Source organism: Chiloscyllium punctatum, chromosome 6 (assembly GCF_047496795.1).
Source record: "Chiloscyllium punctatum isolate Juve2018m chromosome 6, sChiPun1.3, whole genome shotgun sequence".
In the NCBI taxonomy this organism is placed as follows: domain Eukaryota; kingdom Metazoa; phylum Chordata; class Chondrichthyes; order Orectolobiformes; family Hemiscylliidae; genus Chiloscyllium; species Chiloscyllium punctatum.
In genome coordinates this window covers 66,977,968-67,229,727 of record NC_092744.1, presented here as the reverse complement: position 1 = coordinate 67,229,727, position 251,760 = coordinate 66,977,968, and the positions used below count along the sequence as shown (strand labels likewise).

The window sequence follows — 251,760 nt, the reverse complement described above, 5'->3', positions numbered from 1 at the left end:
CAGGCCCCACACACACACAGGCCCCACACACACACAGGCCCCACACACACACAGGCCCCACACACACACAGGCCCCACACACACACAGGCCCCACACACACACAGGCCCCACACACACACACACAGGCCCCACACACACACACACAGGCCCCCACACACACACACACAGGCCCCACACACACACAGGCCCCCCACACACACAGGCCCCCCACACACACAGGCCCCCCACACACACAGGCCCCCCACACACACAGGCCCCCCACACACACAGGCCCCCCACACACACAGGCCCCCCACACACACAGGCCCCCCACACACACAGGCCCCCCACACACACAGGCCCCCCACACACACAGGCCCCCACACACACACAGGCCCCACACACACACAGGCCCCACACACACACAGGCCCCACACACACACACACAGGCCCCACACACACACACACACACACAGGCCCCACACACACACACGCCCCACACACACACACACACACACACACAGGCCCCACACACACACACACACACACACACACAGGCCCCACACACACACACACACACACAGGCCCCACACACATACACACACACAGCACACACACACACACAGGCCCCACACACATACACACACACAGGCCCCCCACACACACACACACACACAGGCCCCCCCCACACACACACACAGGCCCCCCCCACACACACACACAGGCCCCCCCCACACACACACAGGCCCCACACACACACACACAGGCCCCACACACACACACACAGGCCCCACACACACACACACACACAGGCCCCACACACACACACACACACACAGGCCCCACACACACACACAGGCCCCACACACACACACACACACAGGCCCCACACACACACACACACAGGCCCCACACACACACACACACACAGGCCCCCCACACACACACACACACAGGCCCCCCACACACACACAGGCCCCCCACACACACACAGGCCCCACACACACACACACAGGCCCCACACACACACACACAGGCCCCACACACACACACACAGGCCCCACACACACACACACAGGCCCCACACACACACACACAGGCCCCACACACACACACACAGGCCCCCCACACACACACACAGGCCCCACACATACACACACAGGCCCCACACATACACACACACCACACACATACACACACAGGCCCCACACACATACACACACAGGCCCCACACACATACACACACACAGCACACACACACACACAGCACACACACACACACAGGCCCCACACACATACACACACACAGGCCCCACACACACACACACCACACACATACACACACAGGCCCCACACACATACACACACAGGCCCCACACACATACACACACACAGCACACACACACACACAGCACACACACACACACAGCACACACACACACACAGGCCCCACACACATACACACACACAGGCCCCCCACACACACACAGGCCCCCCCCACACACACACACAGGCCCCACACACACACACACACACACACACACACACACAGGCCCCACACACACACACAGGCCCCACACACACACACAGGCCCCACACACACACACACACACACACAGGCCCCACACACACACACACACACACACAGGCCCCACACACACACACACACACACACACACACAGGCCCCACACACACACACAGGCCCCACACACACACACAGGCCCCACACACACACACACACAGGCCCCCCACACACACACACACACAGGCCCCCCACACACACACAGGCCCCCCCCCCACACACACACACACAGGCCCCACACACACACACAGGCCCCACACATACACACACACACCCCACACACATACACACACAGGCCCCACACACATACACACACAGGCCCCACACACACACACACAGGCCCCACACACACACACACACACAGGCCCCACACACACACACACACACAGGCCCCACACACACACACACACAGGCCCCACACACACACACAGGCCCCCCCCACACCCACACACACAGGCCCCCCCCACACCCACACACACAGGCCCCACACACACAGGCCCCACACACACAGGCCCCACACACACAGGCCCCACACACACAGGCCCCACACACACAACACACACAGGCCCCACACACACAACACACACAGGCCCCACACACACAACACACACAGGCCCCACACACACAACACACACAGGCCCCACACACACAACACACACAGGCCCCACACACACAACACACACAGGCCCCACACACACAACACACACAGGCCCCACACACACAACACACACAGGCCCCACACACACAACACACACAGGCCCCACACACACAACACACACAGGCCCCACACACACAACACACACAGGCCCCACACACACAACACACACAGGCCCCACACACACAACACACACAGGCCCCACACACACAACACACACAGGCCCCACACACACAACACACACAGGCCCCACACACACAACACACACAGGCCCCACACACACAACACACACAGGCCCCACACACACAACACACACAGGCCCCACACACACAACACACACAGGCCCCACACACACACACAGGCCCCACACACAGGCCCCCCACACACACACACACACACAGGCCACACACACACACACACACAGGCCCCACACACACACACAGGCCCCACACACACACACACACACAGGCCCCACACATACACACACAGGCCCCACACACACACACACACACACAGGCCCCACACACACACACACACAACACACACAGGCCACACACACACACACACACAACACACACAGGCCACACACACACACACACACAACACACACAGGCCACACACACACACACACAACACACACAGGCCACACACACACACACACACAACACACACAGGCCACACACACACACACACACCACACACAGGCCACACACACACACACACACAGGCCACACACCCACAAACACACAACACACACAGGCCACAAACACACAACACACACAGGCCCCACCCCCACACACACACACAGGCCCCACCCCCACACACACACACAGGCCCCACCCCCACACACACACACAGGCCCCACCCCCACACACACACACAGGCCTCACCCCCACACACACACAGGCCTCACCCACCCACACACACACGCCCCTCCCACACACACACGCCCCTCCCACACACACAATCACAGGCCCCACCCACCCACCCACACACAATCACAGGCCCCACCCACCCACCCACACACAATCACAGGCCCCACCCACCCACCCACACACAATCACAGGCCCCACCCACCCACCCACACACAATCACAGGCCCCACCCACCCACCCACACACAATCACAGGCCCCACCCACACACAATCACAGGCCCCACCCACCCACCCACACACAATCACAGGCCCCACCCACCCACCCACACACAATCACAGGCCCCACCCACCCACCCACACACAATCACAGGCCCCACCCACCCACCCACACACAATCACAGGCCCCACCCACCCACCCACACACAATCACAGGCCCCACCCACCCACCCACACACAATCACAGGCCCCACCCACCCACCCACACACAATCACAGGCCCCACCCACCCACCCACACACAATCACAGGCCCCACCCACCCACCCACACAATCACAGGCCCCACCCACCCACACACAATCACAGGCCCCCACCCACCCACACAGCCCCACCACCACACACACAGGCCCCACCCCCACACACACAGGCCCCACCCCCACACACAAACACAGGCCCCACCCCCCACACACAGGCCCCACCCCCACACACACACACAGGCCTCACCCCCACACACACACAGGCCTCACCCACCCACACACACACACACACGCCCCTCCCACACACACAATCACAGGCCCCACCCACCCACCCACACACAATCACAGGCCCCACCCACCCACACACACACAGGCCCCCCCACACACAGGCCTCACCCCCCCACACACACACACAGGCCCCACCCACCCCCCCACACACACACACGGCCCCCCCCACACACACACACACAGGCACCCCCCAACACACACACACAGGCCCCCCCCACACACACACACACAGGCCCCCCCCACACACACACACACAGGCCCCCCCCACACAACAACACAGGCCCCCCCCACACACACACACAGGCCCCAACCACACACACACACAGGCCCCACCCACACACACACACAGGCCCCACCCACACACACACACAGGCCCCACCCACACACACACACACAGGCCCCCCCACACACACACACACACAGGCCCCCCCCCACACACACACACAGGCCCCCCCCCCACACACACACACAGGCCCCCCCCCACACACACACACAGGCCCCCCCCCACACACACACACAGGCCCCCCCCACACACACACACAGGCCCCCCCCCACACACACACACAGGCCCCCCCCCCACACACACACACAGGCCCCCCCCCCACACACACACACACAGGCCCCCCCACACACACACACACACAGGCCCCCCCACACACACACACACAGGCCCCCCCACACACACACACACAGGCCCCCCCACACACACACACACAGGCCCCCCCACACACACACACACAGGCCCCCCCACACACACACACACACAGGCCCCCCCACACACACACACACAGGCCCCCCCCACACACACACACACAGGCCCCCCCACACACACACAGGCCCCCCCCACACAGGCCCCCCACACACACACAGGCCCCCCACACACACACACACAGGCCCCACACACACACACACACAGGCCCCACACACACACACACACAGGCCCCCCCACACACACACAGGCCCCCCCCCACACACACACACAGGCCCCCCCACACACACACACAGGCCCCCCCCCACACACACACACAGGCCCCCCCCACACACACACACAGGCCCCCCCCACACACACACACAGGCCCCCCACACACACACACACAGGCCCCCCACACACACACACACAGGCCCCCCACACACACACACACAGGCCCCCCACACACACACAGGCCCCCCACACACACACACACACAAGCCCCCCCACACACACACACACAAGCCCCCCCACACACACAAGCCCCCCCACACACACAAGCCCCCCCACACACACACACACAAGCCCCCCCACACACACAAGCCCCCCCACACACACAAGCCCCCCCACACACACACACACAAGCCCCCCCACACACACACACACAAGCCCCCCCACACACACACACACACAAGCCCCCCCACACACACACAGGCCCCACACACACACAGGCCCCCACACACACACAGGCCCCACACACACACAGGCCCCACACACACACAGGCCCCACACACACACAGGCCCCACACACACACAGGCCCCACACACACACAGGCCCCACACACACACAGGCCCCACACACACACAGGCCCCACACACACAGGCCCCACACACACAGGCCCCACACACACAGGCCCCACACACACAGGCCCCACACACACACACACAGGCCCCACACACACACACACAGGCCCCACACACACACACAGGCCCCACACACACACACAGGCCCCACACACACACACAGGCCCCACACACACACGCACACACAGGCCCCCCACACACACACACACAGGCCCCCCACACACACACACACAGGCCCCCCACACACACACACACAGGCCCCCCACACACACACACACAGGCCACACACACACACACACAGGCCCCACACACACACACACAGGCCCCACACACACACACACAGGCCCCACACACACACACACAGGCCCCACACACACACACACAGGCCCCACACACACACACACACAGGCCCCCCACACACACACACACAGGCCCCCCACACACACACACACAGGCCCCCCCACACACACACGCCAGGCCCCCCACACACACACACACAGGCCCCCCACACACACACACACAGGCCCCCCACACACACACACACAGGCCCCCCACACACACACACACAGGCCCCCCACACACACACACACAGGCCCCCCACACACACACACACAGGCCCCCCACACACACACACACACAGGCCCCCCACACACACACACACAGGCCCCCCACACACACACACACAGGCCCCCCACACACACACACACAGGCCCCCCACACACACACACACAGGCCCCCCACACACACACACACAGGCCCCCCACACACACACACAGGCCCCCCACACACACACACAGGCCCCCCACACACACACACAGGCCCCCCACACACACACACAGGCCCCCCACACACACACACAGGCCCCCCACACACACACAGGCCCCCCACACACACACACACAGGCCCCCCACACACACACACACAGGCCCCCCACACACACACACACAGGCCCCCCACACACACACACAGGCCCCCACCCACACACACACAGGCCCCCCCCACACACACAGGCCCCCCCCCACACACACACAGGCCCCCCACACACACACAGGCCCCCCCCCCACACACACACACACAGGCCCCACACACACACACACACAGGCCCCCCACACACACACAACACAGGCCCCACACAGGCCCCCCACACACACACACACAGGCCCCCCCCCACACACAGGCCCCCCCCACACACACACACACACAGGCCCCCCCCCACACACAGGCCCCCCCCACACACACACACACACAGGCCACCCCCACCCACACACACACACAGGCCCCCCCCCACCCACACACACACACAGGCCCCCCCCACCCACACAGGCCCCACCCACACACACAGGCCCCACACACACACACACAGGCCCCCCACACACACACAGGCCCCCCACACACACACACACAGGCCCCCCACACACACACACACAGGCCCCCCACACACACACACACAGGCCCCCCACACACACACACACAGGCCCCCCACACACACACACACAGGCCCCCCACACACACACACACAGGCCCCCCACACACACACACACAGGCCCCCCACACACACACACAGGCCCCACCCACACACACACAGGCCCCCCCCACACACACAGGCCCCCCCCCACACACACAGGCCCCCCACACACACACAGGCCCCCCCCCACACACACACACACAGGCCCCACACACACACACACACACACAGGCCCCACACACACACACACAGGCCCCACACACACACACAGGCCCCACACACACACACACAGGCCCCCCACACACACACACACAGGCCCCACACAGGCCCCCCACACACACACACACAGGCCCCCCCCACACACAGGGCCCCCCCACACACACACACACACAGGCCCCCCCCACCCACACACACACACAGGCCCCCCCCACCCACACACACACACAGGCCCCCCCCACCCACACAGGCCCCACCCACACACACAGGCCCCACACACACACACACAGGCCCCCCCCACCCACACAGGCCCCACACACACACACACAGGCCCCACACACACACACACACAGGCCCCACACACACACACACAGGCCCCACACACACACACACACAGGCCCCACACACACACACACACAGGCCCCACACACACACACACACAGGCCCCACACACACAGGCCCCACACACACACACACACACACAGGCCCCCACACACACACACACAGGCCCCACACACACACACACAGGCCCCACACACACACACACAGGCCCCACACACACACACACAGGCCCCACACACACAGGCCCCCACCCACACACACACACAGGCCCCCCCCCACACACACACACACAGGCCCCCCCCCACACACACACACACAGGCCCCCCCCCACACACACACACACACAGGCCCCCCCCCACACACACACACACACAGGCCCCCCCCCACACACACACAGGCCCCCCCCCCCACACACACACACACAGGCCCCCCCCCACACACACACACACAGGCCCCCCCCCCACACACACACACACAGGCCCCCCCCCCCCACACACACACACAGGCCCCCCCCCCACACACACACACACAGGCCCCCCCCCCACACACACACACACAGGCCCCCCCCCACACACACACACACAGGCCCCCCCCCACACACACACACACAGGCCCCCCCCCACACACACACACACAGGCCCCCCCCCACACACACACACACAGGCCCCCCCCCACACACACACACACAGGCCCCCCCCCCCCACAACACACACACACAGGCCCCCCCCCCCCACAACACACACACACAGGCCCCCCCCCCCACAACACACACACACAGGCCCCCCCCCCCACAACACACACACACAGGCCCCCCCCCCACACACACACACAGGGCCCCCCCCCCACACACACACACAGGCCCCCCACACACACACACACACAGGCCCCCCCACACACACAGGCCCCCCCCACACACACAGGCCCCCCCCACACACACAGGCCCCCCCCACACACACAGGCCCCCCCCACACACACAGGCCCCCCCCACACACACACACACACACAGGCCCCCCCCCCACACACACACACACACACACAGGCCCCCCACACACACACACACACACACAGGCCCCCCACACACACACACACACACAGGCCCCCCCCACACACACACACACACAGGCCCCCCACACACACACACAGGCCCCCCACACACACACACACACAGGCCCCCCCCACACACACACACACAGGCCCCCCCCACACACACACACACAGGCCCCCCCCCCACACACACACACAGGCCCCCCCCACACACACACACACAGGCCCCCCCCACACACACACACACAGGCCCCCCCCACACACACACACACAGGCCCCCCCCACACACACACACACAGGCCCCCCCCACACACACACACACAGGCCCCCCACACACACACAGGCCCCCCACACACACACAGGCCCCCCACACACACACAGGCCCCCCACACACACACACACACACACAGGCCCCCCACACACACACACACACACAGGCCCCCCCCACACACACACAGGCCCCCCCCACACACACACAGGCCCCCCCCACACACACACAGGCCCCCCCCACACACACACAGGCCCCCCCCACACAGGCCCCCCCCCCACACACACACACACACACAGGCCCCCCCCACACACACAGGCCCCCCCCACACACACACACACAGGCCCCCCCCACACACACACACACAGGCCACGCACACACACGCACACAGGCCCCACCCACACACACAGGCCCCACCCACCCACACACACAGGCCCCACCCACCCACACACACAGGCCCCACCCACCCACACACACAGGCCCCACCCACCCACACACACAGGCCCCACCCACCCACACACACAGGCCCCACACACACACACACAAAGGGCCCACACACACACACACACAGGCCCCACACACACACACACACAGGCCCCACACACACACACACACAGGCCCCACACACACACACACACAGGCCCCACACACACACACACACAGGCCCCACACACACACACACACAGGCCCCACACACACACACACACAGGCCCCACACACACACACACACAGGCCCCACACACACACACACACAGGCCCCACACACACACACACACAGGCCCCACACACACACACACACAGGCCCCACACACACACACACACAGGCCCCACACACACACACACAGGCCCCACACACACACACACAGGCCCCACACACACACACACAGGCCCCACACACACACACACAGGCCCCACACACACACACACAGGCCCCACACACACAGGCCACACACACACAGGCCACACACACACAGGCCACACACACACAGGCCACACACACACAGGCCACACACACAGGCCACACACACACAGGCCACACACACACAGGCCACACACACACAGGCCACACACACACAGGCCACACACACACAGGCCACACACACACAGGCCACACACACACAGGCCACACACACACAGGCCACACACACACAGGCCACACACACACAGGCCCCACACACACAGGCCCCACACACACACACACAGGCCCCACACACACACACACAGGCCCCACACACACACACACACAGGCCCCACACACACACACACAGGCCCCACACACACACACACAGGCCCCACACACACACACACAGGCCCCACACACACACACACAGGCCACACACACAGGCCACACACACACAGGCCACACACACACAGGCCACACACACACAGGCCACACACACACAGGCCACACACACACAGGCCACACACACACAGGCCCCACACACACAGGCCCCACACACACAGGCCCCACACACACACAGGCCCCACACACACACACACAGGCCCCACACACACACACACAGGCCCCACACACACACACACAGGCCCCACACACACACACACAGGCCCCACACACACACACACAGGCCCCACACACACACACACAGGCCACACACACACAGGCCCCACACACACAGGCCACACACACACAGGCCACACACACACAGGCCACACACACACAGGCCACACACACACAGGCCACACACACACAGGCCACACACACACAGGCCACACACACACAGGCCACACACACACAGGCCACACACACACAGGCCACACACACACAGGCCACACACACACAGGCCACACACACACAGGCCACACACACACAGGCCACACACACACAGGCCACACACACACAGGCCACACACACACAGGCCACACACACACACACACAGGCCCCACACACACACACACAGGCCCCACACACACACACACAGGCCCCACACACACACAGGCCCCACACACACACACACAGGCCCCACACACACACACACAGGCCCCACACACACACACACAGGCCACACACACAGGCCACACACACACAGGCCACACACACACAGGCCACACACACACAGGCCACACACACACAGGCCACACACACACAGGCCACACACACACAGGCCACACACACACAGGCCACACACACACAGGCCACACACACACAGGCCACACACACACAGGCCACACACACACAGGCCACACACACACAGGCCACACACACACAGGCCACACACACACAGGCCACACACACACAGGCCACACACACACAGGCCACACACACACAGGCCACACACACACAGGCCACACACACACAGGCCACACACACACAGGCCACACACACACAGGCCACACACACACAGGCCACACACACACAGGCCACACACACACAGGCCACACACACACAGGCCACACACACACAGGCCACACACACACAGGCCACACACACACAGGCCACACACACACAGGCCACACACACACAGGCCACACACACACAGGCCACACACACACAGGCCACACACACACAGGCCACACACACACAGGCCACACACACACAGGCCACACACACACAGGCCACACACACACAGGCCACACACACACAGGCCACACACAGGCCACACACACAGGCCACACACACAGGCCACACACACAGGCCACACACACACAGGCCACACACACACAGGCCACACACACACAGGCCACACACACACAGGCCACACACAGGCCACACACACACAGGCCACACACACAGGCCACACACACAGGCCACACACACAGGCCACACACACAGGCCACACACACAGGCCACACACACAGGCCACACACACAGGCCACACACACAGGCCACACACACAGGCCACACACACAGGCCACACACACACACACACAGGCCCCACACACACACACACAGGCCCCACACACACACACACACACAGGCCCCACACACACACACACACACAGGCCCCACACACACACACAGGCCCCACACACACACACACACACACACAGGCCCCACACACACACACACACAGGCCCCACACACACACACACACACAGGCCCCACACACACACACACACACAGGCCCCACACACACACACACACACACAGGCCCCACACACACACACAGGCCCCACACACACACACACAGGCCCCACACACACACACACAGGCCCCACACACACACACACAGGCCCCACACACACACACACAGGCCCCACACACACACACACAGGCCCCACACACACACACCCACACACAGGCCCCACACAGACACCCACACACAGGCCCCACCCACCCACAGGCCCCACCCACCCACACACACACACACAGGCCCCACCCCCTCTCCCACCCACACACACACAGGCCCCACCCTCTCACCCACCCACACACACACAGGCCCCACCCTCACACCCACCCACACACAGGCCCCACCCTCACACCCACCCACACACAGGCCCCACCCTCACACCCACCCACACACAGGCCCCACCCTCACACCCACCCACACACACACACACAGGCCCCACCCTCACACCCACCCACACACACACACACAGGCCCCACCCTCACACCCACCCACACACACACACACAGGCCCCACCCTCACACCCACCCACACAAACACACACACACACAGGCCCCACCCTCACACCCACCCACACACACACACACACACAGGCCCCACCCTCACACCCACCCACACACACACAGGCCCCACCCACACACACAGGCCCCACCCTCACACCCACCCACACACCCACACAGGCCCCACCCTCACACCCACCCACACACCCACACAGGCCCCACCCTCACACACACACAGGCCCCACCCTCACACCCACCCACACACACACACACAGGACCCACACACACACACACAGGCCCCACCCTCACACACACACACAGGCCCCACCCTCACACACACACACAGGCCCCACCCACACACACACACACACACACAGGCCCCACCCTCACACACACACACAGGCCCCACCCACACACACACACACACACACAGGCCCCACCCTCACACCCACCCACACACACACACACAGGCCCCACCCTCACACCCACCCACACACACACACACAGGCCCCACCCTCTCACCCACGCACACACACACACACACACACAGGCCCCACCCTCACACCCACCCACACACACACAGGCCCCACCCTCACACCCACCCACACACACACAGGCCCCACCCTCACACCCACACACACACACACACACACACACACAGGCCCCACCCTCACACCCACACACACACACACACAGGCCCCCCACACACACATACACACAGGCCCCCCACACACACATACACACAGGCCCCCCACACACACACACACACACACAGGCCCCCCACACACACACACACACACAGGCCCCCCACACACACACAGGCCCCCCACACACACACACACACACAGGCCCCCCACACACACACAGGCCCCCCACACACACACACACACTGGCCCCCCACACACACACACACACACACACAGGCCCCCCACACACACAGGCCCCCCCCCACACACACACACACAGGCCCCCCCCCACACACACACACAGGCCCCCCCCCACACACACACACACAGGCCCCCCCCCACACACACACACACAGGCCCCCCCCACACACACACACAGGCCCCCCACACACACACAGGCCCCCCACACACACACACACACAGGCCCCCCACACACACACACAGGCCCCCCACACACACACAGGCCCCCCACACACACACAGGCCCCCCACACACACACAGGCCCCCCCCACACACACACACACACACAGGCCCCACACACACACACAGGCCCCCCACACACACACACACACACAGGCCCCCCCACACACACACAGGCCCCCCCCACACACACACAGGCCCCCCCCCACACACACACAGGCGCCCCCCACACACACACAGGCGCCCCCCACACACACACAGGCGCCCCCCACACACACACACACACAGGCCCCCCCCACACACACACACACACACACACAGGCCCCCCCCACACACACACACACAGGCCCCCCACACACACACAGGCCCCCCACACACACACACACACACACACACACAGGCCCCCCACACACACACAGGCCCCCCCCACACACACACAGGCCCCCCCCACACACACACAGGCCCCCCCCACACACACACAGGCGCCCCCCACACACACACAGGCGCCCCCCACACACACACACACACAGGCCCCCCCCACACACACACACACACACACACCCAGGCCCCCCCCACACACACACACACACACAGGCCCCCCCCACACACACACACACACACAGGCCCCCCACACACACACAGGCCCCCCACACACACACACACAGGCCCCCCCACACACACACACACACACACACACACAGGCCCCCCCCACACACACACAGGCCCCCCCCACACACACACAGGCCCCCCCCACACACACACACACAGGCCCCCCCCACACACACACACACAGGCCCCCCCCACACACACACACACAGGCCCCCCCCACACACACACACACAGGCCCCCCCCCACACACACACACACAGGCCCCCCCCACACACACACACACAGGCCCCCCCCACACACACACACACAGGCCCCCCACACACACACACACACAGGCCCCCCACACACACACACACACAGGCCCCCCACACACACACACAGGCCCCCCACACACCACAGGCCCCCCCACACACACGCACACAGGCCCCCCACGCACACAGGCCCCCCACGCACACAGGCCCCCCACGCACACAGGCCCCCCACGCACACAGGCCCCCCACGCACACACGCACACAGGCCCCCCACACACACACACAGGCCCCCCCCCACACACACACACAGGCCCCACCCACACACACAGGCCCCACCCACACACACACAGGCCCCACCCACACACACACAGGCCCCACCCACACACACACAGGCCCCACCCACACACACACAGGCCCCACCCACACACACACAGGCCCCACCCACACACACACAGGCCCCACCCACACACACACAGGCCCCACCCACACACACACAGGCCCCACACACAGGCCCCACACACACAGGCCCCACACACACAGGCCCCACACACACAGGCCCCACACACACAGGCCCCACACACACAGGCCCCACACACACAGGCCCCACACACACAGGCCCCACACACACAGGCCCCACACACACAGGCCCCACACACACAGGCCCCACACACACAGGCCCCACACACACAGGCCCCACACACACAGGCCCCACACACACAGGCCCCACACACACAGGCCCCACACACACAGGCCCCACACACACAGGCCCCACACACACAGGCCCCACACACACAGGCCCCACACACACAGGCCCCACACACACAGGCCACACACACACAGGCCACACACACACAGGCCACACACACACAGGCCACACACACACACAGGCCACACACACACACACACACACACACACACAGGCCACACACACACACACACACAGGCCACACACACAGGCCCCACACACACACAGGCCACACACACACACACACACAGGCCACACACACAGGCCCCACACACACACAGGCCCCACACACACACAGGCCCCACACACACACACACAGGCCCCACACACACACACACACAGGCCCCACACACACACACACACAGGCCCCACACACACACACACACAGGCCCCACACACACACACACACAGGCCCCACACACACACACACACACACAGGCCCCACACACACACACACACAGGCCCCACACACACACACACACACAGGCCACACACACACACACACACACAGGCCACACACACACACACAGGCCACACACACACACACACAGGCCCCACACACACACACACAGGCCCCACACACACACACAGGCCCCACACACACACACAGGCCCCACACACACACACACAGGCCCCACACACACACACACAGGCACCACACACACACACAGGCCACACACACACACACACAGGCCACACACACACACACCCACACACAGGCCCCACCCACCCACAGGCCCCACCCACCCACACACACACACACAGGCCCCACCCTCTCACCCACCCACACACACACAGGCCCCACCCTCACACCCACCCACACACAGGCCCCACCCTCACACCCACCCACACACAGGCCCCACCCTCACACCCACCCACACACAGGCCCCACCCTCACACCCACCCCCACACACACACACACAGGCCCCACCCTCACACCCACCCACACACAGGCCCCACCCTCACACCCACCCACACACACACAGGCCCCACCCTCACACCCACCCACACAAACACAGGCCCCACCCTCACACCCACACACACACACAGGCCCCACCCTCACACCCACCCACACACACACACAGGCCCCACCCTCACACCCACCCACACACACACACAGGCCCCACCCTCACACCCACCCACACACACACAGGCCCCACCCTCACACCCACCCACACACCCACACAGGCCCCACCCTCACACACACACAGGCCCCACCCTCACACACACACACAGGCCCCACCCTCACACACACACACAGGCCCCACCCTCACACACACACACAGGCCCCACCCTCACACACACACACAGGCCCCACCCTCACACACACACACAGGCCCCACCCACACACACACACACAGGCCCCACCCACACACACACACACAGGCCCCACCCACACACACACACACAGGCCCCACACACACACACACACACACACACACAGGCCCCACCCTCACACCCACCCACACACACACACACACACACACACAGGCCCCACCCTCACACCCACCCACACACAGGCCCCACCCTCACACCCACCCACACACACACAGGCCCCACCCTCACACCCACACACACACAGGCCCCACCCACACACCCACACACACACACACAGGCCCCACCCTCACACCCACCCACACACACACAGGCCCCACCCTCACACCCACCCACACACACACAGGCCCCACCCTCACACCCACCCACACACACACAGGCCCCCCACACACACACACACACAGGCCCCCCACACACACATACACACAGGCCCCCCACACACCCACCCACACACACACACAGGCCCCACCCTCACACCCACCCACACACACACACAGGCCCCACCCTCACACCCACCCACACACACACACAGGCCCCACCCTCACACCCACCCACACACACACACAGGCCCCACCCTCACACCCACCCACACACACACAGGCCCCACCCTCACACCCACCCACACACACGCACACACAGTCCCCACCCTCTCACCCACACACACACACACGCACACACAGGCCCCACCCTCACACCCACACACACACACACGCAGGCCCCACGCACCCACCCACACACACACGCAGGCCCCACGCACCCACCCACACACGCAGGCCCCACCCTCACACCCACGCCCCACCCTCACACCCACCCCCACCCACACACACACACAGGCCCCACCCTCACACCCACCCACACACACAGGCCCCACCCTCACACCCACCCACACACACACACAGGCCCCACCCTCACACCCACCCACACACACACACAGGCCCCACCCTCACACCCACCCACACACACACCCACACAGGCCCCACCCTCACACCCACACAGGCCCCACCCTCACACCCACCCACACAGGCCCCACCTTCACACCCACCCACACAGGCCCCACCTTCACACCCACCCACACACACACGCAGGCCCCACCCTCACACCCACGCCCCACCCTCACACCCACCCCCACACACACACACGCCCCACCCTCACACACAGGCCCCACCCTCACACCCACCCACACACACAGGCCCCACCCTCACACCCACCCACACACACAGGCCCCACCCTCACACCCACCCACACACACACACAGGCCCCACCCTCACACCCACCCACACACACACCCACACAGGCCCCACCCTCACACCCACACAGGCCCCACCCTCACACCCACCCACACAGGCCCCACCTTCACACCCACCCACACACACACACAGGCCCCACCCTCACACCCACCCACACACACACACACAGGCCCCACCCTCACACCCACCCACACACACACCCACACAGGCCCCACCCTCACACCCACACAGGCCCCACCCTCACACCCACACAGGCCCCACCCTCACACCCACACACACACACACAGGCCCCACCCTCACACCCACCCACACACACACACACACACACACAGGCCCCACCCTCACACCCACCCACACACACACACACACAGGCCCCACCCTCTCACCCACCCACACACACACACAGGCCCCACCCTCACAACCACACATGCCCCACCCTCACACCCACCCACACACACACACACAGGCCCCACCCTCACACCCACCCACACACACACAGGCCCCCCCCACACACACACACACACACAGGCCCCCCACAAACACACACACACACAGGCCCCCCCCACACACACACACACACACAGGCCCCCCACACACACACAGGCCCCCCACACACAGGCCCCCCCCACACACACACACACAGGCCCCCCCCACACACACACACAGGCCTCCCCCACACACACACACACACAGGCCCCCCACACACACACACACACACAGGCCCCCCACACACACACACACACACACACAGGCCCCACACACACACACACACACACACACACACACACAGGCCCCACACACACACACACACACACACACACAGGCCCCACACACACACACACACACACACACAGGCCCCCCACACACACACACACACACAGGCCCCCCACACACACACACACACACAGGCCCCCCACACACACACACACACAGGCCCCCCACACACGCACACAGGCCCCCCCCACACACGCACACAGGCCCCCCCCACACACACACACAGGCCCCACACACACACACAGGCCCCACACACACACACAGGCCCCACACACACACACACACACACACACACACACACAGGCCACACACACACAGGCCACACACACACAGGCCACACACACACACAGGCCACACACACACACACAGGCCCCACACACAGGCCCCACACACAGGCCCCACACACAGGCCCCACACACAGGCCCCACACACAGGCCCCACACACAGGCCCCACACACACACACAGGCCCCACACACACACACAGGCCCCACACACACACACAGGCCCCACACACACACACACAGGCCCCACACACACACACAGGCCCCACACACACACACAGGCCCCACACACACACACAGAGGCCCCACACACACACACAGGCCCCACACACACACACAGGCCCCACACACACACACACAGGCCCCACACACACACACACAGGCCACACACACACACACAGGCCACACACACACACACAGGCCACACACACACACACACACACGACACACACACACACACACAGGCCCCACACACACACACAGGCCCCACACACACACACAGGCCCCACACACACACACAGGCCCCACACACACACACCCACACACAGGCCCCACACACACACACCCACACACAGGCCCCACACACACACACCCACACACAGGCCCCACACACACACACCCACACACACACACCCACACACAGGCCCCACACACACACACCCACACACAGGCCCCACCCACCCACAGGCCCCACCCACCCACACACACACACAGGCCCCACCCTCTCTCCCACCCACACACACACAGGCCCCACCCTCTCACCCACCCACACACACACAGGCCCCACCCTCACACCCACCCACACACAGGCCCCACCCTCACACCCACCCACACACAGGCCCCACCCTCACACCCACCCTCACACAGGCCCCACCCTCACACCCACCCACACACACACACAGGCCCCACCCTCACTCACACACACACACACACACAGGCCCCACCCTCACACCCACACACACACACACACACACACAGGCCCCACCCTCACACCCACCCACACACACACAGGCCCCACCCTCACACCCACCCACACACACAGGCCCCACCCTCACACCCACCCACACACCCACACAGGCCCCACCCTCACACCCACACAGGCCCCACACACCCACCCACCCACACACACACACAGGCCCCACCCTCACACACACACACAGGCCCCACCCACACACACACACACACGCCCCACCCACACACACACACACACAGGCCCCACACACACACACACACACACAGGCCCCACACACACACCCACCCACACACCCACACAGGCCCCACCCTCACACACACACAGGCCCCACACACACACCCACCCACACACCCACACAGGCCCCACCCTCACACACACACAGGCCCCACACACACACCCACCCACACACCCACACAGGCCCCACCCTCACACACACACAGGCCCCACCCTCACACCCACCCACACACACACACACACACAGGCCCCACCCTCACACCCACCCACACACACACACACACACAGGCCCCACCCTCACACCCACCCACACACACACACACACAGGCCCCACCCTCACACCCACCCACACACACACAGGCCCCACCCTCACACCCACCCACACACACACAGGCCCCACCCTCACACCCACCCACACACACACAGGCCCCACCCTCACACCCACCCACACACACACAGGCCCCACCCTCACACCCACCCACACACACACAGGCCCCACCCTCACACCCACCCACACACACACAGGCCCCACCCTCACACCCACCCACACACACACAGGCCCCACCCTCACACCCACCCACACACACACAGGCCCCACCCTCACACCCACCCACACACACACAGGCCCCACCCTCACACCCACCCACACACACACAGGCCCCACCCTCACACCCACCCACACACACACAGGCCCCACCCTCACACCCACCCACACACACACACACAGGCCCCACCCTCACACCCACCCACACACACAGGCCCCACCCTCACACCCACCCACACACACACACAGGCCCCACCCTCACACCCACCCACACACACACACAGGCCCCACCCTCACACCCACCCACACACACACACAGGCCCCACCGTCACACCCACCCACACACACACACAGGCCCCACCCTCACACCCACCCACACACACACACAGGCCCCACCCTCACACCCACCCACACACACACACAGGCCCCACCCTCACACCCACCCACACACACACACAGGCCCCACCCTCACACCCACCCACACACAGGCCCCACCCTCACACCCACCCACACACACAGGCCCCACCCTCACACCCACCCACACACACACACAGGCCCCACCCTCACACCCACCCACACACACACACAGGCCCCACCCTCACACCCACCCACACACACACACAGGCCCCACCCTCTCACCCACCCACACACACACAGGCCCCACCCTCACACCCACCCACACACACGCACACACAGGCCCCACCCTCTCACCCACACACACACACACGCACACACAGGCCCCACCCTCTCACCCACACACACACACACGCACACACAGGCCCCACCCTCACACCCACACACACACACACACGCAGGCCCCACGCACCCACCCACACACACACGCAGGCCCCACGCACCCACCCACACACACAGGCCCCACCCTCACACCCACGCCCCACCCTCACACCCACCCACACCCACCCCCACACACACACACGCCCCACCCTCACACCCACCCCCCCACACACACACAGGCCCCACCCTCACACCCACACCCACCCACACACACAGGCCCCACCCTCACACCCACCCACCCACACACACACACAGGCCCCACCCTCACACCCACCCACCCACACACACACACAGGCCCCACCCTCACACCCACCCACACACACACACACAGGCCCCACCCTCACACCCACCCACACACACACACACAGGCCCCACCCTCACACCCACACAGGCCCCACCCTCACACCCACCCACACACGCCCCACCCTCACACCCACCCACACACAGGCCCCACCCTCACACCCACCCACACACACACACAGGCCCCACCCTCACACCCACCCACACACACACAGGCCCCACCCTCACACCCACCCACACACACTCAGGCCCCACCCTCACACCCACCCACACACACACACACGCCCCACCCTCACACCCACCCACACACACACACAGGCCCCACCCTCACACCCACCCAGGCCCCACCCTCACACCCACCCAGGCCCCACCCTCACACCCACCCACACACGCACACACACAGGCCCCACCCTCACACCCACCCACCCACACACACACACAGGCCCCACCCTCACACCCACCCACACACACACGCAGGCCCCACGCACCCACCCACACACACACGCAGGCCTCACCCTCCCACACACACACACAGGCCCCACCCACACACCGGCCCCACACACACACGCCCCACCCTCACACACACACGCCCCACCCTCACAACCACCCACACACCCACACACGCCCCACCCTCACAACCACACACACACACACACACACAGGCCCCACCCTCACACCCACCCACACACACACACAGGCCCCACCATCACACCCACCCACCCACCCACACACACCCCCCACCCTCACACCCACCCCCACACACACAGGCCCCACCCTCACACCCACCCACCGACACACACAGGCCCCACCCTCACACCCACCCACCCACACACGCCCCACCCTCACACCCACCCACCCACACACGCCCCACCCTCACACCCACCCCACCCTCACACCCACCCCACCCTCACACACACACAGGCCCCACCCTCACACCCACCCCCACACACACACAGGCCCCACCCTCACACCCACCCACCCCCACACACAGGCCCCACCCTCACACCCACCCACACACACAGGCCCCACCCTCACACCCACCCACACACACACACACACACAGGCCCCACCCTCACACACACACAGGCCCCACCCTCACACCCACCCCCACACACACACAGTCCCCACCCTCACACCCACCCACCCCCACACACAGGCCCCACCCTCACACCCACCCACACACACACACACACAGGCCCCACCCTCACACCCACCCACACACACACACGCAGGCCCCACCCTCACACCCACCCACCCACGCAGGCCCCACCCTCACTCACACACACAGGCCCCACCCTCACACACACAGGCCCCAACCTCTCACACACAGGCCCCAACCTCTCACACACAGGCCCCAACCTCACACCCACAGGCCCCAACCTCACACCCACAGGCCCCAACCTCACACCCACAGGCCCCAACCTCACACCCACAGGCCCCAACCTCACACCCACAGGCCCCAACCTCACACCCACAGGCCCCAACCTCACACCCACAGGCCCCAACCTCACACCCACAGGCCCCAACCTCACACCCACAGAGAGAGACAGACATCTTCCAATCGTAAATATTCTTCACAAAAGTGACTTTATGGTAATCCATATGAATATGAAGCAAAATGCCCATAGTGTGGGTAACGATATGCAGGTTTCATCAAAAGACATAAGACTCATTACACAGGTGCAGAAGCAGCTGTTCTGAAGTATCAATAACAGCAGTCACTGTTCAATCTCTCAAATTAACCACCCAAATTGGCCCATACTCTGCTGCTGGCAGTATCTAGTCTGAAAACAGGTTCGCTAATATTCCCTTTACATACTCAACCTGACCCCACTAAAGAATCCTAAAGCATTACACCATTCACTGAAACATCTGCTCCTTAACAAAGATTTTGTCATTTGCAACCTCAGCAGGTGACTTGCATTGATATTACTGCACACAAATATTGGTGCAGCAAGGGCTCAACAAGTCAAATGCTTTGTGTAATATTTTATATCAACCTATTATGCATTTTATGGAGCGGTGGGGTTTGAGTTTCGGCTGCCTGGATCAGATGTGAGTACACTACCACTGCATCACAAGTACCCTCTTAATGTGCTGTATTCTGAGAGTCATAATTCACCATTTCCTTCCAATTACAAGTTATCCACACTGCATTTGCACAAGGTTTCCTTTAGGCATCCTGGTTTGACATTCTGTTGATGTTTAACCCCTTTCAACTTTTGCTCTCAAGCAAATAGTTATTTTTGAATAGTGGTGTCGTAACCACTGATAATTTCAGATTTCTTTGAAGAGAAAACAAATCAGAATTAAGGAAGTTCTCACACAAGTGAGTGGGGTCCCACAGGGTTTTGTGTGAACGTTTCTGTCCGCTACACAAATCAAAGGTTTTGACATGTTCCTGGTCACAGTGATTTCCCAAACCTTCACAAAAAAACAAGCAGGATCTAGAGTGCAAACAGTCGCTTGAGAAACAAACTTTAAATATATTATTGATATGGTAAGTATGAGTGACGAGGAAAGGAGGATTAAGGATACATGGGGAGAGCCACACCTCAAGTGGACATGCTCATAAAAATGCAAATAGAATAGATTTTATTGCGAGACACTGAATATAACCATTTAAAATGTTCTGATGAACCTACATGTCAAAATCTCAAAAAACCATAACCACATGTAATACTTGGCAAAGCTAAAACTCATGTTACAATTAATGACCACAACATTTCTCACCAGAGAACAAAAAGTTAATACGAACCTTAACTCTCAAATAATCAAACCAAAAATAAGTATCAAGTCAACCAGAAAAATCTGCAGTACTGTGCACAGTATCGGTCACTATTTAGAGGAGGGATGCAAATGTCTTGGAGGTAGTTCAGAAAAGGTTTACCAAGTTAAGAGCTGGAATAGGGGAGTTAACTTGAAGCAGCCAAGTTTATATCTACTCAAGTTTAGAAGAATAAGATGTGTCTTGATTGAAACATACAAGATCTTGGGGGGTCTTAAATGAGTTGATGTGGCTTCTTACTGGAAAATCAACAACTAGGGGGTCACTATTTGTAAAATGCATTACCCCTGGACAGCCCCAAAAATGTAACCTCAAAAAAGAGAAACATCCACAAATAAAAAGTTGAGTGCAATGATGCATGCACGTTACATTCTTAGCAAGTGTGCTGTCAACCTCTTGCTTAGTACAGGCACAAGGCTCATGCTGTTATTCAATTATTTTTAAGCTTATGCAGAGATTCAGAATGAACAGTGGAGGCAATTAGCTGGTAGTTTTTCTCCAATTTTGTTGTTACTCTGAATCTTGACCACATGAAGAAAAAAATCCTAACTGCTGGGGTCAGCTATTACTCAAATCAAAGCTTTACAATCATAGTAGCAAGCTTGTCACTGCAACAGACAAAAATAGGAAGCCAATGCCCATGATCAGTTTGAAATTCAATATGAAATTCAGTGTTCACTGGACACATGCTGAAATAACAACAGCTCCATCAGACTAAGCATAATTTTATAAAACGTTAATTTTTAATTGAAAAAATTTCTACTAAACTGAGTAAATCCAAGCGATCACACTGTCAAACTCTCAGTGCCACAGGATTCTCAGTCCATAGACAGTTTGGTAAATACATTGTCCATTTCCATCAATACCAATAACTGCAGATAAGGACACTGATTTTGATCCTTATAGATAGACTTCATCCCATCCATGTAAAAGGTTCCATTTAAAAGAACAGTCTAATTTTGGAGAGTGGCAGAGGTAAAATACCATCTAATGAAGGTGAAACTTGAAAACTGTAGATAAACTTTGCATCAAGATGCACATACTGAGATAAAGTAGGAGAAAGTGAGGACTGCAGATGCTGGAGATCAGAGTTGAAAAATGTGGTGCTGGAAAAACACAGCAGGCCAGGCTGCATCCGAGGAGCAGGAGAATTGACGTTTCGGGCATAAGCCCTTCTTCAGGAATTGCTGAAGAAGAGCTTATGCCCGAAACATCAATTCTCCTGCTCCTCGGATGCTGCCTGGCCTGCTGTGTTTTTCCAGCACCACATTTTTCAATACAGAGATAAAGTACATCAAGTCTGAATCACAACATTACCAACATAAATTAAAACAGAATTTAAAAGAAAAATACTGCAGTATTTTACATAGAACACCTCACAGAAGTTACGAGAGGCCTGCATAGCACAAAATTCTGCTTATTTGCTGTGACAAGTAAGCTAGAATCAGCATCTCAATTGCGTAAAATCCAATAATCAAAGTCATTTGAAAAAGGCTCATAGTAATTACCTCCACTACTGAAGGTACCATTTCAGCCTTATTTATTTGTCTCTTTGTAAACAACACCGCTCTAAAGCTAATGGATACATTTGAATATAACTTGTTACATAAATTGGGTGCGGACCAAGAAAGAACTGAAAAACTTTTGGTGCATATGCTGAACAAAGGAACCAACTAACATTGTGAAAAAGAATGCAAAGTGACTTTTGTGAGAATGCTGGCTGTTCTAGAAATGTTCTGGTTTGTCAAAACATGAGGAGGGTGTTCAGAGCAAGTTACTGGATACAGACTGGCCTGAAGCTTCTCAGTGAGATAGAAGTGCTAAAAAGATTTCCAGATACAGGTACAGAGCATTCAACAGGCAGGAAGTCGTCTCATGGTAATTATTTTCAATTAACAGAGCATGGCCGAGGTGCAACTTTTGAGGGCTGTTGTCATTTTTATTAAATTCATTCAAGCGATTGATGCATTAATGCCAATGCCAGTATTTACTGCCTGTCTTTATTTACTGCCCTTGAGAAGATGACAACAAGCTGCCTTCTTGAATTGCTCTCGTCCGTATGTATACCAAAATGCTGTTAAGGAAGGAGTTCCAGGATTTTGATCCAGCTACAGCTAAAGAATGGCAATTTAGTTTCAACACAGATTGGCAAAGCATTTGGAAGAGAACTAGCAGGTGTTTCAGTGTGCACCTGCTCCTTTTTTGAAGTAGAAGTTGCAGGTTTGAAAAGTGCTCAGCTTTGCTGAGTTGCTGCAGTGCATCTTATTGATGGTTCACATTGAGCATCGGTGAAGTGAACGTTGAAGGTGGTGGTTGGGATGCCCACAAGAGGGCTGCTTTACCCTTGATGGTGCTAAGTTTCTTGAGCAATGTTGGAGCTGCACTTGGCCAGGCAAGTGCTAAGCCGTCCATTACACTCCTGACTTCAGTTATACCGCGTGAACATAAAACATTACACCACAGTACAGGCCCTTCGGCCCTCAGTGCTGCGCCGACCTGTGAAAACAATCTGAAGCCCATCCAACCTACACTATTTCATTTTTATCCATATGTTTATCTGATGACCATTTAAATGCCCTTAAACGTTGGTGAGTCTACTACTGGTGCAGGCAGTGCATTCCACGTCTCTCCTATTCTGAGTAAAGAAACTACCTCTGACATCTGTCCTTTATCTATCACCCCTCACTTTATAGCTATGTTCCCTCAGGCTAGCCATCACCATTAGAGGAAAAAGGCTCTCACTGTCCACCCTATCTAACCCTCTGATTATCTTATAGCTATCAATTAAGTCACCTCAACCTTCTTTTCTAATGAAAACAGCTTCAACTCCCTCAGCCTCTTCTCATAAGACCTTTCCTCCAGACCAGGCAACATCCTAGTAAATCTCCTCTGAACCCTTTCAAAACCTCCACATCTATCCTATATTGCAGTGACCAGAACTGTACGCAATACTTTTTAGTGCAGCTGCACTGGAGTTTTGTACAGCTGCAACATGACCTCATGGTTCCAAAACTCAATCCCTCTACCAATAAAAACTAACAAACCATATGGCTTCTTAACAATCCTATCAACCTGGGTGGCAACTTGCAGTGATCTATGTACACAGACACAGATTTCACTACTCATCTACTCTACCAAGAATCTGACCATTAGCCCAGTACTCTTTAATCCTGTAAATCCTTCCAAAGTGAATCACCTCACATTTTTCCACATTAAACTCCATTTGCCACCTCTCAGCCCAGCTCTGCAGCTTATCTACGTCCCCCTGTAACCAGCAACATCCTTCAGCATTATCCACAACTCTACCGACCTTTGTGTCATCCGCAAATTTATTAACCCATCCTTCTACGCCCTCAACCAGGACAGTTATAAAAATGACAAACAGCAGTGGCCGCAAAACAGATCCTTGCAGTACACCACTAGTAACAACTCCAGGATGAACATTTCCCATCAACCAGCACCCTCTCTCTTCTTTCAGCTCGCCAATTTCTGATCCAAACCACTAAATCACACTCAATCCCATGCCTCTAATTTTTTTGTAATAATTGACAGTGGAGAAGTTAATCAAAAGCCTTACTGAAATCCATATACATCACATCAACCACTTTACCCTCATCCACCTGTTTGGTCACCTTCACAAAAGAACTCAATAAAAGGTTGGAGAGGCACAACCTACCCTTCACAAATCCATGCTGACTACCCCTGATCAAGTTATTCCTTTCTAGATGATTATAAATCTTCTCGTTTATAATCTTTTCCAACACTTTACCCACCTCGATAACATTGCTTTTATCCTGTGTGAATACTGACAATAATCATCTAGCACTTCTCCCATCTCTTCTGACTCCACACACAACTTCCCACTACTGTCCTTGACTGACACTAATCTTTCTCTAGTCATTCTTTTATTCTTCATATACCTATAAAAATCTTTAGGGTTTCCCTTGATCCTATCTGCCAACAACTTCTCACGTCCCCTTCTGGCTCTTCTGATCTCTTTTAGTTTTTCCCTGGCTAGCTTGTAACGCTCAAGCACCATAACTGAGCCTTCACGTCTCATCGTAACATAAGCCGCCTTCTTCCTCTTGACAAGATACAACCTCTGTAGTAAACCATGGCTCCCTCGCTTGACTACTTCCTCCCTGCCTGACAGATACATGCTTGTCAAGGACACAGTAGCTATTCCTTGAATAAGCTCCACATTTCCTCTGTAGTTTCCTTCCCCATCCTATGCATCCTAAATCTTGCCTTCTCGCATCGTATTTGACATTCCCCCAGCAATAACTTTTGCCCTACATTATATACTTATCCCTTTCCATCGCTCAAGTGAACAAAACCGAATTGTGGTCACTATCACCAAAGTGCTCACCTACCTCCAATGTAATACTTGTCCAGGTTCATTACCTACTACCAAATCCAGTGTGTTCTTGCCCCTTGTTTGCCTGCTTACATACTGTCAGGAAACCCTCCTGAACACATTGGACAAAAACTACCCCATCTAAAGTACTCTAACTACAGCATTTCCAGTCCATACTTGGAAAGTTAAATCCCACACAACTATCCTGTCACTCTCGCTCCCCTATCCAGAATCACCTTTGCTATTCTTCCCTCTACATTTCTGGAACTATTTGGAAGCCTATAAAAACCTCCCAGAGTGACCTCTCCTTTCCTGTTTCTCATCTCAGCCAATACTACCTCAATAGAAGAGTCCTCAAACGTCCTTTCTGTCACCGTAATACTGTCCTTGAGTAACAATGCCAAACCATCCCCTCTTTTACCATCTTCTCTGTTCTTACTGAAATATCTAAATCCCAGAACTTGCAACAACCATTCGTGTCCCTGCGCTACCCATGTCTCTGAAATGGCCACAACTCTGAAGTCCCAGGTACCAAGCCATGCTGCAAGTTCACCCACCTTATTGTGAATGCCTCTGGCGTTGAAGTAGACACACTTCAAACCACCTTCCTGCGAGCTGGCGAGCTCTTGCAACCTTGAAACCTCATTTCTGACCTCACTACTCTCAACCACTGGAACTACATCCCCTTGCTGAATTAGTTTAAGCCGTCTCGAACAGCATTAGCAAATTCCCCCCCAGGATACTGGTACATCTCTGGTTCAGGTGTAGAGGTCCCACCTATCCCAAAATGAGCCTCAGTTATTGAGGTATCCTATACCTTTCCTTCTGCACCATCCCCATAGCCATGTATTCAACTCCTCTCTCCCTATTTCTTGCCTCGCTAGCATGTGGCACGGGCAACAAACCAGAGATAGCAACTGTTTATTCTAGCACTAAGCTTCCACCCTAGTTCCTTCAATTTCTGCCTTAAATCCTCACCCTTTTCCTACTTATGTTGTTAGTACCTATCCTTCTACCTGAAGGATAGAAATCAGTTTCTGGTCAGTCACAACCCCTCTGATATTGACTCAGCAATGGTAGCTGAATATCAAGTGATGGTTGGATTCTCATGTTGGAGAAAGTTATTACTTGGTAGTCATGTGGCACAAATGTCACTTCCCACCTACCAGCCTATGCCTCAATATTGTCAAAGTTCTTCTGCATTTGAAGAGTTGCAAAGGGTGCTGAACATTATATGTCTGACCTGACAATGAAGGCAAGGTGATCAGGTAAAGAACACTACTCTGAAGAATGCCTGAAATGATACCCTGTGGTTGTGATGCTTGGCCTCCGACAACCATTATCATCTGACATTATACTTGATGTAACTCTATTCAGTACAGTGATTAGCCCTTTAAATCCCAGAATCCAGCTTCACTAGGAATCCTTGTGGCATACTCGGTCATATACTACCTTCATATCAAAGACAATCACATGCACTATCCCTTAGTTAACTACTTTATCCACATCTAGAACAAGGTTTTAGGAGGAATAAGAGTTGAATGAGCTTGGTAGATTCTAAACTGAACAGATTATTGTTGAGTGAGTATTGACTGACAACATCTTGCATCACTTTGATAAGCAAAAGTAGACTAATACAGCAGTAATTTGCTGGATTGATTTTAGCTTTCTTTCTATGGACCTGACATACCAGGGCAATCTTCCAATTTGTCAGGTAGTTGCCAGTGTTGGGGAAAGGCTATGTAAGGGACATAGCTAGTTCTGCAGCACATGTCCATTGCTGAACTATGGTCAAGGCCATAACCTTGGAGGGAGCAAAGCTGGATCATCATCCACTTTGCACTTCAGAATACATGTTTACAAATGCCACGTTTTTTTAAAATATACTGATATGCTGGCCTCACTCAAAAATTAGAAGAGATATTTCTGAAGCCGCTTCCTTCTGTTAGTTGTTTAATTGCTTACCATCACGCATGGCTGGATATGGCAAGACTGCAGAGGGACCATTCAGTTCTGTCTAATGCATGCTACTTAAGACTTTTTTACATGCAATTTCGGTGTTGAAAGTGCAATGAGTTTATAGCTCAAATTTAGGTATGCCTAGTTCTGTACCCGATAAGCCCTCCTGCACTTTTCATGAAGCAGGGTAATCTACTGGCACTTTGGTGCTAGATTTGGAAATTTACAAAGTCATGAGGTTACATATTGGGGTCGAATATAATGGACCACACATCTCATGGATGCCTAGCCTGGAGTTGTTGGATCTGTTTAAAAACCATCACAACATGGAGGAGGATACCCTTACTGTGAAGGCAGACTTTGCCTCCACAAGGACTGTGCAGTGGTCACTCCTACCAATGTTATAGACAGATACATCGGTGTGATGTTCATTCAGACTGATGTTGTCATGGACGTGTGCTTCAGCACTCCTACTGATGCTGACATGGACAGATGCACATGCGACAAGTAAACAGCTGAGGATGAGGTCAAATATGTTTTTGCTTTTGATTTCCTCATACCTGCCACTGGCCCAGTTTTGTCACTATCTTAGGATTTGGCAAACCCAGTCAACAATGGTGTTTCTGAGCTACTCTTGATAATGGACCCACCTAGAAACAGATTGTGCTTTTCCCATTCCCAGCACATCAAGTATGACAGATTACAATCTGCAAATCTCCATGCCCATTTTTGACTCGAAGCCATCAGAATACATAGCATCCAGAATCAATGCTGAAGACTGCCAGGGCAACGCCCCCTCAACTCACTTCTCCCCTACCTCTGGTGATTCTACCTTGTTGGTCAGATAGAAATGGTGGTATCTTAGACATTGCCAATAAGATCATTAGACTTTATACTGGTTACGTATAATGAAATTATCAATTAAGCCACTCCAGAGTATTTGAGTATGAAGCACATTGCTATTGATCTGCAGTCACATGTAGATGAGACCAGGTAAGCGTCTGTTTCCTTCTTTGAAGGACATTAGTGAACTTCTTTGTATTGGATATTAACTATAAAACCCTTGACACCGTATTAGATGTTAACTATAAAACCCTTGACACCAGCAAGAAACACAAGAGAACAATGATCCAAGGGGAAAAAATATAAAATGCATAATTTATATAAAAAGTTAAATACTGTAAATTCTGAAATTCTGAACACAAAAGCCTGGAAGCCTTTTGGTCAGGGAATATCTCTGGACAGAATTAAAGTTTCAGGCAAATGACCTTTCAGAATTCTGTTCCAGCGAAAGCCCTGAAAATTCATCAATGTGAAATGTATATTCAGTTTCTCTCCTCATTAATGTTACTCAGGGCTGCTGACTATTTCTAGAGTCTTCACTGCTATATCATTAGAATATTCTAAAACACTTCATACCCAATGAAGTATTTTTGAAGTGTACCCTCTCTTACATTATGGGGAAATATGTCAATATGCATAAAGAGCTTGCTTTACTAGAGTTGACTGAGGAACAAGGGTTGGCCAATGCACAAGAAAATATGCCTGCCTTTCCTTAAGCTGAGTCACAGAATTCTTATCAACCTGAGCTGAGCAGGGCCTCAGTTTAGCAATCAAAAGACATTTGAACTAGGAAATGTAGGGGAATGGGTCTGGATGGGTTGCTCTTCAGAGGGTCAGTGTGGATTTGTTGGGTTGAAGGGCCTGTTTCCACACTGCAAATAATCGAAATAATCTAATCTAATCAAAAGACAATACCTCTAACAATGCAACATTATAATCGTCAAATCTAAAGTGTGAGCTCAAGACAAGTGAACCACCAAGACAAAATAAAAATTTAATCAGACTGTTCAATTTATGCATCTCTGCAGCATACAGGACTTGAATCTGTAGCTTTATTTTAAAATAACTTTCAAATTTCTACTATGAGGATGTGCATGCTAACTTGCATTTGTATATACTGAAGTTTCACTGATTCAGTAAATCATTCCAATGATGACACCTAGTGACATGCCGTTAATACTACATACACAGCTTAGTAATATGTATACCAGATGCTAATCTGCCATTAAAAAGAGAAGTCTGATATGGCACTAAGGAAATGAATAGTGAAGCAAGACACATTGATCAGGGAAATAGATGCAAACTAAATTGTGGCAACTCATGTATCATAAATATAAATTCATGTAGGTAAATTTGTCTGCTACACATTGATCGGTGCACTCAACATTAACTGAAATTTACTTTAACCTGATCCCAGAAGTCTCTTGCTTCACCTTTTTATGGTATGTTGCAGACAAGATACAGACAAACTATTCCATGGTATATAAAATATCAGTGGCAGAAAATTAACACTTTGTTTTTATCTGAGCTCTCAACGTATTCTACGGTAAATACTAGAAGCCAAAGTTATTGCTTGACAATTTAACTCATTCCAATATTAAACTAATGGATGCATTTTAGCAACATGGTACTGAAGGCATATGACATGAAGCAGGGCTTTCTAATTTGAATCCAAGGCTGTTAAGCACAGAGTTAACTGGTTAAATGCTCTATCATTTTCTTGAAGGTTATTTAACTGAATAGATACAAAAGTTCAGCACACTTTACATTGAAATAAATTCCACTTTGAATCAAGACTGAAGCCCAGCCTGTAATGAAGATTCTTAACAACTGAGAACAGCTATTCCTGCCCAAATTAAATACATAAATGAAACATTTAACTTATAAAATGGATGTTAATGCAAACTAAACAATTCTTAACTTGATGGTTGATATAAACAACTCATTTTAATCATAAATGTTTAAGGAACAATCTGGGCTGGTTTTACAATTAACAAAGCGACTGCACTCATTGCTGACTCAAAAGAAAGCTGCTCACTAACATCCACCAATCGGTGGATTCCTCCTTTCCTCCGGTTAGGTTATATTTTGTGCCAAGCCAAGGACATTTCCAGACATCTGACTATATTGATGTCAGCAAGCAAGGAAAACTCTCAGACAATAAACCAAGAAACCAGTAAATAGTAAAATAACCTGTACAAGAAAGATGAGGTGCATCTGATTTGGAAGGGGACTAATATACTGGCAGGGAGATTTGCTACAGATGCTGAGGCCAGGGAGATAGTACTGAAACGATCAGGGCAGACAGGAACAAAGCAGAGAACGAAGTAGGACTGATAAATTAAGCTGCACTTTTTTCAATTGCAAGAAGCATGACAGGTAAGGCAGATGAACTCCGGCCATGGCTGAAAACTTGGGACTGGGATATCATTGAGATTACAGAAATGTGGCTCAGGGATGTACAGGACTGGCAGCTTAATGTTCCGGGGTATAGATGCTACAGGAAGGATAGAAAAGGGGACAAGAGAGGAGTGAGTTGATTCGGGATAACATTACTGCTGTACTTATGGAGGATATTCCCGAGTACTTCCAGGGATGTTATTTGGGTGGAACTGAGAAATAAGAATGAGATGATCACCTTATTGGGATTGTACTATAGATCCCCCCCAAATTGTCAGCAGGAAATTAAGAAGCAAATTTGTAAAGAGATCTCAGTTATCTGAAAGAAAAAATAGACTGGTAATTGTAGGAAATTTTAAATTTCCAACCATACACTCGAACTGCCACAGTATTAAGGGCTTGGACAGAGAGAAATTTGTTAAGTGCGCACAACAAAATTTTCTGATTTAGTATATGGATGTACCTACTAGAGAAACTTAACCTACACTTTCAGAAATAAGGCAAGGCAGGTGACTGAGGTGTCAGTGGTGAAGCACTTTGGGGGTCAGTGATCATAATTCAGTTTCAAAATAGAGATGGAAAAGGAAAGACCAGATCGAAAAGCTGAAGTTCTAAATTACAGGAAGGCTAATTTTGACAGTAGTGGGCAAGAACCTTCAAAAGTTGATTGGGAGCAGATACTTGAAAGCAAAGGAATGGCTGGGAAGTAGGAAGCCCTCAAACATGAAATAACAAGAGTCTAGAGAAAATATGCTCCTGTTTCGGTGAAGGGCAAGGCTGTGAAGTGTAGGGAATGCTGGATGACCTAAAAAAAGTGAGGTTTTGGTTTAGAAAAATGGAGGAAGCATATGCCAGACAGAGACAGCAGGGATCAAGTAAATTCTTAAAAGAGTATATAGACAGTAGAAGAGGGAAACTTAAGAGAGAAATCAGGAGGACAAAAAGGGGACATGAGATCGCTTTGGCAAATAGGGTTAATTTAAAAAGATTAGACAAATTTGTTAAGGACAAAACCTAGGGAGAGAATAGGGCTCCTCAAAGATTAACAAGGCCGCTAATGTGTGGAACTGCAGGAGATGGGGAGATATGACAGGCGTATGTTGCATCAGTGTTTACTGTGGAGAAGCTTATGGAGGCTAGAAAACGGGAGAAAATAAATAGCCACATAATGTCCATATTACAGAGGTGGTGGTGTTGAACGGCTTAAAATGCATTAAGGTGATTAAATCCCCATGACCCAATCAGGTGTAACCTAGAAATCTGTGGGAAGCTAGGGTAGTGAATACTGGGCCCCTTGCTGGGACATTTGTATTATCAAAAGCCACAGGTAAGGTGCCAGAAGTTTGGCGAACATGGTCCTACTATTTAAGGTCAGTGATAAGGAAAAACCAGGGAACTACAGACCAGTGAGCCTGACATCGGTGGTGGGCAAGCTGTTGGAAAGGATCCCAAGAGATAGAATTTACATGTATTTGGAAAGGCAAGGATTAATTAACATGGCTTTGTGCGTTGGAAGCTGTGTCTCACTGACTTGAGTTTTTTTAAAGTAACAAAGTGGATTGATGAAGGCAGAGCAGTGGATGTGACCTATATGGACTTCAGTAAGGCACATGAAAAGGTTCCTCACAGTAGACGGGTTAGCAAGGTTACATCACATGGAATAAGGACAACTAACCATTTCAATTCAGAACTGGTTCAAAGGTATAAGACAGAAGATGGTGGTGGAGGGATGTTTTTCAGAGTGGAGGCCTGTGACCCATCAGTGTGTCACAAGGATCGGTGCTGGGTCCACCGTTTTTTGTCATTTATATAAATGATTTATAGAAGACGACAGGAGGTATGGTTAGTAAATTTGCAGATGACATCAAAACCGGTGGTGAAGTGGACAGCTAAGAAAGTTACCTCAGAGAACAACGGAACCTTGATCAGATGGGCTGGTGGGCCAAGGAGTGCCTGATGGAGTTGAATTTAGATAAATTTGAGGTGCTGCATTTTGGAAAGGCAGATTAGGGCAGGACTTATACATTTATTGGTAAGATCCTGGGAAAGGTAGCTGAACAAAGAGACCTTTGAGGGCAGGTTTATAGTACCTTGTAAGTAGAGTCACAGGTAGACAGTATAGTGAAGGCGGCGTTTGGAATGCTTGCCTTTATTCGTCAGTACATTAGGAGTTAGGTGGTCATGTTGTGGCTGTACAGGACATTGGTTAGGCCACTACTGGAATACTGTGTGCAATTCTGGTCTCCCTGCTACGGGAAACATGGTGTGAGAGGGGTCAGAAAAGTTTTACAAAGTTGTTGCCAGGGTTGGAGGGTTTGAGTAATAGGGAGAGGCTGAGTAGACTGGAGCTATTTTCCTTAAGAGTATAGGAGGCTGAGGGATGACCTTATAGTTTATAAAATCATGAGGGACATAGATAGGGTAAAGAATCAATGGTAGAGGTGACCAAAACTCAAGGGCATAGGTTTATGATGAGAGGGGAACAATTTAAAAAGAACCTAAGGGGCAATGTTTTCACGCAGAGGGTGGGGTGTGTATGGATTGAGCTTCCAACGGAGGGGGTGGAGGCTGGTTATAATTATAACATTTAAAAAGGCATCTGAATGGGAATATGAATAGGAAAGAGTTTAGGGGGAGATGGGCAAATGCTGGCAAATCAGGTCGCTGGCTTCCTGATGATAAAGGAGCAGCACTCCGAAAGTTTGTACTTTCAAATAAACCTGTTGGACCATAACCTGTTGTGATTGTTAAGCATTTTAAATCAAATTTCTACGAAAAATGTGGGTTTTCCATTCCTTAATGGAGAAATATAGCATTCCTGAATACATAGGATGTTCTGGACAATATTTAATAATCAATTTAGAACACTTATCAAAAACACAGGTTCAACTCATTCAATAAGATGCTGCCTTTAAAGGTTTTTGCAGTGTGACTAATGGTATAAAGGTGAACATTTTTGGCATTCTGACTGTCCTAATTGCACTTATGCAAATTGACAAAAGCAAATGCTTTAGAGAAACACAGAATTTCTGGATTTCTATATCACTTCACCCACATGCAGACCTCCTGACTTTCATCTGAATCATAGCAGTAATGGTGTCAACACTGAGTTTACCACTACGAGGCACAGACCCATTTAGTTGTACTGAGTATCCTTAGGGAGAAATAATCACTGGGCTGCCCAAAGTATAAACTACACACACAAATGTAATTGATAAATACAAGTACTGGTGAAAAAGGACCTAACTTCTGAACAGGACTTTGTTCTGCTCTATTTTATATTGTTTATTTTCTTTCATTTATTGGACCAGGATAGCACTAGAAGATTTTACTTTAACAGCTGACAATACAGAACGGTCAGGCAATAAAACACCACAGGCACTTAATTAAGAAGCAAAGAATGGTATAGCCCATCAAGATTGCTCAGCTCTTTTGAACAGCAATACAGTTAATCCCATCCTTTCTCCATATCCTTGCAATATATTGTCCCGTTTAGGTGTTTCTCAAATTCTTATTTAACAACTATTGGATCAGTATCTGTCACGCTGCGAGGCAGTACATTCTAAATCCTAACCACTCAAAACATTTTTCTGTGTGCTTTCTCATAGCATTGTTAGAAATTCAGAGGAAAGTAGTCCAAATTTGTCTGCTTAGTTACATGTTGAACAAATACCATATTCCACTCAGCAGGAAATAAAATATGTCTACCTCTTATTGTCCTGGCCCAAATATATGTTGTACATGGTCCTTTACTTTGCATCTGGCCCATGCTGTACCTCACCTGGGAGTACTTGATGTCAATACTGGGTATCAAAGTAGAAAAACAAAAAAAGTTTTACATTACTCCTGAAGCGTTTTAATGGAAGCACTTGCGGCAAATTCCGTTCTTACTGCTATCATTACTTATCACTCAAGCACAATATACATGGTCACTGAAATAAAAGCAAACTTCTGTCTATACCAAAGGTAAAAACAAAGCGCTAAAAAACCTCAGCAGGCCTGGAAGCATCAAAGGAAAGAGGAACAGACTTAACATTTCGAATTGAATATGAATCTTCTGAACACAATTCTGAAGAAGCATATTCAACTCAAAACATTCCCACAGGCGCTGCCAGATCTACTGAGTATTTCCAGTGTTTTCAGTTTTTATTACACATTGGAATGGAGCTGTTTAAATTGAGCCCATCAAGTAGCACATTCAAATACTGAATATTAAGTTTTTTACACTTACCTCTACCTCTTGAGGAACTTCTACCTCTTGGTGCCCCAACCACAGTTCCTCCTCCTCGTCCCATTAATCTCAGTACTGCTGTACTATTTACAGACATAGAAAAATTTCTCTAATGGGTTTAAATAAAAAACAAAATTAAGCCAGTTAATATATTATTTTGTGATTGTTACAAGTGAAGTCTGAAGAATTATTTATTTCAATGATATTGAACCTTAAACACCTGAGAAACATCTCAAATCTAGGCAATATGCTATATCCAGTTCCAACTAATAGCAATACACTCATTCATATTGATTTAACTAAAAGGGCATATTTTCATTCAGGAAAATGCCTTCACTTAGCCTATAGCTATGACTCAAGGTAAGTTAATTTGAAATGACCTCAAAAAATATTTTCTCAAATTGGTTTGAACAAAATCATTAATTGTAGTAACATAAGATATTTTAGATAAGATTTACTTCTACATCATAAATAGGTTTGCTTGATTTACATAAGCATCACTGTAATATGCAGCTTTTTGGTCACTATTCCTTTCCTCCTTCCTACCCATTTATGTATCAGGCCCAACATGCTGATATTTGTAGAGCTAATATAATCCAAACTAACATGGAACCACACCGGATTGCTAAAATTAACAGTACACCATCCTTAAAAGTTCCACGAGCATTCTATATAGAACACTGAGTAAATAAAAAGCCAATCCCCTTTAAAAGGAAAATAATTATTTGTATCATGAAATACTCACCTGTTCTTCTTCTGTAAATGGCACAAGTGCTAAAGGTGGTAGGGGCTCCTCTTGTAAAATAGGAAGAAACTCCTTATCAGTTAGATCTACAGGAATCTAAATTAGATAATAAAATTGAAGTGCTAAATAGAATGAAACAGACAGTTTTGTTTTACATGCCTGCTTTAAATAAAGGATTATAGACAAGACTGGAGCCAGTACAGCTACTTGTTGCACAGATTTTAAAATGTGGAATTTAAAACTAAATAAGTAGAAAAAAAATTATGAGTAAATTAGTATATTGACTGCAACAGTATGTCCAGCTATTCCTTCGCGCAAGACATCAAAAGGATGCCTCAACCTGAAAATAGCTACACAAAGCTGTCTATGTGCAAAATGGCCTAGCGATTTAAAATCACACTCATTTGGTCAAGAGTCAGGCCTTGAGGATCTGAACATGGCTGAAAAACGCTGCAGACACTGACATTATAACGTGAGTTTACAGGAGGTTACTACCTTACTCAGGTATTCAAATGGTTTCTTAAAATCAGATTGTAAGTTTGCTTGCTGAGCTGGAAAATTTCTCAGATGTTTCATCACCATGCTAGGGTAACATTATCAGTGAGCTTACATTGAAGCGCTGGTGTACTGTCCCGCTTTTTATTTGTTTGTCTTGGTCTGTTGTAGTGGATAATATCACTTGTCTGTTGCAGTATATATAAAATATCCTGCAGGGTATTTTATATATACTGCAACAGACAAATGATATTACCCACCACAACAGACCAAGATACAAAGGAAATTACCCACCAGGATACATTAGCACCAACTAGCCACCAAAAGACATGACCAACTATCACTCATATCCTTACACACAGACAAGGAACACCAGTTAGAGTGGGATAATCCATCCATCCTAGGGCAGGCTAAACAAAGACATGCATGGGAATTCCTAGAGGCCTGCCATTCAAACCAGAACTCTATCAACACACATGAATTTGGACCCCATTTACCAACCTTTCAGAAAAACCACCAAAGTGTTATCACGCACCACAACAGACCAAGACACATAAATAGAACGCAGGACAGTATACCAGTGCTTCAATTGAAGGTCACCAATGATGTTACCTAGCACAGTGTCGAAACATCTGAAAACAAATCTTCCAGCTCAGTGAGCAAACTTAAAACCTGAACCACAACCTTGACAAGGTAAAACAGCAAAGCAGCAGTGAGGGAAACGGCAATCAAAGTGACGCAGGAACATACGGAGGATACAAACTTCAGGGCACACCTGCTGATGCAGCTAGAGGTTACTAAAGTAATACACAGACAGAATTAAAGGTAGTCTGAATGCAAACAGCATTCTTACAAGTTAAATAAATCAATGACATATTCAGCCAGAGAACGTTTAATAAGGGATCAGAAAGTTGAAGGGGTATTCAACATTTAGTAAGCATAGGCAAAAGATCAAAACATTAATGAGAGAATCTTAGATCAGAAAATCATAATATACAGTCAGTTTGGGAGAAGCTAAGACACAGAACGGGACAGCAAGTGTGTAGTTGTGTACAGGTCATTACCAACAGTAGTTGGAATGTAGGACCTAGTATAAATTAGGAAATAAGAGTAAATAATAAATATGGGGGATCTCAATAATTGTAGAATTTTATATTTGTTTGAGAGTAGAAAGAGGAATGCTCTGGTATCCAAAACATGAAAAGTGATGGTTCTGGCAAAGGTAGGATGTTATTCTGCTGTGTTTCAAAATCTTTTGAATTGGTTTGTTCTATTTCATCTTCATTACTTTTATACAATAAATTTTGCTTTATTTTTAAAGTTAAACATGCAGCCTTGCGCACTTCTGTTCCACTGAAAGACCACTATGTTAATTTAAAACTAAATGATCCATCAAGCCAGATTTCAGGCTGGGATCTGACTTGTCAATAGCGACATGAGCTGGGATATCAAGTGCCTGTTCTTGCAGGATTTGATTTCATTGGATTTAAGAAGGATCTGTGAGATAAAGATCATGGCACAAATTTTGAAGATGGCTTTCAATATTGTCAGTTTGCTGAAAGTGCAAGATTTATAGGTGGATTGAAATATCTGGTTACAGTTAAACTAAGAACATTAGCAGACAAATTGAAGGCAAAAGTAAAGGTGTAGTAAGGAGATTCTTCATGCGATTATTCAACATTTAGAATTGGAGTAAGGGAAACATGAAATTGAGATGTCACAGCCAAAAGTAGGTAAGACATAGCTAGAAATGAAAATCTTGAGTTGGAGAAAAAGAAATGAAAATACTTGAGTTCAAAGAAAAACAAAGGAAGGAGGAATTTTAAAAACTTGAACCCCAAAGAGACAGGGCTATTAGACATGATTTGGCCAAAGGAAAGCTAAGAGTAAGGAAAGAAGGTGGAAGTAATTCAGAGGAGGATTCTGATTCCACTAAAACAACAAACAAGCAGGGAAGTTTCCTGACTAACATGGGAACTCTCAGCGATGCAAAAGGTTTCTTTGATTTAGAAAAAAAGCCGGAACCTACAAAAGAATATGACCTTTGTTTTTTGAGCCTGATCAGCTAAATGAGCGATTTTCAAGACTTCTAAAACTTTTAAACCTTAATCTGTTTTTATTTCTGTAAATTTATAATTGGGAATAAGGTAAGGACAACTTTTTTTCTTATGTTTATACTGTGATCTGTCTCTTGATTGATTTTTTAGTAAGGATTGGTATTAAATTATTCCAAAGTGATAGTGAGGAAAAAACCTCAGGCTGATACAGTAGATAGGTGCAGCAAGTCCAACCATCAGGCAGACAAGAGCTTGGCAGAGAATGAGATAAACTGATAAATTAAACTGAATTTATTTCAACGAAAGAGACGAACCGGGCAAGTATTGAACTCAGGGCATGGCTGGGAACATGGGACTGGGACAACACAGCTATTACAGAAATGTAACTGAGGGAATGGATAGGTCTGGCAGCTTAACGGTTCCAAGGTTGAGTTGAGTTTTAAGAGGATAGAAAGGGAGGCGAGAAAAGAGGGGCAAGAGGCATTTTTGGTTGGGGGAACGTTATGCTGTACTTAGGCAGGATATTCCTGGGAGATCATCCAATGAAGTTATATGGGTGGAACTTAAAAATAAGAAGGGGATGATCACCTTGTTGGGATTGCATTATAGGTCCCCAATAATCATTGGGAAATTACGAAGCAAATATGTAAGGGGACTTCATATATCTGTAAGGAAAAAAAAAAGTTTTAATAGTACAGGGATTTTAACTTTCCAAGCATTGACTGGGACAGTGTTCAGAGCTTAAACAGGGAGGAATTTGTTAAGTGTGGATAAGAAAACTTTCTTATTCATTATGTGGATGTATCTAGAGAAGGAGCAATACTTGACGTTCTGCTGGGAAATAAAGCAAGGCAAGTGACTGAGGTGTCAATGGGGGAGCACTCTGGCAAGTGATCATAATTCTATTAGTTTTAAAATAGTTGATAGAACTGATCAAAAAGTCAAAGTTCCAAACTGGAGTAAGGAAATGTTTGACAGTATGAGGCAGGAACTTTCAAAAGTTGTTTGGCAGAGGCTATTTGTAAGTAAAAGGACGGTTGGGAATTGCAAGGCCTTTAAAAATGAGATGATGAGAGCTCAGGAGATAATATGTTCCTGTTAGGGCGAATGACAAGGCTGGCAGGTGTACGGAATGCTGGATGACTAGAGAAATTAAGGCTCTAGTCAAGAAAAAGGAGGCAGGCATCAGGTATTGACAGCTGGGAGCAAGTAAATCCCTAACAAAAAGAGTATAAGAGCAGTAGGAGTATACTTGAGGGAAATCAGAAGGGCAAAAAGGGGACATGAGACAGCGTTGGCGATTCCAAAGAGATTCTACAAATACATTAAGGACAAAAGAATAACTAAAGAAAGAATGGGACCCCATAAAGATCAACAAGATCATCTATGTGTGGAACCACAGGAGACTGGGGAGATACTAAGTGAATATTTTGCATCAGTATATAATATTGAGAAAGCACATGGAAGTTAGGGAAGATTGGGGAGAAAAACAGATGTCTTGAAAAAAGTTCATATTACATAATAGGAGATTCTGATGTTAAAATACAAAAGATAGATAAATCCCTGGGACATGATCAGGTGTTCCCAGAGTTTTGTGGGAAGCTAGGGAAGTGATTGCTGGGTGCCTCACTAAGATATTTGCAATATCGATAGCGATGGGCAAGGTGCCAGAAGACTTGAAATTGGCTAATGTGCTTCCATTATTTAAGAATGGCTGTAGCAAAAAGCCAGGGAACCATTGACCGGTGAGCCTGATGTCAGGGGTAGGTAAGTTGTTGGAGGGGATTCTGAGGGAAAGATTTACATGCATTTGGAAAGGCAAGGACTGATTAGGGATTGTCAGCATGGCTTTGTGCATGGGAAGTTGTGTCTCACTTGACTGAGTATTTTTGAAGAGGTGTCAAAGAAATTGACGAAAGCAGAGTGGCAGACGTTGTCTATATGGATTTCAAAGCATTCAACAAGGTTCTGCATGGTAGACTGGATAATAAGGTTAGATCACATGCGATCCAGGGGAGCTAGCCAACTGGATGCAAGATTGGCTTGAAGGTAGGAGACAGTGTGGTGGTGGTGGACTGTTTTTTGGACAGCTGGCCTGTGGCCAGTGGTGTACCACAAGGATCAATACTGGGTCCACTGCTTTTCATAATTTTATATAGATAGTCTGAATGTGAAGACAAGAGATATGGTTAGTAAGTTTGCAGATGACACCAAAATTAGTGGTGTAGTGGACAGTGAAGAAGATCTCAGAGTACAACAGGACCTTGATCAGATGGGCCAAAGAGGGGTAGATGGAGTTTACTTTTGAGAAATGTGAGGTGCGGCATTTTGGTAAGGCAAATCAGGACAGAACTTATACAGTTAATGACAGGACTGAAAGAAGTGTTGCTAAACAAAGAGATCTGAGTTGCAGGTGAATAATTCCTTGAAAGTGGAGTTGCAGGTGGACAGGGTAGTGACACGCTTGCCTTCACAGGTCATAATACCGAGTTTAGGAGTTGGGATGTCATGTTGTGGCTGTACAGGATATTAGCGAGATGACGTTTAGAACGCTGTACAATTCTGGTTACCCTTCATCAGGAAGGATGTTGTTAAACTTGAGCGCGGAAAAGATTTACAAGGAGCATTTGAGCTGTAGGGAGAGGCTGAACAGGCTGGGTTTTTTTCCCTTGAGCATCAGAAATTGAGGGCTGACCTTATAAAATCATGAAGGGCATGGATAGACAAGGTCCTTTTTCTAGGGTAGGGGAGCCCAAACCTAAACAGCATAGGTTTAATGTGAGAGAGGCAAGATTTAAAAAAGGACCAGAGGGGCAATTTGTTCATGCAGAGAGTGGTGCATGTATGGAACAAGCTGCCAAGAAAGTGGTGCAGACAGATACAATTACAATACTAAAAACGCATCTGGATGGGTATATGAATAGTAAGAGTTTGCAGAGGTACGAACGTAATGCTGGCAAATGGAACTAGGTCAGATTAGGATGTCTGTTCGGCACAAATGAGTTGGATCAACCAGTCTGTTTTCAAGTTGTATAACTCTATGAATCTATGACAATAAGAAACAAACCTAAATCAGACATCTGTAGAATTTGCAAGGGGACAAAGTAATGCCATGAGATCAGTGGCTTTGATCACTAAAGAGAGAGAAAAATTGAGAATGTAAGGGAAATTATGATATGGAAGAAGTTCGAAATAGCAGATAGAAGAGGTATTCTCCTGAAGAGGAGTCATACCAGACTCAGAACATGAACTCGATTTCATTCTCCACAGACCGGCTGAGTTTCTCCAGTATTCTGTGTTTCTTTAAGATTTTCAGCACTAGTAGTATTTTGTTTTTATTCAAAATATTGAGTCACACTGGAGCAAGTCAGTCACTGTTGCTGGCTGTTGACACTATTTATCTTCTAGAGAGGAAAATGAAGCATAAAAAGATTGAGTGTTGGCATTTGCGGAGGTTACAAACCAGGCTCACTATACAGAGCTGGATTAGGAGACAATTAGTTAACAATCAAGTCTTGTAGGAGTACTTTAGCAATTTCCGATGGAAGGAACAAATTTTAATTTTGGGAAATAACTTGGCAGATTCAAGAACACCAGTCACACTAGGCATGTTTGAATAACTAGTAGAGGTAAAAGAAATCGAAACATGGCATGAGGAATACCTTGGATTGCTTCCTGGCTGTGTTGCAACTGGATCTCAAGTTTCAAAGAATTAGACAGGAAGAAGAGGTGGTGATGAAACAGGGATATGATTCAGAAATTCAGTTACATTTTTAAAGAATACATGTTTTGAAAATGAAACTAAAAAAAAGAGAGAATGAATCTGATATGTTAAGCTCATCATCTTTACAGAAATGCACCATGCCGATTTTTAACTGAAAGAGTTACACCAAATTGACTGGATGTTATTACTTCAAAGACAAAGTACTAGTGAGGAAAAGGGAGCCATTAAAGTAACAGCCAATGAAAAATAGGCAGTGGTCCATCAGGTGGCAAGCCATCTTCAAATTGTAACAAAATTTGCAAGTGACTCTCAAAATTCCAATGGTAAGTCAGCCAGGCAATGGGGAAAACATTTCTATTGGCTAAGATGAGATAAAATATATCGTCAAACTTTGCCAGATATGTCATACACGTCAGGTAATGGGGTAATCCCAAATAGTTAAACCTACACCTTCAATTTGATACCAGTCTTCGAAGAACAATTTAACAGGGTCTCAAAATTGTGCATAATCTACACCGATAACCAGGAATGGAAATAAATATCTTTTAACAATGACAAATGCTTCTACAAGATGTCCTGAAGCAGTGCCTGCTAGAAAAATGAGTGTAAAGTGTCACTGGAAAAGTGCTCATTTTTTTCAAAATGAGGTATGGATTACCCCAATCAGATTAAAGTTGAAATTTTACACAAATATTCAAAGAAATTACCAGTAATTTAGGAATAAAACAATTTACATCTTCTGCCTGTCAAACACAAAATTTCAAAGGCACTGGAAAGATGGCATCAAACTTTGAAGATTATGATTAGAACTCTGTCAATAACATCCTTGGGATAAGAGAATTCCTTTGTTACTGTTTGATATTAGGATCAGGATTCCATCCTTTTGAACTACTTGATTGTTTATTTGATTAAAGAGAAATTGATAAATCAAAGTTGAGACTATGCTGCCAGCCTGAGCTTTGAATTTCAAAAGGGACTGACCACAGCATGCAAGTTAGCCAAAAAGCACTAGAAGGGTGCTGAACATGTAAATTGGAACAGATTAAAGGGGAATTTAAACTTTTGAACAGATGCGTGTGCCAGTGGAAAAAGGGGGATTGAAGGATTTTAAAAAGCATGTTTTAAAGGGCTGTGCATTCACTGAGCCAGAGTTGTACATGGAGTGAGGAAGAAAGAGATAGCGACTTGATCAGCATCTAAAAGTTGGAATTTTTTGATGGGAAGAATGGGTAAGGGCAAAGAGCAAAACAAGCTACACAGTGGTTAGCACTGCTGCCTCACAGCACCAAGGACCCGGGTTCGATTCCAGCCTTAAGTGACTGTTTGTGCGTGAAGTGTGCACAGTGTCTCAATCTCTACATGGGTTTCTGATGAGTGGCTGGTTTCCACCTACAGTCCAAAGATGTGCAGGTTAGGTGGATTGGCCATGCTAAATTGTCCCATAGTGTCCAGGGGTGAGAGGCTAGGTGGATCAGCCATGGTAAATATGGGTTAATACAGACTGGATTGGGGGATAGATCTGGGTGGAACAGAGGGACAGTGCAGACTCGATGGATCTTATCAAATTAAAAACTATGTAAATTAAGCAGTGAGCACTCTAGATGGAAGAAAGAAGCAACAAGTGTGTCATGTTAAAAAGATGATGGGATCGATACGCAGGAGAAAATAAATTTACAATAATCACAGGCATTGAAAGCAAAATAAAAATCAGAATAATTGAAGAATCAAAAATTGAAAGTTAAAATATTGACCCTTTTCAGCAATCAGATGGGATAATTCAGACATATTTAGAAGTTTATATAGCTTATATCTTCCAGATAATGTTCAATGTGACTTACAAAGATGAGAATCAAATTGGCTTACATGCATTGGCCAAAAATAAAATTTTTTTTGACTATTCATGATGTTGATATAGCAAATGCTTTATCTATAAAGCAACATCCTTAAACTCAAACCAGAAAACTGAACTCAAGAATGGAAGGACATTAAGACCATGACATTATTAAATCTAGTGCTCATAGCTAGAGTTCACTTACTGCAATGGTGCCAAAACCACAACAATTCTTTTTTACCTATCAAAGGCAACATGGTAACAAAAGTAGAAAAATATCCTATTCCAAGACTGGAGGATAGAAGTAAACAGACTGAACACATGGTTCATAACCAAAATCTAAATGGATATTGGCAAGTTCCATTGACTGATACAGCCAAAAAGAAAACTGGCTTTGATAATACCGGATGGAAATTACCAATAGAAGATCATGCTGTTTGGAATGAAAAAATACACAGTTCGAACTATTATCAATAGTTAATAAGTTTATGTAACTGTGCATTTTACATAAATGATTTGGTTTGCTTTCAGTCAAGTGTGCAAAGAACATTTACACTATCTGACTGAACTGTTCGATCAGCTACAAAAAGTCAAGTAGTTATAAATCCAGATGAGTGAACTTGTCAAAGCAAAAGTGACAATTTGGCCAACTGTGGGATAAGGACAAGCAGCACATCATGAAGTGAAAGCACGCACTATTTTGGATTATTTTCATTTCATTTCATCTTCTGTATTTTTTGATGGAGACTGAAATGGAAAATGGAATGTTTTAAAAGGGATTGAGAAAGGACTGACTGAATTTTTAAAAATAAGATGTCGAAACTCATTGTGTAGGGTGCTTATACTGCTCCTTTACTCACAAAATAGCTGAAGCTGTTTGTAGACAGCCCAAGACCAGAAAGTGCATGCAGTGCAGGATATGGCAGTCAACAAACTGGCAATTGAACAGTTTACAACAAATTTACATTCCTTTCAGAAAGGAATCACCAGCCAGAAAAGTGATCCAACCATGACCAACGTAAAAGTGAGCTGAGGGCTCATGCCCAAAATGTCGATTCTCCTGCTCTTAGATGCTGCCTGACCTGCTGCGCTTTTCCAGCAACACATTTTCAGCTCTGATCTCCAGCATTTGCAGTCCTCACTTTCTCCTAACGTAAAAGTGAACATTGTATTAGAACAAAGAGGCTCGGAATATTGCCAAAATGGTACTAAGTTGGCAGCTTGAGAACATTCTTAAGACCATAAGAAATAGGAGTGGAAGTAAGGCCAATCGGCCCATAGAGTCCACTCCGCCATTCAATCATGGCTGATGGGCCTTTCAACGCCACTTACCCACACTCTCCCCGTATCCCTTAATTCCTTGCGAGATTAAGAATTTATCAATCTCTGCCTTCAAAACATTTAATGTACCGGCCTCCACTGCACTTCATGGCAGTGAATTCCACAGGCCCACCACTCTCTGGCTGAAGACATGTCTCCTCATTTCCGTTCTAAATTGACCCCCTCTAATTCTAAGGCTGTGCCCACAAGTCCTAGTATCCCCACCTGACAGAAACAACTTCCCAGCATCTACCCTTTCTAAACCATGAATTATCTTGTAAGTTTCTATCAGATCTCCCCTCAACCTTCTTAAATCTAACGAATATAATCCCAGGATCCTCAGCTGTTCATCATATGTAAGGCCTACATTCCAGGGATTATCCGTGTGAATCTCCACTGGACACACTCCAGTGCCAGTATGTCCTTCCTGAGGTGCGAGGCCCAAAACGGGACACAGTATTCTAAATGGGGCCTAACTAGAGCTTTATAAAATCTCAGTAGCACCTCACTGCTTTTATATTCCAATCCTCATGAAATAAATGACAACATTACATTTGTTTTCTTAATCAGGAACTCAACCTGCAAGTCGACCTTTAGAGAATCCTGCACTAGCACTCCCAGATCCCTTTGCACTTCGGCTTTATGAATTTTCTTACCGTTTATAAAATAGTCCATGCCTGGGTTCTTTTTTCCAAAGTGCAAGACCTCGCATTTGCTCACATTGAAATTCATCAGCCATTTTTTGGACCAATCTCCTAAACTATCTAAATCTTTTTGTAGCCTCCCCACCTCCTCAGTACGACCTGCATGTCCACCTAATTTTGTATCATCGGCAAACTTCACCATAATGCCCCCAGTCTTTTCATCGAGATCATTTATATATTAAGTGAACAGCTGCGGCCCCAACACTGAACCCTGCTAGACACCACTTTTCACCAGCTACTATTCCAAAAAAGAACCTTTTATCCCAACTCTCTACCTTGTCAGACAGCCAATCCTCAAACCATGCCAATAGCTCGCATCGAACACCATGAACCCTCCCCTTACTCAGCAGCCTCCCGTGAGGCACCTTATCAAAGGCCTTTTGGAAGTCTAGGTAGATAACATCCACTGGGTTTCCATGGTCTAACCTACTTGTTACCTCTTCAATGAATTCTAACAGGTTTGTCAGGCACTATCTCCCCTTACTAAATCCATGCTGACTTGTTCTAATCCAACCCGCACTTCCAAGAATTTAGAAGTCTCATTCTTAACGATGTATTCTAGAATTTTACCGACAATGAGGTTAGGCTAACCTGTCTATAATTTTCCATCTTTTGTCTTGATCCTTTCTTGAACAAGGGGTTTACAACAGCGATTTCCAATCATCTGGGACTTTCCCTGACTCCAATGACTTTTGAAAGATTACAACCAACGCCTCCACTATTTCTTCAGCCACCTCCCTCAGAACTCTAGAATGTAGCCAGGAGATTTATTAGTTTTTAGATCTTTTAGATTATCAAGTACTTTCTCCTTTGTAATGATCACCATACTCAATTTTGCTCCTGACTCTCCTTAATTGTTGGGAATATTATTCATGTCTTCCACTGTGAAGATTGACATACAGTACTTATTAAGTTCTTTACTTATTTCCTTATCTCCCAGCACTAGCCTTTCAGCATCAATTTGGAGCAGCCCAATCTCTACTTTTGCCTCTCTTTTGTTTCTTATGTATTGAAAGAAACTTTTATTATCATTACTAACAGTCAGAGATGACCAAGAAACTTAAGCAAATAAACCGTAATTTAAAGTAGCAACAAACATAATAAAGAGACAATAAGAACTTAGATGTATGAAAAGAGAAGATTAGCAAGACAATTTTGGGCACATTGCAGGCAGAAAACAAGACAACAATTTATAATGGGACATAAGGCACAGAAACTAGACAAACACTTGAAGCTTGCATTCACAAAGGAAGGTTAAAAAATCCTCTCAGAAATCCCGGAGAATTTAGGGACTGGTCAGAATAAGGGCCTAAATAAAAAAAGTTTGAGATTTTACTGGGAAGGAGAGGAGGAGGAATTTCTTTACTAAAATTGTTGTGAATCATGGAATTTGCTTCCTCGGAAGGCTGTAGAAGATCATGTTGAAGATAGAAATCAGTAGCTTTCTAGATTCCAGTGACAAAGGACATGGAGGTAGCATGGAAAAATAGCATTGAAATACAAAATCAGTCACGATCTAAGTAAATCATGGGGGCGGTTTGATGGGCTGAGTGACCCACCTCTGCTCTTATTTCTTATTTTGCTGTAGATTTTAAAATTTATGTCTTAAATGTAGCAGTCATTTAGTATACAATTCTACATTTGCTGATTATTTGTAGTCTTTTCAAACACAAATGTTAAAAAACCAAGCATGTTGATGCTTCCTACTATTAGCTAACTATTAGCATGGGAAGAATGCAACCAGTGAACGTTCATTGTTCATTAATTTAACCAAGCCATCAGATCAAATTGAGTTGAGGGAAGAGGAAGACTTCAGGGTGCAACACTGATTTAGACAATGGGACATTGACTACTAGAAACAAATTATCAGTCCACTTGCAGGACAAACCTGATCTACTATTGTTAACCAAGTATTTTAATTTACAAGAACGTAAGGCTGCTTTCCATCAGATACACACAACTGGTGATGATTTAACCAGACACAGTCACTACACCTCAGGCAAGGGGACAGGTTGAGAAGGAGCATTCTTCATAGTTATTTACATCCAATACATATATTCAAATGCCATGTTTTCCCAAAGCCAAAAGATAAGTTTTACATTCCAAAATAAGGATCCCTTCCTAAGAATATGTGCTCAATATGTGCCATGGAAGAATTTGAGACTAAATATTTAAGAGACAGTCCAGAAATTAAATCACAAAAAGAAATAAGAATGTTTCCAACCAATTCCATCAGTTATATCCATTTTTAACATTCACCATTCAATTTACTAGATCTTGCCAAGATATACCTTGAGATCCTTTACATAAAGTGCTAGCATTTCTTCTCGTCCGTAACGGTAATCTGCTAATTTATACTTTGGCAATGCTGGTGAGAGGGGTGGGGAGGTAATACTCCCACCACTTGACAATGCACGAAGCCTGCAAGAAAAAAAGAACATACTTAAAACACTCTTTAGCTTCTTCTATTTGTCATAATCTAAAATTGTAACAATCTCAACAAGCAACAGTAAATGCATTATGCCACAAGCAAAGAAACCAGCCCACTTATGTTTAGTTACAATTGAGGGCCAATACAGCAGCCCAAAAACAAGCAACAATTCAAGGTTCACAATCTGTTGTTTCTCCATTCAAAAGTATCACTATCTGAAAATATCCTGTTATCCATCAGTATTATACACTGGTTTTGACAAATGAGGATGCATCCTATTTCAAATGACCTTCATTCCAATAATACAAGATCAACGCCATCCTTAACAAACCAGCCTGTGATTGACAGCCCATCCAGTACCAGACTGTACCATTTACAAGATTAACTGCAATAACTCTCCAAGGCTCTTTCAATAGCATCTACCATACCCAACAGCAGCAGATACACAAGAACAGTAGCAATTGCAATTTTCTGCCTAAGCAACACACCATCCTAATTTGGAAATGTATTGCTCTTCCTTCACTGGTGCTGGGTTAAATCCTGGAATTTCCTTCCTCTCAGTAGCGTGGGTGCACCTACAATAAGCCAAGGCCCTCTGCCAACAACTCAAGGGCATCTTAGGATGAGCGACAAATGCTAGCTTTACCAGTAATGCTCATTCCTGCCCATTCAAGGTTATGTCTTGCATTAACACTACAGATTAATCAAAGTGTCCACTATAACTTGGTAAGCAGGTGTAATGTTGAAGTAGTCTCTAGCATTACTAAGGTTCCTGATGAAGGGCTTTTGCCCGAAACGTCGATTTCGCTGCTCCTTGGATGTTGCCTGAACTGCTGTGCTCTTCCAGCACCACTAATCCAGAATCTAGCATTACTAAGTCATTTTATTTTCGTGACTGAAGGAAAGGCAAGCACAACACGAAAATGCATAGAACCCTCACTAAATTGGAGTTAAAGATGTTAAACAGTACTGCTATTTCTTGTAAAATTTACAAAGTTGCATGTTCTGACAGTTCCAAAATGATAGAAACTCGAACTTGATTTGACTCCAGCCTTTGATCAATTGAAAGCCAGTCAGAATGTTCTCTGCAGATTAGGTAATCCTAAAATATGAAATTCTCAACTTCTATCAACATCATCAGTCTGAATAAATACATGTTACATTTTTTGAATACACATTTTCTCAGCACAGAATGATCAAGAGTTGGAATACAAAATGCAATTCTTCCTTTAAAATGAGACTACCATTCACTCTGTTAACAGTCATGTTTTCAGAATAATATAAACAAAAACAAAAGATAGCTGATGACAATATATGGAAACATTCCTCACCATTCAGGCCCAAAGTTAAGGGTTTGCGTTTCTGCTGCCATTTTCTTTTCTCTGTCAATTCACTATTGAAATAAAAAACAATTAAAAAGTTAGTTACAATTAACTTGTTAAAAGGAATCCTTTTGTAGCTTAGCTAATAGTACCCTTACATCTTAATTAGAAGACTGCACAAAGTGCCGCAAAACTGGTATTGCCTCATTGTCTACACTGCAGTACTGAGGCAGTAGTTTTTGGAGGCATTGAGCTTGTGTTGAAATGCTAAATCTTTTAGCTTGCTCTGTAGTTCAGGTAGATAAATTTCTAACAATTGTAAAGGGCAGAAAAAATTTGCCAACTATCCTAGCTAACATGCCTTCTGATAAGTTTAAATGGGTTCTGTGATTCTGAAGTGAGGGATTGATAAAATCATCTTTGTAATAAAATTTAAGAAATGGAATAACCTAACAGAAAGAGCAATGGAGGAATCCATAACCACTTCTGAGATCAGCTGATATACATCTGAAGATAATAAATTTAGGATAGGGAGAATAACATTTTGTGGCTAACCAGTTAACCATTATGGATTTTAGTTTTCACAAAATGATCAGAGTATTTCCCCCAAGAAAGATCACTACTTCAGAAGTAATTCAGTGGATGATGATATAGATATATCTTTTTAGATTTGAAAAAGTGAGCTTGCCCTGAACTTTTACAAGATGATATCAGAGACAAGATCGTGGCTGATCTTTTGCTTCAAAAAGAATTTTCCCACATTACTTCCATAGCCATAATATCTTTAACATCAACAAATCTATCAATTTCAGTCTTGAATATACTCAATAACAATCGGCATTGCCTTAAAGGGTAGAGAAATTCAGTGATTCATTATCCCTAGAAAAATTCCTCACTTCATCCAAAAATGGCCTCCTCTTATTCTGAGATTGAGACTCCAATGCTAGATCTCATTCTTACTTCCTGATGGGGCCCAAAAGAATATTGCATGCTTCCATGACGTCATCTTTCATTCTTTTAAACTCTACAGAATATAACCTCGTCTCAGGCTTTCCTCATTAGGAAAGTTCAGCCATGCCAGGAATCATTCTGGTGAACTCCCTCTATGTAAAAAAGATAACCTTTTTCAGTTAATCAGACTAAAACTGCACAGTTCTCTTGTAATAAAGGAAAGCATGTCATTTGCCTTCCTAACTGGTTGTTGCATTTACCTATTACCTGTGTGACTGATGGACAAGCATATTCCAGGTTCCTTTTCAGAGAATCAATGCAGTTTGGAAACAGGCCATTCGGCCCAAGACCACAGTGACTCACTGAAGAGCACCCCACCCAGGCCCAACCCCCTTACCTTATCCCTGTAACCCTGTATTCCCCATCGCTGACCCAGCTAAACTACACATCCCTAGCCACTATGAACAATTTATCATGGTTAATCCACCTAACCTGCACACCTTTGGACTGTGCGCAGTAACACATGCAGACACAGGGAAAACATGCCAACTCCGCACAGACAGTTGCCCGAGGCAGGAACTGAATCCAGGTCCCTGGTGCTGAGAGGCACTCTCACATTACAATAGCGTTTTACTACTAAAGTACTACCTGCCGTATCTCCATCTTGTATTCTAACTGCTATATTCTGTCCACTCATTAGCTTGTACGTATCATTTTAAAGCCTCTTGTAGCCTCCTCACAACTCTCAGACCCACCTAATTTTGTGCCATCTGAAAACCTGGAAGTATTCCATTTGGTCTCGAAATCTGAACATTAATAATTGATAAATATATTGAATAGCTAGTGGTTTAGCTGTGATCCACGTGGTACCCACGAGTTACAGCCTTCTAACCAAAGAACAACCATTTGTTCCTATACTTGATTTTCTATCACTGGATAATTCTCAATTCACTTCCACCAGGTGTGATGGTATTTGATCCATATCCTGAGTGCATTAGCGATATTACCATCATTTCCTCCTGAATTAAACAATTATACAACAGCCACCAGTTTAAAAAAACTGCTTACGTAAAATAAAATCAATTTTTTAAATCCAAATGTTGATAGTCATACAGTAATTTTTTCAAGCAGAGAGCTTAATATGTATTAGGCGTCCAAATAAAAAAAAGTGTTCTGTGCATGGCAAAGAGACTGGGAGGGCAGGGTGAGGGAAAGGTAAAAAGAAAAAGAAAGAGATGCTAAGCATCAAGTTTCCAGCATAATTCTTAGCACAATCTGGATTATTTGACAGATAATTTCCAATAATTTCAACATTTCATGTTAGGAGCTGTTTGCACTTATAACAACTTGTGACAAAATGGATGACAAAACATCAAAATTCTCAATGCAAGCACCAACAGGAGTCAAAAATAATTTCTTAGGGGCAACTAAGGAGATAGTAGTGCAGTGACAATGTCACTGATCTATTAACCCAAAGACCCAGTGCTAATGCTCTGGGTGCACACAAATCCCACTCTGGCTGCTGTTAGATTTTAAATTAATCAGTCTGGCATTGAAAACTAGTCTTTGTAATGGCGACTATGACAACTGTTTTCGCTATGAAAACAAATCTGTATTTAAAAAGAAGGAAACCTACTGTCGTCCTGTTTCCCTCCCCTTCAGTTGAAGCATTACGCTTAAACACACAATATATAGTTTTATCTCCTCCATCTTTATTCCTGGCCCTGGAGGGAGACAGAACGATCGCCCATGTGCGCAGGGACATGAATTCTCAGTTTTCTCTCTCAAACAGCAGTTTCTTAATTATATACTCATTTTACAGGGAGGAACATCCAGAGAAGGCAACATACATATTGATTGGGTGACCGTTACAATCAGCGAGTGTCAATAGTAAAGATTAAGCCTTCTGCTGTTACAATGTTTTTAACCTTAACTGGCTTCACATAATGAATACTTCTCACCTTATTAAACTGATTTTACATACTCAATGCTTTCAATATTGTTAAAAAGCTCTACATCATGAATGCTTTTTCACCTTGTTAACCATTACCCTTGCCTACAGCACCCCACTGTCAACTGCAAGTTCTTACCTGAGTCGTGCTCAGCTGAACCTTTTGTTTCACAAAACTTAAAGCTTAACTCTTTCCCTAACTGCTCATACTCGATACATACTCTCATTCCCTCCTTTTATCAATTTGTGATAACCACTGAGATGGCATTACCAGCTTTCATAAGATTCTGACAACCAGTATTTAAGTTATTGATACACAAGATGCAAGATTATAACAACAAAAATTACTAGTCCGTTACAGTAAATACAATTTGAAGAATCCTCTCATGTGGAAAAAAATTCACTCGTAAAGTTCTTAAATTCACAGTCCTTCGTGACCACCCCATCCCCTCAAAGTTGAGTGGAAATGAGCAAGTTCTCCAAAATCTCCTTCCATAAAGTCCAATCTGAAAACAAAATTCAGTCTGTCCTTGTCCACAGATAAATCTGAATTCTTGGATAAGGGCAGTTAAATGCTTCTCAAAACTGACGAGACTTCGATCCTTCCAGAGATCCTTCAGATAGAGGATACCAGTGCATCAGAGTGTATAGTGCAGCAGCTGCAGCAGCAGGCTAGGTGAATGCAGCATTGTTTGCTGAGTGCTCCCACTCTGCTGTTTAATGAAACAAAGCCAACTGGCTGTTGTGATGTTAGCTTGATCAGTGAACCTTCACATCCCTTAAATGATCAAAAGACGTGGTTTAATGTCCTTGGGAAGGCCACTGACAAAAAGCGTACCGACCTCCTCTTCATTGTTATTAGCTTCTCCACTTTCCATGCTCATGACTGGGGAGCTGATTGAATCAGGTTGTGGAGGGGTGGGCCGTGGTCCGAAAGGCATTCTTTACCTGAATGGGGAAACTCAAGAGGATGTTAGCTGCTGAAAGTATCTCTGCATTTCCTCTCTCATTCCTTCCTTGCCAAGGTGGTTATCAGTATAAAGACACACATTTAACTACAATAAATTGTGTCTGCCTATTCCAACATTCTTTGAATTCTTGAAGTATGTTACTCTGTTCACTATTTATGACATTATCCAAGTTTTATACAATCCATAAACTTGGAAACTGTACTGCCTAAACAATTCAGTCATTCATAAATAAATAGTGGCCATAAAATCAAACCCTTGGGTGCCTCCATTCAGATTATTCAAAAGTTATTTTCTTTTAACAAATTGATACTTGGCTAATGTAAAAGCTGTCAGGAAAAGTATTTCAAAAGTCTAGAACAGCAAAACAACAAAATGTTTCCTGTGCTTTAGAAACTGAAGAAGCAGTTTTTAGTTCAGATTTAAATCTCAAATATTCGTGGGAAACAAATGCTGAATATTTAAAAATATATTCTCCAAATAAAAGTGGGAATTACAGTGGCAACTTTGGTAAAAATCAACACCTTCTTTAAATTTGCAATATGAAGAGGGCCAATGAAAACTTAACAATAAATAACAGAACTGAAACAGCACAGCCTCAAGTTCTAATTTTCTCTAGAAATTCTGAACAAAACATCAAGCTAAAAATGCACTACCCTTTTCGTGAGCACGCTGCATTTAAAAAGATATTTTATTACAATACTCATCTGGCTAAAACATGACCACTGACCCAATTTTTTTTTTAAATTGGCATTGTAGAATTTGAAAAAAATCAGGGGCTCAAGGCACTCAACTTGTTTTAAGGTTACAAGTTTGTTAATTTTAAAAAGGACACAATGTTGTACAATTTCAATATAAAACAAAATCTGCCCCATTACATAGCCCACAAAACACACTGAATTGAGAACGTGATTCAAACAAGGCATTACAGTTATTTAAAACCAGTATTCTAACAAATCAAAATTCTTAACGATTAAATAGAATTAAGGAGAATCCAAACGGTTTTAACAAATATAAAGGACAAAAGGGTAACGAGGGAGAGAATAGGGCCCCTCAAAGATCAGCGAGGTGGCCGTTGTGTGAAGCCACAGAAAATGGGGGATATACTAAATGAATATTTTGCATCAGTATTTACTGTGGAAAAGGATAGGGAAGATATAGACTGTAGGGAAATAGATGGTGACATCTTGCAAAATGTCCAGATTATAGAGGAGGAAGTGCTGGATGTCTTGAACGCACAAAGGTGGATAAATCCCCAGGACCTGATCAGGTTTACCCGAGAACTCTGTGGGAAGCTAGAGAAGCGATTGCTGGGCCTCTTGCTGAGATATTTGTATCATCAATAGTCAAGGTAAGGTACCGGAAGACTGGAGGTTGGCAAACGTGGTGCCACTGTTTAAAAAGGGCAGTAAAGACAAGCCAAGGAACGAGATACCAGTGAGCCTGACCTCAGTGGTGGGCAAGTTGTTGGAGGGAATCCTAAGGGACAGGATGTACATGTATTTGGAAAGGCAAGGACTGATTAGGGATAGTCAACATGGTTTTGTGCGTGGGAAATCACGTCTCACAAACTTGATTGAGTTTTTTGAAGAAGTAACAAAGAGGATTGCTGAGGGCAGAGCAGTAGATGTGATCTACATGGACTTCAGCAAGGCATTCGACAAGGTTCCCCATGAGAGACTGATTAGCAAGGTTAGATCTCATCGAATACAGGGAGAAGTAGCCATTTGGATACAGAACTAGTTCAAAGGTAGAAGACAGAGGGTGGTGGTGGTGGAAGGTTGTTTTTCAGACTGGAGGCCCGTGACCCTGTGCTGGGTCCACGACTTTTTGTCATTTACATAAATGATTTGGATGTGAGCATAATAGGTACAGTTAGTAAGTTTGCAGATGACACCAAATTTAGAGGTGTAGTGGACAGCGAAGAGGGTTACCTCAGATTACAACAGGACCTGGACCAGATGGGCCAGTGGGCTGAGAAGTGGCAGATGGGAGTTTAATTCAGATAAATGCAAGCTGCTGCATTTTGGGAAAGCAAATCTTAGCAGGACTTATACACTTAATGGTAAGGTTCTAGGGAGTGTTGCTAAACAAAGAGGACCTTGGAGTGCAGGTTCATTGCTCCTTGAAAATAGAGTTGCAGGTAGATTGGATAGTGAAGGCGGCATTTAGTATGCTTTCCTTTACTGGTCAGCGCATTGAGTATAGGGGTTGGGAGGTCATGTTGCGGCTGTACAGGACCATTGGTTAGGCCACTTTTGGAATATGGTATGCTATTCTGGTCTCCCTCTTATCTGAAGGCTGTTGTGAAACTTGAAATGGTTCAGAAAAGATTTACAATGATGTTGCCAGGTTGGAGGATTTGAGCTACAGGGGAGGCTGAACAGTTTGGGGCAGTTTTCCCTGGAGCAGCAAAGGCAGAGAGGTGGTCTCAGAGGTTTATAAAATCAGAGGGGCATGGATAGGGTAAACAGACAAAGTGTCTTCCCTGGTGTGTGAGAGTCTAGAACTAGTGGGCATAGATTCAGGGTGAGGAGTAAATATATAAAAGGGACCTAAGGGACAGCTTTTTCACACAGACAATGGTGGGTGTATGGAATGAGCTGCCAGAGGAAGTGGAGGTGGCTGGTATAGTTGCAACATTTAAAAGGCGTCTGGATGGTTATATGAATAGGAAGGCTTCAGAGGGACGTGGGCCAAGTGCTGGCAAATGGGGCTAGATTAGGTAGGGATATCTGGTTAGCATGGACAAGTTGGACCGAGGGGTCTGTTTCCATGCTGTACATCTCTATGGCTGACTAGATATAGCTTCTAGCACACACACACACACACACACACACACAGGCATCACACTCAAGCCCAAGTTACGAACTTAAATTGTTTCCACTATAATTCTTAGCACAGTCTGGAATATTTAGGATTTATATTAGCAAAATTGCATCTAACAATGGATGAACTGTTGGTGTGCTCAAGCATGGGCATGCCACCTGCTTCAAATAGTCAAATGAAAATGCTACTTGATTATGGCCATTCAGCCATTGGAACATACTCTTTGGCCCTGAAATGCACATCACTTTACTCATTTACATGGTCAAAGCACCTTTTGGCTGACAGCAGTATTATTATTTGGGAAAATCACTTCTACGTTTACTCCAAAGCAGGAGAATGATATAGCTTGATTCACCCATTGTTTAAATTTGAGATCCTTTCCCCTTCTAAGTAATGTGAGATAGATTAGGCACCGCTTAAGACCAAACTGATAGAAGTTGATTAAGAGAGCCAACATTTATGATATACAGCAAAGTTTGATATGCTAGATCTCAACATCAAGCTTACATGGTAGCTGGGACCCACAATGAGACAAAAGTGCCATGATGTTTCAAGTCTCCTTTTTTAAAAGGTGAAACAATTGATGCAGCCTGAATGGTTGAGATCAAGCTAGCACAGAACCAGGATTTTTAGTTTTGCTTTCAGTAGCTGTTGAGGTTGTGAAAGCTGCTACATCTCTCTCTCTCTCACTTTGCTGCAGCTAAGTTTGGGTTCTCTTTCATATGCAATTCCAGCAGCAGGGAATCTATTTTATCGACTTTACCTTCACCAACAGTGTGCCTCTGGGATATTGCTACAATGGAATAGAGTTTGAATAGTTTATTATTTTGCTAAATATTTCAACAGAGTTAGTTAAGCTAATTTCTTTGGTCTGTATTTTAACTATAGTGTACAAATAAAGTATGTTTTGCTTCAAACTTGGCAGTTTGATCAATTTAATTGCATCTGGAACACACCTTGCACTTGCTTTAAAATTATACAAAGGGAGGCTCAAGGCTATCTCTTTGACAGGTTTTGAGGGGGGTTCGGTCTGGTCCCTAACAGTTGAGGGATATAGGCCAAGTATGGCAAATGTTAACTAGATTAGGTTAGGATATCTGGTGGGCACGGACAAGATGGGCCAAAGGGTCTGTTTCCGTGCTGTACAACTGATTCCAAGTCTTGTAATGGCAAAAAAGAGCTGGATCTAAAATGGATCCCACACAAGTCGTCTGTCTGGTCTGAAGAATCATGATCTATATTGCATTCTTGTTGTTTCTCCATGCCAACGATAGACCATCACCTTCTCATGTTGCATAAATTAGTGTCCCTTTTGTCTAGTCTGCTCCTTGTGTCCTCGTCTAGTTAAAAATTCCAGAATGATTACTCCAAACACCAAAATGGCCATCAGCGTATGTGCAGATGGGCTAACGATGATACTTCACTGCAACATAGCCAGGTTCACCAGGTTGCATGTGCAATTGCTGTGGATAGTATTTACTGTGATAAGCATTCCTTCTGTTAAACAGAGAGTACCTTCAGCACCTATGTCAGACAGCCTATTATTCCTCCTCCACTGCACCAAAAGTTTTCAAACTGACAGCAGAAATCCATTAATCCAGCAAGAGATCAATCACATAAGAGCAGCACATTTCTTTGTGCAGACTAAACTTCTAACAACTTCTTTTCAAGCACTACATTTCATATGTTTTTAATGATCATTGCAGGTAGCGAAGTATTCATAGACTTTAGTGAGTTGACTCTGGATTTCACCTTCTATTGTGATTATAAAGGCAGTACCATTTTTGTTACAAGGAGCTGCTCTTCCTCTGCTGAGCTGTGTTTGCATATCATTGCTGCATCACTTGGTGACATTCACAATAAACACAACTAACTTACAGTAATCAAAATAGAATACTGTATTAAAGGACCAAGTTAAAATTAATTTAATTTAGTTGGTTTTTAGTTTAATTTCTATTTCAGTTTGCAATTAAAAATGATTTAAAGATAAATGCACTTTAAGATTCAACTCTCCAACAAGCATAAACACAATATGCATCAACTGTAATTACTTCATGAAGCAGATTATTTTAACTCTTTTCCTGTTCCACCCCAGTGGAGCACCTTGACATATTTCTGATTTTATCGGGGCTATTTAAATGCAAGGTGTCATGTATTCTATTACGGGGAGATGGTTCAATTGATGATTTTATGCTAGAGAATGATGAATACAAGGAGCCATTGGTCATGTCTAGAGTTCAATCAAACTGTCAGTGGGGCTCTATGAATGCCAAGAAATGTGTTGATATGAAAAGTTCAAATTATAGTTAAAAGGACAGTAAAAAGTACACTGTATTAAAAAACAGTTTGCTGCAGAAAGTAAACATTCTTAATTCAACTTACTACTGTATACCTGCATACATTTCTAGAAATAAAATTTTTCCAAAGTTTAGACTAAACATTTCAAGTTCAGTTAAAGGTCCTTCCATAAACTGAAGGAATCAGAGGTGTCCGTACACAATGTTTATCCTGTTGCAGAAATCAGTTTACTACTGTCATCAGTAACAGACAAAAGAGTAAGATGGATTTTTGAAAGTGATTAAAGAGAATAGCAAAACCACCTGGATAGTAATCTTGGAATAACAGAGGGCAAGCTGCTATACAGGTTAGAACAGCGTTGATAAACTTGCTATTAAATGGCTTGAAGTTGGATATAGAAGGAAAGATTTAGATTCTTAGGTGATTGGAACAAGTTCTATAGCAAGTGAAAGGTGTGAAAACAGGTCAGGTTTCATGTGAACTGGCAATCAGCAGATTGTGGGAATAAACCAGTGGGGCAGGATTTATAATAGCTGTACATAGTGCACTTTAGCAAACAGGAAAAGTTTTGACTGAACTGAAGATTATGAAGGGTGTGAGGTAGGAAGTCAGTCAGAAGTGGGTAGCAATGGCTGTACAGAAATAACATACGATGTGGCAGTGCCAGTTTTGGACTGGGGTGGACAAAGTCAAAAATCACAAGACACCGAGTCATAGTCAAACAGGTTTATTTGCAAACACAAGTTTTTGAGTTCTGCTCCTTCTTCAGTAAGTAAATTCTGTGTCCAATATATCCTCCCTCACTAGCACCCGGAAGAGGAGAACTCCAAAAGCTTGTGTTGTCAAATAAACATTTTCTAGGACTATAATGCAGTGTCATGTGATTTTCTTATAGAAATAATACAAGCATAGAAAAGGGTGTCAACAGATGAGTACAGATAGATCATGACAAACAAGGGTAGAGATCACACTGTCTTCATTTAAAGCATTAGGGTCAGAAACTGAGCTGAGCTACAAACAGCGTGCCCAAGTTATATATGGCAGTTTAGTCAGATAGAGTACAAAGTTTAAAAAAAAGAGGTATATTGGAGTTGGTGGCTAATTTGAAGAAAAACTAGAAATGATACAAACTTTAGGCTACTTTTTTTCTATATTCACAAATGTTACAGTAGGAGACCATTTAGCCTATCATGTCTCTACTGACTCTCCAAATGAGCACAAATTCCCTTTTCCTCTTTTCCACATTATTCCTTCCGAAACTCATCATCTAATGCCTTCCTGAATTGTGCCTGCCTCCAACACATCCAGGTAGTGCACTTCAGTGCTACTCATTGTGTGAAAATATTTGTCTCAAATCACATTTGCCTTTTTGCAAATCACTAAATCTGTGCCCTATTATTCTTGATCCTTTTACAAGAACAGTTTCTGCCAACTTATTCCTCTCGATTTTGAAAATGTGCATCAGATTTGCTCTTTAAGAACATTCCGAATGGTTTCAATCTGTCTTCATAACCGAAGTTGCTTAAATCACATTTGTGAATCTTTTCTGCACTGTCTTCAATGCATTCATAAGATTGAGTGAAGTGTCCAGAACTGTATACATACCCTGACTGAGGTCTAACAAATGTCGTATACATATTAAACATCACCTCCTTGCTCTTTAAATCCCTTCTTGAAGTCCACATACACCAAATCATCAGCATTATTCTCATTAACTCTTTCTGTTCCCTCTTCAAAAAACGTGAAGATCGGAAAATACAATCTTCCTCTTTAGAAATCTATGCTGGCTGAAGAACATAACTGGTGAATTAGAAGACTGACATCAAATTACAATTTGCTCAGGATTTGAACCTGGAATCTCTAAGTCTCATTCACTAAAAATATTTATGAATTTCAGGGCTACATAATCAACCTGTTCAGACATGTTATGAAGCAGAGAGACTTGAAATTAAGTGTTACAGTGAAAACGTGTATTCGGTATGAACAGATAAAGAAAGCGTTAAGTTTATGGTTGTGAGACAAAGGCTCAACTAGCAAGACTTTGACCAGATAAGAACTTGCAGTAAACAATGAGGTGCTGGAGGTAAAGGAAGTGGGTTAACGAGGTGAACATCATCTATTGTGTAATGCCAGATGGCTTAATCTTTACTGTTGATGCTTGGTGATTGTAATGGACACCCAATCAATACAGATGTTGCCCTATTTGGATGCTGCTCCCTATAAGTGACTATATAATTCCTTAAGAATCTGCTGTTTGAGAGAACACTGAGAACCGATCGCGCTCTCTCCAGGGCTCAGAATAACGAAGAGGGTAGACCATACTGTGTCTCTGTTTGCTTTGACTGATATGGAAATGGGACGACAATGGCCCACTATTGAGGGACATTGCTACAGCACTCTAACAGCCCTGTAAAATATTAGTTTGAGTTTTCTGGCTTATTAGTCCAGTGACATTACTCCTATATCAACATATCCCCAAAATGCCATGTTTATTTACACTTTGAAGGTGACACCTCGATGCTTTCAATCCTTGCGATCAATTTTGTGACTCAACCAGTTCAGTCATGTTACAATTTCTAGCATAAATGGGAGTTCAACCATCAGACCCAGTGGTGTCGCCTCATTCTCCCCCACCCCCTTCCCTTCAGTTGAAGCAAAATGCTCAGTATAGTTTTATCTTCATCTTTATTCCATCCAATCAATAAGAATGTTGCCTTATCTGGATTCTCCTCCCTGTAAGTGACTATATAATTCATTAAGAAACTACTATTCCAGAGAAGGCCAAGAACTCACGTCTCTGTGTACATGGGCGGTCATTCTCTCACCCTCCAGTGCCCGGAATAAAGACGAAGGAAGTAAAACTATACTCAGTTTTGCTTTGATTGGGGGGGGGGGGGGGGGTTTGGAGACACGGGACGGGATGGGACAGGACGACACAGATGCTGAAGATCAGAGTTGAAAAGTGTGGTGCTGGAAAAGTCAGGCAGCATCCAAGGAGCAGGAAAGTCAACATTTCGAGCATGAGCTCTTCACACTTTTCGACTAAAGAGTTGACCTTCAAGAGGAGGAGAGTGACTGTCTTTGAGATCAATGTCATGTTTGACACTGTGGGAATGTAGAACTAAACTGGAATCAATGATAATTAGGGGAAAATGTTGCAGCCATACTTAGCACAATGGAAGATGCCTGCAGTTGTTGGAGAACAGTTAGATCAGCCTCATAACATCACTACCCAAGTTCCTCAGGGACCACCTTCAGCTGCTTTATTGATATCCCCATCATCATAAAGGTCAGAAGTGCAGATTTTCATTCACGTGCAATGTTCAGCCCAATTTAGGAAACCTCCGATACTGAAGCAATCCATGTCTATAAGCAGCAAGATCTGGACAACACCTACATTTGGGCTGATAAGCACCAAGTAATGCTTGTGCCATACAAATACCAAGACCAGCAAGATGGTATTTAACCAATGCCATTTGACCTTGAATGACATTACCATTGTTGAATCTCCCATTATCAATATCTTGGGGGTTACCATTAAACAGACCTTTACAGGAACAGCCATATAAATACTCTGTTCAAGAGCAGGTCAGAGTAGCAAATCAGCAATGAGAAATGATTTCTGGTTTTTCTTCCAATTCAAACATTCTTCTGCTTTTTGGTTTCCTTCCCAAGGATTGATTTGTTGAGAAGGTTTGAGAGGGGTTTAGTTATTGTGGACCTGAAGATTCTTGTGATTATCTGCAATCTGAAAGGGAGATTTCATGGAATCAATTCCTGACTTTAACCCTGCTCCCTTTGTACCTGCACTTAGTAAGGAGGACTGCCATGTTTAACTTTTATTTTTCTGCTTTATACCAAGATTCCGTACTGAGGTACTTTTGAACCTAAGATGGTGCTGTAAGTGGCAAGTTGTAAACTTTACACTGTACTTAAGTGAGTACGTGTGACAATAAACCCAATTCAATTCAATTCATTTGTACAGTCCCCAATGCTCAATAGCAAAAGGTGTGAACTGCTGTAAAGGTACACCGCAGAAATTTACCAAAACTTCTCAACAGCACCTTTAAACTCGCGACCCCTACATCTAGAAAGATGGCACAACCATCTTGAAGGTTCTGGTCTCCTTCCTATCGGAAAGATGTTGTGAAACTTGAAAGGGCTCAGAAAAGATTTACAAGGATGTTGACAGGGTTGGAGGATTTGCCAGGGTAGGGAGAGTCTGAATAGGTTTGGGCAGTTTTCTCTGGAGCGTCGGAGGCTGTGGGGTGACCTTATAGAGGTTTATAAAATCATGAAGGGCATGGATAGTGTAAATAGACAAAGTCTGTTCCCTGGGATGGGGAGTCCAGAACTAGAGGGCATAGGTTTAGGGGGAGAGGGGAAAGATATGAGAGAGACCTAAGAGGCAACTTTTTCACGCAGAGGTGGTACGTGTATGGAATGAGCTGCCAGAGGATGCGGTGGAGGCTACTACAATTGCAACATTTAAAAGGCATTTGGATGAGTATATGAATAGGAAGGGTTTGGAGAGGTATTGGCCAGGTACTGGCAGGTGGGTCTAGATTGGGTTGGAATATTTGGTCGGCATGGACGAGTTGGACGAAAGGGTCTGCTTCTATGTTGCACATCTCTATGACTCTATAACTCACTCTCTGTCTCTGCAACACCTGCCAATCACCTACATGACAAGTAAGGAGTATGATGGTACCCTCTCCACTTGTCTGAAAAACTGCAACACCAGAAACACTCAAGCAGCTTGATATCATCCAGGACTGGCACCTCATCCATCGTCTTCAACTTTCACTCTCTTCATCACAAATACAGTGTATACTACCTAACTGACACACTGCAGTAACTCAGCAGTGCTGCTCAGACAGCAAACCCATCCACTCGGTGGCAATGGATGCATACACTTGACTTGAAATATAATCACCATTCTTTCGCAGCCATTAGGTCAAAACTTTAAAAATACTTTCCTAATAGCACTGAGTATCCCTCCACCCCGAAGGACTGCAGCAGTTCAAGGAGCCAGCTCATCATAATCTTCTTCAGGGGATGCTCAATAAATGCTGGTCTAGCTGGTAACTCCCAATTCCCACGAATAAATAAAACATACTATATTCAAACGAAAAAAAAACAATATTCTGGGAGGCAAAATGCATTAAATTACAGTATGCAGTTCACAAAGGTACAGTAATCTCTCCCCATTTGAGACACCATTGGTTTTCTTGTTTGCGGGTCATCACGCCACTTCACATTTGGGGCAAAGCAAGGCTCCGTGAGCTATCAGATAAAACATGCAGATTATAGTTTTGGTTTTGATTTTAAAATAGAGGCAAATGAAAGTGGCTCGCTCTGGGAAAGTTTTTTAAAAAAGGTCAGAGGGCAATTCTGCAACAATGATCTAAGTGCATCAGTTTCAAGAAAACGTGCCAGATTTCCCACTGGTCAGACAGCCATCATGTCAGTACAGATTGGAGATGCACATGGTGGCACCATGGAATTGCCTGGTAAATTGAATTTTCCACTGGGTAATTCCTCAATGCATGAAACCATTCAAATGTTTCCATTTAGATCAGAGACTCAAGAGAGTTCCAAATAAATTAATAAAACAAATCTCACCCCCTGAGACACCTTGCATTACCCCTCCATGCCTCAATAACAACTGGGCAAAAATTCCCTCAGTTCTTTTCTCAATCTGACCTGTCCCAAAACCCCCCCATCTTGCTGCTAAACCCCAAACACCACCACCATCAGACCTGACCCAACCACTGATTTCCCTTTCCCACGATAGACGCAATCAACCCAACCCCTGCCCTCCACCAGATCTGACAAGAGATACAAAATTCAGGTTTCAGATCTGATTATATTGGACCTAAAGCGTTAATTCAGTTTCTCTCTCCACAGATGCTGTCAGCCATGTTGAGTTTGCCCCGCATTTTTTGTTTTTATTTCTGATTTCCATTGTCCACAAATATTTTGCTTTTATAAGAGTGATAATACTCTGGGATCAAGAGTCTGAAAGATAGCATTGGGAAACAGGTTGAAACCGCATTTAAATATTTGTTATTTCTAACTAATATATAAACCATTTTTGTTTTTTTCTTTTTTGTATTAAATTTGTGATGTGTTATCTGCTGCGTCATATGAAGGTTTCACTGATTGACCACTATAGTCGGCAACTGCAAAAATTAAATACATGATCCAGCAAGCCAGGTTTCATTCTGAGATCTGAAGTGTTCAGTATTACCATTAGCTGGGATCAAAACTTACACAAAAATGCAGTTACTAAGCAAAGTCTTTGCTGACAACTGCACACTCCAAGATTCAAAGACAACCAAGCTGCATGTTGATGGCATTGGCCCAGTATCAGAATTGCCGAGCCTTACAATAGGTCTAAAAGTCAACTTTTGGATCGACCTGGCCCTGGGCACAACTTGCAAGATCCAATTGATACTATCAACAACCCATCCCCTCATTTCTGCTATCTTACAAGTATCCTTTTCAAAGGAACAATGACAGATGATGAAATGACCCATAGGTTAAAGGCTACCAGGGAGTGGTTCACATCTTTTCTCCGTGGTTTGCAGTATCGAAAGCAACTAGCTACGCGCCACCTTTTCTGCTTAATATTTACATGCAAATCCAGTGGCAGGAGAAAACCTTGAACACAAAAAGTCTTACAAGGTTCTGCAAACTCGGTAATGTAAGCCTGCTCATCGGAACTCAAGATTCACTGGACTGGACTGGACATGTGATATGTGATATATGTGGCGTATTTCAGGCCAACAAAGGTGGTACTTCAGTTAGTTGAATATGGGGACCCAAACGGCAGGGTCCTCCACACTCAGATACAAAATAATTCTGAAAATCGCAGCCTGAAAGTTGAATCCCAGTACATGGGGTAAAACCATATGACCAATCCAAGTCAAGAGCTCTCTGTCACCAAACAATTCCCATAATTCAGATGACTAGCCAGGTTCCAACAGAAGTGAGCAGGCTATAAAAGCAAGTGACTTCATCCACTCCTCCAGTAACTTCAATAGCATGTGAAAATCAAGATTTGGTTTATTATATAAACCCAACACTACTCAATAGTAAGCAATTGGTCTTCTTGCTGAAATCTCACCCATCTAAGCAATGGGAGAATTCACTGTGGCTTTCACATATTCACAAAAAGAAAAGTATAATTCGTTTGAAGTTTCAGAAACCTCCAAATGTTTGAGGTGCTGTTATTTTTCCTGTAACCTCATGAACCGGTGGGGGATAAAAATGACAAAAACTCTTCATTTTCAGGAGCAATTGATATTTTTGCCTTAGTAAAGCAAGTAACAGGAGCTGGACCAGATGGGCCAATAGGCTGAGAAGTGGCAGATGGAGTTTAATTCAGATAAATGTAAGGTGCTGCATTTTGGGAAGCAATTATTAGCAGGACTTATATTTTGCCTTTTCCCTGGGGTCGGGGAGTCCAGACCTAGAGGGCATAGGTTTAGGGTGAGAGGGGAAAGATATAAAAGAGACCCAAGGGGCAACTTTTTCATGCAGAGGGTGCTGTATGGAATGAGCTGCCAGAAGAAGTGGTGGAGGCTGTACAATTGCAACATTTAAGAGGCATTTGGATGGGTATATGAACAGAAAGGGTTTGGAGGGATATTGGTCAGGTGCTGGCAGGTGGGACTAGATTGGTTTGGGATATCCGGTCGGCGTGGACAGGTTGGACTGAAGGGTCTGTTTCCATGCTGTACATCTCTATGACTCTATAACAAGTGCACTCTGAATGAGAACGCTGTTTATACTGGATTATGTAGATTGCAGATGTTCCATTCATCACAGAAAGGCCAAAATGCAAACACATTTAAAAATTCATTTTCTGTAATCTAAATGCAAACCATCGGCAAAGCAGCCACATCTGACATATTTATGACCTTTTTTGAACAAAGATGTGAACATTTGCAATGTTTCAGTTCTCTGGCATTCCTTAATACTTAATGATTATGGTCGGTGCCCCTGCAATTTTCACCGTCCTTTTCCTCAGCCTTGTCAGATGCATCCCACCCTTTGCTGGTGGCCTATCATGTACATACACCTGGTGATACACATTTTAATCATCAATATAAAACTTTACCAAGGAAGATGCTATCAAAGTAATACAAAACAATCACTTTAGTACCTCAGACATGTCAGATGCTTCTGTATGCAGATCCCCTCTTCATCCCAAAGCAACCCCACTCGTATTTTCCTTTTCATATTTATTTGCTGATGGAGGACTTTTAGAACCTTCTTTCCATGAATCTTCAGTTCCTTCTAATATTGTTTTTTTATTTCCTTTTCACTGCCCCACTGAATTTTCAATATTCAGCCTAGGTCTGACTTGTATTATCAATCTGATATGTATAGTATACCTCTTTTACAATTTTGTTTTATTCTCAGTGTCGTTATCAACCGTGGAGACTGGGATTTTGGTCTCCCAATCTTTTCCTCCTTGTGGTAAAGTATTTCAACTGAACCTGAATCATTTATTCAAACAGCCCACTGTTCGGTTACAGTTTTGCCTGCTGTTAATTCCAAATTGTCTAGGACAAATCAAGTCTCAACTCTCCTGCAGTTAAATACTTTAGTCAATTTCTCCTTGTCTTCTTCAACAGAAAATCTAAATAATACAAAGTACCATAACTGCTCCCTAAAAGGTTCCCCTTCTATTTAACCCTGTACATTTCCCAGACCAGATCAGGCAGTGCGTCTTCCCTCATTGAGATTGAAATGTACAGAAAAATACTTAATCAAGTTCAGAAATCAGACAGTTCATAATTTTTTGCATTACATCTGAATCGAAGATAAGCGTCAGGCCATATACCATACCATTATTAAGACTATCTGCTTCCATTTCCATCGCTTCACCTGTTTTTGCCCCTTATCAATTTGACTGCTAAATCACTTATTCCTGCCTTTACTACCTCAAAAATTCAACATTACAATGTACTCCTGGCTGATCTCCTATATTCTATCTCCGTAAATGTGGGGAACAATTTAAGTCCTACTCACTGACTTACATCAGCTACTGGTCAAGTTTTGAGCTTCAACTTCTCATCGTTTTCAAACCTCTCCACCATGGCCTTGTCTCACCTCTTGCAGACTTAGAAGACTGGAAAGTATTGGTGTTCATCTGATTCTGGCCTCTGGAACATCGCTAATTTAATCATTATACTATTAGTGACAGTGACTTCAGCTGTCTGAACCCAAGTTCTAGAGTTTGCTCCCTACACCTTGCACCTCTACCTCCCATTCTCCACTTAACACATTCCTTAAAATATACCTCTTAGACTTTTTAAAATCTATTCTGTTATCCCCTTACTTAGCATTGAATTATTTTCATGAATTAATATTTGAAGGATCAGTTTAGGTAAAAAAGAATTTGCTATTGAAATAACATTAATCTGAATAATTGCTTATTTATGAGAAGTAACCCAGTATAAAGTTATATTGAACACTAGAAGCTCTCGCAAAAGTACATCATGAGTTGTGTGCAATTACAAATTAATAACATTTATATAATAACAAGCAGTGATCTCTACCAGGTAAAAACAATGACTGCAGATGCTGGAAACCAGATTCTGGATTAGCCCTTCATCAGGAATACAGGTCCTTCAGGCACTCTGCCTGTATTCCTGATGAAGGGCTTTTGCCCAAAACGTCGATTTTCCTGCTCCTTGGATGCTGTCTGAACTGCTGAGCTTTTCCAGCACCACTCTAATCCAGAATCTGGTTTCCAGCATCTGCAGTCATTGTTTTTACATAGTGATCTCTACCAGTATACCCAACTGCTATAAACTCATCTATCATCAGTCATAACTTGCACAATGTGGGTCAAATAACTTGTGTAATATTAAATAAAAAGTTGCCTATGGTTACTTAATTTACAGATTAATTTGAAACAGTGCACTTCAAAAGATAAAAGCTCAGAAGTGCATGAAAAATCTAGCTACAAGTAACAATAACGTTTAAACCCAAGATCATGCCACTTGCACCACATTTCAATTAACATTTCTATGGAAACCAACACAAAACACAATCATGTTTCTAAGTATAAACAAGTACATTCTAAAGTACATCACTAAACCATAGTTGAAGGGTAGGTTTTCAAGAAGTTTTTTTTTAAAAAAGCAAAGGGGGCAGAACAGTGGAGAATTTTTATTTAAAAGTCTTGCATTTATTAATAAAGTGTTTTTCACACTCAAGTCTGAAAAGCACCTTATACAAAGAAACCTTGATTGTCCAAACATTAACTATCTGAGTTTCGGATTATCCGAACAAGACTGCAAGGTCCCGATGCTTGGGTAAACTGTATTATCCGGCATTCGATTATCCAAATGAAATATTCCCCGGCTGTGTCATTCTGATAATCGAGTTTCTTCTATTACGAGTTAACTAAATTGTGAAGTGCAGACATTACTGTACTCTGGGAAATGCAGAGGCCATTTAGAACATAGGAAAATCCCACAAACAGTAATGCAATGACCAGATAATCTGCTGCTTGAGGCGATGATTTAGAGATAAATGTTGGCCATGGTCAGGGTTAACAACCTGCTCTTCTTCAAAATAGTGCCATGACCTCTTACATCACTCAAGCAGATGAGCTGTAGTTTGACCTCTCATCTGAAATACAGGATCTCCAACTATATAGCACTCCCTTAGTACTGCACTGGAATATCAGTCTTAATCTTTGTGCAAAAGTCCTGGAGCCAGAAACCTAGAATCTTCCAATTCAGAGATGAATGCACCACCAACTGAGCCATGGTTGACAGAGGAAGTCGAATATGACGTGGCCTGGATGACTGAAGCAATGGTGACCAAAAATTAGGGAGAGAGAATAAGTTAAAACCCGACAGAGTGAAGACGTCTGGTGGGATAAGGGAATTTGATTCCATAAAGATATAGAAAAAGAACAGGAGATTAGCATTAGATAACTATATTCATTTTTAATATCCAATGCATACACAATGAGCCAAATGGCCTCTTTCTGCACTGCAAAACATTGCAATATGTAGGGCTAATGACGAGTAACAGAAATGGAGAGTCAAGAGCATGAAGGAATAAGCATGGAGATAAAAATTTAAATGTTAAATTGAAGCAAGTCAACAAAACAAAAGTAGGTCAGGAAAGACAAAAGGTGATACATTGGTAGAGTGGGGACTGGGCTGGTCAACCTTGAACTAGAAATGAATGCAGAGGTGACAAATAGTCCAGGGGAACAGCTTGGGGAATAGGCTAAAAGGAAATAGATACCATCTTTTGAAAGATTAGCTGCAGAAAACTGTGCCTAATCTAGTACTTTGTGCTGTATACAGGCAATGCAATCGTAGCAGAAAGATACAGCTTGGTGTCAGATGCATTTGTTTTGAAGAGGTCGACATAGCTGTAAGCGTATAGTGGATAACATCTTTAGAGGAGTCAAAAGATAAGGGGAGAGAAGCCATTACCATAAACTATGTGCGCACGACAAAAATTCCATTCATACATCACTTTTGCATGATGTAAAAATGTATTCAGCTGTTTCTCAGTTTTTATTTCTTGTCTGTTCATAACACCATGTCAAAGGAGGAGACATTAAGACATTTGGTCAAAAGGTCTGTTCAAGTGTTAGGTTTTGAGGAACACCCTGATGAAAAGAATGCTGGCGACTAAATTCATGTTCTTAAACTTCTTGTCCATCACCTTCATGATTAGCTCCAACAATAAGTGCAATAGCTCATGACTGTTGTGACAAGCAATTAAATCCAAATTCTCAATGTCTCTACAACTTTCTGTCACTAGTTCACTGGGTCTCAACTTACCCAGCTCTGAACTCTTATCTCGCCCCATTTTTCCTAAATACCCACAACTCATTTCATTGATGAAACCCACTTTCTCGCATTGCTACTTCAGTTACACTGAGCTGCTTATTTATTCTTTCACACCATTTAGGCATCACAGACAAAGCCAGCATTTGTTGCTCGATCCCTACTTGCCTTAGGAGATCATAGATAAATCTGTGAGGAGCAAGTTGCGAAGGAACTGGAAGCAATGCAAACGATGCTCTGACTACAATAAGATAGGCAGAAGAAGGTGTATGTTATCTCACCCAACTAGCCAGCAGCTGACACATAATAGAGCACTACAGCATAGACAACGGTCAAAGACTGCAGGTGGATCAAAACTAGATTCTCACTTCTGATATTGTAATCATGAATGTCATGGATAGGGTGAGGACATAGGTTTAAGGTGAGAGGAGAAAGATTTAAAACAGGAACTGAGGAGTCATGTTTTTATACAAAAGGTGGTGTGTGTACAGAATGAACTGCCTAAGTAATGGAAGCAGGTTGAATTACAACATTTAAAAGACACCTGAATGGGCATATGAATAGGAATGGTTTAAGAGGGAGATGGACCAAATGCTGGCAAATAGAACTAGGTCAGATTGGGATATCAGGTCTGCACAGATGAGTTGGACCGAAGAGTCTGTTTCCATACTTATAATTCTATTTTGATAACATTTTTCAATACCCAGTGATTGCTATCCAGCTGGTTGGTTCACTGTGCTCCATTCTCACTTAAATACAGTCAAAATCTCACCTGCAGTGGCTTCTCATCCCACTCCTACACATTGTCTAATAACCCTCCGAACTATTCTTGGCCCCCTCCTGTTAACACCTCCACACTCCCCCTCAATTACATATTTTAAAATATGACCTTGGTTTTCACATGTAATATTATTTGCAGCTCCACTTCATCATCATCACCCAATGTTTTACTGTTATTAAATCAGATGGCTTATCCAACTCTATTACTGGAGGAAAAGAAATTTCCTAAAATTAGCATTGGGTAAACCTAAGCCATTTGCTTTTGTCAATGCCAAAATGTTTGAGGCTGAAGCAGGCTATCAGCAAGACTGACATCATAAGTCTGACACAAGTGTGGTCAGATAAGAGCTCATTTCTACCTCTTATAACATAGTCCAACTTCGCTTCTACCTCAGAACTTCAGCTACCAAATCCACACATTTGCTAATTCATGAGTTGGTTATTTCAATATGGTTGACTAGTCACATTCAAGCATCTGTAAACGTGAAACAGAAAGCTTCATTGCCTGCATCCATATATTCACTAAATCTGGTACTGACCTACATTGACCACTAATTCTGGCCTCTTGAGCACTACCATCATAATTGTTCAATCACTGCATAAGGTCCAAAACTCAGGAATTTTCTCTTTACATTTTAGGTCAGAACAATTGTCCACATCATCAGGGAAGCATTTAACGGTATGGCATCAAGACATTCTGTAAAACTGAAGTTATTGGAAATCGAGGGGAATACCCCACTTGTTATGTCCCAGCACAAAGGAAGATTATTGTGGTTTCTGGAAGCCATATACCTGTATCAAGACATTTCCTACTGTGGCAATCAGGATGGGGCTCAAAACCGAACCATCTTCAGCTGCTTTACCAATTTTCTCTCCATCATTTGGTCAGAAATGGGGATGTTTGCTGATGATTGCAGTGTTCAATACTATTTATGACTCCTCAGATACTGAAGGAGTCCACTCCCGCATGCAATAAAACCAAGGCAGCATACAGGCGTGAGCTAATCTCTTACAAGTAAGATTTATTTTGTAGGTGTTTAGAAAATATCTGCTCTAATAACTTAATTATCTTATGACATTTACCAGAATTCCAGACCACTAACGTTCTGGAAGTTACCACTGACCTTAAATGGACTAGCCATATTAAAACTACTGCTTCAAAAATAAGATTCCAAACTAGTGACCTCTACCAGCTAGATGAACAAACCATTGGGATCATTTGTAGGCTCCCCAAGTCACACATGATCTGGAGTTGGAAGTATATTACCCTCCTTCATTGCTGCTGGGTCAAATTCCTGGACTCACCTGAACAGTACTATGACATACCTAGTGGTTCAAGGTAGAACCTCACCACCATCTTCTCAAAGGATACTAGAGATTGGCATCAAATGCTGGCTTGATGGGAGTCACCCTAACCCCAAGAATGAATAGTTTAAAAATGAGTAATATAATTAATTCAAGCCCATACCCGGAGAAGGCTGCATATAGTTCAAGGGTAGATTTAATTTTATATTCTGCAAGAGTAAACACAATGAATGCCAGTGTTGCCTGAAGTGAAGACCAGGTAAACTATTCAGCCAAGAAACCCAGCTGCAGCAACAAGTGCAAGAATCTCATGGACATTTCTTAATCACCGAAAGGGAGATCATCTGGTCTGTTGTCGCTCCCACTTCTCCGAGCTCAACACCTCTCAAAAGATCGTCACTGCCCTATCCAAGCCCTAACTTTAACCTTCTTTCTACTCTAGCTTGTCTTCAATTCTGATTTCTCAGAATGCTTATCCATGAGATTCACCCATGTATCTTTAAGTATTTGCAAATGGATGACCAAAAACCTTTTCTTGGATTCCTGATTAGCTGGTTTTGTTAACTGCTCCCTCTCCTCAGGTTTTACATTCCCCATATCGCCCCCATCCCACTTGCCAAACTTCAAATCCACCATCAATTCATTCTTCAAAAAGCTCACCCTCCCTAATGTGGCAAACTATACCCATTCATCAATTTCCCTTTGTTGTCAAAAGAATCTACTAACTCCAGGGTCTTCTCACAATTCCTTGATTAATCCTTCCAATCAGGTTTCTGGCCTGACCACACTACTCAAATGACCCTCAACATCACAATCTTTGTTACTATGCCAGTAGAAAGCCTTACCCCATTTATTGTCCCAACCATATTAGGTTCAATTTCACTAAATACATAAACCAGAGTGGGAAGATCAATAGGAAAGAACATTCTGCAAACACAAAGAACTGCTAAGTATAGAAATCAGCAGCATAGTTACCAAAAACTGATCAAAACTGATTTGGAAAGAATTGTTACACAGAGCTGAAATATAAAATTGACAAAAGTAGATAGTGGAACGTTGAGAGATATGGGTTTGGATAAGAATGCAGTGGCTCAGATGGAGACACAGCAGTGAAGACGTTCTCAAATGGAGGAAAAAGGTAAGATACTGGACATCAAGAAAAATGCAACAAGGTTGAGGCATGAGAACTTGGAACAGGATAACTGAAAATTAGAAGGATGCACATCAAGTAAAAACAAAATAATGGCAGATAATTTAATACTGAAAATGGAAGACTCCGACAAGAACTAAATGAACAAAATGCAAAACCACAGCAGTGGAAAAATTACCAGAGGACCTGCCCTTAGTGAGCTGCTTACTACTTACAACATACCTATTTGGCCAAGCTTTCATCATCTGCCCCTAATATTGCTTTATGCACCTCCAGATTAAATTGCGATTTATAAACACACCGGTAAACATTGAGATGTTTTATTAGATAAGTGCCATAAAAACACAAGCTGCTTTCAAAATAAGTAAAGAGCAGATGGATACAGATAGACCTCAAAAGGAACAGTAAATGAAGTGACTTTCAAGAAAAATATGAAGTTATTAGTTACAATTAAGGCAGCTTATTTATACATCATGCACTTATATTACCAGTGGCAACATATCACACAGATGTAGAAATAGCAATGGGAAACAAAAGCCTTTTTATTATGGTTGATTTCTTCTGAACTTGTTGGCAGCAAAAGCATGGTGCTTTGCTAAATTGGTTTAGCTCAATTGGCTGGATCATTGGTTTACTGATTGTGATGTCAACAGCACGGGCTCAATTCCCATCACCAGTTTGAGGTTGCCACGAAGGGGTCTCCATCTCAACCTCTTCCCTCGCCTGAGGTTTGGTGGCCACCAGGTTAAATCACCACTAGTCACTTCTCCCTCTCATGAGAGCGCAGCCTCTATGGTCTGGTAAGACTATGGCGACACAATGAGAGAAGAGTGACTAAATGTGCAGCAGTAAAAAGTTTTAAAATGTGCCATCCCTCCATACTGAATGCATATTCTGCCATATGCTAGACCTTCAATTAGATATGAAACATTTTAGTTAAACTTGGAGTTTAAAAGTAAGTACAAGTGCTCCAAATGTTATTTCTATAAAAAGTGAAATTTATTTCAAATCTTTCACAACTTAAGATTTAATTTTGCTGCTCAAATTAGGTTTAATAATGAGTAGTATAATTTAAAACTTAAGACTTGCCTAACAAAAAAAATCCAATATTTAAACTTGAGCAAGCACTCAGGAAATATAAATTTTCCAAGTATGAAGGACTTCAATTGGGTGATGTTAGGGAAACTGCGACTGTACTTAAAAGCAGCAAAGGTTTGAAGATGCCTTCAAAGTTATTTCACTGATGCAACAATGACTATGCTCAAAAAGCAATTCATCAGGTACAACATACTTCATAATGTTCTAAGCTGGTGATGAAGCACTGTGCAAATGTCATTCTTTCTCTTTAAAAAAAATAAAATTTTACAAGGATGTATACAGACGTTCCAAATTTGCTCATTACATGTTTTAGAGGTATAAAAGGGCACCTCAGAATGTATTCAGCACCTAGGTCTCTGAAACTGGACAATTCTATTCCAGTAACATCATGAATTAAGGAGGTAAAAACAATGACTGCAGATGCTGGAAATCAAATTCTGGATTAGTGGTGCTGGAAGAGCACAGCAGTTCAGGCAGCATCCAAGGAGCTTCGAAATCGACGTTTCGGGCAAAAGCCACATCATGAATTACCTTTGCTGCTCACCACCCCATTCAGAATTTCAAATAAAACTTCTGCAAAGAGTGAGGTACTGTTTATAAAAGGACTTCTGAGGCTGCCTTCAGGAAAACAAAGTAACATGAAACTGCAACACATTAGTAAAATAATCTGGTTTTTAAAAAGTTCTCCTTTATCAAGTTGTATGCAAAATGTTGCATCATTTTTAACCAATATATTGCAATGGCAGGGAGAAATTGATTTGATTAATTTAGAAAAAAGTCTAAGAATAACAAAACAAACTTTCAAAAAAGTAGAGTCTCAAGGTAACTACTCTCCAATTATTTTTGAAGTAACTTGAAAGAACTGCCAATAAAATTGATGAAAACATTTACTGCAATAAAGTTAAAATTATAATGCTCTACATATTGAGACAAGCATGACTGCAAAAACTTAGAAGTATGCATTTGTAACACCTCAAATAAATCAAACGGCTTTGCAACTGAAAGCAAATGAAACTGTTTAATATGTGATTTTTTTTCCTGTATACAGAAATTATGCTATAAAAACATTCAAAATGCAGACAGTAAACACCGACATAACTAACATCATACATTATTGTCAGAAGGAAGAATAACATACCAAAAGACAATGTCACACACTATACCAAGAACCTGAAATAAACGATTTTAACCAACATGCAGAAGTGGTTTAAACAAGCACCTTTGGAATTGCTATTACATCAGTGCAGACACTAATCTGGTGACTGGTAACAATTGTGACATCATTGCAAATCAAAACGTTTAACACAAAAATGTAACAGTCATCATATTACTACATGAGTGCAAACTAGATCTGGAGTATTGCGTTGAATTCAGCATTCAATAAGTGAAACAGAATACATTTGATATCAAGAAATCAGACTTCAAAAACATGAATACCATTTCTCCATGTTCCATATGGATATTAAAGCCATACGAAAAGTCTGATGTTTTAAAAACATAGACAAGTGAATCAGTGTTCCCACACGACAGCAGGTCACCGTCGTTTCAAGTACATGCAGAATTTAAAAAGATAGAAAGGTCATTCTTAAAATCCGCACTTTCACTGCTGCAGGTGTGAATACCTTAAGGAAAACTTCCCTAACAGTTAATATGATTAGCCCTGATCATTGTTGTAATCCAGACGGCAGCTGAAGCTTAACCCAGGCAGGGGCTGCAACTTCTTGATTACGAAGGGGGTAGGTAGAGAGAGAGAGAGCTGCATCACCAAAACAGTCTGGCAGCCCCAAACACCTACCCTTCCTCAAGCCTGCTTCAAGAGGCCGCTGGCTGACTAGCTCTGGGGGGGGGGGGGGGGAGAAGAGAGAGGAGGAAAGAGAGAGAAAGGAAGAAAGAAGAGAAAACAGCTTCCCCAGGGAAGTGAAGCTGTTAGATACGGCTGGCCTCGAGAAAGAGGACGAGCTCAGCAGCCGGGGCTACGCCATGTGCTGCTGTCCTCTCCCCTCCGGCACGGCCTATGACCGGCTGGTGAGGACAGGGGCCGCCTCGCCTGGCCTGGCCGGGGCGAGGGAGGGGGGGGGAATGGTGGTGAATAGAGAGTGAGAGGTCGGGTCCCTAATCCGGGACCGCAGTCCGCGATCCCCCTTCTTCCCGCTGTCCGGGCCGTTGGTATTCACTCCCTTACCTGCGCGGATCGCGAACAGGAAAAGGTTTTCTCGCAGCGTTCCTACTCTCCTCGGTGACAAGATGGCGGAATAATAGGCGTCACGTGACCCGGGCACCAGCTCCACGTTCCCGGATGCACAGCGCCCGCGGCGTGCCCTTCTGCGCGTGCGCCCAGGCGGCAGCAGCTCCAACGACCAGCGACGGTTACATTTCATTCATTCATTCATCCGGGGACTCGATCACTTTGTTCAAAGGATCAATCTTCGCCTGAATGCGTCGCCCCCTCTCTTTCTTTCTTTGCCTCCAAGTGTACACGCCACCTCGTTGGGTTTTAGTAATTTCCAAATCGAACCAAAAATCGTATTATTTCCGTCCAAAACTAAAACACGGGGGATTTCAACCGGTGCTGGGACGTCCAGCAACAAAAACGCAAGTTGCGGAGAGGGCATGCGATCAAGCTGAGTTTCTCCACCAATTTCCTGAAATTGCTGGACAAAACCCTGGCAGCGTCTGCGGAGAGAAAGCAGAGTTAACGTTCATGCTGAGTTTCTCCAGCAATTTCTCGTATTGCTTTGCATGTCGGTAGCATCCTTTCACCTGCACTAGATAAAGAGCAAACAATTCCTTGAGCTGGGTGTTTCCATTTGGTACACCTTAACTCATGGCTCTGAAGATCAATGCTGCAGAGCACAATCGGTTACAATCATCACACACAAAGCTGCCAAGTGACATTGTAGGTGGGTGGCATGGCTTGCTGGCAAGTGGTGACCATGGGTATGGAATGGATATGTGACTGAATTAAGTTCAAGTCTCTTAGACACATGGCGAAAGTGAGGACTGCAGGTGCTGGAGATTAGAGTTGAGAGTGTGGTGCTGGAAAAGCACAGGAGTCCCGATAAATTGCTTTTGCCGGAAATGTCGACTCTCCTGCTCCTCAGATGTTGCCTGCCCTGCTATGCTTTTCCAGCACCACACTCTCGCCTCATAAACATACGGCCTACAGCATTTATCTGTAGACTATTAATCCAGAAACCCAGGTAATGTGATGGTGACCTAGTCTAAATCTCGCTGTGGCAGGCAACAGAATTTGACTTCAATGAAAATTTGGAATTTGGAGTCTATGAAAACTGCTATTGATTGTCAGAAAAGCCCATCTGGTTCACTAATAGCCTTAGGAATGGAAACTGCTATCCTTACCTGGTCTCAGAAATTCAGAACTGATTATTCCTTCAGGGTTAGTTTATTGCAATATTAAGCATTTAAGCACATTTTGAACCTTGTTGTTCACACTTTTTAATGTCATCAAATGTTATTGGCAGTTTATTTTATGAATGGGTTGCAAATTCAGTGAATTATAGAACTGTACAGTTCATGTTCACATCCCGATGTTCTGATTGATCAGATTTATTTTTCCATTCTGTTTCAATGTCTGTGGGTGCCTTTGGCTAGTCCAACACTTATTATCCATCGCTTATTGCCCAGAGGACAATTCAGGGTCAACCACATAGCAGTGAGTCTGGAGTCACATGTATGCCAGATTGCAACATGAAGTTGTTCCTTTTTCCTGACCGTGAGGCAAACAAAACTGGCATGGATTGAGGCTGCTGTGACCAACAGCAGCAGATGGTCCTGGAGTCAGACGTCTAGGTATTCAGCAGACAAAGGCAACTGCAAAGCCTGAGGATACATGCTGTTCCTGTTCATGTGAAGAGTGTGTACCCATTGCTCTACTGCCTTTTTATGCAAGGCTCAAAACCATTATGCTACTGAGGCCCTGCCAGCAGTGCTTCATACAGTTTCCAAAATGAATGAACCAATGACTTTGGTCATAGAGGCTGACAGCACCTTCTCTCTCTCTCTTTTCCTTTAATTGTTTCAAGAAGAAAAGGTTTGCAATATCAATAAAAAGTAAATAGAGTCATAGAGATGTACAACACGGAAACAGACCCTTCGGTCCAATTTGTCCATGCTGATGAGATATCCCAACCCAATCTAGTCCCACCTGCCAGCACCCAACCCATATTCCTCCAAACCCTACCTATTCATATAACCATCCAGGTGCCTTTTAAATGTTGCAATTGTAGTAGCCTCCACCATCTCCTCTGGCAGTTCATTCCATACACGTACTACCCTTGCGTGAAAAAGTTGCCTGTTAGGTCTCTTTTCCCTCTCACCCTAAACTTAATGCCCTCTAGTTCTAGATTCACCCACCCCAGGGAATAGACTTTGTCTATTTACCTTATCCATGTGCCTCATGATCTGATAAACCTCTATAAGGTCACCCCTCAGCCTCTGATGCTCCAGGGAAAACATCCTCAACATATTCATCCTCTCCCTATAGCTCAAATCCTCCAAACCTGGCAACATCCCTGTAAATCGTTTCTGAACCCTTTTGGCAGGTGGGACAAGATTGGGTTGAGATATCTGGCCGGCATGGACAAGTTGAACTGAAGGGCCTGTTTCCGTGCTGTACATCTCTATGACTCTATCTTTACAATAGGAAGGGGACCAGAATTGCACACAATATTCCAAAAGTTGTTTAAGCAATGCCCTGTAGAGCCACAACATGACCTCCCAACTCCTGTACTCAATACTCTGATCAATAAAGGAAAGCATACCAAATGCCATCTTCACTATCCTATCTACCTGCGACTCCACTTTCAAGGAGCTATGAACCTGCACTCCAAGGTCTCTTTGTTCAGCAACACTCCCTAAGACCTTACCATTAAGTGTATAAGTCCTGCTAAGATTTGCTTTCCCAAAATGCAGCACCTCACATTTACCTATATTAAACACCATCTGCCACTTCTCAAGCCATTGGCCCATCTGCTCAAGATCTCATTGTAATCTGAGGTAACCTTCTTCGCTGTCCACTGCACCTGCAAACTTACTAACTATACCTCTTATGCTCATATCCAAATCCTCTTTGTTACTTCTTCAAAAAACTCAATCAAGTTTGTGAGACAAGATTTCCCATGGACAAAGCCATGTTGACTATCCCTAATCAGTCCTTGCCTTTCCAAATACATGTATATCCTGACCCTCAGGATTCCCTCCAACAACTTGCCCACCAATGATGTCAAGCTCACTGGTCTATTGTTTCCTGGCATGTCCTTACCACCCTTCTTAAACAGTGGAACCACGTTAGCCAACCTCCAGTCTTCCGGCACCTCACCTGTGATTATCAATACTACAAATCTCTCTGTAAGAGGCCCAGCAATCACTTCCTTCGCTTCCCACAGAGCTCTAGGTTACACCTGATGATGTCCTGGGTATTTATCCACTTTTATGTGTTTCATGATATCCAGCAATTCCTCCTTGGTAATATGGACATTTTTCAAGATGTCACCATCTATTTCCCTACAGTCTATATCCTCCATATCCTTTTCCACAGTAAATACTGCTGCAAAATACTGGTTTAGTATCTCCCCCATCTCCTGTGGCTCCACACAAAGGCTGCCTTGCTGATCTTTGAGGGGCCCTATTCTCTCCCTAGTTACCCTTTTGTCCTTAATGTATTTGTAAAAACCCTTTAGATTCTCCTTAACTCTGTTTGCCAAAGCAATCTTATGTCTTCTTTTTGCCCTCCTGATTTTTCCTACTGCCTTTATAACCTTCTAAGGATTCACTTGATCTATCCTGTCTATACCTGAGATATGCTTCCTTCTTTTCACCCTAACAGGAATATACTTTTTCTGGACTCTGATCTCATTTCTGAAGGCATTTTTGCATCCACCCCTTCACTTGCTAACATCAGCTTTTGAAAGTTCTTGCCTAATGCTGTCAACATTGGCCTTTCTCCAATTGAGAACTTAAACTTTTAGATCTGGTCTATCTTTTCCATCACTTTTTAAATTAATAGCATTATGGTTGCTGGCCCCAAAGTGCTCCTCCACTTACACCTCTGTTATTTGCCCTGCCTTATTTCCCAAGAGTAGATCAATTTTTGCATCTTCTCTATTCAAGAGCAGAGTCAGGTAGACTTAGATGATGTGTTAACCCCTAAAAACATTCAGCCTATATATATCAGTCTGTGTTACAACTGAGGCTGGAAGAGTACAATGTCACTTTAGTCCACTGCTCCATGGTTTGCAATATTAAATAAGAACATTCTACCTAAGTCTCAATAAGGCTAATCACATGCTTTCTCTATATCATATTTAGAATGAAAAAAATCTATCAACTAGAATTATTTAATAAATGCAACATCATTGATTTACTATAAAAGAAAACCTATTTGATGAAGAGACAGAACTGGTTAACATGCAGAATTTGAAATTTGAAGATACAATTCATTACTCCTCTAAATAATACCAAAACACACCCGCATGCCACCCGCGTGCTCGTACGCGCGCGCGCGCGCACTCACACGTAAAAAAGAGGAACTTCATTCTGCCAAGTTTCAGTTAAAATAACTTTATGGGTAATGGTGTCATTCTTGAAAACCAAAGAAAAGTAAGTTGTAGAATTTTCTGACATCTCAATCTGATGTTTTTGCATATGTGTTTACGGAACTAATCATGAAAAATTATTTCTGGGCTCTTTGCAAATAGAGCTTGCTCAGGAGATACATCATTGAGAAGATTTTTCAGTTACTCTTTCCATTAGAAATTTTACCCTGATTTCATAGCAAAGGTGTTGCAGAGTCAAGATGCTCAAGCTAAGCAGCTTGTTCTACCATGGGCTTTCCCCAACTGCAACATTCAAAAAACAATCTCAAAGCTTGCAATCACTGTTCAAAATTCAGTTCTAAAACAAATGGATTTTTTTTAGATTACTTACAGTGTGGAAACAGGACCTTCAGCCCAACAAGTCCACACCGCCCCGTCGAATCACAACCCACCCATACCCCTACATTTACCCCTTACCTAACACTACAGGCAATTTGGCATGGCCAATTCACCTGATCTGCACATCTTTGGACAGTGGGAGGAAACCGGAGCACCTGGAGGAAATCCACGCATACACGGGGAGAATGTGCAAACTCCACACAGTCAGTCGCCTGAGGCAGGAATTGAACCTAGGTCTATGGCGCTGTGAGGCAGCAGTGCTAACCACTGTGCCACCATGCCACCCAATATTTTCCTTGAAATGAAATTATCTGGAACTATGTAGTTTCCAGGAAATGTCTTGTTTAAAAAAATACATCTTCTAATGTGATCTTTCAAAAAATGCAGTCAAGATATCACCACAATCACTCCAACTGAAATCCATAGAAGTTATTTCACGTGAAGTATCTTCGTACCATCTGTTAGTTTTAGCCTTTCCCAAAAAACACTGAACTTGGTGGAATCTGCACATCTTGAGACAGCAATGGCACTACAGCTGCAAGTGCAGATTGTGTGTCTTAGAATCATTGAGTCATAGAGATGTACAGCATGGAAACAGACCCTTTGGCCTAACCTGTCCATGCCGACCAGATATCCCAACCCAATCTAGTGCCACCTGCCAGCACCCAGCCCATATCCCTCCAAATCCTTCCCATTCATATACCATCCAGATGCCTTTTACATGTTGTAATTGTACCAGCCTTTGCCACTTCCTCTAGCAGCTCATTCTACTCACGTACCACCCTCTGCGTGAAAATGTTGCCGCTTAGGTCTCTTTTATATCTTTTCCCTCTCACCCTGAATCTATGGCCTCTAGTTCTGGTCTCCCCGACCCCAGGGAAAAGACCTTGTCTATTTATCCTATCCATGCCCCTCATAATTTTCTAAACCTCTATAAGGTTGCCCCTCAGCCTCCAACGCTCCTGGGAAAACAGCACTAGCCTATTCAACCTCTTCCTATAACTCAAATCCTCCAAGCCTGGCAATATCCTTGTAAATCTTTTCTGAACCCTTTCAAGTTTCGGTTGTTGCAATCTTGGTTGTGCATCCAGCAACAGGAACATGCTTTTTTGTAGTGCAGCTGAGTGAGAGTGCTGTTCACTATTGGCCAGCAGCTGTCACTGGCGGGACTTGCATCACCATGCAGTAGATCTCCGCAAAAGGCCTATTAGTGTCCGTTAATCTCTCTGATTGGAAGAAGATATGGAGAGATATCCTCTGAAGAGTCAGCTCATGTGACTAATCATCGGTGCTGGGTCCACTACTTTTCATCATTATGTAAATGATTTGGATGGGAGCATGAGAGGTGTAGTTAGTAAGTTTGCTGATGACACCAAAATTAGAGGTGTAGTGGACAGCGAAGAAGGTACCTCAAATTACAATGAGATCTTGATCAGATGGGCCAATGGGTTGAGAAGTGGCAGATGGAGTTTAATATAGGTAAATGTGAGGTGCTGCACTTTGGGAAAGCAAATCTTAGCAGGACTTATACACTTAATGGTAAGGTTCTAGGGAGTGTTACTGAATAAGGAGACCTTGGAGTGCAGGTTCATAGCTCCTTGAAAGTGGAGTCACAGGTAGATAGGATAGTGAAGAAGGTGTTTGGTATGCTCTCCTTTATTGGTCAGAGCATTGAGTGCAGGAGTTGGAAAGTCATTTTGAAGCTGTACAGGACATTGGTTAGGCCATTGTCGGACGATTGCATGCAGTCTTCTGCATATGTAATGTCATAAAAGGTCAGCCATTATACTACGGCCATTTTTTCACAGCAAATCTTTTACTATAGGATTGCTTCTTAAAATTTATCTCTTTGACCTACTTTTTGGTTATTGGCATGAATATAACCTTACATGTTTCAGTGTCCAATTCTGACTCGTAATGCTGCAGCAAAGCACTTCAGAATGTTTATTATGTTAAAGTTTAGATAATACAAGTCATTGCAACTGAGATTCTCAGAGGCAGTTTGTGCTTTATTTTTGCTTTGTATTTTTAAAGTATGTTTGTGAGTTGAGTATTTGCTCTAGTCAATGTGTTAGAATTTTAGAATGTAGCACATTTTAACATCTAACCAGTCAACAGGAGAACAATTATTGTAGAAAGGGTCATTTGCAACATTATTCGGACAAAAATATCTCATCTAAATTATATTGCATCTTAAAGTGAACATAAAGTGAACATTACACATTACTTTGTCCAAGTTCATAAGCAATACCTAGTGTAGATAAAAATAAATGTAACCCTGTTAATTGTATTCTTGGAGATATCATCTTCTATAAAATGAGATGATATGATGTGAATGTTTTGATTAGTTCTAATAGTTGAAACAATTCTTTCAATTCACATTTTTGTTCAAGTGTGGAATTCAGTCTTTCGCACAGTCAGAAAATAAAGTAAGACTAGAAAACCAATGTTTATTATCGATCCATAATAGATCTGACACTCTCATGAATTTTGGAATGGGCTCAGTCTGGTTATTAACAGACAGAAAAGAAAAGACTCAGTTATTACAGGCAGACTCCTCAGCATGTGTAGAAACAAAGGACAAGATAAGTCTATTGCAATTGCTATGTTTGAACTGCAGTCTAACAAAGAACCACAATTTATAATATTAATCTGTCCATTTTCTTTTTGACTACAGATGGAGCTGGCTCATACATCCTGAATTTTGTGTTTATTTCAGATTTCTAACATTTGCAATTATTTTTATCATGTATTAATTTCATTGAAGCAACCATTTCCAAATGAAGATCTTAGACCAGCAATGAACAGTTAGCTAATTAGATTCATATGGGTTTGAATAGACAGGTCTTTTCCCTGGAGTCGTGGCACAGGTTTAGGGTGAGAGGGGAAAGATTTAAAAGGAGCCTAAGGGGCAACTTTTTCACACAGAAGGGGATGCATATATGGAATCAGCTGCCAGAGGAAGTGGTGGAAACTGATACAATTACAACATTTAAAAAGGCATCTGAGTGGATATAGGAATAGGAAAAGTTTAGAGGGATATGGGTCAAATGCTGGCTAATGGGTCTAGATTAGGTTGAGATATTTGGTTGGCTTGGACGAAGTGAACAAAGGGTCTGTTTCCGTGTTGTACGTCTCTATGATTCTATATGAATATTTTCATTATTAATATTTCAGCCTTCTCTACTGTTTCTTAATTTGTCACTACTATTTCATTTTGCTCAATGCCTTTAATGTTTTATTATTTTATTGCTCTTTTTTCATCAGAGCAATGATGTTTTGAAAGTATAACATAGCAAAGATGAGTGGGAAAACGGAGGACTGGGAAGGTTTTAAAGAACAACAGAGGATTACTAAGAAGGAAATACACAGAGAGAAAATGAGGTACGAAGGTAAACTGGCCAAAAATATAAAGGAGGATAGTAAAAGCTTTTTTAGGTATGTGAAAGGGAAAAAAATGGTTAAGACTAAAATTGGGCCCTTGAAGACAGAAACAGGGGAATATATTATGGCGAACAAAGAAATAGCAGAAGAGTTGAATTGGTACTTCAGATCTGTGTTCACTGGGGAAGACACAAGCAATCTCCCAGAGGTAACAGTGGCTAAAGGACCTGAACTGAAGTGAATTTATATTTGCCAGGAATTGGTGTTGGAGAGACTATTAGGTCTGAAGGCTGATAAGTCCCTGGGGCCTGATGGTCTACATCTCAGGGTACTGAAGGAGGTGGCTCAAGAAATCGTGGATGCATTGGTGATTATTTTCCAGAGTTCGATAGATTCAGGATCAACGGATTGGAGGGTAGCTAATGTTGTACCACTTTTTAAGAAAGGAGTGAGAGAGAAAGCAGGAAATTATAGACCAGTTAGTCTGACCTCAGTGGTGGAAAAGATGCTGGAGTCAATTATAAAGGATGAACTTATGACACATCTGGATAGTAGTAACAAGATAGGTCAAAGTCAGCATGAATTTATGAAGGGGAAATCATACTTGACTAATCTTCTAGAATTTTTTGAGGATGCAACTCTGAAGATGGACAAGGGTGATCCAGTGGATGTAGTGTACCTGGACTTTCAGAAAGCCTTAGATAAAGTCCCACATAGGAGGTTAGTGAGCAAAATTAGGGTGCATGGTATTGGGGGCAAAGTACTGACTTGGATTGAAAATTGGTTGGCTGACAGGAAACAAAGAGTAGTGATAAATGGTTCCCTTTCAGAATCGCAGGCGGTGACCAGTGGGGTACCGCAGGGATCAGTGCTGGGACCGCAGCTTTTTGCAATATATATTAATGATATAGAAGATGGTATTAATAGTAACATTAGCAAATTTGCTGATGATACAAAGCTAGGTGGCAGGGTGAAATGTGAGGAGGATGTTAGGAGATTACAGAGTGACCTGGACAGGTTAGGTGAGTGGACAGATGCATGGCAGATGCAGTTTAATGTGGATAAATGTATGGTTATCAATTTTGGTGGCAAGAACTGGAAGGCAGATTACTACCTAAATGGAGTCAAGTTAGGTAAAGGAGCAGTACAAAGAGATGTGGGTGTTCTTGTACACCAGTCAATGAAGGTAAGCATGCAGATACAGCAGGTAGTGAAGAAAGCTAATAGCATGCTGCCCTTCATAACAAGAGGGATTGAGTATAGAAATGAAGAGGTTCTTCTGCAGGTGTACAAGCCACTGGTGAGACCCCACTGGAATATTGTGTGCAGTTCTCGTCTCCAAATTTGAGGAAAGACATTCTGGCTATTGAGGGAGTGCAGTGTAGGTTCACAAGGTCAATTCCTGGAATGGCAGGACTATCTTATGTTGAAAGATTGGACCGACTGGGCTTGTATACCCTTGAGTTTAGAAGACTGAGAGGGGATCTGATTGAGACGTATAAGATTATTAAAGGATTGGACACTCTGGAGGCAGGAAACATGTTTCCGTTGATAGGTGAGTCCCAAACCAGAGGACACAGCTTAAAAATAAGAGGTAGGCCATTTAGGACAGAGATGAGGAGAAACTTCTTCACCCAGAGAGTGGTGGCTGTGTGGAATGCTCTGCCCCAGAGGACAGTGGAGGCCCAGTTTTTGGATTCGTTTAAGAAAGAGTTGGATAGAGCTCTCAAGGATAGTGGGAATCAAGGGTTATGGAGATAAGGCAGGAACAGGATACTGATTCAGGATGATCAGCCATGGTCATATTGAATGTGGTGCAGGCTCGAATGGCAGAATGGCCTACTCCTGCACCTATTGTCTATTGTCTATTGAAATGTTTTCAAGATTTCTATCTCAGATGGCTTGAGCTCTTCCATTAATTCGCTGTATAGATTTTTATTACTTTTTAATTTTGTCATTTCTCAAAATAGAATAGTTCGTGCTATCAACATTTATTTGGGCGGCATGGTGGCACACTGGTTAGCACTGCTACCTCACAGCGTCAGAGACCCGGGTTCAATTCCCGACTCAGTCGACTGACTGTGTGGAGCTTGCACATTCCCCCGTGTCTGCGTGGGTTTCCTCTTGGGCGGCACGGTGGCACAGTGGTTAGCACTGCTGCCTCACAGCGCCAGAGACCCGGGTTCAATTCCCGCCTCAGGCGACTGACTGTGTGGAGTTTGCACGTTCTCCCTGTGTCTGCGTGGGTTTCCTCCGGGTGCTCCGGTTTCCTCCCACAGTCCAAAGATGTGCAGGTCAGGTGAATTGGCCATGCTAAATTGCCCGTAGTGTTAGGTAAGGGGTAGATGTAGGGGTAGGGGTAGGGGTATGGGTGGGTTACGCTTCGGCGGGGCGGTGTGGACTTGTTGGGCTGAAGGGCCTGTTTCCACACTGTAAGTAATCTAATCTAATATGTTTTTGCACTTTTTGGTTTGGAAACATTGATGGATTTATTGCCAGAACCACAATGGAACTAGAATTCCACCCACCCAGTGTGACATTCCAAGCTCCGATTCCTCAATGAGTTCTAACAACATTTTTGATTGAGTTCTCACTGCACACTTTCAGGGATTCACTTCCCAAGGAATGGAACTCCAACCCTGCTGTAGTGTTAGAGTAGCTACAACAGTTAAAACAGTTACACAAACATTGAACAACAGTTAAAAGAAGAAAAACATTTGTGCGTGAAATAATTTAGGATCTCTCCTTTGCAATCTATTTCTAAAATTCCAGTAAAGCAAGACTCAGTTTCTCAGCAGTCTGTGAAAGATGTCAGACCTGAAACTCGAACTCTATTTCTCTTTCCATAAATTTTCACAGACCTGCTGAGGATTACAGTGATGTGAGAGATTAGTAGAAGTATGTAACTTGCAATCTAAATCATTATGGGGAGGGATGTAAGATCACATTCGTATTGTGAAGTGGTTCTCTGTAATAGTGAAGTTATGGTAGACGCGAAGTTTTATCCTGTACATAGTGTTTAATATGCTTGAATGAAAGCTAATGTGTGCTGACAACCTATTCTTTTTATTCTTGTTTCTATTTATTCTTATGAAGGTGTAAGGGGTACTGTACCTTTAAGAGGGTTAAAAGCTGGCAGAACTACCTAATACAGCACCAAGTATTCTGAACAAGGTATAATGTAATATTTTGGTCCAGCAGCTGGTTGCCTGGAGATGACAAAACAAATTTGAATTCGGCCAATCACTTTAAATTATACCTCAAAATACCAACTTCCAATCAAGTTTGAATTTAGTATATTGACAATATTAAAAACCAATGAAACAATCCAATGCTTTGGTGCAAAACACCAGGAAAAGTTGAACAGTCAGAGGAGAACTGTCAAGCCTCCAACATCTGCAGACTGCCTGGAAAATTAGCTCTCTTAAAGGTACCTTTATCAATCAGTGACCTGTGAAACAGAAATCTCTAAGACAAAGAAAAGAAGACAGAGGAACATATAAAGAGAAGATTTGACAGCTGGGTGGTTTTAAAATTTGAATTGTTGGTAAATCTTAATCAGGGAGGGGTTTCTTGGACTAGTATTGTCGAAGGGGAAGGTAAAAGATAGGTTAGAGAAACGAGTTGTAAATAGTTGTTAGTTAATTATTCTCTGTTATAATTTAAGAAATAAAGTTGTTATTTTTTACTTCTGGTTCAGACTAAACTGGTAGGCAGAGCTACTGAGATATTTGTCAGATGAGGTGTCAAGTGATTATGAAGAGGTTAAACAGGCTATTTTAAGTGTTAATGAATTGGTACCAGAAGCATATAGACAAGCAATTCAGAAACACAAAGAAGGAACCAGGTCAGACTAAATGTTGAGTTTGAAAGAATTAAACATAGTCATTTTGATAGATGAGTGTGTGCTTTAAAGTAGCTAAGACCTTTGAGGCTCCACGAGAGATTATTCTGCTGGAGGAGTTTAAAAACTCACTTCCAGAGATGGTAGGAATTCATGTGGAGGAACAGAAAGTTCAGGAAGTGAGAAGGGTAGCAGAATTAGTAGAATTTCGTCCTGTCAGGTACAGAAGTTGGGAAAAAAGAGAGATCCTACATTACCAAAGAAAGAGTAGAAAACACTGGTAAGAATTTACCACTGGATAAAAAAGAAGCCCAAGAGGCTGGACAGCAGGTGAAAGGCCTCAGGTGTTTTCACTGTAATGGAGTGAAACACAGAAAATTACAGTGCCAGTGGTTTCAGAAGGGCACTGGGAAAAGGTCGTTTCACTGCCAGAAGGTGGGATATGTAAAGACATACTGCTGGTCATTAAAGAAAGGCATTGTGGGAAAAGATATGGTAAAAGAAGCTAAGCCAGTGGCATTAGTGAAGATAGTAAAGGAAACTCCAAGAAGAGCTGAGGAGCTGCAGGAGAGTGCACAACCTAAGCAGGGGCTAGATATGGAGTAAGTACCTAATCTCTATAAAGAATTCACCTCTGTGGATTACATTTACTCAGAAAGAACAGGGGGAGAAGGACAAGGAGTTATAATTTTGAGAGATACAGGATCTAACCAATCACTGATTGTAAGAGATGATCAAACATGCACCCTTTTTGATCTGTTACTGAGAGTGTGGTAATTTATCAGATAGATGGACAGAAATGTAGCATTCCCCTATGTACAATCAGGTTGATGTGCCAACTCAAGACTGGGGAAGTAACATTGGGAGTGATTGACAGAATGTCAGTTCCAGGAATTCAGTTTGTTCTTGGGGATGATTTAGCAGGATCCAAGGTAGCAGTGACATCCCTTGTTGTGGAGAGGACCAAGGAAGACCAAAAAACTGAGGGGTGAAAACAGAAATATCCTGGTATTTTCCCAGACTATGTGGTAACCAGATCCCATTATCAGAAGTCATAACACAAAGCAAAAAGTAAAGAGAGGTTGAGGTTCAGTTAGTAGATACCCTGTTTGACGTAATGGTGCAGGACAAACCTGAACAGGCAGAGGGTCAGACAGAAGTGTTTAGTCCTGAAAGACTAAGGGACTTACAACAGCAAGACAAGATGATAAAAGATATATATGTGGATGCGTACTCCGAAAAGGAGGCAGAGAATATTCCAGAGGGTTATTATCTGAAAGATAGAATCCTAAGACAGAAATGGAGACAACAGCAGGTCAGTGCAGAGGTGAAATGGGCCAAAGTGCACCAGATTGTGTTGCTGGTAGCATACAGACCGGAAGTGTATCTGGGAGCTCAGGAATTACCTGTAGGAGGTCACCTATGGGTCCAAAAGACTCAGGCTAAGGAACAAAAACATTTTTATTGGCCTGGAATGCACAAGGGTGTGGTTTATTTTTGCCATACATGCCAAATGGTAGGCTAACCACAGGTGGTAATAAAAACAGCATTTTTGTTGCCAATTTCCACATTGAAGAATCTTTCACACGGGTTATAATTGATTGTGTAGGTCCCTTCCCGAGAACTCAAAGTGGGAACCAGTACTTGTTAATCATAGTGGATGTTAATACTGGATTAGTGGTGCTGGAAGAGCACAGCAGATCAGGCAGCATCCATTCCTGATGAAGGGCTTTTGCCCGAAACGTCAATTTCGCTGCTCGCTGGATGCTGCCTGAACTGCTGTGCTCTTCCAGCACCACTAATCCAGTATTTGCTTTCCAGCATCTGCAGTTATTGTTTTTACATCATAGTGGATGTGTCTACCAGATTTCCGGAGGCAATTCCATTATGGAGTATCAAGCAAAAAGGATAGTAGAGGAGTTATTAGCTTTCTTCACATGGTATGGGCTACCCAAAGAGATTCAGTTAGACCAAGGATCAAATTTTACTTCTAGACTGTTGAAGGAGTTTATGGATAGCTTAAGCATACAGCACTTTAAATCTAGTACAAATTATCCTGAATCCAAAGGAGCTCTAAATAGGTGGTATCAGACCTTGAAGACTATGTTGAATGCATACTGTCAGGATAACCCGAATATCTCATTCATATTGTTTGCCATTAAAGATGCCCCAAATGAATCTACTCAGTTCACTCCCTTTGAGTTAATATTTGGGCATGAAGTGTGAGGTCCCTTGAAATTAATTAAAGAAAAGTTGACAGGACCAAAGTCAGAGATCTCACACTTAGATTATGTATCGGAGGTGAGAGAGAGATTAAATTGAGTATGTGAGTTAGTTAAACAGCACCTAAAGAGGGCACAGTATAGAATGAAGCAAGTGGCAGATAAAAGCTCTGAGACTTGGATGTTTTCCTGAGGGGATGACATGTTAGTACTGTTACCAGTGATAGGAGATCCCTTCAAAGCCAAGTTTAGTGTTCCCTGTCAAATTGAGAAAAATTTGATTCAGGTGACTTAGCTAGTAAACATGCCAGATAGAAAAAAAAGGTAAAGGGTATGTCATGTGAACATGTTGAAACCATATTATACTAGAGAGAAAGAACTGGAGAAACAGGTGTTAGATACTGCCCCGCAGAGTGAGGAATCAAATCCAGATGTTGTAGATTTTGATGTGCCTCAAAATAGATTAAAAAATGAAGAAGTCCTTGAGGAGTGGGAGAGGTTAGTAAGCTATCTGTCTCAGGAGCATAGAATGCAGTTTAAAGATTTGTTACTGCAGCATTATGACATCTGTAAGAGTCAGATGGGGAGGACTAATGCTGTTGTACATGAAGTAGACGTGGGGAATACTGCTCTGATAAAACAACACCCATATCGACTTAGTCCTTTCAAAGCCAGACAGGTCCAGATGGAGGTGGAGGCCATGCTCGACGAGCACATCATCGAACCAAGCCAGAGCAAGTGGTGTTTGCTGATCATCTTAGTTCCTGAACTGGACAGGACTCAATGATTCTGCATGGATTATCGTAAGGTCAACACCGTTACAAAATCGGACTCATATCCAATTCATAGATTGGAGGACTGTATCAAGAAAGTCAGACAAGTAAGGTACATCACCAAGTTGGACTTAATGCATGGTTACTGGCAGGTACCTTTACCAGAGACAGCGAAAGAAATTTCTGTGTTTGTAACCCCAAATGGGCTATATCAGTTTAAAGTGATGCCCTTTGGAATGAACAACACATCTACCACATTCCAAAGACTCAGGAACAGAGTTCTGGCTGGGTTAACAAACTGTGCAGTATATTTGGATGATGTCATGATTTTTACCAAGTCCTGGAAAGATCACATGGTACAGTTGACAGAGCTCTTTGAACGACTACGAGAAGCAAAACTGGTGATAGACTTAAAAGAAACAGAATGTGCGAAAGCAAAGGTGATATTCTTGGGATATAACATCAGTTATGGAAAACTGACCCCCACGTAATGCAAAGATGAAGGCCATCGAGGAATTTTCGTGATTAACCTCGAAGAAAGAGGTTTTTTTTAGTTTTACTTACAGTGTGGAAACAGGCCCTTTGGCCCAATAAGTCCACACCGACCCTCCGAAGAGCAACCTACCCAGACTCATTCCCCCTTCACCTAACACTATGGGCAATTTAGCATGGCCAATTCACCTAAGCTGCACATTTTTGGATTGTGGGAGGAAACCCACACAGACACAGGAAGAATGTGCAAACTCCACACAGACAGTTGCCTGAGGTAGGAATTGAACCTCGGTCTCTGGCGCTGTGAGGCAGCAATGCTAACCACTGTGCCACTGTGCTTCGATTATTAGGACTCAGAAGATTCTATTAGAAGTTTGTTCCAAACTTCAGCAGTGTAGTGAAATCGTTAACCAATTTGCTGAAGAAGGACACAAAGTTTCGGTGGACAGATCAATGCCAAGAGGCATTTGACCATTTGAAATCAATATTGACCACCAAAGCAGTTTTAGCTACACTAAACTTTTCAAAACCTTTTAAAGTTGCCATTGATGCTCCAAAGAAGTTGGAGCGGTACTCCTACAGGAAGATGAGGATGGGATTGAACTGCCAGTTGGTTACTTTTCGAAGAAGATCAAAATCCACCAGAGGAAGTACTCCACAGTTAAGAAACAACTAATGAGTTTGGTACTGGCCTTCCAATATTGTAATGTGTATGCCACGAACAATATTTTAGATTCGGTGGTGTACACAGATCACAATCCACTTCCATTTTTAGAATGCTATAAAGACAAGAATATACGACTATTTCATTGGAGTGTTATGTTACAGACATTTATTTTAAAAATTGTACATGCTGTGGGTTGTAAGAATGTAATCACAGATCCGTTATAATGGATTTAACTGATAACGTTTAGATGCAATTTGTATTTATTTATTGTTTTATACATATGCAGTTATATGAGAAGAAGTTAAGGTGAACGTATATTAAAGATAGCGGTATGTTAGGGTAATGTGTTTAAAGAATAGAAAAAAAAGAAGCTATCTTTTCATTATGATGGTTAACTTTTCTTAAGGGGGGAGGTGTTATGAATGTATAGAAGTGTACTATACAGTTAAGAGAGTTAAAAGCTAACGGAACTACCTGATACAGCACCAAGTGTTCTGAACAAGATATAATGTAAACTTTTGGTCCAGCAGCTAGTGTAGCTGGTTGCCTGGAGATGACAAAACAAATTCAAATTCAGCCAATCAGTTATACCCCAAAATACCAATTTCCAATCAAGTTTGAATTTAGTATATTGACGATATTAAAAACCAATGAAACAATCCAATGCTTTGGGGTATAAGACAGGGATAAATTGAATAGTTGGAGTAGAACTGCCAAGCCTCCAACACCTGCAGACTGCCCGGAAAATTAGCTCTCTGAAAGGTACCTTTATTAATCAATGACCTGTGAAACAGAAATCCCTAAGAAGAAGAAAAGAAGACAGAGGAAGATATAAAGAAAAGATTTGACAGCTGGATGGTTTTGAAATTTGAATTTTAGGTAAATCTTCATGGGGGAGGTTTATTGGACTAGTATTGTTGAAGGGGAAGGTAAAAGATAGGTTAGAGAAAGGAGTTGTAAATGGTTGTTAGTTAATTATTCTCATTTTACTTTAAGAAATAAAATTGTTAATTTTTACTTTAAATAGTGACCTTTGGGATAGTTCTTGACCTCTTGAATTTTCACAGATTACCATACGGGGTAAATCTGTTCTGCGTTGCTGGTACAAAATAGTGGGGGGTGTTACCCCATGTCATAACATTATTGTATCATTGCCTTTCCTAGACACATTTAAAAAGCTGAATTTTGAGTTTTTTTCAGTTGTTATTCCAGATTTCTAACACTTACAGTATTTTACATTCATATTAGACTTAAGTTTACTTAACTGTCACTTCATCTCCAAGAATGCCCATCCAGAAGATATTCTGTCCTTCTCTCTGATAGCATTTACATTTTCTTATTTTTCTCTTTTTCACTTTCGTTGCTTTCTAATTTCCTGCTCATATTTGATCAGATGAGATATGATGAAGATTACAGGGAAAGTTTTCAGGCTCCCCCCACCCCCCAGCACTACCCCTCCTTTCCCAGGCAGACGGGAAAATGTCAGGATAAATGTTAAAAATGGAAACATTCACCACAACCCACTATAAACATACTTACCTACAGTCTAACCATCATAGGTTTGGAATCAGGGGAATACCCATGCTGGAGAGGTAGGCCAGTAGTGAGTTTTGAGAAGATTTATAGCTCAGGTTGAGGTTTTGGATGTAGGTTTGCTCGCAGAGCTGGTAAGTCAGTAATTGTTATATATAAATTATGCTGTAGGCTTTTGATTTTGTCAGCAATTTGGAATTAAAACCTCCAGCTTGCATTCCAAGTGGCTTGTTTTTACTTGTACATCATCAGCATTCAATGATTCATGCTTTTATGTCACTGAGATGGGACATACCTACTATGGTAAAATAATATCTATGGCACAAAGTTTTAAAGAAAGTGATGTTTAGAAGTTAAAAGTATGTATATCAATAACTAAAGAAAAAGAACTGGATGTTGCAGTACATTCAATTTTTATTCTTCAACCTCCAAATCTTTGGATTGAATTTAGCAGAGTTCAGTGGATGAACATGAGATTCAGTAATAGGAGGAGGCCATTCAGCTTCTCGAACTGCTTCGCCAGTCAGTAGGATCAAGTCTCTTTGATCTGATTGAGACCTCAAATACAGATTCTTACCTGTCCTGATAACATTTCAGCCCCTTGCTTAACAAGAAAATATCCACCTTTCCCTCAAAATATTTAAAGACTCTCCTACCAAGATCTTTTCAAGAAGACAGTTCCAAAAACTGAAGACCCTCCGTGGAGGAAAGAAAATTACCTCAACTTTGTTTTACATCGGTGACCCTCCATTCAGCTTTCTGAATTCTTCATTCGGACAAACATCCCTGTCCACAACTACATTCTGAAGACCCTCAGGATCTTATATCAAGTTTCAATTAAGTTCTTTCTTACTCTTATAAACTCCAGCAATTAAAAGTTTATCCTGTCCATCAAACAGACTGTCTGTTCTAGTTATTCATCTGTTACATTTGCTCAGAACTGCTTTCAATGCATTCTTCCAGAAATGAGGTGACCAGGGTTGTAGAGAGTATTCTAGATGGCATTTCTTTATATAACTAAAGTATAACCTCCTTACTCTTGTACTCACTTTCCCTCATAATCAACTGTCAGAGGTATTAGCTTTCCTAATTACTTGCTGTACATACATAACAGCCTTTAGCATTTCATGTAGTAGGTTACCCAGATCTATCTGCATCTCAGGGCTCTGCTACTTCTTACCATTTAGGTAAAATGCATCTTTTTTATTCTTCCTACTAAGATCGTCAATTTCACATTTTTTCCTGCTATACTTTTATTTGCCAGATCACTTCATCCATCTATATCTTTGGGTATCCTCCTTATGTTCTCTTCACAACTTACTTTCTACCTGTTTTTGTGTCATCAGCAAATTTAGCAACTATCCCCTTGATCATTTCATCCAAATAATTTATACAAATTGTAAATAGTTGAGGTCCCAGCACTGTTCTATATGACCTGATCCCTATGATCAGTCTTAAAAGGCTATGGACCAAGTGCTGGAAAATGGGATTAGAATAATTAGGTTGTTATTTTTGACTAATGTGGACATTATGGGTCAAGTAGTGTTTATCTGCATTGTAGATCTCTATGACAAAACACACATTACATTTGCCAATCTAAAAAAGATCATTTGTTTCTATTTTTGTCTCCCTGTAGCTATCCAAACATGACAATATGCTCGTTAGTACACCATGAACTTTGCACAATAACCTTTGATATAGCATTTTAACAAATGCCTTCTGGAAATCTAAGTGTCATTCACTGGTTCCCCTTTATCCAATGCACATTCCTTAAATAATGTCAATGGGTTAATTCAACATGGTTTCACTATCACAAAGCCATGTTGATGCTCCCTGATTGCTGTAAACTGTTCCTGGAACTCTTCTATAGCATCTTTAATTATAGGTTCCAGCATTTTCCCGATGTCAGATGAGTATGTATGTAATGTCATTAAGAGAAGCAAATTTAAGTTCATCTTCCTTCTTGCTGAAGATCACAACAATAATGATTTATGCTTATGTAACATTTTCTTGCGAACTTTTATTAAGAAAATGTTTCAAGGTATTTCAAAAGAGCATTATAAACAAAAACCTGCCTCTTGCAGATGTGAGGTAATATGAGGAGAAATGGCCAAAAGCTTTGTCAAAGAGGTATGTTTTAAGGAAAATCATAAAGGAAGAAAGACTGGTAAGAAGGCATAAAGTTTAGCAAGAGGTTTCCAGAATTTACAACCTGAAGGCATGACTACCAACAGGGGATCTACATTTGCTCCCTGTTCTACAATTCATCAAAATTAAAATCTTCACATATAATATCTCGCACCGCCTCATCTCACAACTTGTTCAAGATTTATGACCTCCTATACCCATCAGTTCTTTGAACCTTGCCTCCTGTGCCTGATGAAGGGCTTTTGCCCGAAACGTCGATTTCGCTGCTCCTTGGATGCTGCCTGAACTGCTGTGCTCTTCCAGCACCACTAATTCAGTATTTGGTTTTCAGCATCTGCAGTTTTTGTTTTTACCTTGCCTCCTGTGAACCCATTCCTCCCTGTACTCCATTACTGGTGGCAAAGCACTCCCTTCTCTCAACTTTACTCTTGCTCTATAATGAGAGAGCAGCCCTTTAATCTTACCAGACTTTACCTTACCTTTGATTCTCTGGAACTTCCTTTACTCTGCATCTCCATTTCCACTTTTTAAAATATCCTCAAAACTCACTGTTTTGACCAAATGTTTGATTAATTCTCCTAAGTTTCATGCACACACTTAATGCTATCTCTGAAGCAAGTTATGACATTTTCTATGTAAAACGCGGAGTTAGAAATGTAAGATTGTGTCCTAGGTTTACCACTACATGAGTATTGTTCTGCAGTACCTCATCTTTCTTTATTCATTTTCTGGATTAGTGGTGCTGGAAGAGCACAGCAGTTCAGGCAGCATCCAAGTAGCTTCGAAATCGACGTTTCGGGCAAAAGCCCTTCATCAAGGGCTTCATCAAGGGCTTTTGCCCGAAACGTCGATTTCGAAGCTACTTGGATGCTGCCTGAACTGCTGTGCTCTTCCAGCACCACTAATCCAGAATCTGGTTTCCAGCATCTGCAGTCATTGTTTTTACCTCTATCTTTATTCATTCATGAGCCTCGGCAGGGTACATACACAAGCAAGTTTGATCCTGTCTTCATCTGATGTCCACAAAAGCTCACAATTTAGCAGGAGTCACAGGATAGAAATCAGAAATTTGAATCCTTCTTTAACTCAAGTATGCTTAACAATTATTCTGCCTTAGATCTGTTAACTCAGAATTGAAACTTAAACTTTCTTGCTCAATCTAGCTTAGCTACCCACGGGATAAATGAACTGGACCATTGGTAACTGATTAAAAACAACACCGTTAAACATTCAAAAGCAAGATAGTCCAGATGCTGGAAATCTGAATTAAAAATAAGAAGTGTTACAAGTACTTAATGGTCCAGATTGAAACTAAAATAGAAAATTGAGTGCTTGTCAAGCTGGAAGGGTTCCTTTCCTTAGTCAAAATGAGACTGGAGACGCAATTCTAGACGTTCTATTCCTGAAACTGCAGTCAGCATTTCAGCCAGTGGGATAGATCAGGGATGATTGTACTTTGTGCACTTACAAACATGTAACTGTCTTCAAACACCTCCAATTTTAGTTGCTGGCATTTCCAAATCATGGCTTATGGGCTTTAGACATTTGAGGAAAATGCTAAAGTCACTGGAATTATGTGGCAAGATGAGGTACCCTTTTTAGAGATATCAGGTATCCCTTTGAGAAAGGTAACTATCTTTTAGGGAGATCATGTAGCATGTCTCTATGTTGGCTCCACAGCTGAAGAATGAAGCTGTCCCTGCCAAGGCTAAATCCAAGGCCTTGAAAGCAAAGAAGGCTATTTTGAAGGCAGTTTTTAGTTGCAGGAAGAAGAAAGTAAGGATGACATCTACCTTGAGGAGACGAAACACATACAGATTGAGAAGGCAAACCAAATACCCAAGAGAAAGTGCTCCCAGGAGGAACAAGTTAGATCATTCATTAAGTTCATTCTGACCACTGAGACTATAACAACATCCAATCAATGGTTATTGTCTACCTGTATTTTTCCAGTTGAACCAAAGATTAAAAAAGTCAGAGTACCAAAGTGGGAATTTGCCCCAAATTATTCATGATATCTTTCAGTTGCAGGGTACATTTTTTGTACAGCTTTAATTAGTGTACCTAACAAAGTAGCATTAGAGGTGTGTAATTGCATGGAGACTGAGCAGGTCCAGTAAAAAGCAACTTGTTGAGTAAACTGTAAGTGCCTAAATCAAGCCATTGCACAAAGCGTCTGCCAGACAACAGTGGTCCAACTCCAATATGATAAATTTCCATAGTTCCTCAAAGTCAGCTCTGCCCACATTCTGTATTAAATTAATTTAATTCATAAATAAAAACCTAAAGAACTGCGGATACTGTAAATGCGAATCAAAAACAGAATTTGCTGGAAAAGCTCTGCAGGGTCATTCGACCCAAAACGTTAACTCTGATTTCTCTCCACAGATGCTGCCAGGCCTGCTGAGCATTTCCAGCAATTTTTGTTTTTGTTTCTATTTTAGTTAGATCTGTTAGGTAGTTGGTGATCAAGTAGACTAACTGTAGCAAACTATGTTAAGTACTGGAGATCCAAAATGAAAACAGAAACTTTTGGAAATACTCAGCAGGCTTAGCAGAACTGTGGAGAGAAAAACAAAGTCAGTGTTTCAGGAAGACTGTGACCTTCCATTGGAATGAAGCAAGTTGAGAAATGTGATACATCTTGTGTTAGTGAAAAGAAGGATCGTGGAAAAGAGAACAAAAAGAAATGTCTTTGACCAAGATGGAGGGTAAGACAAATTAAATGATGACTGTTTCACAGTAGAAAGCCAAAGAAAGGAGAGCGACTTCACTGTAAGATAAAATAGAATTTCAGGGACAGTATGTTTTAATGTTCAAACTTCATAGGGTTCAGAGATCAATTTGTCATAAACTATTCTTCCCCTATTTCTAGAAGCACTCATTTCCAATTCAATAAAATTAACAAGAAACTTGTAATCTAAAAATTCTCATAGAGTCATAGAAATGTACAGCATGGAAACAGACCCTTCGGTCCAACCCGACCATGCCGACCAGATATCCCAACCCAATCTAGTTCCACCTGCCAGCACCCAGCCCATATCCCTCCAAACACTTCACATTCATATACCCATCCAAATGCCTCTTAAATGTTGCAACTGTACCAGCCTCCACCACTTCTTCTGGTAGCTCATTCCATATACATACCTCCCTCGGCGTGAAAATGTTGCCCCTTAGATCTCTTTTATAACATTCCCCTCTCACCCTAAACCTATGCCCTCTAGTTCAGGACTCCCCGACCCCAGGGAAAAGACTTTGCCTATTTACCCTATCCATGCCCCTCAGAATTTTGTAAACCTCTATAAGGTCACCCCTCAGCCTCAAATGCTCCAGGGAAAACAGCCCCAGCCTGTTCAGCCTCTCCCTATAGCTCAAATCCTCCAATCCTGGCAACATCCTTGGAAATCTTTTCTGAACCCTTTCAGGTTTCACAACATCTTTCCAATAGGAAGGAGACCAGAATTGCATGCAATATTCCAATAGTGGCCTAACCAATGTCCTGTACAGCTGCAACATGACCTCCCAACTCCTGTACTCAATTCTCTGACCAATAAAGGAAGCATACCAAACACCTTCTTTACTATCCTATCTACCTGCGACTCCACTTTCAAGGAGCTATGAACCTGCACTCCAAGGTCTCTTTGTTGAGCAACACTCCCTAGGACCTTACCATGTAGTGTATAAGTCCTGCTAAGATTTGCTTTCCCAAAATGCAGCACCTCACCCTTATCTGAATTAAACTCCATCTGCCACTTCTCAGCCCATTGGCCCATCAAAATCCTGCTGTAATCTGAGGTAACCCTCTTTGCTGTCCACTACACTGTCAATTTTGGTGTCATCTGCAAACTTACTAACTGTTCCTCTTATGCTCGCATCGAAATCATTTATATAAATGACAAAATGTAGAGGACCCAGCACCGATCCTTGTGGCACAAGGATCCAGTCTGAAAATCAACCTTCCACCACTACCCTCTGTCTTCTACCTTTGAGCCAGTTCTGTATCCAAATGGCTAGTTCTCCCTGTATTCCATGAGATCTAACCTTGCTAATCAGTCTCTCATGGGGAACCTTGTCGAACGCCTTACTGAAGTCCATATACATGACATCTATTGCTCTGCCCTCATCAATCCTCTTTGTCACTTCTTCAAAAAAACTCAATCAAGTTTGTGAGACATGACTTCCCACACGCAAAGCCATGTTGACTATCCCTAATCAGTCCTTGCCTTTCCAAATACATGTACATCCTGTCCCTCAGGATTCCCTCCAACAACTTGCCCACCACCGAAGTCAGGCTCACCGGTCTATAGTTCCCTGGTTTGTCCTTACCGCCCTTCTTAAACAGTAGCACCACGTTTGCCAACCTCCAGTCTTCCGGCACCTCACCTGTGACTATCAATGATACAAATATCTCAGAAAGAGGCCGAGCAATTACTTCTCTAGCTTCCCACAGAGTCCTCCCACTAACCTCTTTAAATAGTACCAAATGATCCTTTCTATTCATGCAAACTACTAGGACAGATAGATGTGGTTTTACTATCTCAAACAGGAATGGCGCCTCCTGAAATACAATGGTCTTCTAAACTAGATAAGTTCCTCTATGACCCAATTTCAAGACTTAAACCTTTTTGTAACCCCTGAGTGGGAATGACGAGAGGGGGAGTACAGCTTTTACAACTTAGTCAGAACTCTGTAGAAACCAATCCTTACTCAGAATTTTCATCTAGCATTCCCGCTTGGGATCCTGGCCCCCACTTTGGGAAGCATTGAGCTAGATCATGTGATGGGGTGACATCTGGTTCAAAACAATTTCCCAGTGAGCCATGATGAAATTAGTCATAGATTTGGCATCTATTTGAAACACCAGTTACAGAATGAGCAGGTATTGGATAAAAATAAAATAAGTGTTTTCCTGTAAATGCCTATTTAAAGTACCATTTCAATGTAAAAAAATTCTTATCCATTGCTCAACTTTTTAAAACTTTTCTTCTAGACGAAAGCTTTCACTGATCTGAGCAATCTCCAAGATTAACAGTATATATATTATTTTCATCAAAGGTTTGGACCCTAAAATGTACCTGTATAATATTACATGTCTCAGCACTGTGGGAGAAGTTGAGAAAAAAGAGTAGTGCATGGACTACCAGTGACCATTAGAAGCTTGCCACACACCATTCAACAATCTGTATATAGCAACAGTGAAAGGCTTGTGTGTTTAAGCTGGAACTAGGCAGAAGGGTTATATATTGACTGTCAGTCCCAGTGTAATGCTGATTTCACAACTCCTTTTCACAGAATCATAGAATCCCTACAGTGCAGAAGCACACCATTCAGCCCAATGAGCCCACACAACCTTCTGAAGAGCATCCCACCCCATCACCCTGCATTTCCCATGGCTAACCCACCTAACCCATACATCCCTGGACACTATGTGCAATTTAGCATGGCCAATCCACCTAACATGCACATCTTTGGACTGTGGAAAGAACCTGAACCACCCAGAGGAAATCCACACTGACACAGGGAGAATATGCAAACTCTAAGCAGATAGACACCCGAGGGTAGAATCGAACCCAGGTTCCTGGAGCTATGAGGCAGCAGTGCTAACCACTGAGCCACCTTGCTGCCCAAACCTCTTTTTTTTGGACCTCACTGTTCCTTTTAACATACTCTTTTAAGCATGTGCAGCTGAATGATCCTCTTCATAACCTTACCAGTGCTTTTTAAATTCCTCACCACCCAAATTGCAGGCGAGGTGCTTTTGACTGTCTCACTGCTGCAGTACTAGTGGAGGAACTGCATTCTTGAAGGAGTTGTGAGAGACATGTGTGATTTTCAACAGTCTGTGAATGGCAGAACTTGATCCCAGTCATGAAGGCTACAGTAACAGAGGGAGATGGTATAGAGGCATGACAGACAATTCCTTGGAAAGGTTTAAGTACATAAGGCAAGATTGAGGTTTAGATATGAAATGGGAAGAGGATCAGGGTGCCTGGTGGAAGAGGAGCCAGATGTAATGATGGAGCGTTTCGTGTAGTGTGGGGTAGGTAGGAAATATTTGGTCCACTAGAAGGTGGGAGGATGCCATGTCTCAACCGGAGAGTGGTGAATCTATGGAATTCATTGTCACAGAAGGCTTTGGAGACCAGGTTATTGAGTACATTTAAGACTGAGATAGATAGGTTCTTAGGTATCAAAGGGATCAAGGATTACAAGGAAAAAGCGGGAGAATGGGGTTGAGAAACTTATCAGCCATGATTGAACAGCAGAGCAGACTCAATATGCTGAGTGGCCTAATTTCTGCTCCTATATCTTATGGTTTTATGGTCTCGTGGGTTAGGCTCAGTGGGGAGTTGATGGGCTCATGGTGGTTGGTGATGTCATGTCCGCTTCAGGTCAGGGTCCAGCTGGTGCAAGGGCCAGTTGAGATGTAGTTTGGAGGTGTGAGCACTATGTTGGGAGTCAGTTGATTATTTACCCAGGAATTAGATAGTCTAAACTTTTTCCTGGGTAACTATTTATTTAACTGCAACAGAACCCTCCGAATTCTCTGACTTAAATGGATATTTCTGAAAGATGCAGGACCCATTGGAATTTCCAATTTCCCAGGCAATTCCATCAGAGTCTGCTACATCGGGATTCTGTAGGATCCTGATACACAACTCATTCCTCTATTGCAGAAATGACTCTGGCATTCAGAAAATCCAACCCATGAAGAAAGCAAGCTGCATGGAATAGACACTAGATGGAGCCTGTGTACTACAAATGTAGTGGCTCCATCCAGTAATCATTATGGGTAGAATTGGTTTTCCTTTCTGTTTGCAGTCATCTTTGTCAATTAAATATTTCTAAGACTGACAGTGCTCCCAAAACTTTGGGAATTTCTTTATTTAATGATAATTTTGATGCAAAACCAGTAGGACATGGGCTAATCAAATTTATCACTGACTTTTGTGAAATGTCAGTTGTTAAATTTAGTCTTTCTCTACTTATCAATGTTCTTAATATTTTTGACATCCTCCATGATATCTGTCTGCAGTTTTGTTTTCACATCATTGAGTAAGTGAGGATGCCTGGTTGGTCGAGAAGTTTCAATGTGGGATATTGTGAGACCATCCACTTTGCACTTAAGACAGAAATATGTACATGAAAGAACTTTGGCAGATGGGGATAGAAATTAAGATAAAAAGCTAATGATAATTTTGCGTACATCACAAGTAGAATAGACCAAAAAGGGATAGAATTATTCTGGAGTTGTACCAAACTTTGTCTCAACGACATCTAGCATCCTGAGTTCAGTTTTGGATATCGGACCACACATTAGCCTCGGATGACTGGAGTTCAGATTCAACGGAATATTTCCAGAACTGAAGGACCTGTTGTTTGAACTAGGTGAAAAATTAAGAGATGACATAACTGAGGCATTTAAATTAGTGAACGAATGTGATAGTGTTGATAAGAAATCATTTGTTTTGCTCTGCATCTGGTTGGGATATCTGGTCGGCATGGGCAGGTTGGACCGAAGAGTCTGCTTCCATGCTGTACATCTCTATGACTCTATGACTCTATCTAGAGTAAGGGTTGACACAACCCTAATATTAGAATGTGATGCAAGGTGTGGAGAATATGTATCTTGGAAATTGGATATCAAAAGACAGGTCGATTTGTGTCATATTTCTGAAGGTACCTTTTACAAATGGGTCAGAAAGTAATTTGGAACAGTCACCAAACTGCATCAATTCCAAGAAAGCAATTAACATCCTCCAACTCGGCACTGCCCTCTTAAACTGTCCACCTTTCTTCCCACCTATCAACATCACCCTCCGCTCTGACTTATCACCAACACCCTCCACCTTCATCTATCTATCGTATTCCCCCAGCCCCACTCCCTCCCATTTATCTCTCAGCCCCCTTGCTCCCCACCCCCACCCTCCACACTCCTGATGAAGGCCTTATGCTGAAACGTTGACGCTCCTGTTTCTTGGATGCTGCCTGACCAGCTGTGCTTTTCCAGCACCACGCATTTTTTGACTGTGACACCTGTCAAGTGCCTGACAGGAACTCTTGTGATGTGAATGAATAAAATGTTTACGAGTTCAGCTTATGACAGACAGAGTAAACACACCAAGCCCATTACTCTAGCTTTGACTTCAGAACGAAATGTTCACCATCTAAGCTCAGAGAGTCAGGAATTCAGTTCAGAAGCAAAACTTAATTTTTGCCCAGCAGGAGAATCAGGCTTTTAGATCAGGGGAACCAGTCACAACAGATGAAATGCTTCAGTTTGTAAAGCTTCCAAACCGAGTGAGTTTGGGTAGAAGAGTCTTCACGTTGTTAGAACTGAGAAGGTTTAGGCCATAAGAATTGTGAAAGACTCAAGCCAGCGAATTTGGAAAGGAATTGTAGCATTGTCTCCACAGTTCAAAGAAAAAAAACAGAGTAGTCAGTTAAGAAAAAGCTTAAAGAATTGAGAAAGAAGTGAAATTTCTCTGGAATTGAGTCGCTGCAAAAGGATGGTGTTGGGAATCCAGGTTCAAAATTTGTTTTGCAGTTTGTGTTAAAGGTCTTTCTAACTGTGAGATGAATTGATTTGTTTTCTTTCTGTTGTATGCTAAACTGATGTTCTGTTGTTAAAGAAGAATTTACAACAGCAACAGTATGCGATGGATGGCAGTTATGGGCGGGGGGGGGGGGGGAGTGGGGGGGAAGCCTCAGATAAAGTCACAGAGATGGGTTAAGTCCAGGAAAGGTAAGAGAGGTAGGCAGCTAATGCAGGAGTCTTTTGTGGATATACCCATTTCAAACAGATATGCTGTTTTGGAAAATGTAGGGGGTGATGGATTCTCAGGGGAACAGTGCATGAACAGCCAAGTTTCTGGTATTGAGACTGGCTCTAATGCAACAAGGGGTACGTCGGCTTCCAAGAGATCAATTGTGTTAGGGGGTTCTCTAGTTCGAGGTACAGACAGACGTTTCTGTGGCCAGCAGAGAAAAAGCAGAATGATGTGTTGCTTCCCTGGTGCCAGGATCAAGGATGTCTCAGAGAGGGTGCAGAATGTTCTCACGGGGGAGAGGGGCCAGCAAGAGGTCATTGTCCACATTGGAACCAACAACATAGGAAGGGTAAAGGTTGAGATTCTGAAGGGAGATTACAAAGAGTTAGGCAGAAATTTAAAAAGGAGGTCCTTGAGTAATGTGAGGTAGATTAGGCACCGCTTAAGACCAAACTAATAGAAGTTGATTAAGAGAGCCAACATTTATGATATACAGCAAAGTTTGATATGCTAGATCTCAACATCAAGCTTACATGGTAGCTGGGACCCACAATGAGACAAAAGTGCCATGATGTTTCAAGTCTCCTTTTTTAAAAGGTGAAACAATTGATGCAGCCTGAATGGTTGAGGTCAAGCTAGCAGAGAACCAGGATTTTTAGTTTTGCTTTCAGTAGCTGTTGAGGTTGTGAAAGCTGCTACATCTCTCTCTCTCTCACTTTGCTGCAGCTAAGTTTGGGTTCTCTTTCATATGCAATTCCAGCAGCAGGGAATCTATTTTATCGACTTTACCTTCACCAACAGTGTGCCTCTGGGATATTGCTACAATGGAATAGAGTTTGAATAGTTTATTATTTTGCTAAATATTTCAACAGAGTTAGTTAAGCTAATTTCTTTGGTCTGTATTTTAACTATAGTGTACAAATAAAGTATGTTTTGCTTCAAACTTGGCAGTTTGATCAATTTAATTGCATCTGGAACACACCTTGCACTTGCTTTAAAATTATACAAAGGGAGGCTCAAGGCTATCTCTTTGACAGGTTTTGAGGGGGTTCAGTCTGGTCCCTAACAGTTGAGGGATATAGGCCAAGTACTGGCAAATGTTAACTAGATTAGGTTAGGATATCTGGTGGGCACGGACAGGTTGAGCCAAAGGATCTGTTTCCGTGCTGTACAACTGATTCCAAGTCTTGTAATGGCAAAAAAGAGCTGGATCTAAAATGGATCCCACACAAGTAGTCTGTCTGGTCTGAAGAATCATGATCTATGTTGCATTCTTGTTGTTTCTCCATGCCAACGATAGACCATCACTTTCTCATGTTGCATAAATTAGTGTCCCTTTTGTCTAGTCTGCTCCTTGTGTCCTCGTCGAGTTAAAAATTCCAGAATGATTACTCCAAACACCAAAATGGCCATCAACACATGTGCAGATGGGCTAACGATGGTTAAGAAAAAGAAGGAAGCATATGTCAGGTATAGACAGGATAGATCGAGTGAATCCTTCGAAGAGCATAAAGGAAGTAGGATTATACTTAAGAGGGCAATCAGGAAGGCAAAAAGGGGACATGAGATAGCTTTGGCAAATAGAATTAAGGAGAATCCAAAGAGTTTTTACAAATACATTAAGGACAAAAGGGTAACTAGGGAGAGAATAGGGCCCCTCAAAGATCAGCAAGGTTTGTGTGCAGCTGCAGAAAATGGAGGAGATACAAAATGAGTATTTACAGTAGAAAAAGATATGGAAGATACAGACTGTAGGGAAATAGATGGTAACATCTTGCAAAATATCCATATTACAGAGGAGGAAGTGCTGGATGTCTTGAAATGCATAAAAGTGGTTAAATCCCCAGGACCTGATCAGGTGTACCCGAGAACTCTGTGGGAAGCTTGAGAAGTGATTGCTCGGCCTCTTGCTGAGATATTTGTATCATCAATAGTCACAGGTGATGTGCCGGAAGACTGGAGGTTGGCTAACGTGATGCCACTGTTTAAGAAGAGCAGTAAAGATAAGCCAGGGAACTATAGACCGGTGAGCCTGACCTTGGTGGTGGGCAAGTTGTTGGAGGGAATCCTGAGGGACAGGATGTACATGTATTTGGAAAGGCAAGGACCGATTAGGGATAGTCAACATGGCTTTGTGCGTGGGAAATCATGTGTCACAAACTTGATTGAGTTTTTTGAAGAAGTAACAAAGAGGATTGATGAGGGCAGAGTGGTAGATGTGATCTATGTGGACTTCAGTAAGGCGTTCGACAAGGTTCCCCATGGGAGACTGGTTAGCAAGGTTAGATCTCACGGAATATAGGGAACTAGCTATTTGGTTACAGAACTGGCTCAAAGGTAGAAGACAGAGGGTGGTGGTGGAGGGTTGTTTTTCAGACTGGAGGCCTATGACCAGTGGAGTGCCATAAGGATCGGTGCTGGGTCCTGTACTTTTTGTCATTTACATAAATGATTTGGATGCGAGCATAAGAGGTACAGTTAGTAAGTTTGCAGATGACACCAAAATTGGAGGTGTAATGGACAGTGAAGAGGGTTATCTCAGAATGAAACAGGATCTGGACCAGATGGGCCAATGGGCTGAGAAGTGGCAGATGGAGTTTAATTCAGACAAATGTGAGGTGCTGCATTTTGAGAAAGAAAATCTTATCAGGACTTATGCACTTAATGGTAATGTCCTAGGTAGTGTTGCTGAACAAAGAGACCTTGGAGTGCAGGTTCATAGCTCCTTGAAAGTGGAGTCGCAGGTAGATAGGATAGTGAAGGAGACGTTTGGTATGCTTTCCTTTATTGGTCAGAGTATTGAGTACAGGAGTTGGGAGGTCATGTTGCGGCTGTACAGGACATTGGTTAGGCCACTGTTGGAATATTGCATGCAATTCTGGTCTCCTTCCTATCGGAAAGAGGTTGTGAAACTTGAAAGGGTTCAGAAAAGATTTTCAAGAATGTTGCCAGGATTGGAGGATTTGAGCTATAGGGAGAGGCTGAACAGGCTGGGGCTGTTTTCCCTGGACCGTCGGAGGCTGAGAGGTGACCTTATAGAGGATTACAAAATTCTGAGGGGCATGGATAGGGTGAATAGGCAAAGTATTTTTCCCTGGGGTCAGGGAGTCTAGAACTAGAGGGCATAGATTTAGGGTGAGAGGGGAAAGATATAAAAGAGACCTAGGGGCAACGTTTTCATACAGAGTGTGGTATGTGTATGGAATGAGCTGCCAGAGGAAGTGGTGGAGGCTGGTACAATTGCAACATTTAAGAGGCATTTGGGGTTTGGAGGGATATGGGCTGGGTACTGGCAGGTGGGACTAGATTGGGTTGGGATATCTGGTCGGCATGGATGGGTTGGACCGAAGGGTCTGTTTTCATGCTGTACATCTCTGCGACTTGTAACATCTGCAGCCTCACGTAAATATGTTTCAGTGACTAGACCTCATGACATCCAACTGCAAAATTAAACGTGAGGCCAGAATTTCTGAAATTTAGTAACCTCATACAGATTATCATTCCACACCTTATTTGCTATGAATGAAGTGCTCTGCATTCCTGACAACAGGTTCTGTTCAGGGCTCCTTCAGAAATGTGGAGCCACGCTTCTGTTATGAAAAATCACTCATAAGCAGAGATCAGTCAAGAAAAGCAAATCACACACCACTTTTTTACAGTGGTCAGTTGCCGTTATCTGTAATCTACTGCTGTGGTAAAAGGAAACGGACATCAGGTAAGTGTTAAGGTTAGGGTGCCAGAAGGATAGGACACTAGATAGCTGACATATCAGGTGGACAGGATATCAAAGGGGTATGGTGCCAAGTAGGCAAAGTGCCAGGGGGAGTAGAGTGTTGGGGGGTAGGGTATAATGTGCATGGACCAAGGTGGCAAGGTGCCAGCTAAGTGGAAGATTTAGTGTCGTTCAAAGTGAGTGGGAGATAGCGGCCCTGGCAAGGGCAATGATATTGAGTCCTGGGGTAGTGGGTCATGGGGAATTTAAATTAATATTTTTGGATGGTTCCATGTTTTTAGGAATTGCACTTCTCTGCAGAGAAAAAAGCAGAATTAACATTCTGAGTCCACTGGCCATTTCATAGAGCTCTAAACAAGGTTTTGCAAAAGGATGAAAAGCAGAATCATCTCTGTTATAGTGAATTGTCCTGGAAACAAAAAAAGCCACATCAGCCCCCCATCTCTCTGTTGGTGCACTGTTCTGTTACTGTTAAAGCAGCAATAATAAGTAAACAAAAGACAGGTCACCAAAAATAAAAACAGATGAAGGATCATAATGCAATGCAAAGCCTTTTAAACGGGCATTTTTAAGGGCATTGAGCTACAAAGTAAAATGAGTAAAATAAATGTAAGTATGCATTGGCATTCCACTAACACGCTGTCAGAATCTCAGTTATTTAAAGAAACAATTAATTATTATTTTATAGATCAACAATGGCTGATAAGGAAAAGACAGGCAGTTTAACTCCTTACTGATTTGGGAAATGAAAGATTCAGAATACTCAATTCCTCTGGTGTTTCCATGATCACAGCCAAGACCCTGATAAAACTTTGCAGCTTCTAGAAGACCAGCTTCAAATTTGAGGCAGCTTCTGTATACTGAGGCCTGAGCTCGTGTCATACTGACAACAGCTAGGTGAAACAACTGGCCAGTTTGTAGGAAGATCTCACACAAAAGTATCGAATGTGGTTTCACCTAAACTAACTAAAAGGACTGGTCATTGCATCGACAACCACTAAGTCATTCAAAAAGCAAAACCCCTTAACAAACTTAATTAATGCACTTTTATTGTTATGCAACACCACTGGAGCAGGTGGGACTTGAACACAGGCCTTCTGGCCCAGTGGTAAGAACACTATTACTATACCAATAGACCTGCATCTATCCATGCTTTTTCACTACCTCCAAAATCATGTGCTCTTATCCTATTAAGTAGCCTATCATGTGGTATCTTATCAAACCCTTTCTAGATATCGAAAAATATTATTTCCACTGTTTCCCCTTTAATTGATCCTGCTTGTTATCTTAAAAATAATTTGAATAATTTTTTCAAGCATGATTTTCTCTTCCTGAAACCATTAGTGTGTAAATAATGTAGATATGAATCCTTGCCAAATTTAGCGGGAAAGGGGTTCCATTCTTTGAGTGGGGGGCAGAGCCTATTGTCTTATTGTATAGATTCCACACTAAATAGGCAGAGTAACTTTAAGACAGTGAGATGATATAGAGTCATAGAGACGGAAACAACATGGAAACAGACCCTTCAGTCCAACTCATCCATGCCAACCAGATATTGTAGTTCCATTTGTCAGCATTTGGCCCATATCCCTCTATACCCTTCCCATTCATATACCCATCCAGATGCCTTTTAAATGTTGTAATTGTACCAGCCTCCACCACTTCCTCTGGCAGCTCATTCCATATACACACCATTTCTTGCGTGAAAAGGTTGCCCTTTAGGTCCCTTTTATATCTTTCCCCTCTCACCCTATGCTTATGCCCTCTAGTTCTGCACTCCCCCAACCCAGGGAAAAGACTTTTGTATTTACCTTATCCATGCACCTCATGATTTTATAAACCTCTATAAAGTCATCCCTCAGCCTCCAAACCTTCAGGGAAAACGTCTCCATCACAACATGCGATGTTCCAGTATAAAGGTCCTCATCTTATCTTTGCCATCTGTCCAGTGTTTTACTGTCAATATAGCTGTAACATCAGTCAGCAGAGTACCCAAACTGTGTGCAAGTCTGAGATTGTATAACATTTAAATACTTAATGTTGTTATTAGGCTTCAAAACAGCTGACTGAAGAAGAACCCAGGCTTAGTGTTATGTGTTAAAGGGTTAAAATATAGGGAAACACTCAGACCAGATCATAATGGCAGTGATGTTTGACCCAAGAAACCACGTTAGAGGTATTTGATGAAGACAATGATTATCAAAACTGTTGGAAGGTTAACAACAGCCCAGTTTCACCTTTGTTAGGGAAGGCCATAACTGGACCTTCCCCAAGATTAAGGGCTCTGGGGGTGGAAATATCATTGTCCACTTGAATGGCTATGAGCTATTGGCCAATCAGATGCTGATAATTTTGGATTACAGTCTGTTCTGGTAGTTCCATTCCCATGTGATCCTGTGTTAAGCATATTGTGTAATAAAAGCACCACTGGGTGTAAGTTTGCTCACAGCGAGCAAACTTACACCCAGAACCTCAACCTGAGCTACAAATCTTCTCAAAAATGTCTAATAACAACACCATTTAAACCAATGCGACTGGAATCACATTATAGTTAATACAGGTAAGGAAAGTTTGTATTCTACAAATAATGGTCTAAATCCTTCTATTCGCATTGAAGAATCGTGCATTATAGCAGAACGACTGCATCTTCAAGACTCTAGCCACATTGCAACTTCTCACTATGAAGTACAGGCTGCTTTTATGTTGTACAGGCTAGTTTTAACTCTTGCTAACATATCAGGATTTGGATCCTGTGAGGTTTACAGACACTGAGTTGGTGTTGGCTGGATGCTGAGAATATGTTAATTATCAGGTAGCAGTAAGTTGGCATGATGCCTGCATGAGAAGCAACTGGTACAATTAATTGTGCATTGTGTTCAGTGTCCCATTTTCAAAGGCTGATGAATTTGACCTCGTCAGGGTCAAAGGTCCAACAGGATATGACTGAATAGATACCTGCAAGGTTGACATTGTGCTTACTATGTTGAGAAGTAAACTTGACTAAACTATTTACTGTAATTACATTTCTGGACTTAATAACTGTATTTTCATATCCTAGAACTGGAGCAATCTGTACTACAGAATCAAATACAATTGTCAGATGTGAATTGGATTTGTAGTTTAGCCTCATGAATTCAGCAGCTGAAAAATGTGTTACTGGAAAAGCGCAGCAGGTTAGGCAGCATCAAAGGAGCAGGAGAATCGACGTTTCGGGCATAAGCCCTTCTTCAGGAATCATTCCTGAATCACTCCAGTCCCATTCCTGAAGAAGGGCTTATGCCCAAAACGTCGATTCTCCTGCTCCTTGGATGCTGCCTGACCTGCTGTGCTTTTCCAACAACACATGTTTAAGCTCTGATCTCCAGCATCTGCAGTCCTCACTTTCTCCTCATGAATTCAGCAGACATGAATGTGTGAATGTGCAGAAAATAAGTTCACATTCACAATGGAAGATCATTAGTATCTTTTATTATTTCAAAAATATGATTTTAAATAGCATTAACACAGCAGGTATATTATAACATTTAAAAAATTGTGAAACTCAGACTTCGTAAAGAATGGCTCCTGCCCAAAATAATTCCCAAATTAAAGCATTAACATTTCCAGCATATTTAATAGCAATGCTTTAATGTTTAAAATTTCTGCTTCTAGACTCCTGCTTTTAAATATACAACATTTTTCTGCATCACATCCAGATAAAACTGGCTTTATCTTTTCTGATTTTATTCCATTTAATCTCAGCTGACCACCAGGTGACCTGGACAGTTAATAATTTATCCCCATCTTCCCATGCTTTGTGAAAATGTTATAGCAACCCTTAATGGTGACATTCTAAAAAAAAACACAGCTTGCTAGGGGCATGATTTTATCACATGACTAGCAGATGCACATTACCATAACAGTTATTATTGCAAAAGAGCAATAATTCAGGATTCATTCAAGTGGACAAATATTGCAGACATTTGAGTCACGGAGGAAGAATTTTAACAAAGCTCGGAAGAAATCATCCTTTAAAATGCAAACCATCAAGTCAATCCATTTTTAAAAGTTTGCTTACAAACATTAGGTAAATTGCAGTTAAATACTTGCATGTTGCATGTTTTACTTCACCTATAGAATTCAAATATTTTAACATCACTATCATAAAATCACTACAGTCACCTTTGCCTTCCTCACAAATATACCCCTGTATCCCCAATCTTATACAACCATTTAGTCATTTCATATCAGTGCTAAATCAGGGTCCCTGTAATCATTGTGCTTGCTACCTAATAGAAGCCTCAGGTGTACTGTTTAAAATTGGTGCCTTATATATCCTGGTAAAACAACGTCAGTGTTTACCCTCTCATTTCTTTCCACTAACTAACTTTCCGTCCCTAACACAAAATAAGTAATTGACACCTGGTTGGAGAAAAAAACCATTTCAATATGTTAACCAAACTTGAGGTTTACAGTTCCTTTTGTTCACCATTTGTGGACTCTAAGATTCAGGTAACACAGGGCCTGTAGATTGCAACATTTTGAGGTTCTTTCGGACAATATAGCATCTATTGAAAACATAATGGCAACAAGGCCAGATATGAAATGATTTCATTCGTAACCAAACTCATTCATAATTTACATATGCTAACAAATAATTTAGGAATGCCATTCAACATGTTTTTCTTTTGGATTATATTTATTTTAGTGAAGTTTCATGAGACATTAACAAGTCCATCTTCAAATAAGAAATGAAAACTTCTCATGGGATCCTAGGCTAACATCACATTGATTAGGTCACACATTAGCCAAAATAGTCATTAGAATGTTCTTGGTTAGATGGCCAAAAGGGTGGGAAGTGATTGCAACATAAATGTTTTCTGCTCCAAAATGGTTCCTGTCCAAGAAACTCAACAAAGCATTCACATAAGGTGACAATCATGTTTAAAAAAGGACTACAGAAAATGTTGAATCTTTTTGTTCCAGCAAATAATTAACTGGACAGTCAAAATACAGACCAACCAGTAATTTATCAGATGTTCATATGGTTAAAAACAAGTGATACTTTAAAGTAATGGAATGAAATTAGGGCATTTTTGACCTGAGCCCTGCCACAGTGTTCAATATTCACATTTCCTTCATTTCCGTAGGTTTGCCAAGCCAAGCAGCACCCATCACTCTCTAAGAGAGCAGTCAGAAAAATAACCAGCTTTCAAGTTATTTTAACAATCTTCTAAAAATCACAAAATGTAGGTTGTCCGAATGCCTGGCAAAGTCCTTCCTGTTTTACAAACCTATCAGACTTGGATACTCTCTGACCACTCCATCGGCTGGAGAATTACTGTGGGCAAACATGAACAAGACTCTAAATCTTGTTGCTTTGTGCCATGGAAAGTTCATACACATACTCTGCTATTTCACAAAGTTTCCCTTATTTGTACAATTAAAATTCAACATATATGTAGAAAATGTACAATTTGTGACCAACACATTACTCATTTACAACTATTATCAAAACTTAGCTAAAATGTTTAGTTACAGAGACTTAATTCAATATTGATACAATATTAACATTTTGAACTTATTATCCACACAGTTTTAAGCATCTATTCTTTTATAGTTTTGCAGATTAATTTGTTAAAATCATTATTGGTCTTTGGATTAAATACTTGTTTAAAATAAAAAGCAGTTTTCATGAATACCATTGAAAAAAGTCATGTTCTGCATCTATGGTCTAAAATTGTGCCCAAATGAACTACAGATTATATATACGTATACCTTATATATATAAAAATAAGACTACAGAAGATAAATTCAAAAATACTTCAAATGGTGTACAATTTAATGCAGCATTTCTAAGAGGCATTAAATTCTACAAAAGCACAGTCCTGAGCCATTAATTTTGAACAGTATGAATAGGGACAGAAGTGATTATGATCATCCTCTGAATTGGTAAGCAAACTACTCTAAACCAGAAATGATTACTTTTGTTGTGCCAATAATGCATTTGCAATTTAGAGGCTTTATGTAGGGAGTCAAATCAGTTAGACAACTAAAAAGTTACAAGTCTAGAACTTTAGGCTAAATTTAAATAAAATGGCAATCGAGAAACATTACTTAGTGCAAGTTTTAGTTATCCAACTGTTAGTATTCAGTTCTGTGTTTTACAAATCTGTACAAGTGGTTGTGCTGGGTAAAACACAGGAAATTCTACATAAATGCGGCCTTCAGTTCTTTAAAGGCTGCTCTTCGTTGCTTCCTGTCCTCTTCTATACGCTTGCGCCGCTCATTCTCAGCTTTGATTTCAGCTTCAAACCTGCTGCCAGTTGTCAGAGCCTGAGCCTAGAAACAAGTGCAAATTAATTTAGGCAATTGGATTTTGTGAATTACTTGAAACAATTGCAGGTTCCTTCCTCTCCCTGAAGAACTGCATTACCCTCCAACTACAGGAAAGGCATCAACTGGCATAACTGCCAGCCTTACTGCAGTCAGTGGTCAATCAGTGCCCACTTTATTATTCACGATATCACCAGAGATTGTCATTTGTGATCTGGATGAAAGGGAAACTTGCTCCAATAATTGTAAGTCATGTGGCTCAATTGCCCAAACAGCAGCCTCTTTCTCTTTAACCACCTTCAAGATTGGAATAAAAGCAAAATACTGAGGCTACTGGAAATCTGAAACAAATAGAGAATGCTGGAAAAACTCAGCAGGTCTGGCAGCATCTGTGGAGAGAGAAAGAGAGTTAACATTTTGAGTCTAGTATGACTCTTCTTCAGAACTTTGGAGTTCAAGTTTGAAATATTCATCCATGATAGCATTTTAAAGTTTTCAACTGATGTGATTTTGGCTAGCCATATTTAAATTAACCATAATGGGGTTGAAGCTAAAAGGATTAGCATTCCTGCCAACAAGAAAGCTGTTAAAGTAACGTTATTCATTGATTTGTTGTTGGATGTTGGCCATAAAAATGTTTGATGGCAATTTGAGGTGATCAATAAATGTTCATCTTTCCTGCATTGTCTACATCCCATGGACAAATAGAAATCCCAGAATCAAAACACACCTTCGCGTGTGCAAGAAACTCTTAATAAAGACAGAGCGACCTTGCTGAAGTTAAAAGTTCGACCCGCATAAAAAATATAACAATTGTCTTGTTCATAACTGTTTAAATGAACAAGATCTGTACACAAGACTGTACATTTGGAATATTCCAAGTAGAAAGTTATTCCTTGGGATGGGTCACTTGACTCTAATATCTCACAATAAAATTCATTCTGTAGCTCCAAATACAGGCTTCATGTAGCAGCCTTCATGACCTCAGGTTCCTCTGAAGTGCGTTACAGCCAATTGTGTACTTTTAAGTGTAATGCTGATTGTAAAATAGGAAATGCAGCAGCCAATTTTGGACACCGAAAGTTCTCACAAACAACAGAAAGTTTGTTTTTTTTTGATATTGATCGAGGGATAATTTGTTGTCAGGACAGGAAAATATCATGGAAATGTTCACATCCATTCAAGAGAGCATTCAGAGCCTTGGTTTAACATTTTAGCCAAAATGTGGCACTCAGAGTGCAGCATTCCCTCAAACATGGATTGAAGTGTCAGGCAAATGTTTTTTTGCTACGTTCTCGAGTGGCTCTTGAGTCCACAATCTTATGTCTCAAAAGCAAGACTGTTATCCACTGAGCACCATTTGGCTTCTGACTACATTTATGGCAATCCATGATCCTTTATTCCTATCTTGGAAACATTTTCACTATTGTTAAAGTTGACCTTCAGATGAAATTGTTCCAACAGGTCACAAGTTTTAGAACCTCACTTTTCCCAAGAGTCCGCTGTGTTAAAATCAAAATATTCATATACTTTTTTGCCTTGTAAATATTTCAGTCTTGATCCGATAGTTAGTTTTTACCTTTGCCTCAAAGAAATGCTTGGCACCTTGAACCCCCTCGGTTGAGACATCAATTTCTGAAAGCCTGGCGAGAGCCATCAACCCACTGTCTTCCTCCAACTCGCCTGCTGCCGCCTTGTGGAAGATCAGAAGAAACTAAAAAGAAGTACAGGTACACTGAGCAAATTGGTGAACTGTCATCAACTCTAACCCCGAGGAAAGCTCCAACAGCAAATCTCAGTGTAAAAATTTCGATGTGCATCTGGGATATAAAGTCATACAGTTATACCCAACATGGAAACAGACCTTTCGGTCCAACACATTGACACCAACCAGATATCCCAATCAAACCTAGTCCCATTTGCCAGTATTTGGTTCATAACCCTCTAAGCCCTTCCTATTCTTATACCCATTCAGATGCTTTTTAAAACGTTGTAATTGTACCCACCACCACCACTTCCTCTGACAGCTCGTTCCATATGCGCATCACCTTCTGCGCAAAACAGTTACCTCTCGGGTCCATTTTAAATCTTCTCCATCTCACCTTAAAGCTATGCCCTCTAGTCTTGCCCCACCCTAGGAAAAGACCTTTGCTATTCACCCTATCCATGCCCCTCATGATTTTATAACCTCTATAAGGTCACCCCTCAGCCTCCGATGCTCCAGGGGAAAAAGCCTCAGCCTATTCAGCCCCTCACAATAGCTCAAACTCTCCATAATGAATCATGAGTTTTTTTGGATTTTAGTTGGAATTCAAGACAATTATCTTCATGAAACAATTTGTGATCTTAGTTCAAAAAAAGACAATAAAATGATCACAAAAATGTGAAAGCATGAAATTCTGGGGCTGAATTCTTGCTTGTCAACCAATAGTGGAGTTGAAACAATTCCCAGATTTGGAGACCCGACCTGGAGGAAAGTGGACCAGAAATTCAGGTTGCTGTTCCAGGTGAGCTGAGTTTCATGGAGTTGTGGCGGGTGATCCCAGACGCTGCTGCAGGTGGAAGCCAATTGGCTTTGGGGCTCCAGCACTTCACTGAATATATGGACAAAGGAATAAAACAAAAAGCCAGCTCTCCAGCCCTTACCTCCTCACCTGCCACCAATTTCCAGTGCATCCCTCCCCCCACACTCCTGCATATGTCACGTCATGCTCAACCCCCTTACCCTTCTTACCAATCTATGCTCCTCTAGTTATCCCCATTGGCTGTTCAAAGTCCTATGCCCTTGACCCATCTTTAAGGCCTTTTACTTACCTAATGCCAAACCATTTCATCCAACCACACCACCCTTCTGTCTTACACCTATTATGCCAAGTCACCCAGTACCCAGAATGGTAGACTTTAGGATCCATGCCAAGATCAAATAAAGTTCTAAAGTGACTACTGATGAATTCAGTGTTTTAAAAAATATCACTTAGTGATTTTTTAAAAAGTTGCATGGAACATCCATAAATCACTTAGAAAGAACAAACGCTGAAATTCATAGTCCCAGTTTAATTTTTTATAATCACCTCAAGCTGTCAAACTGTGAACTGGCAGGCATTCACTGTGATAATGAAAAATTGAGAAATCAATTCAGCACTGATCATGTAATGATAATCCTCTAGCTTAATGTCAACAGTGTGAAATAGCAAGCAATTAATTTTTTTAAACTTACAGAAGTGGGATTTTGAAATTGAGGTCTCCCTCCCCTATTTTACACATTTTTCTAAGTTTGAGAGTCAGTCTGTCTGTGCAAAAAATTTGGGTTTGCGAGTTACCATACCCATTTAGTTAAAACTTACGAAACGAAATTTTAGCAAAAACGAGTATGAACTCTACTTATGCACAACTTTTTTTAAAAGATGTTGAAATTCTCTGATCATTTCATAACAAATGTTGTCAGATTGGAGACTGTTCCCACTAACCCCATTCCCAAAAGTAGCATAAAAGAAGCCAAATAAGTATCTTCTTCTGCGCAAAACAGTTATCCTTGAATAGGCAGATTTGTAATAGACTGAGTTTGACTTCAAAGGCAAGTTGCTCGAATGTATAAAGTATTTGGATGTTTTGGCCAAAAGTTGGATATCAACAAAATTGACCCTTATTTAGGTATATATAGTAATTTCTGTGATTTTATCTAAATTGGTTCTCTCTTGGCACAGTTGCTACAGTTCATGATGTTGAATAAAAACAGGCACAATTGTGGTCTGCCTTCATTCATTGTCCTCTTGGTAAAATACTGGGTTTAGTTTCCAGCCTGTTGACCACATTGAAATTCCATGCTATGCCCTTAGCAAAAGAAAGTCTTTGAGAAGGCTGTTAGGTAACTTTTCTCTCCCCCAAAATCCCCAAGCAGCATGAACAATGGGCATATAAAAATACATGCCACAGCCTTGTTTGTTGAGAGTAATGCATGATCTCCATTTGGGAACTACCATAAAACAAGAAAAATAAAATCAGGAGATCAGTGAGTGTGGGGAACCCCATTCCCACCTGAAAATACATATCAACTTTCCACCACTCCATGGTGCTGCATGCTATAGTATCCCCAAGAATGATTCTTGATCAATCAAATACTTAGGATTATGGCTTTTTGTTGGGTATTGGAGGGACAGTCAGGAGATAAATGAAGTATTGTCATGTGAAATGTAGAAAATACAACAGCCAATTTATGTACAGCAAGACCCCAAAAACAGCACTATACTATTATGTTGATTCAGGGATAAATATTGAGAAACACCAAAGTTCTTCTTTAAATAGTGCATTGCTTTTCTTTTTGATCTGGGAGAGCAGTCAGCTTTAACATGTGAAATCTTCCCAGATAATGATGGACGTGGGCATTGGTAAGAAAATTGTAGAAGATCAGGAGTAAGGGAATTCTTGACATTGAGACTTAAAGGTCTCATTTTCCAACAAAGTGTTGCATGGCGAGATAAGATTCTTGCTGTTGAGTAGTAAGAGATATTCTCATTTGCATGCATTAACCTTACCTCATCGATAAGCATGTTTCCTATAGTCCCACACGCAAGATACAAACTAGAAGACAGCAATTACCAACATGGAAGTCAGAGAGATGTTAACTTGGGTGACACCAGCTCACTGTTTGCTCTTCCAGGCTCCATCTCTGGATACCAATCCTCAAACTCATGGTATACGTCATGGTAGCTATCCGCTTGCAGTCTCCATTCATAGACATTGGCAATGGGACATTCACCAGCCTCACTGCACCTACATAGCATTCCTCCTATTCACATATAATACAGTTCTGCACTTCCATGCTGCACCTTAGAGTACCAGCACTTTTCATTGCAATGCTGCTGCCATGATACTTTGTGCACAACGACAAACACACAATTTAAGGATTGGACAGGGGGTATCTTATGGGTCTTCCCTTACTCTTTTCATACTCTACTTTGCTGCTTACAGCATCTTTGCCTTACCTTATCATGCCTTCTGTTTTGTTCTTTGACCCCTCAGCCAGAACGTAAAAGCTCACAATCGCTCTGTTTTGCCCTTTTGTGCCTCTCCTAAGGCAGGCAGTTGTCATAGTTAAGATTAAAGTGGTGCTGGAAATGCACAGCAGGTCAGGCAGCATCCGAGGAGCAGGAAAATCAATGTTTCGGGCAGGAGCCCTTCATCAGGAATAGTTGTCATAGTTGTCAGCACCTTGCAATGTCAATCTCACAACTGCATAATGTGCCAGTGGAACATACAATAAAACACAATGTGCATCAATTAAATGGCCATGTCTCAAAGTATGATGGGAGCAGCCCTCAGTCAAGGGTCCCACAGTCAGTCAAGGGCAGCCTGCAGTATCAATCCATGGACATGGGCCCAGTCAGTTGATTGGTCACATGGTGGTTAGAGTCATGATCCTCTACTCATATGGAGTGAGGAACAGAAAACAGAAATTGAAATGAAAAGCCACAACATCAATCAAACTAGTTATTTTATGAACTGGATTTGGGGGTATGATTTCATTTTTATTTGAAAATGTTTCCATCTGACATTTATGATATTCCCAGACAGATTAACTAATTTGGAAAAAAGATTTTTATACTTGGTCACCCGTCCAAAGTTATAAATCCCGCAAAAGATCTAATCATTATTTGAGAGGTCAATGTAAAGGATGGTCTGTTAATATCTCAGTTCCTTCTAACTGGCTCCGGATTGCCAATTACAACCACTTTCCTGTGAAATCTAAAGGCATCCACCAAAGTCTTGATAGAACTCAAAGAGGTGGTGAGCAGAAACACCACAGAATGAGGAAGCAATAAGAAGAGGTAAAATAATCAGCAGCATGTGACTGCAAAAAAGATTTTTTTTCCAAACTGACCGTATGCCTGACTATTCATAAAGCATGTCAAGACTGGATGTTTGTCAGCCTCTTTTTCCTCATCCCCAACTCCACTAAGGCAAAATCTGCAATAAAAGACAAACCAGAAAACCACTGTATATATTTTGTTATCAATATGACTCCAAAAAAGTAACAAACTAACCATAGAAAGCTGTCACTGTTATAAAGGAAGGGCTGCAGCAAAGCACTCTCTTCCTGTGTGTTGATTATATTTTACACAGTTTTTATCAACTTTGCCCCTTTATGTCTAAAAATTGCTGGGATGTCCAATTGACTCACACAGTAGCAAAGCCTGGATGTTGGACAGGACCATGCTCTGTGCTCTGAGAACTTTTGTCAGCAGCCTGTCGAGCACCTTGTTAATGCAGATGTGGAGCTGCAGGTGTGATGTGAGTTGTCGCTGTCATCCTGGGTTACATTATTCCCTCAGCTCCAGTATCTCAGTGTTCAGCAACACTAGAACAACGGGTAAGTAGATGGAGGCTTCTGGGAAACAAGTTCAAGGTTTTTGATCCAACAGCAAAAGTACAATGATGTACTTCCAAGTGTGGATAATGTGTAGTTTGGAAGAGAACTTGCAGGTGATATTGTTCCCATACATCTGCTGCCCTTGTCCTTCCTGGTGGTAGAGGTCATGGTGTTGAAAGGTATAGTCAAAGGAAGCAGGTCAAACTGTCAAGTTTTCATCTCCTCATCATGTACTACTAAATTTAATTCCAGTGCATTCTTATTTCTTCAGTATCACCGTATTTACATTGTTGATGATTGGTTTTGATCGCCTTCCCCAAACCTGTTCTGCTGGTGGAACATCTCTTGTTTTTCAATACCATGGTCGAGAGGGGCACAGGGGTGCCAGAGAATGATCAGAAGGATGCGTACCATGCCAGTTGAAATAGAATAGAGAGTTGCTGCTGGGTAAACATTTGCAAATATAGGGCAACATTTATGTACGCTTATTTACGTTATCACCCGTAGGGAGTTGCTTATGATCCCCTGTATGTCTGCACACAGAAACTTAAGAAACTATGATCAAATTTGAATGCTCACAAACATCTCCATAAAATGAATGAACTGTGACCACTGTCGAATGCTTGGCTGCTTGGCTACTCGGGCATGATCATCTGTGCTCAGGACTTGGTCCAAATTACATCAATTAATGGCAATTGATACCTAATGCAATCTATCATATTAGAGCACAATAAAGCTCTCAATTATTTCAGGCAGGATCTCTTCACTCCGAAGTTTTATTTTCTGTTAAATCCACTTTGTTCCACAAACTGAGCAGGAAAACCTTTTTCTTAAAAAGGTTTCTGTTGGTTGCACTATAACATTTTTGGGATCCACTTGAAGAATATATGACTGGTACAAATGTGAAAACTGCTCAATTTAGCCAAAGTGAAAATACCACATCCTTCAGTTACTAAATGTAAATTCTGCATGAAGTACATCAAGTTATTTTGAAGTCATTACTAATTACTTGTAGATGGTCCCATTTAAAAACAAGTCAATCCTGGAGTGAATCATGTTAAATTAAATCCTAACAAGTCATAGGAATATTATAAACACCATTCCAAAAGCTATTCTCCAAGTGTGCCGTTTTAAATAAGAATGTACAGCTGTTTTCTTATACACACAAAACATTATTGTTCCTCAGTTTTGCCAAGGTCAGGTCATTGTACATGGTGACAAGGTTGCATATTTACCAGAATTATTTTTCTGTGTATTTCTTGAACAAAGTTAAAACTTTTTCTTGCCACACAATTGCTATGTCTGTCTCAATACAACAGAAATAATTGTACATTTTTTAATCAAGTCATAAGAATATCCCTTCCATATCCTGGAATCACACTCATCACTCAAAGAATGATGATGAAGTGTACTTTCATGTCATGTTGGATTCTCCAAGAACTGTAATGAACTTATCGTTGAACAAGAAAAGTCATTAACTATTTTCCTGCCATGCCAGTTTTCTCAGACATTTGAGAAAGCGTCTTTTTAACAGTCAAGATATCTCTGTACCAGAATGGAGCAGTCTCAAGTTTTTAATACACATAGCAGCTTCTGGACAATTCACTGGGGCCTAGACACCACTGCAAATTTAATCAATGACAGCTTTCCTGCCAGCCCATCTTGACCTGACCTACCTGCCCATGTTCCTTCCCACCTATCTGCTCCACTCTCCCCACTGACCTACCGTAATTACTTCCCATCTGCATTAACCTATCACCTTTCCACTTACCTTACCCCAGCCCCACACCCCCACCCCACCCCCTTCATTCATCTCTCAGTCCCCTTCCCCCTCCACATTCCTGATGAAAGGCGACTCGGATGTTGCCTGACCTGCTGTACTTTTCCAGCGCCACACTTATTGAACCTGGCTCTCCACCATCTGCAATTCTCACTTTCTCCAAAGCCAATCTATTAGTAGCATTTCTTACATTCTTAAACTGATTTTGCGAGAAAATTACATTCAGAAAATTAAAGTACTATAAGCGCATGTCATAGATAAATAACGGTTTTCCCGTGGGTCATAAGGAGCAAGAAAGCACTTCCAGGTCCTTTTTAAAAGTTGTCTCATCTTCTACTGTGTCGGGGCAGATTCAGCCATCAGAACAGATAACAGCATACAGGTTTCTCATGGTTCATACCTTCCTGCAAGGCAACAGTTGGAGAGCATTTTGTTACACTTCGATGAGGCACTGAAGTGCAAAGCATGGTTTTCCTCCATCCTATTTAAGTTGACAGGCTAAGGGTCAACTTGTACTCTATTTTTACTACATTTGATGCTCCAAGCTGGGAGCTACTGTTTGCAGAGTGGTGGATATCATCACAAAGACCTGAGACATCAGTTGAGACAAATGTCTCAAATTGTGCAAAATGCTGTTAAAAGCCTCAGACATTTTCAGCCTGTTCTAGAATATAACTCTTTGTCAATGCCCTTGGGATTCTGCACCAAGTGAGCAGGACCTGCACCCTTTGATAGGTACTCTACAGCACTGTCCCTGACTTTAACACACGCCACCACTGTTGTGTTGTGATATAGACATTACAGATGCTTTGGTTGCAAATGTCCAAAATTTCCTAGATTCTGGACAGACACCAGTAGATAAAAAAAAAACACAAATGTAAGGCCCCTCCATAAAAAAAAAGAAACAGAAAAGGAAACCATACACTAATTAGTCTAATATCAGTCATTGGGAAATGATATAATCCCCTATTGCGGAAGCCATGGCAGGATATTTAGAAAATCATAGTACACTCAGACAGTCAACATTATTTTAAGAAAGGAAAGTCATGATTCATAAACTTATTAAAGCTCAACAAGGAGGATGGATGGATTAGTGAAACCAGGAGTTGAAGCGTACTTGGATTTCCAAAAGGTTATTCAATAAAGGTGCACATTAAGAAAGTTGCTACATAAGGTAAGAGCTCCTGTAATAACTTGGATCTAGTGTTAATTAAATCTATGAGAGGTAGAGATTCAAGTCAAAATTTAGTGATTTCCATTTGGTAAACTAACTAGAAAGATGCCATAAGGTTCACTGCTGGGGCTTCAACTATTTGCAATTGATGTTAATGACTTAGATGAAGGGGCAGAGTGTAATGTCTCTAAATTTGCTGATATGAAAAAAAGGGAGGTCAAGTTGTCAATAGCACACAAAGGTCCAAATTTTGGCAGTTGTGGAGTGCAGCTCAACTCAGGAAATTTCATGACCCACCTGATATATGTTAGTGTAAAAACGTATTCCAAATTCTGGAGTCAGGCTGGCTCTCATCCTTAATGACCACCCTCCCACTGTCCTTTATACACAGCGTGCAAAGACAAAGCCAATTCATGTCCACTGGTCATACCTCCAGGATACTTCAAAACTCCTATGTCAACTCTAAAGCCCCATTCACTCAGTACTCATATGGGTAGATCTTAGGGGTCAGATGGAGATGATATAAACAATTTTTTTTTAAAAGAACTAATAAAACCACAGGTTCCTACTAACCCATCTTCCTTATTGTATCTTCAAAGAGCTTTAATAAATATATTAATTATGATTTTCCTCTGTTAAATCAATGTTGATTCTGCCTGACTGTATTATGATTTTCTAAATATTCTGCCATGACTTCCTCAAGACGGGATTGTAGCATTTCACAATGACTGATGTTATACTAACTGATAATTTGCTAGCTTCCTGTTCTGTCTCCTGCTTTTCTTACAGACCAGCATTGCATCTGTTGTCTTTCAATCTACTAGTACCTTTCCAGAATCTAGGAAATTTGGAAGAATGAAACCAATTGATAGACTTGATTGTGAAAAGAAAATCTTGCATTCATGAAAGTGCCAAAACTTTTAAATTACAAGTGGCTAATTACTTATAAAAGCAGACCTCTGGTCATACATTTAAATTTTTGTTTAAGCAGTCAAATTTTGAACTCCGAACTCCTCTAAGATAACTCAGTCAAGCACAGTCAATCAATAGCCCTTACGGAAATGTCAAGAAAGAGCTTCACTGAAATTGCATGAACAGATTCTACAACAGCAAGTCAATCTAAATCATCTTGCTGATTTATTTTTTAAGAAAATCTACAACTGCTAGATGTTCATCAAGTTTGAATGGAGGATTTTAAAATGTAAAATCGTGACAGTTATTGAGATGATATCCTCTCTTCAATAGCAGTTGCATCTAGTTTATGGAGTTGTGTTTAGTAAATTGCAGATTAAGCCTTTTACAACAGCCATAATGGGGTCTGGTTGAATTTGTATTCAAGTGCTGAGCTTAAGTTTCTCTTCTTTGAGAATCATGTCCACCCTTTTCTCCTACAGGATAAAATGGAATTTGTTGGAAATGGGGCATAACCTTTGCAAACTACTGATCAGATTGCACATCCTTCCAATTCCTCAAAAATGGCATCCAAAGAATCTGCAAAGAGTTATACAGGTAAACGGATTGGTTAAAATTTGGCAGATGGAAAATCATGTGGGAAAATGTGAAGTTACTCACATTGGCAGGAAGAGTAGGTAAACAGAATATTACTTAAATGAAGAGAGACTGCAGAATGCTGCAATATAATGAGACCTGGGTGTCCTCATCAATGAATCATAGAAGTTTAGCATACAAATACAAATAATCAGGAAGGCAAATGAAATATTTTCATTATTACAATGATAATGAAGTACAGAAGTCTTGCTGCTACAGTTTAAACATTACTAGGGCCACACATACTATACTGTTTATATATTTTTTCCACTTAAGCTGGTTTTACCAGAATTGGAGCTAGGCAAAGGAGGCTTATGGTGAAAGGTTGAACAGCTTAGACCTTTACTCATTGGAGCTTTGTAGATTGACGGTAATATTATTGAAACATTGAAGATTCTGAGAAGGATCTGAAAGGATGTTAACATCCCCTGGTTTGTGGTGGTGGCTGGTAGTAAAGGAGGAAAGTGGAATGAAGACCATGACCAGGTCAACTCTGGTTATATTTAATAGCACAACACATTCAAATTGCTTACTATTCTTTCTTTTTCTTATGTTCCATGGATGTGTTGCTCACCATGTGATATTGTAATGACCTGCCTTGTAGGTCCCACCAAGGTAGATGTATCTGAGCTAGTGAGTGGGTTGTGAGAATCATGTGATGGGTTTTCTCAATGAGAGACCACCTTGCTTCTCCTCTGGTATCAGTTCCTATATGAGGTTGAAGGATCTGGGAGAGATGTAAGTTATGAATTAGAGCTGGCAAAATGAAAGGGTTCAGGAAGCACACCATACAGATCATCATTTTTCAGAAGCTGCTGACCTCATTCAACAGGAGTGGGTGTTGAATGCCACATGATACTCAATTCTGTCACCACATAACCATGTGTTCTGAGACTCTGTCTATCTTCAGTGTGCTATCCTTCACAACAATCAGGCTGGTTTCATTTCAAGAGAAGTTCACCTTCTCTCCCTGGAGGTCTGCTGTTCTGCTGCCCATTCTTCTTCTATATGAAGAGATTAAAGAAAGCTACAAGTGTGAGAAATGGAATAGGTTCAGAGGATGGAATGACATGATTTATGCAGGGAAATGGAGAGGAATGAGTGATAGATTGCAATATGATAAAGGCAAGTGTAAGTACTGGTTTTTCAGATAGGATGAGAAGATTGCTCCAAAGAGAGATCTAAAAGATATGTCGGTCTGAGGAATGCTGTATAGGAAAGGCTGGGAAGACTTGGCACTTGAATGTAGCATTCAAGTATCTCACTTATTCATGTAGCTTATCTTTACTAACTTGATAAGCTTAAGAAGGCACTCACACAGGTTGCTCACCTCTTCAGTGACTCCCAGCCATATCTCAGTGCATTACTGATGTAGACTGTTTGTTGAGAATAAAATTCCCCTGCTGTTGCTTATACCAAAGCATCACAGAAGATGCCTTTGAACTGGTGGGTCAGCCTTCTCTTGTTACACTGACACCACTTCAGTTGTTCATTTGTCAATTGTTGACCAGTTCCATCTGGCATTCATGGAGGTCTCATTAAATAGATGTTTCTACAGCAAGTTTGGAAGCAAAATTCTAATACTGTAGAAACCCACCCCCTTGGGCCTCTGCCAGATTCCTTACTATCAGCAGGACGAACCATCAAAATTCCTCCCGAGCTGCCCGAGTCGGGTAAGCTGCAAACCCCAAGTGAGTGGTTAAATCTTAACCTTAGATATTTGCCAGCTAATTCTAAAGTATGTGGAGTGATTGGAACGAGGTCAGCCAGGCAAACATCATAGAATAGGAGCTCCTTCATTGTGGCTGTTGACTTGGTCCAATCAGGGAGCCCTGGCTGACAGTCAAACAGGGGTGTCAGGGGTTCTGCTCAGTCTAGGAGCCGGCTCAGAGTTAGCTGGGTCAGTGTCATGCACTATGCACATGTAAATAAAGGGAGACTTGGTTACATGATACTGGCCTTCGTGGAGTTAGTTCAGTGACAGCCAGGAATGGATTGGGTGCCAACATATTTGGTGAGGCAGCGGTGCCCAGAGAGTCAACAAGGACAAAAATTACTGTCAGCAGTTCTCCCACATTAATGGGAATGGCTGGGTAAATCTTGGACATACATTGGTCTTGTGACCAGCTCTATGTTTTTAGTAATTGTGGACATCCATTCAAAGTGGTTGGACATGCATGGGGTTCATTTATCAAACACGGGGAGGGCAATTGAAAAGCTGAGAGCATCCTTTGCAATACACAGACTCCTGTAAGTGCTGCTCACAGACACCAGGCCATCATTTACCAGCACGGAATTCGAGTGTTTCCTAAAGTCAATGGCAACCGGCATGAAATGGTAGCTCCATACCAGCCATCATCCAATGGTCTGCCAGAAAGAGCAGTCCAAACTTTGAAGCAGATATAAAGAAACAGCCTACGGCTTTGCTCAAAACCCAACTGTTCCGGTTCCTGTTCGACCACCTCTCATGTAACTACAAAGATAGCTCCAGCAGGGTTGCTGATGGGGAGAAGACTCCACACCAGGTTAAACCTGACCTTCCCGAACCTGGCGGGAGGGTGAAACGGCATCAAGAATGCCAGTGCCTGGCACAAGACTCCTCTAAGCAAGAGTGGTAATTTACCCCTGGGGACAAAGTTTGGTGCCGAAACCACGGAAAAGGGCCTGCATGGGTTAGAGGGATGATCGACATGAAGTTTGTGTAGGAGAGGCGGTCCTGAATAAGCACGTGGACCATTTGAAAGCTGCAACCTCAAACAGGCTAGGAGCAAAATGTACCCGGACCCTCAGAACATCCGACCAAACTTTGAGTACCCTTGAGTTCTCCCCATCCCACCCAGTTTAAAATAAACCTCTGAGGAAGAGATGGACAGAGCAGATGTCACAGCCTCGATGCCATTACTGCCTGAAGAGGAAGGTGAGCCTTAGCCAAGACACTCTAGGTGCAAAAGAAGGGCTACGGTCCGGTACATCCTGCCAGTATCCAAGGCAGAGTCGGAGGAACCAGACCGAGTGCTAAAATGCCCTAGGAGAAACTACAGGATAAAGAATGGGCCTACATCCCAGGACTTAAGAAAGAAAGGATGTAGTGATTGGAACAAAGTCAGCCAGATGGACCTCAGAATATGAATTCCCTAATTGAGGCCATTAATCTGGTCCAGTCAGTGAGCCCTGGCTGACAGATATCAACAGGAGTGTCAGAGGTTCTGCTCACTCTTGGCACTGGCTCTGTGCTAGCTGGGGCAGTGTCATGCACTATGCATATATAAATAAAGGGTGACTTGGTGACGGGATTCCTGTCTTCGTGGAGTTTTCAGTATGCATTTTATTCATTGTAAGTGTAATGTGTTGCAGTCAATACAGGAAATCTCCTGGATAATAAGCAAAAAAGGAGTAAAACATGTGAATATTCTGATTTGCCATCGGTAGTTTCCAAAATGTGCCAGCACAGAGGAACAGGACAGTCTGCAGCAGATTCACTCTGGAACCAAAAGTGCTTACAATAAAAAAGCGATTTTTTACATGCCAAAATCTGTCGTTTTGGTTTAGAGACATTGTTTTTAAAGCTTTTCTCTTTGGATGAACGCTACAAATTATTTAAACAAGCAGTCACTACAACTCAAAGTTTCCATGTTGTCTATGGCTGATTAATTTGATACCAGTTAATGCAATGATTAAGCATACTCCCATGTTAATTCTTTATAGAGAAAATGGTGGCTCATTTCCTTTGGCACAACTTACAACTAATAGTGACAACACGATTGCTCACTGCATTCTTTAACATTAAGTATGGGCCAAAAGGCCTGTGTCCCAGGGGTTAATATACATCTGTTTCAAAATGAATCATTATCAAGATTGTAGGCAGCTTCAGCTGTTACATATGCTGCGTACAATCCGTTAACATGAAAATACATTTTTACTAGTACTGCCAATGAGAGAACCTTTACACAAACTTCAACAAAGATTAAAAGTTACATCTAAAGAGAAAGATTAACTTGAAAGTTGAGTCTTGTTTAAAACTGAATTTAAGTGTGCACTGTTTCTATATCCAAATTTCTAATGCTAAAGAATGGTATTGATAGGCAAAGTTCCAAAATGTATTGTGAACAGGAACCAAAGGTTATGTGACTTCTAAAACCATCCTCCAGGTGGGTAGCAGGAGTCAGGAAAATTCACAGCTTGGCCTGCATACCTCTGGAGAAAGTGTATGCAAAGGCAGGATTTTTGTTCCAGAGTTCTCAAAAAACGATTCAGAGGATGCGAGTAAGGATATTTACCCAGTTAGAATTTAAAAAAGGTCCAGCCCTCCAGCTCTCCCCAGTTTACAATACTCACACTCCACTTATGCTGATAGGCTGGTTAGCTTGACCTCAGTCATTGGTAAGACTTTAGAAGCCAATATTAATGATGAGATTGCGAAGTACATGGAAGTACCTGCTAAAATAGGGCTGAGTCAGCATGGCATCGTTGAGGGAAGTTCATGTCTGGGAAATCTGTTATAATTCCTTGAGTAAGTTAGACAAAAGAGAGTCATTGGACATCATCCACTTGAATTTCCAGAAGGGATTTCACAGGAGGCTGCTGAATAAAATAAGAGCCATTGTGTTAGGGGTAAGGTACTGGCATGGATAGAGGATTGGCTGCCTGGAAGAAGGCAGAGAATGGGGATAAATGGACTTTCTCAAGATGGCAGCCGGTGACTTGTAGAGTTCTGCAGGGATCAGTATGGAGACCACAACTATCACATTATATATTAACATTCTGAATTAAGAACAGAGGCATTGTTGCTAAGTTTGCAGATGTCACAAAGATAGATGGAAGGACAGGTAGTGTTGAGAAAGCAGGGATGATGCAAAAGGACTTAGACAGGCTAGGCAAGTGGGTAAAGAGATGGCAGATGGAATACAATGTGGGAAAGAATGAGGTTATGCACTTTAATGGGGAGAATCGAGGCGTAGATTATTTTCTAAATGGGAAAGGCTTCAGAAAAATGAAATGCAAAGGAACTTAGGATTCCTAGCTCAGGATTCTTTTAAGGTTAACACACAGGTTCAATTGACAGAAATGCAAATGCAATGTTAGCATTCACTTCAAAAGGGCTAGAATACAAGAGCAGAAATGTCCTGCTGAGGCTGTATGAAGCTCTGGTCAGACCACATTTGGAATATTGTGAGCAGTTTTGGGCCCCATATTTAGAACTGAGATGAGGAGGAATTTCTTTCGCCAGAGAGTGGTGACTCAGTGGAGCTCATTGCTGCAGAAGGCTGTGGAGGCCAAGTCATTGAGTATACTTAAGACAGTGATAGATAGGCTCTTGATAAGTAAGGCAATCAAAAGTTACAAGAAGAAGACAAGAGAATGGGGTTGAGAAATATAGCAGCCAGGATTGAATAGAGTAACAGACCTGATGGGTAGAATGGCCTGATTCTGCTCCTATCTCTTGTGGTCTAATGTCATTCCTCTTCATGCAGCTCCCCTGGCTCTTTAGGATTTCCAATGCCAACTGTGACGCCCACAAACATCCTACAGCCCTTCATAATTCCTGGCCTATAAATGCATCAATCAATCCTTCAGATCCTTCAAAGCATCACAAATTCTTTGACTTCTATTCTTTCTCCTCATCATATTCAAGATGAGTTTGTGATTTTTATATATTCTAGATAAGAAACTGTAGCAAAATTGTAAACTAGTCTGTAACAAATGGATTTGCAATTGTTCTACCTTGTGTACAGAGGAATCGTCTTTCTCAAGCAGTTTAACATTTAGCTCAGTGGAAACATGTGGGTTGCACAAGTTTTCCAGGCAATACAATCTTAGCTAGAAAATGGAAAACAAATGCTTTGAATAAGCCACTCATGTAACCTCCAGTGGAGTGTAAGTAATAACTAGCTGAATAAACAGAGACTTGAGGTTGGATACATGAGGATATACAATAGCTAAAGACACCCAAGACACGGAAGTGGGCTGAATGACAACCATTTGTCAAGTTTATTTGAAAATTAAACAGCACTAGAACTGATAATCTGGAACATTGACAAATAATATGTTCAAGATGTGTATTGAAGCCTGCTTTATTGTAGCTATAGATAAATAATGATGTAGATACATTGACACATAATGTGTATGTGGATTTTTTTAAAAAACAGTATTTTCTAATAAGTGTTTTTAAAAAATAAAATTTACATAAAACCACAAAATCGCTGCAGACTGCATGAGATCCTACGTGAGGCTTGGTGCATCTCTGATTGAAGATCATGGGGTCAAGCCACAATCCAAGTGACTCCAGTTCATAATCCAGGTTGCCACTTGAGGCATTGTTTTATTAGAATAGCAGATCAGAAAAATGTATTTGAGTTCCTTGAGAATATAAAAAACAGGGTGGATATGGGGAACCTCTGCATGTGGCGCATTTGGAGGTCCAAAAGATATTTGAGAAGGTGCACAAGAGGAGAGCGCTTCCTGTGGTGGGTAATACATTAACATGTATAGAGGGCTGCCCAACTAACAGGAAGGAAAGAATGGGATCAAATGGGTCATTTCAGGTTGGCAAATTGTAACCAGTGGAGTATTCTGTAATGTGGATCCCACCATGTAATCCTCATCATGGCGATTTCAACAGAAACACACCCACTCTTGTACACGGTCTTTTTGTATGCAGGTAAGTACTAAGTGGATTTCTCAGATGTTGGAGTTGTCTTTTGAGGCAGAGTTAAGCTATTTGGACCGATCCTTATGTAAAGATATGGGAAGCAATTTATCGCTCCCTGGAGGTGGTGAGAAGGGGAAATAATTGAGTGGGTTGGCTGTTGGGAGAAATGTACACCCCCTCACTAAATCTGCAATTAAATGCTGGGAAAGAGAGTTTATGGAGTCACCAGTAATTAAGACCCTGAGATGATTAATTAATAGGTCATTAAGAATTACAAATTGCTTCCTCTCCAAGTATTTGTCTTCCTGGTTGGTGAGGAAATTTCCTACTGGGAAATCAGGGTGACCTATCAACCAAGTTAAGATGGGGATACAATTGGATATATGGGTGGCAGACAAAGGGTGATTTCTGACAGCCAACACCCACTCCTTGCCTCCAATCCATGCCTCTCCATGAAAGGTGACAAAGATCACTCACCTTCTTACCAACGGATCTCCCGAGCAGGCCTTGATTGGCAGACTTCGGTTTAGAAACTATAGGCCTCTAATTGGCTAGCAACTTGGGTGAGAAACTCACCCTTACACTGTCAGCTCTTATTCAGCTGATTGGCAGGTCATCAGTTGTGTTATCTTGCCATTAGAGGTGCCATGTTAGTCACCATTTGACATGCTTGCCCCATGGAAAAAGTCTCAGCTGTTAAATTCATCATCCAACCTATCAAGCTGGAGAGGATATTTGCATTTGTGAGGAATCCAGAGTCAAGTGGCACAGAGTGTCAGAATGAGGAGCAGGAGTGAAGAGAAATCTCTTCTCAGGGAGGCATTAAGTCGTTGGACTTTATTACCTAAGAAAACAATAAAGAGTGAAAAGTTGAGTTATATACATTATTGATGTACAGAAAATAACCAAGCAAAAAATATGGGGGAAGGCAGATAGGAAAATGAACTTTAGGCCATAATTAGATCGGCCATGAGCCGATTGAATAGTGTAGGAGGCTCATAGGACAAACAGCCCCTTCCAATTTCTTGGGCTCTTATTTTGGGCCATGTCACCTCAAGGATGAGATGTTGAACAATCAATATTCTATAAAGGTGTGTAAAAACTCAATTCAGTGGTATTATTTGAAGAAGAGCACTAGGATTTCTCCTGGTGCCTTTGTTAACATTACCAGAGTAGATGATCTGATAATATAACTCTGAATACAGAGTAATCTTTTAGCAATGATATCCTTTAGAGCTCAGTCATGAAAGTATTATAAAAATGCAAATTTTTTAATCACAGTTGATACATAGTGGTTTTGATGCATTTAGAGTTCAAGAGATTGTGTAAGAGAGAGAGCATGACAGCAAGAACACACTACTCAATAAGAGAGACTGAGACAGAAAGACAAAAAAAACAGACTGAGAGACAATTATAGACAGAGAGATAAAGAAGAGAGAGCAGCACACACATGGTTACAGTTCTTTCCCAGTTGGCATGAAGATTTTGGTTGCCAGTTGTTTATACAACTGTTCTTGAGGTCATGTTGGATTGTGTGTAACCGCAGGTGCCAACTTGTACAAGTCAATTTAAAGCAGAGGGAAAACAAAAATATCTTTGTTTCCACAAAAGGAAGTTAAAAAGGAAATTTGAGTCCGAACCAGCTCAGGTTGACATTGAAGTGCATGTTAAGCAGACTCCAACACTGTGAAGCTATTCTAAGCTTAGAGTTATGTCAATTAGGGTGTTGGCTTTGAGAGGTGACCTCAGCAGCTTTACTGGAACCATAATTAAGACTGCCAACACAAAAGACCTTTGACTGCCCAGGCTCCCAGTAATGTCTAAATCTCAGCTGTTTGTTCACAATGCAATGGTGCACAGATGGGTTAGTTTTTCTATTAGTTACCAAAAATCAAATCTTCAAGTTGCTAGATAGAGAACAAGGCTCGAAGGGCTAAATGGTCTATTCCTGTTCTTATTTTCTACAGCTGAAAATGAGTTGCTGGAAAAGTGCAGCAGGTCAGGCAGCATCCAAGGAGCAGGAGAATCAACGTTTTGGGCTCATGCCCGAAACGTCGATTCTCCTGCTCTTTGAATGCTGCCCTGACCTGTTGCACTTTTCCAGCAACACATTTTCAGCTCTGATCTCCCGCATCTGCAGTCCTCACTTTCTCCTTATTTTCTACATGTCACACTGATGTCCAGTACAGCAGTATCATCCAATTTAGGAAACAGGGGGAGAACAGTTACCCACAGTCAAAAGAAAGGAGTTAAGCTCATTAACAAACCAATTAAAGTCATGGATAAGAGGCCAACAGAAATATTCCTGGAGATCTGCGGTTCAAAACTGTATGAGATACCTGTTGTGTTACGTGCAGATGTCATTGCTATATTTACCAATTTTTGTTCAGCATATTGTGGAAGTTTTAAAAATCACATGATCCCACTCTATTCACTAGACAACAGCCTTGCTCCTGTTCTCTTCCAACGTTTCTACTCTCAAGTTCTCCCTTGCCAGTTCACTTAATAGTCAAGTTGCCTTACCAAGTACCCTTCCCCTACTCTGCCACCTTCCAGATTCCTACATTCTTAAGAAAAGGACTATTCTAAATACTGTAGTGTATCTTTCTCTGCAATACTCACAGGAGCATAAAGCCAATTGATGTTTAATTTCTGAAGACACCAGACACCAGCAGTGGAAGCGTCATCCAAAGAAATAGATAAAGTACAAGAAAAAGATGTTATTCAGAATATCTTGTATAAACCATTTTTATCAAGTCAAAATCTGATATGAATGATCAGCATTTTTCATCATTCTGAACATCTAGCTGGATTTTCCCATGACAGCCATGTTTAAAGAAGCTTTCCAGCAAGGGTTAAATCATTCTTAGTCAAGGCCACATGGCAATATGAAGCTTTTGAGTTTGTTCTTAACAAACAAACATTGATATTTCTGTTTGTGTGCTCCTTTATTATAATTAACCAATTGCCACTTTATTACTGACATTGAAAATACAAATTAGGCAAGAGTTATATTTGGAAAAAATAAATAGAAAAACAAGTCATAATGGATCTGCTAAAGCGAGACTATTTACTGAACTATGTACTGTAATTAACAAATTAGAAACAGCAGACTTAGGAATAACAGTAGTATTGTAGTACTTTAGGAGGGACCTATGAAGTTATATCATGGCAAATGACAGTGCAGAAAAAACTTAAAGATTAGCTTGGTGACAGATTCAAGAACTGCATGTTTAACATTTATAATATAAATAAGTGATAATGGCAAATGTTCATATAAAACAAATTATGTAACGAGATCAACTTTCAAGGCTATCCTCATTAAATTCAGCCCACTTTGTTCTTCAGGTAGAAGATCTTTTATCCGAAATGCTCAGGACCGGCTGTTTTTCGGAATTCAGAATTTTTTATTTTTCAGAATAGTGACAGTTTAATGGTGAAATTTTAACAAATCTTACTGGAGGAGCAGACTTCTAAGTAAGAACGTGCTTGGTCAAGCTCCCCCCCCCCCCCCAACCATCTGAATTTCGGATTACCTGAACAAGATCTCAAGGTCCCGTAAAAATGTTATCCATTATCTGAACAATCAGTTATCTGAACAAAATACTCCCCACCCATATCATTCGGATAATCGAGGTTGTTCTGTAGATGGATATGGGCCAAATGCCAGCAAATGGGGCTTGATTGATTTAGGATTTCTGGACGGCATGGACAAGTTGGACGAAAGGGTCTGTTTCTATGCTGTGACTCTAAATTAGCTACTCTAGGATAAGAAATGGTCACAAACCAATAATCTCTCCTTTTTATTGGGTGAACAAATAGTTATATGCCTGCCCTCTCCCAAGAAATCAAATACTGCATTACCAGTTCAGGAGTCCGCATAAATAAACCCTTTCATCATTCATAGAACAGATTAGCTCCAGAGGGAAAAAAAAGGAATAAAAAATTTCTCCACTGCTGATATGCTGAAAAGATGCGAAAAAAGCACAACTTGGGTACGTGTAGTTTACTCTATACACACACCGCTACTATGTTAAAGGTTTAGGACTCCAAAACAAGGCAAATACATCTTATCGGGATAAACAATGAGAATTTACAATTCATAGTTTTGAAGAGCTATTTGCCGAAGCACATAAACTCCGTCATTGAAGGAGACTATCCCAAGTCTGGATTGCAATTACTGGCTTGAACATTATGTAGGCAGACAGTGTAATTTTAAGAAAGGATTCCAATATTGCATGAATATTACAAACAGACATTACCATGTCAAATACATCTGCAAAAATTCCAATGATGGTGCTGTTTAGGTCTTTTCAGAATTAGTGGGGAAAGTGTTCATGGTGTAATATTATAAGGTATAAAACTTGCTCAATTCCTTCCCTAAAAAGCTGAACAAGAAACATAGGAATTTAGAATCTTCATAACCAACAGATTGCTTGTCTTTTAAGACAAAAACTAAACTGTTTATCCTTATTCTAGACTGACTTGAGCTTTAACATTGTTGACTGAGCAGCTGTATATTTTTACATCAATTTGGTCATGTAAACACATCACAAAGTGTGCCCAGACAAGTTACAAGATATTCACTTCATACATAATTACATCCCTTCAGTAAGATTTGATAAAATTAATGTGCATTTTGCAAGCTTTGATAAAAAATCAGTGCTTAATGCCTCCTAATTAATTCAAAATGTTACCATTTAAAGAGTTTAGAACACATTATAAGAAATACGATAAACATATGAGGGCAATTATAACCGATAAGGTAGGTGGTTGGTGAGTGGGTGGGCAGGAGTGTGGAAAGAGCGGTACAATTTTCTACAATAGTTTTCAGTACAGATGCATTTTGGCACACAAATATTTTGCTACATTTTCATTGTAGTTTGCAACACAAACTCGAGTTTTCAGTGAACACCTAGCAAAGTTTGCTCTATCCACCTTGTTAGTAACATATGAGTGGACAAAGTTATTATTCCCCTCCTCCTCCATTTACTGCATCCTCTATCACAAACAGAAACTTTCTCCTTCAAAGTTGAGAAACTGGATCTCCCTGCACTGACATTCAATGTAACTTTAATTAGATTAACTTCTCTGCCTGGCAAACAGGTATAAAGGTAACAGTATGCTACAATATGAATGGATTGCATACATGCACTACGATGAAATACTCACATTTCCACAGGACAAATGCTCATTACATACTGTTATAAGCAATTCAAAGCACATTTGTGAAAAATGTATTTATTGCATTAATTTACATATTCTCTATATTCTCACCTCTCTGAAATTCAGCTTTCCATCAAAATCTTCATCTACTTCTTTGATCATTTTTTTCAAGCCAATGTGAGTCTGAGGAGCTCCAAGTTTCTCCATCATCAACTTTAGTTCCATCAAGTCAATGAAGCCATCCCTTCCAGAGTCATAGCTGCAGAAGAATACAATGAGTTAGACACAAGACAACCTCATGTTTGGCTGGGGAATGTTTGAGATGGGAGGTGAGGCTGCAGAAGGAAAGAGACTTATGAAATTAAATTGAAATAGAGACAAATTAGAATTTTGTTTGAAACAAATTACTACTTCAACACTTAAGTTCTTTTCATCAAGTTTGGATTTCAAACACTATCACTTTATACCAAAGAACACTCAGTTACCCATCCAGTGCACCCTTCAATTATATAAACAAAAAAAAGTACTTTAAGAATTTAATTTTATTGAAAAGGCTTGCAAACAGAATATAAAATGAACATATTTAATAGATACAAAAAAGTATTTTAACAAGGAAAATGAAGTCCTGAATATATGATAAACTAGCATTATGCGAAAAGACCCGAGGTACTGGAACCATTTCCATTGGAAAAGAGGAAGTGGAGGAGATATAGAGAGTCTTTAGAAATGTGAATCATTTCAATCATCTTTCCTTACTCACTCCATTCCTTTTGATGACTTCAGTGATGAAGGAACAATTAAAAAATATATCAGAAGACAGGTTAGGAGAAATTTCTTTACGCAGGATTTCTGGAGCATCAGGCTGTACTTTCAGGCTGAATTACAGGACAATACATATTAAAGAGAAAAAAAGTGTTTGAAACAAAAAGATATTGTGAGAGACAGCCCAGCAGCATGGACCTTTCCAGCAAAGGAAAACAGAAAATCACATTGCAAAAAGTATTTTTCCTGACCACATAATGTCCCAAAAAGTTCATCAGGCAGTGAATGTTTTTTTTCAAACTGTGACTGTAACCTAGGAAATGGACAGCCAATTTGCACACAAAAAAACTCCCCCAACAGCAATTTGGTAATAAACACAATCTGTTTTGTTGCTGGCTGAGGACTAAACATTGGGCAGCATACAAGGGATAACTCCCCTTGCCTTCAAAAGAGTGCTATGAAAACTAACTACGTTAACCTTGATTTTTTTTGAGTCATGATGGGACCTTGAACTCAACCTAACAGAAGCAATGGTGAGCCATAGCTGTTATGACCTGAGATGTAGTTAATATTCAATGAGGACATATTGGGCTGAGTGTCTTCCCATGGTACATTCCACGTTTCTTGGAAAGTGATCTCAATCTTTTAGATGTTGAGATTCTGACTTATTTTGGTTGTGATGGAAAATCTAGTTTTGTTTCCTTGATGAAAGAGTGGTAAACAGCATTAAAACACCATAATGATATGATTTGGAGGAGCTGGTGCTGGACTGGGGTGGACAAAGTTAAAGATCACACAACACCAGGTTATGAAACCTGTTGGACTATAATCTGGTGTTGTATGATTTTTAACCATAATGATAAACTGAAGAATAACAACAGGCAAGCCTACATACAGTTCATATGTTGCACGAATGGAATGTCATGAGAACTACTGACATTTTCAAATTATTTAATCTGCAGAACTTTCCAAAGTCAGTTTAAGAAAGTACTGAAAATTGGATGAAAGGAATCTATTTGAATTTTCCAACTATCTGCACCTTATATTGGTTTAGAACAAAGTTTAAATCACAATTGCTGTGTCATGCTACATTAACTTAATATGCTTTATCTCTATATTGTAAAGTTCTATGCCATTAGAATTAGAATATCAGATGTAAAATACTTAATTGTCAGCCGCAGGATCTGAAGTCATCCAGTCTCTGCTAACTGATATACAGTTGTTCAACATATACATAATTTATAGCAAAATCATTTTGGAGTAGGACTGTTGAACTTCAGAGCATCTTTTGCAGATCAGAAGAACACACCAACTTATCCAGAGAAGTGATACCTAAATGTAATCCCAGGATAGGGGTGCCATGAATTAGATTTAAGGCTATTATGACCAATGGCTATTTTTCTTTAAATGATTATTTGAGCAGTCAGTCATTAGCATTAGTTGGAAGCGCTAGCTTTCAAGGCACTGCCTCTTCATCAGGTGGTTGTGAAATATGACCATATCACATTGAATTTATAGCAAAAAGGTTACAGTGTCATAGAGTTGCAATGATATATTAAATATATATCATTCCAACTTCATGACACTGTAACCTTTTTGCTATAAATTCTGTGTCATATGGTCATATTTCACAACCACCTAATGAAGAGGCAGCACCTCGAAAGCTAGCGCTTCCAAACAAACCTGTTGGACTATAACCTGTTGTTGTGTGATTTTTAACTTTGTCCACCCCAGTCCAACACTGGTACCTCCAAATCATTAGCATTAATGAGTGAATTGAAATCAAATTTTCGAGATAAAAGAACATCAAAACAAAATTTGGAATACATTTATTTAATTCTTAAATAGCAACCAAATGCTACATTTCTGTTCACAAGGGTGAAAAGTCAGAAGTTGCAAAACTCCCTTTTATTCTATATGCAGCAGAAACACATAAATGCTTAAAAGTCAGACAAAAAAAAAGCCAGCAAGTTTCCTGCAAAGTTTACCAAAGAATTTATTTCATTTACCAATAGAAAAATGTATCAATGACTAAGGTGGCAATTTTTATCAAAGCAAAATTTTCAATTGAAATGTTGTGAACCAACATATAAAAAAGGTGCCAAAAACACCATGCCTGCACAGAAACAGAATATAATATTAATGATAACTGACGATTGTTCATTGACAGCATTATTAACTAACTCTTAAAAAGTGAAAAAAGAAAGCAGTTGTTCCCCTAGTTTAACTGATAATGCAGCTGTCTCTACCTCATTGAACATTTCAGGCACTGAACACTCAACACCAACCTAGCCATACTGCTCAGTGAGAAAGTTAGAGGAGTCTCTATTCATGCTAGTTAATCTGATCAGGGAAGGAAATTAACATGTCACCAAATATGTTTGATCTTTGTTCAAATTGTAATTTGTAAACAGTTCATGCCCCCAGCTTTCAATAAAGTTTCTCAGCAAACTAGGTTGATACAACACTGCCGTTTAGAGATAGAACAGGAGTGTAAAAAAAAACCTGGAATCATAAGAAGGTGGGTTAAGCGCATGAATAAGTAACAGCTTCGGTGTTACTAATGCATAGCATTGTTTAAAATAAAGGAACCCACCACTTAGACAGGTTGCCAGGAGTGAAATTAACCAGATGCCAAGAATTGCAAGAGCAATGAATTACTCTTCCTTATGACACTGGGGTATTTGCACCATTCCTTTTTATAAGCAATGAGAATTAGTAACAAGAGTAGAGTTGGTGGGGAAGGGGAAAGCAAACTACTTATATTAATCAATTTATATAAATATACAACTGGGAATTTTGTATAACTTGTTTAGCTCTTACTTTCATGGAAGCACTAGCCCAGGTTTTCCTGTCAACGTAACAGACCGATAGCACTTGCTATGATGCATGCCTAATGTCTTCAGTGATTACACATAAGCAGCAGTTGTGCAGGTATGCTGAAACACAAAGGTTTGCTCCCACATCAGGAACACTGAGTCAATTCTTAGCTCTGTGTTGCATTTTGAGTTGTGTGAACTGGTGGGGGAATGCTTTATTAGGTGCTAGAGGACATAACTTTAAAGTGAGCGGGAAACTTTTAAAAAAGGACCTGAGAGACAACCTTTTCATGCAGAGAGTGGTGTGCATATGGAATGAGCTGCCAGAGGGAGTGATGGAGGCTTGTACAATTGCAACATTTAAAAGGCATCTGGATGGTTACATGAATAGGAAGGGTTAAGAGAGATATGAGCCAAATGCCGGCAGATGGGACAAGATTAATTTAGGATATCTGGCTGGCATGTACAAGTTCGACCAAAGGGTCTGTTTCCATGCTGTACATCTCCACGATTCTATGACTCTGGAAAATATTCAAGGGTTGCTGATGTGTGTGAAAGGTTCATCCCTGAAGAATGAAACAAAGTTTTATGGCACAATATGCTCCTGCAACATAAAATGCATGCTAGCTCTCACACACTCCACAAACAACATCCATGCCAACATATAAAACCTCATGAACACCCCATCCATTTCCCAACCCTCCTCATATTCTCCATGCTGATTTATGACTTGCCCTACCCCCATAGCCCTCATACCCTTCACACTGACCTAAGACTCTTTACCCACACTCCATGACAACATATTTGACCAAACCACTCCCTCATGGTCCTTTATGCCAATTTAATACCAGCTGATGTCAATTACTCACACTCTTACACCCTCCCTGCCTACTCATGCAGGAAACCACAGGAATACAATGCATTAGTAATGAAGTGAGTTTGGGAAGACAGTATGAGAAAACGTGCTAGGCCTTAGAAACTTGAAGTTGATAATTAGTTGATTAGTGGTTAAATTTAGCCACACGTGTCTGTTGATTAATTCAGTACTTCAAAAAAACACAAATATTCACACTGACTAAAAACTCATTCAATACAATAACATTCCTTCAAATTTTTCAATCCTCATAAAAATAAACATTTGTGTTCAGAGTCCCACTCAAAGACCTCAAGCACTTGGAGCTCTTACTTAAACTGTAAAATTGCAGGGACCCAGTGTGATAACGATGGTTTGTAAAATTAGTCATGCAGGACTAATGACATAATGATATCATTCAGATTCCTGTCAAAGTGAAATACCAAGCAATGATTTTTGTAAAACTCAACACAAAGTTCCAAATTTTTAAAAGGCAGGAGATTTAAATACCTTATAGTTCCTTTTGGCAAGTCCATTTAGTTTATCCACTTTGTGTCTGCTATTAATAATTCAAAGGGGCACATTACCTCTTCTATGGTCTCTGGACCATATCTAAATGGGTATCTTACCAAAGAACTCTTGTAAGGTTGGTTTTCTCCTACCAGGTCTAATGTCCACCAGACATGCGTTTGACACCACGCTTGTAAAAATCAGATATGACTGAAGGTAGCTGCATTCTAACATGTGCAGTTGCTTCCACAGGTTACAGATGTCCAAATTACAACCTATCATGTTCTTCCCCAGATCTCTGCAAAAGAATGGCAGGAAGCAAGATTTCCAATTTGGCGTCTGGTGCCATTTTCATGAAGAAAGAGATATTCTTGGTTTGCGCAAAGGTTAGTCCTCAATATCTCGATTCCATCACTCTGCTATCAACTTTGTGAAAATACCATTTCATGGTCTGGCTCACCATTAAAAATAAGTTATGAAATTGTTGCAAAAGATATGATCTAAACTCATTACAGAAAGTTATCCACTTCAATCAAGCTGACCAGTAATTAAGCAAGTGTACTGTCTGCTACACTGACAATTCATCATTATGAGTAATATTCTCATTCCTTCAGGTTTAAATAGTTAGTGATGATGTTGTGAAATGTAACATTTAAATCTGAGACAGGCGGATAAATGTTTTGTTCTGATCATTGTTAGACTAATAGCTTGGGTACATATTTAAACAGTGGTTGTACTGTTCCTAATCTACTGTTGTGCATATTGCAATGTATTTAATTATTTGTACAGCAAAATTGTAGTATGACTTCTCCAATGGAGAGTTCGGGAGTACAACAATTTATGTAGTTTGTGTCCAATGTCAGTATTGCAGTGAATTGTATGCCATTACACACACTGTCAGACAGCTGACAACTTTTAGCACTTAGCCCATTAAATAAACTTACTCTATTACTGATACATTCCATCTGTTGACTAATATTTTAAGGCTATTGGACAGTACAAAGTCAATCTAAACTTTTGCAAGAATCAAGTTTCCAGATTTATACTTAAATCAATGACCACCATCTAACCCCAGGACTAGTTTTAACCAATAAGAATGAAAAAAGCGGAGGATATAGAACAGAGGGTCAGCAGCTGAAATTTCAATGCAAACTATGCACAAAATATATAAATTCAGAAACTTTTTATACAGGGAGGAAAGGTGGACCTGCATTTAGGCAAAAAATTAACAGCAAGTGAGATTTAGGGAATGTCATTGTTTAAAAAGATCCACAATTACAGCACAATGCAATAAGGACCTGACTAATCTTGACACAGCTAGAGTCCTTTCAAGGACCAGGAAGTAAACAGTTTGTCACCAGTCCTGTCATCAGTCCTGTTCTCACATAATAAAAGGCATTAATCGGCGTTTAAAAATAACTTGAGAATCTGGGAGACTGGCAAGATACCAGGAATAAGCAAAGGTTATAAATAACTAAATATTCTTCATTAAAAATGCTGAATGAATTGGATGACTAAAGCAAACTATTATTAGAACAGGTCAGGTCAGATCAATCTGATAACCAATCTTGCGTCACTAAAGGGGGATATCATATTCAGTACTTACTCTGTATCTTTTAGGGTACAAATAATTAAAGGTTATAAAGTCATAAGCAACCTGCAAGCTATAAGCTTTAGAACACTAGTTACCTGCATAGCACTGAGGTTTTACTTGTATCCCAGATATACAAAGGAACATGCAAAATAAATGAAATTTGGTGCTTGCTAAAGTGACATCAGTTCTCTTGATGGTTCTACAGAATTGTCCCGATCCAAGGTGATAGAGTCCTGTAACAACCAACAATTTCAATATGTCCTTCATTCCTCTGCTGGGGCTCCAGTGTAATTTGTCCTGGTATCTGCACCGCGCATAAAAGTTCCACCAGTTTTTAAGCTCAAGGGAACACCCCAGTTATATTTTTAAAAATCACGATTTTTAAATAAAGATAGATATTCAGAATCATCTTCGTTTTGCCTCCTAATAGTTGGCAACGATAATTATTTTAAAGGCCACTGCGATTTGGATCCTTATACAATTTGACAGGACTGCATTACTATATTCTCAAGGCCCAAACAAACCAAGTTGCTGTTCATATATTTGCATTACCGTAACCCTGCAGAAAATACCAAGATGCTGAGTGCGTTAATGAATTCATATGTTCTGCTGAACAGAAGTATAAAAGTAAAGATTTATTCACAGACTGAAGAAAGCATTAAAACGTTCATTCTTCATTCATACACAAGTTTTTCACTCCAGCTCTAACATTTATAAATAGATTCTTTCATGTCTTGCGAGGGGCCCTGTCAGGGGAGCAACTGGCTCTTCTACAAAAAACGACCTGCATCTAAAGTAATGTGCACAACTGCGCTCAGCATTTCTGTTCCCCCATTCCCACATACTGCCGTCAGCTTTTTTAGCTGTAATCTAAGTGGAATTCACTTAGAACAATGCAGCTGCTTCATCTGCCATTAGCAGAAAGTGGTAGCAAATACTAACAAAAATAAAAGGATGCTTTATCCATCTAAGCCCTCAACTATTACATTCCCCACCTACTTCAATATGCCAAGATTAGTGGCTTTCAATGATTGTTTAAGAGTCTAAGAAATACAGATATCGCTTTGTATCCTTATTCCTTTACAACTAGTCAATGCATAATAATTTGCACTAACTGTAGTGACTTGAGTGCCTGATAATTAAAAAAAAGTACAAAGACTTGTCATTCTGGTTAATTCATTGGTGAGGAGACCAGAAAAGCACACCAAAGTTGAAACCTATTCAGAAAGAGAGGCAGGTGAACCTCCATGAACCTCTCCCAGTTCAGCTGCAAGAAAAAGAAAGGGTTTATTTTTAAATTTCCGAGCAATTTTCTGCATGAGAAGGGGGAAGAGTTTTGTTTTGGAAAAAAAACAACAATCAGTATTTCCAAGGACAAGTGCAATGTTGATCAAAATGTGAACTATTTTGTAAAAGAAAGCAAGTATAAAGAAATTCCAGCAAGCTTTAGAATGGTTCGGCTAGGTTATAAATTAGATGCTCATTAAGTACGAATTTGCTAAACCAAAGAGATTCAAATAAATTAACATTGCAGAAATAACTGGAAAATTACCACTTGGGTGGAGAGTATTACACAGAGCAGTGATTAGGAAGATCATATTACACATGTTACAGATACGCAGGCCTTTTATACAACAGTAGCATGCACAAGAACATTTCATACGTCGCGCATGGGAGGCCGCTTCTTAATTCATTTTTTAAAACACATTGGGAGGAAAGATTCAATGAGGCTTGAAAAATGGGCACATGATGTACAATTAAACTGCACCAGTTCTTTCCGGCAGGTTTGTCCTCCCTGCTAATTAAAAGGATAGGTGCTTGCAGTTGAATGGCTGCATACCAATAAGCATGGTCTAAACTCATTACAGTAGGAGCAACAGGCCAGATAAAGGCACCTGGAACTCCAGTGCTAAAGAATAAACCAGAATAATGAGTTGACTTTGATATGGAATGTTGGATAGTTTATTTGATTGAGATATTAACCTTTTTTGTTGTCACTTAGCCCAGCATTGTGGCCTAAAGGATGCTGGGCTGGTCAGTATAGAGGGAAGGTAAGGTTTAGGATTGTTGTAGAAAGGAGAATGAGAATTGATAGTGTTTGATGGTACTATAGTCTGACAAGGGAAATGTGCAAAGCTCAAGCAGAAAAATTGATATTGGTGTTGATTGCCTTCTCATTTCCCTCCTGCTCCTCCTCTTCATTACAAGCTTGCTATGTACCCTTACATTACATTGCTATGTACCTTAAATGGAAAGGGTGTGTCCTCATGACGGACAAGATACGGCAGGCCACATCACGTTGTAGCACACATTCCAGTGTTTACCACAGAACTCCTTCAGAGCATTTCAGTCAGGAGAAACATTGCTGGAGAACCCCAAAGATCTGTTCACTGATGTTCTGTATGTGTTGCTTACAGGGTTGAATTGCACATTGGGACACATGGTTAGCCGACTGCCTCATCACCTAGCAGCTACCCTCTGGTCTCTTGCAGTGGCTCCACTACTGGTGGTAAAGTAGACTAGCACAGGCAGCAGGTCTGCTGCCAACATATAGGAATTGATCTGCATAATGTGGCACATTTAGTGCACAGTGAGTAGAAACCTTTGTGGTTACAGTACATCTTTTCATTTACATGGAGTGTCCACAAAAGATGTGCACAGTCAATGGCACTCTGCATTCTGCCTGCTGTCCTGGTGAAGTCAAATGCACACTCCTCCAGGCGAAACAAGACATTCCCTTCACATATAATGAGCATCCGTGAACACCCCTGTACAGCAGTGGATAGAAAGCTGCAAGGTGTTACAGAGGTCACCTGCTCCAGACTGGAAGGATCCAGTCACAAAGGAAATTCATGGCTGCCTTGACGTCGACAATCACATGTAACGCGTCTTCAACTTGTTCTCAGGCTACAAAGAGGAGACAGATGTTTTGTGGAAACGTCCTTCGTAATGCTGAAGGAACATGTTCCCTGAACACCTGCGGTAAGTCCTCCCATTTTCAGGCTGTGACCCCTTCTCCTCCACCTCCTTCTCTGAGCAGTTTGTTTATTTCTGCCCCAGCTCCCTTTCATGCTACAACTCAAGGGCAATGGGAATTGCAGCACCAGTGACCAAATACTGAAATTACAGCCGTGGCCTTCACAATGTGAAACGGTATGAACAAACTAAAATTAACTGAGCTCACACAGACTCAGATTTCTACCGAGTAGAAATCAATTAGCAACTAGACTAATAGTTGCTAATGTTCCCTTGAAATAGCATTAGGGAATGTATCCTTTCTGCTGATGAACACTTTGTCCAACTGAGTGTAAGAACAAACAAGAGAGAGTGTAAGGTGGAGCAGCAATGTTAAAAGTGGCTGGGCTGGCATGCAGTCTGTGGCTCAGATATCCCAATGGCAAGAGTTATTGATGCAGTGTAAAGTGCAGTTACACATAGGAACTATCTGTAACACAGGTCAGAAAATAGCATTTCCAATTGGAAATTTGTGCATGTGTGTGTGTGTGTGTGTGATATATACACTTGTGTATGTGTGTGTATATACACTTGTGTACATGTGTGCACCTGTGTGTCTGTGTGCGTGTGTACATGTGTGTATATACACTTGTGTGCGTGTGTGTGTGTACATGTGTGTATACACTTGTGTACGTGTATGTGTCTGTGCATGTATACACTTATGTATGTGTGTGTGCACATATGTGCCTGTGTTTGTGTGTGTGTCAGTTCTAATTCACTTAAACTGAATAGTTGCCCAGGAAACGTTAGAGGATTGAAAATCTAGGGTAACACCTGGGTAAACATTGAAATTACTCTGACTTACCACTAAAACCACCTTCCCATCCTCCCATCCCAAACATCTTCCCCGTCCCCTTACAACACCCCAGAGTCCTGACCAGACAGGCCCAGATTCAGCTCTGCCCTCTGCTGCAGCTTGATCAATAATTCCTCACCTTCCCTCACCACCAACCTGAAGTCCACACAACTCTAGAGGCAAGAGGTACCCTCCTCACCTGGAACGGACACTCTCTCACCTTTTGAAATGACACCCTTCACTTCTAACTGGATGCCAGCTCTACATCACCATCGCCACCCCCGAAAACCAAATAACCATTTCCCCTTCAGTTCCATAACTTCGAACAAAATACACCCAGGCTCTTCCCACCATCCTGACAACATCCTCACCCCTTTTAAAACTATAAACCAAACCCCATGCTGATCTGATGGCTGCAGTCTAGTTAGACTCTCCTCTCTCCCTCCCCGAGCCTGATTCACTTGATCCTGACACCTCTCAGACCCAATGCCCTCAACCCTTCCTCCACAACATTGTAGACACTCCATCCTACTCCCAAGTACTCATTCCCTTTCCTGGCACCATGCCCATCTGACTTGTGGCTGACCTCAGTCACCTGGCACCCTAAAGACCTCACTATCTACTGACCTCATTCACCCTCAACTACCACCCTAACCTCACACCTAGCTTTAACAGTCCTGTGTAAGTGTGCAAGTGCGTAAGTGTGTAAGTGCATGACACTCTGCGACAAAAAAAGGATGTGGATTCTATGTGACTCATCTTTGCTGCTGGATTTGTGAATTCCTAGACAGGTTTGTAAATGGAGGCACCTTTCCACCTATTTCTGACCCTGATCAGGTTACCTGGCCCTGTTTACAAGCTAGGAGAAAGTGAGGACTGCAGATGCTGGAGATCAGAATCGAAAAGTGTGATGCTGAAAAAACAAAGCCAGTCAGGCAGCATCCAAGGACCAGGAGAATCGATGCCTGACCAGCTGTGCTTTTCCAGCACGCTGACTGGTACCACTGGCTGCCTAAGTCAGACATATGCAAATGACCTTGCCGAGGTGACTTCAGTGCCAACAGGAGCAAAATTACCCATTCCATAAAGTCAATATCTTGTGGCTCTATTCTGTCATTTAGTAGGTCGGAGAACCTTTACATGGTCTGTTTGAGACTGGCTGAGATGGCCATTCATCACTCAGAATGTGTCATATGCATAGCAATGGTGGCTTCCTGTATTTGGCTCTCCTCTGTGACCTGGTGTCTCTGGAGGAGATTTGCACACGGCTATGTTCCAGCCCTTCTACAACTGCTAGGCACTACAGAGTGCCAACTGCAATATCAATAGGAAGAAATCAGTTATGAGCTTACTTTATTTTGTCTGTGTGTGAATATTGTGCACGTGTGCAATATAGTTACACATTTGATGTTGATCCTTTTGTACTGATGCCACTAAGTTACTCCAACAGCCTTCCAATGGCCCAGTTCAAAGGTAATTCACACAATAAGTGGCACGACAGTATTGTGTGCATTTCTAGTGATACACCTTAGCTTGAGAGCAATGAGAAAGGGAATATCATTTTTCATCTCTCCTATATAATATTCTTTGCGAAAGTACCTGATGAATCATGGTCATAAATTCATTTACTTAACAGGAGATGGCCATTCAGCCCATGAGTTCATGCCAGATCTCTCTGGGGCAAACTAGTCAGTTCTACTTTCCTGTTTGATCGACATGACTCTGCAGATTTAGTTTCTTCAAATGCCCATTCAAGTTTTCCATTTCCACCAGCCTTGTAGGAACCAACATCCAGATTATTACCACTTGCTTGTAAAATAGCTCTTCCTCACATTCCTTTCTATGTCTTGCACAATACCTTAAGTTAGCATCACCTCGCCGTTGTGCCATGAACAAATGCGAACAGTTCGTCATCTTTCCAATCTCACGTTACTCTACCTTTGCAGCAAGAGGAGAAATCCCAGCATTCTAACCTTGCTTTGTAACTAAAATCCCTCATTCTTGCAGCCAGTCTGTTAAACCTCTTCTTCAGGTTGGCAAGGACTCCATTTCCTTGCTAAAACGCTAAGAGAGAACTGGATACAATATGTTCGTTGGAGCCCAACCAGTGATTTACAAATGGTTCAGTGTGATTTCCCTTTGCACTCAATGCCTCTATTTATGAAGCCCAAGATTGCATGTGCTTTGTTAACCAATCCCTCAAAGAGAAAGGCACCCACATCCCCAGGTCTCTCAGATGCTGCACATTTAGTACTATGCTACTACATTGCTAAAGCACTGTCCTTAAAGCATTCCTCAAAACAAAACATCCCAGTTGACTCATGAGTGTCCCTGGCTTGTGGCAACATTAAATTGAGAAGGCTAGTTCAGGGTGGCACTGAACAAAATGAGAAACTTTGTCAGGGACATTTGAAGGCAAAGTCATGGTGTTAGGAGACAGGCACATTACTTCCAACAAGACTTCCCCCAATTCTCCCAAGTAAGTGCATTTAGTATAGGAGTTGGGAGGTCATGTTGCAGCTGTACATGACACTGGTTGGCTACTTTTGGAATGTTGCATTCAGTTCTGGTCTTCTTCCGATAGGAAGGATGTTGTTAAACTTGAAAGGGTTCAAAAAAGATTTACAAGGATGTTGCCAGGTTTGGAGGGTTTGAGCTACAGGAAGAGGCTAAATAGGCTGGGGCTGTTTTCCCTGGAGTGTCAGAGGTTAAGGGGTAACCATATAGAGATTTATAAAATAATGAGGGGCATGGATTGGTCTTTTTCCTGGAGTAGGGGAGTCCAAAACTAGTGGGCATAGGTTTAAAGGTGAGAAGGGCAGATTTAAGCATTGAATGAGTTGCCTGAGGAAGTGGATGAGGCTGGTACAATTGCAACATTTAAAAGGCATCTGGATGGATATATGAATAGGAACGGTTTGGAGGGATATGAGCCAAATGCTGGTCAGCACTGATAAGTTGGACTGAAGGGTCTGTTTCCATGCTGTACATTTCTAACACTCTAACACTCTATGACTCTAAGAAGCGCCCGCCCTGTATGAGACATAATCTGCAGGTCATGCGTTGGACTCAGCCATCAGAAATCCCAAGACATGAGAATGGCGACAAGTCATCTTCAATCCCAAGGGATTGCCAACAATCAATCAAGGATTGCCTCTCAGTCTGTATGGTCGAGTTCCAGGCAATTTGTATCCTCCTCACTTTACACCTCAAAGTAGATTAATTATTGAGGAATATTGAAATTGTACACTGTACATCAAGATCCAAATCATTCAAATACAGCAATAAAAAGCAGAAGTCCCAGAACACGACTATCTATCATCCTCCTGTCTGAATAATAACCACTTACAGCAACTCGCTTTTTCCTGACTGTAAGTTCATTCTTTTCTTATCCAATTGGACCAATGCGTTTTTTATTCCATAAGCCTCAAAATTGATAGATGGTAAACATACCTCCCTGTCCCAGACACAGTCTCCTTACTCTTCCCCTTATCTCTCTAAATCCCAAAGAAATTTATCATTTGGAGTGGCACAAACCTGCACACAAAGTAATGAATTTACTGTTGGGATGGAACATTGCAAGCATTTTGCTGTAATTTTGCTCCCATTGCTCCAAGAATTCTGATATATGAAGTTTAGTTGTCACAGGAAGCATCAGGAATGTTGGATCCACCCAAAGAATCGCTTTGGCTTCAATAAATCCACCATATTGATGTAAATTAACTCCAGATGTAGTTTGTTTATTAAGCAATTGCTGCATTTTTAACGGTTTATTCACTTGAAAAGAGGACTCCCTTTCCTGAATACTACATTGTAGATCATAAATTGAGCACTGCAGCAATATTTCATTTCATGCATTAAACTGGGATTGGAGTTAAAATTTAGTAGCAGTATGATGATTGGCAGTTTTTTTTGTATTTTCATTTGCAGGATATGGCATCACTGGACAAAGCAGCATTTATTATCCATCTGGCAAGATGGGGGCAGAGTAAGACACTCCAGCCAGAGCTCCTCCATCTGTCAGTTCCTTTCCCTTTTTCTTACCTTACAGCAGGTTCTCTCACACCACCTTATATTTTAACATCTTAAACTACTCTACCTGGAGAATGGAGGTGAGACAAAGGGAGCCTGGTCGCAGATTGGGGAGCAGAGAGAATGTATGCCATGTTCCAGAGTGGGGAGCAAAGCAAGCGCAGGCTGAGATGTGGAGCAGGGAACAGAGACAGTCCCGGAGCGGGGAGCACAGCAAATCCCAGAGCAGGAAGCAGAGTAAGTGTGGGCAGGGTCCCAGAGTGAGTAGTAGAGCAAATCACAGACCAACTCCCGAAGCAAGGAGCAGGGTGAGTCATGGGCCCAGTCCCGGAGGAGGGAGCAGGACGAGTTGCACACTGAGTCGCAGAGTGGGGAGCAGGGCGAGCGCAGGCCAAGTCCCAGAGCGGGGAGCAGGCCAAACGCAGGCCAAGTCCCAGAGCGAGGAGCAGGGTGAGTCACGGGCCCAGTCCCGCAGCAGGGGGCATGGCGAGTTGTGGACCCAGTGCCAAAGCGGGGAGCAGGGCGGGTTGCAGGCCGGGTCCCAGAGCGGGGAGCAGGGAGAATGCAGGCTGTGTCTCGGACTAGGGAGCAGGGTGAGTCGCGGGCCCAGTCCTGGAGCAGGGAGCAGGGCAAGAGCAGGCTGAGACCCAGACCGGGGAGCAGATCGAGTTGTGGGCCCAGTTCCGGAGCAGGGAGCAGGGCGTGTCACGGGCCCAGTTCCGGAGCGGGGAGCAGGGCGTGTCGCGGGCCCAGTCCCGGAGCAGGGAGCAGGGCGTGTCGTGGGCCCAGTTCCGGAGCGGGGAGCAGGGCGAGTCGTGGGCCCAGTCCCGGAGCGGGGAGCAGGGCGAGTCGTGGGCCCAGTCCCGAAGCGGGGAGCAGGGAGAGTCGTGGGCCCAGTCCCAGAGCAGGGAGCAGGGCGAGTCGAGGGCCTAGTCCTGGAGCAGGGAGCAGGGTGAGTCGTGGGCCCTGTCCCGGAGCAGGGAGCAGGGAGAGTTATGGGCCCAGTCCCAGAGCAGGGAGCAGGGTGAGTTGAGGGCCTAGTCCCGGAGCAGAGAGAGTCGCGGGCCTAGTCCCAGAGTGGGGAGCAGAGAGATTTGCCGAATGAGTCCCAGAGCGGTCAGCAGAGCAAGTGCAAGTCTCAGTTGGAGTCTGGAGCAGGCGCAGAGCAAGCATGGGCTGGCCTGGTGGTACGTGTCCTAGTCCGGAACAGAGGGGAGGCCTTATGTTCTGAAGCCCAGTGTGCACAGACTCAGGAGAAAAGAAAATAACTTGGAAGATTTCAAATCACTTTTTATTCTCATTTTGGACTTTTAGACTCCATATTCTCATGCTAGTCTGTTTGTTTTTAAACTATTTCAGTCCTGTGACAGTACTTAAAGTATCTGTACCTAGGCACCCCATACCTAAGATGGTGCTGAGAGGTAACATTAGAAACCTTTCCCTGCACTCATTCGAGTGCATGTGAGAATAAAGGCTATTTTATTCTATACCCCAACTATCCAAAGGGCAGTTCGAAGTCAACCACATATCTATGGGTCTGGATTCACATGTAGCCCAGACCAGGTAAGGATGGCGGTTTCCTTCCCTAAAGGACATTAGAGAACCAGATGGGTCTTTCTAATGATTGACAATGGTCATCATTAAGGGTCAGGAATAGATGTTGCAGGTTCCAGGGTCTAGATCTTTCATTACGATCAGGGAAGGCAGTAATAGAGGGGGATATGCAACTTTGTTAGTCAAGGACAGTATAATGGTGGCTGAAAGAACTTTTGATGAGGACTTGTCCTCTAAGGTCGTATATGGGCTGAGGTTAGAAAGAGGAGAGGAGAGGTCACACTGCTGTGGGTTTTTTATAGGCCTCCACAAAGTTCCAGGGATATGGAGGAGAGGATTGGCAAAACAATTCTGGGCCGTCAAGGGGGGAGGCCACACTGGATCTGGTGCTTGGTAATGAACCAGGCCAGATGTTTGATTTAGTGGGAGGAGAGCATTTTGGAGAGAGCGACCATAATTCGGTTACATTTAGTTTAGTGATGAAAAGGGATAGGTACATGCCACAGAATAAGTTTTATAGATGGAGGAAGGACAAACTTTAGGAGGCATAGAATGGGGTGGCAAAATGCAGAGGATGGGGACAATTGAAATGTGGAGCTGGTTTAAGGAACAGATATTGCGTGTTCTCAATAGGTATGTCCCTGTCAGGAAGGGAGGAAGTGATAAGGTAAGGGAACCGTGGTTTAATAAAGAAATAGTATCTCTTGTTAAGTGGAAGAAGGAGGCTAATGTGACGTTGAGACAAGATGGTTCAGATAAGACAATGGAGAGTTACAGATAAGCTAGGAAGGATTTAAAGAGAGTTAAGAAGAGCAAGGAGGGGACATGAGCAGTCTTTAGCAGGTAGAATAAAGGAGAACCCTAAAGTTTCATTTGGCAAAGCATAGTGTGATTAAAGGCAATCAGCATGGCTTTGTGTGGGGCAGGTCATGCCTCACAAATCTTACTGAGTTCTTTGAGGAGGTGTCAAGACAGATCAACAATGGTAGAGCAGTGGATATGGTGTATATGGACTTCAGCAAGGCATTTGAAAATGTTCCCCATGGTAGGCTCATTCATAAAGTTAGGAAGTATGGGATACAGGCAGATTTGGCTATCTGGATTCAGAATTGGCTGGCTGACAGAAGGCAGAGAGTGGTTGAAGATGGAAAGTATTCCACCTGGAGGACAGTGTTGGGTGGGGTCTTGCACGGCTCACATTCCTGAAGAAGGGCTCATGCCCGAAAAGTCGATCCTCCTGCTCCTTGGTGCTGCCTGACCTGCTGCGCTTTTCCAGCAACACATTTTCAGCTCTGATCTCCAGTATCTGCAGTCCTCACATTCTCCTCTAAGGAGGTTGAGGGGTGGGTTAGTAAATTCGCAGATGACACAAAGATTGGAGGTGTCGGTCAATAGTATAGAGGGCTACTGCAGGCTGCAACATGACATAGACAGGATGCAGAGCTGGGCTGAGAAATGGCAGATGGAGTTCAATCTGGATAAATGCGAAGTAATGCATTTTGGAAGGTCGAAATTGAATGCTGAATATAGGATTAGATTAGATTAGATTAGATTACTTACAGTGTGGAAACAGGCCCTTCGGCCCAACAAGTCCACACCACCCCGCCAAAGCGCAACCCACCCATATCCCTACATATACCCCTTACCTAACACTACAGGCAATTTAGCATAGCCAATTCACCTTACCTGCACATCCTTGGACTGTGGGAGGAAACCGGAGCACCCGGAGGAAACCCACACAGACACGGGGAGAATGTGCAAACTCCACACAGTCAGTCGCCTGAGGCGGGAATAGATTAAAGACAGTATTCTTGGCAGTGTGGAGGAACAGAGGGATCTGGGTGTGCAAGTACATAGATCCCTCAAAGTTGCCACCCAAGTGAATAAAGGAGAACCCTAAAGTTTCATTTGGCAAAGCATAGTGTGATTAAAGGCAAGATTATCAAAAGCATATGGTGTTTTGGCTTTCATTAACAGGGGGGATCGAGTTTAAGAGCCACGAGGTTTTGCTGCAGCTCTACAAGTCCCCGGTAAGACCACACTTGGAATATTGTGTCCCTTTCTGTTCGCCCTCTTATAGGAAAGATACAGAGACTTTGGAGAGGGTGCAAAGAAGGTTTACCAGGATGCTGCCTGGACTGGAGGGCTTGCCTTATGAAGAAAGGTTGAATAAACTCAGACTTTTCTCTCTGGAGAGAAGGAGGAAGATAGGAGACCTGATCGAGGTGTACAAAATAACGAGAGGAATAGATAGAGTCAATAGCCAGAGTCTTTTGCCCAGGGCAGGATTGACTGGTCCGAGAAGTCATAGTTTGAAGATATTCGGAGGAAGGTATAAAGGAGACGTCAGAGGTAGGTTCTTTATGCAGAGAGTTGTGAATGCATGGAATGCGTTGCCAGCTGTGGTGGTGGAAGCAGAGTCATTGGGGACATTTAAGCAACTGCTGGACATGCACCTGGATAGCAATGAGTTGAGGGGTGCGTAGGTTAAATTAATATATTTTACATTAGGATTAAGCCTTGGCACAACATCGTGGGCCAAAGAGCCTGTTCTGTGCTGTACTTTTCTATGTTCTATGTTTTCTATAGGTATGTGAGGAATAAAAGGATGACTAGGGTAGGAATCGGGCCAATCAAAGACAGAAGTGGGAAGTTGTGTGTGGACCCTGTAGAGATCAGAGAGGTGCTAAACAAATATTTCTTACCTGTTTTCACTCAGGAAAAGGAGAACATTGTAGAGGAGAAAAATGAGATATGGATTATTAGACTTGAAGGGATTGAGGCGAGTAAGAAGGAGGTGTTATCAATTCTAAAACGTGTGAAAGTAGATAAGTCCCCTGGGCCAGATGGGATTTATCCGAGGATTCTCTGGGAAGCTAGGGAAGAGATGGCCAAGCCTTTGGCCTTGATCTTTGAATCGTCATTGTCTACATGTTTGATACCAGAGGACTGGAGGATTGCAAATGTTGTGTCCTTGTTCAAGAAGGGCAGCAAAGATGACCCAGGTACTTATAGACCAGTGAGCCTTACGTCTGTTGTAGGAAAAGTTTGGAAAGGATTACAAGAGATAGGATTCATCTAGCATGCAACAATTTGATTGGAGATAGTCAACATGGTTTCATCAAAGGCAAGTCATGTCTCACAAACCTCACTGAGTGTTTTGAGAAGGTGACGAAGAATGTGGATGAGGGTAGGGCAGTTGATCTGGGTTACATGGACTTCAGAAAAGCTTTTGATAAGTTCCTACTTGGTAGGCTATTGGAGAAAATGCAGAGGCATGGAATTGAGGGTAATTCAGCAGTTTAGATTAGAAACTGGCTTTCTCTAAGTGGTGGTTGATGGAAAATATTCAGCCTGGAGTCCAGTTACAAGTGGTGTGCCACAAGGATCTGTTTTGGACCACTGCTGTTTGTCATTTTTATAAATGACTTGGATGCATGCATAGGTGGATGGGTTAGTAAATTTGCAGATGACACTAAAGGTGGTGGATTGGTGGACAGTATGGCAGAATGTTGCAGGTTGCAGGGAGACTTAGATAAACTGCAGAATTGGGCTGAGAGGTGGCAAATGGGGTTCAGTGCAGTTAAATGTGAGGTGATGCACTTTGGGAAGAATAATAGGAAGGCAGAATACTGGGTCAATGGAAAGATTCTTGGTAGTGTAGATGTGCAGAGGGATCTTGGAGTCCATGTACATAGATCCCTGAAAGTTGCCACCCAGTTTGATAGTGCTGTTATGAAGGCATACGGTGGGTTAGCTTTCATTGGTATAGAGATTGAGATCCAGAGCTGTGGTGTTATGCTGCAACCATACAAAAAGGTGGTGTGGCCTCACTAGAAATATTGTGTACAGTTCCGGTTGCCCCATTACTGGAAGGAGGTGGAAGCATTGGAAAAGGTGCAGAGGAGTTTTACCAGGATGTTGCCTGGTCTGGAGCGAAGGTCTTATGAGGAAAGGCTGAGAGACTTGGGTCTGTTCTCATTGGAGAGATGATGGCTAAGAGGGGATTTAATAGAGACATACTAGATGATCAGATGATTAGATAGGATGGACAGCGAGAGTCTTTTTCCTAGGATGAGGCTTGTATGAGGGGGCATAGCTGCAAATTGAGGGGTGATAGATTTAAGACAGATGTCAGAGGCAGGTTCTTTACTCAGAGAGTGGTAAGGGCATGGAATGCCCTACCTGCCAATGTAGTTAACTCAGCCACATTAGGGAGATTTAAACAATCCTTAGATAAGCACATGGATGATGATGGGATCGTGTAGGGGGGTGGGCTTAGATTAGTTCACAGGTCAGCGCAACATTAAGGGCTGAAGGGCCTGTTCTGCGCTGTATTGTTTTATGTTCTAGACTAATTTCAAAGTTTTTTTCTTAAGTTCAAACTCCCTGACGTGCTACAGCAGTATTCGAGCCCAGCACGCTTGAATATTACCCGGGTCCTGGATTAACAGGCCATCGGCCATCACACCGCCGTCCCCTCCCCTCCCCATAATACAATTATTAGGGAAGTCCGAAAGAACTCCCTGCTGGATTGGAGCTAATTTATAGAACTAGCAAGAAATTATTCAACCTCTGCTGCCTTCAAGCCAAAACCAACGTCATCCAGACCAATGTCATCAAGCTGCAGTGTGCAGATGGTGCTTGTGTGTGTGCAATCTCTGAAAATGTACTCCAGCCCATTGTCAGCACCTTTACGGAGGTACATGAGAGCATGGGTTTCACCCTGATCCTCCGTAAGACAAAGGTCCTCCATCAAACAGGCCTGGCTTTGTGGAGCAAACCCTGCTCATCAAGGTCTACTGAGAGGCCTTAGAGAACGTTGGCCACTTCCAGTACCTTAGGAGTGTCCTGTCGGCCAAAGCAGCTAGTGATGAAGAGATCCAGCACCATCTCCAGTATGCTAAAGCAACCTTCCGCTGCCTGAGGAAAAGGGTGTTCGAGACCAACATCAGATCTGACACCAGGATCATGGTCTACAGAGCTGTGATGGTTCCTGTCCTCCTGTATGGCTCTGAGGCATGGACTGTCTACAACAGACACCTCAAGGTGCTACAACAGTACCACCAACACTGCCTGGGCACGATCCTGCGAATCCACTGGGAAGAAAGAAGCACCAACACCAGCGTCCTCAACCAGGCCACCATCTCCAGTAACATGGTACTGACCAGCTTTGATCATCTGCAATGGCCACATGACTGACAAGAGACTCCCTAAGCGGATCCTCTACTCCCAACTCTGAAATGGCAGGCGAGCACCAGGTGGACAGAGGATGTGCTTCAGGGATAACTTCAAGGACTCTGGTGAAATGCAGCATTCTCACAGACACCTGGGAGTCACTAGGCCGTGACCATCCAAAGTCAAGGAGCAGCATCGAGGAAGGTGTCGAGCACCTCGAGACTTGCCGTTGGGTAAAAGCGGAAGTTGCAGGAACACAGCATAATGTGTGTGCTGCAACATCAATGCTCCACCCACCCCTTCTGCCCCAAGTATAACAGAGTCAGCAGAAGCTTCATTGGTCTCTACAGCCACTTACGAACTCATCTGAGAGTGGAAGAGAGTCATGCTCATCTCTAAGGGACCACCAATGATGATGATGATGATTAAAGATCTCAGCAGGCTGGGGATATGGAGACACTGCTTATGCCAATGGTAGGACCTCATTAAATTCTTCATAAGTTTCCTTCTGCTGGACAACAGCCTGTAAAGTTAGCTGAGCCAGCAAGAGACGGCAAACACAGAATCTCAAGCTTGTCCTCAGCACTGGAAAGAGAACCTTAATTCCACAATGTGACTTGAAGGCTAGAGCTTCTCAGGAATGTCAGAGGAAGCTGTCCTGCTCTCTAGTCCACATGATGAATGTTCACATCTTCATGATTGCAAGAAGCTCCTACCTCAGACGAGCTGCTGGGAATTCCACAGCAAAGGAAAGAGAAATTTGACCTGGTAAAAATTTAAGTCACAGTGATATCAGAAGCCATCATTTTGATAGATTAATTAGACCCACCATCCCCAAATCTGCCTTTTGTGGGAAATTTGTCCATAGCCTTATTTCTGAATTTTATACTTAAAAGGTAGGAAGGGAACAGACTTAAGACCCTTGAGTTTATAAATTTAGTCAACCTGCTTTAGAATGAGCACAAACGAAAAGCTTGAAAATGCTGGAGACTTGCAAAGAAAACAAGGCAGGGAAAATGGTACAAGTCTGTCACTAATTGAAAGAAAAATGGGTACATGCTTTGTGAGATCAATAGTTGACTACTATTCGTAAAGTGAATGTTTGTCTGTTCAAATAAGTACATGAACTTATTCTATTTCTGATCTTCTGATCTAAACCTCTGATCAATTAACAGACAAATGAAGAGTATGACATGACTGAAGCTACATTTCCAAGGATATATAAAATGGCAATTAAATTGAAAGAATAGGGGTGGGACAGGAGAGGAGAGAAAGAGAAAACCTTAGCTCAAGTGATGCTAGTACAGCTTGATTTAATTGTCAATCATTTCAATTGCTCAGAGGTTTTAAGCTAAACATTAAAAAAACCTTACACAATTATTGAGCTATTTGTAAGCAACTGTTTGCAGCTTCAGTGGCAGAGTTAATGAACATGCCACAGCAGTCTGTTATGAACTTGAGAAATGCAAGCAGTTGGTGGCCATATGGTTTCCTCAAGCTTCCTCCAAGGTTCAATGAGACCAAAACTGATCCGACCTAGGCCTCAGCAGAACTTCCCTGTCTGTTCCCGAAAAAGCAGGCATCGTCTTACAACTCGTCACTTTTCCTGCTTCCCCACAACCCCCCTAAAATTAGCTTCACTTGGTTGATTGATATATCCAGACACAGGAATGTACAGCATTCCTCCCTCAGACATTATTGTGATAAGAATTATGATCCTTCAGGCGGAAGATGTGCTAAAATGCAAATTGTGTTTTTAGTGCTTCCAACGCCCACAAGATGACTCAAGGTCCTTTCGAAGTGTAGTCACCAGTAACATGAAGAAGACTGCTGGCAATTTGCACAAAGCATGATTCCACAAACAGAATAAGGCAAATCATTTCCAAAATCACATCATGATGGTTACAGGAATAATGCTGACAAGATAGGAGAACTCCTGATTCCCACTTCGAAAATGCTACGCAATCTTTTGCATCCACCTGAGAAGATGGGGTTTTTGCTTGAATGTCTTGAAAGATATGATTTCAGCAAAGAGGTGTGGCTTTAGATAACTCAACTGAGTATTAGGGGTCAAAACATGAACATATGAGGGAGAGGTGCTATTGAGAACTGTTAGCATTGGTCAAGTTATGGAAAGAAATTAAATCATATTTGGCTCATGATGATGTAGTGGAACAACTCCAACTGCACATCAAGGTGCAAAGTCAAATCATACAATAGCTTTGGTCATGTATTCCTCTTACAGTCTGGCAGTAAACTAACTCCTATTGACATTAAGGGCCTATTGACATTACTCCCCTGATTATGAGTACCAAGATTTTAAAGGAGACACCAAAATATAAGGATGTATTTTGATACTGATGTTCATCTGTGAACATTCAGTAAAGACTTATTCCACTCTGATTTAGTTACCACAGCAGTTTATGCCAATCCTCAATGAGAATCCTCAAAAGGCTCAACATCTGTAGTGATGAATCACTTTTCCCTCCCTAGATACATGGGTGGGGCCAGAAGCCTGGAGGGTTGCACGTTTTGCCTTTGATCAAGAGACAAGAATGATAAATTTGGTAATTACAGAGCTGCCAGTTTAACACCAGCAGCAGGGGGAAGCTTTTCGAAACATTAACTTGGAGGAAAATTACCAGCGATTTGGTCAAGGGAGAGGCAGCTCAGATTTAAAGGACATAATCTTGTTTGGCTAACTGCAGTCAACTTTTTAATGGGCTAATGGAGAAGGTGGATGAAGCCAGTACAATTGACATTGTGAACATGAGCTTTCAAAAAGGCCTTTCATACAAAATTAGCAAAGTAATTAAAAATGGGTGTTATTTGGAATGGAGTTCAAGAGTCAGTCATTCCCACTGCTGTTTTCAATATCCACTAATGATGTGGATTTGGGGATGCACGACACATTCTTAAATTCACAGATCACTGTACTTTAAAAAGTTTCATGTCAGTGACATAGATCGTAATATACATCAAGGATATAGACAGACAGTCTGAAACATGGAGCTGAAATTCAATGCAAAAAAGGAGAGGAGATAAAGTTTAGGAACATAAGGAGTGAAAGTATAAGCTACATTGCATCGTTTTTAAAACATGGTATGGAATTAATCTGCTCAGTCATCTTCTTTGGTGCTGTTTTCTACAATTCGCAATTGAATCTTATGAAAACTGAATATTAAAAGAAGGAAATCAAACAAAGACAATTTCACAATATGACATCCAGGAAACCAACTGATTTTGGTATTCTGCATTTTGGGCCCGTTTTTCATCCGAGAAGTTGGTAGGGGGAGTCAGGAAATTTGCTTGCTCGAGACAACTACCCTCCGGAGAAAATATCAGTAAAAGGCAGATTTCTCCCTTTTTGCAGTTTGGAGAGTAGAAGTTGAGGAAGGGTTTGTGCTTGCCATACACAGAAAGAGTTTGGAGGTAGCCATCGGGCTATTAAATGTGTGAGGTGGCCTGGTTAAGAGAAGGCCCACTGCCAGTCTCTGAAACTTTTGTTTAAAAAAAATGTGTAAAATAGGTGAGTCATGCTCATACTAACAAGTGGGTTACACCACCCGGAAAGTACGATGAACAGGTTTGGTTCCCTTATCTATTTATTACGAAAGTAAATTGGCAAAAAAGATAAAAAGAAACAGCAAGAACTTTTACAGGGTACGAAAAGAAAACATATCTTTAGTAATGGTGGGACTCTTGGAGGATACACCTGGTGAAGTTGTGATGTAGGACAGGGAAATTGCAGATAATTTGAACTAATATTTTGCATTGATCTTCATGGTGATGGACAGTATAGGTATCCCAAAAGATATCAGATAAGCATGATGCTTATAGAAGGAACGATCTTGCAACAGTCTTTATCATGAGCTGCATATACTTGACAAATTAACAGACAGACATGTTGCCAGGGCCTGCATCCAATGATTTTAAAGGATATGATTATGGGATTAATGGAGGTATTGTTCAAACTATTCCAAAACTCATTGGATTCAATAGACAATGGACAATAGGTGCAGGAGTAGGCCATTCTGCCATTCGAGCCTGCACCACCATTCAATATGATCATGGCTGATCATCCTAAATCAGTATCCTGTTCCTGCCTTATCTCCATAACCCTTGATTCCCACTATCCATGAGAGCTCTATCCAACTCTTTCTTAAATGAATCCAGAGACTGGGCCTCCACTGCCCTCTGGGGCAAAGCATTCCACACAGCCACCACTCTCTAGGTGAAGAAGTTTCTTCTCATCTCTGTCCCAAATGGTCTACCCCGTATTTATAAGCTGTGTCCTCTGGTTCGGCACTCCCCCATCAGAGGAAACATGTTTCCTGCCTCCAGAGTGTCCAATCCTTTAATAATCTTATATGTCTCAATCAAATCCCCTCTCAGTCTTCTAAACTCAAGGGTATACAAGCCCAGTCGCTCAGTCTTTCAGCGTAAGGTAGTCCCGCCATTCCAGGAATTGACCTCGTGAACCTACACTGCACTCCCTCAATAGCCAGAATGTTTTCCTCAAATTTGGAGACCAGAACTGCACACAGTACTCCAGGTGTGATCTCACCAGGGCCCTGTACAGCTGCAGAAGAACCTCTTTGCTTCTATACTCAATCCCTCTTGTTATGAAGGCCAGCATGCTATTAGCCTTCTTCACTACCTGCTGTACCTGCATGCTTACCTTCATTGACTGGTGTACAAGAACACCCACATCTCTTTGTACTGCTCCTTTACCTAAATTGATTCCATTTAGGTAGTAATCTGACTTCCTGTTCTTGCCACCAAAATAGATAACCATACATTTATCTACATTAAACTGCATCTGCCATGCAACTGACCACTCACCTAACCTATCCACATCACCCTGTAATCTCCTAACATCCTCCTCACATTTCACCCTGCCACCCAGCGTAGTATCATCAGCAAATTTGCTAATGTTGTTATTAATAATACCATCTTCTATATCATTAATATATATTGTAAAAAGCTGCGGTCCCAGCACTGATCCCTGCGGTACCTCACTGGTCATGCCTGCCATTCCGAAATGGAGCCGTTCCAGAAGTTTCCAGCAGATTTGAAAACCGCTAATGTAATGCCCTGTTCAAAAAGGGAAACAGAAAGCAGAAGACCATAGGCCAGTTAGCCTAACACCTGTCATTGTGAAAATTCTACCATCCATTATTAAAAGAAAGAAATGGCAAGATATTTGGAACGAAAAAATTAGTCAACACGGTTTTGAGAAAAGGAATTCATGTTTTACAAACTTACTAGAGCTCTGAGGATATAGTGAGCAGAGTTGATAAAGGGGAACAGTAGATGTAGCGTATTTGGATTTCAACATAAAGGTGCAATATAAAAAGGTTATTGCGCAAGATAGGAGCTCACAAATGCTGGGGTAAAGTGTTAGTATGGATTAAGGATTAGTTAACCACACAGAGGACTGAGTCAGGATTAAACGACCTTTTTCAGTTTGGAAAGACTTAAATGGTAGAGCACGAAAAGGAAGATACATATAGGGCCTCAGTTATCCATTATCCATGTGAATGACTTGGAGAAGAGAGAATAGTATAATGTGTCCAAATTTGCTATAAAACACCTATTTTTGTAGTGATGAAAATATGAGGAGCCTGCAACAGTATATAAAGAGGATGAGTCGGTAGACAAAAACTTGACAGATGGAATGTAATATTGGAAAGTGTGAGGTCATGCACTTTGGTCGAAGAATCAAAAGGCAGTAATTAGTTAAATAGAGAACGAAACTAGAAAAGTGCAGTGCAGAGGGATCTGGACGTACTTGTACATGAAGCACAGAGGGTTAGCACATAGGTGGAGCAAGTAATTAAGAAGCCAAATGGAATTTTGGCCTTTATTGCTAGAAGATTGGACTTTAAAAAAACAGAGAAGTCTTGTTACAACTGTATAGGGTATTAGTGAGGATACATCTGGAATATTGTACACAGTTTTGGGCCTCATATTTAAGAAAGGATGCACTGGAATTAGGGGTTTTTAGAGGGATTCACAAGGTTGAATCCTGGGTTGAAGGGGTTGATTTAATCAAAATCAGCTAAACTAATAAAGGATAGGCCTTTATTAATTCAATATGTTTGCTGTCACCAACACTCCGATGATGGCCGACTGCCCATTCTCACTACCAATTATGTCTGACAGTGCCTGCATACAATACTAAGGCAATTTTTAAAAATTAAAATAAGTTTCTTTCTTATTTTTCTTACCTGTTATACTCCATTAACATTCTATAATTAGATATTTGTTACTTTCTATTCAATTACATTTATGACAGAAATCATTGCTCGTGTACACCCATGGTCCCTGCACTCAGCAAGTACAGCCTGGTTAATTGGGTTTGGCAGAATGAGGAGTGAGCTTATTGAAGACTTTGACGGGACTTTACAAGGTACATGTTAAAATGATTCCACATGTTAAGATAGTGGAGAATATTGGTACAGAATAAAGGGACAATCATTTAAACTGAGATGCAAAAGGTATTTCTTCTCCCAGAAGGCAAGTGAATGTCTAGAATTCTCTACCCCATGGAGTTGTGGAGGCTAGATCATGGAAAGAGGGGTCAGATACATTTTTGAAATATTGGAGGAGTGAGGGCTAGGATGAGCTGGCAGAGATCAGCAATGACCTTATTGAATAGCAGGGCAGGCTCAAAGTGCCAAGTCATCTATTCCTGCTATTTAAGTTCATATGTTCTTTTCAAAGGAAATATATTCTGGCATTGAAGGCTGTCCAGGGAAAGTTTACTAGATTGATTGGTGCGGGAAGACTGTCTTATGAGGAGAGGTTGAGTAAGGAGTCATTGCAGCATAGAAAGTGGTCATTAGGCATGTCAGTCTGCTCTTTGCAGGAGCAATTCTGTTTTATCTCCAAATTTTCTGTGAAGGGAATTAACTGGAAAAGATCACTATCAGATAAAAAAAACTCTCTAACAAATGCAGTAAATTAAAAGAAAAATAATTCCTGAAGAAGGGCTCATGCCCAAAATGTCGATTCTCCTGCTCCTTGGATGCTGCCTGACCGGCTGCGCTTTTCCAGCAACACATTTTCAGCTCTGATCTCCAGCATCTGCAGTCCTCACTTTCTCCTAAAAGAAAAACATGTCCACTTCCACAAAAGGTAAGGGGTGCAAGTTACATTTTATGAATTCCTTAGGGAAAATCACGCAGAAGAATTTTAAAGTTTAACATGATTGACTGCCGAAAGTATATTTCTACATCGTAGAAATTTCAATGGAAATTGTTGGTTTTATTTGATACTTTTCAAAAAAATTCGGATTCTTTCAACAATTTCAAGACTGGGATAAAATTGGACAATCCCTGAACCCTGACATAGGGGTCACGGCATACTCTCAGGCTGGTCTTTCTAATGCAGGTAGCAGACTTGGTGCCTCCCAGCTCCTGACAGTCAGACAGTGCTAAACACACTGTTGAGCATGCTTCAACAGGAGAACAGTAGTCAAGTAGCTAACATATGGTCAAGCTATTCTCTGCTATTTAAAGCCAGCCTGAAACCCTTGAAGGAGGTGCATTTCAACAGCAATTCTAAAAAAAGGAGAGTTTGTCCTGGGAAAGACATAGGAATTTCAGAAAGTATGTTGTCTTGGATAGTTGCAGCCTGTATTGCATGAGACTTCCTCCCCAGACCTGTACCTCCACACAAGCAAACTTTGAAGGCAGCAAGACCAACCATCCATCCCCACTTCAAGTACTGTTTAACAGTTCCCACAGAGTGATAGCTGGTTACAGCAGAGATAGAGGTTGTATGACTATGGAAAGCCCTGTCTGCTCTCCTCAAGAAGCCTGTCCTCTTCAAATCACTGTTACAGGTGGATAGAACCTACGAGTGTCAGATATTAATCGTCCTAGCAGACCTCTTGAAGTGAGAAATAAGGCTTTCACTCCTTGCCACATCATTTCCTGTGAGGTTTAGCACCTTTTAGTGGCAGTCCTATTCTCAGCACTTCTAAACTTGACAATAGCCAGTTGAAAATCATTCGGTAACTTACCAGTACGTTGATTGATGACCCCTTTGAAAATAGCACTGGTGATGTCTTTCCTGTTGCTGACTACATATTCAGTTGTGCAAGGTTAAATTAGATTGAATTAGATGGAGCGTTATGGTCAAAATGGCACTACTAAAGTCAAATCATTGTTACACACTGACTGATGTCAAGCTGCCTATTCTGGATACTTCTGGTACATCTTCCCAACCCCATCATGTAGACCTACCCAAAATGCTATTCATTTTGGCTCTCATCCGACTAGTGCATGTGCAAACTCCACCATTTTGAGAATGTATAAAGTACAGCAGTGTGCTACTTGATTTTGTATTTGTTATCTCGTATTGAAGCTTGGATGCACTATAAAATAACTTGCTAAAATATTTGATGCCCTATATCTCTTACCAAAGCCTTAGATCATAGTTTAATTGAAATACACTGTGTATGATTCTCAGAATAGCATAAATATTTGGAGTATACATACAAAGATGTGTCCTAATGATCAATCTACATGCAGAAAAAAACTATAATTTGCAGCAGGACTCTTCTGCCAAAAAGTAGAATGATCTCAATGTTGGATCATTGGCCATGATGCAAATTCCTCAGCTTATCAAGTATTTGGCACAAATGAAATTTGGTGTACAGACCAAATTGGCACTTGAAAGAAAAACAAGCCTTGAATCCAGCTTCAGTCAAGTCCTCAGTTCTTCAAAGAAGGTCTTTGCCAAGTTTCTTCAGATTATTCATCACCAAATAAACAAAAAAGTTAATAAAAGTTTGAAATATCCACAGCTTTGTCTTAAGCATATATTAAGTTACCTGTCTCACCAACTTCTCCAACAGATGCATTCTTTAGTTAATTAAATTATGTTTTAAGGCAAGAAGTGGAATCCAGATCCAATGTCTTTGAGAATGTTCACAGGCAGCGTAAACTATTTTGAGGCGAAGTCCTAAATAGGACAAAGCCAGACAGCACTCACTAAGATTTCCTTACAATTGTCTACAAAGATTCCAGCTGCAAAATGAGAAATACAGCTGCACATACCAACAGATGGATCCATAAACAAATTCCAGACATCTTGTGCTCAAAACCATGAAGCAGAACTTTAGAGAATTATATATTCTCAGGACCTCTGTCAGTATGAGCTCAAGTTAGAACAGAAAAACCCAAGTGGGTGACATTTTAATTCCTTTGTTTACATATTTCCCCCTATTTAGTATACACCATACCTCTGAATCTATTTATTCAATCAGCACATCCCTTAAACAAAGCATACAAGCAAGTTTAAAGAATCCTGTTGGTGACAATAGTAAAAGGTAAAGTCATTATGGTTCTTCACAGACCATATGGCTGTTGTCTCATGATAGAGACACATCTGCTGGTGGTTTAACTTGAGGGTCACCACACCTCAGGTGAGCGGAGAGCTTGAGAAGTTCAGTTTCTCATGGTAACCATAGCTGCTGCAGGAATTGAACCCATGATGTTGGTATCATTCTACATCACAAACCAGCCTTCCAGCCAACTGTGCTTATGTCAGTTTCAAACTTCAATATAACATTCAACCATATTGTTCATTGTTTCCAAGTGGCTCTTCTACCATAACATTAGTAGTTAACGTTGCCTCATTTCACAATACTAGATCCAAAATAGCTTGTTCCCTACTCGGGAACATATTGCTCCAGAAAAGCATTCTACAAACACATATGAAACAATGTCAATTTGATTCATCTAGTTTATAAAAGTTCCCTTCAGCTATTTTATTACAATCTCCAGTGATTTCTAAATACAATAGCACAGCTACTATTCAGAGGACCTCTAAACTTTTCTCACCAGTGTTTCTCAACGTGCTATTCTGTCTGCCTTTTTGAAAATATTGTGCACCTGGAATATGTATTTGCAACATTGGTCACTTTGTAACTATTTACCCCTTTTGTACTATTCGTTCTGATGCCGCTAGGTTAGTCCACATACATTAGCCTACATGACACCATAAATGTTCCGCAGTAAGCTATTTAAAGGTTATTCACAACACTAAACTGTTCACAAGCTTACAACATCACAGACCAACCATTTTGACTGGAACAACACATCTATCCTGGGACAGGCTAAGCAAAGACATGCCAGAGAATTCCTAGAGGCCTGGCACTTCAACCACAACGCCATAAACAAGCACATAGATCTAGATGCCATCTATCAACCCCTCAGAAAACAAACAGGAAATGACATCACCACAAACCCCAGGAACCCCATCCAGGAGAAAGATATAAATAGAAAGCAGGAGACAACAGCTTCGCTTCACTTGGAGGTCGCCACTGATGATGTTACCTAGCCAGGTAATGAAACGTCTGGATATCAAACCTACAGTTCAGCGAGCAAACCTACACCCTAACCCTCAACCAGAGCTACAAACCTTCACAAACTTTGCGACCACAGATGTGCACAGTCTGAGGTCTACACTTGTTATAGTGGGTTATTGTTATGATCACAGTTGATGGTGCTATTGGACAAGTCAGATTCTGAAATGAAATCTGGCCTAATAGACCATTTTAGATTGTTTAGTTAACATAGTGACTATACACTGAAGTAGTCACACACAACTGCAGAAATTTCCTTAATATAAATTTCATGAAAGACAAAAACAAGAAGATATTCAAGATAATCAAATACAAAATCAATCTCAAAACATCTAGAAGATCAAAGTTTAAATCTCCAAGTGATTCAAATTCATAGAAATTATCTCTCCACCAAATCTTCAAATATCCCCAAGTTCTTTCCTTTCCTCTTACATTAACATTCAAAAAACTGAGTTTAGACTTGCTTAGCTTCTTAATAACCTGCTGATATCTAACCAAACATCCATGGTATGGAAATTGCACAAACAAAAACCTTTTTGATTGAGATAACTGTACTTTTCCTGAACTGTTCAATGCTCTTTTCTTTAATATAAAAGGAGAAAAACTATTTTTGCTTCAGCCCCATTTAAGTCTCCTTAACTGCTCTAAACCGTTTAACGTCTGAGTTTTACAATCTAAAACAATTCCTCAATTATACTGAGCAAAAACAAGCTAATTGTTACATTCCCTACTGTAGATCAGCACATTATAAAGAAACAAAATCTTCCATTAATACACCAGAAGGTGCATACTAGATTAGGTCACTGGATTAAGTAACGCATACTGGATTAGGTCACTGTTTCAGAAAGATTGTTTGACTTTGTTACTTCTTTTATCATCTTTCAGAAAAGTAACCAACTTCATTTCACTATTTTAAAATTCAAATACTAAAATACTATTCAGAAATCAGACATGTTTTCCAGTTACACACATCTAACTGACTGTATGATCACACTGATACCATTACATCGATGGAGTGACTGAAGGATAGATGGTATCATTACACTAGGGTATCACGTGTTCCTTCCAGTCCCGCTCAGCTTATCTTTATGCACATCAATATACTTTGCTACCACTTCAACTTTTATTGTTGAATTTCTAAATCTCTGTTCACCCAAACTGCTTTTCCCCCTGTCAATTCAAGGCTACTTTCACACTTTTGCTGGTGAAATCTATAATTCGCTCTGCCTCTTCTGGTCATACTCAGTTGTTATCCAAATCTTTACCTGGTACTTGCCTATTCTTATCAATATTTCAACATCTCACCTCATGTGTACTCTCACCAGCCATACCCAATATTTACAGCGCTCTCTACAATCTCAGCTACGCACCTTAACACTTCAGCTGTCCAGTGCTGTTCAGGTAGATCATCCCAATGATGCATCTAATCCATCACTGGTACTATTATCCCATTAATCAAAACTCTATACTCCCCCATCAACCTCTGAAGACTGAATCAATTCTTTGACCTTAGTTACCCTGCTCTGGATTTGCTTCATGGTTCAGAGATTTATGCATTTTAATTTAGCCTCTATGATCTCATATTCCCTCAGCTGAACCTCTTTTCTGACGTTCTGCTTATGTCATTGTTAACCACTTGCAACACCAGATCCTTCTCCTCACACTTCAAATTCCATAGCTCTGGCATTGGGTGGGCAACACAGCCCACAGAGGCACGCTCTCTGCTGCAGCAAACAGTATTGTTTCCCTTAACTATACTACCCTCTATAGAACGACAGTCCTTTTTAACTGAAATGGTTTTGTTTACCACAGTGCCCTGGTCAGTTTTCTTATTCATTCCTGCCGCCCTCGCTCGCATCCACAAGTTATTAGAACCTGGATTTTGTTAGACAAGTGCAGGATCTTTTGGTAACCCTCTGCCTCCTTGGTTCTGTCATTTCCTTCTGTCTCTGACCACTGACAAAAATCAAAATGCTAGCATAATTGCTAGCGATCATTACTGGAAGGGTGTTCCACATACTTACAGAGAACCATTTTATATTTCGTTCACTTATAAAGTCTGCACCCCAAGTTAAAAATATTTCAGCCTTTAGATTCTGATAGATGAGTGTTCTAATTCCCTTGATCTAACTAAATGCAAGTGAGTGTGCTTTGTCTGAGTTGAAATTGTATTCATACATCATGTAAAAGCTCCACAGAGCCTACACGCAACATAAACATTCTGAAATTTTAAAAAATGTAAGGTGAAGAACTTTAATTCAAGGGGATCATTGAGAATCACCTGTATTTAATGTTTCCTCCAATTAAGTGTGAACAGGAAAGACTGGGCTTCATTTCCTCACTCCGCGTTGTACAGAACAATTAAAATCCTTTCATAATTCTAGTCACATTTTCAATGGCAAGAAATTTTCTCTTTCACAGATGACATTCATCATGCAATCTTAACAATAGATTTTTTTTATTTTTACTTTCAAGACTAATCTGGCATCAGGAAACTAGAAATATTTCCACCCTTTTCCTGACATTCACATTTCCAGCTAATCCATGGTTTTATTTCCATTTTAGAACAAACTCAAATCGAGCTAGTTAGAAAAGACTCTATGGTATTCTCTTTCTTCAGCCACTACCTCTTGCCACTTTCTCTAACGACACACTTCACATTCAACTTCTCATTGAAGTATTGGTTCCTGACTGGTGGGGAAACTTTGGCACTACATCCATGGGTAAATGAGCTTTAAAATAGTGTCAATAGGCTGTAACGCAGAAAGAGAAATAGTAACTAAGCTCAGTCTTATTCCTTACTACATGTGTTCACTTGGTAAATGTGACCACTCAGGACACTCGGCTCTGTTACAGATGGAAGAACCTTAAATATTGCACTCACAGTTTTTTAATTACTGGCTGTGAAGGAAGTTCCATTTCTTCAGTCTTATAATAGTAGCCATCATTCTACTTTCCACATAAAGCTTATTCTGACATTAGTGATCAGGAACCTGCATTCCAATCAGCATATCTTTGCAGTTAGTAGCCAACTTTAACACAAAGACATAAGCAGCCCTTTTTACTACAATTCAGGCTAACATAATGACCCAATAAAGCCTGAAGTTGGCAACTTTGCAAGCTATTTTTTCTTCACATAATAACACCCCATGAACCATTCGCCAACACAGACAAATGAGCCACTCCAAGGCTCCTCTCCAACCAGCTGCTATGATGCAAGGAAAGCAAATCTGTGTACTTACTCCATTTGTTCACTTCTCTCTTTGAGCAGAGAAGCCTCCAGACAGCTGGAACAAGTGGGAAATGCAATCCACTTTTTCTACAAGCAATGCTTAGGTCCATTCGCAAAAGCACTAAAACTCCCACTTTGATCAACTGAGGTTAGAAACCCTTCTCCTGAAGGGTTTGAAAGCAAGTGGCATGTTAAATCCTGTGATTTATCTCCAGTCAGTCACATTAAAAACCACTCACAGGATGTGAATGTTACAGGATGTGCCAACTTTTATTACTCATACCGAAATGCCATTCAGAAGGTGCTGATGAGCCCCAGTCTTGAACTGTTGCAGTCCTTGTGATGTAATTACACCCAGAGTGCTGTTAGGAAGGGAGTTCCAGAATTTTGAGTTACTTACTGAAGGAACAGCCAACTTCTAAGTCAAGGTGGTGTGCGACTTGAAGATCTTGCAAGTGGTGTTGCTCCCGTGAATCTGTTACCACTGTCCTTCTCGATGTTTGAGATTATGGGTTTGGAAGGTGCTGTCAAAAGGAACCTCAGTGAGGTGCTGCACTGCATCATGTAGATGGTACACACTGCTACCATGGTGCATTGGTGGGGAAGGGGAGTGAGCGTTTAGATTGGCATCCATTACCACAATTAATGAGCTGCTTTGTGCTTGCCGATGCTGAGCTGGAGTTCCACAAATCTCAGGTAAATGGGAAACAAAAACAGAAATTTCTGGAAAAGCTCAGCAGGTCTGGCAGCATCTGTGGAAAGAAATCAGAGTTAACATTTTGGGTCGAGTGACCCTTCCTCAGAGCTGCAAATGAATGGAGTGTATTCCATCTCTGTTGAGTTGTGCCTGTGGATAGTGGAAAGTCAGGATTGCCACAGAATTCCTAGCTTTTGACCGGTTCTTGTTAGTACTGCTGATTTTTCTTTTAAAAACAAAACAGCAACAGCACTCTTGGGAATGTGGGCTTCTCTGGCTGGGCCAGCTTTTATTGGCCATCTCTATAGCTGGTAGATGCCCCTACCAGGTGACTGGCTTCATGGTATGCCACATTCATCTGTCTTGCACCATCTTCACATATCCACTGAGACTCAACTCCAACATCTAACCCCAATTAGGTCAAGATGGATCAGTCTTTCTGCTTCGCTCCATTTCTGGAGGCTCACTTTTTAAGAGCTCTTTGCAGTTTCTATGACAAATCTTCTACAAGACCAACACGGTTAGTCCTTGAGGCCAAACTCCTGCATTCCCTGGAATAATGACTGACTGGCCAATGGAAGATCAAGGCCATTATCTCTTAAAAAGGCTGAATTATGAACCATAAATCCCCAACAACATCTTCATATGTAGTGATATTATTTATACCTTCCCTCATAAACATCACCTGCCATGCTATTTGCATCAAGAAAGTTATTAACCTGGTCACCTATACGATGTATTCAAGAAGAACGGACACTCAAAAAACACAGTGCGCAGATTCCTCAAGAACAAACCACGACAAGCAGACCAAACACAGCCAGAAACCCTAACCACCTTACCATACATCAAAGAAGTTTCAGAAATGACAGCCAGACTACTAAGACCCCTCGGAATCCTAGTAGCACACAAACCCACCAACACTCTCAAACAAAAACTAACAAACTTAAAAGACCCAGTACAACCCATGGACAATACCAACGTCATCTACAAAATTCCATGCAAGGACTGCCACAAACACTACGTAGGACAAACAGGAAGAAAGTTAGCCACCAGGATACACGAACACCAGCTAGCTACAAAAAGACACGACCCTCTCTCCCTCGTAGCCCTACACACAGATGAAATTAACCACCACTTCGACTGGAACAACACATCTATCCTGGGACAGGCTAAGCAAAGACATGCCAGAGAATTCTTAGAGGCCTGGCACTCCAACCACAACGCCATAAACAAACACATAAATCTTGATGCCATCTATCAACCCCTCAGAAAACGAACAGGAAATGACATCACCACAAACCCCAGGAACCCCATCCAGGAGAAAGAAATAAATAGAAAGCAGGAGACAACAGCTTTGCTTCACTTGGAGATCGCCACTGATGATGTTACCTAGCCATGTAATGAAACGTCTGGATATCCAGTTGTGGGCGGCATGGTGGCACAGTGGTTAGCACTGCTGCCTCACAGCGACTGACTGTGTGGAGTTTGCACGTTCTCCCTGTGTATGAGTGGGTTTCCTCCGGGTGCTCCGGTTTCCTCCCACAGTCCAAAGATGTGCAGGTAAGGTGAATTGGCCATGCTAAATTGCCTGTAGTATTAGGTAAGGGGTAAATGTAGGGGTATGAATGGGCTGCGGGTCGGTGTGGACTTGTTGGGCCGAAGGGCCTGTTTCCACACTGTAATGTAATCTAATCTAATCAAACCTATAGCTCAGCGAGCAAACCTACACCCTAAACCTGGTCATCACTTGGTTTAGCTGCTAACCACAATGCATTCCTCTTCCTGTTCCATTTGCACCAGTTTTGCCATTTCTCAGCTGGTTTGGGATGTACATGCTCTTGGGGTTCTAAGAGCAGTAAAGTTTGTTTTCACACTGTGCTGTGTTCACAGTCACTTTCCAAGTCAACAAGTTTTATTTCCTTATAAATATTTTCACATTTGCTGATGATACACCACAGCTGGGTCGGAGACAAAACAAAACTGTAGATGCTGGAATCCACAGTAGACAAGCAGGAGGCTGGGTGACAACAGCAAGCCAGGCAGCCCCAGGAAGTGGAAAAGTTAATGGTTCAGGTCTAACCTTTCATCAGTCCTGGCTTGCTGTGTTCTTCCAGCCTCCTGCTTGTCTACTTTGTGCCACAACATAGCAGTGGATTGGAATGGAAATAGTTTGATGTTATTCACTTTGGTTAAAAAGAAACACAGAAAAGTAGACTAATTCCTTAATGTTGAGAGATTGGGACAAACAAATTTGCAAAAGAATATGGGGTCTATGTCCATGAATCACTAAAATGTAACATGCCAGTGCAACAATGAGTTAGAAAAACAGATAAAGCATGCAGGATTTCTTTTTAGGAATGTTTGGAGAATAGAAGTAACAATACCCAGCTGGTATTATATAAAGTCTTGGTGAGACTTTACCTGGAGTTGTGTCCATTTTTTTGGTTTCCATACGGAAAGAATGACACACTTACTACACAGAGAGAATTCAATAGAGATTCAATGGATTAATTCCAGAGACGGTGCCATTGTCTTGTGAGAAGAGTGAATGAGAGAGAGAGAGAGAGATAGAGAGGATATAACTGAACCTTGCAAAATTCTTACAGTTCATGAAAAGGTGGGTATCGATAGAATGTTCCCCCCGGCTGTGACTCTAGAACCAGGAGACAATCTCAGTGTAAGGGGTAGGCCTTTTAACACCACTCAAGGAGCAACTTCTTCATTTAGAGTATGGTGAATCTTTGAAATTCTCTATATCACAGGAAGCACAATCATCAAGCTGGTTCAAGGGAGAACTGGATAGACTTCTGAAGATTAATGACATGAAGTGATATGGAGACCGTGCAGGAAAATAGAACGAGATGGTCAACTGTGATCTAGATTGGTGGATAAGTTCAAGATGCTAAATGGTCTTTCTGTGGTCATGCCTCTTCTATAAGATCATAAGCCACAAAAGCAGAAATTAAGCCATTTGGCCCGTCGAGTCTGATCTGCCATGGCTGATAAGTTTCTCAACCCCCATTCTCCTGCTTTCTCCCTGTAACTCTTGATCCCCTTGACAATCAAGAACCTATCTCTGTCTTAAATATACTCAATGACCTGGCCTCCATAGCCTTCTGTGGCAGTGAATTCCATAGATTCACCACTCTCTACTTGGAAAGGTTTCTCTTTATCTCCATTCTAAAGGGTCTTGCCTTTACTCTAAGGCTGTGCCCTCGGACCCTGGTCTCTCCTGCCAATGGAACCCTCTTCCTAACATTTGCTCTGTCAGGTTGTTCATTATTATGTAATTTTCAATTAGATTCCCCCCTCATTCTACTAAACTCCGAGTATAGATCCAGAGTCTTCAAACGTTCCTCCTATGTTAAGCCTTTCATTCCTGGGATCATTCTTGTAAACCGCCTCTGGACACGGTCCAGAGCCAATACATCCTTCCTGAGGTAAGAGGCTCAAAATTGCTCACAACCCTCTAAATGTGGTGTGACCAGAGTTTTATTAAGCCTCAGAAGTACACCCCTGTTTTTATGTTCTAGTCGTCTTGAGATAACTACTGACTCAACCTGCAAGTTTATCTTAAAATACTCTTGGACTAGAACTCCCAAGTTCCTTTGCATTTCAGATTTCTGAGTTTTGTCCCCATTTAGATTACTAAATTTAGATTAATAGTGCTTGCCTCTATTCATCATATCAAAGTGCATGACCTCACACTTTCCCACGTTGTATTTCATCTGCCATTTCTTTGCTTACTCTCTTAACGTGTCTAAATTCTTTGACAGCCTCCACACCTCCTCAATACTACTTGTCCCTCCACTTTACCTTGTATCATCTGCAAACTTAGTCAGAATGCCCTCAGTTCCTTCATCCAGATCATTAATGTATAAAGTGAAAAGTTGTGATCCCAACACTAACCCTTCTGGAACATAACTGGTCACTGGCTGCCATCCTGAGAAGGACCCTTTTAATCCCCACTCTCTACCTTCTGCCAGACAGTCAGTCAATCTTCTATCCATGCTAGTACCTTGCCTCTAACAGCATGGGCCCTTATCTCACACAGCAGCCTGCTGTGCAGTATCTTATCAAAGGCCTTCTGGAAGTCCAGGTAGATAATTCTCCTTGGTCTAACCTGCTCATTACCTCCTCAAAGAATTCTTACAGATTTGTCAGGGATGACACCACACCACCCCCCCCCCCCCCCCACCCCAACCCACCCTGATGAAAACATGCTGACTTTGTCCTATTTTATCATGCACTTCCAAGTAATCAGAAATCTCATCCTTCACAATGGACTCCAAAATCTTATCAATGACCAAGATCAGGTTAAATGGCCTGTAATTTCCTGTCTTTTGCCTTACTCCCTTCTTAAACAGGGGGTTACATTAATGATTTTCTAGTCTTCTTGGACCCTCCCAGACCCCAGCAATTCTTGAAAGATCACCACTAATGCCTCCGCTATCTCTTCAGCACTCAGTGCATTTGCTCCAGGTAATGTATCTACCTTTAGACCTTTCAGTTTTTCTTGCAGCTTCTCCTTGGTGTTGCCCCCCCCCACCACCGACTCTCTTAAATTTTTGGGATTTACTTGTGTTTTCCACCGTGAAGTGTGATGCAAAGTACTTATTCAGTTCCTCAGCCATTTCTTTGTTCCCCTTTACTAATTCTCCAGCATCATTTTTCCAGTGACCCAATGTCTATTTTTGCCTCTCTTCTGCCCTTAATATATCTAAAGAAAGTCTTGCATTTTCCTGTTTTATTTATATGCCATTTCTTGCTGCTTTTCATTGTGACTGTCTAAGGGGTATTGGTGAGTTGTTGTAGTTCATCTTGGAGATAGTGCACAGTGCTCCCACTCTGCACTGGCGGTGGAGAGAATGTATGCTGAAGGTGTTAGATGGTATGCAATTCAAGTGGGCTACCTTTTCCTGGATGGTGTTAACCTTCGAATGTTGTTGGAGCTGCACCAATCATAGAATGACTTCCAGCACCTACTTCAGCCACAAATATATGTCTCCTTTCAAAAAAAAAGGAGGTACATGCTGGCTTTAACTGGTGCAGTATAGGTTTAACTTGGACTGGCCTTTAATGAATTGGCTCCCTGCTGAGACATGCAGCCACTCAGTATTGTTAGTCTGCTCCACACTGTTGTCATTTTAATCAGCAGGCAGCTCAATGTTGGTGCTCTGCCTGTATTGCCTTGAACAGGAGCAGGTTTATGTTGCATCAAGACTCATGCATGTTTTCAGGGGCTGTTGAACATAGTCCCTCTTGATATTAAATGTTATTTTTTTAGAAATAGTAGATTTCACTTTAAGTAACATGTTCTAGCAGCCAGTATTTAGCATCAAAGCTATTCTTTAGCCAAGTGTTGTCACAGAAATAATGAACTGAAGCAAGCCAAAACTAACTGACTACCTATGCCATCATATCCTAACTTGGAAAAGGGCAAAAACAGGCAGGACTCTTACCTAGACATCTTTAAAGCTGGTTGCATTAAAGAGCTAACAAATGTGAAGAAAATCAAACTAATATTAATATCTAGAGCATTTCTAGGCACTTGTGCTGATATTAGGCCTGACATCAATTTATGCTGCTTCAGTAAGTAAAATGCAGAAAGACTTAAGTATCTCTAACCTATATTTCAGACAAGAGGTGAGAAAGACAAAATTATCTTTGCTATTTTAAGTAGCAAACTGTTTCCTCATCCTGTGAATCCTGTTGCTTATTTCATTGTCACTGGTGTCTAATAACTAGAATAACTAGAAGGTGAAATGTAATGCAAGTGGAAAATGTTCATTGGTCATTTGGCTGTTTCTGTAGATTTCTATGCCCAAATATATTTATCAGCAAACAGGTACAGAAAACAATGCCACTATTTAATCCACAAGCAAAAATACAGAATGTGTGAAACATAAAATAAAAAAAACTGAAATGCTGGGAATATTCAACTTCCTTTCGCTCTACGGAGACTGCCTGACCTGTTAATATTTCAGGTAGTGACGTCTCATCAGAAGAAGGGTCATCTCAACCTGAAAAGTTACTTTCTCTCCAGACTCTGTCAGGTCAGTACTTCTAGCATGTTTGCTTCATTAAGGAAAAGATTTCCAGGCCTTGAACTGGAAACAAAAAAAATACAATGAACATGCTGACCAAGAGGGATGGGAGGGGAGGTTCTTCACTACTGTTTAATCGGGCTTTGTGAGCTGTCGGGTAGAGTTGCCATTGCTTTTCCTGCTAGGGATCTATAGGACTGCTTGGTCTAGTGTGGTCGAGGAAAACAACTTAGCGTTCTGACAAAGAAGGGGCTCTGGTCTTAAATGTAGCTAAGTGCTCGATGGTAACTCCGCACAAGTTACGAATGTGTGACTGCTACATAGCTTAAAAATAAACAAAGATTCAGCTCAGACTTTAAGTGTGAGTGTCATGTATGTTGGAAGAATTCTTCGCTTTGAGGCCTAGTAAGTCCTCTTGTATCTTCCCAAACTCTGCTCCTTAACTGTCTACCACGCCCCATGGTATCCCTCTTGACACATATCAGGCTTATCCTGGAACAGCTCCCTACTCACTGGATATCCTGAAATTGACTGGGATCCCTGGAGCCTGTGCCATCTTTAAAAGCCTTTCGTTGACCCAGACAAGCATGGTCAGTCCAGAGCTGCCTCATAGTGTTCCAGACATTCATCCAGACATGTGCACACAAAGAAAAATTGGCATCCATTTTTGTGGGCAGGACCTGGGGTGGTTCGAAAGTGGGGTGCCCTTTCTCGCTGGACCAGCAGTGAAGACTGCGACACCAGACCAGGCCAGGTTGGTCCAGGTTTGCCATGCCAGCTGTCATGAGGAATATGCAATATAGGGAGAAAAGGTAAATGACTTTCTCCACTCTGTCGGTGCAAGTGTCACCATCTTCACTCTGATGCTTCACTCACATAGTCTCCCCTACTATATCTGCCTCCAGTCAAGGCTCATGCTCTAAAACAGTCATTACTGCCTGCAACATCTTCCTCATTTGCTGTCTCTCACCCAGATCCCTGGTACCACTAACCCTGTATGCTCACTCACTCAGAACATCTCCCAACTACACCAAACCTGGCCACTACGCCATCCACTTTCATCACCTTAATTATTTACCCCTCTTGCTCCTTTCAGGAGGAAAGCAGCCCACGATAAAAGGCAGAAAGAGGCAAGATTGCCTGACATCGAAACCCTCACTGCTAATGTGAGAGTATCATAATTCACTTCTGAAGAAGTCATATCTGACTCAATGTTAATGACTTCTCTTTCCACAGAGACTGCCAGACCGGTTGAACTTTACTGCATTTTCTATTTTCATTACAGATTTCTAATATTCACAGTATTTTGCTTTTATCCCCATTCTGACTGTGCCCAAGTATCTAGCTGACCATATCCTAGTCTCAGGACTGGCATCAGGAACTGCCCTTCACCTACTGTGCCAGGACCTCCTAACCAAAGGCCATCTTCCTTAACTTGACTCAGGGCTGCTGACAATCATGATAAAAGTTTCCTAGTTTTGCTTCTGCGCTGAACAGCAAGGCAAACAGGAATGTGTAAACCTCGTATCACTGGCTGAGGGGCAAAGGCGCAAACGGCAGTGCCAGTTCGGGGTGTTGTGGGCATTCAGGTAGGCTCAGAGTGAGTGAGCACCATTACAGCAAGTGGACTACAGGCGATGCAGCCTGGTCCATGCCAGAAGCTGTGTGTATAAAGTGCAGAAATGTACTGTAAGTGGAGATGTGCCTTGAGGGTTCTTAGAGGCTGGCACATACCAAATGCCAATGTTCATGTTTGTGAGAGCTGTGCAGCAGGTGGCCTGAGGTGTGCCCTGAAACACTGGTGCCTGATTTCCAACATGGAGGTCCTTCGGAGCAAGCAGCAAGTTGGAGTTGCCAGGTATGCACTCTGACTTCTATGTCGATATCAACATCTAGTTTATTCAGTGCATTTGGTAAAGTAAGAAACTAAATATTAATGAGGTGTGTTGTGGCATTAACAATGTACTTAACCAGCTATAAACCCCTTTAACTGTCAACTCACTGTTGCGTAACGAGAAATTCAAATCACCACTCAGCACATGTGTAAACAATGTAACAAGTTGCTCTCAAGTTAGAGATAGGCCTCACTGGACTTATCACAAGATTCAACCACAAATTTCGTCAAAGCCCATGTTGCTCAGGCCTCGGAGTTTCTGCCCACTGTCAAAGAGGAAGACTCAGATTGTACGTTTTACTCTATTTGATGTTTTGTGGTTCATGACCACAGTTACTTAATATAGGCAGTCAAGCATTCATAAAGTATTTTCAGATAGCTCATTCCAGTTTCTTAAACTAACAGCAGTGAAGATGTTATGATATATTAGTTAATTAGACCAAAAAAAAAGAATGTGATGTGTGATAGTGGAGCATGAACAAGCAGTTGGCACAGAGAGTGATCTTAGTAAAGCTGTGAACGAAGCCTCATGTTCTCTGGCTGAAATGTTAGTGAATTCTCCCCAGAGTATTCCCTCAATCTTTTCTGGATCCTTTCTCATTAGAAGATAATAGCTGCTTGACAAGGAATGTCCTAACTTTGAACACTTGCTAATAATCCTGATCTTTGTGGCTGGGAATTCAAGCTGTGTCAATACACCTCAGAATCCTTTTAACTTTTGGAGTCAGAGAGGCATGCAGCATGGAATCAGGCCATTCAGTCCCAACTTGTCCACGACGACCAAGTTTCCCCAAACTGGACTAGTCCTATTTGCCCACTTTTGGCCCATTCATGTACCTATCCAAATGTCTTTTAAATATTGTAAAACTTTGTCTGGCAGCTCGTTCCATATAGTCACCACCCTGTGTGAAAAAATTGCTCCTCAGATCCCTTTAAAACTTCTCCCCTCTTACCTCAAACCTATGCCCTCTAGTTTCGCAATCCCCTACCGTGGGAAAAAGACCTCGGCTATTCACTTATCTTTGCCAGTCATGATGCCCCAGGGAAGCAAATCCCAGCCTATTCAGCTTCTTCTTATAACTCAACATCTTCCAGTTCCGGAAACATCTTTATAAATCTTTTCTGCATCCTCTCCAGTTTAAAAACATCATTCCTATAGCAAGGTGACCAGAATTGTACACAGTATTCCAAAACTGGCCTCAATGTCCTGTACAGCTGCAACATGACGTCCCAACTCCTATACTCAATGCATTTACCAATAAAGACAAGCATGCCAAATGCCTTCTTCACCACTCTGTTTACCATGGCACCAACTTTCAAGGAACTATGTATCTGCACCTCCAGGTCTCTATTCGACAACACTCCCCAGGGCCCTACCATTAATTGTGTATGTCCTGCCCTGGTTTGTCTAATCCAGTTGCAACACCTCACGTTTATCTAAATTAAACTCCATCTGTCTATCACTTCTCAGCCCATTGGCCCAGCTGATCAAGATCCCGCTGTAGTCTTAATTAACCTTCATCACTATCCACTGTGCCAACAACTTTAGTGACATACCTCCTATACTCTCATCCAAATGGTTTATATAAATGACAAACAACAGTGGACCCAGCACTGATCGAGCAGCAGACAACTACACAATGTCAGAATTGATGTTGACCACCTCCCCGCCTGCCCACCTTTATTGCAAGGACAGTTTTCATTTCTCCTCAAGGGAACCCTTTGTTTGTCCTGAAAATACTTGGGGCATCTAGAGTCAGTGGCCTCGTAACTTCCATAATCCTTACCTTCAACCTATCTTCTGACCTGGTTTAATAAATTGTTTGAATTTGTTTGGGGGGGACGGGGTTGGGAAAACAGGGGGGATGTAACTGCCATTGCAGCCATTACATTAGGCCTTGTACTGTACAGGAAGGCCTAGAAAAAGTTTTAAAAGGGGCTCCAAATTCCGACACCAAAGATCTTAAGTCGTTCTCCTATCAAATTAATATCACATCATCCAAGTTGATGGTGAGGAAGGCATTCCTCAGCATTAATCATTTCAGATGCTTACACTTTTATACAACATGCTGGAAAGTCTAAGGTCATCACTGCAATGAGGAACCGAATTACACTGTCAAACAGTAGGTGAAAAAAAGAGTTCATTCATAATTGTCTTCCTGATCACAAAGTCTTTTGCTGTCACTCAGGACCTCTCCTACACTTCAAACCGTTTTTGGAGGAAGGTCAGATCCTACATCAGATGACTGGTCTGCTCATATACAGGGCCTCAAAATATTTTCCATGTTGCTAAACCAATATCATAACAATCACAGTTTCCCAACATTCATACTTAAAATATCCATTGTTAAGAATGTTTGCTTAGTATTGACACACATTTGATTGGATAAAAATTATGTCACATTCCCAAGTGTAGGATTAATGGAAGGTGTCCTTTCCCTAGGATGGGAGACTTCAAGACTAGGGGGCACATTTATAAGATGAGGGGAAAGACATTTAAAAAAGACATGAGGGACAAATATTTTACAGATTGGATGGTTCGCGTGTGGAATGAACTTCCTGAGGAAGTGGTGGATATGGGTACAATTGCAATGCTTAAAAGACATTTGGATAAGTGCATGAACAGGAAAGATTTGGAGGAATATGAGCCAGGAGCGGGCAGGTGGGACTAGTTTAGTTTAGGATTATGTTGGACCGAAGGTCTGTTTCTGTGCTGTATGACTCTGTGACAATTATGCTGGAACACAAAATATTTAATCAAGTTCAATAAGCCTTGCCAGAGAATAACAAAGATTTAGATTTTTTTTTAAGAATGGTGGAATGATCTGATGAAAACTAAGAGGTAGAAAAACTTGCTTCACTAATGTACTTCCATACTTGTTGTTTCCCAATATCAGAGCCATAGTGTTTAAACTTTCAAAATCTTGCAGCATTGTTCGGCAGTATATCATTACTTGATGTTTCCCCATTGGAAGTTTCCTTCATTTTGCCAGGCGTTATTGCCAGCTGATGTATTCTACCCTCAGACAATTTGCTTGTAGTCATTATTCCACTGAAGATAAGTTAAAGCTAATGGTTATGAAAGTTACCTAGCTACTGACTCGTGGTGCCCCAATTACTTTGAGGAAAAAGAGAAATGAAAATTGTCTTTGCGATGGAAGTGGGCGAACAGGAGTGTAGTCAACATCAATTCTGACATTGAGTAGTTATCTGCTGCTCGATTGATGATGGGTCCATTATAGTTTGTCATTTATATAAAAGACTTGGATGGGAATATAGGAGGCATGATTAGATATAAGATTTCAGCATCTCTTTTGAACATCAAAACATAAATTAGCTAACTGAATTACATGTAAAATTAAACATTAGTGAACTCTTCGGGACACACCCTGACTCCCTCCATCCACCCTCATCAGAACATTAGCTTTAAAACAAAAGGTTTCTGTCACCTATATAAGGATGTGAAAAGGTGACTGCACTGCATGAATTGTTGCAAACTGGTCTATAATATATAGGTTATGCTGTCACTTCAATTATTCTGTTTTAGGAAAATAACCCAAGAGCACTGCAGTGTGACCCATTTCTGGAAGAAGTATTTCAGCTTTCTGTCAGAAGTGCTACGTAACCCCACAGATCAATGTATCATATCACAGAGTAATATTGTTCCTTGCAGAAATAATATTAAAGCAGACATCTTTTCTGTCATTTTTCAATTAATCAAATACGCATAATGTTTATACATATGGCAAATTCAAATCTTTTGCTTTTAGAACTTCTCCCAGTGAACTGCCCTGTTATTAAGTCAAAAATCAGGCAGAATTACCATAATTTTCTTTGACAGAACTGGTACCCATAGTAGCTTGAAGGTTGTCTGTTAACATTACACACGATTGGCTACTATTCAGAGTTCACTGAAGAAAAATGTTAACATGAAAATGAGGCAGGGAATTCTACTACTAAATGTCTTCAGGAAAAGTTAACCTGTATATTTTTCCTAGCTTCAGAATTCCACCCACAGATTCTTAACCATTTTTGCTGCAGTGAATGTTTTCTTATTGGATTGTCCCTACACCTTCCAAAGAGTGAAATTCCTGTTAGGAGTCTACACATGGGTAATGGTCCCCCAACTCAAAAATAGGCTACCCTTTCATATGATCAAGACCGGAGCCAAACACCCAACTCATCTTTTCTCACAAAAAGTTGTCACAGCAGGCAATCTATTCCATTAGCCTGATCCTGTTCTTGCAATGCTATTTACATCATCTCACAGTAACAGACCCAGTCACAGTTCCTCTGCTCCGCCCTCCTTTTTCCTGTTTTCCTCTCTACTTCCTTGTCTCAGGCTTAGTCTCCTGGATGGCCTCCAGGTGGGTTGGCAGTCAGCAGAGATGCCACGGTCCAGTGTGGAGCATGGCGGCAGCCAGCTGTCAGACCACGCGGAGGCCCCCTGCACCAGTCTGCTGCTGAGAGCTCTCAGAGAGGGACTGCAATGTTTGTCTTTTTAGAGTCAGAGCTGTACAGCAAGGAATCAGACCCTTCACTCCAACCCGTCCATGCCCACCAGATATCCCAACCTAATCTAGGCCTCTAAACCCTTCCTATTCATATACCCATCCAGATGCCTTTTAAGTGCTATAATTGTACCAGCCTACACCTCTTCTGGTAACTCATTCCATACACCCACCACCCTCTATGTGGAAAAGCTGCCCCTTAGGTCTCTTTTATATCTTTCCCCTCTCACCCTAAACCTATGCCTTCTAGTTCTAGACTCCCCCATCATAGGGAAAAAAACCTTGTCTATTTAACCTATCCATGCCCCTCACAATTTTATAAATCTCTATAAGGTCACCCATCAGCCTCCGATGCTCCATCGAAAACAGTCCCAGCCTGTGCAGCCTCTCCCTATAGCTCAAATCCTCCAATCCTGGCAACGTCCTTGTAGATCTTTTCAGAACCCTTTCAAGTTTCACAACATCCTTCCAATAGGAAAGAGACCAGAACTGCACACAATATCCCAAAAATAGTCTAACCAATGTCCTGTACAGCTGCAACATGACCTCCCAACTCCTATACTCAATGCTCTGACCAATAAAGGCAAGCATACCAAACGCAGCCTTTACTATCCCATATACCTGCATCCCCACTTTCAAGGAACTATGAACCTGCACTCCAAGGTCTCTTTGTTTAGTAACACTCACCAGGACCTTACCATTAAGTGCATAAGTCCTGCTAAGATTTGCTTTCCCAAACTCGGCACCTCACATTTATCTGAATTAAACTCCATCTGCCACTTCTCAGCCCATTGGCCTATCTGATCAAGATCCCGTTGTAATCTGAGGTAACCTTCTTCATTGTCCACTACACCTCTCATTTTAGTGCCAATGCAAACTTACTAACTATATTTCCTAAGTTCACATCCAAATAATGTATTTAAATGACAAAAAGCAGTGTACCCAGCACTGATCTTTGTGGCACTCCACTGGTCACAGGCCTCCAGTCTGAAAAACAACCCTCCACCACCACCTTCTACCTTCGAGCCAGTTCTGTATCCAAATGGCTGGTTCTCCCTGTATTCCATGAGATCTAACCTTGCTAACCAGTCTACCATGAAGAACTTTGTCAAACACTCAACTGAAGTCATACAGATCACATCTACCACTCTGCCCTCAATCCTCTTTGTTACCTCTTCAAGCAACTCAACCAAGCTTGTGAGACATGAATTCCCACGCATAAAGCCATGCTGACTATCCCTAATTAGTCCTTGCCTTTCCAATATATGTAAAAGCTATTTGCTTCTTGCTTTTTTCTGCCCTGTGGTCATACTGTGTACTTGTTTTCTTCATTTCTCTATTCTGTAACAAAGGATTGTACTTTGGTACATTTGTACCTAAGATGGCACTATAAGTAGCAACTTACAAACTTTTCACTGTACGCATTTGAGTACATGTGACAATAAAGCTAATTCAATTCAGTTACATTTACTATAGTTACAAAAATGCTTTTGTATATTATTTTTCTAGTTCTTTTCTTTTTCACCCTTATTTCAAATATTGCCAAATCCATGGACTATTCCATACATTAGTGACAGCACAACTAAAGCTGTTTATGAATTAATTCCAAAGGACTCAAGACACTAAAGAATAAATTGTGCTACAGATGGGAAAGTGCTTTACTACAAACCTTAGTAAATGTCTTTCACATTCATACTTAAGGATTTTTTTCAATAAATTTACAGAAGGCTTTTTGGAGAGTTTTCCAGAAACTAAACCTACAATATAGTGGCGAGATTCCTCTGTAGACCAGAAAGCATGGATGCTGGAAATGAGAAATTACTGGAAAAACTCAGCAAATCCAGCAGCAGCTGTGGACATAAAGCACAGTGTATAGTTCGAGTCCAGTGATCTTTCTCCAGAACTGAAACTTTGTAACGTTTCCGGACCTGAAACATTAACTCTGCTTTCTCTCCACAGATGCTGCCAGGCCTGCTGAGCTTTTCCTGTAATTCCTGATTTTGTTTTTGTGTAGACCCCACAGTAAAATAAATCTGCTCAAAATGTCTTTCTTGCTTACTCTCACCCATTTGCATTGAGAATTATTGGTTGTTGATTCTTTAAAGAAATGTCCAGTTTGCACCTTTTGATCATACAGATTGTTTGAATGAATGGACAGTTGTGTATTGGAGTTTATAAATGTACACCTAGCTAGGTGGCACAATAAATTGTGTAGAAAGGAAGAGGAAGTTACAAAAAGGGACAGACTCAACAATACAACAAATAGAATTCATGCAAGGGATTGCACTATTAATGGGAGGAAAGACAAATCCAAATATTTTCTTAATAGGAGACACTAAGAATAGTGAAAAGAGAGCATTAGTGAAAAATGGGCATTTAAGTCCCCATCTTAAATAAAACAGAAAGCCAGTGCCCAGTTACAAACAAAATAAAATAAGTCATTTGTCTACCCTATGTTCTCCTTGATTTAAAGGGATTTTGAATGCAAACTTTTCTTCAGTTTGTTTTGATTCTACAGGTCCTTGTGTAGATCCCACCAGCAGCATCATGTTCAGTTTTAAGCACTCTACTGCAGGAAAGCTGTGTTGCCACAAAGTGGTTACAGCACCCATCAGAAAAATGGGGCTTCAAAAGCAAAATCCAGTCAAGTTATATACACCTGAATTTATTTCCTTAAAATAAGGAAGATAGTGGAAAATGTAACAAAGATCATTAAAAATGTTAAAGAAAATCCAATAGGGTAGCTTCAGAGAACTCAATTTGTCTGCTGTAATATCAAAGTGTGGAGGGAGAGCGAGGGAGGGAGAACGAGGGAGAGGCAGGGAGGGGGAAGAAGGGGGGAGAAGGAGGGAGAGGGAGGGATGATGTTGGAACTTACTCTCACATGTAAACAAAAAAAAGTTATGGATCTTCTTGTGGCACTGCTGGGTGTTCCTCTGGACCTTGAGCACCACTACACTGAACCCTGCCTGGGGGAGTCTGGTCTCCTTTACTGGTCCTGAGGGAAGAGGACCTCCTCCGTACCACCCTGTCCACCAGAACATCTATGTCCTTGACAGCAAAGCATAGAGCTAACTAGCCTCTGTCTGCCATCTCTGGGTTATTTCATAGGAACCTTGTAGGGCAGCACCACATTGAGAGCATTTGACCTGTTGCATAACTGCATTACAAATATCCTGAGGAGGTCCTAGTAGTGGCAAATATTTCTGCCATTAGTGAGAGGTAATGGTGTGAGCATAGTTCCACAGAAGGCATGGTGGATAGCTAAGGAGGAGAGTAGTGAAGAGTAGCAGTAGAAAACTTGTTCGGGCTCACAGAGAAACCCTCCATGAAATCTTGCTAAAATTGACACTTAGCCAATTTCTAGTGAAATTCAGCCCAATCCTTTTGCATTACAAGGTCTTAATGTGTTACGTTGATGTTCAGTGGCACTACACCTTCTTTTGAAACCATCTAGGAGTGTATGGGACACAAACCACAGCAGTCATTGAACATCAGATTTTGACTTGCATCACATGGACAACTACACTGGCCTAATTCTCTCCTATATCTATGGTCTTATGATTTTATGGACTGCCAGTACTTGAAGATACAGCTGACCCAAAATACTCACCTCAATTTAGAATCTGTACCTTGGTTTTTGCGCACACTATTTATTGAGATATTTAGAGCTCTCAGATTTAACACTTAAAATTAGGGCTTCAGTTCCCACATGTCCAAGGCTGAATTTAGAGACCAAATAGTACTGTCAGCCAGTACAGAGTCCTAAATCACATTAATAAGAATCAATAAATTGTACTCATGAATTATTATATCCACCATCAGGGGGTTTATTTATAAAAGCTTACGGTAGTAGATTTTTGGCTCAGCTACACTGACCTCTGTTGCAGAATACACTTGTCTATAAGTTTAGGTTATGACACACTTGTAAAATTGGACCAGCAACATAAATACCTGGTTACAAGTGGAAGTCAGAGCTGGGATTCTGCAATGAGTAAATCATAGCCAGCTCCAACCTGTCTATCAAGTAAGAGCCTAAGTCAGCAATGTGCTAGAAATGTGCAAGTTGCCTGGACAACTGCAGCTTCAATAACATTCAAGAAACTTGACACCATTCAGGACAAAGCAACCTGAGTGACTTGATCAGCATCCTTTTTATCACTACAAACATTCACCCTCTCCACAACAAATGGTCTATGAGCTGTGTGTACTGAAACAAGATCCATTGCAGCAAACCTCCTTTGGTAACATCTTCCAAATCCATATCCCCTATATAGTCTGAAGGACAAGGATAGCAAAACATGTGAGTACCTGTAAGATCTCCTCCAAGCCACAAACCAACCTAACTTGGAGCTAGATTGCTGTTTCTCCCATGTCACTCCATCAAAATCCTGGAACTCCTTCCCGATTAGCACTGAGACTATTCCTATACCAGCTGAACTACAGTGATGCAGGAAGGTAACACATTACAACATACTCAAGGGCAATGAGGGATGGACAACAAGTGATGGCCTTGCCAACAATGGCCATATTTCACAATAGAATTGTTTTTTGTAAAATCAATTGGAGGTAGATACATTTTATGCATTTCAGAGTTCTGAATTTCTCAGAATATACTCCATGTACAAAGTCTTCCCATTTTGAAATCTCTGCATGAAATATTGAACTCAAACTTAACTTACTGATGGAAAGCTAGCTGTTCAGAAATGCTTGTGTCTGGCATTAAAAAAGGAGTATCAGGTTTTGTATTAGATGCTGTAAGAACGGAAGCCTATAGTTCACAGTTTCATTGAGCTCACATCCAAAGGAAGGCATGCACATATCTGCTTATGGAGGAGGGATTTTGAATAGTGCCCTTATTGTTTTATTAGTCTGTAGCCCAGGGCAACTTTAAGAAAATTAAAAGACGACATAATAACTCCATGCCAGCTTGACTCCCATTTTAATAGCTTGAACAATTTATATATATACATATATATATATATATTTGTTTTTGAATAGCTTGTGGGATTCCTACCTCAGTTACAAAACAAATGGGCAAGCCCACTGGCATGATCAAAGCATGTGCCCAAACACAAAGGTAAGAAAAAAACAATGCATTCATAACTTGCAACTTACTGTTTTCATGAAAAAATGGGCAAAGTTCAGCTCTGGAACTAGTGTAAATTCACTAAGTTTTCAAAGATTAACACATTAATCTGGAAATCGGGTGCCATGACATTTATTATGCCAACTATACAGATTTAGTCAGCAGTTTGGAAGCTCAAAGATATGTGACAAAAGTGAACATTCAAAGCAGATTGATAAATAGATGAGTAACCAACAGAACTCATGATTAATTTGTGCAAATGTATACTTATCACCACATGTACCCCACCCCCACATTGCAAGATCATTGAAGTACTGTTCTCTATTCTTTATTACCTCAGTATTCAAATGCATTTGGTATTTTGAAAACTACATCACAGCAAATGACGGCCTTAAAACTATGGAGGGAAGAACATATGCCTAGACTCCCACTCTGCATATGTCTACTCCCAGGGTAAGCGTTCCATCTTCTTTTAAGGAGTATGCTACATACACACGAGCTTTCAGCAACATTTACATTATATCAATATTCATGACATCTCTGTGCAGTCCTTACAGGACACTGTTCAATCTAATTATTTGGATAGAAGAGAGAGATTTGAAAGTATTCCTCAGTAACCTGTGAGCACTTTGATTTTACATTAAACTCTTTGAAAATAAGCATTCGCACAAAACAAAGTTTTGCAGCTGCTTTGGATAAAGACATGTTCATAGATAAAATACATTTGATTAGTGGAATGAGCAGTCTTGATGGTCCAATCCCCATTTCATGCAATAACCACTCCAATTTATTCTCATGCAAGGCAGCCAGGTAAAATCTTGCACTAACAGCAAAAATTGTCTCAGTATTTTGCTGGTTAAGAAACAGTTATTAAGACAAATGGAACTAGAATGGGGCCGGGATAAATATGAGCAGCCATGGCCCAAAGTAAACAATAACCATGGAATTACATAACCAGACAAATTAGTTGGCAAGTAAAAATGATCTTTTTCTGTCTTAAGGCAACAGTGTAAACTAAGTGCCAATCATCATTATTAAAGTATTATTACTTTTATTACATCCAACATTTTAACTAGCTAAGCTATTTGATTAACAAAACTAAAAAACAGCAAAGCTTAAAACAAAGTTGAATAGGGATGACAGGGCCGGTGGTGTCACAATAGCAAAATGTAGGGGTTAGTAGAGGCTAGTGAAACTCCAGACCACTTTTGCAGTAAATGTCTACTACTTGAGGAACACCTCAGTTGTAAGTTGAATCCAAGCTGTAGACATCGCTCTGCACCAGATGTTGGGAATGTTACCTGGACTCTCATCAGCTGTGGCACAGTTGATAGCTTGTTATTGCTGAATCACAACACTCCTCATTTTACATGCAGTAATCTTTAAAATCTCTTTAAATCCAACTATATGATTTACAGACATGTACAGGAATCCAAACATTAGTACAATTGCCAAAATATTCATGCTTCTTCTAGCAGAACTGAATCAATTACCTACTTCATTTCACCCCACCTAACACTGAACATTAATTAAAAGTCATTTTTGGATTCCAAACAGTCTGAAACAGGGTCTGGTTTACAATTTCTGCAGCAACCTGCCTTCCCCATATTAACAAGCTAATAAAACCACCTCTTATTGTAGCCAGCTAAGTATAGTGAGAAATTCCATCAATTGCAAATAGACAAAACACTCAGCACTGCTTTTAGTAAGAGTGAAGGTATGAGACTAACTTAATTTAACAGCAAGCACACCAACTGTGTCAGCATGGAACCTAATTGGTTTTTCAATGTCCCCTAAACTTCTCAAACTTTCCTCCTTAGCATATTATTCTAGGAACTGATTATCCTTTGATTAATTTAATTTTACTTTTCATTATTTTGCACTTAGAATCTCTGTTTTAATCTATCCTAGTTTAAACAACAACATGTTGGGTTTCTCTTAACTATCTACTTAACATTCTATATACTTCCATGTGATATCCTTCAGCAGTCTCGAGGTAATAGGGAATTAATGTATTGCTTACTCCCTTTGCTGTTGGCTCTCTACACTTGCTCCAATGCTGGCAAATATAAATGTACAATGCTTCCACTGTGGGTTTAATTTGTGCATTATATAGCCTTATCACCTTTGGCAGACTTCAAACTTGTTACTGATCCCAATAAATTAGCATTTAAAAGAAAAATAACATCTTATGAGATCACTGTTAATTGTGTTCAAAGTTTCCTCAAATGAATTCTATTCTATTCTGTAACCTTACAACTCCCCCACCCAGCATAATTCATTGTGTTTAAAATCATTGCATGAGACTTGCTAATATACAATCAACCACTGTATTACTCATGAAGTATATTTTACACTGTAAATTTTAATTCAATTTTTAATTTGTAATGTGCTGTCTGTATGCTCATACTTTCTTTCTTTTCAAAAAAAGCTTTTTTGTAATTTACATTTGTATATTTAAATGAATAGGGGCATCTTCACATGCCTTAGTTGAAACAGTTAAAGGAAGTTACATGAAGAGAGTATACATGGGTAAAGAAAGAAACAAAGTCCTGCAGCAGAAGTTGAGTTTGGCAGTAGATTAGACAGGAAAACCATTATGATTGTAAAGTCCAGATTACATTCAGTGCCATGTGCTACTGAGTATAGGGATAGGAAGATAGGTCAGATGAACGTGTGGCTAAAGGAGTGGGAAAGGAGGGAAAGCTTTAGATTTCTGGATCATCGGAGCAGCTTCTGAAGTAGGCAGGACCTGTACAGCTGGACTGAATGCACCTAAACCAGAATGGGTCCAATATCCTTGCTGGGAGGTTTGCTTGGATGGAAGGTTTTGAGCTGATCTGGCAAGGGGAGGAGACACAGTAAATCTCAATCTGGACGATGTCCTAACTTTACAAGGAATGTTAAGACAGTCCGGTAGGCAAGGAAGACATGGGTATGAAAAGGCACATGGGACATCTAAAAAGTTAAATTGTATCCATTTTATTGCAACAAGCTCGACTGGTAAGGCAGATGAAATCAGCGCACTGATCAACATTAATGGCGAATATGTTGTTGTTGCTCAGACATGGTTGAAGGAAAGGCAGGACTGCCAGCTCAGCATTCCAGGGTATAGAAGTTTCAGGTGCAATGGAGAGTGGGGCAAGAAAGAGAGGTGGGGCATTGCACTATTGGCAAAGGAAACCATCACTGCAGCAATGAGGGAGGATCTTGTCGAATGGTCTTAAAAACAAGGCCATTTGGATAGAGCTGGGATTTTCTTTTTGAAAATGTGGTATTTACTTTGCTGAGATTATACGACAGGCCCCCCAACAGTCAGAGAGAGATAGAAGAACAGATTGGTAGACAAGTCACAGAAAGCTGTTAGAGAAACAGGAACAAAAACAAAAATTGCAAGAAAATCTTCACAGGTCTGACAGCATCTGTGGAGAGAAGTCAGAGTTAGCACTTTGGATCCAGTGACCCTTCTTCAAAACTGACGGGAGTTAGGAAAAGGTTTTTGTTTTGTGCAGAAGATGGAGTGAGAGAAATGGGGTCGTAGTTGTAGGGACATTGACGTTACTAACATTAACTGGGATCACCTTAGTGTGAAAGGAGTAGCGAGGGTTGAATTTTTAAAGTGCGTCAGGAGACCTGTTTGTGCCAGTGTGTAGATAGTCCTATGAGAGATAGAACAGTGCTAGACCTAATCCTAGGGAATGAAGCTGGTCAAATGTTTGAAGTTTCAGTGGGTGACCATTCTGAGGATAGTGACTAACACACCAAGTTTCTAAGTCTTTATAGAAAGGGATAAAGAGAGTGCAGAAGTTAATTATCTAAACTGGGAAAGGCTGACTTCAGTATCATTAGAGAGGATGTGCTGGGTGCAGGACCTTGCAGGCAAGTCTACATTTGGAAAGTGAGAACCTTTGAAAATTATACAGTGAGAGTTCAGGGCCATCGTGTTCCTTCTAAGAGCAAGGACATTCATCTCATATTATAGGAGGAAGATCATAAATTTTAATGGAAGGGTAGTATTGTGGAGAAAGAATATTTCATGATTTGTTCAGTTTGGAATATATTAAATTGATTAACCAAATATTATACTATTGTTTTTTTAAAGTTCTGCACTGGTTATAATTTCATGTGATTATTTAGTGTCACTTGACAGAGGAATGTGTCACAGGGTGTTAAACAGACTGAAAAGAAGTGACAAACTCTTAGGGATAAATGGGTGAGCTAGATTCTTTCATATTCTTAAGTCATTATCAAGAATCTAGTATCAGAGGAAGAAAAGGTTTGTAATGTTTTACTTAGAAAAAAAAACTTGTGCTAATTAACTTTTGTAATAAAGTGTGGTTAGTTTTGTAAGCATTATTATTAAAATTATATATCGATTGTATGAGAATCTCACCTCTTATACATTGTTTATTGTGTACTTGTACAACTTTCATACCAATTTTGAGATATTATTAATTAAATAATTTTCTGTGTTAGTTTTATGTTGCATAGTTATTAGTAACTTTTCAACTATTTCTTTATTTCAAAGTAACTTGTTCTAAACACCCACAGTTAGGCAGAAGAAAACACATCAAGCAGGTGGCCTCTAAAACAAACAAGTCATTTACAATCATAGAGTCCCACCAGCACAGAAGCAGGCTATTCAGCCCATTGAGTCCACACATATCCTCCAAAGAACATCCCACCCAGACTCATCATTTCCCTATTACCCTGCATTCTCAAGGCTAATCCACCTAGGCAACACATCCTTGGACGCTTTGGGCAATTTAGCATGGCCAATCTACGTAGCCTGCACATCTTTGGGAGGAAACCAGAGCACCCAGAGGAAACCCACACAGACACATGGAGAATATACAAACTCCACACAGACAGTTGCCTGAGGCTGGAATTGAGCCAGGTCCCTGGCGCTGTGAGGCAGCAGTACTAACCACTGTGCCATTCTAGTTACAGGTTTGATCGGAGTTTGATTTAATTAGGGATTTGTATCATTTAAATAAGATCTGAGACGATGAGCTCAAGCTGTAATTCATGATAATATGACAGCATACATTCCCTATTCTAAACAAACAGGCAAGGAACGTGTCATAAAATTTTTGGTATCTCAGTGGCAAATTATAATATTCGATGAAATGATAGGGTGAAGTTAGTTAATATAAGCAAGGACAACCCTTCTAATGAAAGGCATCTTAAGGCCAATCTGTGTAGTGAGTGGTGACGTCAGTAGATGATCGTTACTTTTAAAGAAACTGATCAAAAACTGGGCAAATATTAAGAATCTAATCTGACAACACCTAACCAAAGACATCGATCATGCAATGGGTTATGGTTTGGAAAATGTTAATAAGAGCTACTTTTCAGCAGTTAAGGAAGCTGGAAGAGGCGAAGAAAGAAGAGAAGACAGCACTCCAGCTAATGAAGGATGGATATTCAATAGTGGAATAGCTACTGTCTGGTTAAGTGTCAGTCTGTTGTCCTTGTTTTGATGATCTAATGAATTGGTAAACCTTACCTAAACACAATTGTATCCAGAGTGGCCTCATACTAAGACGAGCATGATTGAAGAGGACAGTATTAAATAATACTCAAAGTTTTGATGAAGGATGAGTACATCCATTTGCTTTGTTACATCAGAATATTCAACTTTTTTTAGCTCAATATGCAGAAGTATTTAGCAGAAGCTTTAACTTCACGGGAATGCTCTTGCCTCCCTGTCAGAAGGCCGTAGATCCAAGGTTAATTTGAAAATGCGTGGAGCATATAATCTAGGCTGGGAACTTCAGTAAAATGCAGAGGAGAATTTGACAGATGACGTATCAAACAGCATGGTTCATCTCTGAAAGTAGCTGCGACAAGAGAATACAAGGTGCTGCATTTTGAGAAAGCAAATCTTAGCAGGACGTATATAATTAATGGTAAGGTCCTAGGGAGTGTTGCTGAACAAAGAGACCTTGGAGTGCAGGTTCATAGCTCCTTGAAGGTGGAGTCACAGATAGATTGGATAGTGAAGAAGGTGTTTGGTACGCTTTCATTTATTAGTCAGAGTATTGAGTACAGGAGTTGGGAGGTCATGTTGTGGCTGTACAGGACATTGGTTAGGCCACTTTTGGAATAATGCGTGCAATTCTGGTCTCCTTCCTATCGGAAAGATGTTGTGAAACTTGAAAGGGTTGAGAAAAGATTTACAAGGATGTTGCCAGGGTTGGAGGATTTGATCTATAGAGAGAGGCTGAACAAGCTGGGGCTGTTTCCCCTGGAGCGTCGGAGGCTGAGGAGTGACCTTATAGAGGTTTACAAAATTTTGAGTGGCATGGATAGGATAAATAGACAAAGTCTTTTCCCTGGGGTTGGGGAGTCCAGAATTAGAGGGCATAGGTTTAGCGTGAGAGGGGAAAGATATAAAAGAGATCAAAGGAGCAACTTTTTCACGCAGAGGGTGATATGTGTATGGAGTGAGCTTCCAGAGGAAGTGGTGGAGGCTGGTACAATTACATCATTTAAAAGACATTTGGATGGGTATATGAATAGGAAGGGTTTGGAGGGATATAGGTTGGGTGCTGGCAGGTGGGATTAGATTGGGATATCTTGTCAGCATGGATGGGTTGGACTGAAGAGTCTGTTTCCATGCTGTACATCTCTATGACTCTAATACCTTTGTACAGGTGAAGAATATTGGCGCTTTCCTGATTTATTGGCCAGCATTTATTTCTCAACCTTCACCGATAAATCCCCCAAAACAGGCTGAAGAAAGTTACAGGAGCTGCTGAGTGATATGGCTTGTTGTTTGTAAGGTGTTGGTTCCTTGAATCTAAGGCCCTGTGACCCTCACCCTTCCATAACCACTCACTCATCTTCATGCTCTCTATAGCTCCTCCACCAACTTGAAGTCAACTCCTATATAGTGCAAACTTATCACTCTTTGCCCATATACTCCACATGTCAACTCACCCAGTACCCACCATGGGCAGATCTTGGGAGTTAGGTTGAGATGAAGTATGCTGTCCTCGCGCATGCTTTGCCATTTGAAAAAATCATGGCCTCAACTCTACTTTCATCTCTATCCCTCCAACCTTATTTGTTAATCAAGAATCTAACTCCACCTTAAAAAAAAAGTCAAAGACCTTTACAAATATTCGTTGTTTGGAGTCATGTGGGATAGGGATGAGATCATTGGTAGACAGGAGTCAAAACAAAGTTAGAATAGGGATTGGAAGTGACCATGTGAAGGGCATTCATTGACATGTGTGATGTGCCATCAGGTGTTGACATGGATGGAGCATGAGGAACATGAACTGGAGGGCTTTACTGTTTTTATTACAAATGAGACTAAGTCCCAGAGCATTAATGTGGACTTTGAAACAACCTGCTGCAGTGTCATCTGCCACTCTGCTTCCAGGCAGTGATGGGCCTACTGCAGCACACAGGAATTTGCCTTGCCTCACACCACACCTGCCCCAAGAGATATTTAAGATACTGGTGGAGTGAAAACTTCAGACTCCTTTAAAATAAAAACAACGTACACCTCCTCCTACAACTACAGAAATCACCTGCATGATCACTGCAATTCTATCCCATCAGGAGACATGCATTTTAACCAGTTAGATCATGGAAACACAGAAGAAACATACAGGAGTAGGCCATTCTACCCCTTGAGCCTGCTTCACCACTCAATATGATCATGGCTGATCATCAAGTTCAATATCCAAATCCCAGCCTCCCCTCCCCTGTATCCTTTGATCCCTTTATCCACACAAACTATATCTACCTCTTTCACCTAAACCTCTTTCTGTGGTAGTGAATAACCACAGGTGAACTATTCTCTGCTGAAGAAATTTCTCATCTCAGTCCTACAAGGTTTGCCCCTTATCTGTAAACTATGACATCTGATTTGGACTCCCCCATCACTGGGAACAACCTTCCCACATCCACCCTGTATAGCCATGTTAGAATTTTGTCGGTTTTTAATGAGATCCCCCTCTCATTCCTCTAAAGTCCAGTAAACAGAATCCTAACTAACTCAATCTCTCCTCATATGTCAATCTTGCCATCCCAGAAATCAACTTGGTAAAACATTGCTGCATTCCCTCTACTGCAAAACATTTTTCCTCAGATATGGAGACCAAAACTGCACATGATATTCCAGGTATGGCCTTACCAATGGTTTGTATAATTGTGGCAAGACATTCCTGCTCCTGTCCCTAAATCCTTAAAGCAAAGTGGCGATCTCCTTTAATGTTGCTCAAATGCGAAAGCAACATTTGATTGTGACTCTTATAGGAATAGATTTTTAAATAAGTTTTAGCATAAATGGAAAATACAGCAATAATAGCAATTTACTGGAAAGTTAGATAGCTGAGTATAATAATTAATGCAAATGTGGCCTCACAAGGAGACAGAGGGATTGTTTATAGAGTCGGATCGATTAATACAACATGACATTGGCAACCCAATAATTCATAGCAAGTTATTTTTAAAATTTTTATAGCATTCTAAAGTGCAACATGATAAGTGGTAACAGCTATATATTAGGTTATAAATCTCCAGTAACCTAAATCAACAAAGTAATAAGCAAATTCAAGGGCAGAATTTGTGGTCATGTACCATTCAAATGATCGTTAATAAAAAGGAAGTGTGTTTTCTAGATATATAAAAGAGAAGTCTAATTCAATTTCAACTCATCCCTAAATAGAATGTAGGTTTGAGGAAAGGTACCAAAGTTGAAATATGAATTGTTTGCAAATACTGAGCTCCTGGGTTACCAAACATGGTGGTTGACCAATAGTTAAAATGTACAAGAGTCCAAAAAACCATCTTAGATTCCATTATGCAATTTTAATATCTTTTTCACATCACCTTCCTTTCTTCATTGCCCACATCTCCCCTTCCCCCAAAATAATGAGTTTGTCCAAGATATATTCTACTTCCATCTCATTAGAAACGGTGCTTCTGGAATGTTGGCAAATATTCAGATTAAATCTATAAAATGAAAAGCTCCCAATTACGCAAGAACCTTTATAAACATCTTTTGCTGCTAGCAAGAAAACAATTCTGAAACAAAAAGATTCTTGTGTAGACTTGAGGCACTATTTCAAAAATCACCATTATTGTATTTCAAATATCAAAGTCTCACATCGTGATGTGCAACTAATGTGGTTAAGTGTCAATGCTCAAATAGCAATCCTTCATTCACGCGCCTAATTCAATCATGATGACAGAAGTCAGCACTGTTTAGAGATTATGGATCAGATAAGGAATGCACAAAGATTCCCAAAATTCTGACAGAAGCTTACGATTTCAGTTCCAGGTATTTTTTTGAGATGGTGTATTTCAAGTAGGTCATGGTTTCACTGACAAAGTATCAAGTATCAACAACAGAGCTTTTAACATTTGTAAAGTTACATGCGGGTGAGGCATCAGTTTTAATGGAAGTGGAAGAATTTAGGTCTGAAAGCTACCAAACGATTTGGGAAATATCTGAACATTATAGATAATAAATCATTTTAATTCAGTTGTTAGTCAAGGGAAACATGCTCTGCCAAAACCTTGCTACCACTTGTAATACTAATATACACAACATCAAACTTGCACAGGGTTTGATGCAATTGTTATGACTGTGGAAACCTTCCAGTGAACCAACATCTCGTACCACTGCTGCCCAGCTGGCTACTCTGCAGTACAAAGAGCTGAGTCACTTGAAACTTGTAACTAGGTCATGTTGGCAGCAGTACAGTGACAGAAGATTTATAGAGTAAACAATGCCAATCTGCTCTAAAATGAGATTAATTAGATTGCAAATGCTATCGTCACAAATAGTGGTACAATGCTCAACTTGCACAACCTTTGCTGAGCAATGCACAGTTGTAAAGTGACAGATGATAGAAAACCACAACTTGAACCCTTCCACCTTGCTTTTGTATGACACTCCTCAGATCTTAACCAAAGTCTTTTGCAATAACAATAAACTATCATCATACCATCTCTACATGAAAATTGCAACTCTGCTCCAGGTTGTTTCACCACAGTTGACTGTGGTGATTTGTGTCCTGTAAAGAAGGGTCGACCAAATCAATATGTTTGTTCTATTTGAGCCATACTTAAAATGGGAAAACATGCTGGCTTCCAAAATACGAGCCCACCTCCAAAACCCTAACGCCACCTCATTATTTCCAATGTGGCTGTGGAACACTCAGATTTTACATGGCATGGTGTGGTGTGGGAAGATTGTGGTTGAAGAGACAGGTTGGTGAGAAAACTTGCCTTAGTTGCTGGGGAGATCAGCCCATATCCTGACATCATTTTTATGCCTCACCCCTCTATAGCCACTCAGGACACCTTTGAAATTCATATTAAGAATAAACGTCTGACAATCTAATATGGCAGCTATTTGAACATGGTTCACACTGGAGAAAAAAAAACTTCATTCATAAAAATGATTAGAAACAAAATAGAAGGGTCTCTTTTATATCTTTCTCCTCTCATCCTAAATCTATGCCCTCTAACTCTGGACTCCCCAACCCCAGGGAAAAGACTTTGTCTATATACCCTATCCATGCCCCACATAATTTTGTAAACCTCTATAAGGTCACCCCTCAGTTTCTTTTCTGAACCCTTTCAAGTTTCATAACATCTTTCCGATAGGAAGGAGAACAGGATTCCAACAGTGGCCTAACCAATGTCCTGTACAGCTGCAACATGACCTCCCAACTCCTGTACTCAGCACTCTGACCAATAAACAAAAGCATACCAAACACCTTCTTCACTATCCTATCTACTTGCGATTCCACTTTCAAGGAGTTATGAACCTGCACTCCAAGGTCTCTTTGTTCAGCAACACTCCCAAGGACCTTACCATTAAGTGTATACGTCCTGCTAAGATTTGCTTTCCCAAAATGCAGCACCTCGCATTTATCTGAATTAAACTCCATTTGCCACTTCTCAGCCCATTGGCCCATCTGGTCCAGATCCTGTTGTTATCTGAGGTAACCCTCTTCGCTGTCCACTACACCTCCAATTTTGGTATCATCTGCAAACATACTAACTGTACCTCTTATCCAAATCATTTATGTAAATGACAACGAGTAGAGGACCCAGCACCGATCCTTGTGGCACTCAATTGGTCATAGGCCTCCAGTCTAAAAAACAACCACCCTCCGTCTTCTACCTTTGAGCCAGTCTGTATCCAAATGGCTAGTTCTCCCTGTATTCTGTGAAATCTAACCTTGCTAACCAATCTCCCATGGGGAACCTTGTCGAACGCCTTACTGAAATCCATATAGATCACATCTACCGCTCTGCCTTCATCAATCCTTTTGTTACTTCTTCAAAAAACTCAATCAAGTTTGTGAGACATGATTTCCCACGCACAAAGCCATGTTGACTATCCCTAATCAGTCCTTGCCTTTCCAAATACATGTATATCTGTCCGTCAGGATTCCCTCCAACAACTTGCCCACCACCGACGTCAGGTTCACTGGTCTATAGTTCCCTGGCTTGTCCTTACCACCCTTCTTAAACAGTGGCACCACGATAACCGACCTCCAGTCTTCCAGCCCCTCACCTGTGACTATCGATGATACAAATATCTCAGCAAGAGGCCCAGCAATCACTTCTCTAGCTTCCCACAGAGTTCTAGGGTACACCTGATCAGGTCCTGGGGATTTATCCACCTTTATGCATTTCAAGACATCCAGCACTTCCTCCTCTGTAACTTGAACACTTTGCAAGGTGTCACCACCTATTTCCCTACAGTCTATATCTTCCATGTACTTTTCCACAGTAAATACTGATACAAAATACTCATTTAGTATCTCCCCCATTTTCTGCGGCTCCACACAAAGGCCGCTTTGCTGATCTTTGAGGGGCCTTATTTTCTCTCTAGTTACCCCTTTTGTCCTTAACATATTTGTAAAAACCCTTTGAACTCTCCATAATTCTATTTGCCAAAGTTATCTCATGTCTCCTTTTTGCCCTCCTGATTTCCCTCTTAAATGTACTCCTACTTCCTTTATACTCTAAGGATTCACTCAATCTCTCCTGTCTATACCTTACATATGCTTCCTTTTTTTCTTAACCAAGAGTACATGTATGGAATGAGCTGCCAGAGGAAGTGGTGGAGGCTGGTACAATTGCAACACTTAAGAGGCATTTGGATGGATATATGAATAGGAAGGGTTTGGAGGGATATGGGCCGGGTGCTGGCAGGTAGGAGTAGATTGGTTTGGGGTATCTGGTTGACATGGACTGGTTGGACTGAAGGATCTGTTTGCATGCTGTACATCTGTATGACTCTGACTCTAAAAATCCCTTGGACATGGTCAATGTGTTGTAATAATACTCATTCCACAAAAAGAGACAGAATCTTTAAAACACTTTGAAAACTATTATTTAAAATTGTGAACAGATTCCCCAGTGATTTTTTTTTCTGTTCTGAATATATAAGAGCACTATTCTAAAATGAGGACGGGTACTTGAATGCACCTGAACACTTCAACAACACTGGATACTAAAGGTCTCATTAATGGAACATGTAATTTTGCAGTATAATGCAAGATTTTCAATGAATGGGTTTGCAAACACCAAAATGCATTGCAAGCCAAGAAAATATGCAAGTGTGCTGATTTCAATAAAAGCCCTTTTATGAACGTTTAATCATCATGAACATTTCAATGGAACTCAAATAACAAAGGTCAAAATCTGCGCAAAGGTTTTTTTGATAGTTATTAAAAATCGCCTTTCATCAGCATCAGTTTTAATGTCTTTAGTTAAATTTTAATTGTGGACTTGTGGAACAGCATGACTCATTGGGATAATGTGCGGAAAGCGAGTCCCACTTTTCCCAAAGTCGTCTCAAAATTAAGGTTTTTAAAGGTAATCAAAGATTCCCGTGCACACACACATTGCTAATAGGAACTGTTGAAAAGATTCTGATGATCCTTATGCTGATCAGGTCATTGCTTCATTTATCATTCTCCTGATACTTCCACCAGGTTACAAGAGGCACAAGGTGGCTGGTTCATTTACAGGATCTCCGGCTTATTAATTGAAAAGGTCACAGTTCACAGCAAAGGAAAGAAACTGGTTTTCTTCAAATTCAATTGGCTTCCGGCAGAGAAGAGGGAGCATGCTTCTGATTGGTGGAGATCTGATGGCAACTGTCACTCAATAACTGGCCACAGTCCCAAAACCAATCAACTTCTTGGTGTTAAGCAAAGCTCTAACACACAGCCCCTCAGGTCCAGTTGGTCTGCAAACACAGCTGTAACCCACAACTGTACAAAGAGTGGGCACAATGAGTATCAAATTACTTGCTTTCAAACCATACCCCCAATACCTGTTCTTAAAAACAGATCCTTTCTCAATTCAGTTCATGATAATAAACACAAAAATAAAAAGATTTCTGGTCTTTAGAGTCACAAGATCAAGTCTATCACATTTACTTTGGTCTCTTGTGAGAGTTGTTTTACCTAGTATTAAGGTGCATTTCAATTTCAGGCAGGAGGTCCAAGGACAGGAGTTGAATATTGGTATTTAACCAAACCATTTGGTAGAGTTTTAAAAAAGTGGACATTCAATAATAAATTGTCAATTACACATCAAGGACAACTTGTTCTAGTTAGGTGCTGTAGTACTTTCACACTATTGGTTTTTTCAATCAGGTCATCATATCTAAAATATTTTGATTGTAGCACTCAAGTAATTCAGAAATCTAGGACATGTCGCTATCCCCAGCGAATCGTTTCACAAGATCAAAATACCTGTATGAGTTATTAACTCAGAACTCAGGAGAAAGAAAACTTGATTTGTGGCAGCCACTGATATCATTGAGTGTCAACACCAGTGTACCAGGCTCCTCTCCTTCCGGAGAAAGAATGGACAATGATGGGATTGTTTCACTAACTGAATGCTTCATCTAGTTCAGTCACATGGGGCCTTGAAAGATTTCATCCACAGAAATAAAACATAGGAGACGAGAAACAAATTGCTCAACTAAATGTGGTGGGCAGAGTTCAGGTCAGACTGCAGTAATATTGTGTTAACATGCAGAGACCAAGAGTTTACATTGCCATGCATTGTAGGAAACAAGTCATACAATTCCATGTTGGTCCAATGCATGGACACCATTGCCAGCTTCAACTACACCAATGTTTTTGCAATACAGCTTAAGTTTAACTGTGTGTTACATGTCTGGCATTAGTCCCCTAGCGAAAATATACCCTGGATCACAAAGCTTTTTAAAAAGTGAGTGCTTCTTATTATTTAGTAATAGTCTCAAAAATCCAAATAGCAATACTGCACTCTGTTACTAACCTCTTAAATAATGCCCTAGACACTTGCGCACTGTGCAAGAGCTATAAAGAGACAGTGATAGGTTGTTGGGGAAAAAAACAGTAGCTGAACAATGGGCTGCCTCTAAAGAAGAGATGATTTCGGCACAGGCAAGGTATAATAAAAGCAAACAGAAGGAGCAAAGAGGAATGATGATAAAAGATTGGTTGCCATGGAGGTGCCAATCAGCATCCTGATCTTATGCTTTATAAAATTTGTCTTTTCTTCTGAAAGTTGGTTTCTTGTGTTTCGGTGTTGAAGAGTGCAACATAAAATGAACTTTGACCTCACTTCTCCCTTTACGAATTGATTGGCTTGCACTCTCACATATTCCTTTCCCATCAAAAAATCTTTGACAGCATTATGGCCAATTCAGCTTTACTGGTATTTTCTTAAAACAAAAGCAAACCACAAGGATTAATTAGCATCCTTCAGTGAAGGAGCTAGACTTTATCACATCACAATTGAATTTTGCAAATTAAGAATTCTGTTGATTCTATCAATAAGCAAAATTATGGTAATCTCAGATTTTTCAAATGCTAAGTGATTCTATTATGATTTTTAAAATTTTAAATATAATCAAAATTTTGCTTAATGCATGATTTGTATCTAACAGTTAGCTTTTATGACATAGAACTTGTCTGAGGTGTCACATTCACCATTCTGAAGATGGCACTGAAATGTGGACTTAGTAAGTACAATACAATTAGAAATACATACACAGAATTACCTGAAAGTAGGTTACCAAACAAAATAAATTGCCCACCTTAGAATTAATTTGCAGGATGTTCTGCAGAATGGGACAAAATAATTCCATAAAGACACAATAATAAGCACTCCATCATAAACGTTAATACTTTGTACATAATCCAGAAAAACCTTCTCACTTCAAACATGACAAATTAGTTTTGAAATGTAATAGTCTCTGAATTATTTACTATTTGACAAAACATCACCTTTGGGATTGGAAGGCTCCGCTTTACGAGAAAAGATCATTGCCTCAGGGGTGATGAGTTGAATGCCAAATTCCATCAACTACAAATGACATTTCAAGGATCAGATGGCTATGATATGAAACAGGGTTCAAGAACAGGGAAAGAAATGGAGGAAGATGAAGCTGTGCCCAAACAGAAGGGAAGTGATTCATAGTACATTTGCATTTGTTAATGGGCATCAATGGATTAAACACACAATTATGGTTTGAGATTGAACCTTTTGGGGATCTGAATGACATGGGTGATTTAAGATTTGTGGCAGAATCAGATGTTAACTCCAATTAAGTAAACACTGATGCCAGGAACATCTCATTGCATTTTTTTAATGCTTTTGACAAGTGGTATGGCAGGTTTCTCACTGAAAAATGGTGAATCATCAATTTAGGGGGACATTGCTTCTTAAACGTATTGTCAATGTCCTAACTCACCACATTAAGTGGCATGGTGGCTCAGTGGTTAGCATGGCAGCCTCACAACACCAGAGACCCAGGTTCAATTCCAGCCTCGGGCAACTGTCTGTGTGGAGTTTGTACATTGTCCCCATGTCTGCGTGGGTTTCCTCTGGGTGCTCCGGTTTCCTCCCACAGTCCAAAGATGTGCAGGTCAGGTGAATTGGCTGTGCTAAATCGCCCGTACTGTTAGGTGCATTAGTCAGAGGGAAATGGGTCTGGGTGGGTTACTCTTCGGAAGATCAGTGTGGACTTGTCAGGGGCGACACAGTGGCTCAGGGGTTAGCTCAACTGCCTCACAGCACCAGGGTCCCAGGTTCAATCCCAGCGTTGGATGACTCTGTGGAGTTTACACATTCTCCCCGTGTCTGCATGGGTTTCCTCCGGGTGCTCTGGTTTCCTCCTACAGTCCAACAATGTGCTGGTCTGGTGAATTGGCCCTTTGGAGGGTTGGTGTGGATTGGTTTGGCCAGAGGGCCTGTTTCCACACTGTAGGGAATTTAACTAATATTCAGCATCCTACTTGGCCAAGCAAACTTTGCACTGAGAAGCCTAAATATGGAATTCAGAATAGGTACCTGGAAAATTCAGCAGAGAGGAAGGTATTGGATAATATGGTAGCACTTGCACTGGACAGTGGAGAAGATCATTGAAGTTCTTCCTACAGTGTTGTGCAAATCTCCATTACAGCTGAGACTGCTTTAGCTCTAGAGTCAACATCGGACCAGGCTGGCAAGTCGTGGCCTTCACTGGTGTTTCAGTGTGAAGAGGAAGTCCCATTCCCAGGTTCCTGCCTACAAAAAGGGGCACCAATTTGCCCTTGTCAGCTATATCTTGAGGTAATGTCAGCAGGACTGCTTGAGACTGACAGTGCTCATCTTCAGGCAGAATGCGTTTTAGAAAATAGCACAGGTACAAGAGATGCCAGTGAATCCTGGGATGTCTACTGACTGGAAAATTGTTCTGGAAAAAGTGATAATCCAACATGAGTGACACCAAAAGGGGGGAATAGGGAGTTAAGAAGGCGAGTTTGGTAAGGTACAGCAAGATGACCTGCTGGTCCTTGTAGCAGAAATGCTTCCAAAAAATCTCAGTACAAAAACCAACTAGACTGAACACTATCTTCTTTCTCAAAAGCATTATACTGCTAATTGTGGAGAATGGAAGAGGTTACATATGCAATTTTAAGTGAACTAGTGCTTTTGGGAGAGTCAAAAACAGGCTAGATAATACATTGTTAAATTTAGCAGCATTAGTATCTAATAGCTAATCACATTCAGCAACCATAAAGCAATGCTTTGCAGTAATACTGGTGCACAATATATTGCTGACTGCTGTAAGGTGTTTTAGGAAACCTTAATTCAATTTTACTTTCATCACAATTCGGCCTCGCCCAGAAGCTGCGATTTTTAAGAAAACATGGAAATCAATGCGTGCATTCAGAATGAAACAGCATTTGCAGAATTAACGCCATGGCAGATCCCCAGGGCCCAACTACAGGCATGGGACAAAAAGGTTTTGGTTGCATTAGTTCCACAAAAATAACAGCAGGAACCAAAACAGTTTCTTTGTGGAAAGAGAAAATGTGCCTTTGGTTGTGTGCTGCCATCTTTATTTTCAGTAAAAGGCAAGATGTATTCTAACCAGAAAGAACAGAGTAAAAGTTCACTGGGCTCATTCCTTCAGAGCTTTTAAAAAGATCATATCGCTCATTGCCTAGAATGACCAGATTTCCTGTGAATTTGTAATAAAAATGGTCAGATAAATACAAATGAGTAGATTGCATTAGTACAGGAACAGCAGTCGACAAAAAAGAATACATTGATCATTATTTGAATTTGAAAAGGCATTTCAAATTAAAACAAACTTCTACCAAAAGGTTGGAAATTTGCCTCAATATTAAATGACGTTCCTGACAACACTAGTTTAAAATACAAAATGAACATAAATCAGTAGAACATTACATTAAACAGCTGTGATTTCAATTTGGTGAATAAGCAGGAACACTGATCTATTATCTATCCTGAATGGCTGTGATGCTGAAAAGGAGAAAACATTGTACTGGAGATTACCATTGATTCCAGTCCATTAGGAAGACTGATACAGATGGATTCTGCTTAAAAATTGCACACGTTGTGACTACTGTAGCAGATCAAAGAAGTGTAAGGAATTTTCACTTGGGTTTAGGTTTATGGAAAAGAGACAGCCATTAGTAACTCAGGCGTATGGGAGCTAGCTCTGCCAGCAATTTAAAGGTAGTTAGGAAGGGTTAGCATTATGTATATTAAGTTGGGTCCATAGATCTTGGTGTCTAAATGTAGACCACAACCTTGCAATATGTTCAGATCAGTCAAACAACAATTGATTTGTCTTGAATTTGTGCTCAAAGGGCATACTTGCCATCAGAGGTTCATGAACTTGGAAGGAGGTTTTGCAAGCAAGGGGTGGTCTCTTGAGATACTTCGTAGAGATTTGCACTGAAAACAAAATGTGTTCCCAGTTTCTGGACTACTGTTATGTTGAGGAATATCCTCAAGTAGGATGAAGCAACCTTCAATCACAATGTGGGGGGGAGGGGGGGAGGGGGGGGGGGCTGTGCCCCATTTTTGTCTCCAGGCAATTACTGTGCATCTGAAGATGAGAGACCCACAAGCCGATTGGAAAATTCCAGCCAATGTCCGAACCCTGGCCTTAACTATCTACCTGCTGCTTGTAGATGGGAAGACTTTCCATCTGGATGCAGCATTCCACAAAATAGCTTTGGGGGTGAGATGTTAACGGAGATTGGTGCACCAGCTGAGAAGGTAAAGTTATAATCTTGTATGCCTCTAATCCCCACTCCCACATAATGATTTTATAGAGAAGGATACCAGTATGATAAAACAAAAATAATTGATTAGAAAGGAGTGGAGAGTAAATTTGAGAAAACAAAATGACATTGATGCTTTATGCTAATATTCTAAAATTCTAATGAGAAAAATTTAGTAAAATATAAAAGGAAAGAACAGATTAAACTTGAGTCAGACTCCCTAGATGAACAAAGACATCTCTGGGCAATTGAGGGTTAGAAAAGCAGTCATTAAATACACAGAGTGCAAGACAAGAAAGAATTGAATGTGATTAGACAATAGAACAGTTAAGAAGGCAAAGAGGAGCAATTAAATTATCAAGAAATATAATACAAAATAAAATGGGTTAAAAGGCATATCAGTTAAAGGGGTAGGCTATAATGGGTATAGCACCATTAAGAGAGAGAGAGTAATACTGCAGCTAAGAGACATGGTAAAAATATTAAGTTATTTCGCTTCAACACTTATCAGAACAATGGAACAAGTAGACATGATATTGAATGATGTAATGAGGTAAGTACATTTAAATTTTAATAAAAGGAATGTACTGAATGTCTAAACTCAAACAAGATTAAGTCTTGGACTGAATAGATTGCATCACCACTTTAAAAGGAATCTTTGGAAGCGATCAAAGGTATTACTACTCCTATTTAATCATTCATTAGAAAGAGGTCATGTACTGAAAGGGATTGATATAGTTAGGAAGAAAATTGGAAAATGCTCACAGAATTATAGACCAATCAGCTTAACACAACTGATAAAAATATACAGGTCAAAACAGAAAATCATGTACAAGTGCAAAATGAATACTAAATGGACAAAATGAACTTCAAGAAGGAAAATCTTGCTTAATTAGGAGGTAAAGTAAATGCTGGATATGAAGATGATGTCATTTACCTAGAAATTTGAGATACCTCACTTGGTTAGCACCTTGAAACCACACCCCACTATTTACAGAGTCAATATGGAGTGCAACAACAACAATTTACAAGAGAACCTGAATATACTTGCAGGGTAAGACAACTAGAGTCAACTATACAGCACAAAACAGTCCCTTTGGTCCAATTCATCCATGCCAACCAGATATTCTCAACTAATCCCATTTGCCAGCATTTGGTCCATATCCTTCTCAACCCTTCCCATTCATATACCCATCCAGATGCCTTGTAAATGTTTTAATTGTACCAGCCTCCATCATTTCCTCTGGCACATCATTCCATACATGCACCACCCTCTGTGTGAAAAGGTTGCCCCTTAAGTCCCTTATTAAATCTTTTCCCTCTTGCCTTAAACCTATGCCCTCTAGTTTTGGACTCTCCCACCAAAGGGAAAAGACCTTGGCTATTCATCCTATCCATGCCCTGTGTGATTTTATAAACCTCTATAAGATCACCCCTCAGCCTTCGATGCTCCAGGCAAAACAGCCCCAGTCTATTCAGCCTCTCCCTTTGGCTCAATCCCTCCAACCTGGCAACATCCTTGTAAATCTTTTCTGGACCCTTTCAAGTTTCACAACATCCTTCTTACAGCAGGGAGACCAGTCTCTCTCCAGCTGTTGTACAATTGATAAAAATGTAGCGTGGTAGATTTTGAACTTTTTTGAAGTTGCAAGTCTAAGTGGGGGGTGAAGGAATAAATACCTTGAATCATTTATACAAAAAAATAAAGTAAACCAATCACTAGGCTTTGTTTTGAGGGGAATTAGAATTCAAAAGGAGGCATATTATGCTAAAGCAAAATCAACATTGGATACAATAGAGTGTGAAGCTCTCATCACCATAACTATGATAACAAGTGCAGAGGTGCATTACAGTGGATGCAAATAACACTCAAGGATGAAACCAGAAATGCAGGGCATATATATCAGGAAAGGATTGACAGGTTGTGTCACTTTTCTCTTGAAAAAATAAAGCTAAGGAGTGACTGAAAGGTTTTCAAAATAAAAGCTATTGATTGAGGATAGAAAGAGAACATTTTCTTTTATGGGCAAGATCATAACCACAAACCATCAACAGAAGGTAGTAATCATGAAATCCCAGTAGGGAATTCAGGAGAAATCTTGTTACCCAATGCAAACAGAGATGTTTAAGAAAGGTGGTAAGGACAAGCCAGGGAACTATACAGCAGTGAGCCTGGTGTCTGTGGTGGGCAAGTTGTTGGAGGGAATCCTGAGGGACAGGATGTACATGTATTTGGAAAGGCAAGGACTGATTAGGGATAAGGTAAAAACAATGACTGCAGATGCTGAAAACCAAATACTGGATTAGTGGTGCTGGAAGAGCACAGCAGTTCAGGCAGCATCCAACGAGCAGCGAAATTGACGTTTCGGGCAAAAGCCCTTCATCAGGAATAAAGGCAGTGAGCCTGAAGCATGGAGAGATGCTTCAGGCTCACTGCCTTTATTCCTGATGAAGGGCTTTTGCCTGAAACGTCGATTTCACTGCTCGTTGGATGCTGCCTGAACTGCTGTGCTCTTCCAGCACCACTAATCCTGATTAGGGATAGTCAACATGGCTTTTTGCGTGGGGAATCATGTCTCACAAACTTGATTGAGTTTTTTTAAAGAACTAATAAAGAGGATTGATGAGGGCGGAATGGTGGAAGTGATCTATATGGACTTCAGTAAGGAATTTCACAAGGTTCCCCGTGGGAGACTGATTTACAAGGTTAGACCTCATGGAATACAGAGAGAACTAGCAATTTGGATATAGAACTGGCTCAAAGGTAGAAGACTTTGTGGTGGTGGAGGGTTGTTTTTCAGACTGGAGGCCTGTGACCAGTGGAGTGCCACAAGGATCGGTGCTGGGTCCACTACTTTTTGTCATTTACATAAATGATTTGGATGCGAGCATAAGAGGTAGAGTTGGTAAGTTTGCAGATGACACCAAAATTGGAGGTGTAGTGGACAGCAAAGAGGGTTACCTCAGGTTACAACAGGATCTTGATCAGATGGGCCAATGGGCTGAGAAGTGGCAGATGGAGTTTAATTCAGATGAATGCGAGGTGCTGCATTTTGGGAAAGCAAATCTTAGCAGAACTTATACACTTAATGGTAAGGTCCTAGGGAGTGTTGCTGAACAAAGAGACCTTGGAGTGCAGGTTCATAGCTCCTTGAACGTAGAGTCACAGGTAGATCAGATAGTGAAGGTGTTTGATATGCTTTCCATTATTGGTCAGAGTATTGAGTACAGGAGTTGGGATGTCATGTTGCGGCTGTACAAGATTTTAGTTAGGCCACTGTTGGAAAATTGCGAGCAATTCTGGTCTCCTTCATATTGGAAAGATGTTGTGAAACTTGAAAGGGTTCAGAAAAGATTTACAAGGATGTTGCCAGGGTTGGAGGATTTGAGCTATAGGAAGAGGTTGAATTGGCTGGGGCTGTTTTCCCTGGAGCATCGGAGGCTGAGGGGTGACCTTATAGAGGTTTACAAGATTATGTGGGGCATGGATAGGGTAAATAGATAAAGTCTTTTCCTTGGGATGGGGAGAGTCCAGAACTAGAGGGCATAGGTTTAGGTTGAGAGGGGAAAGATATAAAAGTGACCTACGGGGCAACTTTTTTTATACAGAGGGTGGTACATGTATGGAATGAGCTGCCAGAGGAAATGATAGGGGCTAGTACAATTGCAACATTTAAGAGGCATTTGGATGGGTATATGAATAGGAAGGGTTTGGAGGGACATGGGCCTGTTGCTGGCAGGTAGGACTAGATTGGGTTGGGTTAACTGATCGGCATGAACGAGTTGGACCGATGGGTCTGTTTCCGTGCTGTACATCTCTATGACTCTATGTCTCTATGTGAAATTGCTATTACAGGAAGTGTTTGGAGTGAATAATGTAGATACGTTTAAAGGGGAAACTGGACCAGAAAAGAAGGGAAGAAGCAACTAGATGGGTATGATAGATTTAGAGGGGAATGATGAACGCAGGATTGACTGGAGTATGAACACTGATCAGGCTGAGTGACCCCAGCTTGTCATATATATACTTGTGGAACTGGGTTTCTGCATTTCAAACAGGTATGCTGTTTTGGAAAATGTAGGGGCTGATGGATTCTCAGGGGAACATAGCATGAACAGCCAAGTTTCTGATATTGAGACTGGCTGTAATGCAACAAGGGGTATGTTGGGTTCCAAGAGATCAATTGTGTTAGGGAATTCTGTAGTCCGAGGTATCAGACAGATGTTTCTGCGGCCAGCAACGAAAAAGCAGAATGGTGTGTTGTTTCCCTGGTGCCAGGATCAAGGATGTCTCGGAGATGGTGCAGAGTGTTCTCACGGGGGAGAGGGGCCAGCAAGAGGTCATTGTCCACACTGGAACCAACGACACAGGAAGGGGAAAAGGTTGAGATTCTGAAGGGAGATTAGAGAGAATTAGGCAGAAAATTAAAAAGGAGGTCCTCAAGAGTAGTAATATCTGGATTATCCCCGGTGCTACGAGCTAGTGAGAGCAGGAATAGGAGGATAGAGCAGATGAATGCATGGCTGAGGAGCTGGTGTATGGGAGAAGGATTCATATTTTTGGATCATTGGAATCTCTTTTGGGGTAGAGGTGACCTGTACAAGAAGGACGGATTGCAACTAAATTGGAAGGGGACTAATATACTGGCAGGGAAATTTTGCTGGAGCTGCTCAGGACGATTTAAACTCATAAGGTGGTGGGGGGGGAGGTGGGGGGGAACCCAGGGAGATAGTGAGGAAAGAGATCAATCTGAGACTGGAACAGTTGATAACAGAAGCAAGTCAAACAAACAGTCAGGGTAGACAGGGACAAGGTAGGACTAATAAATTAAATTGCATTTATTTCAAAGCAAGGGGCCTAACAGGGAAGGCAGATGAACTCAGGGCATGGTTAGGAACATGGGACTGGGATATCATACAGAAACATGACTCAGGGATGGGCAGGACTGGCAGATTAATGTTCCAGGGTACAAATGCTACAAGAAGAATAGAAAGGGAGGCAAGAGAGGAGTGGGGGTGGCATTTTTGATAAGGGATAGCATTACAGCTGTGCTGAGGGAGGATATTCCCAGAAATACATCCAGGGAAGTTATTTGGATGGAACTGAGAAATAAGAAAGGGATGACAACCTTATTGGGATTATATTATAGACCCCCTAATAGTCAGAGGAAAATTGAGAAACAAACTTGTAAGGAGATCTCAGCTATCTGTAAGAATAATAGGGTGGTTATGGTAGGGGATTTTAACTTTCCAAACATAGACTAGGACTGCCATAGTGTTAAGGGTTTAGATGGAGAGGAATTTGTTAAGTGTGTACAAGACAATATTCTGATTCAGTATGTGGATGTACCTGCGAGAGAGAAGGTGCAAAACTTGACCTAGTGCAGCAGGTCAGGCAGCATCCAAAGAGCAGGAGAATCGATGTTTCGGGTATGAGCCCCTTCTTCAGGAATGAGACATTCCTGAAGAAGGGCTCATGCCCGAAACGTCGATTCTCCTGCTTTTTGGATGCTGCCTGACCTGCTGCGCTTTTCCAGCAACACATTTTCAGCTCTGATCTCCAGCATCTGCAGTCCTCACTTTCTCCCTGCAAAACTTGACCTACTCTTGGGAAGTAAGGCAGGGCAGGTGACTGAGGTGTCAGTGTGGGAGCACTTTGGGGCCAGCGACCATAATTCTATTTGTTTTAAAATAGTGATGGAAAAGGATAGACCAGATCTAAAAGTTGAAGTTCTAAATCGGAGAAAGGCCAATCATGATGGTATTAGGCAAGAACTTTCGAAAGCTGATTGGAGACAGATGTTCGCAGGTAAAGGGATGGCTGGAAAATGGGAAGCCTTCAGAAATGAGATAACGAGAATCCAGAGAAAGTATATTCCCGTCAGGGTGAAAGGGAAGGCTGGTAGGTATAGGGAATGCTGGATGACTACTGAAATTGAGGGTTTGATTAAGAAAAAGAAGAAAACATAGGTCAGGTATAGAGAGGAGAGATCGAGTGAATCCTTAGAAGAGTATAAAGGAAGTACAAGTATACTTAAGAGGGAAATCAGGAGGGCAAAAAGGGGACATGAGATAGCTTTGGCAAATAGAACTAAGGAGAATCCAAAGAGTTTTTACAAATACATAAAGGACAAAAGGGTAACTAGGGAGAGAATTGGGCCCCTCAAAGATCAGCAAGGCAGCCTTTGTGTGGAGCCACAGAAAATGGGGGAGATACTAAATGAATATTTTGCATCAGTATTTACTCTGGAAAAGGATATGGAAGATATAGACTGTAGGGAAATAGATGGTGACATCTTGCAAAATGTCCACATGACAGAGGAAGAAGTACTAGATGTCTTGAAACCTGTAAAGGTGGATAAATCCCCAGGACCTGATCAGGTGTACCCTAGAACTCAGTGGGAAGCTAGAGAAGTGAATGCTGGGCCTCCTGCTGAGATATTTGTATCATCAATAATCACAGGTTAGGTGCTGGAAGACTGGAGCCAGGGAACTATAGACCAGTGAGCCTGACATCGGTGGTGGGCAAGTTGTTGGAGGGAATCCTGAGAGACAGGATGTACATGCATTTCGAAAGGCAAGGACTGACTAGGGTTAGTTAACATGGCTTTGTGTTTGGGAAATCATGTCTCACAAACTTTTTTTGAGGAAGTAACAAAGAGGATTGACGAGGGCAGGGGTTGGATGTAATCTACATGGACTTCAGTAAGGTGTTCGACAAGGTTCCCCATGGGAGACTGATTAGCAAGGCTAGATCTCACGGAATACAGGGAGAACTAGCCATTTGTATACAGAACTGGCTCAAAGGTAGAAGACAGAGGGTGGTGGTGGAGGGTTGTTTTTCAGACTGGAGGCCTGTGACCAGTGGAGTGCCACAAGGATCAGTGCTGGGTCCTCTACTTTTCATCATTTATATAAATGATTTGGATGTGTGCATATGAGGTACAGTTAGTAAGTGTGCAGATTACACCAAAATTGGAGATGTAGTGGACAGCGAAGAAAGTTATCTCAGATTACAACAGGATCTTGACCAGATGGGCCAATGGGCTGAGAAGTGACAAATGAAATTTAAATTCAGATAAATGTGAAGTGCTGCATTTTGGGAAAGCAAATCTTAGCAGGACTTATACACTTAATAGTAAGGTCCTAGGGAGTGTTGCTGAACAAAGAGACCTTGGAGTGCAGGTTCATAGCTCCTTTAAAGTGGAGGTCGCAGGTAGATATGATAGTGAAGAAGGTGTTTGGTATGCCTTCCTTTATTGGTCAAGGTATTGAGTACAGGAGTTGGGAGGTCATGTACAGGACATTGGTTAGGCCACTGTTGGAATACTGCGTGCAATTCTGGTCTCCTTCCTATCAGAAAGATGTTGTGAAACTTGAAAGGTTTCTGAAAAGATTTCCAAGGATGTTGCCAGGGTTGGAGGATTTGGGCTATAGGGAGAGGCTGAACAGTCTGGGGCTGTTTTCCCTGGAGGGTTGGAGGCTGAGGAGTGATCTTATAGAGGTTTACAAAATTATGAGGGGCATGAATAGGGTAAATAAGCAAAGTCTTTTCCCTGGGGTTGCGGAATCTGGAACTAGAGAGCATAGGTTTAGGGTGAGAGGGGAAAGATATAAAAGAGACCTAAGGGGAATCCTTTTCACACAGAAGGTGGTACATGTATGGAATGAGCTGCCAGAGCAAGTGCTGGAGGCTGGTACAATTGCAACATTTAAGAGGCATTTGGATGGGTATATGAATAGGAAGGGTTTGGAGGGATATGGGCTGGGTGCTGGCAGATGGGACTAGATTGGCTTGGGATACCTGGTCGGCATGGACAGGTTGGACAGAAAGGTCTGTTTCCATGCTGTACATCTCTGACTCTATGACTCAAAATTAAATGGAATTTGTATGAAAGGCACAGTAATCATTTCAAAGTTTGTGAGAAGATTTGTAGCTTGGATGCTTGTTGTTGTGGTTCTGTTCGCCGAGCTGGGAATTTGTGTTGCAGACGTTTCGTCCCCTGTCTAGGTGACATCCTCAGTGCTTGGGAGCCTCCTGTGAAGCGCTTCTGTGATGTTTCCTCCGGCATTTATAGTGATTTGTATCTGCCGCTTCCGGTTGTCAGTTCCAGCTGTCCGCTGCAGTGGTCGGTATATTGGGTCCCGGTCGATGTATTTATTGATTGAATCTGTGGATGAGTGCCATGCCTCTAGGAATTCCCTGGCTGTTCTCTGTTTGGCTTGTCCTATAATAGTAATGTTGTTCCTAGTGGGACAACACAGATTCAATCAATAAACACATCGACCTGGACCCAATATACCGGCCACTACAGCGGACAGCTGGAACCGACAACCGGAAGCAGCAGATACAAACCACTACAAATACCGGAGGAAACATCACAGAAGCGCTTCACAGGAGGCTCCCAAGCACTGAGGATGTCACCTAGACAGGGGACGAAACGTCTGCAACACAAATTCCCAGCTCAGCGAACAGAACCACAACAGTAATCATTTGCTACTCCTTTACCAGCAAAGATGAGGTAATAAATAGCTGTCAGTCGACACTGATTTCAGGATCTTTATATATTAGTAAAGTTACTAATTACAGTTAGTCAGTATTGTAACTCAGAATCTATTTCAAGAATTATTGGGCTAGATTCCAGGTGATATTGGCCAAACTGGAGACAGAAATAGAGCCTACTTGCGCTGTGGTAAATCAGACATTGGCCTGGTGGAAATCATTGAATATTTCAAGATAGTCTTAAGTGAAGAGTAATTGCCTCACATTTAAGGAAACAGTGCTCAGCATAATTTTTTCCAAATTTGTTTACTTAAGACTTCTAATGAAATGGAAGATCCCACTCGTACCTTTTTTGGAAATAATATTTCTTGTTCTACTGAAGCCTGTATATTTAACATGCACCCTGGGCTCACAATGAGGAAAAAACTGAAGCCAATATTAAGGGGATAATATAGCTTCGGTAACTAACTATAATTAATGTTAAAATCCCTTCAGGATGTACAACCCACTACTGGTATGATGGAGATCCAAAATTCTCCATGCAATGCATTTAATTTATTGTCTTACCCCAAAGAATATTGGACCCACCATTACAGCAAGAAAAATGTGATGGGTTTTTTTGGGAGAATGGAGGTGGTAAAAAGATGAACACATGCTGCCTCTCACTTTCAAAGTTAGGCAACTCTGACACCCACATCTGTAGGATAATGGAGTATGCAAATAATGCTGTTGTAACAGATGGTGTTACTCTGTGACATCAACACAGTAATGAGAGAAGAACAAATCAGAGAGAGAGATGTAATGAAACAGGATTTAAGCATGAAGCTAGCCAGTAACTCAAAAATATACAAGTAGAAGTCTGTAAAACCGAATAGATTGAAAGAGACTTACTATAAGAGAAGGAAAATTAGGGATGCCAAAACCAAAGACAGTAGCAACCTAGCAAAAAACAGGAACAGCCTCAAATATAGTGTAACAGGTAGACATCTAATGCTAAGGATACACAGTAGAATATATCAAGCATGGTCAAACGTGGGGGTACTTCAAATGTGAAAAGTAATGATAAGATACAGAATCGCTTAATAACTAAATGAAACATTAAAGTTGTTTGAATAATGTAGTGCCCCTGCTGGACATCCAGATGAGTGACTGTGAACACACATGTAATTAGTGTTTGCTTAAGCAACTTCGGATCTGAATTAAGGAGCTAGAGTCCAATCTGCGGAAATGAAATGGAAGATCTCACTCACATACCATTTTTGGAGACAGTATTTCTTCTTCCATCAAAACCTATACAAGGACCTTGCTCCCTGGGGTTACAATAAAAAAAGTGCTATATCAGGGAGGGGGAAGTTACCTCCATACTTTGCTCCTGGAAATTGCCTCATGCCTCAGATTGTGTAATTGGAACATGGCTGAAAGACCTTGAACACTAGGCTTTCCCACTGTGCCTTTAAAGCCGCTGCACTAAACGTTGCCAGTCTGCAACAGACAAACCAAGGACAACTCTTAGCACTGCAAGACTTTCAAGCATCTTTCACCAAGTTGGATGTCCTCCAGCCATTAGTTGCTAATTGTCTCAATGTGTCCCCGTTTGGGAACACCTGCAGGGGAGAGGCATGCATTAGAGCTTCTCGGGACTAACCTTCACAACAAAACAAAAATCACTGCATCTGGAAAGGCAAACCAGGGCGGGACTTATACACTTAATGGTAAGGTCATGGGGAATGTTGCTGAACAAGAGGCCTTGGAATGTAGGATCATAGCTCCTTGAAAGTGGAGTCACAGGTAGATAGGATAGTGAAGAAGGCGTTTGGTATGCTTTCCTTTATTGGTCAGTGCATTAAGTATAGAAGTTGGGAGGTCATGTTGTGGCTGTACAGGACATTGGTTAGTCCACTAATGGAATACTCTGTGCAATTCTAGTCTCCCTGGCATGGGAAGGATGTTGTGAAACTTGAAAGGGTTCAGAAAAGATTTACAAAGACATTGTCAGGGTTGGAGCTATAGGCTGGGCTGTTTTCCGAGTTGCATTGGAGGCTGAGGGGTAACCTCATCCAGGTTTATAAAATCACGAGGGGCATGGATAGGTTAAATAGGGAAGGTCTTTTCCGTGGGATGGGAGAGTCTAAAATTAGAGGATGTAGGTTTAAGGTCAGAGGGGAAAGATATAAAATGGAACCTAAGATGCAATTTTTTCTGGGTGGTGCATAAATGAAAAGAGTTGCCAGAGGAAGTAGTGGAGGCTGATACATTTACAACATTTAAAAAGGTAACTGGATGGGTGTATAAAGGGTTTAGAGGGATGTGGGCTATATGCTAGCAGATGGGACTAGATTAATTTAGGATACCTTGTCAGCATGGACAAGTTGGACTGAAGGATCTGTTTCAGTGCTGTATATCTCTATGACCCAATGACTCTGTTCAGACCTACTTTGCAATGGCACATTCCAGACTAGCTAAGCAAGTGTCCCTTCACCACAACAACCATCTCAAGGACGGTGTACAATGGCACCGAGAGTTAAAGCACAAATGAATGAATGATCTGATAGGAAGTGCTCTTCTCACTACAAGCCAAGTTTCTGTTTGAAAGTTTTGCTGATGGCATTCTGTCAAAGTCATTTGCCAGTCTGCAGAGACACCCTCAGTATGTGGTGACAGTTGGTTTTCCTGTACCAAATGTCTACATACAGAGTGACACAGCTACAAAAATGTACATCAGGATATAGAGTCATAAGAATGTACAGCACGGAAACAGATCCTTCCTCCAACGTGTGCATGCCAACTAGATATCCTAAATAAATCTAGTCCCATTTGCCCACACTTGGTCCATATCCCTCTAAACCCTTCCTATTCAAGTACCCATCCAGAAGCATTTTAAATGGTGTAATTGTACCAGCCTCCACCACTTCCTCTGGCAGCTCATTCCATACACACACCACAATCTCCAGGAAAAAGTTGTCCCTTAAGTTCCTTTTATATCTTTCCCCTCTCACCCTAAACATATGATGAAGGTTAATATGATAACCTATGATAAACCTTCTTGATGAAGAGCTTATGCCCGAAACATCAATTCTCCTGCTCCTTGAATGCTGCCTGACCTGCTGTGCTTTTCCAGCACCACACTCTCGACCCTAAACCTATGCTATCTACTTTTGGAGTTCTCTACCCTCGGCGAAAGACATAGAACATAGACCTGGACTTATTCACCCTGCCCCTCATGATTTTATAGACTTTTAAGGTCATCTATCAGCCTCTCACACAGCAGGAAAAACAGCCCCAGCCTATTCAGTCTCTTCCTATAGGTCAAATCCTCAAAACCCAGCGACATCTTTGTAAATATTTTCTGAGCCTTTCAAGTTTCATAACATATTTCCTTAAGCAAGGAGACCAGAATTGCACACAGTATACTAAAAGTAGCCTAACCAATGTGCATCTGCAACATGACCTCCCAACTCCCATACTCAGTGTACTGACCAAAACATAAAAGCATACCAAACACCTTCTTCACTACCCTGTTTATCTGCAACTCCATTTTCAAAGAACTATGAATCTGCACTCCAAGGTCTTTTTGTTCAGCAACGCTCCCCAAGACCTTACCATTAAATATATAAATCCTGTTCTTATTTGCCTTTCCAAAATGCAGCACCTTCCATTTATCTAAATTAAACTCCATCTGCCATTCCTTGGTCCATCTCAACAAGGTGTCACCTGCAAACTTACTAACCATACCTCCTATGTTCACATCCAAATAATTTATATAAATGATGAAAAGCAGAGAATCCAGCACCGATCCTTGTGGCTCACCATTGGTCACAGGCCTCCAGTCCAAAAAGCAACCCTCCACCACCACCTTCTGTCTCCTACCTTCGAGCTTGTTCTGCATCCAAATAGCTAGTTCTCTCTGTGTTCCATGCGATCTAACCTTGATAACCAATTTACCACGAGGAACCTTGTCAAACACCTTCGTGAAGTCCATACAGATGTCTACTGCTGTGACCTCTTCCATCCTCTTTGTCACTTCTTCAAAAACATCAATCAAGTTAGTGAGACATGAATTGCCATGCACAAAGCCATGTTGACTATCCCTAATCAATCCTTGCCTTTCCATATATATGTAAATCCTGTCCTTCAGAATTACCCCCACCAGCTTGCCCACCACTGATGTCAGGCTCACCGGTCTATAGTTCCCTGGCTTTTCCTTATGTAATATCATCACTTTAGTCAACCTCCAGTCTTCTGGCACCATACCCGTGGCTAGCAATGAGACAAATACCTCAGCAAGAGGCGCAGCAATCCCTTCCCTAGCTTCCTGCAAAGTTCTAGGTTACACATATAGAGAGACATTTAATTTATTCTTTGCCTCTCTATCCGCAGACTTGAACATGATATCCCTGCAGGCACTTGACACCTTTGACCTCCAGATAATGTAGATAATGGCTCAGATGACCACTGTGGCATAGGCTCAAGGATGAGATTTGCTCCACATACAGCAATGCTGAGAGGTCTTCCAACAGATGACCGGGTTCTTATCCACAATAGAGAGGGAGTGTCATGCACATGTTTACTTTCTGTGAAGCTTTGCAGGTTCTTCACCTCTTGGAAATCCACATGTGACACAAACCCCTATCATCTCAACAGTGCAGTTTCTGCAAGCTTTTCTGTAGTTGAGACAATTCCACTTGCCTTTCGCTCACCTGAACACCTTTGAGGGTGAGAAATTTCTTGTTCAGCTTGATTGCTTCCCACCAGTGCAATGGAGACTCAAAGGGGCTTTAAAGTACTCCAACCTTCATAATCTCCTCGAGTTCCTCAATGGTTTCTGGGATCACAGTTTCACATCAGCTTCCACATTCCCCTGCCACTCCTCTGGTCTTATGATATTCAACCAGTAGGAAACAGGGGTATCCACACAAAGCTCTGTCAGGCAGTGTGGGTCATGAACCACGTACCATGAAGAGTGGCAGCCTAGTAAACAGGAGGGCATGGACACCTGACTCCAGAAATATAAATACCATGAACCAAAGCATGCATACCATCTTACAAACTTGAAGTGCTTTTGAATTGTTTGTTCCCAACTCCTTTCCAGTGACCTTGCTCTACATTACTTAATTACTGAAGAAACAGCTAAACAAGATCAATCAATATAGCTGCCAGTTTCAAGTTAAAATCCTGAAAAAGAAGAAATCAAAAAATGCTGGGGTCACAAGACTGGTAGCAAAAGACTTGTTGAATCTAGAGATAGAATATATGATGCTGCAAGTATTTGTATGCATGTCTGATCAATTTTTACATTAAAAACAGAATTTTCCCCAAACCTGATTGCAGGCACAGTACAACAAGCCTCATTACCAAACAATCATATACTTTATAACAGAAATCTTCAATGAAATTTACAACACAGGTTTCATCCTTTAGTATCACAAAATATGACAATGCCACATCCCCTCCCAAGATGACATGCCTTGACCTCAAGAAACAAGGTAGTTTCGCACTTCAGCAAAAATGACATTTCAAAGTCAGATCACCGAATCATTAAGGGCTAAGTGGTGGCCATTTGACCCATCATGCTTGCACTAGTTGTTCTATTACACCATGTCAATCTTCTGCCTTTTCCCCATAAACTTGCCCACCATTTCTATCTCAATAATCATCCAGCACCGTCCTGAAAGCCTCAATCGAACTTGCCTTCATCACATTTCCAGGCAGTGCGTTCCATATCCTTGCTATTTGCTGTGTAAAAGGTTTCTCACATTACCCTTGCTTCTTTTGCATATCTCTTTAAATTCATGCCTTCTCATTATTTTTAACTATCAGGATTAACTGCTCCCTATCTACTTTAGATCTAGAGAAATCTAATATATTTTAGAATTAACATTTATATATGAATAACAAAACATCCAATTTTGGGATACAGTGTATTTTCAATACCTTTTCCTTTCACATGAGGCTTTACAAGTGGCAGTGAGTTAGCTGTGGACTATCACAAGATAGCTGAATACCAAGTTACAGACAAAAAATGTCACAGGCAGGAACTGTGTACAATTCAAATTCCCACAACTGATAGATTGCAAAACACACTGATTCTTTTATAAAAATGTACAGTAGTTCCCACCCCATACCCACAGGGGATACATTCCAAGACGTGGAAGCCCAAAACTGCAGATAGGAGCAAACCCATTCATTTAAATGGGAGATTTACCTGCCCGGCGGCCCCCTGGTCCCTGGTTCTGGAAGGTTCTCTGTAATATGTTCGGGCCGCGGTAAACCACAAGTAACTGAAACCACGGAAAACGATTCCACGGATACAGGGTCACCCTGTAATAATGTTTTGACTGAACTGTTTTCGCACAGCACAAGGAAAATAAAACAAAAGCAGGAGGGTCGATGAATTCAAAAATAAAGTGCTGGTTTTCAAACTGTACTGTCCCCATTGATTTGGCATGCTGCAATTCTTTTCTGATTTTATCAGCACAAACTTGGTGAAATTAGTAAAACTGCAACAAGATAGAAAAACTACACAAATACTAGAAAAATGGTATAAAGAATGGTTGGAAAATGATTGTAAGAAGGTTTGCATGGGATAATGCATCAGTCTCAAAGCAACCGAAATCTCTTATTAATTTATTAGTTTAATGATCTACAAACAAGGAAAGTAACATCAGTAGCTTACATCTTTTTAAACAATATCAGGAAATGATCACCCTTTAGATCATCAAAACCATATGTGAAATTACATAAATCCAGGGAACTTTGCATAAGATCAGAGTAAATGGGTTGAATGAAAGAAGCAAGTGTTACTGGTTTTACAATGGAGGATCTTTGTGTGGTATTTATAGGTTACCGAATGCATTTCAAGGACATTGTGATGCAGAGACAAAGACTTTGCACTCAAATGGAAACAATTCACCTTCAAACTGGTTTTCTGCTGCAGATGGAATGTTTACAGAGGGTGCTGGGAACATGCTACAAGAGCGTATTTCATGTGCTAAATACGAGTTGAGAGCTGTGATTTTCTTTGTAAGAAAGTCTCAGAAGTAGCTATGCTCCCTCCAGTAGGAAAACTATTTAAAAAACTGAAGAATTTAGGTTGCTTGAAAAGAAAATCACTGCTTGTTACCATATGACGTTTGTGAACCTATGAATACCCATTGGTTTAATATGAAAATGACACCAAGTCATGTTACTGAAGTACAAATGTTCAATTCATGATTACTATGGGTAACAAGATTACAGTTCAGCAGACATGACGTGTGAAGCCTAGAACAATGAGGCACATTTCGAAAAATCACTGACTTCAACCTCCAAGAGAGATACTGATAAGAAATTTTGTGATGCAAAAAGACATCTTGTGGAAGACAACCAGATTAGATAAAATGAAATAAATTTCACAAGTATCAAGATTATGCTGTTGGAATTGCAAATTAAGTTACAATAAATCCACAGCAACTTGCAAATTTTCAATTACGTCAAAGCTATTAATTTTACCAGTTCTTGGAATTACTTTTTCACTGAAAAATGTTGTGGTTCATGGTGCCATCAGGCAACAGACATGCAGTTAGGGCAGTTGAGGAGTCAAAGTAGTACAGAGGGGTACAGCCAGTGTCATTCTAATACAAGGAAGCTAACTTCATGTCCAATGAGGAAAGTAAGGCATTGCCAGAGATCCTTTGGATATAATTGAAATAGGAAGAGTGAAATTAAGCAGGACAGTTTCATTGAACTGGATAAATGGTGGCAAGGTATTGGAGGGAGATGGTTTGATTGACCACATCAAAGATTGTGGAGATCAAGGAGGGATAATGTAGCCACTCAGAGTCACAGAAAGTGAGCTGTGACTTTTGCTAAAACTGTGCGGTTTCAAGGCATGGACAGAATCAGAGGCGAAATTCTAATAAGAGTTGCAAATTTAAAATGTCATGGTTTTGGAAGGCTAAAACATGAAGAAAGTAAGAGGACACAGGGCAATAATCTGCAAGGTCAGAGATGGAAAATAAGTTTCCATCTAAAAAGACTAACTTTTATTTTTGAAATGACAAGAAGAATATTAAAGCAAAAATGGTCCAATTGCAATGGTCAGCAGCTTAATAGAATAAAAACACGTCAAGGGAACAAAAGCATCTCATCAACAAAATAAGTGAAGTAAGTGAGAAAGAGACTTGGATGAATGGTCTCAATCTTAAGTGGCAATGAATGATGAGCTCCTCTTGCCTGCTGCATGGGTTGAAGAGTTTAAGATGCCTATTGATAATTTTTGAAGAGAAACTGGAAACATCAGTTCTCAATGACAAAAAAGGCAGAGATGGGGTTGAGCGAAGATTATCTGCAGAATGGTGGGCTAAGGGTTAGAAGTGGGATTTAAAAAATGAAGTGCCAAAGTAGGTGGCTTGGGAGAATTTTTTCTAGAGATAGAGGAAGTGGAATGTGGGTGGTGAGAGTTGTCTTCAGTGGAAGGCATCATAGCCAAGGGGACTGAGAGAACAAAAGTGAAGACCAAAATCCCGATGCTGGGGCTGTTCACTGCAGAAGTCATGATATCCCCATTATAATAAGGAACTTACAAGGCTGGACGTAGACACAGGATGTAGTAAAATAGATTTCGGGAGGGCAGTGGTGGTGGTGGGGGGTTGGGGTGTAAGAGGAAATCTGGAAAAATCCACAGACAAGGGAGAACTCATCAAGTTACAATTTGTGACAAGATCCACAAAATCAAACACTGAAAGTTTGCACCAATGAGGGGGTCTTCCACTGTATATCATTTCTCGTTGAACTAATGTGAACGGCGATCCCTTATGTAGTTAAATCAAGCATCAGAAGATGTTAAAATCAATTTGATTGTACCACTTTCCAGCACCCACCAGATGTGAACCTTCACATCTTCATAAGGAATTAGCAAGTTGCTAACGTTTCAGTGATTCGCATATATATATTGTGAATGTAAAAATTTACTATTGGTTACCTACTAGCTAGACAATTGTCACTTGGATACATGATTGGATTCAAAATAGGAAGTGTTTCTCCAGAACTGGAATATTAGTTATTCCATTAGAAAGAGACAATATTGTTGTAGGTTTTTAATTTGATCAAACAAATGGATTGGCTTTTTCCCTTCATACTGCTCCTGCCACCCTGTGCACCACCCCCCTCCTGACCTGTCCCCCAACAAAATATTTTTTACGAACATGCATTTCTTTGAGACTTTGTCAGAATAAGTACAACTGAAAGGCTTGCTAGGCCATTTCAGAGTCCACAACTCTGTCTGGAGTCACATGTAGGCCTGACCAGGTGAAGATGGCAGATTTCCTTCCCTGAAGGACATTAGTGAACTAGATGGGTTTTTACTGACAATCAACAATGATTTCCTGGTCATCAGTAGATTCTTAACTGCAAATTTCTTATATTGAATTCAAATTCCACCATCTGCCATAACAGGACTTGAACCCAGGTTCCTACGACGTTAGCTAAATTTCTGGATTAATAGTCTAGCGATAATATCATTTGGCCATCACCTCCCCATAGGATTATGCCTATGTCCACAAGCATCCTCTCCCTCTACCACCAACACTCAGTAGCAACAGTGGGCACTATCTACAAGATGCACTGCAGAAATTTACCAAAAATCCTCAGAGAGCACTTTCCAAATCCACATCCACTTCCATCCAGAAGGACAAGACTAGCTGCTACATTGGAACACCATCACCTTCAAGTTCCCCTCCAAGCCACTCACCATGCTGACTTGGAAATATATTGCTGTTCCTTCACTGTTACTGGGTCAAATTCCTGGAATTCCCTCCCTCATGGCATTGTGAGTCACATCCAATGAACTGCAGTAGTTCAATAAGGCAGCTCACCACCACCTTTTCAAGGGCAATTAGGGACAGGCAGTAAGTGTTGGCCAACCAACAATGCCACATCCCACAAGTGAATTAAAAAACATTTTTGAAGAATGTAATCAGATGAATCAGACCCATTAAAAAGACAGCAGTTTCTTTTAAAAATTCATTGCCGGGATGTAGCCATCATTAGCAGGACGAGCAGTTATTGATCATTTTTAATGGCTATTGAGCAAACAATAAATGGGGAACAAGCTACTTGAATATAATATCACTGGGCCATTCCTGAAAGGATATAACAGTCAATTACATTGTTATGGGTCTGGAGTTTTACTTATTATCTGCATATATAGCGCACACCCACACCAGATCAAGAATATATATCGGATTACCTTAGCTGAAAAACTGTTAACGATGGTTTTGTGATAATCCACATGGTCATTAATATTAGTGTTAATGAACAATCTTTATTTATTTATCTGATGCATGTGTTTTGAACTCAACTCAGGATTACCAGTAATATTATCACTAGATTATAATATCTATGTTGTCAGCAATATATTATAGGGTCATAGAGTCATAGAGATGTACAGCACAGAAGCAGATGCTTCAGTCCAACCCGTCCATGCCAACCAGATATCCCAACCCAATCTAGTCTCATCTACCAGCACCCAGCCCATATCCCTCCAAAGCCTTACTATTCATAGACCCATCCAGATGCCTTTCAAATGTTGAATTGTACTAGACTCCACCACTTCCTCTGGCAGCTCAATCCATACACATACCACCCTTTGTGTGAAAACATTGCCCCTTAGGTCTCTTTTATATCTTTCCCTTCTCACCCTAAACATATGCCCTCTAGTTCTGGACTCCCCTAACCCAGGGAAAAGACTTTGTAGTCAATCAAATCAGCACAAACTCTTTGTAAAGCAATTGAGTGACTTTGTATCTTTCCCAAAATTTCTGCAAATTCCCTCCCCTTTCACTTTGAACAATACCAGTGAATTTGTACCACCTCCTATAAGAGATAGTGGATTCCAAATCCTTACCACTCCTTGTGTAAAAACAATGACCCAAATTGACTTTTTTTTTGGCCAAGTCCAAATTGCTGGGAGATTTTGGAAGGATTTCAGCCATGAGTCCTAGCACATTTTCTCACCTTATTCATCTTATTAGCTCCTACACCATCCAGTCATATCTGATTCCAGCCCGATACTACCATCCACCATGCCCAGAATATCGTCACTCAGCAGAATCCCAGAATGCACTAGCATACGTTATGGAAAAACATAACACAACAGACTGGCACCCCACTGTATCTGGTGATCTTGTTCAATGGGGTCATTCAGGTGCAGCACTCCTTTTCCCTCCAAGACCAGCAGTGGAGGTCACATCACCAGACCATCCCAGCCTGGTATGTAATTGCCACGTGGGTCACTGCATCTCAGGCATTTGGAGGGAAGCACAGCAATTACCTTCTCCAACTCCTATAATCGCTTTCATCAATTGCAACTTTGAAGGGGTTCAAAAAAATCTGGTGTTGGTAAAACTGGTGTGATGGTTAATTTTGCTTTTAAAATTCTCAAATTTAAGGTTTAAGGTCCATTACCTTCTCCACTTTGCCAACTCAAACGCACCATCTTCTCTCAGATACCTCAGATTCTTTTCTACTGTACCCACCTCCTACCAAGACTCATGCTCTACCAGTTTTACTTTTGCCTGCACAAATTTACTCATTTCCTGTCAGTCATCCCAAACCGAACACACTCTCAACACCCTGTAAACGTCCATTTTTAACTCCTTTAACTCCTACCTCTCTATTGGGCCAAAACCGCCCCTAATAGGGCAGAAAAACTCAAGACGAGTGTTGCCCTGCCTGACATTCGGTTCCTCAGCCCTTATGTAAGGAACACAATGGTTCTGACTGCCCCAATAAGAATCCACCCAGTGTCCTTCATGATGCCTCTGGTCATTGATCAAGCAGTTTAAATCTCAGCCTGAGGTTACTGACCTTGCCAGCCATTGGGAATAGGAAACCTACAGGGTTTCAAACACAATCAAATCTCTTCACCTTTTCTGCATAAGCAGAGACACACATACTCCAGCATGAAATGGATAGATTTGTCAGACAGAGACCAAATGCTATAATTTAGACTAAATAAGATTCGGGGAAGGCAAACTTTTATGACCCTGCCTATCTCAACTTTGAATATAGTGTTCACTTTATTATATGCGGGCTGGCAGGTTGAAATGAAGCCCAAGAATATATTCACATAAAGTATGAACAGCATTAACAGCAAGTCTACAGAGGAGAGACTGGGCTGTGTGCGTCCAGAGTAAACGCTGATGTGCAGAGAACCAGGGTTTTTAAAAATCATTATTGTTATGATCTACTTTAGATTACCTACACTGAATCGCAAAAGTAGCACTACGGAGGGATTGTTAAAAATCGAAATGTCACAGGGACAGAGGGAGCTTCGCTGCCTACTTTTCAAAGGATTTCAACTCTCCATCATTCACCCCTGGGAAATTCAGTACAGCACGAGAAAACGGGCTTAAACACCTTGCTTATCACCAGGAACGCCGCTAATAATAAAAACAGAGCAGAAAGCTGATCAAAAGTAGCTTCTCCGCCAGGAATCCCGGTCACGTAACGGATAAAATTCCAGATCTTTTATGTACCATCCGGATCCAGGTCCTTTGATCCCTGCCCAGAAAAGGGCAGGTGCTTCTTTCTCACCATCCGCTCAGCCCCAAACGCACTACTGTGCCCGAGTGACACATACAAACTGAACGGGAGGGTGTCCGAATAGTGTTGATCTCTCCGCCCTTCTGGAGGGTTTGAGCGCTATTACACGGGCATTGCCCCCTGCAGTCTCCCTGTGTAAACAGAATACTCTGCCTCGCTGAGCCGGGACCGTCAGCCACCCTTTTCGGAGAAGTTATCATTTTGCAACACTTTCGTAAAACAAAATAAAACATCCGCGATGTTCAATTCACCAACATTTCCAACACCAGAAATGTAATCATTTATAAAACAATCGCTCAGAAGAATTTGACCGGGTGTTGATCAGGAAGTTTCAGACCTCACTGTATAGAGAGGACTGACGGCAAAACTAGCTGTAGAAATCAGATAAGAATTGACGGGATCACCCATACTCACAGCTTGAACATCTTCTCCATCTCTTTGATCTGTTTCCTGGTGAACTCCTTGAATTCGATGTAAGGATTAAACACTTTAATCTGCTTGGGCTCCTTTGTTCCTTCATTGATGTCCAGCCTCCTGGACAGGATAACGGAGAGCTCGGTGTCTGTATTCCTTCTGACCGGTTGGCCTTCTGTGCCTCCCCCAATGTCTAGGTAATTGTTGTTCTCGACCATTTCGCCGTTTGCATCCTCTGCCGATATCTGCAGCATCAGCCGGCGCTGGAGTTTCTTAGCTAGCTCCTCAGTTGCCATGTCTCCACGTGAGAGTTTAAAAAGTGACAGAACACTGAGCTGCAAAACTTACTGATGCTGAACAGCCCGCCGCCGCTGCCTTTTTATCTCCTGGGGCCAGGGCGGGTGGAACCACTCTGACTGACAGCTCACAGACCAGTAAGAGGATTCATGTGAAGTCGGCTCAGTCTCCCAGTCCCCAGTCAGTTTGACCTTTCTTTTTGAGGGGGAGGTGGGGGCAAGTTGAAAATGTGATGTTGTACTCAAGAAGGAGTGAGGGATTTCCGCTGAAATTAGTTGTTTTGTGATCGGTGAGGGGGTGTTACGGACTCAAGAAGGCAGCTTACCTTCTCAGTCGCCCCTGAGGGATTGGCCCACACCCCGTGAATGATTTTTGTTAGAAAAACCTGATGACTCCCCTCATGTGGGTATTTTAGCTACAGCATGAAACCCCTCCAAGAAGGTCCCCCCACACAAACTTTTTCCGTTGTTAATCATTTTTGTGTCAACACAATGGAACAATTACATGATAATGAAGCATTTATATTATGTTTTGGAACCATCTCAAAGCACTTTTCAATGGTCACGATTGTGGCAATATATGAGGCAAAGAAACACATTTTCAAAAAGCATGATCCCAAGAACAACAGTAAATGAATTTACTTTAATGAATTAAATGGATTAAAGGCTTTAAATGAGTTAAGGCTTAATTCAGGGTGTTATTCCAGCAGAAGCATATAACAAGACCTTACCATAAGTGAAAAAAAAGCTTGGTAGCTTTAAGAAGGGGAGAGACATAAAGAGGTGAAAAGTGTGTACTCCTTCTTCAGGGCTAATCAGGGGGAAAAAAATGTGAACTTCCCAACCAGTTACTTTGTCTTAATTTTTTCATGGAATGTGGGAGTCACTGGAAGGCCAGCATGCATTGTCCGTCACTAGCTATCTTTGAACTGAATGTCTTGTTAGAGGGATTTCAGAGCTGACCGCATTGCTATGAGTTTAGATCACATGTAAACTAGACCAGGCATACTGGCATGGTTCATTTCATAAAGGACTTTACTGAATCAGCAGGCTTTTACAACAATCAATAACTTGCATGATGGCAAGACAACCCCAAGCAACTTCTAGCCAATTAATTACTTTTGATCTGTGGTCACTACAGCAAAACAGGAAATGCAACAGTCAATTGCCCCACAATAGCAGTGACTAGATAACTTATTTTATGATGTTGATTGAAGTAAGAATATTGAGCAATCCACTCAACAGTACTGATGGGCGTCCCCATAAAATATCGTGTAAGAGATAGCATCTCACTGAAAATTACACGAAATTGTCAGTCCAGATTTTTGTGTTCCTGCCCCAGATGATACTAGAAACCACAACTTTCCAACTCAACAGTAGAGGCGCTATTATTTGAGCTGCAGCAAATAAATGTTTTGCTTCTGTCTTTGTTACAGAGGATACTAAAAACATCCCAGTTGTAACTGTAAACCAGGAGATTGGAGGAATTTGGTGAAATAATAACCATGAGGATAGTAGCACTGAACAAAATGGATGGACCTGTGGGTTGATAAGTCTCCTCATCCAAGGATCTGGACAGAGGTGGCTAATGAGGTAATTAGATGCATTGGTGTCAATTTTCCAAAATTAACTAGATGCTGAAAAGTTTCCATTATGCTCGAAGATAGGGAATATAATCCCTCTACTTAATAAGGGAGAGAAAAACAAAATAGGAAACTGTATTCCACGTAGCTTGACATCTTTGCAGCAGTAACATGTATTGTGGATAAAGGGGAGTCTATTGATGTATTGTACTTGGATTTCAAGAAAGCATTTGATAAATTTCCAAATAAAAACTAATGCACAACGTAAGACCTCAAGGTATAAGGGATAATGTAATAACATTGGCTGTCCGACAGAAAATCAACTGTGCTGAAATGGGACTTCTTTCAGTCCCATTTCTAATAGGATCTGATGAGTGGAGGCCCACAGGAGGTCATGCTTGTCCTTCACTTTTTTACAATTTATATTAATTACTTCAATGAAGGGACTGAAGACATGGTGGCTAAATTCACAGATGACTCAAAAATAGGGTGGAAAGTATGTTTTGAAGATGATATAGCAAGGATGCAGATCAATTTAGCTAGTTAGTTAGTTGTGTGGCCAAATGGAGTGCAACATGGGAAAATGTTGAGTAGTTCACTTTGGTGGGAAGAATAAACAAAAATCAAAGTATTTCTTAAATGGAAAACAACTACAGAATTCCAAGCTACAAAGGGCTGTATATGTTCTGGTGCTTCAGTCTCAAGAAATTAATACAACACATAATCAGGACTTCTAATGTGATGCTCACCTTTATGATGACAGAAATTGAATATAAAAATCAGGGTAATATGCTTCAGTTATAGTGCACAATGCCCATGTCTTGATTGCTGTATGCATTTTGATCTCCTTACTTAGGCAAGGATATAAATGCAATGGAGACAGGTCAGAGGAGATTTACTTGATTGATACTTGTGGTTTGTATCTTGGGGAAAGACTGGACAGACTCGCCTTGTTTTCGCTACAGTCCAGAAGATTGAGGGATGCTTTGGTTAAAGGTTGCAAGTTTCTGAGTAGGTTTGACAAGATGGATGTGGAAAGAATGTTTACTGTTTTGGGTTAGTGTAGAATTAGGCAATACTGTTTTAAAATTAGAGGTCGTCCTTTTAAGCCTAGGGGTAGACATTGCTTTCAGAGGGTTGTGGGACTTTGGAGCTTAAGCCTGTTGTTTGGAGTAATATTGGACTCAAAATGTTTAATTTGTTTCACTCTCCATAGGTGCTGCCAGACCAGCCATGGTCTTACGGAATGGGAGAGTAGACTTGAAAGGCCAAATAACTGACTTTTATTCCTGATTTGTAAGCTTGCACATTCATAATGTAGGAGTATATTGATCTCAGCTAATGACGTCTATGTGGAAATTTGAAGACTATTTCAAGAAGATAGTTTCTGGCAATTCTTCTCACAAACTTTGAATAGCTTCTGGCAATTCTTGTTTCATGATCTTAGAAAAGTGAATTTAATGGTATTTATTATTGCTATACCTCTACATACTTTTATAAAGCTACCATAAAATGTTTAAAACTGGGACATCATGCTGCTTGTCTGAGAACAGTAACTCAGGATCTGGATTTGTGTCCCCAAAGCATTAGTATTTACTTCGCTACAAAGGATCCTCAAACACGAGGCAATGGTCTAGCGGTGTTGTCACTGGATTGTTAAACCAGAGACCCAGATAATGTTCTGGGGACTTGGGTTCAAATCCTGCCCTGGGGGATGGTGGAATATGAATTCAATAAATATCTGGAATTAAGAGTCCAATGGTGACTGTGAATGCATTGATGATTTCTATAAATATCCATCTGATTCACCAGCATACTTTAATGAAGGAAACTGCCATCCTTACCTGGCCTACGTGTGACTCCAGACCCACAGCAATGTGATTTTCACTCTTAACTGCCCTCTGGGCAATTAGGGATGGGCAACAAATACTGCCGAGCCAGTGATACCCTCATCCTATGAATGAATAAAGAAAACAAAAATCCCAGTAGTGTACCTATAAATCAGGAAGTCGGAGGAAGAGAGGAATTTGGTGAAATTATAATCACTAGGGAATCTGCTCTGAACAATTTAATGAGACTGCAGCTCAGTAAGTCCCAGTCATGATGGTCCAGGATCTCAAAAGAGTTGGCTAATGAGGTAGCAGATGCATTGGTGTCAATTTTCCAAAATACATTAGATTTTGGAAAGGTTCCATTAGGTTGGAAAATAGGAAATATAATCACTCCATTCAAGTCGGGAGGGAAGCAGAAAATAGGAGACTAAAGCTGAAAATGTGTTGCTGGAAAAACGCAGCAGGTCAGGCAACATCCAAGGAACAGGAGAATCAATGTTTCGGGCATAAGCCCTTCTTCAGGCTTATGCCCGAAACGTTAATTCTCCTGTTCCTTGGATGCTGCCTGACCTGCTGCGCTTTTCCAGCAACACATTTTCAGCTCTGATCTCCAGCATCTGCAGTCCTCACTTTCTCCTCCCAATAGGAGACTACAGCCCAGTTAGCTTGTTTTTTTTTCATGGTTAGAACTGATTATTAAGAAAGTTATAACTGGGCACATGGGAAAACCCAAAGTAATCGGGTAGAATCAGTAAGGTTTAGACAAAAGAAATTCCAATTGAACCAATTCATTGGAATTCTCTGAAGGAGCAACACATGCTGCAGATAAAGGGATTACCGAGTGAAGAAAATTACTATTGTATCACCATTTCCCCCATTTGGAACTTACTGTACAAAAATTGACTGTTGTATATCCAATGTCACAGTAGTGATGACACTTCATACTGGGCTTAATCCCACAATCCTCTGCTTCAGGGGAAAGAGACAGGAGTACTATCAATTGAGGCAAAGAGATATACATTTACGGCAATCTTTTATCATCCATTTCTAACAGACTTGGCCACGTAAAAGATTGGTATCATGCATGCTCAAATTTGGTTGTCTATTTATCTATGTTGTCTATCAAGTATCTCATTGTACGTGGCATGTCTCAGAGAAAGATTATAACATTTATATAAATACCAGTATTCTGTTCCATAATTCTATTCACCATGATCCTAGCAGAGACTAATCTGTATGTATCACATGGGCTGAGGATAAGGGCTACAATATTACAGTTTTATTTCAGCAACATATGTTGCCACTGAGCACAATTCTCTGTTGTCAGGATGAGATTGTAGAATTATCCTTCTAATCTCTTTTGTGTATATTTTAGACATTGTAAGTTTTTAAAATTTATTCACAGGATGAGGGCATTGCTGGCTAGGTTAACATTTATTGCCCATCCCTAATTGCCCAGAGAGCAGTTAAGATTAAGCTGTGGGACTGAATTTTGAAACTAAAGGCAGCAGGTTCCCTCCCTAAAGGACGTTTTTCAACAATCAAAATGGGATTCACAGTTCTCATTCGACTTTTAATTCCATATTTTATTGAATTCAAATTCCATGTGCTGTGGCAGGATTCAAACCATCATCCCCAGAATGTTAACTGGGTATCTGGATTAACAGTCCATTGATAATACCACATCACATCCCCATGTTTTATGGTGAATAATAGTCAGGAGTTACAGCTCCTAGAAATAAGCAAGTCTAGAGTTAATGTAGGAATGGACAAGGAATTAAAACTTCAATGGCTGTAGCATTTTTAATACCAAACATCAGTTTCTGAACACACATGCCTTTTTAAAAGCTTGTAAAAATATTACTTTCATTCCAAAGCTTAACAAGATAGCCACAGGCAAGGTGCAGGTAGACTGGAGCTTGGCTAACGCGGTGTCTCTACTTAAGAAAGGTGGTAAGGAAAAGGCAGGGAACTATAGACTGGTGGGTCTGACGTTGGTAGTGAGCAAGTTGTTGGAGGGAATCCTAAGGGACAGGATTTACATGTATTTGGAAAGGCAAGGACTGATTCGGCATAGTCAACATGGCTTTGTGCATGGCAAATCCTGTCTCATGAACTTAATTGAGCTGTTTGAAGAAATAATGAAGAGGATTGGCGAGGGCAGAGTGGTAGATGTGATCTATATGGGCTTCAGTTATATAAACCTTTGACAAGGTTCCTCATGGTAGACTGGTTAGCAAGGTTAGATTTCATGGAATACAGGGAGAACTAGCCATTTGGATACAGAACTGGCTCAAAGGTAGAAGACAGAGGGTAGTGGTGGAGGGTTGCTTTTCAGAATGGAGGCCTGTGACCAGTGGTGTGCCATAAAGATTGGTGTTGGGTCCACTGCTTTTTGTCATTTATATAAATGAGTTGCATGTGAACATAGGAGGTATAGTTAGTGCGTTTGCAGATGACACCAAAATTGGAGGTGTAGTGGAGAACAAAGGACCTCAGAGTGCAACAGGATCTTGATCAGATGGGCCAATGGGCTGAGGAATGGCAGCTGGAGTTTAATTTAGATGAATGTGAGGTGCTTTGGAAAAGCAAGTCAGAGCAGGACTTATACACTTAATGGTAAGGTCCTAGAGAGTGTAGTCTTGCTGGAGATGCTTTCTGGACTGGGACATTGAATCAATGGCAATGAAGGTTCTGTGTTGGACAAAATGACAGATTATCAAATATTGAAATCCATACTAGCTATCTGCCCTTTAATACACACACTATTTGAGAACATTTTAAAAAGTGCTCATACATAAAACATTGCATAGTGACATCTTGGTAGTGAAACATTTTAGATCTTACCCAAATTATTGAAGTCAAAGCTAACTACAGGTGAACATCCTTAATAAAGTTAAATTTTCATGTATCATGTTATCTGAGATATTCCAACTCTTTAAGCCATTGATTGCAAAAGACAAAGGATTCAAAAGGCTAATTCCTGTAATTTTATTTTTTGCTGATTATACTGACTCCATTACACACTAAAAACAACATTAAGATCAAATTATTATAAACCACCAGTCTTCTATCCACATAAAATCCCTTTTCATTAATTGCTGCCTTTTAATGTTATATTCTGTTTACTTTTGCCTGTGAATATTATTATATTCTTGGAAGGCTAGAGTATTAGATTTTACTCTGAGCTTAGACAAACTCCAAATATTAGTTGAGTGGAAGGGTGAAATCATGCAATTAAATTGAATGTCACTATGCAATAACACAGAGCAATCTAATGCAAATAACATTTAAAGTACTTTTCTTTTATAGAAAATGAATGGTGCTGTGATTTTTTAAAATATTGAAAATAATATCACCTGGATCAGCTGTTACTGGAGTGTTCACAATTCAATCTCTTCTGAATCCCTCAAAGATATTATGTTTTTTGTATTCACTCCCACAAATGCACTTTTTCTGCACCTTTTAGAATATCTATACTGATCTATGCTCAATACTGACAACCTGTTAATAGGTTTGTAGGGATTATATCGTAATTTCAATATTTCAGTGCAGATGTCATCACATATTAGAATGATAGAATGAGCTCATCATGAGCCCTGTCTATAATTCCTGCCACTGTGAATAAATTGAAGGGGATTAAAAATATCCATAAAGTATTTTGTGGATAAAGCCAAAGAACCTAAGGAGTGTTTTCTGAGGAGTATTTTCTAAGTAGTGACATTTCAGAGATCATGTGATATTTTGAATTCAAAGGACTATTGAACACTAGAAATCTATAATTTTAACTGTATATCTGACACATCATATTAGTTAGCCATAGTTAGCCGTGATTCCTCAAAGTAATTCAGCAATAGCCAGACTACCTGCCACTTTGTAATATTGCCATTGTAAGCACTTTTAGATCCATAGTAAATCTCGATAATGGAATCTGATTCCTCTGTGTGATTTCTCTGACACAAGCTGTGCTATACTTTGATACTAGTTTTTATTCCAAACTTTGTATCTCACAAGTTCTGTTGAATTGTTCTCTATCTTCCACTGAAAACCTTGATTTCCTGCCAAAAACTTATTCAATGGACAACTTTGACAGTGAGCGTCAATCAATTAACATTGTCAACATTGGCTCAGTGATGCCATTTGTACCTCTGAGTCTGTAGGCCTTGGGTTTTACCACTGTTCTAGAGACTCGAGCACATGAATTATGATATAAGTAAGATATAAAACTGGGGCCCCATTTTCCCACTCAAGTGGATATAAGGAATCCATGTCACTACTCAAAGGAAAGTAGTGGACCTCTCTTGGGTTCCAGCTAATATTTATTCCTCAGTTAAATTGTTTAATTGTTATTTGTGCCACATTCCAGCCTCATTTCATACATTTTATTTATTCATGATATATTGATGTCACTGCAGGGTCCAGCATTTATTGACCATCCTTATTTGCCCCATATAAGGTACGGATGATCTACCTTCTTGAACACTACATTCTTTGAGGTGTAGCTGCACCCACTGTGCTGCTAAGGAGAGAGTTCTAAGATTTTGACTTAGCAATATTGAACGATTGCCCATATATTTCCAAGTCAGGATAGTGTGCAATATGGAGGGGAACTTGCAGATAGTCATGCTCCCCTGCATCTAAAGCCCACCTTTCTCAGGAATACAGGTAGTGAGTTTCATAGTTACTGACCAGAACAGTTTAGTTAGAGGTGTGCCCAGTTCTGGAGCACAAGTCTTCAGTACCATTGCCAGAATGTTTTCAGGGCCCATAGCCTTTGCAGTATCCAAAACCTTCAGTCATTTTTGATGCCATATGAATTGGCTGAAGTCTGGCAACTATGATGCTGGGGACTTCCAAAGGAGGATTGTAAAATTCATTAACTCAACTTCAAAATCACCTCATCGCATGTGAAGTACTTTGGAATTCTGGAATCAGAAAAGATATCATAGAAATGCAAGCATTTCTTTATTTATTTGTGTAATTGGGCACATTGTTGAGCTGCATCCAAACTTGAATAGGTCCCATATTGATGTTTCAGCCAATGTAGAGGGATCCTTCATCTGTAAACTCTTCATAGTGAAGAAGACATGCTAATATTTGATGACCTTTGACTTCTTTTTAATTGTGATGAATTCAGTCTGACAATGACCAGTTTCTGTGATTGGTGTTATATATTCCACCATTAAACCTGATATAAAGACTTCTCATACCAGAGAAAGGCTTTTCACCAAACATTACCTTACTTAGCTGGTAAATTTCCTTTAATGTTACGTTTAGTAAGTGAAATTTTCAAATTCAGTGTCACACCTGTACAAAGCCCACTTAGGGTTGAAGTAGAGGAAATACTGCAGTTGCAAAACCACAAATCTATATGTGGTTTACTGGCAACAGTCATTCTCCGTATGGATAATACAATGCTAAAATATTTTGTAATGGTGTTCTGTTGCCCTCTATTGGAGACTGAAAGAATGATTTTATTGTAATTTCCCAACCAACAAGAACATATTTAAAGCGTGGAGATAATTCTTTGGGATAATATTTTCAAAGTGCGACATTAATCTGGTGTTTTGGTCAATTCCCTCCTTTCTAGATTGTTTCTTATATTTTCCCCTTGTAAGCCAAACAAGGATTTCAACTGCTAAGTAGAATATCCCATGTTTAATAGACCTGGGGAAGATACTAAATGAATATTTTGCATCAGTATTTACTGTGGAAAAGGATATGGAAGATATAGGCATTAGGGAAATAGATGGTGACATCTTGCAAAATGTCCAGATTACAGAGGAGGAAGTGCTGGATGTCTTGAAACGGTTAAAAGTGGATAAACCCCCAGGACCTGATCAGGTGTACCCGAGAACTCTGTGGGAAGCTAGGGAAGTGATTGCTGGGCCTCTTGCTGAGATATTTGTATCATCGATAGTCACAGGTGAGGTGCTGGAAGACTGGAAGTTGGCAAACATGGTGCCACTGTTTAAGAAGGGCGGTAAAGACAAGCCAGGGAACTATAGACTGGTGAGCCTGATCTCGGTGGTGGGCAAGTTTTTGGAGAGAATCCTGAGGGACAGGTTGTATATGTATTTGGAAAGGTAAGGACTGATTAGGGATAGTCAACATGGCTTTGTGCGTGGGAAATCATGTGTCACAAACTTGATTGACTTTTTTGAAGAAGAAACAAAGAGGATTGATGAGGGCAGCGCGGTAGATGTGATCTATATGGACATCAGTAAGGCATGCAGCAAGGTTCCACATGGGAGACTGATTAGCAAGGTTAGATCTCATGGAATACAGGGAGAACTAGCCATTTGTATACAGAACTGGCTCAAAGGTAGAAGACAGAGGGTGGTGGTGGAGGGTTGTTTTTTAGACTGGAGGCCTGTGACCAGTGGAGTGCCACAAGGATTGGTGCTGGGCCCTCTACCTTTTGTCATTTACATAAATGATTTGGATGCAAGCATAAGAGCTACAGTTAGTAAGTTTGCAGATGACACCAAAATTGGAGGTGCAGTTGACAGTGAAGAGGGTTACCTCAGATTACAACAGGATCCGGACCAGATGGGCCAATAGGCTGAGAAGTGGCAAATGGAGTTTAATTCAGATAAATGTGAGGTGCTGCATTTTGGGAAAGCAAATCTTAGCAAGACTTATACACTTAATGGAAAGGTTCTAGGAAATGTTGCTGAACAAAGAGACCTTGGAGTGCAGGTTCATAGCTCCTTGAAAGTGGAGTCGCAGGTAGATAGGATAGTGAAGAAGGCGTTTGGTATGCTTTTCTTTATTGGTCAGAGTACAGGAGTTGGGAGGTCATGTTGCGGCTGTACAGGACATTGGTTAGGCCACTGTTGGAATATTGCATGCAATCTGGTCTCCTTCCTATCGGAAAGATGTTGTGAAACTTGAAAGGGTTCAGAAATGATTTACAAGGATGTTGCCAGGGTTGGAGGATATGAGCTACAGGGAGAGGCTGAACAGGCTGGGGTTGTTTTCCTGGAGCGTTGGAGGCTGAGGGTTGACCTTATAGAGGTTTACAAAATTCTGAGGGGCATGGATAGGATAAATAGACAAAGTCTTTTCCCTGGGGTCGGGGAGTCCAGAACTAGAGGACATAGGTTTAGGGTGAGAGGGGAATGATATAAAAGAGACCTAAGGGGCAACTTTTTCACGCAGAGGGGGGTATGTGTATGGAATGAGCTGCCAGAGGATGTGGTGGAGGCTGGTACAATTGCAACATTTAAGAGGCATTTGGATGGGTATATGAATAGGAAGGGTTTGGAGGGATATGGGCCGGGTACTGCCAGGTGGGACTAGATTGGGTTGGGATATCTGTTCAGCATGGACAGGTTGGACCAAAGGGTCTGTTTCCATACTGTACATCGTTATGACTCTATGACTCTATGTGTTTCTTATTGACTTATATAGTAATGGTCAGCACTTTTTAACTGACAGAAACAGCTTCATATGAGATGGTGCAAGGAGTGGTGCCTTGTATTGTCCACATCTGATGTGTAAATGCTGCATCTTTCAATAGGGATCACAGACCAAGGAAGGACACAATACTACTCCTTTTATTCCCTATCCCAGGGTGCTGGAGCTGAACATAATGTCTTTTCTACCTAGACAAGACAGTGCAGAATGAGAACTGAATCAACAACAACTTGCATTTATATAGCTTCTTTAATATAATAAAACATCCCTCACAAGAGCAAAATCAGACATCAATAGACTGAGCCACATAAGAAGATATCAGAATAGCTGACCAAAAGCAAGGGCAAAGAGGTAGGGTTTGAGAAGAGAGAGAGATGGACAGGCAGGAAAGTTTGAGGAAGAAACTGACGGTCCCCTTCCAATGGGTTTTCAGGCAAAGGAAGGGAAACCATAAAATTTTCCAGGTAACCTTTTGATGACCCATCAGCTAAGCCCTGACCAGTAAACAATTTTATGTAGAGGAGGTGAGGACTAGTGGAGCCCTCCTTCACTCTATCACCCTAGTTATAGTCATACAGTCATACAGCATGGAAACAGGTCCTTCAGCCCGATGCATCCATGCTGATCAGGTTTCCTAAGTTGAACCAATCCCATCTGTGTCTGTTTGGCCCATATTCTTCTTAGCCTTCTCTGTCCATGTTGCAATCTAAATATCTTTTAAATGTTGTAATTGTACCGACCTGTACCATTTCCTATGGCAGCTTGTTCTATGGACGCACCACCCTTTGTGTGAAAAAGTTGCCTCTCAGGGCCCTTTTAAATATTTACCCTGTCACCTTAAACTTATGCCATCTGGTTTAGGACTCACTTACCCTAGGGAAAAGATCATGGCGATTCACCTTATCTATGCCTCTCGTGATTTTATAAACCTCTATAAGGCCATTCCTCAGTATCTTATGCTCCAGGGAAAAAAGTCCCCGCCTATCCAGCCTCTCTTCAGAACTCAAAGTTGAGGACCTTAAACAGCACATTATGAGCCACCTGGGCTGCTTTCTCCCAGCCCTCGATTTTGAAGCTAACTCAATGGTAACACGATTGGTTCAGGCCTTGATCAGAAAGGAGCTAACAGCTCCCTCTACTGCCTGATTTCCACATAGGTCTGTGATTGACACAAGATCCCTCCAAAACCCTGCTTCCTTCCCCTGGTCTCTCATTGCTAGACCTGAAACCAGTAGAGATCAGTGACAATAGGTGCTGGGTAAAAAGTGGGAGGCCAGGAGAGCATTTGCGTAATTAAATTTGGACATAAAGAAAACATGGATGGCAGCCCGAGTACTGTATCAGCTGAATTGAAGCAGGGGCGCAGGTCGGAGACACAGCGATTGTATTTGGAAGCTCAGCTCGGAGTCAAGTAGGACTGCAAAGCTGTGAATTGTCTGTTTCAACCTTGGGCTGTGGCCAGGAAAGAGGAATTGGGGGTGGAGTGTGTGAGAGGTGACCGTGGAGGAAGGAGTATCTTCAGTCTTTCCAATATTTAATTGGAGGCAATTTAACTTAATCTCTGGATGTTGGGCAAGCAACTAGTGAAGAAGTTGGGAGATGGTGAGTTGTCAGAAAATCAGTTCATTACTAATCATTCATAAAGTCTTCAATCCTGCCATTAAGTGCTACAACTACTATTGCAATGTAATGCTGTGACTATATTGCTAGGGTCCCAATTTGACTGCAATTTATTCAACCACATAGCCTTTTAGAGTCATAGTGATGTACAGCACGGAAACAGACCCTTCGGTCCGACCTGTCCATGCCAAACAGATATCCCAACCCAATCTAGTCCCACCTGCCAGTAACCGGCCTATATCCCTCCAAACCCAGGCAACATCCTTGTAAGTCCTTTCTGAACCCTTTCAAGTTTCACAACATCTTTCCGATAGGAAGGAGACCAGAATTGCACACAATATTCCAACAGTGGCCTAACGAATGTCCTGTACAGCTGCAACATGACCTCCCAACTCCTGTACTCAATACTCTGACCAATAAAGGAAAGCACACCAAACGCCTTCTTCACTATCCTATCTACCTGCGACTCCACTTTCAAGGAGCTATGAACCTGCACTCCAAGGTCTCTTTGTTCAGCAACACTCCCTAAGACCTTACCATTAAGTGTATAATCCTGCTAAGATTTGCTTTCCCAAAATGCAGCACCTCACTTTTATCTGAATTACACTCCATCTGCACTTCTCAGCCCATTGGCGCATCTGGTCAAGATCCTGTTGTAATCTGAGGTAACCCTCTTCACTGTCCACAACACCTCCAATTTTGGTGTCATCTGCAAACTTACTAACTGTCCCTCTTGTGCTCACATCCAAATCATTTATGTAAATGACAAAAAGTAGGGGGCCCACAATCCTTGTGGCACTCCACTGGTCACAGGCCTCCAGTCTGAAAAACAACCCTCCACCACCACCCTCTGTCTTCTACCTTTGAGCCAATTGGCTAGTTCTCCCTGGTTTTGATTTTCTAAGGGTCGTAGTTTTTTATTCTTAATTCCCCCATCTTGCAACTGGAATCAGGGAGAAAACTATCCACTGGTTGACGTCATATTGAGCACATAAGGAGATGTTTGTGATTAATGGAGGTCAATCATCTCAGATTCAGGATAGCTTCTTCAGCTGCTTCATCAATGACCTTCGCTCTATCATAAAGTCAGAAATGAGGATGTTTGCTAGTGATTGTTCAATGTTCATTACCATTCACATCTCCTCAGATACTGAAGCATTCCAAATCCAAATGCAGCAAGGTCTGGATAAAAGCCAGGGTTGCAGGAATAAATGGCAAGTAGCATTCGAGCCACACAACTGCCAGATGGTGAGTATATTCAAGAAAGGATCTAACCATTACCCTTTGATATTCAATGGTATTACCATTGCTGAACCCTCCATAATCAACGTTTTTGAGGTTACCATTGATCAGAAACTGAACTGGAATAGCCAAATATACACTATAGCTAAACAAACACTCTGACCAGGTCAGAGGCTATGAATTTGGCTGTAAGTAGCTCACCTCATGATGCCCCAAAGCCTGGCCACCATCTACAAGGTATGAGTCAGGATTGTGATGGAATACTCCCCACTTGCCTGAATGAGTGCAGTAACACTCCCACCATCACCAACACTCAGTATTAGCAGCAGATTACAGCATAGACTGCAAAGATTCACCATGTTCTTTAAACAGCACCTGTCAATCCCAAAGCCAATACCATCTAGAAGGACAAGGGCAGTAAATACATGAGAACATCTCACCTGCAAATTCCCCTCAAAACTACTTACCATCCTAACTAGGAAATATATCACAGTTCTTTCAGTGTTGCTGGGTCAAAGTCCCATAACTCCCTCCCTAACACCATTGTGGTGTACCGAGACTAAATGCACGACAGCAGTTCAAGGGATGGACAATAACTTCTGGTCTAGCTATTGACACCTGCACCCATTAATGAATAAAGAAAAATAAGAAAAACAGTTTGATTCTGCTCCTATTCAAGGTTTCCCATTCCTTCCTAAGAGCTTCCAAATCCCATCTATACCTTCCAATAGTGTTGCCCAAATTCCCCTCATCTAGTGTTCTCAGGATTTTCAATTGCTCCCGGACCCCACTTTCTCACTGCTTTCATTATTTATCACTCTCTCGGCGGAGCAGGTAACGGCTGTCTGATGGTGTTTATTTTAAGTCACGGTATAGTCCAGTTATTGTTTTTTTAACGGCTAAAATTTAAAGTTTTTTTTAAGCGCCTAGCGGACCCGGAAGCTGGTGTCGCGCTAGCTTACCTGGGAAGGTTTATTTTTCTCTATAAAAGCGCGCAGGCGAGGATCCCGAGGCACTACAGGGGTAGAGCCTCCCACCCGCCCTCCTCCGCTAACCTAATAATAAGACCCGTTGTGGTAAGCAGGTAAGTGCTGCATTTTGCTTGTTTGTTTCTTTAGATCCAGTTTTCTTTTTAAAGTTTACCTTTTAGAGGGATGGCAGCGAAGGCAGTGCAATGTTCCTCTTGCAAGATGTTTGAGGTGAGGGAAGCCATTAGCGTCCCTGCTGATTACACTTGCAGGAAGTGCTCCTCCAAGACCGTGTTAGGGAACTGGAGCTGGAGTTGGATGAACTACGGATCATTCGGGAGGCAGAGGTGGTCATAGATCAGAGCTTTAGGGAAGTAGTTACTCTGAAAGTTATAGACAGATGGGTGACAGTGAGGGGGACTGGGAGGAAGCAGCCAGTGCAGGGACCCCCTGTGGTCGTTCCCCTCAATAACAAGTATACCGTTTTGGATACTTGTGGGGGGGAACGACTTACCTGGGGTAAGCAACGAGGTTTAGGCCTCTGGCACAGAGCCTGTCCCCGTTGCTCAGAAGGGAAGGGCGGAGAAAGGTAGAGTTATTGGGGACTCAATAGTGAGGGACACAGATAGGCAGTTTTGTGGGGGCGACAGAGACTTACATTTGGTATGTTGCCTCCCAGGTGCAAGGGTACGTGATGTCTCTGATCGTGTTTTCTGGGTCCTTAAGGGGGAGGGGGAGCAGCCCCAGGTCGTGGTCCACGTTGGCACCAACGACATAGGTAGGAAGAGAGGTGAGGATGTTAGGCAGGCTTTCAGGGAGCTAGGTTGGAAGCTCAGAGCTAGAACGAACGGAGTTATTGTCTCTGGTCTGTTACCCGTGCCACGTGATAGAGAGTCGATGAAAAGGGAAAGAGAACAGTTAAATGCTTGGCTACAGGGATGGTGCAGGAGGGAGGGATTCCGGTTTCTGGACAACTGGGTTTCTTTCTGGGGAAGGTGGGACCTCTATAAACAGGATGGTCTCCACCTGAACCTGAGGGGCATCAGCATCCTTGGGGGGAGGTTTGCTAGCGCTCTTTGGGAGGGTTTAAACTAACTCTGCAGGGGCATGGGAACCTGGACTGTAGCTTTAGGGTATAGGACCTTGAGTGTAGGGAGGTTAGGAACAAGGCATCAATCTCGAAGGAGGGTGCCGGTAAACAGGAACGTGGCTTGAAGTGTGTATACTTCAATGCCAGAAGTATAAGAAATAAGGTAGGTGAACTTGCAGCGTGGGTTGGTACCTGGGACTTCGATGTTGTGGCCATTACAGAGACATGGGTAGAACAGGGACAGGAATGGCTATTGCAGGTTCCAGGGTTTAAATGTTTTAGTAGGGTCAGAGGTGGGGGTATAAGAGGGGGAGATGTGGCATTGCTTGTCAAGGATAGTATTACAGCGGTGGAAAGGATGATGGAGGAAGACTTGCCATCTGAGGTAGTTTGGGCTGAGGTTAGAAATAGGAAAGGTGAGGTCACCCTGTTAGGAGTTTTCTACAGGCCTCCTAATAGTCCGAGAGAAGTAGAGGAAAGTATTGCAAGGATAATTCAGGAGAAGAGTGAAAGTAGTAGGGTGGTTGTTATGGGGGACTTTAACTTCCCAGATATTGACTGGGAAAGCTATAGCTCGAGTTTGTTAGATGGGTCAGTATTTGTCCAATGTGTGCAGGAGGGTTTCCTGACACAATATGTAGACAGGCCAACAAGAGGTGAGGCTATACTGGATTTGGTTCTACGTAATGAACCAGGCCAGGTGTTAGACTTGGAGGTAGGTGAGCACTTCGGGGACAGTGACCACAACTCGGTGACTTTTACTCTAGTGATGGAGAGGGATAAGTGTGCACTGCAGGGCAGGAGGTATAGCTGGGGGGAGGGAAATTATGATGCGGTGAGGCATGACTTAGGATGTGTGGATTGGAAAAATAGGCTTCAAGGGAAGGACACAAATGATATGTGGAGCTTGTTCAAGGAGCAGCTATTGGGTGTCCTTGATAAGTATGTACCAGTCAGGCAGGGAGAAAAGAGTCGTGTGAGGGAGCCATGGTTTAATAAGGAATTGGAATCCCTTGTTAAAGGGAAGAGGGCGGCCTATGTAAAGATGAGGCGTGAAGGTTCAGTTGGGGAGATTGAGAGTTATAAGGTAGCCAGGAAGGATCTAAAGAGAGAGCTAAGAGCAGCGAGAAGGGGACATGAAAAGTCCTTGGTTGGTAGGATTAGGGAAAACCCTAAGGCTTTCTATAGGTATGTCAGGAATAAAAGGATGACTAGGGTAGGTATCGGTCCTATCAAGGATAGTAGTGGGAAGT

General features: G+C 42.7%; 2 protein-coding genes across 8 annotated transcripts in view; both read right to left on the bottom strand.

Moving 5' to 3' along the window:
- The window catches only part of gigyf2 (GRB10 interacting GYF protein 2), a 207,024-nt gene extending 126,851 nt beyond the window's left edge, over positions 1 to 80,173 (bottom strand). For 6 of the 7 annotated variants that reach the window (XM_072572842.1, XM_072572845.1, XM_072572847.1 and 3 more), the window contains exons 1-5: positions 80,080 to 80,173; positions 52,737 to 52,798; positions 51,266 to 51,395; positions 38,844 to 38,939; positions 38,099 to 38,207 (exon numbers count right to left, since the gene is read on the bottom strand). In XM_072572842.1, coding sequence (XP_072428943.1) covers positions 38,099 to 38,207; positions 38,844 to 38,939; positions 51,266 to 51,395; positions 52,737 to 52,777 — 376 coding nt within the window. In that variant the 5' untranslated portion in view covers positions 52,778 to 52,798; positions 80,080 to 80,173. Of the gene's footprint in view, positions 1 to 37,575; positions 37,671 to 38,098; positions 38,208 to 38,843; positions 38,940 to 51,265; positions 51,396 to 52,736; positions 52,799 to 80,079 lie in introns of those variants that run through there. The other variant, XM_072572849.1, reaches the window with a different exon arrangement.
- A 35,714-nt stretch (positions 80,174 to 115,887) lies between these two features.
- On the bottom strand, positions 115,888 to 234,819 carry efhd1 (EF-hand domain family, member D1). The gene is made up of 4 exons (XM_072572841.1): positions 234,455 to 234,819; positions 141,528 to 141,675; positions 120,312 to 120,446; positions 115,888 to 118,738 (listed from the first exon to the last, which is right to left on the bottom strand). Exons 1-4 carry the CDS (start codon positions 234,748 to 234,750, stop codon positions 118,607 to 118,609), a joined length of 711 nt encoding a protein of 236 aa, XP_072428942.1. The 5' UTR covers positions 234,751 to 234,819; the 3' UTR covers positions 115,888 to 118,606.
- Between the last annotated feature and the right edge of the window lie 16,941 nt (positions 234,820 to 251,760).

What these genes read in the sequence shown, in the direction of transcription:
- efhd1 (XM_072572841.1), bottom strand. Translation starts at nt 234,750, where the DNA reads ATGGCAACTGAGGAGCTAGCTAAGAAACTCCAGCGCCGGCTGATGCTG. An exon ending in ATGGAGAAGATGTTCAAGCT is followed by an intron (nt 141,676 to 234,454) that starts GTGAGTATGGGT and finishes ATTCTTCTGCAG; the next exon opens with CTATGACTCTGGAAGGGATG. An exon ending in GAAAGCTGAATTTCAGAGAG is followed by an intron (nt 120,447 to 141,527) that starts GTGAGAATATAG and finishes ACTTCTTTTTAG; the next exon opens with TTTCTTCTGATCTTCCACAA.